The following is a 245,338-nucleotide window of genomic DNA, read 5'->3' as shown; positions in this document are numbered from 1 at the left end:
TGTATTTTAAATAGTATTCTAGTTTAAAAAGAAATTGTGAGGGTTTGTGTGTGGTAATATTTTGCTTTGGCCTTTTAAGTTTTATTTCTATTTTAGATGGGGGCTTGTTTGTATTTAACCTAACAAATCTATACAAAGCAATGTTGCCAAGTTGACTGAAGCAGAGTGCTCCCCCCTGCAACATTCTTGAAAACCATTCTAGAAAAGATAGCTGTGACAAACACCTGGATATATCTGTACACAAGTATAAACAGGAGAGGACTGTGAATAGGCAATGGACGGTGTAAGTTCTGTTGTCAGTTCAATAGTAACATGCCAGACTGAGCTGTTGAATTTAGTAGATCAGCAAATATTCCTTTTCATGCCTCGGATCATCCAGCCATGAAATATTCCATTGTGGGCAATCTGAAGAAGGTTGGACTAATCCTCAGAAGTTACCACCTGGGAAAATTGTGCCTTTGAAGTCCAAAAGGGTGAAACCTGGGGCATTGCACAAACCATTGGACAGATGTGGAGGACAAGTAGGTTCTGACGTTTCTTGCTTTGAGTGTGATAGCATCACAGCTGAAACCCATCCTATTAGACTGGTAACTTCAAGACAGTCAGCAATGCCAATGGAAGTCTTGGACAGAAAAATTAACAGCATTTGTTACAGAAAAAGCATACAACTGATTTTTAAGGGCTCAATTCACTGAACAGCTCATCTGTTTAATCTTAGGGGGATTATCCCAAGAAAGATATTCAAGTAGGTGAACAAATTAATCATACCAATGCCAAATGTTGTTTCATTGCTTTGCCTTGCAAAGAAGGCACAATTCTGTAACTTTCTGGAAGAAAATGGGAAACCACCAAGTTTGTCCCCCAGTGCCTGTCATTACCGTGTGGAACAGCTGGTTTATGGTAGCAACATTTCACCAGAATCACTTTCAAGAGTGTATTAACTTTTTGGAAGGAAGAGGGTAAGTGAAGGACAGGAGGCACACAGCAGTTCAGGATGTACTTCAGCTTAGCCAGAATCAAAGTGCTCAGGCATATCTGGATTTACGCAACCAATTTGCTACAAAAATCATGGAGACTAAGTAGATATAAGTCCTTGCAGTGCGACTCTCACTTGAGCTGATTGCTTGGGCATAAATCTGCAACAAGGGTTGTTGAAGAGAAGTTTGCTTTAGTAACTTTGCTGGCAGAGCATAACTCGCCCTTTGCTTGTGAACATTTCCTCAAATCACCTGCGTTAAAGTAGCTCATGAGAGCTCACTGTCAAAGTTCAGAAATGAAAAATGGATGAGGTATTGGATGGTGTTTTATGGAACCCTTCCTCACCAGAGACCAACGATTTGAGGTGAAAAGGAGAAAAAATTGGTAGAAGAAAGAAAATTCTATGGAGCTATGGATATTGCAATCTTTGAGTCTTTTTGTTGTTGTAACATATTCAACGTACAAATGAGCACAAGTAATGTATATGTTTAATTCTTCTGCGGGCTAACATGGTATTTCTGTTTGTAAACAAATCTGAAGACTGTAATCTTCTCACATTTTTGACTGCCGAAGCTGAGCCAGAGAGAGAAAAAATGACAATGCCCAGGAGAGGTAATCTTTTTAAATAGATAAGAACAAGAGGGGAAAGTTACAAAAACATCTTAAAAGGTGTGTCACTCTTGCGAATCTTCCTTTTGGTGAGCTGGGCTTATTCTTAGTGATATGTGGAGGATATGGAAATAAGTGTTATTGGGCCTCATGAACCTCCCATGTTGTAAGTAATAACAATAAGCATTAGAAATGAAAATAAATTATTTACAGCAATGTATGATAGAAGTCAGGTGTACATTTTCCATACTGAACTCAGAACTCAAAAATATTAAATACCATACTGCAAATTCTAAATGTGAAGACACACATTGTAAACTTCCTCTAAATTTTATTACACTAAAACAAACATGTGCAACCTTAAACTATGTACAACAATAAAAATAAGTTTTATAACAATCAAAATTCAATGCTCTCTGTTCTACAGGACCAAATCTTATAACATTAATGTACGAAAATAAGAATAGCATGACAGCAATATGTGTATCATGCAGCTTCCATTCATTTCAACCTAAAAATAGTTTCAAGAGTACAATCAACAACAGAGAGAACAAGACTAAACCATTTTTTTTGCCAAAAATGTATTACTCTCAAATTATAAAATGCATTAGTGAACCACAATTTGCATTATGCGGCTATTATACTGTTTCTCTACAGGGTACGGTGATTGTTTATTAATCACTCATGTAGTGTGATCACCTAAAATTTTGATTTAAAAAAAATGCCAAGTGCTGTGTAGTTTTTGTTTTGCTGATTTTAAAAAAATGCAAATGACATTCTCTATAGCAGGCATCAATTACACTCCTGAAATCCACAGTAATCATGCTAATTTATGCCACCAAATAATGACAAAATACACTTTTCCTCCAAGGCAGATTATAAATCAAGCTTTGACTGGTGATGAAGACCATATTGCTAGGATAATTCCTAGAGAAACTGATGGTATGTTCCATTCTACCCTGAAGTTAAAATCTTTAACATAACTGTCTTAAATGCAGTCAAGTGTCATAATTCAGATGTCTGCTGCTAAAAAAGAACTATTTAATGAGGACAAGATTGAATTTGTTGCTCTATTTTGCTAGAATCTTAAACACAACTGACAAAAATGCAGTCACATTTTACACAAGCAATTCTTACTGCTAAATACTGACTGCACTTCCTTCTCTTTAGTGTTTGTTAGCGTACACTCCACAGCCAGGACTGCAAATATCGCCTTCGGGGATTATTACAATGAGATGTTGAATTGTAACCTATACAACAAAGGAAGAGGATTAATTAAGCAATAGGTATCTGCTTTAGTCTCTATGAAATGTAACATTTTCTTTTGACAGAATGGGTTTTAATTTATAAGGGTTCCACTGACTTATCAAGAATACAATACTATTTGAATTTCATTTGCATCAGCTCATTCATGTTCTGCATTTATCTTTCTAGTCTTCCTGTCTACTGAACTTCTCTCTTTATCTACTCTATTTCTGTATCTATTTTAATATATTAAAAATCTTACATCTACTTCCACTTCCTGTTAATTTTTTCCATTATAAACTCCTCTATCAATTTTTGCAATGGAAACTGGCTATGTAAACTCATCATACTGTAATTACAATGGGGTAGAAATTGGTTCATGGCCGAATTCAGGCCCGAACTCAGCGACAGCAGCAACTGCCACACTGAAACTGATGCGTAAGAGGACCATGCAATAATGGTCCTCTTTGGGTCATCAGGATACCAGGCGCAAGAGGACCATGCGATAGTGGTCCTCTTTGGGTCATCAGGATACCAGGTGCAAGAGGACCATGCGATAATGGTCCTCTTTGGGTCATCAGGATACCAGTCACGCCCCAGGAAGCAGTGCACCAGTCCTGCAGAGGACAAAAGGTGGCTGGCAAGGACACTGGCAACGGGCCCACAGTGAGTCGGGGGAAGGGCAGATTGGGAGGGAGGCAAGCGATGGCCGGCAGTGGCCCGTAGCAGCTCCTGGCTCCACATTCAGGCAAGTCATTTTTCTTTTAAGCTTACCTTTTTATGACAGCCTCCAGTGTTGCCTTTAAGGGCAGCTGGTTTGCCTGCAATATTTTTTTAAATTTTCAAGATATACTTTATTTCATAGAATTTAAGAATACACACAGTTCAATGTAAATATCACATTTTTCAAAACAGTACAAATTCAAACCAAAAACACTACAGATCGTACACAAAGCGATCACAATATTACAATTCAATCACAGTATTTCTTATGACGGGGTGGCCTTTCCCTGTAGAGCCTTTGCATAGGTCGCACATCACTTCAGTGCGTCCTGCAGCAAGTACTCCTCGACCTTGGAGTGTGCCAGTCAGCAACAATCGGTCGTGGACAGCTCCTTCAGCTGGAAGACCAGCAGGTTTCGGGCGGACCAAAGGGCCTCCTTCACCAAGCTGATGGTCTTCCAGCCGCAGGTGATATCTGTCTCGGTGTGCGTCCCAGGGAAAAGCCCGTAGAGCACAGCGTCCTGTGTTACCGAACTATTTGGGATGAGCCTGGACAGATACCAACGCATCTCTCTCCACACCCTCTGCGAGAAAGGGCAGCCCATCAGGAGGTGGATGACAGTCTCCTCCCTGCTGCAGCCTCGTAGACAGCTGGCGGTAGCGCTGAGATTCCATATGTGTTGGAAGGATCACCATCCAGGCTGCATCCTGATGCCTGTTTGTCGGTTCTGGGGACAAGATGTTCTGTCAAATGGCATCGGCCGTCTGGTCGGGGAAGATCCTGCTTTAGGACTGAGAAAACTGACTGCAGCAAGCATTCCTGGTCTCTAACACCACCTCAACTGAAGACTGCACTTGGTCTCGGCTCCCTGTGTACAATGCTTTGGGAGATCGACTAGTTATATTGGCGGAATTTTAACCCCCCAGGATGGACGAGAGAGAGGCGGGGGTGGGAGTTAAATTCTTAAAAATGTGAGTAACCTGCTCTCGCGGGTTGAGCGAGTAACCTGCTCTCGAGAGGCAGGTCAGTAATTTTAATATGCTAACGAGGCTGCATGCCTCAGATTTTAGCAGCCATTCAGATATAACAGCTGTGGGCTGGGTTTCTCAGGGCTTGCAAAACCCAGCAGCCAAAGTGAGGCGAGAACTGCCGGATCCAGCAGATAAGTGCTTATCCAGCATGGCTTTTGGGCCAGGAGGAGCAGGAGTTCTTCCCCCTGTTCCCCAAGCAAACCTGTGAGAGTTTTTAAAAAGATCACAATGGCCGATATTTTCCACTGATCGCTAATTTTAGCAAAAAGGTAAGCCTACATAACCAATGGAGTGATAGAAAGCATCGAGCACTCACCTGATTTTAGTGCTAACTGAGGATTATTCCAATTCAAAATGGGTTAAAGATAGTGAAAAGTAGAGAAAGAACATGAATTTGATATAGCATCTTGCCTCATCCTCTGGACATGCCAAATATCTTCACAACCAATGATATATTTTGAAGTGTCGTCAAATGTGACAACCAATTTGCACATTGCAAGGCACCACAGAGATGAATGACCAGTTAATCTGTTCTTGGTGGTGTTGGTTGCAGGAGAAATGTAAAACAAATTGCTTTTTTCATGTTAAGGCACTGTTAAAGGCTGATCATGAACAACTTGTCCACAATTATATGGTGGAGGTGAGAAGATAATCAAAGAGTGAGTATTGAACTCCAGGTCAGACCTGCTGTTAGTGAGCTTGGTGAACAGTATGATTCTGAACTATCAACATAGCAAGACAGAAGTGAATATTCAAAGTGGAACTAATTATTTTTTTCTCTGTCCTATCTATTCATTTCATGTAGGCTCATGCTCAGTCTGCAGATTGCAGCTTTTGATTACACTTCAGTGGTACAATCTCCATCAAAATGATGCTATGATATGTAGACAGAACAATTTGGTTTAATGAATTGTATTGCACAGTAATATATTGCCTCCTCTTTAACACGTACAGTTGTTTCCATGCTTCAACTTTTTAAAAATAAGTACGACATACAAAAAATAACTATGATTCATTTCTAGATAGATAACCTCCATTTGAAATCAGTTAGTGCAAAATTATGACAGGGACTTTCTCCAATGTCGGAGGAAGTTCTATACAGTACCACAATATGAAAACTGCATGGCTGGTCGGTTCAAGTGGGCATCTGTTAGATGCAATCCTGTAAAGTGGGATATAATACAGTGGCAGCTGTGGTATAGGATAGCACTAACTGAACCTGTGTATTATTTACAGGTGGTTTTGGTACTGCTTTACACTGCACCAGACCAATGCTAGGCATAAAACTACAGTTGTACACTACGCATGTCACAAGCACCAAAACGCCCTCATGCTCCGCAAACTCCACAGTGAGAATAACTACATTTGATTATTAATGTGACCAAAGACCAAGGAGTAAACAGCATCACTGTGGTTATTGCAGAAACTTTCTACATTTACCTGCCTGCGGTGTTGCAGAAACGTAAATTACAGGGATAGTCTGTATCCTTGTCAAGAAGGCATTATAAGCTACAAGACAAAAATAAGTTATAGTTATCAATTTTTTTTTACAACTCCAGCCTATTAATTTCTTCTTCTTGTCCCCATTTTTAATACCTTAGATTCCAGCAATTGAAAAACTTTTATTTTGTAAAATTCTGTATTTTTGGATAAAAATAATTGAAACCCATAATAATACAGTATAACTAATCGTTTGGTTTTCATTCTGAGGAATTCCTAATGTCAACACATGGAATTTAAATTTCAAGAGAATTATAAGAACCCACATAGGTGAGGATTCTGGATGGTTAAGGCATTTCTAGAATTTTACATGTTGGCTGCTCAGACACTCTAGGATCTACAGGATTGAACTATGTCTTCTTTTCTCATTTTAGGCCTTCCCATACTATGCATCATTTGTCCAAAGACAGGACATATATGTAGTCTGCTCCCAGGCCTTTGGTAATGCTGCTCTTGATACATTTCACAGGAAGTGTGTAAGAGTGGCCGGGGAGATGCATCCGTATGATTTTTCCTTTCTCTTTGTGGGAAGCATTTGACTTACACTTGGCACCTCTCGCTGATGGCCAAGATCTGGAACTTACCATGAGATAATCACTGCTGTTACACTGTAAGCTCACCTCTCCCCTCCCTTTGGCATCTAACTTGGCTCTACTTTCTGTTTCTCCACCTCCACTGCCTCTACCCCAGCTACATATTTCTTCATACATTGAGCTCTGATCCTCCTCTACTTCCTTCCCACACTTGTAACTTTGCTTTACATTCCTCTTTGCAAACAATCTCTAACAATGCTCTGCTTTCTCCTTTGTCCCTCCTGACCGTTAACCCTTCCCTATTTTCCCTCCTCCCAACTGTAATTCTGGTCTACCTTTCCCCTCTTTCCACTGTAATCCCAGTCTATCTTCCCTCTCTTTCCAACTGTAATCCCCGTCTACCTTCCCCCTCTCCTTCACCCCTATGGGATCCAGCATTGCCACCGTCCCTCAGCACTGATCCAGTTATCCCCACCCTGTAACCTCTTACACTGTATGACCACCTTGGCAGAGAAGGGGTATTAGGGCATTTCAACATGGCATCTGGAAAAGAAAGTCCTGTCTCACCAACTTGGTTGAATATTTTTTTTTGAGTAGTTACTGGTTTGGTAGATATCAGTAGCCCCATCAACACTGTCTATTTTGATTTTCAAAAGGCCTATGACAAGGTGCTGCACAAAAGGTTACTAAATAAGCTAGAATCCTGTGGGATTAGTGGGCAGATTTTGCATTAGATAAGAAACTGGTTACAATCTCAGAGAGTAGGTAGTTATTAACGGTAAAACAAAAGCAAAATACTGTAGATGCTGAAAATCTGAAATAAAAACAAAAAACACTGGAAGCAGCAGGTCAGGCAGCATCTGTGGAGAGTGAAACAGAGTTAACCTTTCAGGTTGATGACCTTTCATCAGAACTCATATAACGGTAGGTTTTGCATGGCACTAGTGGAGTCCAGCAAGGATCGGTGTTAAGACTGCTGCTCTTCACCTTTATTAATGATTTGGATTGAAGACCTCAGAGGAATTGTCTGCAAGTTCGTAAGAACATAAGAAATAGGAGCAGGAGTAGGCCATACGGCCCCTCGAGCCTGCTCCGCCATTCACTAAGATCATGGCTGATCTTCAACCTCAACTCCACTTTCCTGCCCAATCCCCATATCCCTTGATTCCCCTAGTGTCCAAAAATCCATCTAGCTCAGCTTTGAACATATTCAATGACTCAGCATCCACAGCCCTTTGGGGTAGATTCCAAAGGTTCACAACCCTGTGTGAAGAAATTCCTCCTCATCTCAGTGTTAAATGGCCGACCCCTTATCATGAGACTACGTCCCCTAATTCTAGACTCTCCAGCCAGGGGAAACAACAACAAGTTCGTAGATGATACAAAGATATGTGTGGATATAAGGACCGTAGATCCTTCTATCTCTCTCCAAGTTATAGAGGCTCTGTCTCTCTAATCTCATCCCCAGTTCAATTTGGCACTCTCCTGGCTTAGTTTGTACCAGGAATCTCCTCCCCTGCCACCTCATTTTGGCACTTTTCCCCTTCAGTTTGTGCTGGCACCTTTAAACTCTCCATCAGTTCATGTTGGCACCTTTCAACACCCCCTTAGTTCACACAGTGACCTTTCACTCCTCATCTTTCTCATTTCATGCTGGGACCATTCACCCTGACCGTCCTCAGTTCATGCCGGCAACATTTACCCCTCCCCATCACTGCTACAACTCTCCTTCCTCTCCACTCTCAGAGCCACTCCCACTACTCCGAGGATGAAACACTACTGTGGGCAAGAGTTCTCATAATAGTTTTGTGATTGGAATTTCTGATCTTTCAAAACAACAGCAGTGTTTCATTCCCAGAACAGCAGGAGTCACGGTGAGGGACAGAGAGGGGAGTGGAGCTAATTTTCACACCTCAAAACAGTTAAGAGTGTACATACACTGTTTATGCTTGGCGACACCCATGTTCTTTCCCTAAACGGAGGATCAGAAAACTAGGTGGTGAGTTTACTCAAACCATTCGTGGATATCTTCTGCTTTCTGGCTCAAAAGCAGCGGTGGTTGGACTTGTGGTCTACTGACTCTTTATTCCTGGGACCTGGGTATAAATCCAGGTCAGATTGATAAGATGAAAATGTCTACCAGCTAAATGGATCCAATGTGATTTGACCTTGGCCAAAATCACCTCAGTTCTCAGGGGCAGAGAGCCACAACACAAAACTGACCTCAATTCAGTAATCTCAACCGAAGAGGTTATAAGGATGGGTGGTATGGGAAGTGGAAAAATTTACACTGATGTATTGGGGAAGGGAGTGCCTTTCTGAGGCTAGGGGTTGAAGAAGAATAGAGGGATCTTTACTATCCACCTGACCTGTGCTACATCTGACAGCTGCAGCCATTATTTGGAATCATCCAAATGAAGCAACTTCTTCAGAACATCAAGTAATGCAACTTCAATAAAGAAATTATTTTGTGTATTCAATGATAATGTAGCATTGCAGATCTGTCATCTGGTGATGTTTCATTAATCCAGGCTCTTCTGACTGCACTTTTGTGAACTGTGGGCAGATTTTTGTGCAGTACATTGATGTAAATGTCAACAGTGATCACAATAGAGCAGCTGCCGTTTTGAGTGTGGTATCGGTGACCAGCAGCGACAAACAGCAATTTATAAGATTAAAAAGCACAATGTTACATTATGTCATCTGCAACAATTGTAAGCGCCCCCTTTTCAGTTTGTGAAAGCAATGTGCGAAGATCAAATGCTTTGTGCTACCCCGTACTGTGTGGGAGTGAAAATTGGAGCCTGTCACTCCTATATTCTAATGTCCAGCTGTACAGCAATACTGCTGGAGGGGTGAGAAGAAATCTCTAATCTTGGCATATGATATAGTAAGAGAAAATAACAAAGGCTACTACTTATTAGATATTTACCAATAAAGATGATGGCAGTTGTAGCCAGGACTGCAAACAATGTGAACATCAGCACCTGGTAGGATTCCACTAGCTGGTCAAAGAAAGTCGATTCCTCAAAAGGTAAATCTCCTGTAATATAAAAATATATATATTTTTACAAGTTTCCCATTGCAATTAGGCAGAGGTTGTTAAACTGATCTATCCAAGATTGTAAATAATAATCTACATTTGGTTAAAGCACATTCTGGTGATGGAAATGGGATAAACTTGACAAACAGAAGTTTCAAGGGAGTTTTTAAACCTTTTTAAAAATGAAGTTGACTGACAACTTTGTCTCAATCAAAAATTACATACACATTAAATAACATTCTAACCTATTCTCATTTAAACCTGGATCATCTGGAAAAGTACTTTATGTTACCCTTTAGAGCAAAATGTTTGAGTTTTACCACCTGGACCACTTTTCAAATTCAACCAGTTAAGAATTTTGATCAGTGTCAACAGCCCTTTAATTAAAAAAAATATATTTGTTGAAACAATAAATGCTGATGGAAACATTGGGGGATAGCTTTGGAGGAGTTCCTGAGCCCAACATGTATGGAAGAACTGAATTAACATATACACAGCTGATGCTGAAACAGGTAACACTGGTATCCAATGATGTTATTTCAACATTCCTGCACAATATCCAAGCCAACCCTCCTTCTGACCACCCCACTATGAAAGAAGCATCATGACTCACTGTTAAAGTGAGAACACAAAAAAAAAGTTTTTATAAAATGAAATAAATGCTAAAATTAAAAGTAATTGGGTAGATTTTCCTCTCCGGCACTGCACCTGGGAGGAGACAACTGCCCTGTTTTTATTCCCCCGGTGCCATTTGCATGGCCTGGGGGAACTCCAAGTGCAAGCCTATCCCCTGGCTGGGCTGAACGCCTACAAATCAGGTAGGAAATCCCGATACAGATGCAGGCCTCTTAGGCTTTCAGCTGGCCTCTGGATCGCTGAGATCAGGGCCTTCTGGCTGCTAGTGGAAAGCTTCTAATTTTGCTTGGTTTGGTGAGAGGCGGGGTGGGGGGAGGCCATAAATTTTTTTTTGCCTGCCTCGATTGCATTCAGCCTACCCCTGGGACTTCCACAGATTCTCCAGTCTGTGGTAGTTCGGGGTTAGGCCCCAGATTTAACTTTCAGCAGGCTCCCTCCGATGGTTCACGTAGCTGGGGGCAGACCCACTTACCCAATAAGGCAAAGCCCCAGGAAATCACGGGGCAGTGCAATGGAGGGGCACACAGAAACCTGACTAACAGCCTCTGCCCCATTTTCCTCTTCTTTGCCCCTGGGGAACCTGAAATCCCCAGGCGTAGAGCAAAGGAAAATCTACCGTAATATCTTTATGATACACCACTTAGTCTACTTTCATTGATCGAATTTTAAGTCTTTAGAGATGGTTTCGATGCTACAGAGAATCACAAGAAACCACAGTTTCTATAAAGTTGAAATAATATGATTGGATACTCTAATGAGTCTCAATAACTTCAGTTCTAAGATTGAAAGTATGAATTGGATACGTTCATTAAAAGGAAAATTGTACTTAAAAAAAAACTCAATAAAGATGGTTGAAGGAAAAAGTAATATTGCACCATTAGTGCTAAATCTTGCCTCCTGTACCACCATTGGCTCCACTCCGCAGAACTGTGACTGTCACATGCATCACCTGTCTTGTCAATGAGCTGGATACACTGATATTGGTGCATGATAACCCCTGCTGAAGAAGGCTCAGATTGGCAGTACTTAGTGAGTAAACAATCTTGGGCACTGAATATAATTGGATAGGCTGACTCACCACAATGGCAGGTGATTGAGATCGTACCTAAGAATTGAATTATATAAGGTAATATAAATGCTTTTGTACATTTAAAATAAATCACAATTTCAATTAAAACAAAACTAGAGCTCACCAGGAGGTCTGATATAACATTGTCCAGTTAGATTTCATTGATCCCGATTGCTCAGTGAGTTTATGTGGTGAGTAACTACGCTTTACAGACCAAAAAGGTCCCAAGTTCAATCTCCTGTCTGTGCAAAGTTAGCTGATCTCAGAGTAGCAGGAGAGGCAATACAATTGGCCTCAGTGCCACGGAGTTCCTGCTTCTGATCATTAAACAGCGATTCTTGCTGAAAATGTGTGCGTGTGGACATCACATGAAGACAGGATCAAGCACAGCTGTGAGGTCTCAAAGTCGAATAGCCTGCCAACACTCACACATGAATAACGTCCACTTGTGTTAGGTATTGGAGGGCGACCAATGCTTGTGAAACTATACCCCAGCAAGGAATAAATGTTTTCATGAAAGAAGGCGAGGGGACAAAACTGGTGAGAAAAGACAAGGGGGAAAAAGACTTTATCTAAATTTAGATTAAAATTTTTTAACGATAGGCAGGTGTATTCCAAAACCTGGTCAGTTCTACTCCACAGTTACAAATTGTTTTCAATGCACAAAGATTCTGGAACATCAGTAAAATTCCTCAGGATTTTAACCTCAAAAAATCCTAATACCACCCCAATTGGGAGTATACTTTGAAACAATTATCTAGCTACCAATTACCTTTAATATGGAAACAAATATTTGCATGCAATTTAACACACAGCTCATGGGCTGAGAATTTACTTGGAGCTGTTCTCACTTCGTTGCCGTAACTTCACTAGAAGTGTGGTGGAAACACAGGGCCCGATATTAGGAGGGAGGCGGGTTGGCAGAGGGGGGTCGACTGGGCGCGTAGGTAACATGCCCAGTGAAATCGGTGGGTTTGGCACGCGATCGTAAGTAAATTGAAGCCACTTACCTTGGCTTCCGGGTTTTGCGCTGGAAAGCGGGCGGACTGCGCACCCGCATCATAGGCTGTCAGCTGGAGGCGCCCTATTTAAAGGGGCAGTCCTCCACTGACTGATGCTGCAGAAAATAGGCAAAATTACAGCATGAAGCAGACCGGGGGAAGGCTGCTCCCAGGTTTAATGATGCCTCACCCCAGGTCATACTGGATGGGGTGAGGAGGAGGAGGAGGAGGGGGGAGATCTTCCACCCGGTGGACGGGAGGAACTGGCCTGCCTCTGCCACCATGAAGGCCTGGCTCGAGGTGGCAGAGGAGGTCACCAGCACCACCAACATATCACGCACCTGCATACAGTGCAGGAGGCGCTTCAATGACCTAAGTAGGTTAGACGAAGTGAGTACTCTTACTCATTCCCCTACACTCCGTCTGCCACATCACCGCCCCCACTCCACATCTCCTTCTGCACTGCCAACACTACTCTATCACATCACTCTTCACACCCACTGAACCCTCATCCTCATCTTACCTGCACTTACTCACCTCGCCAGTACTCATCGCACCACTACCACTCAACTCAATCCTCATACAATCTCATGGCTCTGTCTCATACTCACCCTCTCATGCATCTCTTTGACGGTCAGCCTCACCCAATCTGCCACTACCTGTGCTGCAGCCACAAGGCATGCATCACGTACATGTAGTAGGAAGCGTAAGTCAAACGTGTCGTGAGCATGAAGGGGGTGCACAAGGGTGTTTGAGGGTTTGTCATGGTTTTTACTTATATTTGATTTCTGATCAACTCACATTACATATCATATGGTCACCACTACTGCCATTCTTGACTGGCTTGTGCAATGAGGCCCTTTCATGAGGTTCTCCATGAACACCCTTGATGCCACCCTACAGTGGGTGTATGTGTAGTTGCACGACTACTTTGTGCAGGTGCCTGTTGCGTAGCACTGGTTTGTGTAGCTCCATGTGGCGGAGGTTGACTGCATGCCTGGCGAGTGATGAATGCAGCTATGGAACCCCCCCCCCCCGCCATCCTGATGGTGAGAGTGTGAGGGGGTCCGCAAAGTAGGTACATGTATTTGGACAGCAGAGTTTAGGGTATGATGTAATAATTTTGAGTGTGGAAACAATGGTGTGGCAGGCAAAGCTTTGTCTGAGGTGACAGAGTGCCCTGCTGCAATGAATGAGGTACTCCCCCCAACTATCAAGGAATCCTCTGCATCTCCCAATGGCTGCTGACTGAAACACGTCTGCAACAACAGGGAGTGTTTCCCACATGGGAAACATGCTGAGCAGAGTCCAAGATCATGGGCCCGATATTAGGAGGGCGGCGGGTTCTCAGCGGGCGGTCGACTGGGCGCGTGGGTAATGCGCCCGGTGAAATCAGTGTGCTCCGCACGGAATTGCAGGCTAATTGGAGCCACTTACCTGTGCTTCCGGGTTTCGCGCTGGAAAGCTGCGCAGCGGGTGGACTGCGCATGCGCAGCAAAGCCTGTCAGCTGGAGGAGCCCTATTTAAAGGGGCAATCCACCAATGCTCCTCCTGCAGCAAACAACCAATTCTGAACCAGGGAGCAGGCCAGAGGAAAGGCTGCCCCAAGATTTTCCGACTCCTCATTCCAGGTGCTGCTGGATGGGGTGAGGAGGAGGAGGGAAATCCTTTTCCCATCTGATGGGAGGAAGCGCCCTCTCCACCATGAAGAAGGCCTGGCTGGAGGTGGCCGAGGAGGTCACCAGCAGCGGCAATGTGCCACGAACCTGGGTCCAGTGCAGTAACAGATTTAATGACCTAACCAGGTCAGCCAAAGTGAGTATACTTACACATTCTCCCACACTCTGTCTTCCACATCACCTCCACCAGCACACAACTCCTTTTGCACTGCCACCACAACGCTCCTCACATCCACTCAACTATCATCCTCACCTTGCCTGCACATCCTCACTGCCCCTGTCCCCATTTGAACACTACCACGCAACCCAATCCTCATACAGTATCATGGCTATGTTGCATACGCACCCTCCCATGCATCTCCCTCACACTCAACCCCACCCACACCAATTCATGCAGCGGGTCATCATGCAACCATCACTCAATCACGCCTCTGTGTTTTGCCTTGATAGGAGAAGAGGTGCCTGAACGCCCGGGATAGGGCAAGGACCGGAGGGGGCCCACAACACCAGGTGGCACTAACAGATGCAGAGCAGCAGGCACTGGAGTGCCTGTCCATGGCGGATGCCGAGGCTGGGATTGCACAAGCGGCCGGTGACAGAAAGCTAACACTCAGCACTCATGATAGCGAATGATCTTAGCATCACTTGGCATCTGCAGCACCTCAACATCTGTCCACATGCCTAATATTGCTTTCTGTTCTCTTGCAGGCCCATTTGCGAGCGCCGTGACCGTGGATGGCGATTCCTCAGAGGACCTGCTGGCCTCTGAGGTTCCATCGTCACATTTGAGCCAGCCATCCACCAGCGCAGATACACACACCTCGGTGGGTCCCCGTTCTCACTTAGTTGGGCTTGCACATGGTGAGTCACCAAGCACGTGAGCACGAGCAGACCCTGGTGGCAGGGGCAGCCATGGAGAGTCCGCGTCGGTGGGAGCACTCTTCTCCAGGCTCTGCTCAGCTGGACCCAGATGCTGAACCCTGGGGGCCAGCTGTGAAAAGGAGAGTCATCGAGGGTCAGCAGCACATTGCTGAGGTGTTGGAACAGGTGCCACGCACACTCTCCACTATCGCGCAGAGGATGGAGGAGTCCAACTCCTGCATGAAGGGAATGGCGGCAAAGGTATAGGAGGGTATCTCCGAGATAGTGTCGCAGGGACATGAAGGCATCTCTGAGATAGTGTCGCGGGTAGGTGCGGGAATGACTGCGATGGAGGAAAGGCTAGCCTCCATCGAGCGTCAAGCACGGCTCAACAATGAGTCCATTCAGGCTCTGACAACGGCCGTTCGGATTCAGGGTGAGCAACATTCTGCTGCCTTAAACAGGCTGACAGATACTTTACAAGTGGCCTTCCAAGGCGTCACACAAGCCCTCCAAACTGCCGTCCAGCAGGGTGGAAGGAGTGATGTGGGCCTGGGCCAGGAGGAAGCTGAGCCTTGGTCTGTAGACCCTGTGGCGAGGGTAGTGCCTTCTGTGACACATCTCTCTCTGCGGTTGCCCTCCCTCCTGCTGTGCAGGTGGATGTGTCACAGCACTGTGTTGTGGAGCTCCATGTGTCAGAGGTGGACGGTGTGGCTGGTGATGCTGTTCATCCTCCGAGGAGGTCATGACTGCAGCCAGGGCGGCCCCCATCCGGAAGATGTACCTTTGAGGGGGTCCGCAAGGTAGGTAAATGTGTCTGCACACCCTTCATTTTATTGTTAGGAGGAGGGTGGTGGAGACCAAACTTTGTCCCAAGTGACAGAGTGGTCTCCTGCAATGAGTGAGGGTCTCCTACCCCACACAGCTATCAAATGGACCTTTGCAGCTGCCACAGGCTGATGGCTGCAACACATCCATTTGAACTGGGAGTGTTTCCCCCAGTACGGGAAACAGTCTCAGTTCATTTCAAAATCCCACCCCTCCTAAAATATCAGGTCAATCAGGTCTGTAAACGACCTGAAGTACCCGTTTAAGTACTTTAAGTGGCACCCTGCCGGCTTTAATTGCCGGCGGGAGTCCCACATGCGAGGGCTGCGCGTGCATGTCAGCGCGTCAGTGGGGAACCTGCAAGTGGGCAGGTTGGAGCCAGGCTCCAGATCCGCCCCGGGAATCCCCGATTTTCGCAGCCCCCCGCCACGAACGCACCCGCCCGGGGGTGCGAAAATCGAGCCCCACATCCCTGCTAAAATCTCTTCCCAATGAGGTCTGTCAACGACCTCAAGTACCTCCCTAACTATCTAAACTGTCATCCCGCTGGCTTTAATTGCCGGTGGGAGTGCCGCATGCGGGGGCTGCGCGCGCAACGATTCACGTCATTGGGAAAACCGGAAGTGGGCGGGTTGGAGCCAGACTCCGGACCCGCTCCGGGATTCCCCAATTTTAGGAACCCCCCCACTACGAACGCACCCGCTTGGCCATCCTAAAATTGACCCCACTGTTTCAGCATGTAAATGGGGTTTCCGCCACAGTTCCCGGCAAGTTACAGCGGTGGGGCGGGAGCAGCTCTGAGCAAATTCCCAGCCATAGTGTCTTATAAATGTAATATATGTGGCATTGCTACATGGTACAATGCACAAAACCCAAGGCTTTGTTCAGGAAACCTCTTGCAGTCAGAAACTTCAACTCAACTGTGCTTCAACAGCCCTCTGATTGCTTACCTCCAGTTCATTCAACACTTTATCTATGCCAAAAATGGTGATGTTAACTGTTGGCTCTTTGTTACTAAGAGTCACAGCTGATTGGTTCATATAAAATCCAGGGATGAAAGGGATCTCTGTTCTTCCAACCTGTCCTGCATAATGTCCTCCCAGAACGGAAGCCTTTACAGACACATAGGTGTTTCTGCCTGTACTTAACTCTCTACGTACAGAGTCCGACAGTTCTTTTATAGCGATGGTACAGCTGTATTGACCTGAAATTTGAAAAGGATACTTTGTAAGTTTGACGAAGAAGTAAAGGACACTTGTTATAGAAATCTATGGTTGCAGATTTCAACTGTGGTAGATCTTAATTCAAAGTAGCTGATTTTTTTTTAAACGCACTGGATTTTAATTATTTAAGATTTTGTAATGTTTTGTAAATTTTCCTCAAGGCTTTTAAAACTTGAACTTTATTTTTACAGTATCTGTAAGGATTTTAAAATTGTTCGTAAAGTATTTTACCATACTTTTAAATTTTAAGGTTGCGGACTGGGCCTCAGGAATCTAATGGATCCTGGACCGCACATGTTCCTCTGCTTTGAAGAAGAGGAGGAGGCTCAGTCGGCCCATTACAGAAATGCCAAACTGAAAAGGCATGGTAGGAGGCCGTAGGCCTCTACTTGCTGGTATTCGCACCTCCCACTACGCAAACACAGGTGGGCTACTTCACCATAACCCTCGGCAATACTTTAGAAAGCGGTGCCTCCATCACAAAGCTATAACTAAGTTGTCCCAGCTGCCAGGCAACTGTGGGCACAACTCACAAGGAAGATCTTCAGCTGACTAAGATCTGAGGCCACTGTCAAATGAGTACTGCCATCACAATTCCCTTTTGACAACAAACTCAACTTAGTTACTGGCTGACCTGTAGCTGCACAACTATCAAGATTCCTATTTGGAGGTCAGTATGTTACTCCTTTGCACAGGCATTTTACCACCTTGCTCCAAATCATTCTGCACATACCCTGTCAGTAATAAAAACATTTCGCTGACAACAAATCTGACCAGCTTCCTATCGCCTTTTGTTGGATTCTCTTGGGATTGGGAGAAAAAGGCTACTCATAGCTACTGTTCTGTGGTTTCCATAACTTAAGCAGAAACCCCACAATCTTCTGTTGCATATGTCCAGAAAGTTCATTTCTAGGTAGCTCCCATCTCTGGTACAGAAGCTGTCATTGCCAATGAAGATTATTAGTGGAAGGAACCTTATCCTTTATTAAGACATCTGCTATGACACTGTCCTTGCTATATTTTATTGAATTACCAAAATTGGTACAAAATTAAGTTTTGTGTTTTATACCCTTTGACATTTTCTGATAACAATAGCACAATAAAGGATTAATATTGGGTCCATTTAGCCCAGATCCAACATTTAATATGGCTTAGCATCAAAACTTCCAGGATCCTTAGGTGTGTAAGGATACATTGAAGTCGTGTAACCAGCCTTTTCATATACAGATACTAACAGGGGCATAAATAAGTCAGTTAGTTTATTGATATCATGGAAAGCAATAAGTAGGCATATTTTAATATTTTGAGACATAGCCTGCATGAGCCAGCAAGAGAGATCACATCATTCTAGAAGAGCTATGTTACTAATTTACCTGTATCTGCCATGAATTCAGGTTCCACAGAGAAAACGGAGACAGCTAGGACTTGTAATACAATATTACTAAACCGCACAGAACAGGCAAGGTTTGATTCAGGGTTCAACTTTGACATAGCTTTCACTTGAGCAAAACTGCAGTCTCCTGGGTGAATACAAAATAAACTGATGTCACACAGTTCATATACAGTAGACTTCATGGACCCATTAATTGATCATTTATACACATTAATTAAATACATAGGTAGCCCAATAGCACTGTCAAACCTGTGTGCTGCAGCCCAGAGTTGCAGGACACATGTTCCTGTCTGTGATTCAACACAACATGAGCTCCTGATTTCAACCAGACCACAGAAGGAGGGATGGTAGTCTCATCAGGAAGAGAGAAAAGCTGGAACTGAAGTCAACATAGGCTTCAATCTGTTACACATTATGACAACTAAGTATCTGTATAACTCACTGAAGTGTTTGATTAGTATTGAAGTTTCACTGACAGTCATTCCCGATAGGAATACATGCTGTTTTGCATGGTTTCCTCTAAAATCGCTCCCTCATGGCTGTACATCTGAAGTTAGCAGAAGAACCCCCTGCTAAGTCTATAGACATGAAATGACATGCTTTCATGGAGAGGGAGAATAAGACCAAAAAATAATTATCTCTTTAAAATTCAGTCGTTTATAAACAAGTTGCAGAAAACTGCATAGGGTTTAAATGCACAAAAATACAGCTCCTATGACTGAGGAATTTGGGATGTATCAATAATTAACTATATAATAAGAAGTTTTGTGTCTGTACTGAATATTGTGACCACAATATCTGCTGTGAATGTTTATCAATTTTCTTTTAAAGTCTTCTAATCTTTTACCTTAGTTTGATGGAAGGACTCAGTACCCATGTTATTTACTTGAACAGATACAAAATACAGCCAGCCAATTGAGGAAACATTGAGGTCTTTGTCAGAATTCACTTTCTTGCATGCTATGCTTAAGCTAAGGTTCAGCTGGACAGATGGGGAAGCGCTGAAGTATTAGAGGAGGGTGTACCCAAAATTGGGGATGTTTATGAGGTCTAGCATCATATATCATGTTTCGGGATGTGTGTGTGTGTGTGTGTGGGTGGGGGTGGGGGGGTGGGGTGGGCAGTGTGAAGAGTTGTTAAAGTGACTGAAAAATGAAATGGCTAGCTTTATGGTTTGTGATATTTTTCTGAATTGATTATTTTTTGTAATATGTTTATTTTTAGGGGCATATCATGGGGTGGGTAAGAATTGTCACGTTAGCTGTATCTCTGTGAATTTCTTTTTGCTGCAATGTGATTGGGTTTGCTACCTCATTCCTGCATTTAAAAGCCTCCTAAAATTCTCTCTCTTCAGCCAGGTCTTCTCTCCCCCAATTCTTTTTCTTCCTGCCTGGCATCCATAGCTCCTCATGTAAAGTACTCTGAGACATTCTTTTACATGTGCAGCACCAGTTGTTATTGGGCAGAATGTTCTTTTGCTACAATATGATCAGGTTGGAATTACTGGGAGAGGAAGAAAGGTTTTGTGTAATATGACTAGTGACATAACAAAAAGTGGAAAATAACCAATTAGAAAGCAGAACACAGGGCTACACGCACTTAACCAGTGATGGAAAAAGAAAATTCAGAGCACAACATACTTATGGATGAGGAAGGCCATTCAACCCATCCTAATTCATCCATCCAGAACAACCATACACTCCCTGCATTGCTGCCTCAAGTTGTTTCTTAAATGATTCCATGATTTTCACCTCTACTACTCTATCCAGAAGTCCATTCCAAGTGTTGATCACCCTCTGCATGAAGAAAAACCTCCTGATATCAGTCCTAAAGTTACCTTTTACTAGTTTGAACCAATATCCTTTGTTCCACTTCCACTGTTTAATTTACAGTACTCCAGATTGACCTTTTCAATACCAATTTCGATCTTATACACTCTAAGTCCACAATAGGCATTTTACTCAATAAGCAGATACAAAACTAATTATGTACTAGTCAATCTCCATGGTATTTCACACGGGAGTCAAGGCCCAGTGCAGTCTTCTGGTGAAACAGGATTAGAGGGTGGGGAATAATTGGAACAGGGTACGCAGACATAATTCAGACCTCATTTTAAAGTCACGTATTTGTCATTACTTTTTTTCTATTGTAAGTTCCTATGTCCATATTTATAATGGAAAATTCCTAGATAAAGTTGTCACACTGTAATGACACCCTTCTGTCAGTGGAGGAAACCTCTACGGATGGGAAAGTGTAATTACAGTTCCAGTGGAAACAGCCCCAGTATCTTCAGTCTCTCCTCACAACTGTAGTTTCCCATCTGTATTTAGAAACAATGAGCACTCACCCCTCAGACTGCTATCTTTGTTCATAGTAGTCACAAGAAATCTGTACACATTAGAACTAGGAAGACCTATTAGGTGTGTGAAACCATGAAAGGAAACAGTGGCCTTTCCAACACCAACAACTGTGATCTAAAATAGAAATGGGAGAATTACTGCATATTGCAACATATCCAAGCCATAAATCTCAAAGGCTGCTGTGGAAATACTGCATGTACAATATGGTAAAAATAACTAAGGTTCGGTGCATGTAAATTTTTGTGCGTTTCTGTTACAATGGTCATTATACTACTTCGACAACTGGAAGCATAAGAGGCAAGGTGAACTTTTTTTTTTATTCGTTCATGGGATGTGGGATTCGCTGGCGAGGCCGGCATTTATTGCCCATCCCTAATTGCCCTTGAGAAGGTGGTGGTGAGCCGCCTTCTTGAACCGCTGCAGTCCGTGTGGTGAATGTTCTCCCACAGTGCTGTTAGGAAGGGAGTTCCAGGATTTTGACCCAGCGACGATGAAGGAACGGCGATATATTTCCAAGTCGGGATGGTGTGTGACTCGGAGGGGAACGTGCAGGTGGTGTTGTTCCCATGTGCCTGCTGCCCTTGTCCTTCTAGGTGGTAGAAGTCGCGGGTTTGGGAGGTGCTGTCAAAGAAGCCTTGGCAAGTTGCTGCAGTGCATCCTGTGGATGGTACACACTGCAGCCACTGTGCGCCGGTGGTGAAGGGAGTGAATGTTTAGGGTGCTGGATGGAGTGCCAATCAAGCGGGCTGCTTTGTCCTGGATGGTGTCGAGCTTCTTGAGTATTGTTGGAGCTGCACTCATCCAGGCAAGTGGACAGTATTCCATCACACTCCTGACTTGTGCCTAGTAGATGGTGGAAAGGCTTTGGGGAGTCAGGAGGTGAGTCATTCGCCGCAGAATACCCAGCCTCTTACCTGCTCTTGTAGCCACAGTATTTATATGGCTGGTCCAGTTAAGTTTCTGGTCAATGGTGACCCCCAGGATGTTGATGGTAGGGGATTCGGCGATGGTAATGGGGAGGTGTTTAGACTCTCTCTTGTTGGAGATGGTCATTGCCTGGCACTTGTCTGGTGCGAATGTTACTTGCCACTTATGAGCCCAAGCCTGGATGTTGTCCAGGTCTTGCTGCATGCGGGCTCGGACTGCTTCATTATTTGAGGGGTTGCGAATGGAACTGAACACTGTGCAATCATCAGCGAACATCCCCATTCCTGACCTTATGATGGAGGGAAGGTCATTGATGAAGCAGCTGAAGATGGTTGGGCCAAGGACACTGCCCTGAGGAACTCCTGCAGCAATGCCCTGGGGCTGTGATGATTGGCCTCCAACAACCACTACCATCTTCCTTTGTGCTAGGTATGACTCCAGCCACTGGAGAGTTGTCCCCCTGATTCCCATTGATTTCAATTTTACTAGGGCTCCTTGGTGCCACACTTGGTCAAATGCTGCCTTGATGTCAAGGGCAGTCACTCTCACCTCACCTCTGGAATTCAGCTCTTTTGTCCATGTTTGGACCAAGGCTGTAATGAGGTCTGGAGCCGAGTGGTCCTGGCGGAACCAAACTGGACATCGGTGAGCAGGTTATTGCTCCTAAATTATTTATAAGGTGAAACTAAATAAACAACCTAGGAGTGGTGGGAGAAGGAAAAAGATCTCCATGCCCATAATGCCACGTTGTTTATTTTTTTGGTAAATCTCACTCAGTGGGCATAATTCTTTGTGCATAACTTATTTGTATAAAGAAAACATGAAAAGGGTAAATGGTTTTGCTGTAGTATATTGCATTAGCTTCCACTGAATTATGTATCATATCAACCATGATTATATAAAAATTAAATGATGGAAGTCTTACCTCTCTATAGGTTCTCACAATTCCTGGAATCTCATAATAGACTGTGGTTGATCCTGTGCCCCTGGTAACTCCCAATCCTGTGGCAGAATCGATCTGTAGAATTTCACTTGATAACAAATACCAGTTCCCAGGCTCACCTAAACAAATGCTTCAGTTTTCATTTCTATAGAAATAACTTTACAAAGATTCAGCAAATAAAGTAAGATGCTCACATAACATTTTGAAAGACCACTGGAGCACTTCTTCAGAACATATCAGATATAAAAACAATTTCATGCGTATGTAATATTCAGCATTTGTTAAATATAATTATAACCAAGAGAAATTTAATGGAAAATCTTTCTTTTGAAATTAAAATCTTTCAGCGTGTCAAGATTAGAAACAGGAAATATTTGAAAAAAATGTAAAGTTTTACAACTGCAATATAGAGTAATGCGGTGAATGAGACTGGGTGGTATGGCGGGCTAAGACGCTACCTCTTGGACCACCTGGGATGAAAGTTTTCTTTCTCTAACAGGGTCATAAATAAATTGAATTTAAGCAATTTCAATGCAGCGCCCACTAGACAAGAGGCAACATCATAAAACTATTCAAAGAGCAGGAAAATGGCATTAGAGTGGCTAGCTCTGATATGGAGTAGCCGAGGCACAAGCACGATGGACCAGATGGCCTCTGTCTTTGCTGAAATTCCTATGATTCTAAGATAATTCAAAAGTAATTGAGTAATCCTCCTCATAATGTGTGAAAGCAGGTAATGAGATTCATACTACCAAACCCACTTCTGCTTATAGCCCACATACAATAGGTGCTATCGTGGACTCTATCCCACTTATTTAATTTAGGTATCAACCTTGGCTCAGTGATAGTGCCCTTGCTTCCGAGAAGGTTGTGGCTTCAAGCCCCCTCCAGTAACTTGAGCACATAATCTAGGCTGACGTGCTAGTGCAGTATTGAAGGAAATTGGTAGCCAACGGAAGCTACACGTTCAGGGAAGTATGGGGGCTTTCCTGCCAGTTAATGCCGCATTGTGCTGTGTGAACTCAGCATGTGACGATTGAGGTGCTGGGACGATCGAAAATCTACAACAGGTCCTGCAAGCACAGGACCCTAATTTACATAAATTATTCCTCACATTCAATGTTGCCAGAAAAACAGGTGCTGTGCGGCCGAATGTATAAATCCATATTATCATTAATGTGAACGTATTTCAAGTGGCTGACATTAGAAGACCTTGATTTTCTCCATCAATAAGGCAGCAACATTAATAGCAGCCATAGCCAAACCTTCAGGTCCACAAAATTTAAAAAGGACAAACTAGTGTATAGGAAATGTCAGCGCAAATTGACCAAGTTGCGTGAGCTTCAAAGGTTGTATTGTCAGGGCTTGGGGGCTGCATGTGACCTTAGGGCCATCGGTTAGACAGCTGTGACTAAAATCAAGTGCAGCAGAAAAATACTTTTTTGTTAATGAAATGTTTCTAGCAAACCATGCAGCTCTGCTATTTTAAGCCCTTAAAGCTGATGAAGGTAAACTCTGTGGTGTCTTTTGTCACATGACTAACCTTCCGCGTTCAGCAGTACGCTGGTGAAACATATTACATCACTCAGTATCACATGCTCTGATATGTTAGGCCATATCGCATATTGGATTGGTATTGGGATATAGTCTGCAATGCCAGGATGCTTGTTGTCCCAAACTGCCAGTAGGGTCAATCCTATATTGGCTGCCTGAGCCACGTAAGTGTTATTCCTGGTGCCAGGTCCAATCAGCAGCAGATCATCCCTAAATTGGTTTTTAAAAATCCATTAACTTTTTAGGCAATGAAAATACAATAGACTTTTCTTGTGTCACTCCAAAAATTATGTTCCTGTCACATTATTTTTTCAGTAATCATTCTTAAAATGTAATGAAAGTTGTACACAGGAATGTTAACTATGGAACTAGGTATGGCATTTTAACCTTTGGAAAACAATTTGGTAATAATAACAACTCAGTACACTGGGGGGCTTTGAGCTCAGCAATATATTATTTTGTTGAACCGTAATCCTTTCTGCTAGCTGCAAGGGTAGTATGTAAACTGAGTTAAAACAGTTGATATGAATTCATCTCACAAAAGGAATCACAATTTGTCACAAGCTGGCACTTATATCTTTGTTCTCAGAATTTGCATGTTACTTTTACACTCAGAACAACACAAATGTGACAGCAAAACCCCATTAAAAAGTGCCAAATTTTTAAAAAAATGATCAAGGAAAGAAATTTGAAGTTTGGGGAATGGAACATTATCGACTTCGGGCATCGATGGGCTGAAAATCAACGGCCCTTCCAGTGCACGCCTGCCATAACTCCAGTGGAAGGGCTCCAAATTAGGCTGGGATGCAGACATATCACATCAGGCCATTGATGTGGAGAGGAAGGCCCATTTTCTTTTTAAGAAAGAAACTTTTAGGCAGTCTCCTTACAAAGGCGGCAACAGGAGCAGCATGATGTTTCCAGGGGACATTCAGCATCCTCCACCACCGTGGCCTGGTGGTCTTCAGCTGCACTTTCCGGTCTACCCAGTGTGTTGGGTGCTCAAGATGCACCCCATTGGTGCAAGAACCCGCTTTTCAAATGCAAATTAAGGAATCTCCCTGACCCCAGAAAGTCTGCCAGAGTCAGCAGTAGATGTTCCCGGCAGGCATAATCCATGAGGTTAAGATTTTTGGTCTCCGAGTATCAGCATCAAGGACTCTCTGGTGAAGCCGTTACAAATTCAGGTCTGCCATAGGTACCTTCTTAGGTTCAGCTGCATCAGTCGATCCCGTAAGTGGTCTGAGCATCTAACTTTTATGGGAGTTGACTCACATATCCAATATCTACTTGTACAATAGTGCGATCCAGGCTTGTGACAATTGTAACATTTTACGACATGAAGTAGATATTGCGTCTTTCGCACAATAAGGTGAACATAAAGAACAGTAATTATGACTGGACTCACTTAATTCAATCAGTACAACTTACTTTTGCATAACAATAAATTACACGTCATGCTTCCCCACATCGGTGGGTTGTTTTACTGGACTAGTTAAGCATACACTTAATCATATAGTACTTACAATCACACCTGATGATTGTGGAATTCAATGAGGTACAGTTTTGAGCTTAGTATTCAGGTTGATCAAACCCAGTGAATCTAATTCTCATTACAGTCTGCCACTTTTTATACTTTTCTCTTACCCCTATTAAGTAACTATTAGCATGTTTCTACATATATAGTTACAAGGCTAAAAGAGAATTTTTAATAGAACCTTGGTGATCTACCTAAGGGAAAAAGCTTAAACTATCTACTTCTCGCAGTCAAGTCCAAGAATTGAAGAAGTAAATGCCTCGGAAACAGCAAACTCAATGCTGGAGTTGGGGAAATTGAACTGATGTGGAATCACAATATCTGCCTTTATAAGGAGAGGGAACAACAGGTTATGGAGCCATTAATGTAATGCTTGCTGCCCAGTGCATTGACCCACAAATGGAAAGCCACTCTTCCATTTCTGCTGTGCTCAACATTACAGCATTCCACCTCACTATGGGGCTCCATGTGCATTGTGTGCTAAGCTCCAGGAATGCCAATAGAATACTTAAATGATCTAAACCGTGCATTATCAGGTGATGTAATCTCCTTTGGGCACAAGCTCACATAAATCGACACTGGTACAGAAGATGTTGTGGTGGTGTTTTTGCATGTCGAGCGCATGTTCTTCAGGAACTAATTAGGAGAAGGCATACTGGTGTATGGAGAATGTGGAATGAAGAAGAATGTTAATTCCTCATCCTTGAATGGTCTCCTTATCTAAGGAAGGATATACTTGCCTTAGAGGTGGAACAACAAAGGTTCACTAGATTAATTCCTGGGATGAGAGGGTTGTCCTATGAAGAGAGGTTGAGTAGAATGGGCTTATACTCACTGGAATTTAGAAGAATGAGAGGCGATCGTATTGAAACATATAAGATTATGAAGTGGCTTGACAGGGTAGATGCTGAGAGTTTGTTTCCCCTGGCTAGAGAATCTATAACTAAGAGGCATAATCGCAAGATACGGGGTCGGCCATTCAAGACTGAGGTGAGGAGGAATTTCTTCACACAGAGGGTTGTGAATCTTTGGAATTCCACACCCCAGAGGGATGTGGATGCTGAGTCATTGAATATATTCAAGGCTGAGATGGATAGATTTTTGGACTCTAGAGGAATCAAGGGATGTGGGGATCGGGCGGGAAAGTGGATTTGAGGTTGAAGATCAGCCATGATCTGATTGAATGGCGGAGTAGGCTTGAGGAGCCGTATGGCCTACTCCTGCTCCTATTTCTTGTGTTCTTATGTCGTTAACAAATGACCATCCTCTACCTGGCACTAACCAATATGATAATCACCAGATTTCCCATATGTAACATGAATACAGTATATGCAAGACAATTTTGTATCAAAACGGGTTCCTTTCACCTTTCCTTCAAGATAATATTATCAGTGCATATATTCAAAAGTATTGCTCACCTGTTAAGGGCTAAATATAATTCCGTGTTGTGTGCATGGAACTGGTCTCCACTGAGGTCATAAAAGTTAACTGTAAAAGTCAATGTCATTCCAAGAGGAAGGGCAGCCAGCTCTTCATTTTTGGCTATATATAACATCGGACTGGTGACAATACTGAGGTATGCCACTGGAGCCACCTAATATCAATGTAACAATTAATATCTACGTTGACTGAATATTAGTAAGCACTTAAGACTACTGTTAGCCTAGATCAATGACGGTTAAAAACAAGTACAGCAAATTTTCCACCACTTTCAAGTTGTGTATTTTTGATAGGTGTGCAGAGACTACCAGAAGAATTTACAGATAGTTTATTTGTTATAGTATGTTATAAATTTTGTTTAATAATTGTAGAAGACCCATAAACAATTGCCATTGCCAATTTTTCCTTCTATTGCTGGAAGATGTGTCTACTCCTGCAATAATCTTTACGGCTGTGCAGAGATACTAGATTTATCAAGAAACCATTAATGCTTGTTATACAATATTTTTTTCAATAAATTTATGCATGCAATGGCATAGAGTCAGCTTCAAAATCCAAGTGTGAGCCCCTCTCCCCACAGCTCAGCTGGTTCCCAGTAAGTAGCTAAATCAAAAAGAGCAGAAAGTCCTAAGTCTGATCCCCAGTCAGTGCTGGGTTAGCTGTTCTCAATCTGAATGAAAGGGCATTATACTTGACTTCAATGGTTCTGGGGTAGGGATGAGAAATTGGCCAGATATCCTGCTTCCGATTGCTGTCTAGTGACTCCTGCTAGAAGTATGGGCTTCTAATGATGGCAAGATCACTTGGTTGTAATGTCCCAACAGTCAAAAAGCCTGCTGAAACAAACTGCCCATCTCACTCTCACACAATTACTAATTAGACAAGGTATTGGAGGGTGAGTGCCACCCACTGACTGTACTCCTAAGAGGAAATGACATGTTTACAAGGAAGCAAAGGGAGAGAATTGGTGAGAGGAAATTGTGGAAAAAAAGAGGGGCAAAAAAATTCCAACCCAGTGTAGATGAATCACATTCTGATTTGGCTGTTCTGTGTCCACTGAGATCTACAAAATTTAAATGGCTCCAATCTTGGCAGATGAGACAATACAATGCCTGCAATATAATACTTTGTGAGATGCATTGAAGCCTTTGAGTTCAGAATTCCTTGGGTTGGATAGACTCACACTAATAAGTAGACAAAACTAGTCAGCTGAAATGGGCCACACATAATGGGCGTTCTGCTTTTCTCTGAAATTTGGAGCATCACTGTTCATTGCTAGACAGATATACTAACTGTTCATGACATTGTATAAACAAACCTGCATATGCACCATCGTGCTCCTTGAATTCTGGAGGAAAGCAAAATGGCTGTGTGCAGGGAGTAGAACTCAGCCATAATATGCCTCAAGCGTGACAGCTATGACTGTAATAACACGTTATAGGTTTTTATTCATTATTTAGAGTACATGTAGAAAATCACACTATGATTCAACAATAGAAGTTTACAGAAGTAGAAGGACTGATAAGTAAAACATCATCAGTGTTCTAAGTACTCCCAACTGTCTTGAATTTTGAGGGTACGATTTGTGATGCCATGCTCTCAGAGGAGAGCCTAATAGGTACCAAGGTTTGCTGAATTGGGTCTATAGTAATAAAGCCCTATCACTGATCTACACTCTAGTTAATCAAGGCTCTGTGCTGGGAGCAAATCCTTGTAAAATGTATCCATTAATTTTTAATGAATTCTGAATATGTATACAAATTTATTTTCATGTAAACATTATTTTCTTCCCATGGGAGCAGGCCATCTACACGTCCCCAAGAGTACATGTAAATGTCTTGCTCCTGGGCTTCCTGCAATGTTTCTCTGTCGTAAGTCACTAGAAACTGCATTACAGCAACCTCAGGTTCTTCTACTCCTCCACATTAGGAGGCATCTGATCGCCACTTTGTGCTCCCACATGGCAGCACATTTGAGATCAGGACCATACTGTGCACCTTAACGCTTCGCATTTTTGGACTCCAACAAACTACCACTTTGTAAATCCCTTTCTAATTTCACTGCAAGAATTAATAATCTGTCAAGATGCTGGTTTAAGATAATCTTTCACACTTAGTACAGCATAATAATTTACCACATAACGAAATAGGAAAGTGCTTACCCTCACTCCAGTTACAATGGTTTGGTTCAATCCAAAGTATTCGAGTGCTGTTACTGTGAGTGCAGAAGAACCAGTTCTAGGTCCAGATGTCAAGACACCGTGTCCATCCTCCACAATCACAGACTTATTATTAGGACATTTGCGCACTTCATAGCTGACAAAGGCTTTACCATCCCTGTTTATTTCAGAAAGAGAAAGTTAAAAGTACCTGCTTCTGTGTTATATTTTAAATCATATCTGGAAAAAAGCTGGTGTCATTTCAACTGATTTGTCAAGAGACAAAGAAACAGTTCATTTTCAGTATTCCAGATACTTATACGTTAAACATTATTGTTTTCCTGGGTACTGGATGGTACAGCGGGTTAGTCACTGGCCTTTCAATTCTGGAAGCTAGGTTCTGTCTGCTGATTGTAAGGTTCTTATCTAAAATGAATTTCGGCAGTCTGTTAGTCTGGTTTCTATTAGGCATGGGCATATAGCACAAAATTGTCCCCAATTCAGCACTAATTGGCAAAGTAATTTGGACAACCTAAGGGGGAACGGAGAAAATGCCGCAATGGTTCAGCAGAATGCTCTCCTGAGGTTATGGTTGAGGCACATTGTTTGGACTTAGTAGAAAAAACATTACTCTGCACCTAGATCTACATCTGCATGAGCGTTATACTTGACCTGGAAGTGCTTAATGTTGGCACTGCATACTTGAAATGGGAAATGTTCTATTCTCCAGGATTAACATCCCGTACCTTGATGAGCACAAAGGCTAAAAAAATCACTAGGGCTTACATTTCCTCTGATTGGCGGGTTAGCGCGGAGGAAGGACACCGCCCACCAAAGTGAATCCGCCATTAACCCACTGTAATTTCCTCCCAGGACCCTCGTTTACTATTCAGGGTAGGTTTGAAACACCACTGTGCTATCAGTTGTGCCCTACTTTTGTTGGCTGCTGGCCTGCCTCATGTCTTTTCCCTTCTGAGCAACCCCCTCATGCAGAGGGGAGGGAGATTCTTCAACTCTCTTTTCATCTTCAACATCTTCACTTCCAGAAGCAACAAGCCTTTCTTCATTGCAATATTATGCAGAACGCAGTAAGTTACAATGATTGTTGAGACTTTTGCTGGGCTGTATTCCAGGGCTTCCCCAGATGGTGGTGTTCCTGGTGGCTGGAATGGAGTGAGCAAGAGCATTGGAAGGGAATAAGTGGGGAATTGGAAGGCAGCAAATAAGGATGCAGGGGTTGGGAGGAATAAGTGAGGCATGCTAGGACCTTCCTCAGGCATTAAAAAAAGGAAAGGGCGAATGGGGCCTATCCGGGACTGACAGGTGGTGGTGCCAAAATGCAAGGCCGAGAGGCATTAGTGAAGTTTTATGCACTCCCCCGTGGGCACTTATAGAAAAACTCATGGCATCTCTCCAACCATACCAAAGAAATAAATTGATATTTTTAAATATATGATATACAAAGGATATAAGAGTCCAGAGATTTTAGTAAAATATATCCTCTATATCAACAATGGATGTATTCAAATATGTAGAAAATGTAAACAAGCAGTTATCAAGTTCCAGTGCACACATGAACCTCTGACCATTTTTTTTTCATGAGACAACTGGAGGAGTTTAATTTGTCTACTGAGTTATAGTGAATAATATCATCCACCAATTCTGGTTGCAGGTGACTGCAATTAAATGCAGCTTTCCTCTCTCCTGTGATTATTTTTTTCTCCACTTCCCCTCATTAGCCTAGCAATACTACTCCATGACTAAGATAGGAACAGGCTATCCATTCCTCTGTCTATATCACTTTGTAGCCAGCCACCAGAAAATGCAAAGGAACGACCTATAATGGCTTTTCCTCATGGCGTGGAAGCTGCTAGCCACTGATTGGTGCAGCTTTGCAACTTCTCCTTGTGGTCAATTGGGCATATCATCCTGAGAATGGGTCACAACACAATCCCACACATGGGCCAGATTTTAATATTCCATGGCACAAGGTGTTGGAGTTCCAATGTACTTGCAAAATAGTCACTCTTAAAAGAAATCCCATTCACTGCTTCAATGAGTCCACTTAAGATTTGCAAACTTTTAAGCATTCGGAGAAATAACATTTTATATACAGTTTTAGATCTATGAGAGATAAGGAGAAAAAGATTAAATTCTGCCACTCTATGGGAAACCCAATTAAGAAGGAAAGCAAATGAACAAGTATTTTGATGCTTTTTAAAAAATTTTGTTCTTGGGGTTTGGGCGACACTGGCATGGTCACATTTATTGCCCATCCCTAGTTGACCTGAGAAGGTGGTGGTGGGCTTTCTCCTTGAAGTGCTGCAGTCCTTGAGAAGATCATGTTCCTATAATGGTGTTAGGTAGGAAATTCCAGGATATTGACCCAGTGACAATGAAGGAAAGGCGATATATGTCGAAGTCAGGATGGTGTGTGACTTGGAGGGAAACCTGGAAGTTATGATGTTCCCATGACATTGCTGCGCTGATCCTTCTTGGTGGTGTAGAGGTCACGGGGGTGCTGTTGAAGTAACCTGTAAAGTTGCTGCACTGCATTCCGTAGATTCCGCAGCTGTAGCGTGCTGCTGATGGATGGGTTGGCAGAGGCACCAATCAAGTGAACTGTTCTGCATGGCGCCAAGCTACTGAGTGTTGTTGCAGCTGCACCCATCTAGGCGAGTGGTGAGCATTCGATGACTTGAACCTTATAGATGGTGGAGAGGTTCTGAGGGATCAGGAGGTTTGCCATCAGAGTACCTAATCTCTGCCCTGCTCTTGTAGCCAAGGTGTTGATATCGCTGATCCTTCTTGGTGGTGTAGAGGTCACAGAAGATGGGTGCTGTTGAAGTAACCTGTAAAGTTGCTGCACTGCATTCAGTACGTTCCGCAGCTGCGGTGTTCCACCGATGGATGGGCTGGCAGGGGCACCAACTGGTCAGTTGGTGACTTCCAGGATGTTGATGGTGGGTGACTCAGCAATGGCTGTGCCGTTGAAGGTCAAAGGGAAATGGCTGGGCTTTCTCTTGTTCAAAATGGTCATTAACTGGCACTTACGTGGTGCAAGTGTAACCTGTCACATGTCAGCCCAAGCCTGACAAGTGGCAGGTGGTATGTGCACCACAAAAGTGCCCGTTAATGACTAGGTTATCCAGGTCCTGCTGTAGGCTGGCACATGTTGCTTCATTATCAGAGGAGTTGTGAATGGAGCTAAACCCTGGAATTTGTTCGTGAACAGTCCCACTCATGACCTTATGATGGAGGGAAGGTCACTGAAGAAGCAGCTGAAGATGGTTGGGTTGAGGATGCTTCCCTGAAGATAAATTGTTAATATCATGGTTCAGATAATACTCAGACTTGGTCATAATGATTCCAAGAAAGATCAAACTCACCTAGAGGTCTGCAATTTGAGGTGGGAGTTTGGTGACATTAGTACTTCCTCTGCTGGTAAAGAAAGTGGTAAAAGTTGCAGTATTCCAAACACCTACAGCAAGGGGAAAATATGTTATTGTCAAAGTATCCTCAGTAATCCAAACAATATCTACTTGTGCTCTTGTAAGACACTCTACAGTGGCAGATAGCAAAAAATAAACACATTTCAGATCCTGGTCAGTTCTGAACAAAAAAAATTGCAAAAGAACACAAAATTGCAACTATTTTTGAGCTTTTGTAAGAATGTTTTCTATTGGAATACGTTAGCATTAAATAACTAACTGGATTCACTCCAGTAAAAGTGACTTAAATTATGTTCCATAATTAATGACTTTATCTTAACTATACTTATAGTTTTCACTGAAGAACATACATGGTTCTTGTAAAAATAAGTGCATAAGTATACTAGATTGTACTAATAGTTTACTCTTACAGGGAAGATACATCACCAAAAATGGTTATCAATTCTCCATCTTTTAGGTTAGAAAGTTATATTTTTATCACAATATACTTTAAAGTGGTGTTGGAGAATGGGTTTTCTTTGTATACATTTTTGATAATATTTATATCAAATATACATATAAAACATAAAACTGCGTAAGAACATATAAAACCATTTCTTGGTTATATTTTAAAGGACGTTGAGGCAACAAACAAATCATTCTTTTCATGGAAACAAGCACTGTTATGGAGCAAACAAACTTAAGAACAGGGCATTCAAATGGATTATGAATTCTAATCATTTTTAACAGGTATATTAACATGAAGCATATTAATTCTGTGAACTAGTTGACATGGTGGCACATGGTGGTTTCATTAATATTCTATGACCTATTCTGGAAATTTTTTGGACAAATTTGCTGTTCTAATCAATTTATTTCCCTTTCCTCTAATTTCCACCCTCCCCATCTCCTATCCTGGTGGAACTCGCTCCTTGGTGGGATACCGTTCCACTGGCACTGGTTGCCATTGGGTAGCTCAACGAAGTGGCCATTCTTAATTTGTGAACTTGAACAGTGAATATTTGCAGGCTATGTGACCACACGGGCAACATAACTGTGCTGGGTTCCACAGTGGCTTATTTGAATACAACGGTCTGTTTGTTGCCTCAGTATCCTTTAAAACATAAGTGCTTATCAAGCCAAAAAATGTCAATTTACGCGACATTGACAAATCTTGTTTGTAATAGACATGTTGATCAACTTTTCAGCTTCATGTGTTCACCGAATGTCAGTATACTCCAAAATTTTTACAAAATCCTGAGAGTTACCAGCAAATTTAACGGCAAAAATATTGGGTGTGACTACTGATGTCAGAAAGTGACTTCATACAACTGATGCAAAATTTGAGGCCTGGCATGCATCAAGATCCTGGAAGAGTTTCAGAAACTTCTGAAAATGAAACAATGTTTGGGGCTAATATATTTGTGATACTAATCCATTTGGTTACTTGTAATTAACAGGCATAAACTCAAATCATCGGGATGGTGACCCCAAAAATAAAATTTATATTTTAACTTAGTGTTGCTCCAGAAAAGTGCCAAATATTGACCCTTGCCAAACACCAAGATAAATCATAACTTTCATGCTGAAATGTAAAAGTGATCAGTCTAGCAGATCCTCAGATACTTAAGTTGAATGATCTAGCAATTTTTTTAGGAGTATACCTTGAAAATAGTAAGTTCTAAAATTTCAAGAGTTGACTTCATCAAAGTATATGTCCTTATTACAGCCGCGCATGCTGTATCTTGTTATTTTTCTACCTAATATACAACTAAATTGATTTTAAAAATGACTGTGCCATTTCAGGGTACAATATTAAATATGTTTCATTTCTGAAAAGATTGACGGAGCCTCTCCTGACTGGATGAAAGAAAGCGTAGCTTCATATGTGGTAGATGAATAAGATTGCTGACTGGAGAGAAGAAACGCTGAGATAACCAGCAGTTAGCACAAATGAAGTGGCCAGTCCTTCAAAATTAAGGGAATTTTAAGCCTTAACCTTTTCTCAAAAGAAGAAATGCATTGAAATGGGGTATCCTGTGGACCCTGGAGTCTTTTGTCCTGTGAAAAAAACCCACAGTGCAGTATTGTGGGCAAGCTGCATTGTTGGATGTGCCATCTTTTGGATGAGATGTTAAACCATCTTCTTGTTAAGGTGTACGTAAAAGATTAAAAGGCACTTTTTCAAAGGTAATAGAGTTCTCTCAGTGACTCGGCCAACATTCATTTTTCAAACAACACCACATATTAACTGATCATTCATCTTATTGTTGTTTGTGGCATCTTGCTTTACACATCAATAGATTCAAGACAGGAAGTGCTTATGTTGAATTAAACACTCCCTCGCTTCAATTACATCTCCAGTGGTCTTTATTAAGAAAATCCAAAAATAACCACTTTAGCAAGAGAAGTGTGACATACTCATTACTAAGGGCCCGATATTAGGAGGGAGGCGGGTTGGCAGCGGAGGGTCGACTGGGCGCGTGGGTAACGTGCTCAGTGAATTTGGGGTGCTCCGCACGCGATCGCAGCCTAATTGAAGGTACTTACGCATGCTTCCGGGTTTCCCGTTCCAGACCTGCGCAGCGGGCGCACTGCGCACCCGCATCACAGGCTGTCAGCAGGAGGAGCCCAATTTAAAGGGGCAGTCCTCCAATGCTCCTCCTGCAGCAAAGAACCAATTTTGGAGTATGGAGCAGGCCAGAGGTAAGGCTGCTCCAAGGTTCTCTGACTCCTCACTCCAGGTGCTGCTCGATGGGATGAGGAGGAGGAGGAGGGAAATTCTGTTCCCACTGGATGGGAGGAGGTGGCCTCCCTCCGCCACCAAGAAGGCCTGGCTGGAGGTGGCCGAGGAGGTCACCAGCAGCGATAATGTGTGCAGAACCTGGGTCCAGTGCAGGAAGCGTTTTAATGACCTAACCAGGTCAGCCAAAATGAGTATACTTACACATTCTCCCACACTCCGTCTTCCATATCACCTCCACCACCACACAACTCCTTCTGCACTGCCACCACAACGCTCTCACATCACTCCTCACATCCACTCAACCATCATCCTCACCTTGCCTACACTTACTCACCGCCCTAGTTCCCATTCGAACACTACAACGCAACCGAATCCTCATACAATCTCATGGCTATGTCTCACACTATGGCATCCTCCCATGCATCTCCCTCACACTCACCCCCACCCACATCAATGCATGCAGCGGGTCACCATGCAACCATCACTCAATCACGCCTCTGTGTTTTGCCTCGATAGGAGAAGAGATGCCAGAATGCCCGGGAGAGGGCAAGGACCGGAGGGGGCCTGCCACACCAGGTGGTCTTAACAGACGCGGAGCAGCAGGCATTGGAAGTAAGCCGGATGCTGGAGTGCCTGTCCGTGGCGGACGCTGAGACTGGGAGTGCACAAGTGGCTGGTGACGTAAATCTAACACTCAGCACTCATGCTAGTGAATGATCTCAGCATCACTTGGCATCTGCAGCACCTCAACATCTGTCCACATGCTTAATATTGCTTTCTGTTCTCTTGCAGTGCCATCTGCGACCGCCGTGATTGCGGAGGGCGATTCCTCAGAGGACCTACCCGCCTCTGAGGGTGCATCGTCACATCTGAGCCAGCCATCCACCAGCGCAGATACACACACCTCGGTGGGCCCTCGTCCTCACTTAGTTGGGCTTGCACATGGTGAGTCAGCACGCACATGTGAGCACGAGCAGACCCTGGTGGCAGGGGCAGCCGTGGAGAGTCCGCGTCGGTGGGAGCACTCTTCTCCAGCCTCTGCTCAGCTGGACCCAGATGCTGAAACCTAGGAGCCAACCATGAAAAGGAGAGTCATTGAGGGCCAGCAGCATATTGCTGAGGTCCTGGAACAGTTGCCACGCGCACTCTCCACAATCGCGCAGAGGATGGAGGAGTCCAACTCCTGCATGAGTGGAATGGTGGCACAGGTACAGGAAGGTGTCTCCGAGATACTGTCACAGGGACGTGAAGGCATCTCTGAGATAGCGTCACGGGTAGGTGCGGGAATGTCTGCAATGGAGGAAAGGCTAGCCTCCATCGAGCGTCAAGCACGGCTCAACAATGAGTCCATTCAGGCCCTAACAACGGCTGTTTGGATTCAGGGTGAGCAACATTCTGCCGCCTTAAACAGGCTGACAGATACCTTACAACTGGCCTTCCAAGGCTTTACACAAGTCCTCCAGGGTGGAAAGAGTGATGTGGGCCTGGGCCAGGAGAGGGATGATGGTGAAAGGGGACACAGAAGTAGGGATGCCACTCAAAGCGCTCCCACGTCTCACCCATTGCCCCCCTCTCAACCAGTACCCACAATGCTGCCCCCTCTCCAGGTGGCCGACTCTGCCCCTGCACAGGTGCAGGTGGAGCAGTCTTTGGAGGGGCCCTCATGGGCACCGAAACCCAGAGGGCATCCGTGCAAAGCATCTCATCGGTCAGGGCATGGACAAGAGCAACCTGCCACTACCTCTGCTGAAGCCACAGGGGTAGCACCACGTGGGGGTCCCCGTAAACGTAAGGTGAAGGTTTTGTGAGCACAAAGGGGATGCACAAGGGTGTTATACAAAATGTCATATTTTTGATTTACTTTTGTTTGTTTTGCAAAGCACATTAAAATTTGTTATCACCACTACTGCCACGTCTTTGCAAATCTTGTCTGGTATGTGCAATAATGCCTTTTCCTGAGGATCACCATGAAGACCCACACCTGATGCCACCCATTGTGTCACTGCAGAGTGGGTGCAGGTGTATCTGCAGGGCTCTTTTGTTTTGTTAATTCTGACAGGAGGGTTAAGTACTTGGCTTCCAGCCATAAAATGTCCATCAATTGTGATTTAATAAACATCTTATCAAGTCATGGGATACAGTACATTGAAATTTACCTTAAATGACCAATATAATATGAAGAAAAATCACTGTCTGAAAAATGTGATATTAAGCATGATTTAATTTTAAGAACTTACTCTTTATTCTTCTTTTAAGTTCAAATGGACCATCTCACTCCTAGGCCATTGTCCATTGCACTGTGGAATAAGTTGGTAGGTGATGTACAAAAGCACTTGAGTTGATATGCTCTCTAATTTTCCCTCTCTACGGGATCCTAATGGCCAACCCAAGATCAGAAACTCACCAGGTGGGAAATTACAAGCAAAACCACACATCCAAACTCTCTTGTAGTCCAGCATGTGAAACAACTAATGTATTGCACCACTGGACCACTCTTGAGAGTTGATCCTAAGTGGGCTCTAACTGTTATTAAATTGCAATGTAAATGAAAACACAACATATAGAATTACCATAATCTGAATCTCATCAGAAAATCTGTCAACATATCCTTCAAACTGTCCAGCAGATGGATGCTGTGCTGTTATAGTGACTTTCAAACCTGTTTTCCCTTGTGCTCTGCTGTAAAGTAGCATGGCAAAATTATGTTCTGCAGAAAGCTGTAAGGAAATCTATAAAACAAACAGAAAACAAGCAGTACTGTTATTCAAGTGTTACTGCAGTGTTTGAAAATGTGTGAATTTTATTTACAGAATAGTGACAGCAATATGGCATTTTTTAAAGAAAGAACTTGCATTTATATTCCACCTTTCACATCCTCAAGACATGTCAAAAGTGCTTCACAGCCAATGAAGCACTTATGAACTGTAGTTACTGTTGTAATGTAGGCAAACAACAATTTTAAGACAATACTTTAAGAACAATTTTTAATTGCAAGCCAGGGATGAAAAATGTTCCACTTGGAGGCAACAGTAGGTTAAAAGAATTTCTCAGTTTTGTCTATTAGTAGAACCAAACAATATTACCCTAATTTAGTACTGAGAAATATAGGTTTAAACAGTAAAAAATAAAAACAACACTTGGGGGCAGTAGAGTGATGCATTACATTAGTGACCAATACACTGCTCATGGTTCCAATTTCCTGTGTGACAAGTTTCCAATCAAAAATGCACCAAAGACTAGGTTTTCTCTCAAAGGAAGGGAACTTTGGAGAAAGTCACCCCAGGCTGGTCTTGTGCATGCCTGAGTATCTAGATCTAGCAAAGATCTTTTTGCAGGTCACTTGTCTCTCCAGTCTGGGAAATAGTGTTTCGCCCAATAAAGGCTTGAGTGGGAGGAAATGAAATACTTTTATAAATGAGGAGGGAAAGATAGGAAACAACGGTCACCAAGGACAGAGGATAAAGCTACATCATTAAGATGCCCAGTCCGATTACTGATGTACTCTCTCATTCTACTGCTGTTAGCTTCCACACTAAGGATAGTTAAATATCCAGGTATCGTACATCAGCAAAAAACTATCTGTAGAGATAAAAGACAACCGAAAATATTTTGGAAATAAGCAGAGTTGCTGTTTGAGGCAACAGAATATTGGATTTTATGATTTGTTATAAATACTAAATAACAATATGTACTTGATTGATCATTTGAGCCAGAACCTATGTTTCACAAGTGAGGAAATGATAATTACCTCTGAGTGTCTGGTGACAAGCTCAATGACTTCCCGTTTTGTTGTTGTCCAGTGAAATATCAGACCTGGTACTGCATTACCAAAGGAAAATGGAGTCTGGCTACTTGTGACCCCTATCGCATATACTGGCATCTGAAAGGTTCAAATGTGCCACTTTTTACAACCTTGTATCAAACCATGTTAAGAATAAGGATTCAGACATTCAGCCAGTTAGCTCTTTATCCCTTATGCTACTGAACAAAGAACTGATTTTGTAATAAGAGGTGAAGTCAAGTGTTGAAAATTTAACAGACAAATCCATCTTATCACAATATTTTTATTAAAATATAATTCAGAAGTCTTATCTGGTTTTAAGATATTGTTGACCAAATCATAAAATAGCTTTGTGCTTATCCACTGTTCTCCTGCTATATTATGCATTGTGGGACAATGCTCTGGAGATCTGGTTGGCAAAAATTACAAAATGACACTGAGCAATATAAATATTAAGCAGTCTATTTGACTGTATGAATCATTCTGATAATAAAAAATGCTGTTGTTCTCTTTTTTATCTGTCTCTTTATGTTACTGATTCATTATAATCAAATCAAATGATACTGACGGGATGCTGTCATACATTCAAATTTCAGTCATTGCTACTTCCATTGGACAATGTGTAAAGAATGCATGCATAAATGAGGTGTACTGAGTTGCTAGGATCAGTTGATCCTAGTGGAAGTGCTCGTTTTAAAGAGCTCTTATTAGCCTGGAGAACTTTGGCTGATAACTGAGAAATTATCAATTGATTTGCATTTTCTTTTGTATGGGAAACTACGGAGGCCTATTTTGTTCTCCTCACCCACAATACAGTTCACAAACTTCAACTATGGGTTTTCCTATGGGGACACCTGTCAATAAAACCAGCTACCTCTCCTCCCCAGTTGGGAAGTGAGTTTTTAAGAGGATATCTCCTAATGTTCTCAAAATGAATGGGTGCCATCCTGGTTAATTGACCTGAGAGGAGGCAATTGACTGTCACTGTATATGTTGTGAATTCTACAAACTGGCCTGTCTGGATTCAACTGACACGTTCACTGCCTGCAGCCTGTGCCCCTTCTTAAACCTGTGCAAATCTATTTAGCTTCAAAACATAACCCTTAAACATTAACTCAATCCCATAATCCTTTCCATGAAAAAAAAGATCAAAAATCCCAAAACGTAACAACCAGCTTGATGCCGAGTACACTGCTACAATCCTGAAACACAAACCTCAAAAAGATCTCATCTGTCTGGATTAGATTCAAATCCATGTCCCAGAGATTAAGGAACTGTGTTGTTAATCAAATAAGTCACTCATACCCCATAATCATTTAAAATTAATTAAATACATAAATCACGGAACTCAAAATGGAAAAGGATGTAGGTCTGAGGGCATGTCTCCTGGAATCTTGACAGAACTCAGATAGGAAATAGCAGAAGCTCTAACCACAATCTTTCAAACATCCTTGGATATTGATGTTGTACCACAGGGTTGGAGGATTGCCAATGCAACGCCTCTGTTCAAGAAGGGAGAAAGGGAAAAACCGGTTAACTATAGATCAGTCAGCCTAGTGGGGCAGCTTCTAAAGGTTGTAATATGGGATAAATGTAATACTTATTTACAAAGACATGGATTAACTGAGGGCAGATTTGTAAAACACAAGTAGCGGCTGACAAATTTAATAGAGTTCTTTGAGTAAATAATGGAGTGTATTGATAAAGGAAATGCTTTGGATGTTATGTATATGGATTTTCAAAAGGCATTTAATAAGGTACCACATTGGAATTTTGTTAGTAAATTTAAGGGGCATGTTATTAAATGGAAATATTGCAGCATGCAAAGAAGTTGGCTAAAGGACAAAATCAGAGTAGCGGTTAATGGAAATTTTTTGGATTGGAAAGATGTACACAGTGGTGACCGCCCCCCCCCCCCTCCCACCCCTGGGTATATATACAAATAATCTGGAATCAGGTATAGGGGGCACAATATCAAAATTTGCAGACAACATAAAAATAGTGAGTGAGGTTAACTGTGAAGAGGACTGTAAACGATTTCAGAAGGACACAGACAGGTCAATAGTTTGAGCAGCTAGATGTCAGATGCAACTTAATGCAGAGAAATGTGAGGTTTTGGGAGGAAGAATAAGGAGATGAAATAGGCAGTAAAAAGTAAAACCTTAAAAGGAGTAGATGATCAGGGTGACTGGGGATTTCAGGTTCACAAATCTTTAAAAGTGGGAAGGCAAGTTGATAAGCTATAAAAAAGCATATAGGATTCTAAGTTTGATAAATAGGGGTACGACGTACAAATCAATGGTTAGGGCACAGTTATCATATTGTGCCCAGTTTTGGGCACCCTACTTTAGGAAGGATGTCAAGGCCATTGAGAGGGGACAGAAAAGATGTGCCAAGATGATACCAGTTATGAGGAGTGACTGGAGGTTCTTTTCACGAGAACAGAGAAGGCTAAAAGAAGATGACATAGGTGTTCAAGATTATGTGAGGTTTTGATAAGGTAAATAGGTAAAATCTATTTCCACTGGTCGGTGAGTTAGTAGAGAGGGAATAAATTTAAGATCATCAACAAACGAACAAAAATTCTTGTTAGGATGATGAATACCCTATCAGAAATGGAAAATCTGGTATCCTACCTATGATAGAATATTCTTCACTTGCCTGGATGAGTGCAGCTCCAACAATACTCAAGAAGCTCGACACCATCCAGGACAAAGCAGCCCGCTTGACTGGCACCCCATCCACCACCCTAAACATTCACTCCAGCAACTCATCAAGGCTTCTTCGACAGCAACTCCCAAACCCACGATCTCTACCACCTAGTAGGACAAGGGCAGCAGGCACATGGGAACAACTCCACCTACACGTTCCCCTCCAAGTCACACACCATCCCGACTTGGAAATATATCGCTGTTCCTTCATCGTCGCTGGGTCAAAATCCTGGAACTCCCTTCCTAACAGCACTGTTGGAAAACCTTCACCACACAGACTGCAGCGGTTCAAGAAGGCGGCTCACCACCACCTTCTCAAGGGCAATTAGGGATGGGCAATAAATGCTGGCCTTGCCAGCGACGTCCACATCCCATGAGCGAATAAAAAAAAAGAAACAGTGGTGGAAGCAGAATGTATAATAGATTTTAAAACTGTGGATAAATATTTGAAAAAGAAAAATTGTAAAGGCTGTATATAGGGAATGAGCAGAGGGATGAGACTAAATGTTGATAGATCTTTCAGGGAACTAGCCTTCTTCTTTGTTGTAAAATTCTATGATTCAAAATAGACATATATAATATATTGTGTTTTATTGTGTTCTTTTGCCTTGAGAAAGTAGTCACTTCTGCTTTGAGTCACTGTTTTAAAATTGCATGTTACTTAAATGCCATATAATTTACAACACTGATCTTGATCCACATTTAAATACACAAAAAGATAATACACTATACCTGAGTTCCAGTCCTCAATCTAGTTACTGGAGCATGGATTTTTATCCCTTTTAGCTGAATCACTTCTACAATCACTTCATCCTTTTGACAAAACATGAAATTCTAGTTACTCATAAGAGTCAATCTCACTTTTGTGTAGCCCTTTGGAAACTGCTGATTAATAATCTATGTAGCTTTCCAGTAGCCATACATTCCAGCCTTCTTAAAGTAATGCTTGTGCACTATTTAAAAAATAAACAAGCCAGTACATTAAATTAGCACAGAATTACTACAGCACTCTTTAGAGCTGCAGTCATCTTCTCTGATGTAATTATTTAGGTTTTTATTAGAAATCTACAACATTTAAAGGAGAGCAGTTTCAGAGTTTTCAAATAAACCCTGCAAAGAAGCTGTGGAATGCAAAAACTACAGGAAAAGTAAAGCAAATTTACAGCAACTGGACCTTAATAAAAACATTAGGTCTCATATTTATGTAGTACATTGAAATGGGAGAAGGATGACCCAGCCTCCCATTTGCCACCATAAATGTTGCAAGATGAAAACTTAATGATTTAAAGGAACCCATCTTTTAGGTGTTCTCTCCTTTCACAGCAGATATGTGCTACACATTAGATGTTAGGTTTATAATGTGGATCAACTAGATCTGCAATGAATGATTCACACATTTATTAATTACCTCCTATTCATTTGAAAGTACTGTACACACCAAAGTGGAACATCTGACTTATCAAAGTAGTTGGAATATAGAAGTGGTTGTGAAGGTTGAACGAGTTCCCAATCAGAATTTAGGCATCCTCTCTCTACCAAGTTTGCAAGAAGGATTACCCCAAACCAGTGACCCCCTCCTTTTTCCCCATGGATTTTTGAGATGTACCAGTGACATTCTTTCAACTACTGAAGGGAAGATTAAAACAACAGAAGACCATTTTATCAAAAGAGGTAAATATAAAAGGTATAATTTCACTAGAAGAAATAATAAAAACTGTACTTTAAACAAATTGTACTTGTTCTTGATATAATCTGAAATAAGTCATATGCACAAAAACACTGAACAATGTATCAAGAGACACAAATTAGCTAATATTTCTACAACTACTGATTATTTTCTTGGTAGTGTTGTCCAAAATCAAGTGACAGGTAACAGTAAACATAAACATGAGCTATTTGTTTTTGATTGGGAAAAATTACAATGAGCCTCTGATGAATAAAACTAACAGATAATCCCCATCACCCATTCATGAACCAAATTAAAAGTTGTTTCTTTGGGTAGAAATGTAAGTTATAGTAAACTCAATGGCAAAAAGGTAGCATTACCTGAGAGAAAACAACCACTCTTCCTGTGTCATCATCGACAGCCTGGACAATACCAGTCACTTTAGCTGTTCCCACCAACAAGGCAGTCAGCTGTCCTAATTCATTTACCTTAGCAATTGTATGATTATTAATAGAGAAATAAATATTGGACTGTGGTTGAGGCCCACCTTCAGACATCACCTGCAATCAATTGCAACACATAGATTAGAAAATGCTCAGTTTCTCTATAGGACAAAGCTTGTAATTAACAAGGTGTCAAAATAAAACAGAATTTCTATTACTTTTCAGGTGAAAGTTCTCCTTCCCATGTATCTTCCCAACAGCATTAGCTTACTGTCTTCTCATATATGCAATGGACTCTGGGGTGTACACATGCGAAGAACATTAGAATTTAAAGAATACAGGAGCCAATTTCCCTTAAGTTTTCTTTTTGCTCTTCATGTATTTATTTTCCTCCCCATCTTTAAATCTTGTTGACAACACATCCATTTTCAGCCCATTTGGAGGCAGCTGAATTGCTCCCACACTTTTGATATTCTTGATTTTTACTTTGATTTCCCCTCCCTCTGTATAAGTGACTAGCTTCAATTTGGTCCATTTTGTTCCTTGATGGAACAAGATTCGAAATTTGTGGAGATGTGGGCATGAATCCATGTTCTGCTGTTCCTTTGATCACTGCCATTTTTTGTTTTATTAAAGTAGTACACTGGGTGAAACAAAAGATACCTTTCCCCACTTATATGTTCTGTACACATCAGAAACTCTTTACTAAATGCTGATACTTTTTCCAGATACAAATACGTGAAATTAAATGTTCTTCCCTTTTGATCAAATTTAGAAATATAATTCTACTCTTAGTTTGATAAATTGTACTTTGCTAATTTAAGTAATGGATGTTGTTCTACAATAGGACATTCAGTTTATAGCACAGACTACGATAGCATGGCATACAATTATCAATCAAAAAAGGGATTTTGCTCATGATTGTTATAAAAACAAAATGTAGAAATTTTCCACAACTGTGGAAAATATTACCGTTAGCCACCCCAGTAGTTCAGTGGTTAGTTAACATGCTTACTTCGCAGTTGTACGTTCAGTCCCAGAAGTTGTTGACACTCGTAATGAGTTTTTTCTGAGTCTTCGTTGAGTTCTAATTTGAATTACCACATGAGATAAAGCATCTCACTTTGGTGGTAATGAAGAAGTTACAGTGAATGATAAGTTACAGTTCACTAACCAAAGGAATGCATGGAGGCACAAAGTTAGTCTTGAAGCACTTTTGGCCATCAAGAAAGACTTGCACTATATAAATGCAAGTTCTTCCTTTCTCTCCCGGTCAGTCCATTCCAGCTATCTCCATTATTGTCTGTAATTTACTCAATGACCAAATGGAGGAAAGCCAAAACTACGGTCCTTGCAACTCCAAGCAGATATAAAGCACAGTTCTTAACCTATTAACATCAGTTTCCTCCTTTAACAAAAAAAATAGGGCCAGTGCAGGGCAATGGTGGGAACATTGGGAACGCCAACACATAACGCTACAGTTTTTCCACTGCATGGTTTTAACATTTTATTTAATTTCCAAAGTACACCCTCACCATAAGGCTCTCAATTATAACATTATATCTATTATAAACCTACAATGGCTCCTAATCTTTTGCATTTTATATCTTACGCTATAATCCAGAAAATGTTTGGCTCCACGTCACAGCAGGGTGCTCAGAAATCCTGTATTTATGCAACAAGTAAGTGTGCATGAATTTACTTATGTCTGCTAACCTGCATCATACCACCGATGATCAACGTCACTTTCCGTGGGATTAGTCTAAAAGGTGGGAATACCTGAAGCCAATGCAAATTGCAGATTAGTATCGCAAGTGCAATCTATTACAAAGCATCCTTCATCTTCTAACTTTTACACACACAAAAAAAATCTACAATATGTACAAATGCATCATTAACGTGTGTCACTGATTTAGAAAGCAACATGGCTTTATTGTTCTAAGAATAAAGGGACAATTGTCAAATAATTGATGTTGTCACAAAGCTAAATGATTTTTTTTTTATTCGTTCATGGGATATGGGCGTCACTGGCAAGGCCAGCATTTATTGCCCATCCCTAATTGCCCTCGAGAAGGTGGTGGTGAGCCGCCTTCTTGAACGTCTGCAGTCCGTGTGGTGAAGGTTCTCCCACAGTGCTGTTAGGTAGGGAGTTCCAAGATTTTGACCCAGCAACATGTGGCATGAAACTGTCACAATTCAATAGTGCAACAAAAGCCTATCCTGCCCTATACTGTCTCAGAATTAACTATTTAAAAAACCTTAGCAGTTGTCCTTTTCCATGTGCTATTTTAATCAATATTTGTGTGAAATATTTTATTTTTCCAGTAATTGTGTACTGCTTGCGTGACACATGCAATTTTCTTCAGCCAACCAGAATGTCCTCATTATCTCTTAAAACTGGTTCTTCCACAGATATACTTTAGGCTGGATTCCCCTCAAACTGCTCACGGGGGTTGGGATGAGGTTTCTGCCTGCTGTGACCCCAGCCCAGTTTCATCCCTGAGGCCTGTTCAATTATGCAGGCCAACAAAATTTCTGATAGGAGGGAGCCCACCGCTAAAAGAGGTGAATCTGACAAGTGCTGCAGCAGAACATCTCGTACAGCACTAGAAGAGACAAGAGGTGCTGTTAAAGGGGCAGAAGAGCCCCAAAGATTAATTTTTAAAATCTGCATAATGCTCTATAATTACCATAGGAACTGAAAACAGGTAAGAGAGACTTGAGAGGGAGAGGAGCCCACTACTAGGCCCCATTCCTCCTATATTTTACTCGGCAGGATTGTCCCAGGGCCTATGGCCAACACCCCTCCTGGCAGTCCCTGGGATCAGCAATGACACAGGTGAAGCAGCCGCCAGTTTTCATCCCAGCAGCAGAAGAATAATTCAAGTCGGGTGGCGATAGGGCGGTAGGCCTCCTAGCCCCATTTTCCCACTATTTCCGCTGCTATCCCACTAAACTTGGGGCGGTATAGTGGAGTAAGATCCATGTCATTGTCTTCAGAAGCAAGGTTTGCTATATTACCACAGGCATCACCTTAGACAAAGGCTCTGCTACTTTGCTTTAGGGAAAGAGTCATTCTGTTGAAACTGTACAAACATTCTCAGAGTAATCAAATCCATTACTATTTGCACTGTGGTTAAGCTTGACATATACAGCGATGTCAATGCTAGCTAATTCGTATCCATGACAACAAAAAAAGGCACACTCACTTCTATCTGACGTGGAGCAGAGATCAACTTTCGACCATTTTTATCCCTGACAGTTGCTACAAGAGTGGTTTGCCCCAAAGCCACAGCTCTCATTACGTAACTTGCAGCACGCTTATCTAAGTCAGAAATTGTTCTGAAAATTAAAAAGTTTATGAAAATGCAGTGATTTACAACATATTCCACCACCTCCCCATATGTTCTCCTAGCAGGATGTTCATCACCAAACATCCTTCTTCAGCTTGGACAATCTGAGAGTATGGATCTCTCCGCAACTACTGTCAGTGCAACTGACATTAAATAGTGTCAATGGCATGCAAGATTCCCAAGCTAAAAAAAATCAGTTGATTTGTTGGTTCTTCAGAAAACCATGCTCCCTTCCCGTGGCAAAATGAATTCTACCCTTTCAACAGATTGCAAGTTGAGAGGCACGTGCACAGGTACTGAGCTTCCTAAAATTCCATGCAAATTTTCAACATTATTAAAGTAGTGCAGTGGCTTGCAAACTTTTTCAGGCTGGGCCTCACCATAAAAATTCTCATTACATTGCACCCTATAAGCTTTACAGAAAAAAATGTTTGCAAAGCTTATAAGTTTCTGAGTCTGCACTGCCCATTAACCACACATACTGGAATTGAGAGCAGGACACCTCTCAATATGCACAGCCGATGGGTAAGGCTCCTCACTGGCAGTATGAATTCAGAAAATTACCCCAATATTGTCATAATTCTTATCCTTTAACCCTGCTTCTCTTTCTCACCCTTCTCCTTTATTTCTGTTTCTCTACTTCCATTTCTCTATCTCACCTTTTTTAGTTTTCTCTCTTCACTTCTTTCTTTCTGTTACCTTTCACTTATGTTCCTCCTGCTTTTTCCCCCTGTATGTCCCTTTACTTCTTTCCTCTCTCATTGTTCATTTACTTTTAGTCCTGGTAAGTCAGGTATGACTTACCAGGACTAAACTAATTTGGCAGGGGGATGGACACCAGGATGCAGGATTAGAAAGGAGAAACAAGGTGCACAAAGGATTGGGAGAGACAGATAGCACTGGCGTAAGAAATAGTATAGTATTAGGTGGGATCAAACTAAGAGAGAATACGAGAAGGTCTAAGATAGGTTTAGAGTGCATGTGTGTAAACGTACGAAGCATGGTAAATAAAGTTAGTGAGCTGCAGGTGCAAGTAGCCACATGGGAACATGATGTAGTGGCGATAATGGAGACGTAGTTCAAAAAAGGGCAGTATTGGGTACTAAATATTCCTGGATATTGATGTTCAGGAAAGATAGGGAAGGAAAAAAAGAGGGGGCAGGGGTTGGCAGTATTGATTAAGGAGAATATTGCAGTGCTGGAGAGAGAGAGGATGTCCTTAAGGGGTCAAGGACAGAATCTATTTGGTTAGAGTTAAGAAATAATAGAGTTGCCATTACACTACTGAGTGTATTCTACAGGCCTCCAACCAGTGGGAAGGATATAGAAGAGCAAATTTGCAGGGAAATTACAGAGAGGAGCAAGAACTATAGAGTAGTGATAATGGGGGGCTTCAACTGTCCTAATGTAGACTGGGATAGTAATAGTGTAAAGGGCAAAGAGAGGGAGGAATTTCTGAAGTCTGTTCAGGAGAACTTTCTAGATCAGTATGTTTCCGGCCCAACGAGGAAGGAGGCATTGCTGGATCTGCTTCTGGGGAACGAGGTGGGTCAAGTGGAGCAAATGTCAGTGGGGAAACATTTGAGGAACAATGATCATAGTATCATAAGGTTTAGATTAGTTACGGAAAAGGACAAGGAGCAATCTTAAAGAAGAGATGATTCTAGGTACATTCCCATGAGGGGGAAAGGTAGGGCAACCAAATCCACAGCTCCCTGGATGACGTAAGAGATAGAGAGTAAGATGAAGCAGAAAAAGGGGGCGTATGACAGATATCAGGTTGATAATACAAGTGAGAACCAGGCTGAATACAGAAAGTATAGAGAAGTGAAAACGGAAATAAGAGAGGCAAAGAAAGAGTATGAGAATAAACTGGCGGCTAACATAAAAGGGAATCCAAAAGTTTTCTATAGGCATAAAAATAGTTAACGGGTAGTGAGAGGAGGGGTGGGAACGATTAGGGACCAAAAAGGAGATCTACGCATGGAGGCAAAGGGGCTGGCTGAGGTACTAAATGAGTACTTTCCATCTGTCTTTAACAAGGAAGAAGATGCTGCCAAAGTCACAGTAAAACAGGAGGTAGTTGAGATACTGGATGGGCTAAAAATTGATAAAGTGGAGGTACTAGAATGGCTGGCTGTACTTAAAGTCGATAAGTCACCTGGTCCGGATGAGATACTTCCTAGGTTGCTGTGGTAGTAAGAGTGGAAATTGCAGAAGTGCTGATGAGAATCTTCCAAACCTCCTTAGATATGGGGGTGGTGCCAGAGGACTGGAGAATTGCAAATGTTATATCCTAGTTCAAAAAAGGGTGTAAGGATAAACTCAGCAACTACAGGCCAGTCAGTTTAACCTCGGTGGTAGGGAAGCTTTGAGAAATTATAATCCGGGACAAAATTTATAGTTACTTGGACAAGTGTGGATTAATAAAGGAAAGCGAGCACGGATTTGTTAAAGGCAAATCATGTTTAACTAACTTGATAAGAGTTTTTTGATGAGGAAACAGAAAGGGTTGATGAGGGCAATGCAGCTGATCTGTATATGGACTTTCAAAAGGCTTTTGATAAAGTGTTACATAATAGGCTTGTCAGCAAAATTGAAGTACGTGGAATAAAACGGGCAGTAGCAGCGTGGATACGAAATTGGCTAAGTGACAGGAAAGAGAGTAGTGGTGAACGGTTGTTTTTCGGACTGGAGGAAGGTATACAGGAGGAAGGTATCCCCGGGGTCAGTACTACGACCATTGCTTTTTTTGATATATATCAATGACTTGGACATGAGTGTACAGGCACAATTTCAAAAGTTGCAGATGACACAAAACTTGGAAGTGTAGTGAACAGTGAGGAGATAGTAATAGACTTCAAGAGCACATAGACAGGCTGGTGGAATGGGTGGACACATGGCAGATGAAATTTAATGCAGAGTAGTGCGAAGTGATATATTTTGTCAGGAAGAATGAGGAGAGGCAATATAAACTAAATGGTGCAATTCTAAAGGTGTGCAGGAACAGAGAAACCTGGGGGTATATGTGCACAAATCTTTGAAGGTGGCAGGACAGGTTGAGAAAACGGTTAAAAAAGCATACGGGATCCTGGGCTTTGTAAATAGAGGCATAGAGTACAAAAAGGTAGCCAAACTTAGTGGGAGGATAGAAGATTGGGAATTCTTCAAAAGACAGCAAAAAGTAACTAAAGGATTGATTAAGAAAGGGAAGTTAGATTATGAAAAGAAATTAGCAAAAAATATAAAAACAGATAGCAAGAGTTTCTATAGTTATATAAAAAGAAAAAGGGTGGCTAAGGCAAACATAGGTCCCTTAGAGGATGAGACCGGGAAATTAATGGTGGGAAACATGGAGATGACAAAAATGCTGAACAAATATTTTGTTTCAGTCTTTACAGTAGAGGACACTAAGAATATCCCAACACTGGACAAACAGGGGACTCTCGGGGGGGAGGAGCTAAATACGATTAAAATCACTCAAGAGATGGTACTCAGTAAAATAATGGGACTCAAGGCGGATAAATCCCCTGGACCTGATGGCTTCCATCCTAGGGTCTTGAGGGAAGTGGCAGTAGGGATTGTGGATGCTTTGGTGATAGTTTTCCAAAATTCCCTGGACTCAGGAGAGGTCCCGGCAGATTGGAAAACTGCTAATGTAACACCGTTATTTAAAAAGGGTAGTAGGCAGAAGGCTGGAAATTATAGGCCAGTTAGCTTAACATCTGTGGTGGGTAAAATTTTGGAGTCTATTATTAAGGAGACAGTAACGGAACATTTAGATAAGCATAATTTAATAGGACAAAGTCAGCATGGCTTTATGAAGGGGAAGTCATGTCTGACAAATTTGCTTGAGTTCTTCGAGGATATAACGTATAGGGTGGATAAAGGGGAACCAGTGGACGTAGTGTATTTAGACTTCCAGAAGGCATTCGACAAGGTGCCACATAAAAGATTATTACTTAAGATAAAAAATCACGGGATTGGGGGTAATATTCTGGCATGGGTGGAGGATTGGTTATCGAACAGGAAGCAGAGAGTTGGGATAAATGGTTCATTTTCGGACTGGCAACCAGTAACCAGTGGTGTTCCACAGGGGTCGGTGCTGGGTCCCCAACTCTTTACAATCTATATTAACGATTTGGAGGAGGGGACCGAGTGCAACATATCAAAATTTGCAGATGATACAAAGATGGGAGGGAGAGTAGAGAGTGAGGAGGACATAAAAAACCTGCAAGGGGATATAGACAGGCTGGGTGAGTGGGCGGAGATTTGGCAGATGCAATATAATATTGGAAAATGTGAGGTTATGCACTTTGGCAGGAAAAATCAGACAGCAAGTTATTTTCTTAATGGCGAGAGACTGGAAAGTACTGCAGTACAAAGGGATCTGGGGGTCCTAGTGCAAGAAAATCAAAAAGTTGGTATGCAGGTGCAGCAGGTGATCAAGAAAGCCAACGGAATGTTGGCTTTTATTGCTAGGGGGATAGAATATAAAAACAAGGAGGTATTGCTGCAGTTATATAAGGTATTGGTGAGACCGCACCTGGAATACTGCATACAGTTTTGGTCTCCATACTTAAGAAAAGACATACTTGCTCTCGAGGCAGTACAAAGAAGGTTCACTCGGTTAATCCCGGGGATGAGGGGGCGGACATATGAGGAGAGGTTGAGTAGATTGGGACTCTACTCATTGGAGTTCAGAAGAATGAGAGGCGATCTTATTGAAACATATAAGATTGTGAAGGGTCTTGATCGGGTGGATGCAGTAAGGATGTTCCCAAAGATGGGTGAAACTAGAACTAGGGGGCATAATCTTAGAATAAGGGGCTGCTCTTTCAAAACTGAGATGAGGAGAAACTTCTTCACTCAGAGGGTGGTAGGTCTGTGGAATTTGCTGCCCCAGGAAGCTGTGGAAGCTACATCATTAGATAAATTTAAAACAGAAATAGACAGTTTCCTAGAAGTAAAGGGAATTAGGGGTTATGGGGAGCGGGCAGGAAATTGGACATGAAGCTGAGTTCGGATCGGTCAATGCCCTGTGGGTGGCGGAGAGGGCCCAGGGGCTATGTGGCCGGGTCCTGCTCCGACTTCTTGTGTTCTTTAGATTTGTGGTTGGGATCAGATCAGCCATGATCTTATTGAATGGCGGAGCAGGCTCGAGGGGCCGATTGGCCTACTCCTGCTCCAATTTCTTATGTTCTTAAAAGCAAGGAAATTATGTTGAACTTTTATAAAACACTGGTTCGGCCACAGCTGGAGTGTTATGTCCAATTCTGGGCACCGCACTCTAGGAATAATGTGAAGGACTTAGAGAGAGTGCAGAAAAGATTTACTAGAATGGTTCCAGGGTGAGGAACTTCAGTTACATGGATAGCCTGGAGAAGCTGGGGTTGTTCTCCTTACAGCAGAGAAGGTTAAGGGGAGATTTGATAGAACTGTTCAAAATCATGAAGGGTTTAGATAAAGTAAAAAGAGAAACTGTTCCCATTGGCGGAAGGGTCGAGAACAAGAGGACACAGATTTAAAGGTGATTGGCAGAAGAACCAAAGGCAACACGAGGAAAAACTTTTTTACGCAGTGAGTAGTTATGATCCCGAACGCGCTGCTTGAAAGGGTGGTGGAAGCAGATTCAATCGTGGCTTTCAAAAAGGAATTGGATTAGTACTTGAAGGGAAAAAATTTGCAGGGCTACAGGGAAAGAGTGAGGAACGGGACTAACTGGATTGCTCTTACAAAGAACCCCGGCACAGACTTGATGGGCTGAACAGCCTCCTTCCCTGCTGTAATCATTCTATGATTCTATGAGGTAGCAGATCAGGAGTCAGACGTGAGACAGATCAAGAGTTGTTCGAGAGGTACTGGGACAGGACAGGCCTTATGCCCAAAAGTTTGAGAACCACTGCAATACTAATTAGTGAAAGCTTACATCAAAATATACACCTGTTTATGATGTGAATGAATGCCTTCATGAGGGCGTGAAAGGTCATGTCAGCTGTGGGTCAGTGGGTAGCACTCTTGCCTCTGAGTCAAAAGGTTGTGGATTCAAATCCCACTCTAGGAACTTGAGCTCTGAGGGAGTGCTGCACTGTTGGAGGTGCTGTCTTTAGGATGAGATGTTAAAACCAAGGCCCCGTCTGCCCTTTCAGGTGAATATAAAAGATCCCATTGCACTATTTCGAAGACGAGCAGGGGAATTCTTCTTGGTGTCCTAGCCAATATTGTTCCCTTAACCAACACCACTAAAACAGATTATCTGGTCCTTATCACATTGTTGTTCATGGGAGCTTGCTGTGTGCAAATTGGCTGCCATGTTTCCTACACTGCAAAAAAGTACTTCATTGGCTGTAAAGTGCTTTGGGATGTCCCGAGGTCATGAAAGGCACTATATAAAATGCAAGTCTTTCTTTCTTACATAAAACAGATCGCTACAGCCTTTGAAAGAAATATGGATTTCAGTTCTGATATTTTTGTTGGTCTATCTAAAATGCATCTGTCTTTCTCAAACAATTAGACCTTCTGAATCCTGCTCTGTACTTACTCTAAGGTGACAATCGGGGAAGCTGCTTGTAGGCTTATATTCATATAATGAAAGTATCTGTTCAACAAGGGTTGCTTGAAGAAATCCAGGATTCTGACATTGACTGCAACAGACTTTCCAATTTCAATCTGGAGGAAGGATCAGGTGATGAAATAACTCTTTATTTACACCCTCCTCCTCATTTTCCAACCATTCCCTCATTTAGATTTCTTTGCAGCATTCCCTGGCTGAGAGATTTTTCCTCAAGCCACCCAACAAAATGCTATTGCTCTAAATGCAGGTACCAGAAGTACTAGTTTAGCACTAAATTACTACAATGTGACCCCAATAAAGTTAACAGCAACAAATTGCATGTAGCTTTCATTTCCCTAATGTTATGGTATGGAAATATAACTTTTATTCAGTCAGAAAATAATTTAGACTGCTCAGTAGTTATAGCTGAGTATTACACTGCATTTGTAGATCTTTAATGTACTTACCTTGTGAATAAGATCTAGCTCAAAATCTAATATATCTGATACATGGATCTCTGCTCTTGCTGGACCTTTGCATGTCAGGCACAGGTCATATGCTTTCATTGTCACAATTCCAGGTTGCAGTGGCCTTATCTGCAGCAACAAGGATAGCATTGTCAATGCAAGCAAAAAAAAATACGTAGAAAGAGTTTGAGAACTTGATACTAACTTGTACATAGTTTTTTGCCTCGATATATGTGCTAGTCAAAATCTCAGTGTCAGTTGTATTAATAAAAAAATATCCAGAGCCTTCAGTTAAATAAATTATTTCCTGAAGAAAAATAAAACAAAAGTTACTGGCATTGTATTGTTTATAGATGCACAAATTTGGTCTATAACTTGCTCACAAAACTTAATTTATATAACACTTTATCACATCCTCAGGATGTCCCAAAGTGCTTCAAATCTAATAAACTACTTTTGAAGCACAGTCTCTGTTGTTATACAGGCAAATGCAGTAGCCAGTCAGCACAAAGCCAGCACCCACAAATAGCAAATGAGATGAATGACTAGTTAGTCCGCTTCTGGTGGTGTTGGTTGAGGGAAGAATGTTATCCAAAATACTGGGAGAACTCCCAGCTCTTTCTGGAATCTTTTACCTCCACCTGAACAGGCAGATGTGGCTTTGAGTTAATGCCTCATCTAAAAGATAGTACCTCCACAATGCAGCTTACCACAGAAATTATAATCTAGATAATGTGTTCAAGTGCTGGAGTGAGGCTTCTGACTTAGCGGCAATGGCGTTATGAAACAAGTCAGGTTGACACTCAACAGTTTTATTATGAAATATTATATCAATGTAAAAACCTTTCCACAGGTACAACATAATAATGGCAAATACATTCCAATTTCAGGTAATTTTCTAGGGTTATAAAGCTACTAAACAATTGCTATTTTTTTTGTATTTGATAGCAGGCAAGTGTTACGAATTGAACACAGGTGGAGAGATATGATCAGTATCTCCAATTTTTAGGCTCTCGTACCCCATTTATGGCTTTGTAACCTGTGAGTTATCTGCCTAGTCTGACCTGTGGAAATAATTTATGGTGGCCAAATAAGTAAAATTCTGTTTTTCCCTATATGAGTTACAGAGATCATTACCAGTGTTTTGTGGATTGCATTTGAAAATTACATTTGCTTACAATTAGGGACACTGGTTTACGATGACCGGTTAAGTCAAATTCAGTTTTAAGGATTTACACAGGCATTTTGTGGATCGTATTCCTTCAAAATTACCTATCGTCTATTTAACTTATTGGATTTCACAAAGATATTAACAGAAGAGTAATAATGAGCAGCATTTTAATTAACCCTTGCTAATTTACAATTTTTTTACATGTTCTTTGATATTTAATGTCTGTCTTACCAAAATATCAGGATGATTGTACACAGTGAGGTTTTTGGGTACCAAGGACACATCATCCACCAGCAACAAATCAATAGAAGCTCCTATTGGCAAAAACAAAATATCCTGCAGTACAAAACAAGGCATACATATTGTGACATGCTTATACAGATGAAATGGATTCAGTATGTACTTAAAACAAAAATGCACTGCTAGAACACATTTACTTTTCAAGAATAAAGGATGCATGTTACAACACGAGGAAATTTTAACCAAGAACTTATAGATCGATCTGTTATTGCTCTAAGCTTAACGCATATTCTTTCTGTAAACCAAAGATGCAAACATCTGGGGCCCGATTTTACCAGGGGTGTGGGTTCTCAGCGGGTGGTCAGTCGGGCTCGTGAAAAACGCGCCGTCCGAATTGAGTGCGTTGCGCGCGCGATCGCGGCATAATTGAGGCAATTAGCCGGCAGGTACGGGTTCCCCGCTTCGCAGCTGCGTGCTGGCGGCCTGCGCATGCGCATTGACGTCTGAGCGATGGTGGAGCTCTATTTAAAGGGGCAGTCCACCAAAGCCCCTCCAGCCACAACCTAGAGTCCATGCAGGATGGAGGAGCGCAGGGGTAAGGCTGCTCCCCGATTCACGGACCACGCCCTCCAGGTGCTGCTGGACGGGGTCCGTATGAGGAGGGAGACGCTGTTCCCCACCGATGGAAGGAGGTGCCCTGGCAGCGCCACCAAGAGGGCATGGAAGGAGGTGGCGTCGGAGGTCACAAGCAGGGGCAACAACACCCGGACTTGGATTCAGTGCCGGAAGAGATTCAATGACCTCACCAGGTCCGGGAAAGTGAGTACACTAACGCACTCTGCGTCACTCTGTCTTCCACATCACCTCAAACACCTCACAACCCCATCTCCACTGACAGCACAGCGCTCCCGCACCAATCCTCACAGCCACCCAACTATCATCCTCACAGTGCCTGCACGTACCCACCGTCCCTGTCCCCACTCGACCACTACCACACACCCCAATGCTCATACAATGGGATGGCCATGTGGCACACGCATCCTCCCATCCATCTGCCACACGCTCAACCCACTCACACCAATGCTTGAAGCGTCTCACATTGCAATCATCACTCAATAACGTTTTTGTGTTTTGCCCTCACAGGAGAAGAGGTGCAAGAACGCACGCGATAGGGCACGCACCGGAGGGGGCCCGCCACACGAGGTGGCTCTGACAGACGCCAAGGTCGAGGCGTTGGAGATCAGCCACACGCTGCATTGCCTGTCCGTGGTGGATGGCGAGGCTGGTTCTGGCGAAACGGCCAGTAAGGGAAAGCTGGCACTCAGCACTCATGAGCGCGAATGATCTTAGCATCACATGGCATATGCCGCACCGCCACATTTGGTCACATGCCTGATATTGCCCTCTGTTGTCTTGCAGGGCCATCTGCGATCGACGTTTCCGTTGAGGGCGATTCCTCAGAGGACATGCCCGTCTCTGAGGGTGCATCGTCACACATGAGCCTTGCATCCACCAGCGCAGATACACACACCTCGGTGGGTCCCCCCCCCTCAGTTAGTTGGGATTGCACATGGTGAGACACCGCGCACACGTGAGCATGAGCAGACCCTGGTGGCAGGGTCAGCCGCGGAGGGTCCGCGTCGGTGGGAGCACTCTTCTCCAGGCTCTGCTCAGCCGGACCCAGATGCTGAACCCAGGGGGCCACCAGTCAAAAGGAGAGTCGTCGAGGGGCACCAGCACATTGCTGAGGTACTGGGAGAGGTGCCACGCGCACTCTCCACAATCGCACGGAGGATGGAGGAGTCCAACTCCTGCATGAGGGGAATGGTGGCACAGGTGCAGGAGGGTATTGCCGAGATAGTGTCGCAGGGACGTGAAGACATCTCTGAGATAGTGTCGCGGGTAGGTGTGGGAACGTCTGCGGTGGAGGACAGGCTAGCCTCCCTCGAGCGTCACGCACAGCTCACCAATGAGTCCATCCAGGCCCTCACAACGGCTGTTCGGATTCAGGGTGAGCAACATTCTGCCGCCATCAACAGGTTGACAGATACATTGGAGGTGGCCTTGCAAGGTCTCACCCCCGTCATCCAAACTGCCGTCCAGCAGGGTGGAAGGGGTGATGTGGGCCTTGGCCATGAGAGGGAAGATGGTGAACGGGGAAATGGAAGTGTGGACGCTACTCAAGGCGCCCCCACGTCTCACCCGTTGCCCCCCTCTCAACCAGTGCCCGCAATAGTCCATCCTCTCCAGGTGGCCGAGTCTGCCCCTGCACAGATGCAGGAGGAGCAGTCTGTGGAGGTGCCAAAGCATCTACCAGGTCAGGGCACGAACAGGAGCAACCTGCCACCACCTCTGCTGGAGCCACAGGGGTAACACCACGTAGGGGTACCAGGAAACAAAAACCCAAAGTTCCGTGAGCACACAGGGATTGCACCAGGGTGTTTGTCTATTTGTTATCTTTTTATTTCCAGTCTTTGAATGGCAACACAAAATAAACTCACTTTTTCTCACCAATGCTGCCACCTCTTGTCCATAATTCTGCGGCTTGTGCAATATGTCCCTTCCGTGCGCCTCATCATGACGACGACCACCCCGTCCCACCCATTGGGCATAATACAGTGGGTGCAGGTGTACAGGCACCACTCTTCTGTGGAGGGAGCCTGTATGGACCCTCGTCTGTGCACGTTATGACATGTGAACGCCTCACACAGTGTGATGTTAGGAGAACCGCTGGCATATGAGTGCCTCCCTGGCCTGACGAGCACGCAGGTGAGCCGGTATTCGGGCCATGGGTCGTTCCTCCTCCTCTCGCTCGTACTCCTCCTCTTCCTCCTCATTGTCGTCCTCAATGTGGGTGGCGGGTGTGCATGGGGCCTCCTCCAGCGGCACCCCTCTCTGTAGTGCCATGTTATGCAGGGCACAGCAGACAACTATAATTCGTCCCACTCGGAGTGGCGTGTATTAGAGCGCTCCCCCGGAACGATCAAGGCACCTGAAGCGCATCTTGAGCAGCCCTATAGCCTGCTCAATTGTAGACCTGGTAGCAATGTGGCTGTCATTATATCGACGCTGCGGCTCGGTAATGGGGTTCCTCAGAGGTGTCATAAGCCACGTGTGCAGGGGATATCCCTTGTCGCCGAGGAGCCAGCCGTTGCCGGTGTTGGGTGCGTGGAAGAGGGGCAGGACGGTGGACTCCCTGAGGACGAAGGCATCGTGGCAGCTGCCAGGGTATCTGGCGCACACGTGTAGGAATCTCTGGCGGTGGTCACACATGAGCTGGGCGTTCATGGAGTGATACCCTTTCCTGTTGATGAACAGCCCTGGCTCTTGTGGAGGTGCCCGTATTGCTATGTGGGTGCAATCGATTACACCCTGCACCCGTGGGAAGCCAGCCACATCATGGAATCCAACCGCCCTCTCCGTCTGGCTGCGCTCATCCATGGCGAAGTTGATGTAGGTCGAGGCTCTGCTGAACAACCCATCGGTGACCTGCCTTATGCACTTGTGTGCAGACGACTGAGAGACCCCGGTGATGTCCCCCGTGGCACCCTGGAAGGATCCGGAGGCGAAGAAGTTGAGGGCAGTGGTGACTTTGACGGCGACGGGTAAGAAGATGCTGCTTGGTCCATCCGGGAGCAGCTCGTCATTAAGGAGGCTGCAGATGTCGGCGACTACCTGGCGAGTGACTCTGAGCCTACGTATGCACTGCTTCTCAGAGAGGTCCATGAAGCTGAGCCTCGGTCTGTAGACCCTGTGCGGAGGGTAGTGCCTCCTGCGACGCATCTCTCTTTGCGGTTGCCCTCCATCCTGCTGTGCAGGTGGATGTGCCACAGCACCGTGTTGTGGGGATGCACGTCTCTGAGGCGGACGGCGTGGACTGCGAGGCTGGTGATGCTGTTCGTCCTCCGAGGATGTCAACGCAGCACCCATCTGGCAGGTGTAGGTCTGCGGAGTTGTGCACGGTAGAAAAGTGTGTCCTCGCACAGAGATTGCACTTCCACGCCGGTGAATCTTCTTGCTTGGAGGAGGGTGGTGAAGGGCAGGCGTTGCCCAATGTTACGGAGTGTCCTCCTGCGTTGGTGAAGGCTCTCCCCCCGCACCTGCGGAATGCACCTTGGCAGCTGCCACGGGCTGCTGGCTGCAACACGTCCGTTGGGAGTGAGAGTGTTTCCCCCAGTATGGGAAACAGTCTCATTTCACCGTAAAATCCCACACTTGTTAAAAAAACAGCTCAATCAGGTCATTTAATGACCTGAAATAGCTAGATAAATACTTTCAAGTGGAACCTCGCTGGCTTTAATTGCCTGCGGGATTCCCACCAGCGGGGGCTGCGCACACACCCCCGCCCGTCAGCGCGGAACCCGGAAGTGGGCGGGATCGAGGCGCGATCCGGTCCCGCTCCTCGATTTCGGGATTTTAGAGGCCCCCCCGCCGAGAACGCACCCGAGACCGGGTGCTAAAATCGGGCCCCTGTTTTCTCTTTTGTACTTTCTACAATAAATTAAATGTTCCTCTGATAATTTACAGAAAAAGAAGTTTTAATTCCTGTCAAATAAGAACTTCATTGCTGTCGGACCAAAATACCCATGTGCCATTCACACACAAAAGGGCCCCTCTGATCACATTGCCTTCGCTGCAGGTTGTAATTTTAACTTGCTCTTTTGAGCAGGCGAGAGGGACACCTGCCGGAATGCAATGGGGTCCTTCTTGAAATATGCAGATGGGGCTCCGATAATGTCATCGGAGCCCGACTGCAATTTTAAACGGAGGCCAGCGTGGGGAAGCTATTGTGGCTTCTTTGCCAGGTCAACCCGATGGCAAAAGGAGCTGGAGCCAGAAGAGGTCCAGAAAGGTAGGTTAATTTTTTTGTTGTTGGTTTCTTTGTGGGCTAAGGGAAGGAGGTGTGCTTCCCTGGGCCCCGCAACTGTGGGCCTCCCCTGCCCCGGGCGTCCGTTCCCTCCCCCATCCGCAATGCCACCCCGACCTCCTCTTCTAAACACTTATCCGAGTGCAAGGGACTGTCCCTTCCAGTACCTGGCTGAGACCATCTGATGCTGGAATTTCTGCTCCTGCCAGCTGGCGCTTCCTGTTGGGTTTGGGCGGGAGACTGAACGATGAGGTCGAGGAGTTAAAGTCTCTCGGGCCTCATGCTGCTGAGGGACAGATGGTTTGCCATCCACCTTAGCCCTTGCCCGCACAATTCCCCCCAGGGCGTTAAAATCAGAGCTAAAGTAGCCCTTTCCTTCAGGTTTTATTTTCTTACTGATTTTCTTCTTTCCCCCTTCCATCCTGAAGGTGTTGACTCCTTGCTGGAGTACAGTTACATGGTCGCCAGTTGCCCTCCAGTACATTGCTCAAGTAGTTATTAATCATGGGTGAACTGTGACAATTAGTAGACAATTTGACTGCAAGTGGCATCACAATCAAATCTACTTCTCTCCTGATCTGATGTACACTTCCAGCAGAGGTTGTTGGATACTGAATAGGAGTGGGGAACCCTACATTAATCGGGCAATATCATTTTAAAAGAATGGTCAAGTTTTATAGTCAAGAGATACACTAAAAAGTTTCAAAGCAAGATCAAATAGGGATTTAATTGTCTTCATTGTAAAAGTACAATTAGTACAAGCACATACTACAAAAGTAAAGTTCTTTTCAAATTCTTCCAATATACTCATTACAGGATTGACAAACAAAAACACTGGGTTTCCCCCACCACTTGAGTGGATATAATATTTTTAAAATGTATATTATTCAGACATCTAAATGCACCAACGGATTAGCATAGTTCAAAGCTACTTTATCATTAACTTACAACAGGGCTTTGTGTTATGTCAGCAACGGTCTTTCGATAACCGATTAAATATACCGAAATAGACACTGTTCCTTTCCTCCTGTAAACTATAACCATCCGATGACCTGTTGGTCAAAAAAAGAGCTATGGTAAATCTTTGAGTATAATATGCACACTCAGGTTGAGCTGTGAATTTTAGGAAAAATGTTAGTGTAATATACACTTCTCACTTTTGAATTTTTCTTTTCGGGAAAAACATTGTAGTCTTGAATTTTCTCACGACCTCTAACATAAGAACATAAGAAATAGGCGCAGGAGTAGGCCAATCGGCCCCTCGAGCCTGCTCCACCATTCAATAAGATCATGGCTGATCTGATCCTAACCTCAAATCTAAATTCATGTCCAATTTCCTGCCCGCTCCCCGTAACCCCTAATTCCCTTTACTTCTAGGAAACTGTCGATTTATTTAATGATGTAGCTTCCACAGCTTCCTGGGGCAGCAAATTCCACAGACCTACTACCCTCTGAGTGAAGAAGTTTCTCCTCATCTCAGTTTTGAAAGAGCAGCCCCTTATTCTAAGATTATGCCCCCTAGTTCTAGTTTCACCCATCCTTGGGAACATCCTTACCGCATCCACCCGATCAAGCCCCTTCACAATCTTATATGTTTCAATAAGATCGCCTCTCATTCTTCTGAACTCCAATGAGTAGAGTCCCAATCTACTCAACCTCTCCTCATATGTCCGCCCCCTCATCCCCAGGATTAACCGAGTGAACCTTCTTTGTACTGCCTCGAGAGCAAGTATGTCTTTTCTTAAGTATGGACACCAAAACTGTATGCAGTATTCCAGGTGCGGTCTCACCAATACCTTATATAACTGCAGCAATACCTCCCTATTTTTATATTCTATCCCCCGAGCAATAAAAGCCAACATTCCGTTGGCCTTCTTGATCACCTGCTGCACCTGCATACTAACTTTTTGATTTTCTTGCACTAGGACCCCCAGATCCCTTTGTACTCCAGTACTTTCCAGTTTCTCGCCATTAAGATAATAACTTGCTGTCTGATTTTTCCTGCCAAAGTGCATAACCTCACATTTTCCAATATTGTATTGCATCTGCCAAATCTCCGCCCACTCACCCAGCCTGTCTATATCCCCCTGTAGGTTTTTTATGTCCTCCTCACTCTCCACTTTCCCTCCCATCTTTGTATCATCTGCAAACTTTGATATGTTACACTTGTTCCCCTCCTCCACCCTCTAGCAGTTCTTTGGTGTTGGAATGGTGAATATACTCAATGAGGCTAGCAAATGGATATGGGTTCTGCTTTCACTGGGCTTCAGCCCCATAATAGCTGAACTGCCGTTTCTGATCGGGTCTGAGGCCTTCTAATAGTGTGCACTGATGCTGCGGAGAGCTCATTACAATATATTAAAATGAAGAGGAGTTCCCAAAAACCTGTGATTTGCAGTCCCAATGCTCCAAGGGTAATTCATGATTAAAGAAAGAGGCATGCCTGTTGTCAGCATTAGCTGGTACTGGCGGGAGTGCTTTAGTAACTTCTTTACCCAAAGAATGTGGAATGCGCTACCACAAGGAGTAGTTGAGGCAAATAGCATTGATGCATTTAAAGGGAATCTCGATAAGCACATGAGGGAGAAAGGAATAGAATGGTATCCTGATTGGGTTAGATGAAGTAGGGAGGGAGGAGGCTCGTGTGGAGTATAAACGCCAGCATTGACCAGTTGGGCTGAATGGCCTATTTCTGTGATGTAGTTTCGATGTAATTCGATGTTTGGAGCCTGCAGCCTGAAGCTTTAAAATGCAATTAGAAGAGAGCTTTTTGTTTACTTTGTGCCTGGACAGAGTTGACCTTCCCTCTGACAGCCCAAGGGCCTGTGAGACCACTGGAAATTTTTTCTCTCCACCCAAAAAGGCTGAGTTAAAGTTCTGAGATTCCTAATGGGCATTCTCTTGTTCTCTATTTTAACAGAGCAGGAGCAGGAGCAAAACAGAATAGAGGAAAGGAAAGTGAGGCAGTATTTAAGGAAAATCTACACCACAAGATAATACCTCCCACAAAAAGAATTTATAGTCCATGCAGATTTTCTGAAGATTTTAGTGACAAGCTCTGTATGAAAAGAGTGTGCTTCACTAAAGAGATTATAGGAGATTACATCTGTATGTAACTATCCTCCACTCTCTGCATTTTTCTGGAGAAATCACTCTGCTTTTATCGAGAGACATTGCTGCAGTTTCGGTCATGAGTTCTGTTTGCTGTATTTGGTAGACTATTTTTAATTAGACTGGGTAGACTGCTGTAGTGTGCTGTTTAAACAAACTCTGTTTGCTAAGTAAATAGACTTTGTTTGCTGTGAAATACGCTGCTGTGAGTCCCGCCTCCAACTCATTGGCTGACACAGTGCAACTCATTACCTGACACAGTGATGTCAATAGACACTCTGGTATCCCACTACAACCCTTCACATTATCATTATATTTTAGGGTATTTGTACTCAGTATACAATACATCACCATGTAGTCTCTTCTGTCCACTTCCATCATCTCTTAAGATCATTTCCATTAGTCTGGCTGCATGAAAACTGCCCAGAGAACTGTTGGATGATTTCCAATTAATCAGCAGTGAGGTAAAGTTATCAAATTTCCGTCCATATTGATCATACGCTGTCAGCTCCAAAATGGTGTTCCTGCAGAAAGAAACGGGTACCTACTCAAACAAAAAAAAACACGAAAATAAAGATATAGAAATCATCTAAGAAACATAAAGTTGCAGTCTTTTAATGTTTTTTTAGATGAACTGTATCAAGTTGATTATCTAGACTGTCTATACAAGAGTTAGAAAGATACAATTGTAAGAAGTGTAAGTGGAAATACTGGACAGATGAAAACCTCTTGACAGCTTTTTAAAACTATATAATCAAAGATTCTAGATTTGTGTGAATCTACTTGGATACCTTTTGATTGAATCACATTAAGTAATTTCATAATTTGACCAATAAAAGTACAATACTTAAAATGTCATTATGTAAATTATATGTTTGAGGCAGCATTGTATGGTGTTGAATTAAAAAAACAAGGCTGCTAAATTAAAACTACTGGATTTTTGGCGGTACAGCGTAATTACAATTTTGAGCACTGATGCTTCAATCTCTTTGAATTCCTACTGCAGTGAATGGAGATTAAACCAGTAAGGGAAGTACTGCCGGCATGAAAATGAGAACGTTGAAACAAAACCTTTGGAATTTCAGTTAAATAGTAGAGCTGAGTTGTATTCTGTCCAACATTTTGCTTAAACCATTCCCACTTTCCTCCAATAAATTCAGAGTGAAAACATCAAAAACTACACTAAACTTAACTCTTCTGAAATTAGTTTATACAATAATCCAATATAATTCCCAAAATATTAAGATATATAATAGATTTAAATTTATATTGTTTGCCTGGAACTTTTCCTTTCAATTGAATTAAAGCTCCTATGTTGATAATAGTCTTTTTTTCTGTTTTATTTTAGATCAATTTTTCACCATCAAATATATTCATATTATGCCACTTTAAAGCCTAACTAAAAAATTTTTGTTGAATCTTACCAACTGCTTGTTGTGCTGCAACAGAGGGCACGGAAGACCGAGTTCACGTGACTTGTAAACAGGAGCCAAAGTGACACTGGTAGGCACAGCACAGACAAACTTCACTTTAATGGGCTCAATGGCTGGATAGGGGTTCAGTAAGCTTGGCTGATTACCAACTCTAAATGTCAAAAACTGAGGAGGAAAGATTGAAAAGACAATATTCAGAGACTAATTATGCTCAAGAGATTTATTTTTAATTTAGAAAAAAGATAGTTTACACTCAAAATGTATTCACTTTATCCAACAAAAATGATCTAGAAAACAAAAAGCTTAGCTTCATTCCCAAAAGGTGAGTTTTATCTTACCTTGCCCTGATTCTATGGTCTATAAAAAGCTTGAAGCTGAAAAAAGTATTGAAGTATAGCTCCAGTTTTATCATTAAAACAAAACTTTGAACAGCTGTTTTCACAAGTTGTAAGGAAAGATGAAGGGTGAGAGATATGGAAACAGAAATCACAACCATTGCATGCAGCAAAATGAGCAAGGGTCAATACAAGATCAAATAAAAAAATGTACTGTACTCCACATAAACCCACAAAATTCCCTGCCATATAACTGCTGGAGGGATTATGACCAGGCAAGCTTCTGCATGCATGCCGATCATGCCTTGCATTCTGAACAGTGGACCAGGAGGCCACAAGGATCATAACTGGCTTTACAATGAATAGAGAATGCTGGAAAGAAATTGATGGTCTGACAGTATTTGAAAAGACAAAAGACAGATTTAAGTTTTGCGCTGAGACCCTTCATTAGAACAAGAACTAGTTTGGTTGAAGGATCTGAAACCAAAATGCTAAGCTTCTCCATGAAGCCCACCATCTGCTCCCTCAACCTCATCCCATCCCAACTCTTGATTACCCAACTTGCACTTCTTTGCCCCAAGCTTGCTGGTTTTGTCAATCCTTTCCTAATCTATGCCATTATCTTCACCCCATTTCAAAATCATACCATAATCCCCTTCCTATAAAGCCCACCCTTGACCAGTCTATTTTCTCTATTTACCACCCTCTCCAACTTTCTTTTTCTCCCCAATCTGTAAACATGCAGTTGGGTGGCAACAACATGTTCACTTCTTTCATCACTAGCTGTTCGATTCCCTCCAATACAGTTTTTACCTTACTCAGCACCATGCTGACAAGGTCAAGGTCACCAACAACATCCTGTGCCTTTGACATCATTGATCATTCTATTCTCTTCCATTGCATATTTTCTGTGGTCCATCTCCACGATGCGATTTTCTTGATGCTACCTGTCCCAACAAAGCCACTAGACATCATCAAAAGGTTTCTGCCTGTTTCTGTCTTCGTATGTCATCTGCACTGTGCCCAATTCTCCATCCTTGGTCCCTTCCTTTTCATCACTTACATGCTACTGCTCAACAACTTCTGCAAGCACAGGTCAGCTTCCACATGGATGCTGATGACATCCAATTCAACTCTGCCATGCCCACTGTTATACTTTCCGACTGCCTGTTCAACATTAAATCCTGCATGACTTAAAATTTCCTTGAACTCAATGCCTCCCCACTGAATTTCTTGCCTTCTCCTACTTGGTTTCTACCTCATCATTCTGAACACTCAGATGTTCTTTTATGCAAAGAGCACTATATTAATACATGTTGTGTTTAGGATTGGGGAATACCAGGCAATCTGAAATCACTCCATTGAAGCCTGTGCAAAACAACACCAAAACCACTTCTAAATATACCACTACAGGATGGAAAATCTTCCAGAAGCCAGAGAAGGTCACTCATTCAACCCAGCAAAATCAGTCAATGTAGTCAAGATATCCAACTGAACCCCATAGTCTATAAATAAATTGCCTTAAACCATAAATGCACGTTGCCCCCAGTACATGCACAGCTATGGCAACAAACATAATGTACAATTACTCTCCTACAAGCGCCATGTGATCAACATGTACGAATTTATAAAATATATTTATAAATATGTACATCAAATTTAGAAAATAGGATGAACAACAGCTTCATTGGTGAAATGGTGAGGTTTGATTTTTATTTGACAATCCAAGTTCTTGTGTTGGTATGATTCATTTAACAATTCTGGAAAACTGGATTTTACACCACTCCTGCAAAACATCTTTTACCTGCTCTCCCAAGCATATACAAGTGACTCTAAACCCATGGTGATTTTTCTTTTTCACCAGTGGAGCTCGTTGTTGTTTGATGATTATCTTTTCTCTCTTTTCACCGCTCAAATCTGTGAAGAACCTTGATGGCTCCAATACCCAAGGTCTGGGACCTCCTTCGAACAGCATCTCTTTTGAAGAGGTCAGTGTGACGATAGCAACAGCAACTGGATCAATAGGCTGAAATTAGGAACAGAATAATAAATGCCACTGAACTATTCTCAATAGATGCAATGTAACTTATTAACAAAAACAGACTCACTGTTCTTAGTAGAATTTTTGTATCATCAAAATAATGTGAGAAATTGTGTCCCATGATTAGTATGAGGTAGCACTTGGCACACATTGGTGGTGAATTTAAACCCCTAGAATGGGTGGGTCGGGGGCGGGTGGGAGTTGAAAATAGTTGTTTTTTGGGTCGCGACTGCAACCTGGCTTTATTTCCGGGTTTAACGTTGGTGCGTAAAAGTACAGGCTTCCCAATGGGAATGCAAAGTTTGAAAATTTTGTGGTTGCGACCCAAAAAACAACTATTTTCTACTCCCACCCGCTCCCAATGCAGCCATGATTGGGGTTTAAAATCACCCCTATTATATAAATAAACTTTGAAAACCAAACCACTCAACTGTTCTGTTTTAATTTGGGTGTCGCAACAATAAACAGCATCATTGAGGAAAGCAACAATGGAGGGTTGATTTGCGGGTTGACAGAAAATAGTTTGGCTGACCAAGCATTACCCTCCTTTGCAACAAACAGCACGTTGAGAAGTATGAAAATATTATATCAAAACACATTGTTCTTTTTTCCAATTTCCCCCCTCCCTTCATCCTCTCCTGAAGCCACTGACTTCTTGCTGGGATACGGTTTCATATGCAACAGTCATCCTTTGGTACCTTACCCACATGGCCATTCTTTATAACCCTAGTTAGGACTGGCAGGCTTTTAGACCATAGGGGCTGTCAGGAGTGGGAGTCCTGGATGATTTTCCCTAACTGGAATGCCTCTTATGTCACTTTGGTTGAGAACAGCTAACAACATAGAGTAGGTATCAAATCTGGGACCCTATTGGTATGGTTCAGCTAATTATTTCCAACTAGCTGAAACACTAGGGAGACATATATCACTTTTTCACAACTAAGACAAGAGGTATTTTGGCATAGGGTTTAATGGTGAGACTAAAACAGCCCCTTTCCTTTACCATAGATGGGAGGATAATAAATAATCCTTCCTACAATGGAATCTACAGAATTGATATCAATAAATATATTTTATTTGAAATTATTTGAAAAAAAAATTACTATTTTAAGAATCTCTACCAATATTAGGTTTTTAAAAGCCTGAGAATGAGGTACAAAATTATGCATAAAACATAATTGGTTTATGTATATACCTAGAAAAAACATTAACCATTCAGATCATATGACATGAATAACCATGGTTGCACCAATTAATATTCCACAAGATTTGGGAATATAAAGTTATACAGATAAAAATATACACAGGCAGGCACTCTACAAAACAGTCTTCAAAGGAACAGATCAGGAAATACAGAATGTGGAATGTACTTTTAAAATGGTAATTACATACATTAATTTACCTTTCTTCATTCATTATATTCCCCATACTCTGGGCATTAAAGTGCATATTTGAATGTATCATTAGTTTTCTGGTGTATTTATCTCTATTTCAGTGTTATTTCTTGTCTCGACCAATAAGATTCATTGACTCAGAAGCGATAACAGCAACACTGTCTTCCAAGTTAGTTCTTAAAATCTATGGTAGTTATAGGGCTTAAACGGAAGCAAAATCTGACTTGAGACTATGCTGGAATGATAGTAAAGCACTGATGAGGGATAATTCCAGAGTGGTATGCTCAAAGCTTTCTAAACAGAATGTTTGTAACTAGATGTTTAGAACCATCATAATCTAGAGGTAGGTGTGCTACATTGAGATCCGCCTTTGTGAAAAATTATTGACTTGGTTTTTAGTACTAAAGATAACATATTAGGATAGGTTTTCTGAGTCCTCGCACTGCACGAGATGTCAACAGATAGAAATTTTTTTTTATTCGTTCATGGGATGTGGGCATCGCTGGCAAGGCCAGAATTTATTGCCCATCCCTAATTGCCCTTGAGAAGGTGGCGATGAGCCGCCTTCTTGAACCGCTGCAGTCCCTGTGATGAAGGTTCTCCCACAGTGTTGTTAGGTAGGGAGTTCCAGGATATTGACCCAGCGACAATGAAGGAACGGCGATATATTTCCAAGTCGGGACGGTGTGTGACTTGGAGGGGAACGTGCAGGTTCCCATGTGCCTGCTGCCCTTGTCCTTCTAGGTGGTAGAGGTTTTGGAAGGTGCTGTCGAAGAAGCCTTGGCGAGTTGCTGCAGTGCATCCTGTGGATGGAAAACACTGCAGCCACGCTGCGCCGGTGGTGAAGAATGTGAATGTTTAGGGTGGTGGATGGGGTGCCAATCAAGCGGGCTGTTTTGTCCTGGATGGTGTCGAGCTTCTTGAGTGTTGTTGGAGCTGCACTTATCCAGGCAAGTGGAAAGTACACCATCACACTCCTGCCTTTTAGATGGTGGAAAGGCTTTGGGGAGTCAGGAGGTGAGGCACTCGCTGCAGAATACCCAGCCTCTGACTTGCTCTTGTAGCCACAGTATTTATGTTGCTGATCCAGTTAAGTTTCTGGTCAATGGTGACCCCCAGGATGTTGATGGTGGGGGATTTGATGATGGTAATGCCGTTGAATGTCAAGGGGAGGTGGTTAGACTCTCTCTTGTTGGAGATGGTCATTGCCTGGCACTTGTCTGGCGCAAATGTTACTTGCCACTTATAAGCCTAAGCCTGGACGTTGTCCAGGTCTTGCTGCATGTGGGCTTCATTATCTGAGGGGTTGCAAATGGAACTGAACACTCTGCAATCATCAGCGAACATCCCCATTTCTGACTATGATGGAGGGAAGGTCATTGTTGAAGCAGCTGAAGATGGTTGGGCCGAGGACACTGCCCTGAGGAACTCCTGCAGCAACATTCCGGGGCTGAGATGATTGGCCTCCCACAACCACTACCATCTTCCTTTGTGACTCCAGCCACTGGAGAGTTTTCCCCGATTCCCACTGACTTCAATTTTACTAGGGCTCCTTGGTGCCACACTCGGTCAAATGCTGCCTTGATGTCAAGTGCAGTTACTCTCACCTCACCTCTGGAATTCAGCTCTTTTGTCCATGTTTGGACCAAGGCTGTAATGAAGTATGGAGCCGAGAGGGCCCACGATTTTCCGATTTCTGCCTGTGGCATGCAAGGTACTTTAGTGTTGCAATGATTTGGAAAAAACTACCATATTTTGTCCACTCCCTATCCAATTCTGTCTATATCTATCTGCAGGAATTTGGTTGGAGTATGTCCTTCAGATGGGGATGTAACCACTCTGAAGAGATTGGTGTCATCAGCAATTAAAATCACTTCTGATGACATCTAAGAGGTTTTTAACAGGAGCAAAAAACAGAGTGGGGCCAAGAACATTTTCCCAATGGATCCTTGTTTGATAACGTTACAAGATGAATGACCATTTATCGTAGAAAGTTACAGCACAGAAGGAGGCCATTCGGCCCATCGTGTCCGTGCCGGCCGAAAAAGAGCTATCCAGCTTAATCCCACTTTCCAGTACTTGGTCCATAGCCCTGTGGGTTACGGCACTTCAAGTGCACATGCAAGTACTTTTTAAATGAGTTGAGGGTTTCTGCCTTTACCACCCTTTCAGGCAATGAGTTCCAGACCTCTGGGTGAAAAAATTTCTCCTCAGCTCCCCTCCAATCCTTCTACCAATTACTATAAATCTATGCCCCCTGGTCACTGACCCCTCTGCTAAGGAAAGTAGGTCCTCCCTATCCACTCTATCTCGTCCCGTCATAATTTTATGTACCTCAATTAAATCTCCCCTCAGCCTCCTTTGTACCGAAGAAAACAACCCCAGCCTATCCAATCTTTTCTCATAGCTAAAATTCTCCAGCCCTGGCAACATCCTCGTAAATCTCCTCTGTACCCTCTCTAGTGCAATCACATCTTTCCCGTAATATGGTGACCAGAACTGTACGCAGTACTCAAGCTGTGGCCTAACCAAAGTTTTATACAGTTCAAGCATAATCTCCCTGCTCTTATATTCTATACTTCAGCTAATAAAGCATTTGCCACTGCCAGTGTTTGTGTTCTTGGAGCAAGTTGAAGATCCAGCACATCAGATATGCCAGTAAAGGCCAGAAAGCCATACTCTATTTAAAGCTCTAGAAGCTTTTATCCTAGTAACTCTGTGCTGAACATCGAGGTACCAGTCCATTTCTGGAGTCCAAGGCTGAGTATGAAAAGCTGCTGTTGGCTAACCATTGTTTCTTCAGCTTATGAGAGAAAATGCATAACTTAAAGATGGGTCCTCAATGTGAGTGTTCTTATTCCCGTAAATCTGACAAGGATAAAGGGGATGAAATTCCTCCAGATGAAAACTGGAGAATGCTTTTTTATTGTAATTAACAATGCGCTAGTAAAACCTGCATACTCAGAAATCGGACATTTCAAAGCTACAATTTCTTTTGTGGGTCATTATGTGTAAAGAAAAATAGGAATATTCCCATTTTTTTGGTTAAAGAGGAATTTCTGGCCCTATGATTCAACTAAATTGATTTTCTTGGCTTTCTGCAATGATTTCTTTGCCTGGATTTCAGCCATCGCTAGCCGAATCCGGTTTGGCAACAGCTGAAACCTTTAATGTTTCTTCCCACAACCTATCGAGACAACACAAAAAGGTGAGGTCATGTTCAAGGAGAAGATCAGTGATATGGAAAACAATGTTCTGCATTAACTGCAGAATTTAAAATCTAGCAGAATCTGTGAGGTGCTGAGGAAAAATGAGACATTTATGTCGAAGAAGCAAAAAAAAGTGCCATATATTCTTACATGATAGAGCACAAACAATCTGCAATCGGCAAGTGGCAACAGGAGGAAAACAGCTTAAGTTGGACATTTTCACATAATACAAAAAGGGAAAGATCATATGGCTCTGTCTGAAAGCCTCTTAATGGAAGATGAATTACGTGACTTTTTTCTGGTTGGATATGCAACCTATTCAGAGTATGTAAAGAATCACAAAAGAAATATGTACTACCGCCAGCTAATTATTTTCAATCTTAAAAGACAACCATCTCTAGCCAATTAAAAATTGCTTTGATATAATAAACCCTTATTGTATTAATGTTGACTGCAATATTATGGTTTGGTGGCAAATTCTATCATGGTTGGCATACTGTGTCATAGATGCTTACTCTGAGTCGATGGTAAGATGCAATGGTGACGCTGCTGCTAAAATGGACCTCCAGAAATCCAGCACTAGCCGTCAGTAGAGTATGGCCTGGTGTCTCTGCTTCAACCCGTAACCCAGTACAGTGTACAACATCTGGCTCTAATCTCCCTAGTAGAAAGAAATTGACGGAGTTGTCAATTAGTCATAAGACTTTGATTTACTAAAGATATGGCCAAGCAAGAAAGAGTACAATTATGAGAATACAATATTAATTAATTTGAAATATTTTTGTTATTAAACATTGTGCAGTGAAAATATTGCCTTAAACTCATTGTATCAAACCATTCTGGTATCAAAGCTTGCTCATTATGGCACCAAAACAAATTTTAACTGCCTTCAGTATTTTTTGGTTTCAATAGTCTTTATAGCTAACATAAAACATGGTTATGTGCATTAATCCCCTTGTGTAAGTTCTTCACAGCACACTCAGACTAAGCACCATAGAAATTACTAGCGGGTCCTTCAAGGCAATCCAGCTGAAAGACAACAGCACAGGTACTGAGCAAGCCCATAATTAATCTTTTTTTTAAATTGCCATTACAACAGGCATTATATTTAGTAAACAGTGCACTCTTTTTTAAAGGGTGAGCCAGCATGGATTTGTAAAGGATAAATCATGTCTAATTAACTTAGATTTTTTTTTTTGAGGAGGTCACTGTGGTAGATAAGGGAATGTCTATGGATGTTATTTATATGGACTTCCAGAAGGCATTTGATAAAGTTCCACACAAAAGACTGTTAGGAAAAATGGGAGCACATGGAATTGGAGGCACCTTTTGACATGGGTAGGGAATTGGAGGTGGGAGACGGAGAGTAGGGATAATGGGTATGTACTCCAATTGGCAGAATGGGACTAGTGGTGTCCTCCCTGGCACCTCAGCTTTTCACTATATTTATAAATAACTTAGATGAAGGAATAGAGAGCCATATATCCAAGTTTGCTGACGGCTCCAAGTTAGGTGGCACAGTAAGTGGTGTAAATGGAAGCAGAAAGTTGCAAAGGGACAGTGATAGATTAAGTGAGTGGGCAAAATAGTGGCAGATGGAGTTCAACGCAGGGAAGTGCGAGGTCACCCACTTTAGACCTAAGAAAGATAGATCAGAGTATTTTCTAAATGGTGAGAAGCTAGGAACTATGGAGAAGCAGAGAGATTTAGGGGTCCATTTACATAAATCACTAAAAACTAGTGGACAGGTACAAAAAATAATTTAAAAAGCTATTGGAATGTTAGCCTTCATTTCAAGGAGGCTGGAATAAAAAGGGGTGGAAGTTGTGCTACAGTTGTATAAAGCTATGGTAGACCACTTCTGGAGTACTGCATTCAGTTCTGGGCACGGCACCTCAGGAGGGGTATATTGGCCTTGGAAGGGGTGCAGCGCAGATTCACCAGAACAACACTGGGGCTAAAATGATTAAATTCTGAGGACAGGTTGCATATACTAGGCGTGATATAATTGAGGTGTTTAAGATGATTAAAGGATTTGATAGGATAGAGAAAAACTATTTCCTTTGGTGGGGGAGTCCAGGACAAGGAGGCATAACCTTAAAAATAGAGCTTGGTCGTTCAGGGGTGATGTCAGGAAGCACTTCTTCACACAAAGGGTAGTGGAAATCTGGAACTCTCTCCCCCAAAAAACTGTTGAGGTTAGGTCAATTAAAATTTCAAAACAGTGATTGATACATTTTAGTTATATATGGGTATTGAGAGATATGGTATGAATGCAGGTAAATAGAGTTAAGATACAGGTCAGCCATGATCTAATTGAATGGCAAAACAGGCTCAAGGGGCTGAATGGCTTACTGCTGTTCCTATGTTCCTACAAGGAGCCCATACATCCACATGGGTGCCACCTTCACCATTTTGCATTCGAGGAAACCCTGCCACCCAGTGAAAGCGCTGCACCCAGTCCAATTGATGTCTTCTTTCCAAAGGGAAAGAGATGAAGATGTTGCCCCTTATGAATATAGTACTTCATTGATACATGTGTGCACTGCACACCACCTGATTTGACAGATGTCCCCTGTGGCTTGGAAGGATTAAGCAGAACAAAAATGTAATGCTGTGGTAACTTTCAGTTCCACACTAAGAGTCGTCCCCATTTTAGATGTTATCTGCAGGTCATTGTGCAACTATGTACAACTCTGACAGATTACATCATCAAGCAGAGGTGGGGAAGACAAGCTCTATTTGATACGTCCATGTGTGCAGACGGATCTATAAACACAAGTGCCGGGGTTGTGACGGGTATAGACACAGAGCCTTAAGTGTTAGTGCACCTACTTTTATTGGCTCCTCATGAATTCATCTTCATCATCTAAATTGTGGACCATTATGGGAAACATCCAAGGAATTTCCATGCTCACTACTATTGTGGTATTTAAATAGCAACAGCAACAAAGAATAATAAAGCCAAGTACAGGAGAAAGAAAATGAGAAAAGTGCAAAAATGGCAAACCATCCAGCAAAACCAAATGCATGCACCTGAATGAGTTTAAAAACACAAAGAATAAGCAATTTTAACAGGAGTTCAAATAAGAATCTACTTTTAAGAAACCTAGTTTACCCAGCCGGGTTGCAGGACTTCTGACTTGCACATTTAATATGGGAAAAATGTGTGCTGTGGGCAAAACCTCACCTGAAGCCATGAAATTCTGGTTGGGACTAAATTTAAATAAATATACCATGCTGAGACACATGACTGTTGCTTGGTCTCATTCTGCAACCCTGTCCCTCCCCAAAATGCCAGATTTTCAAACCTGCCCCTGCCACTAATGAGGTTCCATGCAGCCTGTGGAGCATTGGATAATTAGGGCTTAATTGTTTAAATAATACTAATCAATACAAAATATCTTGTTTTCAAGTATTAAAGATAAAATCAAATCATGCTTTCAGTTGTACCTTGAATGACTTTGAACACCCCTTGCTTATCCATCTCCACTGCCAAGTTCATTAATGTGCAGTCATTCACTGGAACAGTTTCCATGGCATCTGTATCCATGAGTCCATAAACCATGATAGGCAGGTCAAGGGACTGACCAACCTCAATCTCTACTTGGGACTGGACAAACTCTATCGTGACTGGCCTCAGCACATAGACCTAAGGATCATCCAAAATACTGATTGATTTTTTAAATCAGTAATATAAACTGCAGTACATATAACTTCAGGCTAATTCATTCATATGATCCATAAGGAGAGATTTTCCTGGGTCTGTGCCCAGGCACATAATTAATTTAAATAGAAGGAAAATTAGGCGGGTTCCTTTACAGACATATATGTCCAACTAGCGCAGTATTCCAAAATTTGCTACGCCCAAGCAATCCAGTGCACCTGGTCACAAACCCAGAAAAATCTCCCCTATGCAGTTATGCTGGATAACAAAATAGTGGTGCATTATCTACTATTCACTGACTTCTATTTTTCAAAAGCATATTTATTTTGGATTTCAAGGCTAAACTTTTAAGTTCTAATGTTTCAATGCGGTACTTTTGGGAAAATTCATCACACTTCTCTGTCTCTTGTGATAAATTGAGTGCCAGTTTTATTCCATTCATCAAATATACTGCAACCTCTAATACAACTGCCTGGAGTGTACATGAATAGGAAGGAGTTTCACTTACTGAATGTCCAGGTAGTGTGCAACAAAATGCAGCGTGTCATGCAGGTCTGTGCCAGGTTTTTTTGTAGCTGCCATGATGCCTTCATTGTGCGCCAGTCCACAATCCCCCCTCTCGTTCACCCTGAGCATCGGGTTAGGGGGGTGGCTGCTTGGGGACAAACGTCATCCTCTCCAAACCTGGCTAGTGACACCTCTCAGGAACCCGAGCACGGAAGCAGAGATGAGGTACAATCAGTGCCAGGACTCGAGCCATGATAGAACAGACCACAGGACTCCTAAAACAATGCTACCGCTGCCTAGATAGGCGTGGAGATGTCCTGCAGTATAGCCGCTAAGGAGCCTCCAGGATCATCGATGTCTGCTGCGTGCTGCACATCTTTGCCATCCAAAAAGGGCCAAGCCATTGAGCAAGCTGCAGAGGAAGATGTGGAGGCGGAGTTGCATGCTCGATAGAAAGACACTGAGGATGATGAAGAAGAGCAAGGCCCTCATATCCTGACAGCAGCTCATCCAGGAGCAATTTGACGGAAAACTTACCATTCCCTGCACCAACAGTCTCTCCCAATCTCAGTCTCAGTCATTCCATCATCCTTATGACTGCAGTGAATCCAAACACAAGAATGGGGCTTTTAGACAGAACACATTGCGTAATTGTCAATTACTCATTAAACAAACTCTGTACAACAAAAGTTTCAAAGAAGAATGATCTTTACACTGCCATTAACTGCTGTTCACCCTGGTGCAACTGCCTAGTACCTGTCTTAAGTGCTCTTCTACCTATTCTAGTGCTCCTACGAGATGATCCCCAAGTGGCTTCAGCTTGTGATATAAAAGGTTCCTGGGACTCCGATGAGGGAACAGAAGATGGCCGTGGCCAGCGACTTCGAAGCGCTAGGGCATGATAAAGCCTGGTTGCAGATTATGGCACTTTGGCTGCTGCCAGAGCAGTCTGACCGAACTGGCTTAGCAGCACTGGATAAGGGGGTGGCAGGAGAGCAGGCATGCTGTCCTCCTGAGAGAGGTGTCAATGCCACTCACATAGGGCAGCACCCCAGCACTCCCACTGATTTGCAGGACAGCAGACAATAGGAGTGCTTTGATATCTTGGAAGCCTCCATTAATCCTGTTCTTCAAGTTTAGTAAGCTGCAGGAAATGGCGGAGCCAACAGCCTGCATGGCCTCACTATGTGAATCCCTGAGAGATGCTACCACCAGTGCCAGAAACTCTTGGATAGGGGGTTCAAATGAAGTCTGAATAGAGGTCACCATATACCCTATGGAAGACTGCAGTGACTTGATGCTATGCACGAGTGTCATATACAAGTCACAAGTAGACTCCTCCACTTTCCACCATGCTGTGGCTCCCTCACTCCCACCCACGATAGGCAGTCCACTGACCCAGGCAATTCCTGGTACCCAGCTATTACTTGTCTTTTAAAAGCTGGGCCCTGGAAGTCATCATCTTTGTCCTTTACAGCAGGGTAAGGACGTATGCTTGCTCACTAGTGAGCTGGGTCCTGGTGTGTTCTCGCCACCTTCTCTTGCTCTTGCACACATGCGCGGTGCATCACCCAATGCTGACCACTCCAAGTCACTATCTAAAGGTCACTGGGTGTCAATTTCTGAGCTGTTGCTAGCAAGTGTAAGAGTGAGTGACGGTGCATCTTCAGTTGCAGATTTTTCCTCCTCTACCGCCAATAGACAAGGGACTTCATCTGATTCTGGAAAGAGGGAATAGAGAAAATTGTTACTAGCTGGTCTCACCCCATGCAACAACTCTGGCTCTCCCATTACTAGTATATCCATAGCAATCTCTTCAGCAGATGAGAGCATGTGAAACACATTAGTCCCTCCTCCTGTGCAGGTCCTCTCTCTGGCTTTGTGCACTAGCTTGTCCTGTAAGAGGAAGGGGAGTACATTAGTGAGTGCTTTTTTTTATTCGTTCATGGGATGTGGGCGCCGCTGGCGAGCGCCAGCATTTATTGCCCATCCCTAATTGCCTTTGAGAAGGTGGTGGTGAGCCGCCTTCTTGAACCGCTGTAGTCCCTGTGGTGAAGGTTCTCCCACAGTGCTGTTAGGAAGGGAGTTCCAGGATTTGGGCCAGCAACGATGAAGGAACGGCGATATATTTCCAAGTCGGGATGGTGTGTGACTTGGAGGGGAACTTGCAGGTGGTGTTGTTCCCATGTACCTGCTGCTCTTGTCCTTCTAGGTGGTAGAGGTCGCGGGTTTGGGAGGTGCTGTCGAAGAAGCCTTGGCGAGTTGCTGCAATGCATCCTGTGGATGGTACACACTGCAGCCACAGTGCGCCTTTGGTGAAGGGAGTGAATGTTTAGGGTGGTGGATGGGGTGCCAATCAAGCAGGCTGCTATGTCCTGGATGGTGTCGAGCTTCTTGAGTGTTATTGGAGCTGCACTCATCCAGGCAAGTGGAGAGTATTCCATCACACTTCTGACTTGTGCCTTGTAGATGGTGGAAAGGCTTTGGGGAGTCAGGAGGTGAGTTACTCGCCGCAGAATACCCAGCCTCTGACCTGCTCTTGTAGCCACAGTATTTATATGGCTGGTCCAGTTAAGTTTCTGGTCAATGGTGACACCCAGGATGGTCCGGGATTCAGCGATGGTAATGCCGTTGAATGTCAAGGGGAGGTGGTTAGACTCTCTCTTGGTGGAGATAGTCATTGCCTGGCACTTGTCTGGTGCGAATGTTACTTGCCACTTATCAGCCCAAGCCTGGATGTTGTCCAGGTCTTGCTGCATGTGGGAACAGACTGCTTCATTATCTGAGGGGTTGCGAATGGATCTGAACACTGTTGAATCATCAGCGAACATCCCCATTTCTGACCTTATGATGGAGGGAAGGTCATTGATGAAACAGCTGAAGATGGTTGGGGCCTAGTACACTGCCCTGAGGAACTCCTGCAGCAATGTCCTGGGGCTGAGATGATTGGCCTCCAACAACCACTACCATCTTCCTTTGAGCTAGGTATGACTCCAGCCACTGGAGAGTTTGTCCCCTGATTCCAATTAACTTCAATTTTACTTCGGCTCCTTGGTGCCACACTCGGTCAAATGCTGCCTTGATGTCAAGGGCAGTCACTCTCACCTCACCTCTGGAATTCAGCTCTTTTGTCCATGTTTGCACCAAGGCTGTAATGAGGTCTGGGGCCGAGTGGTCCTGGCGGAACCCAAACTGAGCATCGGTGAGCAGGTTTTTGGTGAATAAGTGCCGCTTGATAGCACTGTTGACGACACCTTCCATCACTTTGCTGATGATTGAGAGTAGACTGATGGGGCGGTAATTGGCCGGATCGGATTTGTCCTGCTTTTTGTGGGCAGGACATACCTGGGCAATTTTCCACATTGTCGGGTGGATGCCAGTGTTGTAGCTGTGCTGGAACAGCTTGGCTAGAGGCGCAGCTAGTTCTGGAGCACAAGTCTTCAGCACTACAGCTGGGATGCTGTTGGGGCCCATAGCTGTTGCTGTATCCAGTGCACTCAGCTGTTTCTCGGTATCACGTGGAGTGAATCGAATTGGCTGAAGACTGGCTCAGTCATGGTGGGGATATCGGGAGGAGGCCGAGATGAATCATCCACTTGGCACTTCTGGCTGAAGATGGTTGCAAACACTTCAGCTTTGTCTTTTGCACTCACATGCCGGACTCTGCCGTCATTGAGGATGGGGATGTTTACAGAGCCTCCTCCTCCCGTTAGTTGTTTAATTGTCCACCACCATTCACGACTGGATGTGGCAGGACTGCAGAGCTTCGATCTGATCCGTTGGTTGTGGAATCGCTTAGCTCTGTCTATAGCATATTGCTTCCGCTGTTTAGCATGCATGTAGTCCTGAGTTGTTGCTTCACCAGGTTGGCACTTCATTTTTAGATATGCCTGGTGCTGCTCCTGGCATGCTCTTCTACACTCCTCATTGAACCAGGGTTGATCCCCTGGCTTGTTGGTAATGGTAGAGTGAGGAATATGCCAGCCCATGAGGTTACAGGTTGTGCTGGAAAACAATTCTGCTGTTGCTGATGGCCCACAGCGGCTCATGAAGAGTTCTGAACATGTTTGAGAGAGTAGAATAGTTTGTCTGGTGTTATCAAGCATCAGGTGTGTAGAAGAAAGGGCATTAATTGTGATAGCAGTGGCAGCGTTTGGAAACGGCAGCAGGAGGAGGGCCACTGAAAGGTGTCGCAATGACTGGATGAGAGGAATGTTAAGGGGTGGGGGAGTAAGGTCAACATTTTTATTGGTGTAAAGTGATGCAAGCCTGTGCTGACAATGACAGCAAGACTGTGAATGGAAGTCTTACCATAGCAGCCTGGGTCAGGTCATTGAATTCTTTCTGCACTGCTTCTGAGGGGCTGAACTTGTGGAAATTACCACCATTTTCCTTGGCAGTGTGGCAGGGCACACTTCTCCCATCTGGTGTAAGTAGGGTGTCGTTCCTTTTCCTTACTTCCTTCACCAAAGTCTCCAGGGTACTATTGTAGAATCTTGGTGTTCTCTTAGTTGACATTTTATGCCTTCCATTACACAAGCAGCCTTCACTTAAGCTCCACAACGAACACTGCACCTCTCACTTAAGAGATGCAGGCCACAAAGAACGGATATCAGCCTTTCCGAAGTGTCCCCTCCCACCCCCCTCCCCCACAAATGGCGAGATGCCCAATTACCAGTGTGATTCATGCTGACAGCTCAATTTCAAATTTAAATGAGGCACAAACCTGAAAAGGGTTTGTGCCTCATGCTGACGGCTTTGGGTTAGCGTTGTGCCCATGTTATGCGCAAGTTCAAAGTTCATTTATTTTAAATTAGTTAATACCGGCGTTAAAATAACACCAATCGGAAAATCTGGGCTTTAGTATTCAATAGTTGAGGAAACCATTATACATGACTTACTTGCATTTCGCCAAAGTGTATTGGATTTTCCACATCCCTAGCCTGTATAATGCTGAAGCCTCGGTTATCACCAGTTGCTATCAAGCCTTTTACTGTCACCAGAGCAACAGTTTCATTAGATGATAACCATGTAAAGTTCCCACTGCCACCTTTAACCTGTAGAATACAAATGCAAGTTTATGACATTTTATCAAATGCACTTGTGCAGCCCACTCAGAAAATACTGTGCTTGAAAAACAAGTAAGGGGTAATCTTCAGACCTTGTGCTCCAGACTGGGAGCTTCACCTGCCGAGAACCTCATCTGTCGAAAGTGCATATTGGAAATTCTAGCAGGTTGTGCACTATTTTATGATTGGCCAGAAAATCATGCACACGCACACTGAAATTTCGAGCAAGCATTCAGGCAAGTGAGGAGCATTAGATCAGAAAATTAACCTTATAACACAAGCATTTACAGAGCAGCATTTGTTTTTATTTATAAAGCCAAGGATCCTGTATGCTTTTTCTAAAAAAACAGCCGGATCAACTTGTCCTGCTACCTTCAAAGATTTATGCATGTGAAACCCCAGCTCTTTTTGTTCCTGCACCATTTAGTTTATACTGCCTCGTCTCATTTTTCCTTCTAAAATGCATCACTTCACAGCGTTAAATTTCATCTGCCATGTGTCTGCCCATTTCACCTGTTCTGAGAGTATCCTTCGAATTTACTGGCTATTAAAATTTTATTACTTTGTAATTCATTATAAAGGTGTTTTCTACCTGCAGGATGCTTACCAGCAAACATCTTCCAGGCAGGGTAAGTGTTAAGTTATGGACCTCACCAAATCATCCTTGTCCCATGCCTTGCTTCTACACAAGGTAGACCAGCTATACTTAAGTAATTTTAAAGTAGCAGCAAATACATCAGTCTTGTGCTAAAACCTAATAATTTCTCAACAGGGATAACGGTTATTTAAAATAAAGGAACATCCATGATTCTATGATTCTATCCTGAAAATTGGCTGCAGACTGCCCTTCAATAAACCAAACCTCATTCTAAATGGGATCTACTGCATTACAGTACAGCTACACCACTAAAATGGGCATACAGCAAATCAACAAACAAATCTAATACAAGGGTAAGTACATATTGATTATACTTCAGTGTGGAATTTTCTCTTCAAGACTCATGAAACTTGCCCAACTGATGTTGTTCCAATGAACAGCAATGCTAGAACCTGAACTGAAATTGGATTTATAATGTAATTTACATCTGTCTTCCTAGTTTCTATGCATCTTATAAATATTTACGTGTTATGGAAGTGCTGTAGCAGGCTTCCACCAAACCACAGGCTTTTAGGCAAATCCAATGCCCGGAGTTATACTAACATGCTTGGTACAACTTGAGGTAGGCACAGCCAAACAGCTGGTCCACTGCTATATGAGCTCACAACATCACATGGTGTTTCCATGCCAATACCACCAGTTACATTTGTAATTGTTTTGTATTTGTATTCCATACACATGCTTCTATGAATCAGGGTGCAATTCACGTCATAACAGAGTCCCATAATTGACAAATTGAATTATGTTCAATGTTGTAGATGCCAAGGGAAAACAAGGATACATCTTTCATGTTTCTGTCATCATGTTTTTTAAATACAATAGGACCCTGTTGTAAACTACCACGTACAAGCTAGTTGTGACTAGGAGCCTTTTAATTAGGATAGAGTGCAATAAATCAATTTTGATCTATTGTTAATTATTTCACTCTCTTTCCCCCCCCTCCCCTGTCATACATCGAATCAGTTACAAAGTGACTTGACTGCTCACTCCACCGTGGTTTCTGATGTGATGCACATCTGTCTTCTATTTGTGTATATTATACAAGCTTCTGTAAATCAAGGTGCAATTCACATCATAACTGAATCTCAGAGTGTAGTACCTTAATTATGTGCCGATAACTTCGAGGTTTGGGATGCCAAGGGAACACAAGGATACTTGGCTTCAGGACTATTGGTTCATAAATAATTACATCTTGGTGGTTGGAAATGGGAACAAGCAGGTTCTATAATAAGATAAAACAAAAATTAAACAAGCAAAACAAGTCACATTTTTAAGACAGCTATCATTTTGATCTTTGTATCAACAATTTTATGTTTAGGTATAGCAATTATTTTGCCAAATTAAAGAAATTTTTGAGCAGCTGTCAGTTTAATATTGTCACTGACAAATGTGTCTCCGCAATTTGGCACTATGAAAAATTGTTACTTATGTGATGAAAAACTGTCAAATCAACATAACTGCTCAAAGAGATTTTTTTTATATCTGTGTAAAATACAAGTGCAAAGTAACCAGCAACTTTAGTGTGCCTCAAATAGCTTTATATCTTTCAAAAGTTTGAAGACAGCCAACAAAACGTGTGTGTTATGGGTCACAGGTGCCTAATTGGATTCAAATGGTTCTACTCAATAAAAATACCATGCAGAATAGGATTTATCTTTTCATTCATATAAAATTAAAAAGGTGTGTAATAAACGTTTAAATGAGTTGCACTGCATTTCAATTAAACAAAACCTTGGTATATTTTGTTAACAATGAGACTCTTTTTAAAAAGATTTTTTCCCCTTCCTGGCCCTGTGCATGTAATGTTGCTGATTGAGTATTCACATGGACAACCTGCTCCTAAGAGCAGCGGGAAACAGCGAGAGCGGAGCGGGGATAAAAACAGCGCAGAGTGAGAGCTCACCAGAGCGGCGGGAAACAGTGAGAGCGGAGCGGAGATAAAAACAGCGCAGAGCGAGAGCGGACCAGAGCGGCGGGAAACAGTGAGAGCGGAGCGGGGATTAAAACAGCACAGAGCGAGAGTGGACCAACCGGGTTCTGATCAAAAAAAAAATCAAAGAGTGACGTCACAGTAAAGCAGGTGGGTGGTTGGTGGTGAGTATTTCTTTTTCTTAGAACTGTGGGCTAAGTTACAATAAAACCAGGTAACATAACAACATTTATAATTAACTAAACTTAAGGTCTGCAGGTTTTATAGCAGGTAGTGTTTTTTTTAGTGAACCTAGGTCCCTAGTATAGTTAACATTTTCTAATTTCAACGTAATTTAAAAGGGGTAACTAAGCTAAGGCAAGTCATGGCAGCAGACCTCGCACCCGTGATATGCCCCTCCTGCAAGATGTGGGAAGTCATGCACACTACCAGTGTCCCTGCCAACCATGTGTGCAGGAAGTGTGTCCACCTGCAGCTACTGACCGATCGTATCTCGGAGCTGGAGCTGCGGGTGGATTCACTGTGGAGCATCCGCAATGCAGAGAAACTCGTGGATAGCACGTTTAGCGAGTTGGTCACACCGCAGGTAAAGGGTGTACAGGCAGGAAGTGAATGGGTGACCACCAGGCAGAGTAAGAGGTGCAGGCAGGTAGTGCAGGGGTCCCCTGTGGCCATCCCCCTCTCAAACAGGTATACCGTTTTGGATGCTGTTGGGGGAGATGGCTCACCAGGGGAAGGTGACAGCGGCCAGGTTCATGGCACCGTGGCTGGCTCTGCTGCACAGGAGGGCAGGAAAAAGAGTGGCACAGCTATAGTGATAGGGGACTCGATTGTAAGGGGAATAGACAGGCGTTTCTGCGGACGCAACCGAGACTCCAGGATGGTATGTTGCCTCCCTGGTGCAAGGGTCAGGGATGTCTCGGAGCGGCTGCAGAACATTCTGGAGGGGGAGGGTGAACAGCCAGTTGTCGTGGTGCATATAGGTACCAACGATATAGGTAAAAAACGGGATGAGGTCCTACAAGCTGAATTTAGGGAGTTAGGAGTTAAACTAAAAAGTAGGACCTCAAAGGTAGTAATCTCAGGATTGCTACCAGTGCCACGGGCTAGTCAGAGTAGGAATGACAGGATAGCTAGGATGAATACGTGGCTTGAGAGATGGTGCAAGAGGGAGGGATTCAAATTCCTGGGCCATTGGAACCGGTTCTGGGGGAGGTGGGACATAAGAACATAAGAAGAACATAAGAAATTGGAGCAGGAGTAGGCCAATCGGCCCCTCGAGCCTGCTCCGCCATTCAATAAGATCATGGCTGATCTGATCCCAACCACAAATCTAAAGAACACAAGAAGTCGGAGCAGGACCCGGCCACATAGCCCCTGGGCCCTCTCCGCCACCCACAGGGCATTGACCGATCCGAACTCAGCTTCATGTCCAATTTCCTGCCCGCTCCCCATAACCCCTAATTCCCTTTACTTCTAGGAAACTGTCTATTTCTGTTTTAAATTTATCTAATGATGTAGCTTCCACAGCTTCCTGGGGCAGCAAATTCCACAGACCGACCACCCTCTGAGTGAAGAAGTTTCTCCTCATCTCAGTTTTGAAAGAGCAGCCCCTTATTCTAAGATTATGCCCCCTAGTTCTAGTTTCACCCATCTTTGGGAACATTCTTACTGCATCCACCCGATCAAGACCCTTCACAATCTTATATGTTTCAATAAGATCGCCTCTCATTCTTCTGAACTCCAATGAGTAGAGTCCCAATCTACTCAACCTCTCCTCATATGTCCGCCCCCTCATCCCCGGGATTAACCGAGTGAACCTTCTTTGTACTGCCTCGAGAGCAAGTATGTCTTTTCTTAAGTATGGAGACCAAAACTGTATGCAGTATTCCAGGTGCGGTCTCACCAATACCTTATATAACTGCAGCAATACCTCCTTGTTTTTATATTCTATCCCCCTAGCAATAAAAGCCAACATTCCGTTGGCTTTCTTGATCACCTGCTGCACCTGCATACCAACTTTTTGATTTTCTTGCACTAGGACCCCCAGATCCCTTTGTACTGCAGTACTTTCCAGTCTCTCGCCATTAAGAAAATAACTTGCTCTCTGATTTTTCCTGCCAAAGTGCATAACCTCACATTTTCCAATATTATATTGCATCTGCCAAATCTCCGCCCACTCACCCAGCCTGTCTATATCCCCTTGCAGGTTTTTTATGTCCTCCTCACTCTCTACTTTCCCTCCCATCTTTGTATCATCTGCAAATTTTGATATGTTGCACTCGGTCCCCTCCTCCAAACCAGTACAAATTGGATGGTCTGCATCTGGGCAGGACTGGAACCAATGTCCTAGGGGGAGTGTTTGCTAGTGCTGTTGGGGAGGGTTTAAACTAATGTGGCAGGGGGATGGGAACCGATGCAGGAAGTCAGTGGGAAGTAAACTGGTGACAGAAACAAAAGGCAGTAAGGGAGAGTGTACAAAACATGACCAGACAGATGGTCTGAGAAAGCAGGGCAAAGACCAAGGGAAGTCTAGATTAAACTGCATTTATTTCAATGCAAGAAGTCTGATGGGCAAGGCAGATGAACTCAGGGCATGGATGGGTACATGGGACTGGGATGTTATAGCTATTACTGAAACATGGCCAAGGGAGGGGCAGGACTGGCAGCTCAATGTTCCAGGGTACAGATGCTATAGGAAAGATAGAGCAGGAAGTAAGAGAGGAGGGGGAGTTGGGTTCTTGATTAGGGAGAACATCACGGCAGTAGTGAGAGGGGATATATCCGAGGGTTCGCCCACTGAGTCCATATGGGTAGAACTGAAAAATAAGAAGGGAGAGATCACTTTGATAGGATTGTACGACAGACCCCCAAATAGTCAACGGGAAATTGAGGAGCAAATATGTAAGGAGATTACAGACAGCTACAAGAAAAATAGGGTGGTAATAGTAGGGGACTTTAACTTTCCCAACATTGACTGGGACAGCCATAGCATTAGGGGCTTGGATGGAGAGAAATTTGTTGAGTGTATTCAGGAGGAATTTCTCATTCAGTATGTGGATGGCCCGACTAGAGAGGGGGCAAAACTTGACCTCCTCTTGGGAAATAAGGAAGGGCAGGTGACAGAAGTGTTAGTGAGGGATCACTTTGGGACCAGTGATCATAATTCCATTAGTTTTAAGATAGCTATGGAGAATGATAGGTCTGGCCCAAAAGTTAAAATTCTAAATTGGGGAAAGGCCAATTTTGATGGCATTAGACAGGAACTTTCAGAAGTTGATTGGGAGAGTCTGTTGGCAGGCAAAGGGACGTCTGGTAAGTGGGAGGCTTTCAAAAGTGTGTTAACCAGGGTTCAGGGTAAGCACATTCCTTATAAAGTGAAGGGCAAGGCTGGTAGAAGTAGGGAACCTTGGATGACTCGGGAGATTGTGGCCCTAGTCAAAAAGAAGAAGGAGGCATATGACATGCATAGGCAGCTGGGATCAAGTGGATCCCTTGAAGAGTATAGAGATTGCCGGAGTAGAGTTAAGAGAGAAATCAGGAGGGCAAAAAGGGGACATGAGATTGCTTTGGCAGATAAGGCAAAGGAGAATCCAAAGAGCTTCTACAAATACATAAAGGGCAAAAGAGTAACTAGGGAGAGAGTAGGGCCTCTTAAGGATCAACAAGGTCATCTATGTGCGGAACCACAAGAGATGGGTGAGATCCTAAATGAATATTGCACATCGGTATTTACGGTTGAGCAAGGCATGGATGTTAGGGACCTTGGGGAAATAAATAGTGATGTCTTGAGGAGTGTACATACTACAGAGAGGGAGGTGCTGGAAGTCTTAACGCGCATCAAGGTAGATAAATCTCCGGGACCTGATGAAATGTATCCCAGGACGTTATGGGAGGTTAGGGAGGAAATTGCGGGTCCCCTAGCAGAGATATTTGAATCATCGACAGCTACAGGTGAGGTGCCTGAAGATTGGAGGGTAGCAAATGTTGTGCCTTTGTTTAAGAAGGGCGGCAGGGAAAAGCCTGGGAACTACAGACCAGTGAGCCTGACATCTGTAGTGGGTAAGTTGTTAGAGGGTATTCTGAGAGACAGGATCTACAGGCATTTGGAGAGGCAGGGACTGATTAGGAACATAAAGGGCAAAAGAGTAACTAGGGAGAGAGTAGGGCCTCTTAAGGATCAACAAGGTCATCTATGTGCGGAACCACAAGAGATGGGTGAGATCCTAAATGAATATTGCACATCGGTATTTACGGTTGAGAAAGGCATGGATGTTAGGGAACTTGGAGCATGGTTTTGTGAGTGGAAAATCATGTCTCACGAATTTGATTGAGTTTTTTGAAGGGGTAACCAAGAAGATAGATGAGGGCTGTGCAGTAGACGTTGGTCTACATGGACTTTAGCAAAGCCTTTGACAAGGTTTCGCATGGTAGGTTGTTACATAAGGTTAAATCTCACGGATCCAAGGTGAGGTAGCCAATTGGATACAAAATTGGATTGACGACAGAAGACAGAGGGTGGTTTAGAGGGTTGTTTTTCAAACTGGAGGCCTGTGACCAGCGGTGTGCCTCAGGGATCGGTGCTGGGTCCGCTGTTATTTGTTATTTATATTAATGATTTGGATGAGAATTTAGGAGGCATGGTTAGTAAGTTTGCAGATGACACCAAGATTGGTGGCTTTGTGGACAGTGAAGAAGGTTATCTCGGATTGCAACGGGATCTTGATAAATTGGGCCAGTGGGCCGATGAGTGGCAGATGGAGTTTAATTTAGATAAATGTGAGGTGATGCATTTTGGTAGATCGAATCGGGCCAGGACCTACTCCGTTAATGGTAGGGCGTTGGGGAGAGTTATAGAACAAAGAGATCTAGGAGTACAGGTTCATAGCTCCTTGAAAGTGGAGTCACAGGTGGATAGGGTGGTGAAGAAGGCATTCAGCATGCTTGGTTTCATTGGTCAGAACATTGAATACAGGAGTTGGGATGTCTTGTTGAAGTTGTACAAGACATTAGTAAGGCCACACTTGGAATACTGTGTACAGTTCTGGTCACCCTATTATAGAAAGGATATTATTAAACTAGAAAGAGTGCAGAAAAGATTTACTAGGATGCTACCGGGACTTGATGGTTTGACTTATAGGGAGAGGTTGGATAGACTGAGACTTTTTTCCCTGGAGAGTAGGAGGTTTAGGGGTGATCTTATAGAAGTCTATAAAATAATGAGGGGCATAGATAAGGTAGATAGTCAAAATCTTTTCCCAAAGGTAGGGGAGTCTATAACGAGGGGCATAGATTTAAGGTGAGAGGGGAGAGATACAAAAGGGTCCAGAGGGGCAATTTTTTCACTCAAAGGGTGGTGAGTGTCTGGAATGAGCTGTCAGAGGCAGTAGTAGAGGCGGGTACAATTTTGTCTTTTAAAAAGCATTTGGACAGTTACATGGGGAAGATGGGTATCGAGGGATATGGGCCAAGTGCAGGCAATTGGGACTAGCTTAGTGGTATAAACTGGGCGACATGGACATGTTGGGCCGAAGGGCCTGTTTCCATGTTGTAAACTTCTATGATTCTAAGCTTTCATTGGCCACTATTAATATTTGGAAAATAATTACTGACTAAAATAGCCACCAAATATTTTCTAAAACATCTGTAACTGAACTTTATTTTCTGAGACAGATGTTAATACCACCACCATACAACATTGACAAAATACAGCAAATGTGACATTTTTAAAGTCTGATGTTTTTGATTGCTTCAATGTGCACAGCAATGATTTTATGATTGACAGACTGTTACATGAGCAGAAGAGAAATAAAATTCAATAGTTTTGGATAAATGCGACATTTGATGTGGAGCTGCATAAACAACATGAAAATAGATGAGCTTTAAATCCTGTGTCAAGAAAGTCTGGCTCATCAATTTTGCTTCCAGCGTACTTCAAAAAAAGGCTATCATTCATCAACATGGACCATGATGCCTGCCACGAACAAAAGAACCTCACCAAAAAGAAAAAGACAATGTGGATAAAGTACCACATATCAGACTTGTTAGCAAAATTGATGCCCATGGGATTAAACAGGCAGCGCTGTATGGATATGAAATTAGCTAATGGACAGAAAGCAGTGGTGAACGGTTGTCTATGAGGCTGAAGGGAATTATACAGTGGTGCTCCCTAGGGGTCGGTATTAGGACCGCTGCTTTTTTGATTAATGACCTGGACTTGGGTATCGAGGGTATAATTTCAAAGTTTGCAGATGACACGAAACTCGGAAATGTGGTAAACAATGTGGAGGATAGTAACAGACTTCAGGAGGACACAGACAGACTGGGCAGACTCATGGCAGATGAAATTTAACACAAAGTGTGAAATGATTCATTTTGGTAGGAAGAATGAGGAGAGGCAATATAAACTAAATGGTACAATTTTAAAGAGGGTGCAGGCACAGAGAGGCCTGGCCGTGAACGTACACAAGTCTTCGAAGGTGGCAAGACAAGTTGAGAAGGCTGTTAAAAAGGCATGTGGGATCCTTGGCTTTATAAAGAGGGATGGGCAATAAATGCTGGCCTTGCCAGCGACGCCCACATCCCACGAACTAATAAAAAAATCTTTCCAAGAGTCGACACAGGCACAATGGGCCGAACGGCTTCCTTTCATGTTGTATCATTCTATGATTCTAAAACTATTTTAAACAACTCGACCTATACATTATATGGAATAAAACACACTGGATGGAGCATCTTTAAGGGATTACCACATCATCAGGTTCTCATGACATTGATAAACTGCTCTAAGCAGTTTTCAATAGCAATGTGTCTTGTAATATTTTGTGTATGGCATTTGTTAAATTATACATTTTATCCCTACCTCTTCAACTACTCCCAATAGTGTAGCTTTAATTACTTCTTGTCCATCGAACACAACATCAACATAATGGTAAGATCCATTATTCGATGTCATCAGTGTTGTGAAGTATAATTCTGGAAGGGTAGTAGCAATGTTTAAATTCTGGAAGAAAACAGAAGACTCTGAGCATGTGATTATTTTCTACCGTTTCCAAGAGCATGTTTCCTTCCTTTCACAAATTAATTTTGTCTCACAACAAAATGCTTTTTTCAAACACAATGGTGCTAAGATTGGAACAGATTGTAAGCATAGCAACCAGGTCCTTCACTTCAGCAATACTCTAAACCACACTGTTACTTTGAATGGCACAAAGAATTAACCATATTTTAGCACAAAGAGTCTGACTTGGTAGACAACATTTTCCAAGATCCAGCACGAGCAGTGGGACCTGGCATGCAGTCAACAATTTATCAGGTAACGGCAGGGGGATGGCCATGATTTTCAGTCTTTTATTTTATGGATGGGAAATAGTGGACAGTGAATCAGCAATTTTCCAGTAAGCAATTCTTCACAACTTCACTCTATAATTTAAGACTTTAAAGTTTCACTTTTGTGCTAGTTCTCATCATGGATTTCTTTCCAGACAATTCATTAGCTCAAGATGCTGTGCAAATGGTATCATACCTCATCCTTATTAAATATGGCAAAAATATTTACAAAAATAAGTTTTCCAATCCAACCAAGTGTTCATATTAACATTACGTTATCATAATTACATTATGTGTTATCATAATTTTCTAGTTTATCAGCTATTAACATTCAAACCCCAACAACATGCAGAGGAGATGCCCGTCAGCGTATCCAGTCCATAGAACTTTTTCCGCCCCATGTAGTTAAAATTGTAAAAAGGATTGTGCTAGGAATAAAATATTGAAGAGCTAGTCTTTGTATTAAATATAAATTGTTTATAGTCTAGTCTTCTCTTTATTAGTTGCTTTCTGACTTTCCATTAATCTATGCGTGCTCTACTATTCCTTACAAGCTAATTAATGGAAGATTAGAACTAAAATAAAATATTTTTTAAACATTATACTTATCTCTTATTTAATGATTCTCATAGCGATAATAACTATAACTAATTTTTTTTGTTATGGGAAGAAGGGTCATAGGTTATACGATATTACACTCCGTCAAGATTTTCCCTCCACGGCACTGTGTTCTTGGTGCGTGGAATGCTTTGCCACAGGGAGTAGTTGATGCAAAGAGCATTGTATCTTTTAGGGAAAAAGTGGATCAATATTTGTAGCAGATGATGATACAGGTCTATTGGGAGAGAGCATGGAAGTTGGATTCGTTTTGGATTGCTCTAGCGAAACAGCCTGCAAAGACATGACAGTCCAAATGCCCTCCACTGTAAACATTCTATAGCAAATCCCTTAGTGTGCAGGTACAAGCTAAAATGAATCTGTAAATAAATAAGTGCTACAAGAAAAGCATCAACATCACCCAAAAATTGAATAGGATTAATAGTTGATGGTTTGGTTTCTCTTCTCAAGAGCATACAAATAAGAACAAGCTCACCAAAAAGACAAAATCGGGTGACCTAATAACTTACATCAGATAAATAAACTTTATTACTGCTTTTGTCGTAAACTTCCACTGTAAATTCATACTTTCTTCCCACTTCCAGCACCCATCTGTCTCCAGGCAAGACAGAAAAACCTGGATGGACCAACAGGACAAATTTTAGAACAATCTCCATGCACCTAGCACTATGAATTTGAAAAGTTTCACAAAATAGCACAAATCCCCAGAACAGCTGAACCTTAAAAACATAAAATTTTAAGAGTTTTGCTTTGAAATGCAGTAAAAATACATTGATGAGACATTCTTTGGCCAGTACTTGAAAACTCAAAGATCTCATTGCTTGTTTTTATGTATCCTTTATTATGTCAGGTGTGCAGTTTAGGAGTCAATAAACTAAATTAATGTTTTTTTTTTAAAAAGCTTGTACTTATATTTAGATTTTCTAAGTTCATTAAATGAACAATAATCAGGGCCTACAGGCAGGCTAAGGCCATGAAATTACACTGCTTGAAACTTCAAATATTTGCATATCAAACTCTTTTGCCCACGATTTTAATCCATTTAAGGTTTATTACATGTGTTAATGCCTCTGTTAAAACAGCAAAGAATTGAAAACAAGTGTTTGTGTGCTAATAGTTGCACAAAATAATTTCATGGCCTAAGCAGTTAATGATGTAAAGTTTACTGTGGAGTTAAGAAGGACTGGACAACTTTATATTATCTAGCAATGGCAAAAATGGGGGTCAGCTGGCCTATGACACGGGCTAACCTGCACCAGCAGCTCAGAAGGTGAGCTGTACTGAATTTTCTAATACAGTCCCTCCCTCTAATTTTTCTAGGTTACTGGTACAGGAGAGTTTGATCGATAGCATACTTGGCTGCAGAACAAAAAAGTGAGGCAGCAGCTCTTAAAGGATTGCAGCTAGGAAGTGTGGCAGGGTGGGACTTCCACCTGCCTGAGTGTTTTTGGCAAAGATTCAAAGTCTGCCTTATTTCAATTTTTTGGTGGGTTCCTAGTGTGATTACTACCTGCACTTCAGAACTTGCCACTTGAGGGTAGGGAAGGCAGGAAATGGCTGCGACTGCAGGATTCAGATACCTGCAGCAGCTTTAAAAGGCAAGCAGTCTTGAAGGACAGAAAAACTTTGGAAGGAACAATCTGCCACTGTAAATAAGTACATTGATTACACTCACTGATGTGGGAATTTAAACTTAACTATGCTTTGCAGCTCACCTAGCAATGATTTAAGCCTGAGACTTTGGCATTCTTAGCATCCAGTATTGCTAGGGCAATAATAAGGTAAACTGTAACTTAAAACATCACTCCGTTATTATAACACCATTTAAATAGGTCACTGCTGGTGTCTGCTGTCACTTCCAGCAGAAAATCCAATGCACACCAGGTCAGGGATCCGAGGTAATGAGTACCCAACATGTTTTCTGCCAAGGAACTGTAAACAAATGCTGAGGCACCCAGGCCAAGATGCTCCTCTGCATCCATGGCCGCTAACCCCACTAGGTCTTCCCCAACGGCAGAGGCTAGCCCTGTTCTCCTAGAAGGCATCCAACCGTGTTTTTTCTCCTTTGAATAATGTGGGTACCATGGATTACCGCACAATAAAGGCATCATGGCTGCTTTCTGGATAATGACCCCTAACATGCATAATGATGTTTTTCTGGTCGATATTACTTGAATTGAATGCAAATCCTCTCTGTTCATGTAGGCCAAGGAGTTGATGTGAAGAGCCCTGATGTCCACATGGGTCCCATCTAGCCCATAGTCGAGAGAATTCTGCCACCCAGTGAAACCTGTACAAACTGATCTGCAAGTGCCTCCTTTCCACAAGAAAATGATGAAGGTGTTACACCTTGCAAACATGGGGTAGCTTTTCTCTTTTGCGCTTGGGTGTAAATAATCACCTGGATGGAGCGCACAAAGAAAAATCAGGTGGGAAGTATTGCATGTCCTTAACGAAACCCAACCGATTTTCCATACTTTAGCAGGACAAATTTCAAAGATACAATGTACAACTGAAAGCCTTGCCAGACTCACATCTTCTAAGAGCATACACCTCAAATCATAATAAAACAGCATTGCTACATGATGCGTTGTCACCAACTGACATCTGGGTCTGCGTGCAGGTAGTGCACACCTATTATTGTGCATGTTTTCCTTTATCTTCCATAATCTCAAGACTGCTATTCAGCTTGTACAATAAGATGAGACATCAAAAACCAAATCCTGACCTGTAAAAAAGCCTCCTTAGTGAAGATAGGTATCAAAGGCACATCTCCTCTGACATGCACAATCAGCTCTGGGGGAGTCAGTGGATCCACACACGTGATAACAGCACACCAGTATACCCTGCCTCATGTTCTGACAGACCTCCTCTGATCATTGCTCTACAATTCTTCCTCATCCTCAAGCTCCCCAAGGGCAAAAAGAATCCTAGAGAAATGCCCAGCCTATCAGAGTGCAGTGTTTGAATTGATAGTAAAACTCATTTCAGAGAAAGGAGATGAAATAAAATTAAAACACAAAATTTAAGCACAAAATGGCCCAAAGATACATCAAACTTAATGCAACAAAAGTAAACTGAGGAGCTCCCCAAACCATCCCCTTCCAAAAGTAATACCTCACACTCACAATACAGCTGAACACAGCTTGAAGGGGTGGTGGAAGCAGATTCAATAGTAACTTTCAAAAGGGAATTGGATATATAAATGAAAAGGAAAAATTTACAGGGCTATGGGGCAAGAGCAGCAGAGACTAATTGGATAGCTCTTTCAAAGAGCCAGCACAGACACGATGGGCTGAATGGCCTCCTTCTGTGCTGTATGATTCTATGATTAGGGAAAGTTACCAAACGTGCCCCATGTGATGACACTGTGCTTAGCAAAGAAAGCACAGAAAATAAGGAAGACCTGCCTTCATTTGCACGTTCTCATTCCCCTTATGAGGTCTGCATGCATCAGAAGCATGACCTCCTGCATGACCAGTGCAGAAAAGCCAAATATCGGGCAATGCTCTCCTGATGCAATTTCAGGACAACATCTCTCCAAATATTCTAACCTCCCCGGCTCCATCGTGACAGCAGCACATAACAACAGAAAATCTCCATGTGAATTTTGCTACTTAACATTTTTCTTATTTCAGTTCAGTGAATATTCTACCCGCATGATATACAAAGGAAATCTGTACAATACTAACCTAGAAAACCAGCTTCTACAACATATATTGTGCAGTTGGGCAGATGAGAAAGCGCTTGCATGTGAATGTCTATAATTTAGTTAAAGAGACCATAATCTCTTTCAATACTGACTACTGAATGCAGATATATAAATAATTGGTAATTACTGTAGTCTCTTAGGAAATTACAATAGGCTCCATATGTTTTATGGTATACAACACGTGACTGCATTACAGTGATAGAAATTTTGTTAATAACCTGCCAACCAATAATCTAATATCCAACATATAGACTGATTATACATGGGCGGCTTTTAAAGAGGAGACGATTCGGTACAGTCTAGAGATACTCCCACGAGGAGGAAAGGTAGGGCAACAAAAGCCAGAGCTCCTCTGATGACGAAAGAGATAGAGAGTAAGATGAAGCAGAAAAATGGGGCGAATAACAGATGTCAGGTTGATAACACAAGTGAGAACCAGGCTGAATATAGAAAGTACAGACGAGAAATGAAAAAGGAAATAAGAGGGGCAAAGAGACTATGAGACTAGACTGGCGGCTAATATAAAAGGGAATCCAAAAGTCTTCTATAGGCATATAAATAGTAAATGGGTAGTAAATGAGGGGTGGGGCTGATTAGGGACCAAAAAGGAGATCTATGCATGAATGCAGAGGGCATGGCTGAGGTACCAAGGAAGAAGATGCTGCCGAAGTCACAGTAAAAGAGGAGGTAGTTGAAATACTGGATGGGCTAAAAATTGATAAGTGGAGGTACTAGAAAGGCTGGCTGTACTTAAAGTAGATAAGTCACCCGGTCTGGATGGGATGCATTCTAAGTTACTGAGGGAAGTAAGGGTGGAAATTGCAGAGGTGCTGGACATAATCTTCAAATCCTCCTCAGATATAGGAGTGGTGCCAGAGGACTGGAGAATTGCAAATGTTACACCCTTGTTCAAAAAAGAGTGCAAGGATAAACCCGGCAACTACAGGTAGGCAAGCTTTCAGAAACGATAATCTGGGTCAAAATTTATAGTTACTTGGACAAGTGTGGGTTAATAAAAGGAAAGCCAGCACGGATATGTTAAAGGCAAATCGTGTTTAACTAACTTGAATGAGATTTTTGATGATGTAATAGAGAGGATTGATAAGGGCAATGTGGTTGATGTTGTGCATATGGACTTTCAAAAGGCTTTTGATAAAGTGCCACATAATAGGCTTGTCAGCAAAATTTAAGCCCATGGACTAAAAGGGGCAGTGGCAGCATGGATACGAAATTGGCTAAATGACAGGAAACAGAGAGTAGTGGTGAATGGTTGTTTTTCGGACTGGAGGAAGGTATACAATGGTGTTCCCCAGGGGTAAGTACAATGACCACTGCTTTTTTTGATATGTATTAATGACTTGGACTTGGGTGTACAGGGCACAATTTCAAAATTTGCAGATGACACAAAACTTGGAAGTGTAGTAAATAGTGAGGAGGATAGTAATAGACTTCATGAGGACATAGAATGGGTGGACACATAGCAGACGAAATTTAACGCAGAGAAGTGTGAAGTGATACATTTTGGCAGGAAGAACGAGGAGAGGCAATATAAACTAAATGGTTCAGTCCTAAAGGGGGTGCAGGAACAGAGAGATGTGGGCGTATATGTGCACAAATCTTTGAAGGTGGCAGGACAGGTTGAGAAAGCAGTTAAAAACATATGGGATCTTGGGTTTTATAAATAGAGACGTAGAGTACAAAAGCAAGGAAGATAGGTTGAACCTTTGTAAAACAATGGTTCGGCCCCAACTTAAGTATTGTGTCTAATTCTGGGCACCGCTCTTTAGGAAGGATGTGAAGGCTTTAGAGAGGGTGCAGAAAAGATTTACTAGAATGGTTCCAGGGATGAAAGACTTCAGTTATGTGGATAGACTGGAGAAGCTGGGGTTGTTCTCCTTAGAGCAGAGAAGGTTATGAAGAGATTTAATAGAAGTGTTCAAATCATGAAGGGTTTAGATAAAGTAAATAAAGAGAAATTGTTCCAGTTGACAGAAGGGTCAAGAAACAGAGGACATATAGATTTAAGGTGATTGGCAAAAGGTGACACAAGGAAATTTTTTTTTTAACGCAGCGAGTAGTTATGATCTGGAATGCGCTGCCTGAAAGGGTGGTGGAAGCAGATTCAATCGCTGCTTTCAAAAAGGACTTGGCTAAATACTTGAAGGGAAAAAATTTGCAGGGCTACGGGGAAATGGGACTAACAGAATTGCTCTTATAAAGAGCCGGCACGGGCTCGATGGGCCGAAAGGCTTCCTTCCATGCTGTAACCATTTCTATGATTCTATGAAAAGTAGGAAAGAAACAAAATTAAAACAAGACAATAGAAAAGAGCTGGAAAAATGTATTTTTAAAAAAAACAGTAGCCTAATTCAACATATTTGTAGGATTACTGTACTTACACAAGCGATTGTAAAATTTGCCACTAATTTACTATGCATACCGATTCTGGACTAGTAACCCAGAAAAATAACTTCTGACCCCAAAATTACCGCAAAGGTTCCAAATGATATTTTTCTCTTTCATGAGCTCACATCCGTTTTATTTGAAATTAGCTTTTTAAAAAAAGTTATATTTTCACTACAGAATTGGAGAATAAGTCACAGAACAGGGCTTTTTGTTAGCTTGTCAAATCATTAATATTTGTGAAAAATAAGACTTAAATATTCCATCAGGATAGCCTTAGGATAGATCATGTTCATCTTAGTCAGGTTTTGGCAGCCATTCAACAACTTATTTCTCAGGCATCATTTTAGCAGAGTCCTTTAAATTGTTATTGATCCAATTACACATTAAACATAAAATACCACTTTCCTCCCTCACAATTTGTAATATGTTAAAAAAAAATCAACCGCTCAACAAAAAGCCACACCAACAGCATACGTTTTGTAATTCTGGGCCTAAGCCTTTTTGATGAGCTGAAAGAGACTTGTTTTACACCTACATGAATCCTTTTCATTTTAGAGTTTTTAAAAAAGTGCTATATGTTCACTTCATAGTTGGAAATAAGTTGACCTGGACATATGACAGAAAGTAGGTTTATGGAAAAAGGATACTCTTATAGATAAGAACTAAGCTAGTCTGCCCCTTCTGGAGTGCTGTAACAATGCACGAGTCAGAATCCAGCTTTGCGACTGTTGTGTCCTCTTCTTCATCAGGGCTCACTTGATGACCATGCAATTCCAATCTGTATTGTTCTGATGGCATCTCAACTTCTGCAAGACAGTAATAAGAAGGCATGTGGAACATTCCAAACATTACTCACCAACAAGATTAACTAGTTGCAATGGGTAGACCTGTTCCATGTTTGAATAACTGCTAGAAATTGTACAAGAAATGTCTCACTGCAGTGATATCATTAACATTTTCAGCTGAACTGAATGTCCAGCAAGTTATTTCCATCAAATTATTTATATTAAATTAATATTTAACATTCCAATAACTTTTTTCTATTATTTGTTCTCAGGATGTGGGCAATGCTGACAATTCCACATCTGTTACCTATCCCTGAGAAAGTAGTGGTGAGCTGCCTTCTTGATATAGCAATTGTTTGTACAACAGAAGCCACTTTAAAGGACATTAAGAGTCAACCACATAGTGTAGAATAGAGTCAAGTGTGGGCCAGACCAGGTAGGTGTGGCAGGTTCCCTTCCCTGATGAACATTAATGAACCTATTGAGTTTTTAATGACAATCCAGCAACTTCCACAGTCATTTTCTGGTGCCAGCCCAAAAATGCCCATTTACTGATTTCAATTTTACAACTTGCCATGATGGAATTTGAACTCAAAAGGTGTTGGGCTGTTAGTCCAGTGCCATAACCACGACACTACCATATCCATAAAAAGAAATTATTCCATGAATGCTTGATATTTTATGTAGCTACCTAGCCACAGTAAAGGTGCCTGTCCTATTGTGAGCCATTTGGGGAATATGCCTGACCATATTACCTGGTGCTGTTGGGTACGGCTTTGCCTCCTCAGATGTTTCTGCTCAACAAAACAAAATTCATTCAACCCACAACATAATTTGCAAAGTATTCCTGTTCCATAACATTTTCAAGGGATATAAACAGAATACTTTGTCACTCGTGGGCGAGACTAGGCTTGTCAGACCATCATTAGATAGACTTTCTTGATTCCACAGCTGCTCACCATGTATCCGTTGTGTATTACATCATCTCTACTCTTTGTGCTGTCTGTAGCTGCACTTGATTACAGTTCAAGAGTAATAATTCAATTACCATTTGATATGGTAGGACATTTCAACTACTTTGAAAAGGCACTCAAGCAGAGAGGGGATGCTTTGGGAACATTCCGTTTTAGGAGGATGTTGGCTGTCAACTGGGAGAACAGAGCGATCAACATGGAAGTAATGACGGGCAGTCTGTTTATAGTTACAGTGTGTTATGGCAAGAAGCTTGTGATAGGTAGGGCATGACCGAAGGTTGGTATCCTCAGTAGGTGATGGAATGGATCCCAGCTGGGAAAAGACCGCGTGAGAGACAATCGTGAGGTAGGACTGTGTATGAGAACTGGTGAAAGCAGACAACAGAAGCAAGTTGCAAAGAGGAGAGAACAATATTGAAGTCTTACACCGTATTACCAGTCTAACTACGACAAACCACTCACTGATTTTACAATTCTGAGGCTACATGTTCAACCTCTACCCCCACCCCTGTCGAGGCAATCTACTGCTGAAATCTACAAAACATTCTTCTAATGTATGTCAGAAATCAGCACGGCCAAGGAAAAACTGGCAGGTGCATCTTACGCTCCTACAAGTATGTCTGCTTGTCCACAACAGAACACCGGCAGATGACTATGGAATGGACAGTCTTAACCTCCCTGCAGGATGATAGATGACATGTCAACCTGACATTTATTGCATAAGTACCATTACTTACTATCTTACTTTTAGCAATACGATATCACTGCCTCACATTTTACCTCACCCCTCCTCTAACTCACTATTATTTGATTCATTAAATGATACTAATAAAAAGAAATGGAGACGGAAAAAGGAACAAAGTGTTTAACTTATGTGGGCGGCCTTAAATTTCCTTAATGCTATTTAACACAACATTTACATAGGAGCTGATTGCATGGTTCTACGTAAATATGTGAAATGATTCAATATTTTTCTGGCACGCCCTGTACATTGCTTATGGTGCTCTTAGGTATGGAGTGGGTGTAGCTGGAATGTAGAGAAAGAAAGGAAATGGGGAAGTGTGGGAAAAAAAAGAGAAGGGCCAGCAAGGAATGATTTTTTGTATTTTGACTACAGCCTACCTTTCAGTAGCCATTCCAAATGGGCACTGTGCAACTGGCACGCTGCTCAAGTGCCCTGGCGCATTATTGGGATGATCCTTAATTGAAATATTTTTCATGCCTGTAATGAGCCTTGTACACGGTCTCCCAGCATCCTTCACACTGGCTGTCCACACTGTGCTGCACTGAGCCCACTGTGTTGATGGCCTCACGTCTCTGTACCCAGGGGGCCACCAGCTAGCACATTATCCACCCGGCAGACAACACGTCTGGTAATTTAGCCAATTAACTTGAAGAGGCAGGAAAGTTAGGGTACCATGTTTGTTCAAAGTACTCCCTCATTCTATATAGAAAAATAAAACTTACCATCACATTATTACTTTTTTGAAGAAATATCAATCTTATTGCCTATGTAGATTCTCAAGTCAGGTCTCCTTTGCTGCTAGGCCACTCTAGTCACATCAGGTGAGAAGTGACCAGATGCATCCCAGAGCAGCTCCACAGAAAACTTCAAAGCAGCCTAAGTCGGAAATATGCATCTTCAAATGGTAGCGTAGTTTCATTGGTTCCTGTAGTGTCTCACAAGCTCCCTGTTAATGGTACCACCGAAGGGGTTAGTTAGCAGCTAGAGAGACCTCACTCAAGGGTCTCCATGCTAGCATTAAAATTAACATCTCTACAAAAATGTCAAATAAAATAATGGCTGTTATTTTTCTATATAGAATGGGGATATACTTTGAACAAGAAGTACTTTTTCTAGATTTTCTTCCCCCTTTAACTAACACTGCATCTTCTGATTTTTCCTACAAACGTGTATAGCACTCTAGGGCAAATTTTTTGAATGTGCACTAACTTACTACTTCACGATTATTTGTGGCCTCTGAGTGAGGCTTCCCACTCGCCGCACATTCAGAGAATTGGCCCTTATGAGTTATTAGTATTTATTACCACTGGTTCTTAATAATTGACAGAATTTAAAATGTAAAATAAGTGTTAACCCTTATTGATATACCAGGAGACATCCTGAAACAACATTAATTATTTCTCCAATATTCCTGCTTCGGTTTTCAAACAGGGTTCCCTGTGCAAGGGAATCCCCGAGGTCTCTCCACCATCAGATTTATGTTTTTTTCTCTATTTGTTGAATTACTAGCATGTTTATTTCTGTTGTTTTATACTGATAAACACTTTCTCTGCAATGATAGCATTGTTTTCCTTTAGGTTGCTGATGCTGTCTTTCGGAAGTTAGGACAGGGTCCCTGAGAGGATGCTAATGTCTGCAGGGGATCGCCACACAGAAAAGTTTTTGTGTCACATTTTATAAATGCATTGCTTGGGTGAACATTCAGGAAGAGGTTTGATGTACAAATAATTTATTTCAAATGGTAAAAGCCAAGACACCCAATATATGACTATATTAATGACAAAGAAGCCCCATAACATAAAGCAAAAAAAAACTTTCAAAGATAATCATTAATGTCCTTGGCCTATTTCACAGCAGCTTCTCTTTGATAATAGAACTAAAATCTAGAAAAAAAACACGGCAACACAAGACGTGACTTTCAAATATTCTTACCCTAAGAACTTTGCTTGTTCTAAGTAAAAATTACAGTTGCTGATAAGACTACTACAGGAAAAGGAGTGGTAACTAAACATCTTGTAAAGCAAAATATGTACTTTGACATGCAAGAACCCTCTACAGGCTCACATTCTGGTTTTGGTGGCACACTAGCCCCAGAATATCTGGATACAGGCTCCACAATCCCACATACTGGCTTTCAGAGGTCTTGAGGGCACTCGGAATGGTGCATCCCTGAGCTGCAAAGAGGATGGCTGCTAGTTCCTCACCACTGATAAGCGGATTAACTTGAGAGCCAAGCTGCTTTGTCAACTCTTCTGAGTCAGAATGCATCTTATTATGCAATATTGTTTTTCTGTTCCTCATTTATCTAACTGCAATGTCATAGGTCATTTTGAATGACCTGATGAAACAGTTAAATGCCTTCCTCTATTGTGCTCTGGTGTGTAATGGGGTTATCAGAGGGCCAATATTTATGAACTGTGACTGATGTACAAGACATGTCATTTGCTGATTTGTATGGTACAAACCAGATGGCCCTGTGGAGATCCTGCTCCAAGTGTGCAACCCTTTTGCCAGTCAGCAGAACATTTACAATGTGGACCTGGGTACTGTGTCTTCAGGAGTTATGAGGTTTTCTCTCCCTCATCATACTTGTCAACATCATCCTCACTTTCCTCCAAGATGGTGATAACTTCCAGATATGACTCTAAGGAACTAGATCTGGAATGATTCTCTGTGGACATACAAAAAAATACTTTCAGTTGCTGACTTTGGATTATCCAGCAACTGCAGGCATTTTTACAATGCGACTTTTACATTGTATGTCATTTTAAATATGTTTTCTGCAGTGTTCTGCATTTCTTGCACTTGAATACTACATGAATGGCCCAGACTTGTTGACTGTCATTTGTGCTGGATACTGTTTTATGTGCTACTAATTTTACTACCAAAAGAATTCAGCTTCACTAAAATCTAGTCCGCTGGGTGATTTCTTTCATTGCCATTTTCTGCTCTTTATTGGCACATGATACATCACATTCATTTACATAGGTCAAATGGCTCACTTCCATATGTTAAAGTAGTAAATTTAAATAAATTCAACTAAATCGGGTTCAATGTCTTAATTCATTGCTAACAGTGTTGAGATGCATTAAATCAGAATATGTTGCTTTAACAGCTCAGCTGTATTTTCTAAAGCACCTTTGTGCCCAACAATCCAAAAATAGGCTCAAAATAGTGTTAATTTCAGGACACTGAAGAAATAATTTGTTTTACAGTCATATTTTATTTTCACGTTGACTCCAAAGGAAAGTATTACATTAAAGGCAAAATAAACTGGCAGGGTTCTGCTATTCGTAATTCTATTGAGCTTTGAAGCAAAATAGATTCAACAATTCCCTATTCTGGCAGAGATTCCCATTTAGTTTTTAGTAGAAATTTACCTGTCATTTTCCCATTTACTATTTTGGCAACTCTGTAGCGAATAAAAGCTCCTACCAACAGGTAAATATCATAGGCTGGACTCAAAATAATATTTTCCAGAATAATAAGGCGTATTGTTGCAGCAGGAACGTTCTAGAAAAAAAACAAAAGTCTCAAGTTAGAATTAACAGAATGTGTGTGTGCACACACACACACAAGAGTAAAAAGAAAGTTATTCTAATATTCCTTTGTACCCCAATGTCCCCAAGTCACCCACCACCTGTAACCAATATGCCACCATGTTTCAGGTCATTATACCTCTTATCCAGTTGCTAGGAGGTGCATGAGATATGAACTTATTATAGAAGTTCAATTCCCACTGTGGAGAAACATTTGAATTCTGCCCAGTGTCCTCCCACAGCAGCAAGGCTGAAATCGGCAACTCAGTAGCACTAAGGATCAAACCTGTTTGCTCCGACACAATGGTGCAGTGCACTGTTGATCCAACATGTTGCCCAAATGAATTTTAAAAAATATATAATCCGAAATACACAAGGTGATTGCAGAACAATAAATTTGATGTTGGCTTGTTTGTTAATCTGCTATAATGTCTTACAACTAATTCAATGGATATTGCAGGACAAAGACTGTGGACACTTTACTGTTATCACCAAAAATTTGGAATTTGTTCACAAGTTCTGAAAACCAGTAGCTGAGAATTTGGCAACATAGTATGTTTGCCTATGTTCAAATGATGTTAATGAATCACAGAAATTAGTTAATAAATTAACCAGCAGCTTAGGCATCAGTGTACATCAGTCATTAGATTTTCCAGATACACGTACACGATGGATATCACGAGGTTCCACAACTAGTTCGGTTTGATGATTAATCACAGTATAATGGCAAGTGCCAAATAACTTACAAACACAAAATTGGTCCAATAGCAATGGCTATATGTAAATAAGCTAGAATAACATCTCCACTGAAGCAGAGTCAAATTACTTGAGTAGCTTCCTTTGCCTAGGTATCCTTGAAAAGGTACACGTTGAAAGAAAATAATTGACAATACATAAAAGGTCACCTAAACAGCTACAGTAGCCAAAATAAAAGCCATAATGACCAATAAACAAAAATGCTCAAGTTGGATACAGTTCATATCTTAGCTATGTAGAATTATATTTTGTGACCATTTCCTCATTTGCTGCAAGCTCATTAAGAAAGTGACATTCTGACTCACAGATGTTTATAGCACATTTTCATTCGTACTCTTCTATCAATATTTGTGGCAACACAATAAAGTAAATGAGGCTGCACAGCTGCCTCTGATGGTTCGACAACCCATCAAAAATGATGGTTTTACTTAGATCCAGACGTAGCACCATCCTCGACAACAATAAAATTTGAAGGGTCATTTCACAGGTAGCCATCATTCTGGGCATCAGGGGCCTGAGCGGCTCAGCATACATCTATCACAAACACGGCAACAATGTGGTTTTGGACTTGCTGGCTTTTGCAGACCTTCCTTAACCATCAGGAAAGAACCGCCTGGAACAAAGTTGTGAGTTCTGAACTAAAAATAGTAGCAGATGTTTTTCCTGTTATTCCGGCTGCTGTGTGCTTCAAGAAATGATTCTTCAATACAAATATGCCATTACACTGTCATGCAGTGGCAGCAGTTTATTCACTTTATGATCAAGTGGGAAGAATGCAAATTCTGACAAACAACAGCAACAACTTGCATTTATTGAGCATCTTCAATGTAAGAAAAATGTCCCACGGTGCTTCGGAGGCATAACAAAATAAATGGTTGTCGAGCCAAAGAAGGAGATATGAGGGGTGACCACAAACATAGTGAAAAAGGTGGGTTTTAAGGAAGGTCTTAAAAGGAGAGGGAGGTGGAGAGGCAGAGGGATTTTTGGAGGGAATTCCAGAGTATGGGGCAACAGTCACTTGAAAGCTAATAAAAGATCCAAAATTCAACACACAATTACAGGAATCATGTGAATGTCCTCCAGGATACTAAGAAAATAAGTTGAATATAATTCTCAAGAAGTCACCTTTGAAAAGCACTTGGTGTGGCTCGAGAAAAAGACAGCTATGCTGTTCAAAACAGTCCACAAAAAAGTCCATCCCAACCATCTCTTAACTATGAAATATGGCGTTTTTATATTTAAAGCAATCTCTCATTACAATAAGTAAATGAAAAGCACTGCTTATAATGTCTCCAATAATCAGCTTGCACTTTGTATAATGCTGCTGAAGCACATGTAATGAGCCCTTTGAAACTAAACCTCCAGCACTACAACTCTCCGAGAACCCTGGGTTCCTCCAATTCTGGATTCTTGTGCATCCCCAACTTCCTTCACCCCAACATTGGTGGCCGTGCCTTCAGCTGTGTAGGCCCTAAGCTATGGAATTCCCTCCCTAAATCTCTCCGCCTCTCTATCCTTCTTTAAGATGCTCCTTAAAACCTACCTTTTTGACCAAACTTTTGGTCACCTGTCCTAATGTCTCCTTCTTTGGCTCGGCGTCAATTTTTGTCTGATTACGCTCCTGTGAAGTGCCTTGGGGTGTTTTATGATGTTAAAGGCACTATATAAATGCAAGTTGTTGCTGTTCGTAAATATTGCACAACTGCATTTGACCTGCAAATCTTATTCTTTGGACTGGCATCTGTAGCAATTTCTTCTCAATTTCCACTGCATGAGCAGTCCCAGATTATAAATTATTGCAGTCTCAAGTAATAAAGTGGGTAACCCGCCCAGTGAAATCGGTCCGTTCCCATGCGATCGCGGGTAAACTGAAGGCACTTACCGTGGATTCTGGGTTTCCTGTCGTCAACCTGAGCAGCAGGCGGACTGTGCACCCGCATCACAGGCTGTCAGCTGGAGGAGCCCTATTTAAGGGGGCAGTCCTCCAATGCTGCTCCTGCAGCAACCAACCAGAAGTGCAGCATGGAGCAGGCCAGGGGAAAGGCTGTTCCCAGATTTAACGATGCCTCACTCCAGGTGCTACTGGATGGGGTGAGGAGGAGGAGGGAGATTTTCTACTCGGCGGACAGGAGGAAGTGGCCTGCCTCTGCCACCAAGAAGGCCTGGCTCGAGGTGGCAGAGGAGGTCACCTGCAGCAGCAACGTCTCCTGCACCTGGATCCAGTGCAGGAAGCGCTTCAGGTCAGCCAAAGTGAGTACACTTACTCATTCTCCTACACTCCGTCTTCCATATCACCGCCCCCACCCCCCAACTCATTCTGCACTGCCAACAATACTCTATCACATCACTCCTCACACCCACTCAAAGCTCATCCTCAACTTACCTGCACTTACTCACCTCCCCAGTACTCATCCCACCACTACCACTCAACCCAATCCTCATACAATGTCATGACTCTATCTCATACTCACCCTCTGATGCATCTCTTTCACGGTCAGCCTCACCCAAACCAATGCATTCAGCAGTTGGCCACGTCACCATCCCTCACTCACGCTTCTCTACTTTCTCCCCTTATAGGAGAAGAGAGCCCAGAATGCATGGGAGAGGGCAAAGACCGGAGGGGGGCCACAACATCAGGTCGTCCCATGGACACGGAGCAGGAGGCTCTTGAAGAGAGCTGCACCCTTGAGTGCCTGTCGGTCGGGGACGCCGAGACTGCCACCCGACAAATGGCTGGTGACAGAACTTTAACATTCAGCACTCACAATAGCAAATGATGTTAATATGCCTTGCCATCTTCAGCATCTCAACATCTGTCATCATGCTTAATATTGCCTTCTGTTCTCTTACAGGGCCTTCAGGGACTGCTGTGATGGCGGAGGGCGATTCCTCAGAGGACCTGCCGGCCTCTGAGGGGGCATCGTTACATCTGAGCGAGCCATCCACCAGCGCAGATACACACACCTCGGTGGGTCCCCGTTCTCACTTAGTTGGGCTTGCACAGGGCGAGTCACCACACACGTAAGCAGGAGCAGAAAATGGTGGCAGGGGCAGCTGTGGAGAGTCCGTGTCGGTGGGAGCACTCTTCTCCAGGCTCTGCTCAGCTGAACACGGATGCTGAACCCTGGGGGCCAGCCATGAAAAGGAGGATGATTGAGGGGCAGCAGCACATTTGCGAGGTGCTATAACAGGTGCCACGCGCATTCTCCACAATTGTGCAGAGGGTGGAGGAGTCCAACTCCTGCATGAGTGGAATGGTGGCACAGGTACAGGAGGGAATTTCTGAGATAATGTCACAGGGACGTGAGGGCATCTCTGAGATAGTGTCGCGGGTAAGTGCGGGAATGTCTGCGATGGAGGGAAGGCTAGCTTCCATCGAGCTTCAAGCACGGCTCACCAGTGAGTCCATTGAGGCCCTGACAACGGCCCTTCGGACTCAGGGTGAGCTCCTTTCGGCTGCCTTAAACAGGCAGGCAGATACACTAGCACTGCCTTACAAGGCTCCACACATATCCTCCAAACTGTCGTCCAGCAGGGTGGTAGGAGTGATGTGGGCCTGGCCCAGGAGAGGGATGGTGGCGAAAGGGGATATGGAAGTGGGGACGCCACTCAAAGCGCTCCCATGTCTCACCCGTTGCCCACCTCTCAGCCAGTACCCGCAATGCTGCCTCCTCGCCAGGTGGTCGAGTCTGCCCCTGCACAGGTGCAGGTGGAGCAGTCTTTGGAGGGGCCCTCATGGGCACCGAAACCCAGAGGGCGTAGGCCCAGAGCATTTAATCGGTCAGGGTATGAACAAGAGCAACCTGCCACTACCTCTGCTGCAGCCACAGGGGAAGCACCACGTAGGAATACTTGTGAGCTTAAGGCAAAGGTTTTGTGAGCACAAAGGGGATACACAAGGGTATTTGACAGTTTGTCATGTTTTTTATTTATATTTGATTTTTGTTAATGGCACAATATTATTATTGTCACCACTACTGCCACGTCTTGGCCATTCTTTTTTTTTCCTTCTCTTATTTAATTTGATTTTTTTCGCTGTCTATAACTGTTTTTACAGATGATTTTATTGTTGTTTTCACTTCCTGATCTTTACGTTGCTACTTGTACTTGAAGGTTTTGACTCTTTGCGGCTTTTCAAGGATGCTGCAATCTAATTGGTTGAGGGGAAGAGATCGATCCTCTCGCTTCTTCCACAGGTCCGAGCTTCGCTGGAATGAACGGTGGGCTCTTCTCAGCTTCCTTGGGCCCCTTCGGATGAAAACGTCTGTCTCTTCTTCAATGGCTCTGAGGGCTGGCGGTTAATGAAATATCTCGCCCCTTCGAAGGTGTATCCTTCCTCCCAGCCGGTTGGTAGATCTGCCGTCTTGCGGTGCCCGCTGATGACGGCCTCGCCTGTCGCTGGATGTAACCAGGTTGTTCTCTGCACTTCTTCATCGATGAAGAAGACGCGTCCGTCCCCGGTAACCCCGTAAGACCAGGACTCGGGCAGACGGAGCCCGTCTTGGCCATTCTTGACTGGCTTGTGTAATAAGTCCCTTTCATGAGGTTCACCATGAACACCCAATGGGTGGCATCAATTGCCACCCATTGAGTGACCCAATGTGTGGCAATTGATGCCACCCATTGGGTCACTCTACACTGGGTGTATGTGTAGTTGCACGACTATTTTGTACAGGGGGAGGGGAAGGGGGCTGGTGTGGCCGCTCCTCTGTCCAGGTGGTGAGGGCTGGACTCTTCACACTGTCTGATGTTAGGAGAACCATTCACATATCAGTGACTCCCTGGCCTCACGAGCAGCCAGGTGAGCCGCTATTCTGCCCATGGGTTGCTCCTCCTCCTCAATATGGGTGGCAGATGTGGATGGAGCCTCCTCCAGTGGCACCCCTCTCTGTTGTGCCATGTTGTGCAGGGCACAACAGATGACTATAACGCGTCCCACTCTGTCTGGTGCATATTGAAGTGCTCCCTCAGAACGATCAAGACACCTGAAGCGCATCTTGAGCAGCCCTAAAGCATGCTCAATTGTACGCCTGGTAGCGATGTGGCTGTCGTTATATCGACGCTGTTGCTCGGTGGTGGAGTTCCTCAGAAGTGTCATGAGCTACGTATGCAGGGGGTATCCCTTGTCCTCGAGGAGCCAGCCCTTGTGGGTGTTCGATGTGTAGAAGAGGGGCGGGAAGTTGGACTCCCGGAGGATGAAGGAATCGTGGCAGCTGTCAGGGTACCTGGCGCACATGTGAAAGAATCTCTTGAGGTGATCACAGATGAGCTGAGTGTTGATGGAGTGATAGCCCTTCCTGTTGATGAACAGTCCTGGCTCGTGTGGAGGCGCTTGTATTGCTATATGGGTGCAATCGATTACACCCTGCACCCATGGGAAGCCACAGCGTGGAATCCTACTGCCCTCTCCATCTGGCTGAGGTCATCCATGGGGAAGTTGATATAGTGCGAGGCCCTGCCAAACAAGCCGCCGGTGACCTGCCTTATGCACTTGTGTGCAGACGACAGAGACCCCGGCGATGTCCCTGGTGGTACCATGAAACGATCCGGAGGCGAAGAATTTGAGGGCGGTGGTGACTTTGACAGTGACAGGTAAGAAGATGCTGCTCGGGCCAGCTCGGCATGAAGGAGGCTGCAGATGTCCGCAACCACCTGGCGACTGACTCAGAGCCTCCGTATGCACTGCTCCTCAGAGAGGTCTATAGACCCTATGGCGAGGGTAGTGCCTCCTGCGATGCCGCTCTCTCTGTTGTTGCTCTCCCTGCTGTTGTGCAGGTGCTTGTGGCGCAGCACTGTGTTGTGGAGCTCCACAACGGCTGAGGTGAGACTGGTGATGTTGCTCGTACTCGGATCAAGTGATGAATGCAGCTATGGTGCCCCCCTCCTGATGGTGTGAGTTTGAGGGGGTCCGCAAAGTAAGTAAATGTGTTTGCATAGCAGAGTTTAGGGTATAAATTAATAATTTTGAGTGGAAAGACAAAGGTGTTGCAGCCAAAACTTTGTCTGAAGTGACAGAGTGCCCTGCTGCAATAAATGAGGTATTCTCCCCCAACTGTCAAATAATCCTTTGCATCTCACGCTGGCTGCCGGCTGAAACACGTCTACTCCAACACGGAGTGTTTCCCACAGTATGGGAAACACGCTGAGGATCCTTCATAATTGCATCTCTGCCAAAATCTCCAGTCAATGAGGTCTGTCAAGTACCTCAACTACATAAATAACAATGTAAATTATCATTCCACCGGCTTTAATTGCCGATGGGAGTCCCCCATGCGGCAGCTGCGCATGCACCCGAACGCGTCATTGGGGAACCCGGAAGTGAGCGGGTTGGAGCTGGGCTCTGAACCTGCTCCGGGATTCCGCCATTTTCGGAGCCCCCCCCGCCCCCACTCGGCCATCCAAAAATAGGCCCCATTGTCTTCACCTAGGTCTGCTGTATCGATCTAAGAGGCCATAATCATCTCTGAGGAATGCGACAAGACAATGAAGGGCAAAGTGTCCTCTGACAATTGGGAATTCTCAACAGGAACCAAACACTTGCCATCCAGAAAAAGAAATCCACAGTGTGCTGTTGAGCAGCAGAAAGACCTGTCATCTGTCACTAGATCTTCCATAGCATCTTCTCTGGAGCACTGTGAACATGCGGGAGAATCTGCAGCAGGGGACATTTCCGCCATGTACTGCCAATCTTGCTCACATGAACATATTCATATCGAGGCTGTCTCTACCTATGCCAGTCCAACGGAATATTTTATCCTCTGTATATGTTTTTAAAATTACATCCGTATGTGCCTTCAGGAAACTGCACCACGAAAATGCAATGCATGGAGGGTTCATTACACATTGCAGTGCACACCAATTAAAGTATGATGCCTTCACATTCATCAAAATGATATACATGCTCCTTTTGACTGACTGATGGTAAAAAAAAGAATAGCTAAGTAATTTTTTTAAATTTGTTTCTTGCGAAATGAATGGCTGCAGAATGACCAGTACCTTATATACAGCTTCTTGCAGTCGTGTTTTCAGGTTAGCAGTACCAGTCATTAACCCAGATACAAGAATGATGTCTCCCTGCTTTCCTTCTTTTTCCATTGTTGCTATGTACGTAGGTGGTAAATAGGTGGATTCTGAAAACTTTAGTATTCTAATCAAAATACACGAAAAGACACAAAATTATAAGTAGATGCTGGCGGGAACTGTGTGTCTAGCAGAATGACTTTGGCAAGTTTGAAACCAGATAGTTCTGAGTACTATATGTCAAACAATCAAATATCTGGACCTGATGGCTTACATCCGAGGGTCTTGAGGGAAGTGGCAGTAGGGATTGTGGATGCTTTGGTAATAATTTTCCAAAATTCTCTGGACTCGGCAAAGGTCCCGGCAGATTGGAAAACTGCTAATGTAACACCCTTATTTAAAAACGGTAGTAGGCAGAAGGCTGGAAATTATAGACCAGTTAGCCTAACATCTGTGGTGGGTAAAATTTTGGAATCTATTATCAAGGAGACAGTAGCGGAACATTTGGATAAACATAATTTAATAGGACAAAGTCAGCATGGCTTTACGAAGGGGAAGTCATGTCTGACAAATTTGCTTGAGTTCTTTGAGGACATAACGTGCAGGGTGGATAAAGGGGAACCAGTGGACGTAGTGTATTTAGACTTCCAGAAGGCATTCGACAAAGTGCCACATAAAAGATTATTGCTCAAGATAAAGAATCACTGGATTGGGGGTAACATTCTGGCATGGGTGGAGGATTGGTTATCTAACAGGAAGCAGAGAGTTGGGATAAATGGTTCATTCTGGGACTGGCAATCAGTAGCCAGTGGTGTTCCGCAGGGGTCGGTGCTGGGTCCCCAACTCTTTACAATCTATATTAACGATTTGGAGGAAGGGACCAAGTGTAACATATCAAAGTTTGCAGATGATACAAAGATGGGAGGGAAAGTGGAGAGTGAGGAGGACATAAAAAACCTACAGGGGGATATAGACAGGCTGGGTGAGTGGGCGGAGATTTGGCAGATGCAATACAATATTGGAAAATGTGAGGTTATGCACTTTGGCAGGAAAAATCAAAGAGCAAGTTATTATCTTAAAGGCGAGAAACTGGAAAGTACTGCAGTACAAAGGGATCTGGGGGTCCTAGTGCAAGAAGATCAAAAAGTTAGTATGCAGGTGCAGCAGGTGATCAAGAAGGCCAACGGAATGTTGGCTTTTATTGCTCGGGGGATAGAATATAAAAACAGGGAGGTATTGCTGCAGTTATATAAGGTATTGGTGAGACCGCACCTGGAATACTGCATACAGTTTTGGTCTCCATACTTAAGAAAAGACATACTTGCTCTCGAGGCAGTACAAAGAAGGTTCACTCAGTTAATCCCAGGGATGAGGGGGTGGACATATGAGGAGAGGTTGAGTAGATTGGGACTCTACTCATTGGAGTTCAGAAGAATGAGAGGCGATCTTATTGAAACATATAAGATTGTGAAGGGGCTTGATCGGGTGGATGCGGTAAGGATGTTCCCAAGGATGGGTGAAACTAGAACTAGGGGGCATAATCTTAGAATAAGGGGCTGCTCTTTCAAAACTGAGATGAGGAGAAACTTCTTCACTCAGAGGGTAGTAGGTCTGTGGAATTTGCTGCCCCAGGAAGCTGTGGAAGCTACATCATTAAATAAATTTAAAATGGAAATCGACAGTTTCCTAGAAGTAAAGGGAATTAGGGGTTACGGGGAGCGGGCAGGAAATTGGACATGAATTTAGATTTGAGGTTAGGATCAGATCAGCCATGATCTTATTGAATGGCGGAGCAGGCTCGAGGGGCCGATTGGCCTACTCCTGCTCCTATTTCTTATGTTCTTAAATATCTGGACCATTGTGATCCTCTCACACCAACCAGACATGCATGTTAGTAAAACTGGAAAAACCATTTTCAATTTATGATTTTGATAAGCACCATTTAAAACTTCATCACAGCAGTCCAGTGCAATGCATGTTGGCACATCAATATGGTGCACTGTGGAGTGGTAGGCCGTGGGGTCATCCCTACAATTCCACACAGGTTGAACTTCTAAACTCAGTTAGACCAGTTGGAGGTGAGGTATTTCCAAGGAACACAGAGAAACCTGGAAATGGGAGTCATCCCATGCCATTGTCAGACATATCCCAATTATTGCTTCAACAGCACAACTGACAGAGACCTAGGAACAAGACACTTGCAGTCTTTTTAATTCGGGAAGGAAACATGGCACCAGAGGAAATTATAGAACTAGGAGCAGATATTTTACAAAAACAAACAAGTCAAAACATCTGCTATCATTCACCTGAGGAAGGAGGTAGCCTCCGAAAGCTTGTGAATTTAAAATAAAATTGTTGGACTATAACTTGGTGTTGTAAAATTGTTTACAATTGTCAACCCCAGTCCATTACCGGCATCGCCACATTACAAAAAAAAAACACTTTTGTGTACATAAAATTATATGGTTAAGACATAAAGGTGCTAGGAATGTTAATTTGCTTCACTCATCATCTAACTGTACCAATAAAAAATACATTTACTGCACCAACCTGTTTTCTAAAACGTAGTCCCATTATAATCTATCAATTTGAAATTACTGAATTAGTGTCCATTCAGATTTTAAAGTAATAGTCCTGCTGGTGCCTACCTAATTTTACATGGCGACTCTGCGTTATTATCCATGTCTTCATTCTTCACGATGCTCCATTCGAAAATAAATCCCTCCAAGCTGCTAAAAGTATTGCCTTGAAAAAAGGTAGGATAACTCCATTATGTTACTATCACTAGAGAATAACAGTACAATTACTACAGAAGTGATAGTGATCACAAAATTCATAGGCAGCAGAAATCAAAGCAATGACTACATAAAAAAGTGCAATGAAACCTCATTACAGTAAACACTACTGCGTTATTGTTATTGTTCATAACAAACTTTCCCCTCATGCTAGCTTTAGTGCCACTGTGGCAGAGGTGCTCAAAAGATTGTGACTTCCCCAATGGCTCAAGTGGTAGCTGAGCCATACAGATCAGCAATGTATTTGGTTCAATCCTGAGCCTCTCCTCAGTTAGCTGGTCTTAGCCAGGTGGCAGTAGGAGCATTACAACTGGCCTCAGCCTCCCTAGATTACAGAAGGGAAAAAGAAAATATCAACCAGACTTCTCACTTCTGCTTGTGATTCAATGACTTCTGCTGGAAACAAGGGTGTGTGAATATCAGATGAAAATGGGATTGAGATTTGTTATGATGTCCAGTGTAGTTAGCCAACATCCAATTTGGCTCACACGTGAAGAATTGCCACTTAGGAAAAATACTGGAGGGTACACGGCATAGCTAAAACCATACTCCAGCAAGGAATCCTCTTCGGGAGAGGAGGGTGAGAGAAAACTGGTGCAAAAAGGAGAGGAAAAATTCAACAAGACCTAATAAGAATTACTGTCCAAGGTTAACAGAAAGCCTACTTCGTGCTCTCACATCAATCAGATGTGGGAATTTAAAATAAAAGAAATAAAAACAAGCACATATTTGCAGAGATGTGTTACAGAGTATTATAAAGTACAGTTCATACCTTCTTCATCTAAGGCTCTAACTGTTAATTTTAGGAGAGAGTCATCCACATAAAGTTCCCGTGTTGTCGATACAATTTCAATCTGATTTATGATATCAACCATTACATCACAGCGCAACACTTGCCCTGTCACTGAAAAAAAAAGTACATTATTGCTTTGCAGACCATTTCAATTATTTCCCCAAGATCATTCTTTAAGCATTACATTGAAAACATATTCTGACTTTCGCTATTTTTAAATCACCATTCCATATGAAAAGAACCTACTTGTCTTTCATAATTTATTTATACAAGTGAAAAGAAATACCTTTCTTCACTTCCCTGTGTCTCCTGGTATCACACACCACCTGGGACTAAAAAGGTACAAAGATGACTTGCTGCCCCACCAAGGATACTCTATGACTACCAACTATGAGACACGTGAGAGTGACCCTCGAGGACTGTCCCTATAATCTTACCTGCCCCCTTGTGCGAAGCATCAGCCCAACAATGTCGCAGCTGTGATCTGTATTTCACTTATGCCCATGTTTTCTCTGGGCGTTAGTTTAACAAAACAGTAGGCATGTATAAACAAGGATGCAAGAGTGGTAGAAATTGGTAATGGACTACTTATTTGCACCACTATTTTTAAATAGTGCTTCCATCCTAAAATATGTTCATGGAAATCAGATTTTAAATTCTTTCAAATCTTTTATGTTCTTGTTTAACTAGTGAAAAGTCAGTCATGAAAACATGTAGAGAATTACACAGGCGAGCACAAAAAAATAAAGTGAGCTCCAGGTTAGACCTAACATTAGTAAAGCTTAATGAACAGGAGGATTTCAACATATCACCCAGCTTTCAGAAATAGACCATAAAAGGTTAAATCAACAAGCCTGTACAACATAACTATTTTACAAAAGCTGACACTTGTGAAAACACAAATGTTTTCATCTGTATTGGTCTATTAGGATATGTAGTTGCTTTGGGCAAACACACCATAGTCCATTTACAGGTTACAAATCATAGAAGCAAAAAAAACACATGGCATTTCTCCTGTCCCAGAGGATCATACTGGTTGTTTGCAAAAGTGCACTTCTTACAGTCAGTTAATTACAAAAAGAAAGTGTAGCAGTTTTTGTTATTCTCAAGATTCTAGATTTATAACTGAAATGCTCATGTACTGGGGATACAGCAAAATTGGAAATGTTTGGAAACCAGTCCTTGAATACTCAGAAGATTTTTTTCATGTTTACATGCTAGGTCCCAAATCCGGCAAAATGCTGTGCTGGCAGTTATAGGGGCAGTAACCTGGCAGATTGGATCGCCACCCTTTATAGAAACCACACGATTTGCATTCCATTGATTTAACAATTGGGCAGGTTCCACAACAGGTGGGCATCCACTCGGACAGATTATCGCCCAGGCAGTGGAGTTCAAAATTACCCCCATAATCTCCAGTTGTGTTCTTCCATTTCATCAGGACTTCAGGACCCTGTTTAAAATGCTAGTGCTCTGCCCTTCCCCGTTTGTCTGAAAATGGAGGAAACTACCAGTTAGCACAGTAACCAACATGCACATTGTTTACTGTCACTTTAAATCAGAGTCTAATTTTAAACAGTGCGCACGAGCAGAACACATGTTGATTGTAACCAGCTGGTTACTGTACCAGATGATCATTTTCTCCACACTCAGTTGTCTGGGGAAAGGCAGGCCACCAACATTTAAAATTAGCTCCTGATTAAAACCAAAGTGCCAGTGAAGGGCGAAAGAAACTTAGTTGGAAATTGCAACATCTAATACATCATGTAGCACACAGAAGTTTTGTATTTTGGGGCGGCAGGGGGGGGGGGGCTGGTGCCATGTGTGAATATCATGAAACTAACCTATTTTTCAGTACAAATATTGGAGAGCGTGGTTTAAACTGTGCTTCAAATTTTACTGGCAATGTACTCCTGACTTGCTCAATGTGACGCAAACGTATTCAACTCCGTTCATTTAACTTTTTTGATTACTTCCTGAAAGATGTGTACGGTATAATATGTAATGCTGATATACTCACCATAGTAAGATGTGGAGAATATTTTATTTCCACTTTAAAAATCCAATTGTGTGCAACAATGTACATTCTCTGTTTTAGTAATCTAATCATTCTTTTTGTGCTTCTACTCGAATTCTTGCAACATGCAGGGCCTTGTGGGTAAAAAATTGGGATATCTAACTTTTGGTTGAGCCATTATATACAACAATCATGCATTCCACTGCTGAATTATCAATTTTTTGTTATTCATACTTAATGGTGACTTTGCTGTTTGCGAAGCAATAGGAATCATTCGGGCCAATTTTCCTGACTCGTACCCCCAAGAATGTTCAGTTCTCTGGGTCCAAGGGTCAGGGAAAGGATCGGAGACAGAATGTCAGATTTCCACTTCTTTAATAATGTCTCAAGATTTCAGAGGTTTCCTGGATGCTGAATTCTGTCTGCCTGCACTAGCAGTGGGCACTGATCCAATGGGGCGATTCTTAGGAGGTAGACTTGTTCTTGGCCTCCCTTCTCCTTTTGTTGGTTTACCGTTTGCTGGACCCTGGTTCTGGAGTCAAACTGAAGAATGAAGGTGAGCACTTCTCTCGAAATGCCCAGGCAGGAAATCTTGGCGAACCTGAGGCTGCACCTTGGGTTCGCTGTTCCTGTCTAGTACAGAGGGCCAGGACTAGGAAAATCAGCCCTATCGTTATATTTGTGCTGTGAATGGCTGTGTTATTGACTGACCCAGTGAAAAAATATGCACAGCTCCCATTTTGCTTGTAGGTCATATAAATCTATGAAAAGCTCTTTTTTAAATATCGGTCTTAATGGGGAATTGCAGGTGAAAACCCTACCATTCTGTGGCATTGCAGTGATACTCTAAAATGTTGTACCAACAGACCATGAAATTTTTACTTAGTTTCATTCATAAACAGTCACAATTTCAGCTTTCAATTTCAGAGGCACAAAAAAAATTTAGAACCCAATAAAGGTATCATTTAGCACTAAAAACATTTTTTTCGAGAACATAAATCGCAGCAGTCGTAGTTGGCCTGTTCACCATACACAGATGCGGCCGGACCTGTTGCGATTTCCAGCAAAAAAAAGTTATCTGTTTTCAATACAAACCCCAGCATCTGCTACATTTGACCCCTTGTGACCACACCTCAGTATTCTTGGATGTAATATTTCCCTGACTAACCTGTTTGAACACCATTCACTCCTTTGATTGCTGTGATTATCTCTCTGCCGAGGTGTGATAAAGGGCAGTTAGAAAGATTATCTGTAATCACCAGGCATTGTTCTCTGACTATATATGCTGTGCCTATATGCATATCTTCACTTCACCTGACGAAGGAGCAAAGCTCCGAAAGCTTGTGATTTCAAATAAAGCTGTTGGACTATAACCTGGTGTTGTGCGACTCCTTACATTTGTCCACCCCAGTCTATCACCGGCATCTCCACATCATAAATTGTCTCAGTTTGGCTCTACTCCCCAAAATAATAAGCAAGCATAACAAACATCTATCTACTTTAAAAGCTAAAGAAAAAAGGAAAAGGTTTGCACTATGGAGTCAGAAATCCCATAATTTGTTAGTGTCACTTCATATCTTCTCTTGTCCTAATAGCACCTGTTAGATCAAAGCCTTAAAACTAGCCAATAACGTACATGGAGCAGACAACTGGTATTTCACCAACTCCTCAAAAGAGCAACTATATTGAAACATCTGCTGGTATTCAGATTTATGACTTGGGTGATTTCAAAAGCCCATGCCTACAAATACTAAATATTATATTACAGTCTTTCCAGCTATATTTTCAAATTCATGCCAACCCTAAAAATGCACTTAAAAACATTAAAATATGTATACCTGTTTCCTCAGCTATAATTATGCTGGTGAGGCGAGTAGGCTGAGTTGAGCGAACAGATATCACTGCTGTATGAGAACATTCGGTATCATTCTGATATACAGGTTCAATAGTTGCTACATCTGGTCGTGTTGAAAACCTGTACAATGGAAAAGAACTATGTAGAACTATCAATACTATATTATTACTACCACATTAATTATTTAGTTGCATCCATTATACTAAATGTGTCAAGTGCAAGACCTGATGATTGAGTTGCAGCTTTTAATCAGACAATGTCAACTTTAGCCGAAAATCAGAATTTATCATCTCACTTAAAACAGAATGAATACTGCACTTTAAATTTGAATGGCAAGAATTTAATATTTAAGCACCTCAATTGTACTCTAATTCACTAAGACAGTATTTATCTGGATCCACCCTTCTAGTCAATAGAATTATACTATCTTTCTCTTTCAATCAGATAAAAGTGCAATGTTGCAAGACTTTAACCATTTAACATTTTTGTTATTTTAATTTTAACGATTTATTCTTCTCTTTTTAATTATGCAGAGCTGCACTTGGCATAAATTTAAACCCTCTGTATATAAAAAGCATGTCTACACTCAGGATTTAACCATATCTAACTACATGATTAAAAGCGTTATGTCCAGCATGCATCAATAGGGCATAAAATCAAAAACATATGTAGGGCATCATACTTTAAAAGTGTATGACACACTTCTATAATTGACTCAAGTAACCATTATTTATTAATTTAATCATTCTTACTGGTATTTCCCAGGCTCAGTGCTGCTAAGTACCTCTTCTGGGCTTCTGCACATGGGCAGGTATCAGTGCCCATCACCTTTCACATGGCTCAGGCTTTCCTGCTTCTTCCCAAGCTGATTCGTTGTTTATTTCTTCTTTCCGAACGCCTTCCCTATGTTTTTTTGCATTGCTGGGTCTCTACCCCTCATATGTAATATAATTCAGCCTAAACATAAGTTCTTCCCTGCCTATGTATTAGCCAAAATAGAATCACTTTCAGGTATGTATTATTCTCAATCTAAAACAAGGGAGCACTTCAAAGCATTAAAATATATATAATTTACTGACTTGGAAAATTTTGTTTGGATCTTGGTAACAGCCCAAAAATTGAGGAGCACACAAAATGTAATCGCAAAGACTAAGATGTAAAACCGTAAATTAAAAATTAACATAAAATGGCTACAAAATGTGATACTTTACTTGGAAGTGGTGAGGGAGCCATAAGTGCAGACTGCGCAGAAATGGTGGCACGGTTTCACATCCATATTCAGTATCACAAACATCGCATTGAGATTTCGAACGTCACTGAGGCGCTCATCCTACTGGTGGGTACAATAGTGTAATGTTATGTTACTGGACTAGTATTCCAGAAGCCTGGACTAATAATCCAGCGAATGTGAGTTCAAATTCCACCATGACAGTATAAGAATTTGAATTCAGGACAAAGCCGCCCGCTTGATTGGCACCCCATCCACCACGCTAAACATTCACTCCCTTCACCACCGGCGCACAGTGGCTGCAGTGTGTACCATCTACAGGATGTACTGCAGCAACTCTCCAAGGCTTCTTCGACAGCACCTCCCAAACCCACAACCTCTACCACCTAGGAGGACAAGGGCAGCAGGCACATGCAAACAACACCACCTGCACGTTCCCCTCCAAGTCAAACACCATCCCGACTTGGAAATATATCGCCATTCCTTCATCGTTGCTGGGTCAAAATCCTGGAACTCCCTACCTAACAGCACTGTGGGAGAACCTTCACCACACGGACTGCAGCGGTTCAAGAAGGCGGCTCACCACCACCTTCTCAAGGATGGGCAATAAATGCTGGCCTTGCCAGTGACGCCCACATCCCATGAACAAATATTTTTTAAAATTCAGTTTTAAAAAATCTGGAAAGAAAAAGCTGGTACCAGTAAAAGTGACATTGATTGTCATAAAAACACAACTGGTTCAGTAATGTCCTTTAGGGAGGGAAACCAGCCATCCTTACCTAGTGTGGCCTATATGTGATATCAGTCTCACACCAATGTGGTTGACTCTTAACTCCCCTCTGAATTAGCCAAGCAAGCCATTCAGTTCAGGGCAACTAGAGATAGGTGATAAATGCAAGCCTTGCCAGCGACACCCACAGGAGAAGGCTCTGGATATTGGCAGCCAGATAGGAATCTTGGACCTTCAGCTTTGAAAAGAGCTGAATGAAAAGGGACATAACAGAGGCATATAAAATACTACATGGGTAGGGATCATTAAAGTCAGTTTTTACCGATTTCCACTGATAAGTTCACAGATTTTTTTTTGGATGGTGAATTGCTGAACACCAATTTGTTCCAGAATTTGAGGAAAACACCTTAAATTTCTCAATGTCTTCTTATAAAAAATTGAATCCAAAGAAGCTTCTGCATCCCATCCATATCGTGTGCTGTAAATGCTGTACTGGCATCATGGATGCAGTGAGCACAGATCTGTGGACCCAGTTTATGGCGGGAAAAAAAATGAAGGCTATGCAATTTGGACTTTTTTTTTAAAAGGGGACCTGGACCATCTTTAGTTATCGCTGCGAGGACGATATATTCTTTATACTGCAGCAAACTTCAGTCTTTCATTCCTATGGAGCAAGAATAACAATGCACTCATATAGATACCACACTGGTGCTCTCCTAAAGACTGAGATCATCAATCAAAGACTGACTCAGATCACATATCAACACACTGTTTGCTAAAAGCAAGAACACAGCTCTTGTCAAACTCCTTCCAGTTCTGATGAATGGTCATCGGCCTGAAACATTGGGCCCGATGTTAGCAGGGCTGCGGGTTCTCGGCGGGGGGGCTATCGGGCGCGTGGGTAACGCGCCCGGTGAAATTAGTCAGCTCCCCGCGCGATTGTAGCATACAATCCACCAATTGGATTCACTTACCTGCTCCTCCGGGTTCCCCACTGCTGATCTGCGCGTCGGGCGGACTGCGCATGCGCAGTAAGATCTGTCAGCTGGAGGAGCTCTATTTAAAGGGGCAGTCCTCCACTGACAAATGCTGCAACAAATAGAAAAAAATCACAGCATGGAGCAGCCCAGGGGGGAGGCTGCTCCCAGTTTAATGATGCCTCACTCCAGGTATCAATACATGGGGTGAGGAGGAGGGGGAGGACAGAGATCTTCCTCCCGGCGGGCGGGAGGAAGCAGCCTGCCTCTGCCACCACGAAGGCCTGGCTCGAGGTGGCAGAGGAGGTCACCAGCACCACCAACATATCGCCCACCTGCACACAGTGCAGGAGGCGCTCCAATGACCTCAGTAGGTCAGCCAAAGTGAGTACACTTACTCATTCCCCTACACTCCGTCTGCCACATCACCGCCCCCAACCCACATCTCCTTCTGCACTGCCAACACTACTCTGTCACATCACCCCTCATATCCACTCAAACCTCATCCTCATCGTACCTGCACCTACTCACCTCGCCAGTACTCATCCCGCCACTACCACTCAACCCAATCCTCATACAATCTCATGGCTCTATCTCGTACTCACCCTCTCATGAATCTCTTTCACGGCCAGCCTCACTCAACCTGCCACTACCTGTGCTGCAGCCACAGGGCATGCATCACATATGTGCAGTAGGCAGCGTAAGGCAAATGTGTCGTGAGCATGAAGGGGATGCACAAGGGTGTTTGAGGGTTTGTCATGGTTGTTACTTATATTGAATTTCTGACCAACTCACATCACATATTATTTTGGCACCACTACTGCCATGTCTTCGCGAATCTTGTCTGGTCTGTGCAATAATGCCCTTTCCTGAGGATCACTATGAAGACCCACAACTGATGCCACCCATTGTGTCACTGCAGAGTGGGTGTAGGTGTATTTGCAGGGCTCTTTTGTGCAGATGGCTGAGAGACGTCGGCGATGTCCCCGGTTGCACCCTGGAAGGATGCGGAGGAGAGGTTGTTATTTTTTTATTCGTTCACGGGATGTGGGCGTCGCTGGCAAGGCCGGCATTTATTGCCCATCCCTAATTGCCCTCGAGAAGGTGGTGGTGAGCCGCCTTCTTGAACCGCTGCAGTCCGTGTGGTGTCGGTTCTCCCACAGTGGTTAGGAAGGGAGTTCCAGGATTTTGACCCAGCGACAATGAAGGAACGGCGATATATTTCCAAGTCGGGATGGTGTGTGACTTGGAGGGGAACGTGCAGGTGGTGTTGTTCCCATGCGCCTGCTGCCCTTGTCCTTCTAGGTGGTAGAGGCCGCGGGTTTGGGAGGTGCTGTCGAAGAAGCCTTGGCGAGTTGCTGCAGTGCATCCTGTGGATGGTGCACACTGCAGCCACAGTGCGCCGGTAGTGAAGGGAGTGAATGTTTAGGGTGGTGGATGGGGTGCAAATCAAGCGGGCTGCTTTACCTTGGATGGTGTCGAGCTTCTTGAGTGTTGTTGGAGCTGCACTCATCCAGGCAAGTGGAGAGTATTCCATCACACTCCTGACTTGTGCCTTGTAGATGGTGGAAAGGCTTTGGGGAGTCAGGAGGTGAGTCACTCGCCGCAGAATACCCAGCCTCTGACCTGCTCTTGTAGCCACAGTATTTATATGGCTGGTCCAGTTAAGTTTCTGGTCAATGGTGACCCCCAGGATGTTGATGGTGGGGGATTCGGCGATGGTAATGCAGTTGAATGTCAAGGGGAGGTGGTTAGACTCTCTCTTGTTGGAGATGGTCATTGCCTGGCACTTATCTGGCGCGAATGTTACTTGCCACTTATCAGCCCAAGCCTGGATGTTGTCCAGGTCTTGCTGCATGCAGGCTCGGACTGCTTCATTATCTGAGGGGTTGCGAATGGAACTGAACACTGTGCAGTCATCAGCGAACATCCCCATTCCTGACCTTATGATGGAGGGAAGGTCATTGATGAAGCAGCTGAAGATGGTTGGGCCTAGGACACTGCCCTGAGGAACACCTGCAGCAATGCCTTGGGGCTGAGATGATTGGCCTCCAACAACCACTACCATCTTCCTTTGTGCTAGGTCCAACTCCAGCCACTGGAGAGTTTTCCCCCTGATTCCCATTGACTTCAATTTTACTAGGGCTCCTTGGTGCCACACTCGGTCAAATGCTGCCTTGATGTCAAGGGCAGTCACTCTCACCTCACCTCTGGAATTCAGCTCTTTTGTCCATGTTTGGACCAAGGCTGTAATGAGGTCTGGAGCCGAGTGGTCCTGGCGGAACCCAAACTGAGCATCGGTGAGCAGGTTATTGGTGAGTAAGTGCCGCTTGATAGCACTGTCGACGACACCTTCCATCACTCTGCTGATGATTGAGAGTAGACTGATGGGGCGGTAATTGGCCGGATTGGATTTGTCCTGCTTTTTGTGGACAGGACATAGCTGGGCAATTTTCCACATTGTCGGGTGGATGCCAGTGTTGTAGCTGTACTGGAACAGCTTGGCTAGAGGCGCAGCTAGTTCTGGAGCACAAGTCTTCAGCACTACAGCTGGGATGTTGTCAGGGCCCATAGCCTTTGCTGTATCCAGTGCACTCAGCCGTTTCTTGATATCACGTGGAGTGAATCGAATTGGCCGAAGACTGGCTTCCGTGATGGTGGGGATATCGGGAGGAGGCTGAGATGGATTATCCACTCGGCACTTCTGGCTGAAGATGGTTGCAAACGCTTCAGCCTTGTCTTTTGCACTCATGTGCTGGACTCCGCCATCATTGAGAATGGGGATGTTTGCAGAGCCTCCTCCTCCCGTTAGTTGTTTAATTGTCCACCACCATTCACGACTGGATGTGGCAGGACTGCAGAGCTTTGATCTGATCCGTTGGTTGTGGAATCGCTTAGCTCTGTCTATAGCATGTTGCTTCCGCTGTTTAGCATGCATGTAGTCCTGAGTTGTAGCTTCACCAGGTTGGCACCTCATTTTTAGGTACGCCTGGTGCTGCTCCTGGCATGCTCTTCTACACTCCTCATTGAACCAGGGTTGATCCCCTGGCTTGTTGGTAATGGTAGAGTGAGGAATATGCAGGGCCATGAGGTTACAGATTGTGCTGGAATACAATTCTGCTGCTGCTGATGGCCCACAGCGCCTCATGGATGCCCAGTTTTGAGCTGCTAGATCTGTTCTGAATCTATCCCATTTAGCACGGTGGTAGTGCCACACAACACGTTGGATGGTGTCCTCAGTGCGAAGACGGGATTTCATCTCCACGAGGACTGTGCGGTGGTCACTCCTACCAATACTGTCATGGACAGATGCATTTGCGACAGGTAGATTGGTGAGGACGAGGTCAAGTGAGTTTTTCCCTCGTGTTGGTTCGCTCACCACCTGCCGCAGGCCCAGTCTAGCAGCTATGTCCTTCAGGACTCGGCCAGCTCGGTCAGTAGTGGTGCTACCGAGCCACTCTTGGTGATGGACATTGAAGTCCCCCACCCAGAGTACATTTTGTGCCCTTGCTACCCTCAGTGCTTCCTCCAAGTGGTGTTCAACATGGAGGAGGACTGATTCATCAGCTGAGGGAGGACGGTAGGTGGTTTCCTTGCCCATGTTTGACCTGATGCCATGAGATTTCATGGGGTCCAGAGTCAATGTTGAGGACTCCCAGGGCCACTCCCTCCTGACTGTATATCACTGTACCGCCACCTCTGGTGGGTCTGTCCTGCCGGTGGGACAGGACATACCCAGGGATGGTGATGGAAGAGTCTGGGACGTTGGCTGAAAGATATGATTCTGTGAGTATGGCCATGTCAGGCTGTTGCTTGACTAGTCTGTGGGACAGCTCTCCCAATTTTGGCACAAGTCCCCAGATGTTAGTCAGGAGGACCTTGCAGAGTCGACTGGGCTTGGTGTTTTGCCGTTGTCGTGTCCGGTGCCTAGTGGTCCGATGCCGGGTGGTCCGTCCGGTTTTATTCTTATTATGACTTTTTGTAGCGAGATTTTACAACTGAGTGGCTTGCTAGGCCATTTCAGAGGGCAATTAAGAATCGACCACATTGCTGTGGGTCTGGAGTCACATATCGGCCAGACCGGGTAAGGGCGGCAGGCTTCCTTCCCTAAAGGACATTAGTGAACCAGATGGGTTTTTACGACAATCCGGTAGTTTCATGGCCATCATTACTGATACTAGTATTTTAATTCCAGATTTTTTAATTTAATTAATTGAATTTAATTAAATTTAATTGAATTTAAATTCGCCAGCTGCCGTGGCGGGATTTGAACTCATGACTCTGGATTTTAGTCCAGGTCTCTGGATTACTAGCCCAGTAACATAACCACTATGCTACCGTGGTGACTTTGACAGCGACAGGTAAGAAGATGGTGCTCGGGCCAGCCAGGAGCAGCTTGGCATGAAGGAGGCTGCAGATGTCCACGACTACATGTCGAGTGACTCTGAGCCTCCGTGTGCACTGCTGCTCGGAGAGGTCCAGGAAGCTGAGCCTCTGTCTGTGGACCCTGTGGCGAGGGTAGTGCCCTCTGCGAAGCATCTCTCTCTGCGGTAGCCCTCCCTCCTGCTGTGCAGGTGGATGAGTCACAGCACTCTGTTGTGGAGCTCCACGTGTCAGAGGTGGACGGCGTGGATGGCGAGGCTGGTGATGCTATTTGCCCTCCGAGGAGGTCATGACTGCAGCTACGGCGGCCCCCATCCGCAAGATGTACATCTGAGGGGGTCCGCAAGGTAGGTACATGGGTCTGGACACCGGGGTAAGTGTGCAAGTTGGTGACTTTGATTGTCAGGAGGAGGGTGGTGGAGGCCAAACTTTGTCCCAAGTGACAGAGTGGCCTCCTGCAATGAGTGAGGGTCTCCCCCACCACCTGTCAAATGGACCTTTGCAGCTGCCACAGGCTGATGGCTGCAACAGGTTCCATTTGAACTGGGAGTGTATCCCCCAGTGTGGGAAACAGTCCCAGGTTGCTCTAAAATCCCACCCCTCCTCACATAATCCCTTAATCAGGTCAGTTAATGACCTGAACAAGACAAATAAATACTTTCAAGTGGCATCCCGCTAGCTTTAATTGCCTGCGGGATTCCCACCAGCAGGGGCTGCGCGCGCACGCCGGCACGTCAGCGGGGAACCCGGAAGTGCTGGGTTCGAGGTGGGCTCCGGTCCCGCTACGGGATTTCACGATTTTCGGGGCCCCCCCCGCCAGGAACGCACCCGATAGCGGGTGCTAAAATGCTGCCCATTAACTCTATTTCTCCTCAGATGCTGCCTGACCTCCCAAGTGTTTCCAGCATTTTCTGTTTTTACTTAACCCAACTATTTAACCCTAGCATAATCACTAACAAATTGTATTGTGTATTATCATTGTGGCAGTTAAGTAAGTCGCTGCAGCCACAACAATAGGCAATAGATCCATCTGGGTGTTAAATGAGAGTCTGATAGCGAGACCTATAAAAGTGTTGTCCAAATAAAAAACTGTGGATGATCATTTAGTTTAAGTCCTTGCTTGTTTTCTTGTATTTTAGCAATATTCAAAATAAATACTCTTTTTAAAATTGATTTTCTCTGAACTTACTTGGGATTTTTGGAGCCAAGTTTTCCCCCCACTTGTTTACTCGTTTTTTTTAAAACACTAAAAATAAAAAAACTTAGTGTTTTGAAATTGTAATAAAAACTAACCTTATTGATTCTTAGACATTGAGCAGAAAAGGTTAGCCTGGAGCAATGTTTCAAGTTAAACCATGGCTGCAGGCCAAGGTACTAAATTGATAATAGGCAAGCTCAGGATGTCAGGAAGCACTTCTTCACCCAGGGTGATTAATACCTGAAATAGTCTTCCACTAGGCAAAAGCTCGAAAATCATTCAAGAGGCACATAGATGCTGTGATGTGACTACCATAGCTTTCTATGGAAAATTGATCTCAAACAAAACAAACAAATTAGACAAATGACTTGGTGATTTTAAACAAAGGTCCATGTATAAACATTTGATTATTTGAGAGACCAACCGTACTAGTTCTGTTTTTTTTTACTCCTGCTAGAAATGTGTCTAAAAATACAATTTGAAAATAATTTTATAAGATCTTTAAGTTTCTGTGTTAGGATCAAGCGATCACGCTTACAAACTGTTCAAGTTCAACACACTCCCATATCATCTATGAGATACTTATTTTGGTCACAAGTCTGTAATTTATTTCAGTATCTCAACTCTTTGAAAACAATCAAAGTTCTATGTATCTCAACAACCTCTCGCAGGTGTACTTGCAAAAACCTAACCTCCAAAAGCACAGATGTTCCCTATGCAGTAAGTCTTTGAAATACAATGAAATTATTGGACAAATCAAAGAACACCCACAAATGTTGAGTTGCAAAGTGCTATGCCAAACTAATAGAGCTGCCTAATCGTCATTTTGCAGCTTTTTTAAACTATATAATCAATATAGATGTAAAAGATCCGATTTTCCATAAATTAATGTAATAGAAGACTTTAAGAGCAATGTCTTCTCAAAGTAGGGTTTAGGAATTATTTTTTTTTGTTTGTGAACACGTGGCACAACGACTTTAATCTTAAAGTACATCATACCACCCTTGCGTAGCTTGATCTGACGTAAGTCTCCCGCCCTGTTCTCCTCAAACCATAAGAAGTTTGCACGAAGGCAACGTCCCCTTGTGAAAACGAGTTCTGAAACCAATTCAAGGAATAGTAACAAAAGCTCACCAAAGGTAACACCCTTCGTCAGCCTCCATGGTAAAATTCACCTTCACGGTTGCAGAGTAAGGCAGCAGTACTTTGGGGACGTTCAGCTTGGCCCCAATTGAATAACGGAAAAATACAACGACGTAGAAGAGCCGGGCCCAGATGAGGGCCGCCATGGCAACACCGGCGAGCAAGGGTCAAGTAGAACAGTGATTTCGGGCTCGTAAACACTCAGTGGGGGACGGGGACGACTATTCTCAACGGGGAAAGGGGGCTTTTGTTTAAGTCTGTAGCTTGTTTTTTGTGGAGACCGTCGAGTTAGCCCCGCCAAAACCACGGCAGGAATCGGCCAGCGCCCGTCGCGCGTGTCTTCGAGATCCACCGCACGCGCCCAGGACTGGCAAAGGGGCACGTGCTCACTTCGCGCTACCGCCCGCAGCGCCCCGGGTGGCTGGGATGAGGGATGTCCAGGCTGCAAGAGTGCAGAAATATTTTACATCTTCCAACCCCAGTGAAAATGTTATGATTGGACCAATTGCACAATGTATCGACATTTAGATTTGGATGCACTTGAAGGGGAAGCTAGATAAGTACATGTGGGAGAAAGGAATAAAAGGATATGCTGATGGGGTTAGATGAAGTAGAGAGGGAGGAGGCTAGTGTGGAGCATAAACATTGACATAGACCAGTTGAGCTTAATGGCCTGTTTCTGTACTGTAAATTCTGTAATTCTATTTTTTTTGATTATTAGTGATTATGGGGCTTAGCCTGCCCCCTAGAAGGTTTGGGTTGTCATAAATCCTCCATTTATTATTTTACACTTGTATAGGAAGGCAAAACTATAAGGGATTCTCCATCTTTGCATAGAAATTGCAGGCTATTGTGAATATATTGGTACTGTGTTAAATTGTTTATACAGTTGTCACAGTGACATTGGGTTATTCCTTCCCCTCTACCTTAAATTCATGAAAGGCACTCTTCTCCCCCTCTGCTCCAGTTAAAAATGATTTTATTCTTCACCCACACTCTGTTCATGCTGCCATTCTTCACCGCATTCCTCAGGTTCACACAGGCACTCTTCCTCCCCCATGCTGAGAATCTTCTTCCCACTTCCCTTCTTAGTTCACACTGACATGCTTCTTCAGCCTCACCTCCACCCTCCAATTCACACTGGTACTGTTCTCCCTGCTCCCTCCAGATCATAGAAGAACCCTTCTAACTCCTTCTCCAAGTCACACTGGCGTTCTTTTCCGATTCTCCCCCTTTCACCTAGTTTATACTAGCAGAGTTCTTACCCCACTCGTTCATGCTGACACTCTCATCCACTACCCTCCCCAGATCATTCTTTCCCCCAGTTTTTGCTGATTCTCTTCAACCCAATGACATTGTTCTTCTCTGATTTGACCCTCACCCTTGATGCTGCTGCTCTGGGTGGGAAGGGGGAGGTGAGGGACTGAGTCTCTGCTGCATGTTGCATGCAGGAATGCCTAATCTTGCAATCATTTCTTGAGATTAGGAACTCCCATTCAACTCATAGCAATTTGGCAAATGGTCATATAGAATAAAAAATTATGACTTTTTTTTGCAAATTAGTAATCATTAGGAAAAAATTTCAGGCCATAAACTGCCATATCAATTTAAACTTGTTGCAGTGAGATAGATATTACAATATACTGATGTTTGTTTTTGTATTAACAACTATAAGTATGTACAAATGTAATCTGGGGAAATAAGACTTTTGATAGGAATTTATAGCTAAAATTATTGAGTAAGCAGGAATGACTACAATTGATGTCTAAAAAACATTGGCATTTTTAACTTTTATATTTTTTCTATTAATAGAAAAGTAGTAATCCAATTTATTCAACTTTGGGAAAGACAAAATACAGAATTTATATCAAAGATTGAGGTGTGCGAAAGAGTACATTTCAGGTCAGTATGCATTTTTGACGTCCTAATAATTAGACTAGAATGTAGAAAGCACAGTATATCTGTGCCATACTGAGTAATTTCACTAGGTGGTGTATGTGTTGCAGTAATTTCATATAAAATAGGTTTGGGGGTTTTAAAAAATATGTGGTCCCTAGCCATGGTTTGTAATTGCATTAAATTAAGGTTTTAAACATGTAGCCCATTTTGTTAAAATCAGGTGCAAAAAGAAAGGTGTCCTGAGCAGTGCTGTTTCATCTCTAGCCAGGAAGTTTAAGTGTTATTTTACAAATAAACGCATCCTCTGTGTCACTGTTGGGGTAAAATATTTTATTTTAGAGAAGATAATGTAGTAATATTGTAGGTAAGGAGAAAATCAATGGTCCATCTAGCTATCTTATCCTTCCAAACCTCCCATTAGGCTCTTTATTGTGATTCGACACTGAATAGGAACCTGTGCAGCCCAGGACTTTATCCAGTCCATTTTTAAAACCTGCCAAAGTTTTCTGTTCCACCACCCCTTCTGGTAATCTATACCAAATTTCTATCATCACCTTAGTAAAAAAAAATCAAAGTTTCTTATTTGCTTTTGTCTCCTTCAACTTTAAACTGTGGCCCAGTTATGTGCTGCTTTAGGATTCTACAACAAGGAAAGCTGGAGAATTCTGTACCTGACAGAAGAACTTACTGGATCTAATTTCTCCACTCTCCATTGTTATCATAATTCAAGCTATGTAATTCCACAAATGTTCACAAAATCTAGATATGCAAAAAATATAGAATTGTACAAGTCACTCTAAGTTTTTTTTACAAAATTGTCTCTGGAAGGTTCCGGTTTCGATCCCTGGTCTGTGCTGAGTTAGCCGATCTACTGACAGGGTGGAGGGTAGGGGCACTACAGTTGACGTTAGTGCTCCTGGACTAGGGAAGGGAAAAGTCAACCAGGCTTCTCGTTCCTCATCCCTATCCAATACTCAAGTTGAAAGTATTCTCATGGATGTCAGAAGATGATGCCTCAAATGGTTAGAGTCTTCCAACACTCGAGTCTAGATTTTTGACCTACATTATTTTGACACTGGTGGTGGAGTTACCATTGTTACTAAAATAACTCTGATCAGAAGATCTAGGCATCAGTGTCTAGACTCATACATGAAGACTGGGTAAGGTACCAGAGAGCATCCAACCCCATGGAATCATACCCTAGCTTGATTCAGTTCCTTCAGGATAGAAGTGGAAAAAATTGAGGAGAACAATTGCTTGGTTTGCACAGTAACTAGATTGCCCATTAATATTGTCCATTTTTGAGGCAGGGGTTTATAGGCCTGTATTAAAATTTCTTTGATAACTCAATCCAAGTCAGTTTCTTTCAAGGGTTTATTTAATTTATTGTTTTATTTTAATTTCCACTTCAGCCCCACATAAACACACAGCCGCCTCAGTTGAGAGGGTGGATAATCCAACCTGCAGAAATCTCTATGGATACTCTCAATATCACCCCTCGTCTGATCGACTAGAGAATGTTCTTGACTGGAGAAAGACTCACCTGCCTATGGCCCCTACAAGTAAGCTGAGACTTGCTGTGCAGGAGTAACCCAAAACAGTACAATGGGACACAATTGGACCACATTTTAATACAGAATTTCTGAGGTAAATATAACATTTTGGACCAGTTATGTGCTGCTTTAGGATTCTACAACAAGGAAAGCTGGAGAACGCTTTTTTTTTTAATAGTATCCCTGGTGTAAATCCAAATTCTTCAGACAGTGAATTTCAGATAAAGCAATAAACTTTGAGCCCATATATTCCTAAAACCAGCAGCATTAATATGAAATAGAATTATTTCATGCTGATAAATACTTAAAATAAAATATTTACAGTTCCAGTGGACATTGTTCATTTATAAGATTCATTTTCACTATTGGTCTCTTGGAAAAATATAATGCATTCAAGTTTACAGAATGTAATTTTATTTGTCAAAGATTCTGAAAAACATAGAAAATTCTACATTTCATTGTCTCTTTTTAAACAAGGCAACAAATGCTATTAGCAGCACCAAAGGCTTTAATGGAAAGAACATACATTCCACCGGTACAGGCAGATCCTTAATACCCCAGTATCTGCCTATCATCCCAGTTGGATTAAGAGGGATATATAGTTAAATTTCCCCCTCGCTAGCAAACTAGATATTTAAATTTAACACAACAGACACTTATCCATCTCAGCATTTTCCAATATACAATATCCTGTTAAGGATATTAAGTGTCACCCATATAGTAACTCATCTAATTCATACTTGGTTTTATAACATACCGGGCCAGCTCTTCAATTTTTTTTGGAATAAAATAAGCTTAGTGTGGTGAATGCAGTATTATTAGTAGGAGTTTTTGCATGATTTATCTGTTAATGAGGAAGTCACAAGCAACAAGGCACACTGTTATAATAGCTGGGTTGCTTTGAGATGTCACAAATATTGATCTCTCACCTTGTCAATCTAAGCTTCAATTCTTTAACCAGTCAATCAGTGTGGCCTACCACCATAGAAGAGAACTGAATCTGTCCAGTTATAACCATGGTATATTGCTGCCTGTTGGCAAAGCTATGCAAAACTATGGAGACTCAAGTCTCATTCCTCATCTGGGAGGAACACCGTGCTGCGGTTGGACAGTTCTGAAAAGTAGTATTAGCAAAATAACATTATACAGCAATCTGCAATGTTTCATTTAATTTGACAAAACTAGAGAGGATATGACGTATAAAAATATTGATGCAGTTCCCATAATTATGCTGAATTTAGACTTTGAGATTTGGGAGAGTTTGCTATTGTGACATGATAGAATGCCTTGCATTTAATATTAATAAAAGTTAGAGAAAGAAATGCAAGTGGGAGCAATTCACAAGAGTTCTGGAATGCATTAAAAAAAAACAGCCAGAGGAGAGTCAGTGGTGGCGTGGCTGTTCGACCAAGACAAAGCTCCCAGGTTACCACTTCCAAGACTGTTACAAATCACACAGGAGAGTTAATGCTGATTCCTCTCCTTCCATTTGTCTTTGCTTTACCCATCTGACATTCATTGGCGGCCACATGTCTTTAGGAATGTTTGGCTTGCCAGATAGAATTTCCTGTTTAGGAAATTTTGGGCAGCAAATGAAGGCAGGTGAAATGCAGTCCCACTGAAACTTAGAATAAAAATATTTGGAGAACTTAAAAAATGCAAAATATAAATTCTTTCCATGTGTTTTACGTCTTCCAAAACATAGTTATATTGAAACAGTTCAGTGGAATTGTGTTTCTGCTATGATATTGCACTTTATTGAATCCATGGTGCTGGTACGTTGACAGGTAATGCTAACGTATTACAAATAATGCGCTACCTCCTCAATCTCCTTGCAAGGCAGCAGAAAATGCCTTTAACGACATCAGAGAGAGGGTTACACATAACTGCTGTTCCCTTTCCTAGCAGACAATGGATTGTAACCTTTTGACATTTGAGCTGTGATATTGCCAAATTAATATACATGTATGCCAAGTATCCTACTGTTCTCCACTGCAATTTCTGTTTATACCATATGTAAAATGCAGATACGTATAGTTTTGCATTCATTTTAAAGGCAAGTTTTAATTGTATGAATGTAGTTAAACACTGAAAGTGCTTAATGCAATTATGATGCAATGAAGTCATCTGCACAAAGAGAGCAATTATTGTAACATAATGAGCCAGAAATCGCTCCCGAAATAACGGAGGAGCTCAACAGCACGCTCAATTTTTAGTGGTGAATTGAAGGAGCAAGTTCCTACATTTCCACACGCAGTAAAATGCAGAAATCGTGAACTTGCTCCTAGTGGTCCGCCAACGATATGACAGCTTCGAATTAAAGGGCCATTGCACGCTGCAATCAGGGAAATCATTGAAAAAGCGACAACTGGCTCATCTGCCCAGCTGGAAAGTAACTAATTATGCCACCAAACAGATCCGCTTAAAAATACCATGTCTAAACTAAGTTTTAAAAGCACGGTCAGTCTTAATGACTGCCAAACAACCAAAAATTAACTTTTAAAAATGTGGAGACTCATATTACTCCTTATTTTAATAGTTTTTGGTCATAGAAAAAAAATTTAAAATTTAAAAAATTTTTTTTTTACTTTTCCCCTCTGCCTCTTCAATTTAATTCAATTATTTCCTTGGCTTTTTATTAAAAAAAAATAATTTTTTTATGTACAATGACATTCAGAATACTAACTTTAAATGAATGAATTTACTAGCTCAATTGCTAAATTTAAATCTGAGATAGATAGCTTTTTGGCAACCAAAGGTATTAAGGGATATGGGCCAAAGGCAGGTATATGGAGTTAGATCACAGATCAGCCATGATCTTATCAAATGGCGGAGCAGGCACGAGGGGCTGAATGGCCTACTCCTGTTCCTATGTTCCTATGAAGTCTGCTTGCCTGCTTGAGCAATGCAGCCTGAATCTGTGGACGTGACTTCTCTTCCTGACAGATTCTGTGGCTGTGTCTTCTCACAGATATTTCCTGCCGTGCGGCATCTCACGCTGCACAGAGGCTGGGTTGAGAGCATACATTTTGTTTAAAGTTCAAATTCATGCAATTGGACACCACAGAGCCCGCAGTAAGTATTTTCGTTAATTAAATGCACAGGAGCTGCGGTGAGTGTTGCCTCGCCGCTCTGTGCAATTTCTGGCCCAATTAAAGATTAATTTTTTTGGCATTATATAATGTGAACATGTCAAAGGCCCTATGGTAGCTCACCTAAGTAGCCAGAATTTATGCGTGCACCTAGATATGAAATTTTCTGCAGGAATTACATTGGGGATCTAGCCTGACTCCAAGTAGAATGAGGCAGAAACCTCTTAAGGAGTTGCTCCGCCAACTCACCCCTGCCATTTTCTGCCAGAAGACACTGTGGGCCTTTAATATGGGCAGGTGTATTATTAGTACCTGTAAATAGATATAAATACATCCTACAATGGATTTCCCATAATTTGCAACGATAGCAACCCTGGGAGCAAGCATGCCTGTTTGTCCCTGCAATCAGCATTGCTATGGATCACAGAGGGACTATTTCAACGTTAAAGGGCTGGAAGGTCTGTGCATTCATTGGCAGCTCAACTGGTTGCACAGGCAAAGGTGCTTTTCAAAACAAAGTTTACAAATTTTTAAAAACTTCTTAAGACAGCACGGAGGCCGCCGCTGACACCACACTACCGCAGGCTTCCATGACATGCTGCAGCCGTTCCCCACAATCTGCTCCAGGCAGACTCCCTGGCAGAGGCCTCCCAAAGTTATGCAGAATAGCCTGACTCTGGAAAATTGGTGAGTGTCACAGGCGCAGCCTCATGGCAGGCTCCTGCATGCATGCCAGGATTCCTCAAGTGCAGAAAATACAAGCCAGTGTTGGCAGATTATTCACCGCAGGGGGCATCACAGCTAAGCTCGATCCTGTCCTCCACCTAACACCCACACACCTGCACTTCCAGCAGGGATTACTGGATAGCATACCAGAAGCAGGGATCTTAGTTGATTTACTCCTCCCTAACCCAGGATCATTGAGACCAACTGTAGCTCCCCTAACACTGTCACAGTAGAGATCAGCTGTCTCCGCACAGACTGGGTATCAAACATGAACCTTCCTGATCTATATTGCTCACTCATTCACCTGACAAATTTGCTTAGCTTTCAGGGGAGCTCTATCAGGCTTCCTTAATTGTATTATTACACTCTTATCTTTTATTTCCTGTGTTATCATAAATTCTAAGAAAACATTTACACACCTTTTACCCTTACAGTTACAACGTGAATTAATTTTTTTAATTTACAATTCTTGTCCTACCCAATCTAGCCATTTTGGCTAATAAAGAATAATACATATTGTGAGTGATCACACTAGCTGTGTTATTTTTTTCTCTCCGTAGCAGCCATAAGAGTCATCCCATTACATATATTACATTAGAAATGCAATCTTGGACAGACAGCAGTGTTAAAATGTAAGTTATTCTGCTCCAAGTATTTAGTCCAGCCTTAAATTAATTCAGTGATTCTGTTTTCATTTCAAACCATTGGTTTCAAATCCTTTTAATCATCCACAAACTTTGTGTTGTTGTTTCCATTCTGTAAGTAGTGCTTCGGCTTCCTGAGGAAATCTGCACGGATCAGACGATAGAAGTAAATCAAGATCATGATGTTCATCATATTCAAGGACAGACTGATGTAGCCTGCGTGCGGGAGGACATTTAAATTCTTCATCATGAACCAAGTGAGGTAAAACTGAGCAGATAGTCGAAAAACAATATAGGTGAAAACATTTATGTACTTGTTGTAGTGGTACAGCTGAGAGGTCTGTGCATTCGCCAGTTTTAGGAGCAGTCGGGCATGGAGGAAAATACTGTTTACCTCAACAAACAACGCAACAACAGCACCAGCGACATAGCGATGGGTCAGCACTATATACAGGAAAGTGGAAATTACCTGGGGAGAAAAAGCATCTTGTTAGATGGCAGTAATTGGGGTCGCATTGCTTTACTCCCATACATTCGTACCAATCCTGACGAGTTTTACTATAATTCTTGTGTAGCTTTAATTAAAGTATCATATCTCCACAATTATAAGCGCACAGTTATGCAGCGGCTTCATGGGTTATCATAACTTTTCACATACAGGAACACCATTTTGCACTGGGGTATGGGCCTGAATTACTTTAGAGGGAGATATGCACTTTAACAGTCTTGTTTATATTATTTAATTTTATTTAGCATATTGAAAGCAGTAAGCTACAGAAAAAAATTGGACTTAAGCAAATAATATTTTGATATGTTTCTTCAACACCTCAAATTAGCCCCATCATTACCAACAGTAGGATTTTATTCTGGTGTCGTACAACTCAAAATAGTTTCTACTCCTCTTAGTTCAGAGTTGCTTAATTCAAATTATCTGATTAATCATGTTTTAGTACTAAATTGCCACTTTACTGTGCTATTTGCATTGTTTAGTTCAGATTATTGAATAATTTAAATTTTTTAGTACAAGCAGTGAGTCATCAGGAGTAGACTGTCTCTGGACACAACCCAAATTTGAAAAACTGTTACATGTATAAAATTTTTAATTGTACTATTGGCTGTTTTCACAGTTCAAGTGGACATAAAATTAAAATTTCACACACCCACCATAATGATTTACTGAAATGTCATTTACAACGATTAAGTACATGCTAAAAATTTCACTGGACTAGAAGTCAAAATTATTTTCACACACAAGGATAAATTTCATGATTGTACGCTCCTAGGAAATTATTGGACGAAAAATCATTAAGGCCATGCACTCTTTCTCAGTATGTGCTCTTAGTGGGTGAGACTCCACACTGACAGCATACATCCATCTAACTTATCCCTATTATGTTGAACATTTTGTATTGGCAATGATCCTGAAACATCAGGTGTATTTTGTATGTAGTAACATGTGTGAAAAAATTCAAACACTTCCACTTCTCCAGCATAAAAATCTTCAAAGGTGCTCATAAGACACATTACCTGGTTTGTTTACATAGAAGGATGCAGTGGCATGATGCCATTTTATAATCACCTTGCAGATTGCATCGGTGCTACTTCAATTTTGTTTTTACCATTGTTTGAATAAAGGTTGAGCTAGCTCCACCACGTAGGTCCCAGGATTGATCTCAGCTCTGCGTTGAGTTTGTTTATCTCAGCCAGAACAGCGATAGGGGTACTACAATTGGACCCCGGTTAGGAAGGCAAAAAACAGTTAGGTTTACTGCATGTGATCATTAACCAGTGACCTCTGCTGAAAGTGCCCACGTGTGGATATTGAGTGAGGACATTATTGGGCTTGGCTATGATGCATGGCACAACCAAATAGCCTGCAAACATTGACTGTCTAGGTTCAGATACGAATATTGGCTGCTTGGGTGAGGTACTGGAAAAAACTTGAGGCAAATGCCCAAGCATCGCATTCGAAATATTTGTGGTGCAACAGATAACTTAAACTACAGTGCAAGCTTTGTTCAGCAGTGCTTTCTGAGAGAACTGTGCTCGCTGTTCCAACACAACTTCAGTGGCTTTGTGACTAAAGATGTCACTCGTTGTAGCACTAAACCATAAAAAATCAGAAGATCCCAGGCTCCATTCCTTATCTGTGCTGAGTTAGTGTTCTTATCTGGAAGCTAGTAGCTGGGTCAGTATAATTGCCCTTACTGTGTCTGGGTTAGGGAAGGGAAACATCAGCTAGGAATCCTGCTGATAACAACTATTCAGTGACCTATGCTGTTAAATGCAAATGTGCAAATATCAACAACAACTTGCAATAGTTCAGCGATGTTATCAGAGGGTGTTTTACCGGGGTGGGGAGGAGTCCAGAATCGATAAAAGGAATAAAGGATTGGACGCTGAGCCAAAGTGGGAGAGATGATCGAAAGTGTGATTGAAAAGATGGGTCTTGGGAAGGCTTTCAAAGGTGGAGAGGGAAGCAGAGAGGCAGAAGGGTTTAGCGAAGGTGAGGCAAACAGAGAGGGGAGATACACAGAAGAGCAGACTGGAGGGCGTAGGAGGAGACATAAGGCTGTGGGTATTTTTTTTTATTATTAGTTCGTGGGATGTGGGCGTCGCTGGCGAGGCCAGCATTTATTGCCCATCCCTAATTGCCCTCGAGAAGGTGGTGGTGAGCCGCCTTCTTGAACCGCTGCAGTCCGTGTGGTGATGGTTCTCCCACAGTGCTGTTAGGAAGGGAGTTCCAGGATTTTGACCCAGCGACAATGAAGGAATGGCGATATATTTCCAAGTCAGGATGGTGTGTGACTTGGAGGGGAACGTGCAGGTGGTGTTGTTCCCATGTGCCTGCTGCTCTTGTCCTTCTAGGTGGTAGAGGTGCTGTCGAAGAAGCCTTGGCGAGTTGCTGCAGTGCATCCTGTGGATGGTACACACTGCAGCCACAGTGTGCCGGTGGTGAAGGGAGTGAATGTTTAGGGTGGTGGATGGGGTGCCAATCAAGCGGGCTGCTTTATCTTGGATGGTGTCGAGCTTCTTGAGTGTTGTTGGAGCTGCACTCATCCAAGCAAGTGGAGAGTATTCCATCACACTCCTGACTTGTGCCTTGTAGATGGTGGAAAGGCTTTGGGGAGTCAGGAGGTGAGTCACTCGCCGCAGAATACCCAGCCTCTGACCTGCTCTCGTAGCCACAATATTTATATGGCTGGTCCAGTTAAGTTTCTGGTCAATGGTGACCCCCAGGATGTTGATGGTGGGGGATTCAGCGATGGTAATGCCGTTGAATGTCAAGGGGAGGTGGTTAGACTCTCTCTTGTTGGAGATGGTCATTGCCTGGCATTTTTCTGGCGCGAATGTTACTTGCCACTTATGAGCCCAAGCCTGGATGTTGTCCAGGTCTTGCTGCATGCGGGCTCGGACTGCTTCATTATTTGAGGGGTTGCGAATGGAACTGAACACTGTGCAGTCATCAGCGAACATCCCCATTCCTGACCTTATGATGGAGGGAAGGTCATTGATGAAGCAGCTGAAGATGGTTGGGCCTGGGACACTGCCCTGAGGAACTCCTGCAGCAATGTCCTGGGGCTGAGATGATTGGCCTCCACAAGTACTACCATCTTCCTTTGTGCTAGGTATGACTCCAGCCACTGGAGAGTTTTCCCCCTGATTCCCATTGACTTCAATTTTACTCGGGCTCCTTGGTGCCACACTCGGTCAAATGCTGCCTTGATGTCAGGGCAGCCACTCTCACCTCACCTCTGGAATTCAGCTCTTTTGTCCATGTTTGGACCAAGGCTGTAATGAGGTCTGGAGCCGAGTGGTCCTGGCGGAACCCAAACTGAGCATCAGTGAGCAGGTTATTGGTGAGTAAGTGCCGCTTGATAGCACTGTCGACGACACCTTCCATCACTTTGCTGATGATTGAGAGTAGACTGATGGGGCGGTAATTGGCCGGATTGGATTTGTCCTGCTTTTTGTGGACAGGACATACCTGGGCAATTTTCCACATTGTCGGGTAGATGGCAGTGTTGTAGCTGTACTGGAACAGCTTGGCTAGAGGCGCGGCTAGTTCTGGAGCACAAGTTTTCAGCACTACAGCTGGGATGTTGTCGGGGCTCATAGCCTTTGCTGTATCCAGTGCACTCAGCCGTTTCTTGATATCACGTGGAGTGAATCGAATTGGCTGAAGACTGGCTTCCGTGGTGGTGGGGATATCGGGAGGAGGCCGAGATGGATCATCCACTCGACACTTCTGGCTGAAGATGGTATAAGAGCTAAGGTGAGGCAAAACCCTGGAGGGATTTGAAAATGAGGAAAGGGATTTTAAATTCAACACACTTGGGATTGAGGGCCATTGCACATCAGCAATGGCAAGGGGAAGAAGCTGATGAACGAGCAGGAGTGTGGAACATCATCTGGACAGTTTTTTGAACAAGTTTATGGAGGGTTGGATGATGAGGGCCAGCAAGGAGGATATTGTGGAAATCAAGTCGAGACTGTGGTGACAGGCCTGAGATAGGGAAGGTGACAGATGATATTTTGGAGGGGGGGCGGGTAAGCAGTCTTGGTGATGGATAACTTGATAGGTTTCAAGTTCAAATAGGACCCAAGGCCTGGTCCAGCCTGAGTGTGTGGGCAGGGAGAGGGATAGTTAGTGGCAAAGGAGTAGAGGTTATGGCGGTGAAAAAGTTGGCTTCAGTCTGCCCTATGTTCAGTTGCAGGAATGAGATTGGCCTTGTCTGCGATGCACCCTACAATTGAATAGCCTATCAACTAGGCCCACAAATGAAATTGGGCAAGCTGCTGGAGGGTTGCTAGTGTGGAACTGTACCCCAGCAAAAGCCAACGCCTTCAGGAGAAAACATGGAGAAAATTGATTTTTTAAATATCTGAAAGCAACACACTGAACACAAATGTATACAGTTTTCTTTTCCCTTGGGGTGTGCCAAATTAGCTTGTGCTGCAGTAACTGTTTTGCCTCCCCTGGGGATCTTGCTCTCAGCAGGGGGTGGGGGGAGGAATGACATTTGGTTCTCCTTTGTTCTTTCAGATCCAGCAGTGCTGCAGTCTGGGACTCTGACTCTTTGTGACTGATGGCCATTTCCAGTTCTCCACTGGATGCGCATTGCTCTCCTTGCTCTCCCGTGGCTGCGCATTGCTCTCCAGTAGCTTCTTGATGCCCTCCCGGCTATGTCACAAAGCCTGGCTGCTCTTCCCATTCTCCCATAGATTTTCACTACTGTAACTGCTCTCACATTGTCCTGGTCCCTGCTTTGACGGAGGGTGGGCTGGGATGGGGGGCTTCTACATAGGGTAATAGAAAAACACACAGAATTCCTTTAATGTTAGATGGTTTTAAATCCTCTAATGTTAGATTGGGTTTGAATGCCTCTTAGTCATACAGGAGCCTTTTGAAAACTTTAAAGTTAAGATTTTAAAAGGCAAAAAACACAAGATAGTGGAGCAGATTTTTCCTCTTTAGCACTTGGACATAAAGCATCGTGTGGGTGCAGCACATCAAACTGGAATACATGACCCTAATGCAGCACCCAATTTTCTGTCTATTAATTTAAATAGACAGAAAGTCTGGTGGGCTTTGTTAGCATTGTGTTATCTTCCTGATAGATCCCCAGATGACAGACAAAGAGGCATCTGAACCCGATCTATAATTAGGGGACTTAAAAACGTCTAGCATTAAAAGGATTCTGTGTTTTTTTTATTTGTTCTTGGGATGTGGGCGAAACTGGCAAGGCAGCATTTATTGCCCTGAGGGCATTAAGAGTCAACCATATAGTATGGGACTGGAGTCATGCATAGGCCTTATCGGGTAGGGTGGCAGGTCCTCTTCCCGAAAGGACATCAGTGAACCAGTTGGGTTATTATGACAATGCAGCAGATTTCATAGTCATTACCAGATTATTTAATTCAATTTCACAATTTGCTGTGATGGGATTTGAACTTATGACCTCTGGGTTGTTAGTCCAGTATCGTACAACTCTGTCCCCATTTATTGTTCAGGATAATTTTAATGAATAAAATTAATTAAGGTTGTCTTTACTATTTTTCCAGTCTTGAAATATCAAGTTTTAAAATAATTGCCAAGGAGAAATGCAGTGAATCTTGTAACATTTCATTAAAAAAAAAACTCCCTTAATGACTAGTCAGTAATTTAAACTTTAAGAGAGTACAAGGTCACTATGGTTTGATTCCCCTAACTACCATCATCCTTCTCATTGTTCCTCTTGCTGTCTTGGCATCTCTTTTCCACTGAAAGTGGAGGAAATGTGTTACAAATTAGTCAGCATCTGAAAGAGAAAGGTTAATGTTTGGGTGCAGCCCTTCATTAGAGCACTGAGTTCCGAAAAGTAAGGCCCACCCAAAGACTAAATTATCTTTATTAGATGCTGACCTACAGTGCATTCTCAGTTTTATTGTACACTTTAGCATTTTCATTTCTGACATATCTTCATCCACCATCCATTTTTCCCTCATTGTCAAGACATTATTAATCAAATGGTAATACCACAAAAGATGGAGAGAGTCCAATCTTAGCTGACAAAGTCAGATTATATCTGCACAGTACATCGGAAAAATCTGAACAGTTGCCTTTAAAATTAATTTGCCAAGGAAAGTGCTGTTGAGTAGCAGGGGTTTGCTGCAGTGAGGTGGCCTGACAATGGAGTAACTTGGGTTCACTAGAGACTGAACAATGGAGACAGTGTGACACTACCATCAACAATTTAAAGCTATAGTACCACAGACAGTACAGTTCTGTACCACTGTCCTATTCATCTATGCAGCCTCGGCAAAGTCATGCAGCTGGGCTCCACAGGAACACAATTCACTGTAGTTAAACATTGCAGGCTATGCAGCATTTGAAGTGCCCTGCTGTTTAATTTCTCCATTTTTACTCTGCCATCTTCAGTGCACTCTCATTAGCAAAGCTGTCAGGCATTTCGATTTGTATATGTGTGTGTTTAGGACCAGTCCTTGTCAACATAATTATGGCTTATACTGTGGATTGATCCAAACTTTGTAAAGAAATAGTTATTAGCATTGCTAACAACTTGATTCGAGTTTGGCAGTTTTGCAATCTGTGATCTTGTTTTTAAACATTATTATTTTTGACAAATGAATTTTGTTTTTAACAGTGTGTCATGACATGCATATATCAATTAATGAAACAGCAACTCTATGATTAAGTGCTGTGAAGTACCCAGAAGTATGCAATTAACTTTATTTTACCTCATTAACGTTAGTTTTTAAAATGTTCATACTTGGGGCTCAATCATGGAAACCTATAATCCTCCATTTGTTCTGTGATGTCTCTATATCCTCTGTAGAAACTTCCATTTTCTTTGTGAAGCTGCATATCTTCTGTGGAACTGAATATATCCTACATTTAGTCTGCGAGACCAGTATGTTATCCGTGGAAACCTACATATCCTACAGTTGCTCTCTCGAGCCTATATATCCTCTGTAGAATCCTATATATTCTCCATTTGCTCAGTGGATTCTGTACAATCCTCTTAGAACCCCATATATTTTACATCTATTCCGTGGAGCCTGTATATCCTCTGTGGAACTCCACATATCCTCCATTTACTCTGAGGAGTCTGGATTTTCTCAGATACAGCAATAAAACAGTGGAGCAGATGCTTTTGCGTTATGAGAGCCAAAAGGATCCCCTTTCACGTGTTTGTTTCCCACTATGGTGCCACTGTGATCTATTTTCATAATCTATAATTAGGTCTATAATCTAAGTTGACTTTAATGGAAAAGGAAATTGAATGGCATGTGAAACAGGCTGCTGATTCGCTAGCACCCATTTTGTGCAACTGTGAAGAAAAATTTCACCCCTGTTTACTTTTTAAAACAATACAGAATGATTTAAAAATGCTACTGTTTTAAGTATACAATGGCTTCATAAGATTTAAGTGTAAATGTATACCTGATTGTACAGTAGCTTTTGGAAAATATACCCCAAGGTTTTGTCTGAGTTGGTAATTTAGAGATGCTTCCTTAACAACCAGATTCTGACCATATATCAATTAAGCAACTGGTTAGATCTGGACTGCAACAACACCAACAGCTTGCTTTTATTTAGCGCCTTTAACACAATGTTGTCCAATAGAAATCGCTGACTAGCCACAGCACTAATTTTAATAGATAACGCTTTTCATACACTCATACAATACAGGTAAATGTGCTTCACTTGTGTATATTTACTTAACAAACATCTACCACCATTCAGTAACCAAGGAAGTAAAGCCCTCACAATTATCAGAAATACTCTCATAACCTGATTTTCACCGTACCATTTTACCAACAAACGCACAAAAAGGTCAAAGAATACAGGTGTACACAGTGCGCATACGAGGAATGAGATCACATGCCCAACGACAGTGACAATTACTCATTTTTATTCACTAATGTGAAATGCAATTAGCCACATCTGGATTTCAAATTAGCCACATGTGGCTGGTGACTAATGTATTGGACAACACTGCTTTAACATAGAAAAATGTCCCAAGGTCCTTCACAGAGGTGTAATAAATAAACGATGAATACTGACACCACCGCTAGGCTGATGACGCACATGGTGTACTGGCAGTGTTACAAAACGCATACCGGCGTTCTCACAAAACGGAAGACTTAAATATATCAAACACTTTGGCCACCTTCCTTTCTCTGAAAGTCACCACTTTTGTGCCCTATTACTTCCCTGTTTGTCTTGGTACCACGGGTCATTGTTATGAACTATTTTTTGTATTAGTCGCGCATTTTAAGTCGGATGTACCGCGCATGCATATGACGTCGCTCAAGTCTGGCCGACAACGCACGTGGTGTCACAAAACGCAGCCAATAAATAAAACAGACACCGAGCCAAAGAGGAAATATTAGGAAGGATGACCAAAAGCCTGGTGAAAGAAGTAGGTTTGAAGGAAGGTTTTAAAAAAGGAAGATGGAGGGGAAATGGGATTGGACAAAGTCAGCATGAGTTTATGAAAGGGAAATCATGCTTAACAAATCTACTGGAGTTTTTTGAGGACGTAACTGGTAGAATAGATAGGGGAGAACCAGTGGATGTGGTGTACTTGGATTTTCAGAAGGCTTTTGATAAGGTCCCACACAAAATTAAAGCACATGGGATTGGGGGGAATATACTGGCATGGATTGAGAATTGGTTGACAGAGAGCAGGAATAAACGGGTCTTTTTCCGGGTGACAGGCAGTGACTAGTGGGGTACCGCAGGGATCAGTGCTTGGGCCCCAGCTATTCACAATATATCTCAGTGATTTGGATGAGGGAACTAAATGTAACATTTCCAAGTTTGCAGACGACACAAAGCTGGGGTGGAATGTGAGCTGTGAGGAGGATGCAAAGAGGCTCCAATGTGATTTAGACAAATTGGGTGAGTGGGCAAGAACATGGCAGATGCAGTATAATGTGGATAAATGTGAGGTTATCCACTTTGGTTGTAAAAAGAGAAAGGCAGATTATTATCTGAATGGTGATAGATTGGGAAAAGGGGAGGTGCAACGAGACCTGGGTGTCCTTGTACATCAGTCGCTGAAAGCGAGCATTCAGATGCAGCAAGCAGTAAGGAAGGCGAATGGTATGTTGGCCTTCATTGCAAGAGGATTTGAGTACAGGAGCAGGGATGTCTTACTGCAGTTATACAGGGCCTTGGTGAGACCACATGTGCAGTATTGTGTGCAGTTTTGGTCTCCTTATCTGAGGAAGGATGTCCTTGCCATGGAGGGAGCACAACGAAGGTTTATCAGACTGATTCCTGGGATGGCAGGACTGATGTATGAGGAGAGATTGGGTTGACTAGGCCTATATTCGCTAGAGTTTAGAAGAATGAGAGGTGATCTCATCGAAACATATAAAATTCTAACAGGACTAGACAGACTAGATGCAGGGTGGATGTTCCCGATGGCTGGGGAGTTCAGAACCAGGGGTCACAGTCTCAGGATACGGGGTGTGCCATTTAGAACCGAGATGAGGAGAAATTTCTTCACTCAGAGGGTGGTGAACCTGTGGAATTCTCTATCACAGAAGGCAGTGGAGGCCAAGTGATTAAATATATTCAAGAAGGAGATAGATATATTTCTTAATGCTAAAGGGATCAAGGGATATGGGGAAAAAGCGGGAACAGGGTACTGAGTTAGACGATCGGCCATGATCATTTTGAATGGCGGAGCAGGGCTGAATGGCCTACTCTTGCTCCTATTTTCTATGTTTCTATGAAGAGGGGTTTAGGGAAGGAATTCCAGAGCGTGGGGCTAAGACGGCTGAAGGCATGGCCACCACTGGTGGGAGGGTGCTGCACAAGAGGTCAAAGTCAGACGAATAGAGTTAGGGTGGGGGGGGCGGCGGTTATAGGACTGGAAGAGGTTTCAGCGATAGGGAGAGTCTTGGCCTTGAAGGGATTGAAACTCAGAGCAGCTACATATAAGGTTTCAAACCTTATAAAGATATATTCTTTTTTTCACTTAATCTCAGGATACAATGAACCCTAAAAAAGTTCAACACTAATTAGGCTGGATAAAGAGTGATTAAATAATGGTCTTGATCCTTAAAATGTTTGTGTCTCTACAATGTCACTCAATTAAGTAAAATGAACGGACAGAAGATTGGGTTCAGTACAGCCGCGATCTCCCGACATGCACAGCCAGCAGATGAGCCCAAAGAAGGCATTTAAGTGGCCTCTGTTAATACATTTCAGATTGGGACTTGTGCCACAAGCAGGCTTCATCAATCCAGATCAGCAGCTAATTGCTATGCTTGCTGTTTGATGTTAATTAGGGTGAGGAGTGGAGGAGAAGGACTTTTAAGATTCAGACATCCAGTAAACTTGTCTAATATTACAAGACAGTTTTGATACCAGTATAGGACACCAACTTTGAACATCTTTATTCCTGTTTGCAGCATGTTACCAATTCTGTTTCTCAAAACATAATTCCAAATGCTTGCATTTTAATTACATCCAGGCTAGCTGCATGTGGTAAGCAGACACATGGAGTAAACCTATTGTGCTTTAACATCACTCCACGCTCAGCCAGGCAGGCACGTAGAATAAACCTGCTGTTTTATTACATCGCTACAATAATTAAACAAAACAGTCAGCAAAGAGCCTGAGCCATCTAAGGTTAATTGATGTGTGATGCACAAATTAACTACAGATGTCTCTGGCGCTTTGATGATCGTCATCCCACATTTTGTTGAACAAGCTGGAGGCATGTCTCCATCAGAAATAGCAATGTATAATCAGAATGCTAGCACATTATTTGCGATTTAGAGATATTGGCCCCAATATTAACGGGGAGGCGGGGTGGCAGCGGGGGGAGGAGATTGGGCACGTGGGTAAAATCTGTCCGTTCCCCACGTGATCGCGGGTCATTTGGAGCCACTTAACGTGGTGTCCGGGTTTGCCGTCCGAAAGCTGCGCAGCGGGCAGACTGCGCACCCGCATCACAGGCTGTTAGCTGGAGGAGCTCTATTGAAAGGGCAGTCCTCCAATGGCTGCTCCTGGAGCAAAGACCCACACAGCACAATGGAGCAGCACAGGGGAAAGGCTGCTTCTAGATTTAGTGATGCCTCACTCCAGGTGCTACTGGATGGGGTGAGGAGGAGGAGGGATGTCTTTTACCCAGCGGACGGGAGGAAGTGCCCTGCCTCTGCCAACAAGAAGATCTGGTTCGAGGTGGCAGACGAGGTCACCAGCAGCAGCAACATCTCCCGAGCCTGGATCCAGTGCAAGAAGCCCTTCAATGACTTAACTAGGTCAGGCAAAGTGAGTACACTTACTCATTCTCCTACACTCTGTCTTCCACATCACTGCCCCCATCCCCCAACTCATTCTGCACTGCCAACACTACTCTATCACATCACTCCTCACACCCACTCAAAGCTCATCCTCAACATTTACTCACCCCACCATTACCACTCAACCCAATCCTCATACAATGTCATGGCTCTGTCTCATACTCACCCTCTGATGCATCTCTTTCACAGTCAGCCGCACCCAAACTAATGCATTCATCAATTGGCCACGTCACCATCACTCACTCACGGGTCTGTACTTTCTCCCCAACCGGAGCGGGGCCGCAACAGATAGTTGTCCTCACAGACACGGAGCAGGAATTGAGCCGCACCCTCGAGTGCCTGTTCATCGGGGATGCCGAGACTGGCACCCGACAAACGTCTGGTGGCAGAACTTTAACATTCAGCGCACACAATATGAATTGATGTTAACATGCCTTACCATCTTCAGCACCTCAGTATGCTCATCAGAACATGACACATCTGTGATCATGTTTAATATTGCCTTCTGTTCTCTTACAGGGCCTTCAGCAACTGCTATGACGGCGGAGGGCGATTCCTCAGAGGACCTGTCGGCCTCTGAGGGTGCACCGTCACATCTGAGCAAGCCATCCAACAACGCAGATACACACACTTCATTGGGTCCCAGTCTGCAGTTAGTTGGTTACCACACACGTGAGCAAGAGCAGACACTGGTAGCAGGGGCAGCTGTGGAGAGTCTGCGACAGTGGGAGTACTCCTCTCCAGACTCTGCTCAGCTGGACACAGATGCTGAACCCTGGGGGCCATCCTTTAAAAGGAGAATGATCGAGGGGCAGCAGCACATTTGCAAGGTGCTGGAACAGGTGCCATGTGCACTCTCCACAATCGTGCAGAGGATGGAGGAGTCCAACTCCTGCATGAGTGGAATGGTGTCACAGGTACGGGAGGGAATCTCTGAGATACTGTCACAGGGACGTGAGGGCATCTCTGGGATAGTGTCGCGGGTAAGTGTGGGAATGTCTGCGATGGAGGGATGGCTAGCCTCCGTGGAGCTTCAAGCACGGCTCACAAATGAGTCCTTTCAGGCCCTGACAACAGCCGTTTGGACTCAGGGTGAACAACATTCTGCCGCCTTAAACAGGCAGGTAGATACACTAGCACTGGCCTGCAATGCTTCATATGTCCTCCAAACTGTTGTCCAGCAGGGTGGTAAGAGTGATGTGGGCCTGGCCCAGGGGAGGGATGATGGCGAAAGGGGACATGGAAGTGGGGACGCCACTCAAAGCACCCCCACGTCTCACCCATTGCCCCCCCTCTCAATCAGTATCCGCAATGCTGCCTCCCCTGCACCTGTGCAGGGGCAGGTGGAGCAGTCTTTGGAAGGGCCCTCACGGGCACCAAAATCCAGAGGGCCTGGGCCCAAAGCATCTAATCGGTCTGGGCATGAACATTGCAACCTGCCACTACCTCTGCTGCAGCCTCAGGGGATGCACCACGTAGAAGTAGTGGGAAGCGAAAGGCAAAGGTTTTGGAAGCACGAAGCGGATGCACGAAGGGGATGCACGAGGGTGTTTGACGGTTGGTCATTTTTTAAATTTATGTTTGCTTTTTGTTAAACTCACATTAAATATTATTATTGTCACCACTACTACCATGTCTTGGCCATGCTTGACTGTATTAAGGCCTTTTCAAGAGGTTCACCATGAACACCCACACTTGATGCCACCCACTGGGTCACTCTACAGTGGGCGTATGTGTAGTTTCAGGTCTGTTTTGTGTAGAGAGGGGGGCAGGATGTTGGTGTGACCGCTGCTCTATCCAGGTGATGAGGACTGGACTCTTCACACTGTCTGATGTTAGGAGAACCGTTTACATATCAGTGACTCCCTGGTCTCACGAGCAGCCAGGTGAGCCGCTGTTCTGCCCACAGGTTGCTCCTGCTCCTCCTCCTGCCTCCGTCGCCGCCTTCTCCTCCTCCTCCTCCTCCGCCGCCTCCTCCTTCTCAATATGGGTGGCAAATGTGGATGGGGCCTCCTCCAGCGGCACCCCTCTCTGTTGTGCCAGGGCACAACACACAACTATAATGCGTCCCACTCTGTCTGGTGCGTATTGAAGCGCTCCCCCAGAACGATCAAGGCACCTGAAGCGCATCTTGAGCAGCCCTATAGCATGTCAATTGTAGACCTGGTAGCGATGTGGCTGTCGTTTTATTGACGCTGTTGCTCGGTGGTGGGGTTCCTCAGATACGTGTGCAGGGGGTATCTCTTGTCCCCAAAGAGCCAGCCCTTACAGGTGTTTGGTGCGTGGAAGAGGGGTGGGATGTTGGACTCCTGGAGGATGAATGAATCGTGGCAGCTGCCAGGGTATCTGGTGCACACGTGAAGGAATCTCTTGCGGTGGTCACAAATGAGCTGAGTGTTGCTGGAGTGATACACCTTCCTGTTGATGAACAGTCCTGGTTCATCGTATTGCTATATGGGTGCAATCGATTACACCCTGCACCCGTGGGAAGCCAGCCACAGCGTGGAATCCCACTGCCCTCTCCGTCTGGTTGAGGTCGTCCATGGGGAGGTTGATGCAGTGCGAGGCCCTGTGAAACAAGCAGTCGGTGACCTGCCTTATGCACTTGTGTGCAGACGACTGCGAGACCCCGGTGACACCCTGGAATGATCCAGAGGCGAAGAAGTTGAGGGTAGTGGTGACTTTGACAGCGACAGGTAAACAGATGCTGCTCGGCCCAGCCAGGAGCAGCTCGGCATGAAGGAGGCAGCGACTACCTGGCAACTGACCCTGAGCCTCCGTATGCACTGCTCCTCAGAGAGGTCCAGGAAGCTGGGCCTCGGTCTGCAGACCCTGTTGTGAGGGTAGTGCCTCCTGCGATGTCGCTCTCACTGTTGTTGCCCTCCGTGCTCTTGTGCACGTGCCTGTGGTGCAGCACTGTGTTGTGAAACTCCACGTGGCGGAGGTGGACGCCGTGCCTGGTGAGGTTGGTGATGTTGCTCGTCCTCGGATGAAGTGGTGAGTGCAGCCATGGCGCCCCCCCCATCCTGACGGTGTGAGTTTGAGGGGGTCTGCAAAGTAATTAAATATGCTTGCACAGCAGAGTTTTGGGTGGAAAGTAAGAATTTTGAGTGAAAACACAAAGGTCTTGCAGCCAAAACTTTGTCTGAAGTGACAGAGTGCCCTGCTGCAATAAATGATGTTTTCTCCTCACCTGTCAAATAAGCATTTGCATCTCCCACTGGCTGCTGGCTGAAACACGTCTGTTGCAACAGGGAGTGTTTCCCACAGCACGGGAAACATACCGAGGATCCTTCAAAATCGCAACCCTGCCAAAATGTCTAGTCAATCAAGTAGTTCAAGTAGTTCAAGTACCTCAACTATTGGAGTAACTATGCAAATTATCATCCCGCTGGCTTTAATTGCCGGTGGGACTCCCACATTCGGGAGGCGCGTGCGCACCAGGACGCATCACTGGGGAACCCGGAAGTCAGCGGGTTGGAGCTGGGCTCTGAACCCGCTTGGCATTTTAGCGATTTCCAGAGCCCCAACGCACCCGCTCCGTCACCCGAAAATCGGCCCCATTGTATCACTTTCCTCACAAGAACCCAGTTGCATTATTCCTCTTTGTAAACTCACGTTTTAATTGTATGTAATTTCTAGTCCTCTCTAATGGTCTGCCATAATAATTGGAAAAATAGCAAGGGCATTAATATTTTATTTCTTTTTTTAAAAGTAAGACCTTGAAATAATGCAGTGCAAATATTAGCTCAATGCGTTTGTAGTAAATTCTTTTATCTGCTACTTGAACAGAGGTGCTAGCCTATTAATTTTAATCAGGTTAATGCTTTTGCTAAAATAGCAGACCAAGGAACTCTACAACTTGCATGCTGAAGCATTCCTCATGTCAGAAAGATGCCCCAGAATACTATACAGTGCAGAGAAAATAAAATGGGAGGAAGAGAAGAATTGGCAGACATTTTGAGATTTTTTTTGAAAGTAGGAAGGGCAGAATGAAGTGTATAGTATGAATGCATTAAAGGGGAACTTTTCCAATGTCATGCTCCTACCGGGAAGCTTTGCCCTCTGCGAGCACATATCAGAAATTCCAGTGCAAGCCGCACCCGATTTTTCAACCAATTAAAATGTGGTTGGAGAATCATGCACAGCCCGCACCAGAATTCCTAATATGTGCTGTCAGAGGGCAAAGTTCACCACTAGGAGCACTTAAATTAAAAAATTACCCAGGCATTTGACGTCTGATATTTGCACAGCATAATTTCAAGGGCTAAATGTTGGCATTGGTTTATTTATTTCACCTACAATGGCATTATATCTTTCTGCATTTAAACCAGCCTCCTGCTCTTTTAGATGGTAACAAAAATAGTATTGTTCACAAATCTACTAATATCACAAGGGCGTATGTACTAAACAGCCTTTTCATTCATCTTCAGTGCACGAAGCAAAATGGTTTTACTGTTCTCTAGCAATTTCTTCAATGTCTAGCTGAGGGCTGATTGTCATTATGTAAATTTATCTGCAGCCTGGCTGATCTGTAACATTGCAGTGATCTTATGATTAACCTACATACTAATGCTAAAATTTACATGACGGACTGTCAGCAACTTAATCAGCCAAAGCCTAAAAATAAACTTCAGACACATGTCCAAACCTTTTAATGCAGCAATGAAATACTGTATTTAGAATGCTAACATTTATAATACTGTTTTGCAAGTCACATGACTGAGAGTACTAATTTTTTGAACACTGAAGGTCCTTTCAATTGCAATATTTTAATTACTTATAATTTTTTTTTCTGTCTGTCATGTATATCAAAGTCTGGTCTCCATGTCATGACCATTGAGCCACTGGTCTGTTGTTTTCTTGCTTATTAGTTAAGTGTTTAAGTCTCTGGTGTTTTACTTCTTTCTGTAATTATTCACCAATCATAATCACTATACGCATAACCACTCTCCCGAATCTCAAATTTGTCCCCAATCGCATTTTAGCAAAAAAAAATCTACAAGATAAGAGTTCCTCATGCACAATATGAACCTCGAACAGTAAAATTTATCACATAACAGGCACATAAAAAATTCACATAAAAGCCAGGTCTCTGAAGATACTGGATTCCAAAAACACCCTTCCCCATCCTGAGTACACCTGGTCCTCCCAGAACTACAACCTACAGGCACCACTGTGGCTTTTTTTTTCCAGCAGAGGAACTCCCAGCAGCTACCACACACCCATGCCCATAAGTCTGACTGCTGGATTTTGGCTACCATTTCCAGGAGCATCCCCCCCAATTAGGTTAATTTAAAAAAAAGAGGAAACCAACTGCAAATGCAGGAAATCGGTAGGCTATCGTGGCCCGCTCCCTCCCAATTTCTCCAAGCTTATTTTCATAGACTGCACCCTCCTGACTTTTCTACTGCATCCTGCTGCCCTCCTCCACCAGCCTCCCCCAAGCAGCCGTACAGACACTACAGGAAATAGCAGGGAAAAGGTGTCACAGAAAGAAATAAGAGAATGAGATAAAACAGAAGAGTAAGAAAGAGGAGAAAATGGGAGGGGCATAGGGAAAGGAGAAAGACTATATTGAATGGGGAAAAGAGAGGGACCATTGCTCTGATGTTGGGGATGATGTAGACAGAGAAACCCAGGTGAAAGTGGGGAGGGAGACATCCTGTTAAAGCAGGGAGGGAGCTGAGAGAGAAAATGAGACACTCGAGCAGGGAGGTGGTGCAGGAAGATAAAGGGACAGAAACCATGTTATGGGGCGAGACGCTAAAATAAATGGTTGCAAAATCATCTGCAGCGTACTCCCGGATTATCAATATGTGCTTCTGGCAGGCAAGGCTCCCCACTGGTAGCATGACTCATAAAATTAGCCCCATGTTGCAATAGTAGATATCACTGCCAGTTGCTATAACAACTGATGCTTCCTCAATGTTGGGCATGATTGCACAAGGGAGAGGTAGTTAATGTAGACTAAAACCTAGTATTAGAGTTTTCACAGAACTGATTTACTCTTCCAACATAATTTACTTCAAAAAATACAAATTTCAATGTAAAAGCTGACCTGAATTGCTATGTAGTATATAAGTTACACAGTATAATTACCAACACATGGTGCAACAGGAACTCCCACGATGCTCTAGACTGGCCATTCATGATAATATCAGCCACATCTTGGATAAAATAGCCTGGAAAGAACAGTGCAAAAACTATTAATCTATTATTTAAAAGCCACAGAGGACTAGAGCTGCAATATACTTATTCAAATAGTTGGATCATGTGCAAACTGAACAGTTTAAAAAAAATAGGAATAAAAACATGTTTCCCACCTGCTGGTTTAGTGGGTAGGTTCACTGCCCGGTGTGATAATCAGACTAGGAAGCCCCAGGTTTGAGGTAGCTGATCTCAGCCAGGGTGGCAGTGCAGTTTGCTACAGCTGGCCTCAATGCTGTTTGGTGGTGGGGTGGGGGGGAATGACCAGGGATACTGTTCCTAATTGCTGCCCAGTGACTGCGCTGGGAGTTAACATCTGTGAAGACTGGCGCTTGTGGTTTATTAATCTGCCAATGCTCACTGTACAGACTGGTACAGGAGGAGTCATCATTTGTTGATGATTTGCAGCCTTCTAGAAAAAGAGGGAGAAGGACCCAAATCAGAGGGGATAACTCCATCAAACTTCAGTAACAGTAATAGTTAAAACCTCACCAGATTGCTTAATGATCCAGCAAATGTATTTTATTTGTGCTCTTGGCATTCAGGGCTGTTCCTTGAATTTCACAATTCTGGATCCAATTACATTTGAGCCAAAGTTATAAAGAAAGAACTTGCATTTATGCAGCATATTATCATCGTGTCCTCAGGAAGTCCAACAGTATTTCAGTACCAATGAATATTTTTTTGAAGTGTAGTCATTGTTGTTTAGTAGGCAAACACAGCAGCCAATTTGCACACATCAAGGACCCACAAACAGCAAATGGATGAATGACAAGCTATCTGTTTTTGGTGATGTTGTTTGAGGGAGGAATGTTGTCCAGGTCATCAGGACAACATTCTGGCTCTTTTTTGCGTAGTACCGTGTGATCTTTACATCCACTTAGTAGGCAGATAGGGCCTTGGTTTAACGTCTCATCTGAAAAACGGCATCTCTGATAATGCAGCATTCCCTCAGTGCTGCATTGAAGTATCAGCCTAGATTATGTGCCTAGACATAGTAGAATGTGGGTATGAATATTGAGTCATGACAGGGTGGGGCTTGACTGTGATAACTCCCATAGTCAAATAACTGCTAACACAGGAAGACTGGCCTATTGGTAAGGTACTGGAAAGAATTTTAGTGAGTTTTATGGCAAAACAGAGAAATAACATGATCACTACTGGCCAATAAAATTGCTTTAAAACATTACTAGCAGTCGCAAGATCGCATGACTAATAATGACTAATGAACTTCCCGGAGAGTGACACAATTGGAAAGTCACATGATTACAATTAGCCAATTATATTGCTCAAAAGGGATGCCTGTCATTTTAAAAAATAATTACAGATAAATTCAATAGATATTATTAAAAATGTACTCCAGTACAGCGTGAGAAAGGAGAAAAAAGGAAAGTGAAATTGTTAAATTTAAAGGAGTGTTCATTACCACATCTGTAAAATAATATTGTCATTTGTATCATTGTCATTTTGTTGCACTCTATACTCAGGCAGTGAGTAAATTATGTAAATTTGTTTGAAAGCACAGAAAGCAAGCTGTTTATGATGCTGCATTTCCTTTTGTTACTATCTTTCTTTCTTTCCACTCATTCTTATCTTAATTTGTTTATGTATTAAGTATGTTTTTTGAGAGTAAAATGTATAGTTTTATTTTATTACTCATTCTTTCCTTCCACCATTTTTCCTTGTCTATTTTTGCTTTCCTCGTCTATTTTTGCTTTCCTCTTCTGACCAACATCTATGCAAGTTTATTTGAACAAAGCATTTTTAAATGTATCTTCTTTTGTAAGAAGCAGGATTGCCTTAGATTTAGAAAGAGCGGTGAGGAGTTATCACTGCGATGGAGAGGAAGTAGTGGGAGCTGGCACTGCGATGGAGAGGAAGTAGTGGGAGCTGGCACTGCGATGGAGCGGGATGGAGCATCGGGAACTGGCACGCTTAGGGGGAGGGACAGGGAGCAATGGGAACTGGCACACAAATGGGGAAGGATAGGGCACTGTGGGAACTAGCAAACAAATGGGGAGTAACAGGAAGCAACGGGAGCTATGAAATGAGTACCCCTGGCCTAGACAGTGATTGTCGGTAGGCATCCTGCAATCTAGCCAGGGATGCTAAGACCAAGTGTTGTGCCCCAACTTCTACCTGGCTGTGATCAGCTAACCTGCACAGAGTGGGGATTAAACCTGTGACCTTCTAGTCTGTATGGTTTAGTGATATATTTGGCGAAATCTTTACCCCTAGGCCATTGGGAGTGCGCATATCACACAATATTATTGGGCACCACTTAGTCTGCTCCTGTGAGTTACACTGTGAACTTCTAGGAGCAGATATAAAAATAAAACAATTAATTCTAATCCACTTTTTAAAAAAAAAATTCTACAAAATCCACTGATGGTTTGACGATAAGCTGCATGATGGTGCTCTTTATCATATAGCCAAGGCTGCATCGAAACTGCTGGCTTACGTGAATGCTTTTGGGCTCTGCAAAGCAGCTGTTCAATAGAAAATTCTAGTAACATGGTACGTCTAACACTGAAATCTATCACAGATGCATGGGGGAGTACTTTATACTTGAATGTACCACTGATGTATTAGTGCTTGCCTCTGATGCATTTAGCATGAATTTATAATAGTGTAGCTAGTCTATCACAAGATGTTGAGGTGTAACAGCCCATCAACAGAAAATTCAAAGGGGAAGCCTCCATTGCATCAAGTTTTAAACAGCAAATGAGATCTTATAGTATCATCCAAACCTGTCAATAGCTTGGTAGAAGGTCAATTTTACCAGGAGTACTAACTTTGATAAAATAATTTTTAAAAATGATGGTTAACTGGAAATTTTCACTTGTGATGCCTGAATATACTTGTATGTGTGTATCAATACATAAGCCATAAATAATTTGGATCCCAAGCTCCCTTGGGGTGAAAAGAACTATTTTAAAATCCTTCTGCTAATCAGAACATAGGAACGTAGGAAAGTACAGGACCAGAAAGGACACTGCAGGCCATCGGCTAATCCCAAAAACGAACTCCCGTCAAATACCTGCTTCCCCCAGTTATCTATCTATTCTCCCTTAAATGATTCTACATTATTTGCTTTCACGAGCAGCTTGTTCCACATGTTCACCATTGTTTGTAGTTATGGCATAAAGATGCATTTGCACATGAGCAGACTGCTAAGCTTGGCTTACACTTCTGAATGGCTCTGTGGATTTGAAAAAGTGTTTCTGATTTTAAACTAAATCTATCCTGTATCGTTTTTTTATATTTATTCTCTGGATGTGGGCGACACTGGCAAGGCTGCATTTATACCCATTCCTAGTTGCCTTGAGAAGGTTGTCATGGGCTTTCTTCTTGAACAACTGCAGTTTTGTATTAAGAGCTATTCTTCTTCATGCATCTGGGGAACATTCAAGAGACATTAGAAAACAGTTTTAAAGTACCCCTATGCGCGTCAGAAAAAATCTGGTTAAAAATAGTCGAAAGCATAAAGACAAGAAGCTTTCACACATGATAAGGATTTTGAAAGGACCTTTAGGTCAGGGTTCACCCTTTTTTGGTTGACCTGTAGGAGTGATACTGAGTTGCCCCACTAATGACAGAAACATTAAAATATTACAGCAAGTGCCCTAGAGCACCACAGATATGATAAACAAACAATAAATAACTGCATTAGTAAAAATAATAATTAAATCATAATGTTATTGTGAATATCAGTTACCCCCTCTCTACCCTGCAGTGTCCACTGGTCGCGGAAGGCCTCACCAGAAGGTGATCACCGCATGCTGCCTCTCCGGGGCCACCCGGCACGGACAAGTACTTGGAATAGTAAGGGTATTTCTGGGATCCTGCATTGCCAGCAAGGAGCCATGCTCAAGGAGTTGGAGATAAGGTAAGAACATTGTACTCGTGATTCTCCAACTTGCAAATCTATGAGCCCGACTCCCCACTGGGAGGGCAGGATCACGGAATTAACTCCAGTGTCTATTTACCCAGTTTGTTCCAGGTAATCTATATATTTTTAAATAATTTCTTCTTCTCAACAAGTGTAAAAAGACAGTATACTAAATACACTTTACCCGAATCCCCAAATTCTATTCCATTTCAAAGTGAAACTGCATTGCTGAGCTCTCCAGGAAGCATATCACGCAGATTTCTTTAATGACCTTTTTTATACTGCCATTAGTTTAGTTTGGATCTTGGGAGATCAGCCTCCATGTATTGTCTTCTGGCATTTACACTATGAAATCCAATGACCTTATCCTGGCAGCAGACTTATAGACACATGAAAACCTGGGTTTATGAGTCTGCAGCTGGGATAAGGGGGTTGGATAAAGAATTGGAAACACCCGGAGCTGGCACGTCTATTCTGGTCTCCCTGAATCTAATTAAAACAGTGCTAAAATTGAAAGCTGCTTTTGTGGGCCTTATTGTCTATTCGAATAAACTCCGAGAAGAGAGTCAGACTGAATATAAAAAGAGACTTCATAAGCAGTGGTTATGTGGTTAGTTTTGGTATTTGCTGCATGGTGCCAAACCTATCAGTTTGTGTGACTTTCATGAAAGAATCTGGCCTCAGTAATGTTACAACTGCAAGACAACAGGAAGAACGCCACTAATACCCAGTTAAAAACAATAATTTTCCAATATAATACTGAAAGCTTAATTAACTGTATGGCGCCATCACAACAGGATAACATCAATTATAATGAATTATTAATTTCGTAGTGAAATTGTTTAATTGTACAATAATGCAAACATATAACCATCACCACACTAATATTACCACCAAATCACCAAGACCCTTGCTACTACAATACTGACAAATCACAACAATACTACAGAGGAGGCCATTCATTGCTAGCTGGGAGACCTGAATGTGCTGCGTCTTACAGTCTCAAGCTTTGAACTGGCAGCCAGCTGTGGAACAAAGTCATCATTTTTCATACTATGACATTTTTTATGACTGAGATTCTCACCTGTGGAAACACAGACGAGCAGGTATGAAAAGGAACTTTGGAACGTTAAAATTTCAGTTAACATTTCGGGAGAGTTGTATACGCTGCAAAAGAAAACAAAAAGAGGCATGTTACACTGTTGAATTGTTTTTTACAGAACCCAAGTTGTACCACAGTGTGCAGTGCAGGGCTCCAAAGCTGCCTAAATTAACCTGACTACACTTGCTTTGCAAATACCCCTCCTGTATTAATAGGCAGTGATGTTTACCTCAGACAGTTTCCTTCACGAAGAATTGTTTGCAAGCTTTTTTCTATTACTTTTATATTATTTGTTTTTGGGATATGGTCAACACTGACAAGGCAGTATTTTCTATGGGACCGGAATCGCATGTAGGCCAGACCAGATAGAGGTGACAAGTCCCTCCCTGAAGGATGTGAGTGAACTAGTAGGGTTTTTATGACAATCTGGCAGCTTTCATGGTCATTTTTTCTGGTCCCACAAATTTCCAGGGTTATTGAATTCAATTGGCCATGGGGGAGATCTGAACTCATAACCTCCATGTAGCTAGTCCACCACTATAGCCACTAGGGAATTATTTCACAGGGAATCATGGGAAATTTTCCTGCATATGTCAACAAAAGCTTATTCGCTTCTCTTTTTCTGCATCATGTTCATTGATGTTTTCTGCACTGTGTCGAGGCTCCATGTACAATTGCCTATAACACACGGCAGTGTTGTTCAACATGTATTTTACTCACCGTGACCTGCACATACTTATTCCCAATTTTATTTAAAGAATTTGGTTCCTGCAAATCCAAATTAAGTCTGGTTCCAATTTTCTATCTTCGAAGAGATCCAACTTGCAAAATTTTTCACCATGTTGGTATTTTCACACATCCAGGGCACTACACTCTTTATCCATTTACTGTGGCAAAAATGGAAGTATTACAGGACTTTGTGAAATATACCCTTAGAAGAGAAAGCTAGTTAGCATTATGACTCCAATCCTTAGATTCTGTACTAGGGCAGTGGGGGTAGGGAGGAAACGGAAAAGTAGAGCATTACAGATGATTAAAAATACCTGGGGCCCTGTATCAGACTCAGAAAATTACAGATGCATCAGTTTCACATCTGTATCAGGTAAAATAATGGAATCAATTACTGGAAGTAAACTTGAGGACAATAATCTAGTAAACAGCAGTCAACACCTGATCATTTTCTGGACTCTTTTTGAGGAAGTGATAATCCCAAGTGCACTGTAGCTGTGTGTATTAAGACTTTCATTCACCTTCGACAAAGTTCCACAACAATGCCAAGACTGAGGCCTGATGGGGTGGTTTATCAAGGTTAAAACGTGGGAATGGATAAGAAATTGGCTGAAAGGTAGGAAATAGAGGGTACTTGTTAGGGGAGTGATATCAGTGCAGGGGGAAATGCTGAGTGAAATGTCCCAGATATCAGTGTTGGGACCCCCATTGTTTCTCATTTAATGACTTTGGTTCAGAATTTTAATTCATATTGCTCAGATTTTCAAATGACACCAAACTAGGGAGAGCAGAGTTGAATCTGAGGAAGCAGCCAAGGAACTACAAAGTGAATTAGATTAAATATTTAAGTGGGTAGAACGGTAGCAGATGAAACTTCATATGGACAAATGTAAAGTACTGTGCCTAGATAGAAAAATGGTCAACATAAGTAAGAAATAAGTGGTGTCAAAATAGCTAAGGGTCAAGTTGAAAGAGATCTAGGGACATTAGTCGACTTGACATTCAACATGTCCAACCACAGTGGAGCAGCAATCAACAATACAAATAGAACGCTGAGCTATACAGCCCAAACAATAGAATAAAAGTCAGAGAAGAAAAAAGAAAAACTTGCATTTATGTAGCGCCTTTCACATCCAAAAGCACTTTACAGCCAATGATGTACTTTTGAAGTGTAGTCACTGTTGTAATGTAGGAAGTCATGCTTAAATTCTACAGTGCTCTGATGGGACCACACTTTGTGTTCTGTGTCTGGTCCTGGCAACCAGGAGATACCAGACGTGTCAACTCTCACCAATTTTCCGTGAGCCACATGGATTTGATGTCCATCTCACTTAAACTCACTTAAATGTGCTTTAAACTCACGGAAAAGCTTTCAGGGCACGGCCGCATCAACTCTTCGATACCCATCTTGTACTGCGTAGTGCGGCAGCCTGCATCACCATGTTAGCACTTCACAATAACCTGCCATGATTGAGAGGTGCTGAGCCTTTGAGATGACTGACAAGCAGTCAGACAGTCATAAAGTAAAGTTTGATTAATTTACGTCTCTCTTTTGAGAACCAGATGACCATGAGGGGCAATTATTAAAATCTCACAGGCAGTCCGAAGTTGGGTTGAGAGGAAATTTGTTGGTCACGTGACATTGTTGGACTAAGTGAAGGGTTTAGTGTTGGGGATTCAGGTAGTGGAAATATTAACATTTTATAACTGACAAGAGTTTATAAGGATCTCGGAACAGTGGTGCAGGTCTGCATATATTTTGAGTAATGCCTTGGAAAGAACTTGTCTGGTGTTTGGTAAATGTGTGAAGTTCCGATTTACCAAGAGTTAATCACTCGACGATGTCATGAATATATTGGAAAAAAGTTTCCTGTAATTCTTAAAATTATGATGCTATTGCTGGAATGTTGCCTTTGTGAGCAAAATTTACTATCCCATTTATAGACCTTTCAAATTTTACCCACACTCACTCATTTTTCTTTAAAAATGTAACCTATTCTGCAGTATGACACTTACCAATAAACATAACTTCATATTTTTACATGTATTTCCAATCTGCCTCACTCTTTGCGATCTTTAAACTGACACGCAATAGTTTCTAAATGCTAGCATGTCCAAAAAAAACACCATTATCTTGCAAGGAATGCCATTCTTTTGCCTTCAAAAATGCTTAAAATTCAAGAGCGGCCCTGGATCTTCACAGAGGCTGTAACCCTGGATATCATCGGGGCCCTCAGGTGGACCCCTAAACCCCGGCAAATTTTGGAGAGGCTACTTAAAGGTTGACATCTCTGAGACAGTCAAGTCTGGAAGACTGATTCCAAGCATCGGAGGACTGAGTTATGAAAAAAGACTGGAGAAACTTTGGTTTTTCATCCTCAGAGGTATTTCAGATTGTAAATGGTATAGAAAGGGTGAACACTACTTCAAATTAAACTGTGACAGTAGAACAAGGTGGCATAGGTTCAAACTAGCAAAAGGCAAATTAGGGCTGATACAAGTAAATTCTTCTTCACATGAAGATTGATCAACATGTGGATTGGACGTGTTACAGCTCAATACACACCAAGTTCCAGACTGGGTGTCGGATGAACAGTTAGATATCCCGAGACCAGGAACAACTTTGCTCTGCAGAATAAGACAGTCCGAACCAACAAAGGGAAAAGAGAGGATTTAAATTTGTATTATACGGGAGTGGATAGGTTAGCGTGCGCGGGAAAGACTTTGGGTATACCGGAGGGAGTGGGAGTACAGTTTTCATGCAACAAAGTTCTAGAGGTGACATTGTCGGTAATCCCAGAGGGAAAAGTCATCCGTCAATTTGTGGGTCCATTTATTGAGCGACCATCGGGGAGCGACGGTCGAGGTAAAATTATGGTCCACTGGGACCACACCTATGTGAATATTGACTGGGGTAGCGACTCATACCAGAGATATATTGATTGGGGTGGATATAGCAGGAGTTTTAGAAAGATCGGCTGGATCATCATCAATTGTACAAAGGAAGACACAACACAGGAAAGGGATAGAGCAAAAAGGGCGTTAAGGGTTGCAGACGGGAGTTTCTGTCGGGGGCCAGGACCCTTCATAATTTTCAGGACCCCGAGGAGGCTTACCACACCACCCCCTCCAGTGATTAAAACCACACCGGAACCTAGATGTAGCGAATCTCAATACAAAACGGACGGTGTAGGTCTGGTGCTGGAAGAAACAGGAGAATCTGTCACTTTGATACTGGGATATCAACATATGCAGGTGGTTTTCGATTTGACTGAAATAGCTGCTCCAGAATGGTGTTCATACACCACAAAACACTTATTTATTCACCTCCTTAGGAGACAGTTAAGCAGGAACAAGTTTAGGCCAGTAAAAAACAGGAAAAAGAGAGGGCTATTAGAACTAGCGGGGGCAGGTTATGCATCAGGAGTGGCAACAGTCAACACGTTGGACATAGCAGAATTGGAAAATCAGATACAATCCCTCCAGCAGAAAATACAGGTTATTACTGAAGAGGGTTATCGGGATCAAATACGAACCAGCCAAATAGGTCAGGATGCATCACGAGTGACCCTAGACACAGTAAAATTGCTGAAACCTTTACAGGATACAATGAATTTGATCATTGACCGTACGGCTAATACTTCAGAGGAGGCCCATAAGGCCAAGACGTGTGCCATATATACTAGCTGGGTATTGACTATGATTAGTACTAATTTGTTACAGCTCAATACATGATGTGGAGATGCCGGTGATGGACTGGGGTGGACAAATGTAAGGAATCTTACAACACCAGGTTATAGTCCAACAATTTTATTTTAAAATCACAAGCTTTCGGAGATTATCTCCTTCGTCAGGTGAGTAGTGAATGAGAGGTTCTCAAATCGCCGATTTGAGAACCTCTCATTCACTACTCACCTGACGAAGGAGATAATCTCCGAAAGCTTGTGATTTTAAGATAAAATTGTTGGACTATAACCTGGTGTTGTAAGATTCCTTACAACAGCTCAATACACACCAAGTTCCAGACTTTCTCTAACTGTTCATCCGACACCCAGTCTGGAACTTGGTGTGTATTGAGCTGTAACAAATTAGTACCAATCATAGTCAATACCCAGCACCTGGTGTAAACTGCATGCCAATATCTAACCAGACGTATACGCTATATGTATGTGATCTAATGGCATGAATAAAGTGAATTGAGAGTTAAGAGAGAATTGACTCTTCTCCTCTTTGTACTAAGCCAGTAACCGTAACCGGTGACCTCCGGTCAACAGATGTCTGAGTAGGGTAGTGGAGATTAAAACCCTGGATTCATTTTAAAAAACAGCCCATGGTGGAGGGAATGTGGATTTTTTGGAACATAGGAAGGCCATTCAGCCCGTTCCGCCACTCCCTTAGATCAGGGCTGATAAAGTATCTAAACTCCATTTACCCACCTTTTCTCCATACCTCGATACCCTTACGTAACAAAAATATAGAAATGTAGATAAGCAAAGATGGACTGAATGGCCTTAAATTTTCTAAATCTATCTTGCCATCAATCATCTCCACTTAACCACTTGCAAGAAGATATTTTTAGAAGACTGTAGATGGAAACAGTTCTTTAAAAAAATTGAACTCCAAGAACTTGCAGGGATGTGAGTGGTGACTATCTGGGGGAAGAATTGCACTATCACTGTGTAAAGCAACATTGGACTGAGGGCCCTTACAAGGGACCAGTGGTATGATCCAGAGTGGCATTTTATTGTCCTTTGAGTTTATGGTATTAAACGCTGAAGAATTCTCTTGGATTTACCAGCAACTGCAGTTTATATATATTTTTAAAATTTCTAGCCATTGTGTAATTGTTGTTTTCAGAATTAGAATTCTGACTTTTTTGGTCATTTGCCTCATTCAGATATCTTCTTTTAGCAAAACTGGATAAAGCTTATGCCTAATTCTAAAGAAAAGCAAATGTGGATTCTCATTGCTGGTACTCAGATTGTTCCTTTATATGGTGATTTTTTGTTAAAACAATTTAATGTAATGTAAGGCATTTGGTTCATTTCATCAACACTGATGACCCAGTGACACCCTGGCTGACAGTGAGCTTTCCAACATTATTAACTATTGATATAAAGTAACTGGAAAAACAATGTTTGATTCAAATCTCGTCTCCCATTTCTGAAGCCGAGTCGGCAGAGGAGCTTTAAAGAGATCGGGGGCAGGACAATTGAGGGTGGGGTTGGGTTAGCGGAAAGTCTCACAGCAGTCAGGAAGATTTTTGTGGGGTTGCGGGAAGAACATTTATGGTCCTCCTGCCCCCCAACAATCCACCACTCTCCTGAATCCTGGTCTTTTTTTGAGCAGCCTCCAGCGATCCCTTTAAGGGGTGCTGGTTTGACTGCTTACTGCACATTGTGGGCGGGTGGGACTAGCAGGTACTGCATGGTTTAACTTTAAATTTGCATTAGGGTCTTATGTACGTCATCATACCCCGATTTGTATACAGTAATGAGGCTCCTGCCTGTTAGCAGCGGGAGCCCTGGCTGCCTATTTCCTGGGCAGCTCCATGATCGCAGCAGGCGTGAAGGGGGTGGGAAATCTGCGGTGAGTTTACAACTACACAACATACTGTGCTTCCAAACTTAGTGTCATCTGCAAACTTGCATATACAACTCTCTATTCTTTCATCCAAGTCATTGATATAGAAGACAAGGGCCCAGTACAGATCCCTGGGAAATATCACTTGTTACAACCGCCAATCAGAGAATGTTCCTTTTATTCCTATTTTCTGACTCTTACATCTCAACCAATTACCACCCCACGTCAAAAGGCTACCTCCAATTCCATGCACTTTTATTTTTGCTAATAATCTTATGCAGAATCTTATCAAATGCCTTCTGGAAGTCCGTGTAGATAACATCCATAGACACTTCCCTATACAGCTGTTAGTGACCGCCTCAAAAAAATCAACTAGATTAGTCAGACATGACCTACCCTTCACAAATCCATGCTAACTCTCTCTGATCACGTCATACTTGTCCAAATGCTCAGTCACTCTATCTTTGATGATAGATTCCAGTAACTTCACCAAAACTGATGTTAAACTGATGGCTCTGTAGTTATCTGGTTTCCCACTTCCTCCCTTCTTAAATAATGGAGTGACATTTGCAATTTACCAATCCAAAGGCACAATTCCTGAATCTAGAGCGCTTTGGAAAATTACGATTAATGCATCTGCAATTTCCTCACCTATCTCTTTAATACTCTGGGGTGGAAACCATCAGGTCCTGGAGATTTGTCTGTTTTAAGTCCCATTAATTTCTCCGTTAGCATTTTTTAAAACTTATATTAAATACACTATGTTCCTCCCCTTGACTTATTTTTAGGTTCTCTTGTACCGCTGGTATTTTATGCTCTTCCTTCACTGTGCAAACAGATAGAAAATACTCAGTTAACAAGTCTGGCATTTCCTTATTGTCTATTAATTCTCTGCAAATGCTGACATACTGCTGGGGATGCTCTGCAAATACTGACACGCTGCTCGGTACCCTCTGCAAAGGCTGACACATTCCTAGGGTCGCCTTGCAAATACTGACACACTCCTGAGGATCCCCTTGCAAATATTGAGACACTCCTAGGGACCCCCTGAAAATACCAACCCACTTTTGGGACCCCGGTGTTAATTTCTAACTGTCAGTTACCCAAAAGAAAACAGTGCAATCAGTTGTAGAAAACATTTTTTTTACTAGTAAACAGCAACAGAAATCATATGCTATTAATAAAAAGAACAGTAATACTGAAATCTGATGACAGCCCGACAGACATCTGCTTACCTCACAGACCCCGCTCTACCTCGCAGAGTACAGGGCTGAACCTACATGAAAACAGTAATATATTGATATCATCAAGGTAACCTCAAGGAAAGTACCTTTCAGCCAATCAGGATTCAATTTTAAGATAGGGTTTGCCATATTGCACTGGGGAAGTTAACCTTCTCAAACCATTGTGTGGAGCTCGTGTGTTAATGAAACCACCAGAGAAAGTGTTTAGTCCTGTTTTACCCTTAAAATGAAAAAAAACATAAATTAAGATCATAAGAAAATCTCCATTCGTGGTAAAAAAATAAAAGTAGAATAATTTGGATGGAACACTCTCGATAGGGAACTCTGCTCTTATTAAAAAAAAGGCATCTTACAGGGTTATGGATGCCAACAGCACGTCGTCAAGTGACTCAGGTTTTAAACTCGACTTGTGCTGACAACCAAAGTGTTGAAAACGCGCTGCGATGAGACTCCCTCCCCTCCTGTACACTAATCCCCGTTTCTGGTCGGCTACCCTTCTGCCTGTAAATGGAAGTACACAGAGCATGTGGATGATCATTTTTAACCAACGTACCACAACAAAGCCCACGGTCCCGTGATTGCTGAATGTACAAGAGAGACGCTGAGGTTGGTCCATCTCCAAGATTTGGTTTTGTTCTCCTCGACTTGTTTCGGGGGGAGCGAGAAACTCCGCGCTCGCAGGAAGACTCGCAGCGTTTTGAAACTCAACGCAAAGAAAAAGATAGACAGGACGGGGTGACTCTGGGCGATCATGGCTGGGGCTGGGGCTGGGGCTGCGGCGCAACGGTAGGCAGCACTTTCAATTTGGTGGAAGCGGTGGCGGTGGAAACGCCTCTCTCCATGCGCCAAGACTGATTGTAGTCTCTCTTGATCCCTTGGTGGAGAAGGACCAACCCACAGATGGTATTTGCTACGGCGATTTCGAAACGTATTCAATTGGCGAGGGTGAAAGAGACCACATGTATTACATACAGCACTACAAAACGGAACACTTTTAGCCAAGTTGGACTGAAGGTTTTTTTTAGGTGGAATATTGTTGGTTGTTCCGATGTTTATAGACTATTTTATTGTAACCTATCCCAGCACAGAGGATGGTGGGGTTTTTTTTTTGCAGTGAATTGAAGACAGATTTAAATATCACGTTTTGTAAATGTCACAAAACTTGCATCCTCCTAACTTGAGCGAATAACACAAAGGGAAGCTCATTTTAACACATGGAAAAATATTCGATTTTAAATTTGAAGTAGCGCTGTTTTGAAACCAAATAAGTGAGTCTCACTCCAGATGAGTGAAATCCGACATATCCGGCGACAGGGGCGTGTTACAAGACAGCAATGTATCGAGGGAACAGAAAGCAAAAAGTACAGATGCTGGAAATCTGAACTTAAAGCAGAAAATGCTGGAAAGATCCAGCAGCTGTGGAGAGAGGGAGGTAGAGTTAACCGATCAGGTTGATAAGTTTTCGGCGGAACCCTGTATCAATAACATAGAGGGATTCATTTGATGTCATTAAAGACAAGAGTGAATGTTGTGTTTTATATTCTATAGCCCGGAAATTGCAAGACTCTGCTGCCAACGTGGAGCTCACTCCACGGGATCACAGATCAGACAGTCGTGGAGGTCAGCATTCCCAATTCATGGTGCTTCTGATTTTCCAGTCATTAAAGTCAAGAGCTGGAAAATTGGGAGTGCCTTGTATTGGGAGTGCGGTGCATCGGCAGTACCATGTATTGGGAAAGCGGTCATTGGTGCTGGATGCTCTGATTGGTACTCCATTGAATGAGACTTCGTGCTGGGAACAGAGCCTCACAATTTCACCATAGAAAATTAGAAAACAGGAGCAGGAGTAGGCCATTCGGCCCTTCGAGCCTGCTTCGCCATTCAGTATGATCATGGCTGATCCTTTATCTCAATACCGTATTCCCGCTCTCTCCCCATACCCCTTGATGCCTTTTGTGTCTAGAAATCTATCTCGCTCCTTCTTAAATATATTCAGTGACTTGGCCTCCACAGCTTTCTGTGGTAGATAATTCCACAGGTTCACCACCCTCTGAGTGAAGAAATTTCTCCTCATTTCAGTCCTAAATGTCCAACCCTGTATCCTGAGACTGTGACCCCCCCCCCCCCCAGCCAGGGGAAACATCTTCCCTGCATCCAGTCTGTCTAGCCCTGTCAGAATTTTATATGTTTCAATAAGATCCCCTCTCATTCTTCTAAACTGGAGTGAATACAGACCGAGTTGACCCAATCTTTCCTCATACGACGGTCCTGTTATCCCAGGAATCAGTCTGGTGAACCTTTGCTGCACTCCCTCTATGGCAAGTATATCCTTTCTTAGGTAAGGAGACCAAAACTGCAAACAATACTCCAGGTGTGGTCTCACCAAGGCCCTGTATAACTGCAGTAAGACATCCTTGATCCTATACTCAAATCCTCTTGCAATGAAGGCCAACATACCATTTGCCTTCCTAACTGCTTGCTGCACCTGCATGTTTGTTTTCAGTGACTGGTGTACAAGGACACCCAGGTCCCTTTGTACATCAATATTTCCCAATCTATCACCATTTAAATAACACTCTGCCTTTCTGTTTTTCCTTCCGAAGTGGATAACTTTACATTTATCCACATTATACTGCATCTGCCATGTATTTGCCCACTCACTCAACATGTTTAAATTGCCTTGAAGCCTCTTTGCATCTTCCTCACAACTCACAATCCCATCTAGTTTTGTGCCCTCAGCAAACTTGGAAATATTACATTTGGTTCCCTCATCCAAATCATTGATATATATTGTGAATAGCTGGGGCCCAAGCACAGATCCCTGCGGTACCCCACTAGTCACTGTCTTCCACCCAGAAAAAGATCCATTTATTTCTACTCTCTGTTTCCTGTCTGTTAACCAATTTTCAATCCATGCCAGTATATTACCACCAATCCCAATTTAGGCGGAAATCACAGGAACACTTCTATTCCTTTTAGGCAGCATCAGATGTCATGGCCATAGGTGCTGGACAATTTGATCCCTTGATAGAATCGTGCTTTGAACCGAGGTACAGCTTGTAAACTTAAAATGCACTAATATTGGTTCTCACTGCATGTTTCAGGCAACTGACATTCTCAATATAGATTATAAATAGAATATTAGTGAATAAAATATTTTCCCATTGATAAATATATAAATACTGTTTTTTCAACTGATCGCGCTCTTTACTTCCCACCGTCACCTGGAAGAAGTTCTCTTTCAGCTAAGAAAGTCTCAGGATTACTTTCTGGGCAAATGATGTTTGGAGGTAACACAGATCAACAAATGCAGAGTTGGTGCCCACTTGTTTTTTTTCTTCTCCCAGGCCACTTGTCAATTTTCCTGTCTACTCACCTCAGCTATTCACATGTTCGCTGTGTCTTGTCTTTAATTTCTCTCATTACGCCTCCTATTGTTTCATGTTAATGTAACTTCAGCCATTTAACCATCTCTTTTCCATTTCAGCATTTTACAGACCAGTCAGCTCCTGTGTGTGTGTTCTCCCTCCTTTCCCTTTATTCTGTTGCTTTTTAAATACTGTTCATTTGTATTTCTTCCAGTTCTGATGAAGGATCTACATCTGAAATGTTAACTTGTTTGTTCCGTCTGGCTAAAAGGGTTAAATTATGCAGACAGGTTGCATAGACTAAGCTTGTATTCCCTTGAGTATAGAAGATTATGTTGTGATCCAATTGAGGTGTTTAAGATGATTAAAGGAATTGATAGGGTAGATAGAGATAAACTATTTCCTCTGGTGGGAAAGTCCAGAACAAGGGGGCATAACCTTAAAATTAGAGCTAGGCCATTCAGGAGTGATGTCAGGAAGTACTTCTTCACAAAAAAGGTAGTAGAAATCTGGAACTCTCTCCCCCAGAAAGCTGTTGAGGCTAGGTCGATTGAAAATGTCAGAACTGAGATTAATAGATTTTTGTTAGGCAAGGGTATTAAGAGATACGGAACCAAGGTGAATAGATGGAGTTAAGATACAGATCAGCCATGATCTAATTGAATGGCAGAACAGGCTCGAGGGAATGAATGGCCTAGATCTTGAATCTTGGAGGTTTCATCACATGACCTCCTGTTTCCAATTACCCCACCCGGTCAAACAGCCATTTTTCCCATCTCCAATATTTTTATAACTAATAAACTAAAGTGTTCAATTTTTTTAATACACTTTTTTCTTAATGCCCCAATTATTTTCCACATGGGTTGCTCGCATCAGTGTCCATTCTTGGAGACTCCAGGACAATCCAGGAAGGTTGGCAATCCTAGTTGTTAACTTTTCAAAAATTCCACTGGAACAAGTGCATTTACTCAGGACCTTCTTACTCATCAAATATGTCTGCACATTGATAATGTAGGGTGGGGAGGCAGGACAGAAAATCATCTCCAATATCTGTATGTGCATCTTAAAGGTGTTTTACTGGCTCCCCTGAAAACTCAGTCAGTAAAAGCAGTCAGTAGTGAGGGTTCCAGAAGAATCCTAGTCTGTACTGAATTAATTGTTCATGGTGCTAGAATTGGCCTCAGTGCATCTGGGCTAGAGAGCATAAAATCAACCAGCGTCCCCACTCCTTGTAGCTGTCCAGGTATCTCCTGCTGGAGACTGCATGTGTGTTGACGTGAAGTGAGGACAAGATCCAGCTTGGCTGTGATAATCTCTACAGTTGTTTCTTGAACGGAGGCCCAACCAATCCCCATCCACCACCACCCACCTCCACCTGGCTGAACTTGTTCTTCTGTTGAACAACTTATTCCTTTGACTCCACTCACTTCCTTCAATTAAAAGGTGTTGCTATGGGAACCCGTATGGGTCCCAGCTGTGCCTGTCTTTTTGTAGGATATGTGGAACATTCCTTGTTCCAGTCCTACCCGGGTCCACCGCCCCCCCCCCCAACCTCTTTTTCCAGTTGTCTTTCGATTTGTCATTTAATCACTCTTGCCCTCTACCCTATCACAGATCTTCCCTTTTGTTCTTTCCTCCCCTCTCCTCCCTCCCCCCTTTCCCTGGCTCTTTAACATCTTCCAGTTCTGACGAAAGGTCTTCGACCTGAAACATTAACTCTGTTTCTTCTCCACAGATGCTGCCTGAGTTGCTGAATATTTCCAGCATTTTCTGTTTTTATCTATAGTTGAATAACTTGTCTAAGCTCACTGTCTAAGCTCGCATGAAGAATGGCCACTTGGGTGAGGTACCAGAGGGTACCTATTGCCTGTGCAACTGTACCTCAACAGGAGTTGAAGTCTCCAAAGAGGAGGAAGGAAAAAGGAGTGCAAATTGGAAAAAAGTTGCTTAATTAGTTAAAGGAAGAAATATGCAGAATACAAATATGTAGTAATACTGGGATCTAGTTCAGTGTGTGTAAATAGAAATTGGTGGAACCATAGGATTTGACATTGACGTTCAAAAGCTGATAAAGAAATCTGAGGTTAGAATTGCCACTTGTTTCCGCTAGTTTTGTGCCCAGATTCCAGCATAAGTGGCCAAACCAGCACAAAAGATCGGGGAATTTTAAACGTGAGTTACACCCAAAACCGTTTTCTTTCGGGTTTTCCGCAATCTTTTATGCTGGTTTAAGATTCAATTTGCCCGAATCAGGCCCCGCCCCCAAAACTGGCCACGCCCCCAGGCTGACATTGTGAGTTTCCGCCGATTGTGCTAATTAAGGAAAGCTTTCCAAATTGTGCTCATTTTCTAAGGCGCACAGGCACTAGTAGGCACGTTTTTAAAGTTTTTACATATCAAAAAATATTTAATTTACTAAGAAACTGACCAGTGTATACCAATGAAACTAGTAAATGGTTCAGTATAGTTTTTTAAAGTCATTTTCAGTGATTTTAAAACAAGTTACTCACAGGTGGAGGACTGGACACTTATTAAAAATGCTTATTTTTTGTAATAAACACATTTTTAGCTGTATTAATAAAAGGTTACCACTTTAAATACATCATAGAATCATAGAATCATAGAAGTTACAACATGGAAACAGGCCCTTCGGCCCAACATGTCCATGTCGCCCAGTTTATACCACTAAGCTAGTCCCAATTGCCTGCACTTGGCCCATATCCCTCTATACCCATCTTACCCATGTAACTGTCCAAATGCTTTTTAAAAGACAAAATTGTACCCGCCTCTACTACTGCCTCTGGCAGCTCGTTCCAGACACTCACCACCCTTTGAGTGAAAAAATTGCCCCTCTGGACCCTTTTGTATCTCTCCCCTCTCACCTTAAATCTATGCCCCCTCGTTATAGACTCCCCTACCTTTGGGAAAAGATTTTGACTATCGACCTTATCTATGCCCCTCATTATTTTATGGACTTCTATAAGATCACCCCTTAACCTCCTACTCTCCAGGGAAAAAAGTCCCAGTCTGTCTAACCTCTCCCTGTAAGTCAAACCATCAAGTCCCAGTAGCATCCTAGTAAATCTTTTCTGCACTCTTTCTAGTTTAATAATATCCTTTCTATAATAGGGTGACCAGAATTGTACACAGTACTCCAAGTGTGGCCTCACCAATGCCCTGTACAACTTCAACAAGACATCCCAACTCCTGCATTCAATGTTCTGACCAATGAAACCAAGCATGCCGAATGCCTTCTTCACCACCCTATCCACCTGTGACTCCACTTTCAAGGAGCTATGAATCTGTACTCCTAGATCTCTTTGTTCTATAACTCTCCCCAACGCCCTACCATTAACGGAGTAGGTCCTGGCCCAATTCGATCTACCAAAATGCATCACCTCACATTTATCTAAATTAAACTCCATCTGCCATTCATCGGCCCACTGGCCCAATTTATCAAGATCCCGTTGCAATCCTAGATAACCTTCTTCACTGTCCACAATGCCACCAATCTTGGTGTCATCTGCAAACTTACTAACCATGCCTCCTAAATTCTCATCCAAATCATTAATATAAATAACAAATAACAGCGGACCCAGCACCGATCCCTGTGGCACACCGCTGGACACAGGCATCCAGTTTGAAAAACAACCCTCTACAACCACCCTCTGTCTTCTGTCGTCAAGCCAATTTTGTATCCAATTGATTACCTCACCTTGGATCCCATGAGATTTAACCTTATGTAACAACCTACCATGCGGTACCTTGTCAAATGCTTTGCTGAAGTCCATGTAGACCACGTCTACTGCACAGCCCTCATCTATCTTCTTGGTTACCCCTTCAAAAAACTCAATCAAATTCGTGAGACATGATTTTCCTCTGACAAAACCATGCTGACTGTTCCTAATTAGTCCCTGCCTCTCCAAATGCCTGTAGATCCTGTCCCTCAGAATACCCTCTAACAACTTACCCACTACAGATGTCAGGCTCACTGGTCTGTAGTTCCCAGGCTTTTCCCTGCCGCCCTTCTTAAACAAAGGCACAACATTTGCTACCCTCCAATCTTCAGGCACCTCACCTGTAGCTGTCGATGATTCAAATATCTCTGCTAGGGGACCCGCAATTTCCTCCCTAACCTCCCATAACGTCCTGGGATACATTTCATCAGGTCCCGGAGATTTATCTACCTTGATGCGCGTTAAGACTTCCAGCACCTCCCTCTCTGTAATATGTACACTCCTCAAGACATCACTATTTATTTCCCCAAGTTCCCTAACATCCATGCCTTTCTCAACCGTAAATACCGATGTAAAATATTCATTCAGGATCTCACCCATCTCTTGTGGTTCCGCACATAGATGACCTTGTTGATCCTTAAGAGGCCCTACTCTCTCCCTAGTTACCTTTTTGCCCTTTATGTATTTGTAGAAGCTCTTTGGATTCACCTTTGCCTGATCTGCCAAAGCAATCTCATATCCCCTTTATGCCCTCCTGATTTCTCTCTTAACTCTACTCCGGCAATCTCTATACTCTTCCAGGGATCCACTTGATCCCAGCTGCCTATGCATGTCATATGCCTCCTTCTTTTTGACTAGTGCCTCAATCTCCCGAGTCATCCAAGGTTCCCTACTTCTACCAGCCTTGCCCTTCACTTTATAAGGAATGTGCTTACCCTGAACCCTGGTTAACACACTTTTGAAAGCCTCCCACTTACCAGACGTCCCTTTGCCTGCCAACAGACTCTCCCAATCAACTTCTGAAAGTTCCTGTCTAATACCATCAAAATTGGTCTTTCCCCAATTTAGAATTTTAACTTTTGGGCCAGACCTATCCTTCTCCATAGCTATCTTAAAACTAATGGAATTATGATCACTGGTCCCAAAGTGATCCCTCACTAACACTTCTGTCACCTGCCCTTCCTTATTTCCCAAGAGGAGGTCAAGTTTTGCCCCCTCTCTAGTCGGGCCATCCACATACTGAATGAGAAATTCCTCCTGAATACACTCAACAAATTTCTCTCCATCCAAGCCCCTAATGCTATGGCTGTCCCAGTCAATGTTGGGAAAGTTAAAGTCCCCTACTATTACCACCCTATTTTTCTTGCAGCTGTCTGTAATCTCCTTACATATTTGCTCCTCAATTTCCCGTTGACTATCTGGGGGTCTGTAGTACAATCCTATCAAAGTGATCTCTCCCTTCTTATTTTTCAGTTCTACCCATATAGACTCAGTGGGCGAACCCTCGGATATATCCCCTCTCACTACTGCCGTGATGTTCAATGAATATTTTTTAATGGAAAAAAAAATTACGTTCTATTACGCTGCCTGATTGTGCTGGTTCATGGAAGATTTTACGTTGTGACTATGCAAATACATTTTAGCGGAAACTTGAACTGCAACCTAACCAGGGCAATTTCGGGCACGTTTTGGGCGCAATTTCCTGATTGTGCCCAAAGCGGAAACTCTACCCCCTGATTTTTAGAAGAATTAATAAGGTACAACATGTCTTCCTTGTGGCCTGAAACCCAACCATGTGTTAAATGAAGAAATGTTTACATTTGATACCCCCTGTAAGGTTATACTTCAAATTGTATTTGACGGAAAGGCTTTGTTGTAAGGTATGCACGAGGAATAGTTGTACGTTAACTTGTGTCCTTTTGTCTCCTAAATGGATTCTCTTTAGATCAACTCTGAGAAGATTAAATCTGTTTTAAGATCTACTTCTTTCAATTAACAAAGCTATTCCCATCATTACAGTGTGATTTATAATCAGCATTTTTAGACCATCATTTCAATCCATTTACATGGGCTGACCTCCTCATTGAGCAGAACGTCATAGTCCAGTATGGTCCTTTACCCCATTTTGGTTCTTTTCCCATAATATTCTTTCCTCCTCTCCTGGGGTGCTGATTTTAAGTGGGATATGGTTCCATAGACAGTTATACTCTTCCAGTACTCACCCAAATGACCATTCTTCATTTGGGAACCTGGACAGTGAGTGTTGGCAGACTAATTGACAGGTGAAGACGCCACAACTTAGCCCAATCCTATCCATACCCCGTATCCATTCTCCAGGAGGTGCAAGAGCCCTGTATGAACATAAGAACATAAGTTTGATTTCTCTCTCTGCCCCAACCCAAACCAGAACCAGTGAGGTCAATTGTAATACCCCCCGGGGATTAGATTTGGGACCTTTTGGTCTGTATAGCTCAGTACTACATTGTGGCTCAGTGAATTTATCTTCTTAGCCATGGAGGTTTGGGTGCTTTTATTTAGTGTTTAAATGTACATTGACTTTGGATGATAATATGGCTGAATCTGACATACATTTTAAAAACATATCTTTGCAAACTGCCAAGTTTTAAATTAGCCCACACACAACTCAAATCTTGATGTGTGATTTGACCCAACTAAGAGTCCTCAGCTGTGAGTGTGCGTGCCTGCTCATATCTGAATGGTTACTAATGCTTGTAGCCACCACACCCTCCTGCACAGCTGTAATCTATCTACCTTTGCAGGGGCCAGCTTATCCCGCGAGTGGCTGAAACCTTACAGGCCAAGAGAGTCGCAGGTTCGATTCCTGGTAAGAGCTGAGTTCGTTGATCTTAGCTGGTGTGGCGATGGGGCTGCTACAATTTCGCTCAACACCCTGCGTTAGGGAGGGGAAAATCACCCAGGGCCAGTGACCCCAGTTGGAAGTACATGCACATAGACTTTGGATAAAGATAGGGTTCTGGTTGCTTGTGACATGTTCTATGTTGAACAGCCTGCCAACACTCACTATAAAGACTCATACATAAGGTATAGCCACTGACATTTGATTCATCCAATCTGATATCGAAATAACACTAAATGAGGCAAAAAATTTTTTTAAATGCTGGAACTCCACGGTAGGCCAGTAAGAATCTGAAAGAGAAAAGTAGGCTAATGTCAAAATTGAAAGACACCCCTTCATTAGCTAATTGTTATACATATTATGCATCACTAGGCAGCAAAATTACTACTGTTCAGAATTTTAGATAGCATGGTAGGGTTAATTGCATCTTAGCGCACTGAGTGTGTTAAATGAGAGTTAATTTTTAAGTTTTTTTTAGCATACTGGCAGGTCTGTGCTACTCAACTCAGTGCACTATCTGTGAGGTCAAATGCATTACAGCTCACAACTGAGGATTCAATCAGAATGCACATGAACGAATGCTGATCAGCTTAATGAGCTGAAATCTGCAGAAATTGGCTAATTCTTCAGTTTAGTGGCTGCACCTTTAGTGTTTTTTTATTCTGGTTGGCTCAGGTAAAAGTATGGGAAAGCCAATGTACCCAGAAAACCCTGCATCACCTCATGTCCATAAACCTAACTTATTACCTATAAAAAAAAGGAACGTGTGAAAATTGTAAAATTATTTGTGGGAGTATCCCTGTTCATGTGGCTTAATGTCAGCTGAAAATACCTGTACAATGACGCATAGAACAAGTGAATCATTTTTCAATACCATGAGGATGAAATCCTAAGATATGCATCAGCGGGAGGTATGAAAACTTTACCGCATCATACACAAAACATGCGATACTCAAAAGGAAAAAGAACTGCAAATTAGGAAAAATAGGAGAAACAACTGGAAACATACACACAGCAGGTCCATCAGCATCTGAACAGAGAAAATATAGAATAATATTTTGGGTAGATCTATCCTTGGCTCCCTCCTATTTCTCATCTATATGCTGTCCCTCGGCGACATCATCCAAAAACACAATGTCAGCTTCCATATGTACGCTGACGACACCCAGCTCTACCTCAGCACCGCCTCCCTCGACCCCTCCACTGCCTCTGATTTCTCAGGGTGCTTGTCCGACATCCAGTATTGGATGAGCAGCAAATTCCTCCAATGAAATATTGGGAAGACCGAACAAACGGCATTGCGCCTTTAGCCTCACTGTTATTTTTAAGAATTTACTGGATTTGCACATTAATTGCCCATTAAACTTACCACAGAGAGTTAAGTCTGGTAATTAAGAGCGTAAGTACCTCTCTGGCCCAGAAAGGGAACAGTGTAAATGGTTTGATATCATTCCTGCATAGAGTCCATTGTTAGAGATTTTAAAAATGTCAAATTTTAAATTTTAAAATCTTTTTCTTACTTTTCCTTTCTGTCTTTTTTATCTCTCTTGATCCAATCTTTCTTTCCATCTCTTTATTTCTCTTTCTGTACCTGATTTGACTCGAATTAACCCACTCTAATTCACCCTCCTTGTCCGTCGTTTCCCTGTTTCTTTCTCAATCTCTAAATTTCATTGGTTATGGAGATATTCTGTTGGTCCCGCCATTCATTGAGGTCCCAGATGCCCCGTTACCCTTGCTGCACAGTTATCAGCTCACATTTCCAGCAAGTTACTGGCAAATAATTTTCAAGCTGAAGGGTGCAGTGAAAAATCTAACTAATGGCGTGCCGCGAGATGCCACACTCCAGCAAGATCCGACTCTATGGGGTCGATTTTACAATGATGGCGGGTTGGCAGCGGTGGAGTGGGGGGGGGTTGGTGAAGGTGCGTGTGGCAAACCTGCATGAACAAATCTTACCATTTCTGATGCGATCGCATGTTGATTGCTGATGATTAACGTCCTCTCCGGGTTTCGGGCACGGCAGCCAGCCTGATTGATAGGCTGGCTGCCGTCAGGAGTTGCAACACGAAGTGGGGGGAAAAGAGATAGAGTGAGACATCATCCAGCGCTGGAATGGAAGATCGGGTGGGGTGAGAGGGGAAGATCAGGGGGTGGGGGGGGGGAGGGGAAGATCGGGGGGTGAAGAGGGGAAGATCGGGGGGTGAAGAGGGGAAGATCGGGGGGGTGAAGAGGGGAAGATTGGTGGGGGAGAGGGGAAGATCGGGGGGACATCAGAGGGGTGATGAGGGGGACATCGGGAGGACATCAGAGAGGGAGACATCAGACATTGGAGCAGGGTGCAAAGGTAGGTTCATTTTGTGTTTTAACTTCCTTCTATGGTTTTTTATTTAATTTATTTAGTTTCTTTTTCTCTGATCCAGCCCTTCACACCTGGTTTCACCAAGCGTGAATCAGAAGCAGTGGGCAAGCCGCCAAGATAAGTTAAAAATCGTTACAATCACTTCATCTGTCACAGGTAAAGTGCCTTAAGTACCTCAATGAGGTACATTTGGCTCTTTAACTGTCATCCCGCCAGCTTTAATTGCCGGTGGGACTTACGGTTTCGGGTCGCCCGCGCGCACACAGGTGGATCCCTGGGAAACTCGGAAGTTGGTGGGTTGGAGCCAGCTTCTGAACCCGAACAGGATTTCCGCGATTTTCGGAGCCCCCCCCCCCTGCCCCCAACGCACCCGCAATTTCCCCCTAAAATTGAGCCCTATGTCTTACAATTGTACAGCTACACAGCAATTCTAAGGTAGTGACCACTGAACTTTTGAAGTGAGACAGCAGCAGTAGGTTTCAAAGATGAAGTAATCATCTGCTTAATGAGATAAGTTAATTGGGAACATGTCAGCGTGTGTTGATCTCAAGCGTGAGAGAACTGTAAGCACTGAGATAATTGGAAAGACAGAACATCTGTGTAAGACATTATCTTTTTAATTAAGGTCTCTTTAAGTTGGGAGGATCAAACCATGCTGAAGGGTATAGAATCAAAGACAGTTTCAATTGGTGGACCAGCAATTAAATGTGTAACAAGGAAGGAATAAGTAATAAGATAACAAAATAAGGAGTTATACGGATCTCATTATTTCAACGGAAAAGGAGTTTATTAGTGAGGAATTCAGCTTATTGACTGAGTTATTGATAAGGTATAGATTCTTATTAATTTCACCTAATATGAGCCTGCTTTTGGAACTTGTGGATGGGTCCTTGGGCAAATGCTTAACAATAATACAAATTCAAAAATACATTGTTCTATGACATACAAGCACATATTTTGTCCCACAGAAGCTAAAATATATGTTTGTCCGCATTGTATCTCTCCATTTACAAGTTTAAGACACTCACAATGGGTAACTCATTATCTCATATTGCCAATCTACACCTAAATTCTCCTGAATTAGCTGAGGGGTGCATCTATTCAGGAAGAAAGTGGGCACTTCATATCAGGCACCAACAGGAACGTGTGGACCACCTCAAAGCTAACTGCCTGTATATGACTGCAGAACATTGCATGCAACACCTGCAGCTTTCCAGGCAGATGTTTACTGAGTTGCACCACCTTGTGTGAGCCAAACTGGAGGGTTAGTCCAACAGCAGCACAGCTCGTTCAGTGACTCTTAAAGTCACCACATCCATGAAATTTTTGTTTTTCATACCTCCACAGGAGATTGACAGAAGTGAGACATTCCTTGGTACAGCGCTCCATCCAGAATGTCAGTAAGGCTCTCTTAATCCCAAGCTCCAGTTCTTGCACTTTGGCACCAAGCCTCATCAGTGGATATCCAGGCAGCTTTTTTGAAATGACCAGTTTCCCAAGACTTTAGAGCATAGTTGACTATACAGACGTGTCCATTTGGAGTCTTTCAAGCCACGTGGTGTCCTAAAGAAATAGAAAAGGATATCACTCAGTCAATGTGTAGATACTCTGCAATGTCACTGGACTATCCTCCTTGTTAATTCAGGTACCCAAGGAGTTGCGTCAGTAGAACATTCAAGCTCTGTTTCATGAAGATGGCAACTGAGATGCATTTCCACTGGGATGGGGTAAGGGTGGTTCTGGCTATCGACTTCAACCTTGTTTAATGATTCCAGTTGCCATGACAACCAACAGGGCAGCGAAGTGATGCAGTGAACCTCATGCCAAAACCAGGCTGCTCATCATGCAGCATTTTGGACTCCTAAACAACAGTTCCACTTGATTACATGGGGTGGGGGTACACTACGTACACAGCTGCCTTAGTGACTTCAGGCATCTTAAACAGATTATTAACAGCCGTTAAGATACTTAAGAGGTGCTAAGCAGCTTCCCTGCTGATTCCTTGATATGTTGCTGCTATCATTAGTGGCACAGGGTGGAATGTCAGTGGCTAGCAGAGATCACACTGGCTACCGTTAAATATTTCTATTATTCGTGCCGTGAAGTGAAGAAATGAAACCCTGGTGATCTAGGAGGTACACATAGCAGCATCTGTCTGTGTTTATGAAACTAAATTGACCCAATAAACCTCGGTCAGGGGGATCAAAAATGAACTGGAGCTGCTATTCTTGATTGCTCCCCAGCTTCAAGTGTACATGTAGGGCCACAGGATGAGGACAGGGTTGGGCTCAACCCTGATGCTCCTTTGTCAAATGGCCCACTGACACTGACTGCCTAAATTCTTACGTGAAGAATAACTGCTTGAGCCTTGCGAAAGAAGCAACCACACCCCAGAAAGGAATCAGTGCCTTCCCAAGGGAGAATCATGATGAAAAACATCCATTACAGAGGAGACTCCACCCCATCAGCAGGGGCTGGAATCAAACCAAGAACCCTGAGGTGAAAGGATAATATGCTAGCCCACTGTGTCACCTGGGAGAGACCATCGTATTGATCATTTTAATCCAGTATGGAATTCAGTGGCAATGAGGTTATCAAGATGATGTTTGTTCAGTAGCACATGATTTTCTGCAGCTTATGGTTTACAATAGCAGTTTGAATTCAGATCACTTGTGCAATCTTACATGCCCATATTTGGTTTGAGAACAGGAAGGTGAAATCATACAGAAGAAGTAATATTTTAAATGCAGGACCATGTTACAATGTGTAACCCTGCTTCATTTTTGCTGTTGTACTATAATTGCATTTGTATAAATGTGGAATAGCAAAATACACAGAAACCTGTGTTAAAAGACCTTGCTATTTGATTTTGTACTGGCCTGCTCTATATCCCGGTCTCTGTATCACGTAAGCCACATTTTCCCTCATGGATAACATAGTATGGTTATATTGGGTCCACTGCATCTGTAATAATTTTGAATAAATAGGAACTTATAAGGACGTTGTCATGCTTCCCCAATTGTTTAATGAATGAATGCACTGCTTGGTGTGTTATTGAGCAAAGCAGATTAAAGAGGTCCCAGGTTCAATTCCTTTTCTGTGGTGAGCAGCTGATCTCAGTTGGGGCAGCAGTGGGAGCATTGCAATTAGCCAAAGTGCCCCAGGTTAGGGAGGAGAAGATCAACCAGGATCCTACTCCTGATCACTATTCCCTGCTGGATGGGCATGAGCACCAGGTGAGGAAAAGAAGGGGTACAGCTGCCTCTATACAGGAATGAACTTGTTGCACTCACGGACAAGGCTCAGGCTTTTAAGAATCCACCTGGCTGAGGCACTGCAGTGTGGCTGGCACCTGTCAAACTGCACCACAAGTCAAGGCTTTCAGGAGAAGAAAGCCATTAAACTGGAGCAATATTTTTTTAAATTTAAACTACAGTGTAAAAAAAATTACAAGAAACAGTATTGAAGAACAGGGCAGCACTGAAAGAGGGAAACCTTAAGGGGGAAGGGAAACTAAAATATCTTAAGAAAGGAATTTTAAAAAATACTTTTTTTCCCATCCTATCCCTGATTGTGTAACTGCACATGCCTGTGCATACAAATAAGAGTAAAGCACCTTGCAGGATCATGGTGATGGTGACACTTTAAATAAATAATTGACTTAACTACTCACCTCCAGTGGAGGTAATGCAAATAAAGCCCTGCAGTTTATTTTAGCAGCTCTCAGTCATTAATTCTTTACAAAGAGTAAAAAGTACTTCAGAAATGTTGGCACCAACTTTCGATGTAACGTCAAAATAGCAACTGCCGTTCATTCTGTGTAAAACTGACGCTTTATTTTTGGCAAATAATATAATAGCAATGAAGGGGTATGATTGAAGGCACATTTGCAAGGAGGCAAAGGTACCTGCAGTCCTGAGAAACAAGAACGAGAAAGAGAGAACGCCCCCACCCCCCTTTCAATTTGCTTCCCTTCTCTATTCAAGAAGCTGACTTGTGCTGGGGTACAGTTCCACAGACACTGGGTACACTCTAGTATCTCACCCAAATCGTCAGTCTTCATGAGTGACAATGAGCACCAGCAAGCTGTTTGATCATGGGGAGGCAACATAGTCGTGTCTCATTCTGTCCTCACCTAAAGACCATGCATGCACATGACACACACACACACACACACACACACGTATTCCAGCAGGAATTACTGGATTGGTATCAGGAGAGGAAAATTCCAGCTGATTTGTCTCCTTCATATCCCAGGACATCAAGGCCAATTTCAGAATCCATATCTCCACCCTGGCTCAATAACTCAACAAAGACCAGGGATTAAACCTGAGATCTTCCCGCTCTATATGGCACAGTTCCACAACAAGCATTAAACTTACCAAGTGAGCCAGCGAGGGAGCTGAAAGGAGAGTGCTGAGAAAATGAGAGAGAGAAAATGAGAGGAGAGATGAACTTTACTACTGACTGGCACAATTCCAGCTTGTTAATTTTTATTACAGTTTTACAGTGAAGTATTGCTAGGTTTTAATGCTTACCCGATATTAGAGTTGCAATGTAGCCTCCTGAGAGTAAATCACAGATTCCCACTGGAACGTTAAACATACAGTGTTGTTTTTCACAAGTGTAATATTTTCCATTGCTTTTTTTTTAACTTTTTATAGTTTATTGAGTTTCAGTTATACATTTAAGCATGTCAAAGATTTCAGAATTCTGATAGTGCCAACTTTAGGTATGTATCAATTCACAATTAATAATTATGTGGTCTTATGTAAAGCTAGCACACATGATAGTTTTCTGAAAATATTTTTATTTAACTCAGTTGGCTTGAATGTTTTGTCTCTATAACATCCCATAATATGCACAATTGGGGTGTTGTGGAGTGGAAATTATTAACGCTGGGACTTCACTCAAACTGCGCTTGATGCAAACTTCTGGTGGACAAAATGAACGTTGCAGGAAGCTCCCGCCAGAAGTAGGCAGGAGCTTAATTTTAACACGTTAATGCACTGAAGTGATGTCACTTCGGCGTTGATGCAATCCTAGGAGTACACAACTTCTTACTTTCCTGCATATAAATTGGGTGCCCAGGTTTGCTAGGCTGTGCCCTTGATTACAAAGTCATTTAAAGGGACAGCCTGCAAGTTTCAGGTGAGCTTTCAAATTGTGTTTCTGATACTTTTGCTGGTCTTTTAATTTGCATTTTAATTTTGGCTAACTTGCTAAAGAGGTTTTGGAGCACTCGTTTTTTGCTAAAGAGCAATGGGGCAATGGGCGTCTCTATGGGAATCCCTATTTGGAACAAGAAGAGGAGGAGGAAGCGAGAAAAAAAGAATTTGCATTTATATAATGCCTTCCATGACTCCAGGTTGTTTCAAAGTGCATCACAGTACTTTTGAAGTGTAGTCACTGCACTGTTGTCATGTGGGAAACACGTGTTATAAATGGATAGCCATGTGATGAGGACAAAATACTAGAGCCTGGTCTTTCGTTGTTTTCAAGCCTTTATTCATGGAGATTCCCCTTACACACACACCACACCCTAGATAAGCTCATCCTATAAAAATAAATGTAAGGAATCTTACAACACCAGGTTATAGTCCAACTGTTTTATTTGAAAATCACAAGACTGGAAAGCTTGTCAACCCCAGTCCATCACCGGCATCTCCACATCATGCCTATAAAAATATACAAGAGAGCCCCAATTGATACTCACCACCTGAATACAATTAACACTCATTGATAGAAATCAAACAATTAACAACACAGCAGCCAATTTGCACAGAGCAAGGTCCAACAAACAGCAGTGAGATAATGACAAAGTAATCCTTTTAGTGATGTTGGTTGAGGGATAAATGCTGGGAAAACTCCCCTGCTCTTCTTCAAATATGATGTGGAGATGCCGGTGATGGACTGGGGTTGACAAATGTAAACAATCTTACAAATGTAAACAATCTTACAACACCAAGTTATAGTCCAACAATTTTATTTGAAAATCACAAGCTTTCGGAGGCTTCCTCCTTCGTCAGGTGAATGTCAGGAAATCCTTGAACCTTTCGCATTTATATTCAGAGAACAATACCTGGTGATTACAGATAATCATTCCAACTGCCCGTTGTCAAGGCAATCAAAGTGTTCAGACAGAGAGGTGTTACCTACAGGACCCCCGAATATACAAACGGCCAGAACACAAAACAGATAGAGAGGGAGAAACATCTGAAAGGAAGAGAAAGACTGAAAATGACCCGTTGAATAAATAACAGATAACTTTTATTCGCTGGTGGGGTTACGTGTAGCGCGACATGAACCCAAGATCCCGGTTGAGGCCATCCTCATGGTTGCGGAACTTGGCTATCAATTTCTGCTCGACGATTTTGCGTTGTCGTGCGTCTTGAAGGCCGCCTTGGAGTATGCTTACCCGAAGATCGGTGGCTGAATGTCCTTGACTGCTGAAGTTTACCCCGACTGGGAGGGAACCCTCCTGTCTGGCGATTGTTGCGCGGTGTCCGTTCATCTGTTGTCGCACTGTCTGCATGGTCTCGCCAATGTACCATGCTCCGGGGCATCCTTTCCTGCAACAAATAGGGGCATCCTTTCCTTTTTCAAATAGTATCATGGGATCTTTTACATCCACCTGAGAGGGTAGATGGGGCCACAATTTAACATCTCATGTGAAAGATAGCACCTCTGACAATGCAGCATTCCTTCAGTATTGCAATGGGGTGTTACCCTAGATTATGTGCTCAACTCTCTGGAGTGGGACTTGAACCCACAACCTTCTAACTCAGAGGCAAGAGTGCTACCAACTGAGCTACAGCTCAGAAATAGCAGGTATGCTATATTGCATCATAGAAGGACAGCGTCCACCCAGCGTTACCCTCCTAATAGCAATAATAAGCAAAGGTAGACTTACCTGGACTTGTCCGACAAACAACGTATGCAAAGCCTACGATGCACCAAGAAGAATGTGGTGGAGTTGAGCCCCATGCAAGCTGACCTGCAGCCTGTTTCCAGGGCAAGCACGGCACTGACATCGACTGTCCAGATCTAAACTATAGAAGCATTAAATGTACAAGTGCCTATAATGTGGTAGCCTACTATGCCAGCCAATCCCTTGAACTGATCATTTTTAATCAGAAAATGTCATTCTGTTTTCAGGTTGATGATATCTCCCTCACCATGTGACTCAGAAATTTAAAAATGTGTTTATGACCAGGTCTTTAAAGGGTGTGGTTAGGATCATAGTCCCCTTTATATGATACTATGTTGTTTTTCAGTGGCAGTCACATCAAATTCTATTGAACAAAACCTTGAAGCTCTTGAAGCAATACTATTTTCATGTTTTTAAGTTTGCTTTTACTCACAACTGACTTAGGTGACATGTTCACCTTTTGATAATAAATGTGACTGTTGCCTACACAACAAGTTACTGCACTTCAAAATATTTCATTGTAAGCTTGGTTTGAGATGTTTCTGAGAGATGTGACAAAATGCCACTCTATATAAATGCAAGTCTTTCTTTCAAAAACCTGATTCTAATTAATTATTATTCAAAAAATACATGCACAGAGCTTTAGAGAGAAGAGAAACAAATAAACATTTCTTACTTTAGTGTGGGTTAAATTGGATTGCCTCAGAGTTATCAAAAATGCCTAACAACTCTAATTTAATCTATTGAAATGAATTGAATTGAATATGAAAACTGCAGCTTTGCACGTCTATCTTGTTATGGAAAACTATACCAATACTTTCAAATGAGCAGTGCCTTATTTCATGTGATATACATCTCATCAGCTGCCAATAGTGGTTTTATTTCTTGATTCTGGTGATGCCGCCCTTTCTCAAAGCCAGACATCTACCTCCGCATTGTTCCCAGCAAAATGTAATACCTGAGTAATTTCAAGGCGATTTTCTATTGCGTTTCTTTACGATACCCCTTTAGGAAGTGTGATATCCATGTGCGACTCTACCCCTTTTCACTTTCACAGTTCAAAAGCCTGATGTGTTAAGCTCTGCCGTGAAATTTGAGACATTTTACTACGTTAAAGACACTATAAAAATGCAAGTTATTGTGTAATATGTAGGGCCCAGTTGTTCAAACAGCGGTGGGTGGGGGTGGGGGTGGGGGCTGGGGGAATGGCTTTCCATGTTTACTTTCCTAAAACTGCCTCACTTAATCCAACAGTATATTCATGGACCCACATTTTCTGGTTCTGTGATGCTTTTGGCAGCCTAGGCCTTGAGGCATTTGTACTATGGGGTGTTGCTGGCAGAGGGAGACCTACCCGTCTCGCATTGGCTACACTACAATATTAAAGTGCTTTCAGAGATCACCACCTATAAAGTATTCCTCTTTATTTGTGGCAGGATCTGCTATTGTAATTCAACGGCAGTGATAGATTAACCATTTATTGCTTTCGCACTTCATCTGCAATCTGATGTTAAAAAGCATGAATGAAAATGAATCCACATTCCTAGTAGTTGTACCTGTGGCAAAGAGTTGTACTGAAACAGCCCAGCTGCTGCTAATTAATTCCTAGGCATTTTAGCATAATCGGATCAGTATTAAAATAATGCAGTTTGAAAGAATTGAAAAAAAGCTGCTGAAAAAAACAAAGCATTTTAAATTCATCAAATGAAAGAAATTTCTAACAGGTTGCTGAACCTAGGCAAATAATGCCCGTGCAAAATTGAAACTAAAGAAAAAGGCATACATTAAGTACATAGACAACAAAGGAGAGGATGACAAAAGGGAATACAAAAAGGTTAGGAAAGAAGTTTAATAAACAATTAGGAAGGCAAAAAGAAACTATGAAATTAAATTATCAATGAATATAAAAAGAAACAGTAAAGTATTCTACAGACACATAAATAACAAAAGAAAAATCAGGATAGGGATAGGGCCACTAAGGGATACACATGATAAACTCACAGATAATGACAGTGAAAAGGCAGAAATAGTAAATAATTACTTTGTCTCAGTTTTTACCAGGAGACTAACATGGTGGTCATGACATTAGAAGAAGAGATCAAAAAAGATATAAAGACATTTAAGGGGGGACATAATTGATAAACTAATAAAGCTTGGAGAGGATAAAACCCCATGTCCGGATGGATTGCATACTAAAAGAAATTAGGGAAGAGATAGCAGAGGCACTATTACATATATATAAAAATTCATTAGAAAAGGGAATAGTGCCAGAGGACTGGCGGACAGTTAACTTGATTCCTATATTTAAAAAGGGAGATAGAACCACTCCAAGGAACTATAGACTAATTAGCTTAACGTCAATGGTAGGAAAGATAATGGAATCCATACTCAAAGATGTAATAGAAAAACATCTAGAAATCAAAAATATAAGGAAGAATAGTCAGCACAGATTTCAGAAAGGAAAGTCATGCATGACCAAACTTATTGAATTCTTTGAAGAAGTAACAGAACGAGTAGACAAGGGTAATGCAGTTGATATAATATATTTGTATCTTGAAAAGGCGTTCGATAAGGTACTGCATAGTAAACTCATGACTAAGGTCAAAGCATGTGGAGTCAGGGGACAAGTAGAAGAATGGATAGAAAGCTTGCTACAAAACAGAAAACAGAGAATAGGGGTTAAAGGTAGTTACTGAGACTGGCAAAAGGTGGGAAGTGGTGTTCCTCAAGGATCAGTGCTGTTGTTCACCATTTACATAAACGATTTGGGGTTTTATCCTCTCCAATCTTGATTAGTTTATCAATTATGTCCCCCCTTTCTATCTTAAATATCTTTATATCTTTTTTGATCTCTTCTAATGTCATGCCCACCTTGTTAGTCTTCCTGGTAAATACTGAAGCAAAGTAATTATTTAATATTTCTGCCATTTCGCTGTCATTATCTGTGAATTTATCGTGTGTATCTCTTAGTGGCCCTATCCCTATCCTGATTTTTCTTTTGTTATTTATGTGTCTGTAGAATACTTTACTATTTCTTTTTACATTCATTGATAATTTAATTTCATAGTTTCTCTTTGCTTTCCTAATTGTTTTTTTAACTTGTTTTCCCTTTTGTCATCTTCTCCTTTGTTGTCTATGTACTTAGCGTATGCCTTTTTTTTAGTTTCAATTTTACCCTTATTTCTTTATTCATCAATGGTGTATCATTACAGGCTAGTTTGTTCTTGCTTTGCAGTGGGATATATTTCTCCTGGACTCTGTTGATCACTGTTTTAAATGTTTCCCACTGCTGTTCTATTTCTTTGTTTATCAGTAAATTTTTCCAATTTATTTTCCCTAGTTCCATTCTCATCCCCTGAAAATCATCTTTTTTCCAATTTATTACCTTGGTCTTTGTCTTACTTATGTCTTTCTCGACCTTTATCTTAAACCTTATTATGTTGCGATCGCTATTGCCTGGATGTTCCCCTATGCTTACTTCTCTTATCTGTTTTGGCTCATTTCCCATTTCTAGATCCAGCAGCGCTTCCTCTCTTGTTGGGATTTTTACATACTGGGTAAGAAAGGAGTCCTGCACACATTGTAAAAACTCCATTCCCTGAACCCCTTTACCTACCTCTTGTTGCCGGTTTATTTGGGGATAGTTAAAATCTCCCATGATTACTATTCCACGTCCTTTTCTTATTTCACATATTTGCTTACACATTTCTTCCTTCACCTTCTTTCTACTATTAGGTGGTCTGTATTATGCCCCTATTAGCGTGATTGATCCCTTTTTATCTTTTATTTCAATCCATATGGATTCTGTTTCTATCCTTCTGTTACTTATGTCCCTTTTTTTTTTACTGCCATTATGTTACATTGAATTAGTACAGCTACTCCACCCCATGTCAATAGTTTGGGTGGAGTTGTGTAATTTAGAGCAATAAAGGGAGATTGAATTCAACTGCATTAGAACACAGCATTCGAGCATGATATACATTGTGAATTCAGGATCGCCTACCTGTGAGTTTTGTGAGATGCAGTTTCCAGCAGTATCTGTGTACTTTTGACACAGTAAATATGGCATCAAACATCTTTATTTGATTTTCTGTTTGCCTGAACTATATATCATCATTGGCAATGAATCATTAAAAACTGGTTTGAGACATAAATTTTGATAGATGCATCTAAAAGCATGCATTGTACACTCCTGAGCACTTCAAAGGTGACACGAGGAAAAACTTTTTTACATAGCAAGTGGTTTGGATCTGGAATGCACTGCCAGAAGGTAAGGTTGAGGCAGATTCAATCATGGCCTTCAAAAGAGAAGTGGATAAATACTTGAAAGGAAAAGTTTGCAGGGCTATGGGGATAGGGCAGGGGAGTGGAACTGCTGGATTGCTCTTGCATAGAGCTGGCATGGACTTGATGGGCCAAATGGCCTCCTTCCGTGCTGTAACCTTTCTATGATTTAACGCTACTTAGATGTACAGATAACAAGACTAACTGTATCATTACTGACTGTGTAAGGGAACAATTTGCATCAGGAATATCATGAATTTACTGTTACCGGGATTTTTTTTTTGTTTGTACGTTTATACAGGGGAGACTTTGCTTCTTGTGAACACCACAAAATTGATGAACCAGTATTTTCCTGACTCACAATATATAGCCTTGCTTGGAGTTGTCTGAGGTCTAAACACTGCTCTTTAGATCACGATTGGTAAATATTTAGATTAGATTACAGTACACTGCTACTTTATTGGCTGTAGTTTAAAAGGAACTTTTATATTGCTTCAACTCCAGATAAACACATACCTGATTTTATTTCAAGAATATAATTTGATGCAACAAGCCATATTCTTTTCTACAGAATTCACAATCCAGGTCCTTAAACATTAACGTTGCAAATGGAAAGCTGAAGCACTGAAATGCAAAAGGGAGATTTGGCTCCTGTTCAGCATAATACACATTGTAAATTTCCAGTAAATTCAGTAACGCCCACCAGTGAGTTTTGTAAGGTGTGGAGTTTCCAGCAGTATAGTTGCTGACAGGCTACACATGTGAGATTGGAATTATAGATAGGGTAATGGAGACTAAAACCTCAGAGTATTTTGAGCCTGGGGTATCCAACCTATAACCCATGGGCCACATGTGGTCCCCAACCCTGGCTATTGGGCTCTTGAAGCCCAGGTAACTCAGTCCTATGTTTTTCTTATATGTCTTACTCGCTGGTATGTCCTATTTGAATTTTGTGGACCTAGAGGTTTGGATCGGGCTGTTTTTAGTGATGTTGCCTAATTGGTAGATATATTTTAAATCAGAACACCAAGATCTGTTAATATGTTAATATATTATTTAAGAACACAGCTTAAAACTTAATTAATTGCCTCTAAAGCTGCATGGGACACACTTACATGGTTCTCAAAGGCAAAACTTTGCACACCCTTGATTTAAGGGATGGTTGGACACCATGATGGGAGGGAGCAGACTTTTTGGCTAGTGGGCAACTTAGAACAAAATTAAGTTGGTTTACCTGTTGCCAGGATACTGGTGGAAGTGCTTTACTTTGGAGCCTGAAGAGACTTTCATGGGAAATTGCCAGATTTGCAGAAGTAATGTTCTTTGCCTTATACCTGGATTAACTTGCCTCTGACAGCCTGAGGGCCTCTGAGACTCTCAAGAAATTTTTGCCCCAACCAACATTAAGAGGTTCTCATTACCAGCCATGGGATTTCCATTGGTCATTCCCTTGTATGCAATTTTAATTTAGGAGGAGAAGCATTACAGGATGGAAGAAAGAAGAAAAAGCAAAATACTGCAGATGCTGTAAATCTGAAATAAAAACAGAAAATGCTGGAAATGCTCAGCAAGTGAGGCAGTATCTGTGGAGAAAGAAACAGAGTAAACATTTCTGTCGCTAATTCTGCCGAAAGGTCTATGACCTGAAACGTTAACTCTGTTTCTTTCTCCACAGATGCTGCCTCACTTGCTGAGCTTTTCCAGCATTTTCTGTTTCTAATGGAGGAAAGAAGAGTGTGGCGGCATGTGCTGCTGTCCGGAGAATCAGCAGCCTCATTCAGGTTGCCTGCAGCATCATCATTCCTTCAGCTATGGGTCTGTGACCCCGATGATCATCTTGCCTACTGGCAGCTATCAGATCCTGAAAGCCCCGAGAGACAGCAGCTTGCCTCCAGGACCCCAGGGTGTATGAACCAGTATGAACGGTAGTGTCTAATCTGCCCTCTACTGCCACCAAAGCTGCAGTCTGTGCTTCCATGGAGGAGGAGACACCGACTGGTCCCTGGCCACTTCAGAGTTATAGCATTGTCACAGATTCTAATGTAGCTGCCATGCGCTCCACCAATGCCTGCAATCAAGGAAAAGCTTCCCTGATGTTCCCACAAATGAGGGCTCACACCCATCAGGTGCCATAGATCCTCGGAGACTGACCTCCGAGCCGACAGGTAGGTGTGACTTTCCTTGAAGATCCTTCTTTTCAAGTGAGTACATGGGATCTAGGTCCTACAACTCCTAAGCCATGGGAAGCATTTTGCTTGGTCTCTGCTGGGAAAGCGACACATCCTCACCTACTCCCCACCCCTTGTGCTCTGTGGACCACCCAGTGCCACATCCTCACTGACAGTATCTATTTCCTCCTGGGTGAAGTATCTGAACTGCTGCATGGGGGTGAGAAAGCAAATGCGATGAGATCGAGGAGGTTGTGGCAAAGGAACACGGGGCAGGAATTGCTCCAGGGACTCCTGTGCGACCTGGTCCTCAACATCTTCTTCCTTCACAGCATCATCATCACCATCATTATTACCATCATAGTCCATGGGGAAGAATTTTCTTCCCTACTGCTCCTGCTCCTTGTAATCATCATGTTCCTCTTCTTCATAAATCTTTGCCCCGTTTTACTGTAATGGATCTGCAAGAAAGGAGGACATAAGCTAAGAATGGGTAAACATTACCCTCTTGGGATCTAGGAGACAGGAAAGAGTGTGCTACTTCACAGAGGTGCAGTGGCGACTGTGTAGGTGTGCACCCAACTAACCTACTGTCTGTACTGTCCCACCAATCTCTCCATCTCCTATGTCTAGAACAGAGTTCCTCCCCAGCAGCTCCATGGCTTGCTCCTTACAGGGAGTCAGCTGTCTGATGACCAAGATGCCTACTCCAATGCCCTGCCTTTCATGGGCATTGTGTGCAAATTTTTCCTGTAACTACATTGAGGGAATTAGGTGTGGGCTAGAATTTGAGAGATCTCCCAGGTGGCAGAGGACAGCTGATGTAATACATCTGCAGCTATTACCCTGATAAAATGGAGGAAGAGGTTGTGAAGTTTTGCATACAAGCACTTATTGTTAGAGAAGCTGGTAAAATCTATTGTAAGATTCTGAGTTAGTGCCCCCTTAACCATGGTGTAGTGTGAAGAGTTACTTGTGTAGCTATAAATTATAGAGGGCAAACAGTGCGTTGTTGCCCAAAAAAGAAAAGGGGTAACGGCTGGTCTGTTACCTTACCTGCCTTCGTCAGGTCATTAAACTTTTTCTGGCACTGGTCTGCAGTTCTGGGAGTGAGAGAGGTGGCATTACATTATGTAGGGATACAAATGTTCCAGTGATTCGTGGGCTTGGAAAAAGAAAGTCACATCTACATGGTAGGCCCATTAATCAAAGTGATTATTTAATGATTTAAACAGTTCACACTAACATCAAGCAATACATACAACCTTAAAACCAAGGATTTCAGCATCAGGCAGAAGAGTGATCAGCTCTCTCGTAGCTCTTGAAGTTTCTTTTCCTTGTTGTTGGACGTCCTTCCTCTAGGCGAAGCTTCTTGAGGCTCATCCGACTGCAGTGCTGGTCTTGCCATGATGTCCTCTTTTGATATGATTTTTGCCAGTTGTGGTGTGAGTTAAAGTTAAGAGAAGTCCCATTTTGGCCACTCACCCACTGTTACATTAATGGTTGGTTGGGCCAATCAAAACCGTGTGAACCCAGTTGCACCTTTCCACTGTGCGAAACCTGCTGTAGCCTCTTGTCCATGTGAACCCAGGTGCAATAGTTTTAATTGTCTTTCCCAAGGATTTCTAACTGTCTCAGCACTATTTTTCCAAGTCAGTTGTATTAAGAACCAAAGGCCTATTCAAAGATTCTCGAAGCTTCTGAACATTGTTGCTTTCGTTCTTATCAGTTGTTGAAAACCAAAGCTTCTCCAAGTTTCTGCAAATTGCTGCCTTTGCAGTTTAAACTTACAATGTCCTAATGTCCAAAGGGGCAAAGTTAACCCTTTCCTTCACCCTCCATATGTCATTTGTAAACAATTTTACAACACCAAGTTATAGTCCAGCAATTTTATTTTAAATTCACAAGCTTTCGGAGGCTTCCTCCTTCGTCAGGTAAATGTTCAGGAGCTCCTTGAAGCCTACGCATTTATACTTCACAGAACAATACATGGTGTTTACAGACTGCCCCTGCAACTGCCCGTTGCCAAGGCAATCACCGTGTTCAGACAGAGAGGTGTCACCTGCAGAACCCCCGAATACACATTCAACAAAAAAACAAACAGGAAAAAAAAACAGAGAGAGGCAGAAACATCCGGAAGGCAGAGAAAGCCAGCAAATGACCCATTATATTAAAAACAGATAACATTTGTTCGCTGGTGGGGTAACGTGTAGCGTGACATGAACCCAAGATCCCGGTTGAGGCCGTACTCATGGGTGCGGAACTTGGCTATCAATTTCTGCTCGACGATTTTGCGTTGTCGTGTGTCTCGAAGGCCGCCTTGGAGTACGCTTACCCGAAGGTCGGTGGATGAATGTCCATGACTGCTGAAGTGTTCCCCGACTGGGAGGGAACCCTCCTGTTTGGCGATTGTTGCGCGAATGTCATGTGAGACATTTTTCTGCAGTTTTCTCCCATGGGCAGCTGGCAGTCTTTCTTTCCTTTGTTGCATCTCGTCTAGAAGGTCAGTCTCATTGTCACTGTGAGGTCTTCTTTTCTACCTCTCTGCTCTCTTCTTGAGTGCTTCTGCCAGGTCCTCCACTTGAAGAGATGCTTTAAATGTGTCACAAAATCACACATGACCTATCAATTACAGCTACCTGATAGTCAACTCACTGGGCCAAACATTTTCCGACTCACCTGCTGCTCCGCAGCCTCTTGCCGTACTTGTCAGACATTTTTTTTAAAAGATTTAACTCTAATTTTCAAGCTCCACAACACCCCCCCCCCCCCCGCCCCCCGCCCAGAGCACTACTCTCATGTTACACAGGATTTGCACTACTGAACCACCAATGGATATTTAAATTACGTAGAATTACATAGAATCTATAGCAGAGAAATGGGCCATTCAGCCCAACTGGTCTATGCCAGCGTTTATGCCTCCTCCCACCCTTCTTCATCTAACCCTATCAGCATATCCTTCTATTCCTTTCTCCCTCATGTATGCATCCAGCTTCCCCTTATGAGCTGACCCTAGAAGTTACAGCTGGGTCAATGCTGGACAGCATCGGCAAATGGAAGTCTCAGCTCAGGGATGCAGCACCAGTGTAAACGGCCCTGTGGAATTTTGGGGCCAACGGGTCTTTTGGAACCATACACCAATGAGGTGTCAACAGTTCATGAGAGGAGGGAAGAAAATTGGAGAGAAAATTAATTTTACCCTCAGGCACCATCATTTATTTATACCCTCACACGTGGAAAAAAAAGTTTGACCCATCTTACTTATTCCATGGGAAATAATTACCTAAGAATGTCAGGTGGACTTTAAGTCCACAACACTCTGTTGCCATTCACATAATAGTTCACAAATTTGAATTTTTATGTTAGGAACATAAGAACATAAGAAATAGGAGCAGGAGTAGGCCATCCAGCCCCTCGAGCCTGCTCCGCCATTCAATAAGATCATGGCGGATTTTCTACCTTAACTCCACTTTCCTGCCCAATCCCGATATACCTTCATTCCCTTAGTGTCCAAAAATTTATAGATCTCAATCTTGAATATACTCAACAACTGAGCATCCACAACCCTCTGGGGTAGAGAATGCCAATGATTCACAACCCTCTGAGTGTTTCACTGATGTGAGTCAGCACTCCACTCGGGAGTGAAGCTGGGCATGTAATTGAAAGAGGAACACAATATGAAAGACAAAAGTTTTCCAATTGTAATAGAGTCTTACGGACTGTTAAGGGCCTCTGATAGCAATAATCTAGCAATATATTTCCTGCTCACGATTTGCCATTTTGAACACAAGTTGCAGTATCCACTTTTCGTCAAAGGATGGAGCCCAAAGTCAATATTTAATTCTGCATTCCCATTTACCCCGAGACAAGACACAGGGATACAAAACAAACTGTCAAAGATTAACATCTGCGGACATGATTTCTGAAGCTGTGTATAGCATTGTAAAAGATGATTCAGCAAACTAAATGCCACTTTGGTGACTCAGCTCCTGCTTTAGACAAAGAGACTTTCAGAAGAGATTAAATATGTCTTTTTGCAAGGTTTAACGTGAATTGCATGTGCAGATTACCTGGATGGCTGTGAGAGAAGTACTTTTTTGGCTTTGGACAGAATCACTTATCTTATTGACCTTGAAAGCGAGTTTGAAGGATGGAGTGCATTTTTTTAGAACGTAAGAAAGCATTGACAAGGAAAGACCAATGGTGCATTAAGCTTCTTCCATCCATAGGCCACGCACAATCCACTCTATCACTGACTCTACCCATTTGATCTCCAAAGAAAAGGTTCTGCAAACTCTCTCCTTGTCTCTGCAAATGAAAGCTAATTGTAGAATATTTACCTAACCTTCCATCCAATGTTATTCATCCATGGCTAGCTGCCTTCCTTGGTTCATGCTCCCAGCAGTTCAGAAATCATCATGATATTCAATCATTGCTATCTTTACCAATCTTTACAACCCCCAGTATCATTGCCAATCGCATTATTATCCAGCTCTTTTAAAGACATTAATCAGCATAGCATTAACTGCTTTGGTTGGGAGTCTGCTCCAGATATCCGCTATTGAGCAGAATTCCTTCGAATCACAAGTCTTTTCCAAGGCTTGTTAATTTTCTGAACATGTCCTCTAATTCTGCACCCACACATGTTAAACAACATTTGGCCAAGGCAGTCTGATACCCTAGCAGTCAACACTGATGATCAGAGATTGGTGAGGGGAAGCAGAATTTTTATTCCACATTAAAAGTGCAGTATTCATGGGGAATTCTCCGGGCGCCCTGGCCAAAATTTGTCCCTCAACCAACACCACCAAATCTAGATTAACCGGTCATTCGTCTCATTGCTGTTTGTAGGACTTTGCTGTACATAAATTGGCTGCTGCATTTGTCTAGAAAATAACAAGTTACTACACATGAAAAGTATTTAATTGGTTGTAAAGTGCTTTGGGACCTACTGAGGATGTGAAAAGAGCTATATAAATCCAAGTTCTTTTTTTCTTTATGTTGGGCACATAGTAACATAGGAAATGCTAGACGAGGAAAGACCATCTAGTTTGGCTTCTACCTTCCTGATAGTCGCATGATACAACAATAATGGAGTTGTTGACTAATCATGGCAATGAATTTCTATCAATTATTCTACAACAGACCCAGTCATGAGAAGAGGAAAACCCCAGTAGTGGAGTGCTTTGGGAACCATAGGTCTAAAGTCACCTGTTCCTCCCATGCATGCCACACTCACCATGTGTCATGTCTCAAATTACTCATATACTGTATCCCAAAATATTATTTTCTGATAGAAACCTATCTAATTTGCATTTGAATGAGTCAATATTATCTGCTTCCACTGTCTCCCTAAAGAGCTTGATCCATAGATTTACCACTCGTTCACTGAAATTATATTTCTTCAGATTAGTTTTGATTTTACCCCCTCTCAAGCGCAGGCCGTGTCCTCTGGTTCCACTGTTCTGGACAAGGTAAAATAGCTTGTCATGGTCTACGTTATCTAGTCCTTTTAGAATCCTAAAAACAGCAATCATATCACCTCTCAACCTTCTCTTTTCCAGTGAGAACACGCCCAATTTATGTAATCACTCATCATAATCGAATACCTCCATCCCTCAATCATTGTGATTGCCCTCTCCTGTATCCTTTCAATAGCTGCAATATCCTTTTTGTATTGCAGCAGTCAGAATTATACACCGTATTCTTCATTGCCCTTCATTCTCACTCCCTTCTTCCCTTCATTGCCCTCCATTTTCCCTCATCCATCTCCCCTTCATTCCCATCCATCTCCCCTTTCCCTCTTCCCATTCCCCTTCCCTTTTTTGCCATTCATTTCCCCTCAACACTTGCCTCTTCCCTTTCCCCTCAGCACTAGTCCCACTAAGGGTCTTGCTGCTGCTAACGGAAGTCGTTCGGGCTGTTGCATATTACTTTTCTTGTGAGAATTCCTGTCTACAGTATGGAGTGTGTGTAATCCCTTTCAGTAACAGTGGGAGTTGGGTAGGAGTGAGACTGAGGAGAGAGGAGCCCAGTCTGCACTGATTATGCAGACCTGATCCCCAAAACACTAAGTTAGTAGGTGTGAATCTTTCCTCCCTTATTTACAAATGCATGATGCAATGATGTTAATCACATTGAAATGCACATTCTGCCATGTAATGTTGTATCATCATGATATACATGCTATGTATTATAGGATATGAATAGGGAAAGGCTGGCCCTGATATTTACAGGGAGGGTGCGGGGCGACTTGTAGCGGCCGGGAAGCGCGGAAATACGGGAAACGCGGAGGTCCTGCTGAATTTAACGGTAGGACCTCACTTGAATTTTTTTTCTCCATTCCCCAGCCGGCAGCCAGCCAGATTGAGAGGCTGGCTGACTATCGGTCGGGTAGGCCTGTGGTACAAGGCTGCAACCTGGGACCGGAGAGGAGGGAGGGAGACATTGCGTTGGGGGGGGGGTGCGGTGATCGAGGGGTGGGGGGGGGCAAGCGATCATGGGTGGAAGGGATCGCAGGGCGGAGGAGATCGCGGGTCGGGCTGGAGATTGGGAGGGGCATCAGATCGCGAGGGGGATCTAGAGATCGCGGGGAGGGAGGTCGATCGCGGCAGGTTTACTTGGGGAGCCGGGGAGAAGCGGTTCTGCTCCTCCTGGCCCACAAGCAGTGCTGGAAAAGCAGTTACCTGTTGGATCCGGCTGTGCTCGCCTCCCTTAAGTTGTCAGGTTTCCCGAGGTCCTGAGCCCTAATTACTGACCCGCCTCCCGAGAGCAGCTTATTCACCCATCCCCCAATCCGCCCCAGTCAAACCGGAAGTAGGCGCGTTCGCGGCGGGTTGGGATTGGGTTTCAGATTTTTAAGAATTCAACCCCCCGTCGTCCCTCTCCCACTCGTCCTGGGGGATTAAAATTCCCCCCCCCCCTGACTATTTCCTCTAATTAGGGAGTCAGTGACGAAGGGTCATTAATTTAACATTGTCAGAAAGAATATTTTTCCATAAAGATCATGTACCTTTAAACTGAAGAAGTTCTTGCTTCCCATTGAATTTTCGGTGTTTGAGGCTGTTGGTTAATAATTTAAATAAAAAATATTGTACAGAAATGATTAATACAGAAAAATCATTAGCATCAACCATATAATTCAACATAGGAAGAAAATATCCCTGATTGTGGGGGCACAGGAAAGCTTGGATTAAAGGGACAATGTGTTACAAATCTTAGTCTAGAATGTGAGTCAGCACCATCAAACACAAACTCTTTCTGTGAACCTTTATTTCACACAGTTTTAGGCCCGCTTTCCTCAGTCATTTTTAACTTGCAGTGAATTTAGCTATTAGTTGGAGGTGCTGTTGTAGTTTCTGAAAGATGGCAGTGATACATTGTAACACTGTTTTCAATCATATTTTTGAAACTGCAAAAAAGATAATTGCTGCAAAAATTAAGATGTCCTTCCCCGCTGCCGCCATTTTGCCCCACTCTGCTTCGGTATTAAAATGCTGCACTCGTAGCCTTCCAAGGTTTTACAAAGTGACAGCCTATAAAAAAGGCTGATTTTGACTGCCTTCTGCAATATCTGAGGGGTCAGAGGCTGAACTGAGACTGATCTATTAATAGTGACTTACTGTGATCATTATAGAGTCAGATAACCTCAGCAACCTTTTAAGACAAGGGAACCATGGAAAGCTATGACTTCAGCTCAAGCATTTATAATCTTTTGTGTATTACGTGGGCTAGATGTATTTTCAATGTTAGAGATGGGGGGATGGGAAACCACAGTAGGGGAAACACTAAAACTTCTCTCAGAGTAACTTGTGATCCCCATTAGTATCTTAATAGAGAAAGCATGTGGAGGTTAGCAGACCGATCCAAAAAAAATGGCTTAAAAGATCTTTTGTTTTTCCTTATGAATGTATTTGACCATGACCCTTCGTTTAGATATAATGGGTCAATGTGGAAGTTATTTGCCCATCATTTATTTTTTTAAGAGATAAAGTTGATAATATCCATAGCCAGCTTAAAATGTTATAACGGCTTGTTCTTAAAATGAGTGATTCAGTTAAAAGAATTGCCAATAACAATAGTTTAAAGGAATTTGGAATGTACTACAAATTATTACAGTGCTGGACGGTAGATTACGAAAGTTTTGAAAAAGCAAAGGATAAATCGATTCATATTCGATATAAAGGGAATTAAGAGGCACCATCAGGGGAAGTGCCACACACTGCTGCAGCACAGGATAATCTGACACTGAGCTACACTGGTAGGAAAACCCAAAATTGCAGCCAACGTACACCATACCATGCCTGGCTGCTCGGTGTGTTCCACCGATTTATCAGAGTCAGAGAACTAAACATTGAGCAACCAAATGCCATCTCCTCAGTGGGATTTTATTTTTGCACAATCACCAGTTGCAATTTAAACTTGCACCGCCAAATGGGAATGTTTCTACTGGCAGGAGGGTCGGTAACCAGAGGACACAGATTTAAGATAATTGGCAAAAAAACCAGAGGGGAGATGAGGAGAAATTTTTTTTAAGCAGCGGGTTGTTATGATGTGGAATGCACTGCCTGAAAGAGTGGTGGAAGCAGATTCAATCGTAACTTGCAAAAGGGAATTTGTTATATACTTGAAAAGGAAAAAATTTGCAGGGCAATGGAGAAAGAGCAGGGGAGTGGGACTAATTGGATAGCTCTTTCAAAGAGCTGGCACAGGCACAATGAACCGAATGGCCTCCTTCTGTGCTGTATGATTCTATGCCTCTATATAACTCCCGAGTGCTCTAAAGTGGGGTAATTTACTTTTGCACTCAGCAAGTTGTGATTTCGGACAAAATTCGGAACTAACTAAAATATTTTTAGAACTCTGTTTAACTGTAGAAGTTACTGGTTCAGCGAATTTCTCCCATGAGAAACCATACATTAAAAGGTCACAGCTTCAAGCCCTGATATGTGTTGATCAGCCAGAGTGGCAACCAAAGTCCTAGATGGTATAAGTGGTCTCAGCACCCCTGGGTTAGGATGGGAAAAATCCAACAAGGCCGCTTCTCCTCAATGCTCTCCAGTGACCACCCCCCTACTGGATGTCAAGTGAGGACAAGAGCACAGCTGTGATTTCCCCCCTCCCATCATCTTGAATAGTCGGCCAACATTCACCGTCCAGTCTTATTCATGAATAATGGGTACTTGAGAGACATGCAGTGAGGTGACTGTTCTGTGGAACCGCAGCCTAGCAAGGAACCCTTCTGGAGAGGAAAGAGGGAGGGGGGGACAAAAGTTGTCAGGATTTATTTTTTCGCAAAGGAACAATGCCAATCATCAAAATATATACAGAATAAATATTTGTGGAGATGCAGCAAGCTGAAAGCTGTTACAAGTGCCATTTGAAAACAGCTAGGGTTAGCCTGAATTTATTCAGCGATAAGCCTACAGATCAGGAAGGTACAGACTTATTCAATGGTCTGTGATGAGTCAAGTGATCTCAGCTGGGGCAGTGATAAGGGAACTGCAATTGGCCTTGGCACCCCTGGGTTAAAGAGGGGCTACCAGTCTAGGGGAAAACTAAATTTCTTCCTTGCCCAGGATTAATTGTAGGGAAGTAAATAACTTGCCAAATAAGGTTTCAAATAAAGAGTCTTTAGAAGTTTGAACTCAGTCCAACTTTTAAAGAACATAATGTTTCTCAGAGAAGTGTCTTAAAATAATTAATCTGTATTCTACGAGTAGCAATTATACAGACTGAATTTAGAGTCGACATCTTGTTAACAATAGGTATCATGTCCTGTAGATGCCAGTCTTAAAACCTTTTGAAGTGTGAAAGCAGTACAGAGAATCTTTAACAAACAGAAGAAAATCTTTACGGTTCACGTCAGTCTGAATGGCATTGATCAGCGCTCCTCAGGGCTACCAATAAAAGATAAAAGATCTCTGAGCTGCTGTAAAACGGTTTTGTCTTCACAATATAATGCAGTTTATTGCTTCAAAGTTCTAGATCCCTGGGGACACAAATGATCTCATTAATAAATTGCATAAAAGCCCAAAAGGTTGTTTGTCTTTAAGCTGCCATTTGACAGGCCCTGTGAGGAGTTGTTTTGAATTTGTCTCCTGTTAAGTATTCTGCAAATGTGTGAGAGTCTGAATAATCCAAAGGTAAATAAACCATAAATATTACACTTGCATTTTTATAGCACCCTATCATACTGAAATATCGCAAAGAACTTCACACAATCAATTATTTTTGAAGTGCAGTGATTGTTATGAGGAAATGCAGGAGGCATTCTGTAGCAGCAAGACTGCACAACAACTTCTATTTCTGTAAGGCTTATTGAATACAAAAGGGGTGACCTCCCACAGGGGTTCTCAGGGTAATGGATAGTGAATGGACACCAAGCGGGGAGAGGTAGGAAAGGAAGACTGTCAGAACGGAACTAAAGCATGGTTGAAAACTGGGTTTCATGGAGGTTTTTGAAGACAGGGAGGGAAATGCCAAAATGAAGACGTTGAGGGAGAGGGTTCCAGAGGACTGGGGCGAAGTGGCCGAAGGCCATCGGTGTTAGAGCAGGAAATGAGAAAAAGGGTTAGAGTGGAATACCCAAAGGATGCAAGCAGGAACATAGAGAGAGATCATGGAGATGGGGAGATGAGGGGTTTGGGCAGGAAGTAAAAAAGAAAGAAAGAACTTGCATTTATTTAGTGCCTTATCACTCAGGATGTCCCAAAGGTTTCACAGCCAATGAATTAATTTTGAAGTGCGGTCACTGTTGTAATGTAGACAAATCTGTGCACATCAAGGTCCCACAAAAAGCAAATGAGATGAATGACTAGTTAACCTGTTTTTGGTGGTATTGGTTGAGGGAAGAATGTTGGTCAGGACACTAGGAGAACTCCCTGCTCTTCTTTGAATTATGCCATGGGATCTTTTACCTACAGTTGAATTGGCAACATGAGGCCTTGGTTTAACACCTCACCTGAAAAACAACATCTCTGACAATGCAGTACTCCCTCAGTATTGCACTGAAATGCCAGCCCATGTTACATGGTCAAGACCTGGAGTGTGTCTTGAACCTTTTGACTCAGAGGCAAGAGTTCTTCCAGACTAAGCCGAGCTGACACACAGTAGTCAGAATTAATCTTGATTGTATGGATATATGGAGTGAGTACACTGAGTAATTATTTTTAGTATTTTTTTAGGTTATAGAAACAAACATATCCATAGAAGCTGGGCAGGAACAGAAGAGGAGAGGAACTAACCCAGCCTGTTACAATTTCTGATGTCCCCCAGTTTCCATGAAACCCTGACTCACTTAAGTTCTCACAGTAGTCAATGTTTCATTTTTCTCTCTCGCTTAATTACTTTGACTGAGTGTTTCTAAGTTCTTGAGATTTATTGTCTCGTGTGTTTATGTACAGATTCAGTACATGAACTTTGTTTTCCATTTATAGAGTATACGTACCAGGCAGTTATGGTGTGTGGCAAATACAGTATTGAGTTACAGTGACCAGAGGTGCCAACGAGTTACAGGCTTGCCATCATCTGTGTGGTATTTATCACTCACTATCTGTTACCCAGCATGTGTACTTTATATAACAGGGGCTGAGTGGCCGGGTCCTGTTCCTACTTCTTGTGTTCTTAAGATTTGAGATTAGGATCAGATCAGCCATGATCTTATTGAATGGCGGAGCAGGCTCGAGGGGCCGATTGGCCTACTCCTGCTCCTATTTCTTATGTTCTTATGTAAGTATTTAAAATGCTAATTTAAAAATAAGCTGTCTGCAACTGTTTCACTCCCCATTGTGAGACAATGATTCGGTTTAGTATCGCACACCAGTGGTGATATTTAGCAGCTGCAATTTATTTGCCAACAGTAGTTGGGAACAGTTCTACAACCGTAACGAGATAAGCGATATTATGATGGAAAAATGAAAAAACTTGCATTTATATAACACCTATCACGGCCTCAGAACGCTCCAGAGTGTTTTCCAGTCAATGATGTACTCTTGAAGTGTAGTCGCTGTTGTAATGTAGGGCAGCTGATTTGTGCACAGCAAGGTCCCACAAACAGCAGAGGTAAATTACCAGATAATCTGTTTTAGTGATGTTGGTTGAGGGATAAATATTGACCAGGACGCAATGAGAGCTCCCTTGCTCTTCTTCAAGTAATGTCATGGGATCCGCCTGACAGGGCTAGTAGGGCATCGGTTTAACATCCATCCAAAAGACAGCACCTCCGACAGTACAGCTCTCCCTCAGTACTGCACTGGAGCGTCAGCCTAGATTATGTGCTCAAGATCTGGAGTGGGGCATGAACGCATGACCTTCTGACTTGGAGGCAAGAGTGCTACCCGCTGAGCCAAGGCTGCTAGCTAAGAGGAAAATTTTAGTTAAGTTAGTTAGGATAAAGGAAGACAAAATGCCAGGGCCCAACGTGATATATCCAAGGATCCTAAGGAAGAGGAGGGAGGACATTTTGAATGTTGATGCGTGCTGGAGGATTGGAGAGTGACCAATGTAGTAAGGGAGACAGAGCTAATCCGGGGAGGATTATCTTAACATCTGGGGTAGAGAAAATTTTAGAGTCTTTAATTAAGGATGAAATGACCACATATCTAGATAGAGATAGTAATTAGAAGTAGCCAGCATGGATTTGAAAAGGAATGATCCTGCTTGGCAAAGCTCATTCAATTCCTTGAGGAGGTAACAGATATGATTGGAGGGTGAATTGCAGTGGATTTTCCGAAAGCCTTTGACAAGGTACCTCATGTGAAATTACTAGAGGAGACTAAGGGTTATGGAATTAGAGGGAGGATAGCAAACTGGATTTTAAAATGGTTACAAGGAAGAAAACAGAGACTGGAGTTAAGGATAGCTTTTCAGAGTGGTTGGAAGTGGGTGGTGGTGTCCCACAGGGTTCATTTCTAGTGCCATTTCCGTTCACTTTGTACATCAATGATTTGGATATAGGCCATGTAAAAGTGGTGTCACAATTTGCACATGATACCAGAATAGGGGTATAGTTAATTCTATAGAAGACCAAAGAAAACTGCAAAGGGACATTGATAAGATGGGGCAATGGACTAAAATGTGGCAGATGGAATTCAATATTAGTAAGTGTGAGGTGTTACATCTTGGTTAAAAAAAATGGGAGTAATTATACTCTGAATGGAAGTAGGTTTGTTGCTGTGGAAGAGCAGAGGGAATTCAGGGTATGGATTCGCAGGGCATTAAAGGCAGCACCTCAGGTTGATAAGGCCGTAAAAAAAAGCTAGTGGAGTGCTAGGTTTCATTACAAGGGACCCAAATAAGACCTCATTTAGACTACTCTGTGCAGAATTGGGCTTTACCCTATAGAAAGAAGTTGAAGCTTTAGACGGTACAATGCAGATTCACTAGAATGCTGCCTGATATGAGGAAATATAAATACAAAGAAAGACTTGCAAAATTGGGGCATTTTTTGTTAGAACAATGCAGATTACGGAACAACGTGATAGAAGTGTTTACAATTGTGAAAGGATGGGACAGAGTAGATAGAAGCAGACTGTTTCCAGTAGTTGAGGGGTCTAGAAAGAGGTTAAACGTAAGAGATTTAGAACAAAGAACACGAGAAAAGACTTGACAGAGAGTTGTGAGGCTGTGGAATTCCAGGGTCAGTGGTTGAGGCAGAAACAATATCAACATTCAACGTTAGATTGGGTAGATGGATGAAGGAAAAGGGAATAAAGGGATATGGAAACAGAGCAGATAAATGTGATTAAGATTGTTTGCCTGCATGGAGGGTAAATGCCAACAGTAATTGGTTGGGCTGAATGGCCTGTTTTTCGTGTTGTAACTTCTATGTGTCTCTATATACTAGCCGAAGTAGTGGAATATAAGTCAGAGGAAGTTGTGATCAAACTGTGTAGCACTCTGGTCAAACTAGTTCGTGGCGGGGGGGGGGAGGGCTGCGAAAATCGGGGATTCCCGGGGCGGGTCAGGAGCCCGGCTCCAACCCGCCCCATTTCCAGGTTCCCCACTGACGCACTCACATGCGCACGCAGCCCCCGCATGTGGGACTCCCGCCGGCAATTAAAGCCGGCGGGGTGCCACTTAAAGTACTTGAACAGGTACTTCATGTTGTTTACAGACCTGATTGACCTGTTATTTTAGCAGGGATGGGATTTTGCAACTGACTGAGACTGTTTCCCGTACTGGGGGAAACACTCCCAGTTGAAATAGACGTGTTGCAGCCATCAGCCTGTGGCAGCTGCAAAGGTCCATTTGACAGGTGGGGGGGGGAGACCCTCACTCATTGTAGGAGGCCACTCTGTCACTTTGGACAAAGTTTGGCCTCCATCACCCTCCTCCTAACAACAAAATTCACCAACTTGCACACTTACCCCGGTGTCCAGAGACATGTACCTACCTTGCGGACACCCTCAGATGTACATCTTCCGGATGGGGGCCGCCGTAGCTGCAGTCATCACCTCCTCGGAGGGCGAACAGCATCACCAGCCTCGCCGACGACACCGTCTACCGCTGACATGTGGAGCTCCACAACACAGTGCTGTGACACATCCACCTGCACAGCAGGAGGGAGGGCAACCGCAGAGAGAGATGCGTCGCAGAGGGCACTACCCTCGCCACAGGGACCACAGACAGAGGCTCAGCTTCCTGGACCTCTCCGAGCAGCAGTGCACACGGAGGTTCAGAGTCACTCGACATGTAGTTGTGGACATCTGCAGCCTCCTTCATGCCGAGCTGCTCCCGGCTGGCCCGAGCACCATCTTCTTACCTGTCGCTGTCAAAGTCACCACTGCCACCGGGGACATCGCCGATGTCTCTGTCATCTGCACAAAAGAGCCCTGCAAATACACCTACACCCACTCTGCAGTGACACAATGGGTGGCATCAGTTGTGGGTCTTCATTGTGATCCTCAGGAAAGGGCATTACTGCACAAACCAGACAAGATTCGCAAAGACGTGGCAGTAGTGGTGCCAATATAATATGTAATGTGAGTTAATCAGAAATTAAATATAAGTAACAACCATGACAAACCCTCAAACACCCTTGTGCATCCCCTTCATGCTCACGACACGTTTGCCTTACGCTCCCTACTGCACATATGTGATGCACGCCCTGTGGCTGCAGCACAGGTAGTGGCAGGTTGAGTGAGGCTGACTGTGAAAGAGATGCATGAGAGGGTGAGTATGAGATAGAGCCATGAGATTGTATGAGGATTGGGTTGAGTGGTAGTGGCAGGATGAGTACTGGCGAGGTGAGTAAGTGCAGGTAAGATGAGGATGAGGTTTGAGTGGGTGTGAGGGGTGATGTGACAGAGTCGTGTTGGCTGTGCAGAAGGAGATGTCGGGTGGGGGTGGTGATGTGACAGACGGATTGTAGGGGAATGAGTAAGTGTACTCACTTTGGCTGACCTACTTAGGTCATTGCAGTGCCTCCTTCACTGTATGCAGGTGGGCGATATGTTGGTGGTGCAGGTGATCTCCTCTGCCAACTCGAGCCACGACCTCTTGGTGGCAGAGGCAGGCCGCTTCCTCCCGCCCGCCGGGGGGAAGATCTCTGTCCTCCCCCTCCTCCTCACCCCATCCAATAAGAGCTGGACTGAGGCATCATTAAACCTGGGAGCGGCCTTCCCCCTGGGCTGCTCCATGCTGTAATTTTTCCTATTTTTGCAGCATCAGTCAGTGGAGGGCTGCCCCTTTAAATAGGGCTCCTCCAGCTGACAGACCTTACTCCGCATGCGCAGCCCGCCCGCCGCGCAGCTCAGCAGCGGGGAACCCGGAAGAACAGGTAAGTGGATCCAATTGGCCTGCGATTGCGTGCAGAGCAGACTGATTTCACCGGGCGCGTTACCCACGCGCCCAATCTACCCCCCGCCGCGAACCCGCCGCCATGATAATATCGGGCCCACTGTGTCCAGCTCTGGTCAGTGAAACACAACGGAAACATTCAAGTGCTAAAGGCAATACAGAGAAGAGTCATGAAGTTGATCACTAGTGTTGGGGGACTGAGTTATGAGGAAAGACCAGAGAAGCTTGGGCTTTTCAGCCTGAAAAGGAGATATCGGAGAGCTGATATTATAGAAGTATATAAAATAATAAATGATAAGGAAAAGGTTGATCCAGAATATTACTTTAAATTAAATTGTGATAGCAGGATCACAGGACATATATTCAAACTAGCAAAAGGTAAATTTAGGACTGATATCAGGAAATTTTTCTTCACACAGAGAGTGATCAACATAACAGACTTCCAAATAGGGTCATGGAGGCAAAAACTCTGGAAGCATTTAGGAAGCAGTTGGCTATTACAATGGGGGAGCTTGGGATCTTTCCAGATGGATGAAATTATATGGGCCAAATGATCTACCTCATCTGTAACTATCTTGTGAGTTGCTGATAAACGCACTGCAGGCCAGCTTTCAGCTTTCCCCTTTTCCAGGACAACAACTGTGTTGGTCGACTGATAACTGCATTGTTGGGGAGGGGGCAGTTGTTGCTGGCCCTTCTGTCCACTGTGTTCCGATGGTTGACTGAGAAAATGGTTCATGCGGTGTGCAAAGTTTGTTGGGCAGACATTTTAATGTAAAATAATCATTTTACAAGAAAAAATAATTATGTGATAGTAAATTTCCCCTGGACTGGGTCATGCTCATGGATTTTTGAGGTAGAAATATCTATTAAAAAGTACTGCCTTCAGAGGAAGATATTAAAAATTCTGGTATGTGCAGTAAAGCATGATATTGAAAAAATAAATATAACCTCAATTGAGAATAAAACTTTAGATTTATGCATTATGCCACACAGCATTGGCATCATTCCAAAAATTGGTTTGATTTCACTTTAAATTAATGACACCTTGTGCCAACTCCTCATCAAGAGCCAAATATTACGTGGGCTTAATGAACCATTAACTCAACCAATTGATTGTTTTTTTTCTTCACTGTGCTTAGAGAAGGAACGCATAAAGAAAACCAGTCTTTGAGCTCAATCCTAAATAATATTCTTATTGGTCCAATATTGTTACATATTGTTCTGTTTTTTTTCTCCCTGAATGTGTAATATATATGCTGTGTGCATTGATAGCTATTTCCTAGGGAATGTTTGGTATCAATTTCCAAAGTTGTTATAGGAAGCCAGCACTGTATGTGCTAAACAAGAAATTAAATCACTGGGTGGATTGGAATTCTGCACTTTCAACTCCAAGATCTGGGTTCAAACCTAGCCCAGATTGATGTGACAAAAGCCTTTTTTCTCAACGCAAAATGAACTTATACAATCTGACACAAGAGCATATGCAGGTGCAGGCTACCCAGTCGCTCCCCAACATCATTAAACTTACTTGCGAGCACAGAGTTATTAACCATCTGCTTAAAGACGTAGATTCTTATTTGCAGAAATCCAATTAAAACATGCTGTTGCGTGACTTTTAAAGTCATTAATATTTGACCAAACTTCCATTTTGGAAACGAAATACAATAATTTACGAATGCTTGTTGTAATGTCAGGAAAGAAGTATATTTCCCCATCATTATTCACAAATTAAGTTATAAAAGGGAGCTAAGTTTCGGGAGGCATGTCAATCGAAGGCTTCATAAATCAGCATATTTTAGTCAAGAGCATTTTTGATTTGAGTTTCCTTAGAATGGCCTGAAAGTTGTTTGTGCGCATGTGTGGGGTTCCACTTGATACCAATAGCTCGTTTGGGTTATCATGGTACACCTATTGCAGTGAACAGGGAAAGACCATTTCATCTGGTTGGGGAGTCGGTGATGAGGGGCCCTCAACCTAATATTATCACTAAGAGAGTGAGAATGGAGGTTAGGAGAAATTTCTTTGTGCACAAAGTTGTTGGAGCATGAAATGCTTTGCGAAAAGAGTGGTTGAGTGGTGTTAACCAATTCCCCACAAGTTTTGTCCGTGGTCTCCCTCAATACCATTGGGTATCTGCTATCAAACCCAAGAGATTTGTTTGTCTTCAGCCCCTTTAACTTGTCCACACGGTCTCCTTTTAATGAATATCACTAAAAGATGTTAATTTAGCATTTGATTCTTTTGACTGGATATTGATGATCCAGACTCAAATGAGGGAGGTTGGTTGTACCAAGGTTTGAAATGGGCTGCTCTGTCTTTTCAGCTGTTATTGTAACATTGCTTACACATAATTAGTACCAGATTTCTATGTTTTTATGACCCAATTTACTTTTCCAAGCACATTTGCATTTTATCTTAGGAAATGCACAAAAAATAACTGAATCTTTAGGAGTTTTACATTCATAAAAACCACAGTTTCTGCCCAGTCCAGCGATACTTTTGAGACATTTTAACATTGAAAAGTGTCCCTTTAAATGAAGCAATAACTATGCACCATATGCAGAGGCACCAGCAGTAGCTGTTTAATCTAAGAACTATATCAACATATATACTCCTATTGATATGGTGTTACATTTGTGTACAGCAAGAGCAAGTGAATCCATTATACCTGCTGAAATGTTATACGTTGTAAGAGTTCAACAGATTAATGTAAATGTAATATTTAACACTTTTCTTCAGATAAAGCACAAATTAATAGCATTAATAATCGGAGCACATGAGCGTTCAAAACTTCCAGCATACCTTGGAGAGAACCGTTCTTTTTCATCTTGATTGGTTTGTAGTCTATGTCAGTTCTTTCTGCAAGAAAATCCCACTGCTCCTGAAGCTCTGATCTTGGCAATATTGTTACTAATGTAGAATTTAGAAAAAGCTCTTAAGAAGGGTTTCCAGATATTTTCAAATGATGGTTTTGTGACCAGTTTTTAATGATCTTACTACACAAATCGTACAAATCTTTTGCAAAGTCACTGCCAATATTTTTGAGAGTCCCAGGGGTTCAAAATTGAGCTGTAAAATATTAGTAATAAAATGTCTTAAAGTGTTGGTTTGAAATCTCCCCATCAGCTATTTTACTGAAGGAGTTTAAAATTAAAGCAGTAGACAAAGGAAGTTCATACGAATGCACTAACATTTATTGCTAACATCTTAATATCAAACCGTGTAATTTCAATCCCTTAGTGATTATCAATGATCATGAAAGGCTATTAATTAAACTCACAGTTGTGGGGATTCAGGATAAATCCTGGGAATGGATAAGAATCTGACTGAAGGGTAGGAAACAATAAGGGGGTCATTTTAGCCTAACCCGCCCAGCGAGACACTGATGAGATAGTATCAGCCGCCCGTTTTACACCCCGCCTGATTTTACTTTCCATTGGAGTCATGGAAAGTGAAAACAGGCAGAGTGTAAAACGGGCAGACAATCTGAGCCCATCAGTTTCCCGTCAGGCAGGTTAGGTTAAAATCAGGCCATAAGTACTTATTAGAGGAGCAATGTAAGTATAGGGGGGGAACAACTGAGTGAGGTGCCTCAGGACTCAATGTTGCGACCACTAATGTTTCTAATTTACATAAGTGACTTGCATTCAGAAACTCAATGCAAATTGGTCAAATTTGCAGATGATACCAAACTAAGAGGAGATGTGGAATTGGAAGGAGCCGCTCAAAAATTACAGAATAAGTTGGACAAGATATGTAAGTGGGCACAACAACATCAGATGAAATTTAACCCAGGCAAATGTAAAGTGCTACACATAGGGAGAAAAAAATATGACACACATACTCCATGAATGGTGTTAAACTAGCTAAGGGTGAAGTTACAAATGACCTAGGAGTCTTAATAGACTCAATGTAAACATATCCAACCAATTTAGAGCAGCAATCAACAAAGGATGTTGAACAACACAGTCAAAACAGTAGAACATAAACCAGAGGAGATAATGATCAAACTTTATAGACCTCTAGTCAGGCCACACCTTGAACACTGCGTCCAGTTCCGTTCGCCAAGAAAGAAAAGGGACATTCAAGTGTTGTAAGCAGTGCAGAGAAGATAATCCCCACTATTGGGTTTCTCAGTTATGAGCAGGGGCGGACTCGCTCCCCTCAAATGGCCGATTTTCCATATAGCCATCAACCCTGGTTATGAGGAAAGACTGGAGAAATTCAGGCTTTTTTTTTATCCTGGAAAGGAGGTGTCTAACAGGTTATTTCATAGAGGTATATAAGGTAGTTAAGACTATAGAGAAAGTTAACCTAGAATATGATTTTTAAATTAAACTGTTGGAGTAAATCCAGGGGTATCTTGCGTCGGTGGGTCCAGTTCTCAGGAATTGAGGATAGGCAACAGAGGCAGGTACTTTGTGGAGCACATTCCTGAGCACCTTTCTTCCCCTGCATGCCCCAGATCTGCTGAACAATTGGCGGGGGATACAAAGCCCAGGTCTAGATCCAAGTCTATTAACCATAGAGAGCACTGCAGCTAAATCCATTCCTGCCCTCACCTGATGTCCGTGCATGTACATTTTTCAGCAAAGGTCAGTGGATAGCGCTTAGGAGTGGGAACCCTGGCTGATTTTCCCCTCACTAAAGCCAGAGACACTGAGGCCAATTGTAACGCTCCTATTGCTGCCCCAGCTGAAATCAGCTAACTCAACACATTACTTGTATTTCAACAGGAAATCGGATCAGCAGAAAACAAAAATTATGGCTGATACTCCAGTGTAATTTGAGAGAACGCAAAAACCTTGTGTCGATACTGATTTAGGCTTTAGGGGTTTGAAGTGGGCTTGCCAAGCAGATACTGTAATGTGAGAAGGTAAATGAAGATTAATAGGAGCTCTTAACAGTAAATCAAAGATGAATGAGTGGGGTATGTTCCCTGTCAGAGTGTGTCTACGGCTAATAAAAGTCCTCTGAGGCTGCCTTTTCGTTGTCAAAGCTTTCCATCTTTTCAAATCACAGGCTAAGAGAAAGGTAACAAAATGGAGGTGCTTAAACTAATCTAAATCTTTGGCCACAAAAGATGGGCAGTGATAGCGTGACAGGGCTCCTCGTAGCAGTAACACTAATTTGAATCATTAAGCCCTCAGTGGTGAATGGTTCTGTCCTCCTCTGCTGTATCTATTTGTTATTAAAAGTAATCTTGTCCTGGGACATCCTTCAAGCAATTTAACATGTGTCCTGTCCCTTTGTCCCCTCACATTACTTGACAGTTCCCACCAACACTAGAGGATTCTTTGGATAGTTGCTATCACCCTGCAGCTGAAAACCGATGCCTATCATTATGTCTTCCACATTGTTGGAATTTTGCAGAGATTTCATGATGTATCGGGAACAAAGTTGCTGTCACAATCGTTATCATTTGACACGACTAAACTTGTAGTCTAATTGAAAAGGCATCATCAGTTTGTAAAGTATTATTATTAATGTCTTCCTACATATTAGCGGATATTAGCAGCAATATGAGAAGGTAAGCCCTCAGGATCGTTCTTTCTGAAGGCACTTAGCTTGTTTAAGGAATCTCATTACTCTTGCCCGGTTATAATTTTCATTTATCAGTAAAACGTAAAGGTCTGACTTATTTATAAAAGCAGAAAAAATGATAGGTCATATCAAATTTCAGGAGAAATACCAGAGACTTATTAGAATTTTCTTTTACCATTTATGAATCGTAGTGCTGACCAGAGCCAGACGATCTAATCTAAGTTACCTGATAGTGAATCGTGTAGGTAGTAATCACCCCTTTGCTGTCTGTCACATCTTAAAGATATATGGGCACTTTTGTTATCACAGGTCAAAGATGGCCTGCTCTGAGAAATGTCCCATTCATTAGTCAACAGGAGTGCTTCCAAAGCCTGGCATACTCTGGTTTACAGTTCAAAATATAAACCACTCAGGCCGTCTAAAGAGTAATTTTTTTTTCTAGGCGCTTGACCATCAGTGGTCTGTAGAATCCACCTTTGGTGAGTCTGGGGTGAAATTTGAATTTCCTGATGCATCTGCACTGGGCAGCAGGCTAAAGTCAGGTCGAGTGATTCCAGTCTCAATATAGAGAGTCATAGAGTCATAGAGTTATACGGCACGGATAGAGGCCCTTCGGCCCATCGTGTCCGCGCCGGCCATCAAGCCCTGTCTACTCTAATCCCATATTCCAGCATTTGGTCCGTAGCCTTGTATGCTATGGCATTTCAAGTGCTCATCCAAATGCTTCTTGAATGTTGTGAGGGTTCCTGCCTCCACAACCCTTTCAGGCAGTGAGTTCCAGACTCCAACCACCCTCTGGGTGAAAAAGTTCTTTCTCAAATCCCCTCTAAACCTCCCGCCTTTTACCTTGAATCTATGTCCCCTTGTTATAGAACCCTCAACGAAGGGAAAAAGCTCCTTAGTATCCATCCTATCTGTGCCCCTCATAATTTTGTACACCTCAATCATGTCCCCCCTCAGCCTCCTCTGCTCCAAGGAAAACAAACCCAATCTTCCCAGTCTCTCTTCATAGCTGAAGCGCTCCAGCCCTGGTAACATCCTGGTGAATCTCCTCTGCACCCTCTCCAAAGCGATCACATCCTTCCTGTAGTGTGGCGACCAGAACTGCACACAGTACTCCAGCTGTGGCCTAACCAGTGTTTTATACAGCTCCATCATAACCTCCTTGCTCTTATATTCTATGCCTCGGCTAATAAAGGCAAGTATCCCATATGCCTTCTTTACCACCTTATCTACCTGTTCCACCGCCTTCAGGGATCTGTGAACTTGCACACCAAGATCCCTCTGACCCTCTGTCTTGCCTAGGGACCTCCCATTCATTGTGTATTCCCTTGCCTTGTTAGTCCCTCCAAAGTGCATCACCTCGCACTTTTCCAGGTTAAATTCCATTTGCCACTGTTCCGCCCATCTGACCAACCCATCTATATCGTCCTGCAGACTGAGGCTATCCTCTTCGCTATTTACCACCCTACCAATCTTTGTATCATCAGCGAACTTACTGATCATACCTTTTACATTCATATCCAAGTCATTAATGTAGACCACAAACAGCAAGGGACCCAGCACCGATCCCTGTGGTACCCCACTGGCCACAGGCTTCCAGTCACAAAAACAACCTTCGACCATCACCCTCTGCCTTCTGCCACTAAGCCAGTTTTGTATCCAAAGTGCCAAGGCACCCTGGATTCCATGGGCTCGTACCTTCTTGACCAGTCTCCTGTGGGGGACTTTATCGAAGGCCTTACTAAAATCCATGTATACCACATCCACTGCGTTACCCTCATCCACACGCCTAGTCACCCCCTCAAAAAATTCAATCAAATTAGTCAGACATGATCTTCCCTTGACAAAGCCATATCCCTGATTAATCCTTGCTTCTCCAAGTGGAGACTAATTTTGTCCTTCAGAATTTTTTCCAATAATTTTCCTACCACTGATGTTAGGCTCACTGGCCTGTAGTTCCCCGGTTTTTCCCTACTCCCCTTCTTGAATAATGGTACTACATTAGCGGTTCTCCAGTCCTCTGGCACATCTCCTGTGGCCAGAGAGGTTCTGAATATATGTGTTAGAGCCCCCGCAATCTCCTCCTTTGCCTCACACAGTAGCCTGGGATACATTTCGTCTGGGCCTGGGGATTTATCCATTTTTAGGCCTGCTAAAACCGCCAATACCTCCTCCCGCTCGATGTTAATATGTTCGAGTATATCACAGTCCCCCTGCCGTATTTCTATGTCTACATCGTCCTTCTCCATAGTGAAAACAGATGCAAAAAATTCATTTAGAACCCCTCCTACATCTGCCGGCTCCACACACAGATTGCCATTTTTGTCCCTAATGGGCCCTATTTTTTCCCTAGTCATCCTCTTACCCTTAATATACTTATAAAACATCTTAGGATTTTCCTTTATTTTGCTCGCCAGTGTTATTTCATGGCCCCTCCTTGATCTCCAATATCTGGAGTGACCTTGAGCCAAAAGGGAATATTAAAGGAAGAATTGCTGTGGATTGCTTCCCTGACAGTGGCAAAAGCCAAACACCATGTTAGATGCCCATCGTCTTGACCCAGGATTAATGTGTGAGAGGGACTGCCAAGAGCGTATTACCAATCTCATGGGTCTATAGTAGATATTCCCTTGAGCTCACTATCACTTCCTGGAGGGCTTCCACTTCCTGAATATACAGATTGTATGTAGCGACATGCAAAAGACGCTGCAAGTCACTGCCAGATATGCTGGAAGTTGTCACGATGCATTCATCCTTTGAAATTCGGCCCTCCGTGACCTCTTAAGGAAAAAAGCCATGTCAACGGAAGGCTTCTGGGTGAGAAAGCCAACCACCTGCTCCCGTAGGTAATGACCCCATTAAGAGTAGCTCAAAGAGCAGCAGAGGAGAGCTACAATAAGGCACATGCCTTTACAAGATTGGTCATTGAGAGGACCATCAAGGTCAGAAAGGCACGCTTTTGCTGCCTGGATTGGTTGGGAGGGGCTTTGCAGTGCACTGCAGATTGTGTGTCACATATAGTTGTAGCCTGCTGTGCCCTGCAGAACTTCACCATACAAAAAAAAAGCTGGACATTGACATTGCTGGGGAGGTGCCTTTGTTGGAGGCAGAACTACATGGAGGAGAGCATCACGATAGCCTGCGCTCAGAGGAGTCCTCAGTGACTGCTGCTGGGAGGGCATCACGATAGCCTGCGCTCAGAGGAGTCCTCAGTGACTGCTGCTGGGAGGGCATCAGGGCACATCATTGAAGTCTTCTCTTCAGTGTAACACAGTCTACCTTTGACACCACTTCCTTACTTCCTTCTCCGCCGCTTCAAACGAAGGAACATAAGCTGCATAATAAGGGCAAGAAACAAATTTAAAATGGGACCGGGGGAGGGGGAATGGTCGAGTATCATTTCCAATAATTAATGAGATTCAAAAATTATAGGAAATCGGATTCAGGTTCCTGCATCACTGTGATTGTCCACTGACCACAGCAACTCAGTCACTTCTCCAACTCCTCACAGGATGTTAGCAAGCATCAATTTCTCCCCTTTCCCCCCCCCCCACCCCACCAATTATGACCAAGATTTCGGGCATCTCTCACCACCCCCCCGCCGATGAAGAAGATCTCAACCTCCATTCCCCCCTCCCCCCCCCCCACCTCCCCATTGACTACATCTTGTGCTCCAAAACCACCTGCTGACTGTCAACCCCTTCCTTTCCAACCCCCTATCGGCCGCAATTGCCCATCACGAGCTAACCCTAAACCACTTCATTTCTCCTTTTGAAGTAATGCCCACCAACTTCCCATCCACTTCCCTTAACTCAACTGATCTGAATTCCTCTCCTTCTGCGCTCCCTGTCTCTTCCCCTTCGCTTTCCCTTCCTCCCCCTCTCCTCCCCTTTTCTCTCTTCTACTATTATCTTCACCCTCCGCTCCCACTGTTTTCTCCACCCCCTCCTATTTACCTCCTTCCTCTTCCTTCTCTCTGCTTCCCTGCATTGGTTCCATTATCCTCTACCTTTTAGTTCCGAATGACCTGAAAAAATCAAATTTGTCTTGACTATCAATGTGCAATGCCAAGGGAGATTGACCAGTACTATTTAATAACATAATTTTATTGTTTGCAAGCATCAGGATAGATGGCATTAGACCTTAGAACCTGCAGTCGCAGCCATTAAAGGCTGTAAGAAGGCAAAGAATTTGGGTACGGACTTTTTAACACTGCAATCAGTTTTTGAGGTAGATTCTGTGAGATCTGCTATAGCACCTTCCATGTACTTAACCTGGAAAAGGCAGAAGAATCTAAGTTGATGCAAACTGTGATAACTAGATATATTCACAAAGATCCAAATTGTCCCAGTTCACATCAATTTGCACTCAATGCTTTTCCCAGCACTACATGACAGTGAAAGTGCTTTTGACTGTGCTCGTGCTCTTGATCCAATACTTTGTTATCTGCAGATAGCTCCTTATTCATGTCCTTCAAGGAAACAGCTGTGCAGATCCCTCACTGGCCAGTGTCATTATCTGAAGTTCTTTACTTACAGTATTTATTACTTTGTGGCTGCTGTTTAGTAATCCTTGAATTTTGCTTTGTCTACAGCTTCTCCTGTCTCCATTTTGTAAATTTAGTCTCCCTCTTCAGATTCCTTCCTATTCTGTATAAATACCAACCATTCACACTTCACACGGGCAGTCAGCGTTTGGAGTCAGTGTCCAATTGTTCACCATGCGCCATGTGGAGGTCACACACACCAGGCTGCAGCAACAAACAAAATAGTTAAATAAAAGTATCTTTAGCAAGGCCTACCTTTAGTGGCAAGCACCCAGTCTTAGCTAGGTTGTTAGCACAGCACCAGAGCAAAGGTAAAAGAAGGAGGAGTAGCTGGATAATGTTTTGCTTCATATACCTGTGTGTATACGTGTGTATTGACATTGGGTGAGGATAGAATTGGGCTTGGCACTGATTCCCCTTACCCCTTGGTTGAATAGGCTGCTTATACTTAGTGTCTAGGCTCACTGATGAAGATGGTCATAGGAGCAAGGCACCGACGAATGGCTGGCACCTGTGGAACTGTACCCCAACATGAGTCAACAAGTGAGGAGGGGATAAAATTGGGGAAAATGGAGGAGAGGCGGAGCCACTGCAACAGCTTAATTGGCCAACACTGCTGGGCCATTGAGAACACTCACAAAACTGGACATATCTACATAGCCTCCATTTTCCTGTATGCCATCCGTCCCCCGTCCACCCCATAAATAGAATTGCCAGAGTGTGAGTGTGTGTGTGCGAGAAAAAGAGAGAGCGGCAATTAAAAATGAAAATCTGCAAGATATAATGGCCCTGAGTTTGCTCTGGCAAATCATCATTAAAACCCTGTAATCGGGGCGGGTGATGGGGGTGATTATTGATCCAGGAGTCAGTCATCGCAGGTCCTCGGACCTTTCTCCCCAATGCTGGAATGTGTGCAAGATTTGGGGGTGGACATATTATGATGCCCTGTAAATGAGGGAAATACACCATATGATGGGTTGGCTGGCATTTGTGTCTTAGCAACTGTGAGCACGCCTGTCCTTCCATGGCATCCAGTGTTGCTAAGGGTTTTGGTGGGGCATTTAAACTTGAAAAGGAAGGTTTGCTGTGCAGTCGATTGCAGCACAGAAACTGGCCAATTTTAAAAAAATTAATCGTCCAGTACAGCTGGCCTTACTTAAGCAAGGTGTCTGAATGAGATGTCACTAATCCTCTGCCTTCATGGGGGAGCCCAATTGCTCCATAAATGGTGCAAGCGTCCACATGAAGTATATAAACACCCTCGGCCACGGAAAGTGGGGCAGGATTAGGGGCACAGTTAAAGGGTGGGCAGAAGTCCTGTCCCACCAACCATGTGCTGCCACTGCAGCACAGAGCAAATTTGGGGCCCATATTTTTAACATCTACCCATTCAAATTGCACTCTTTTCCACAATTGCTATATTAGAGAATATAAACGCACAGTCCGCTACTAATTAAATTTGCCATTGTTTACAATACGGCATTGTAGTGGTTGTGTCTAAATGTGTATGTGTAGGTGGGGATATGGAAATTATTCAGTAAAGCAGATCCAGGCTTAAATATTTTAGTATGTTATCTGAAAAGAGTTCAGCCGTGGAGACAGTTCAGCTGCAGAAATGCACGGCTCTGTTAAAAACCAATTGCTGATTCAACACAAGGCTTTAGTCAGTTCTGGTAATGCCGGCCTTTCATCTCGAAAGTAGCCGTGTTGTAAAAATCCCAAAATGTGAATAACAAACCACAGAACTTATTATTCGCCTCAGGGGGTGTGAAGCTACTCACTCAAACATTCATTGTCTTTTTGGTGAGATGTCTTTTATGTCGAATTCTGTAAGGGAACTAAATGTTCCCTTGTCAAAACTGGATACAAAATACTCAAAGGGAGATAGTACATGATAATAATGTCTTCTATGGTGGCCCATTTCTGAGCTAACACACCTTCTCTGATACAAGCAGACCAAGTCCTTGGGTCAGAGATTATAACTTGTCCAGGCGTGGAGCTGCCATTCAACACACCTAAGCACAGGGCCTGGTGAGTTTTAATTGTTACCTTGTATGTTGGCGCCAGCGTTGGCAGATTGCCTTCTGTGTGCTGTTGCTGAAATCTTGCGTTCTATTAAAAGGCTTTTAAAGTGCCTTCACACTCCACTAGATGGACTTAATTTCAACACCTTTCTGGTGGCCTAATTGAATACAATTGCACCAGAGAAGAAATGGCTTCATGTGGTACAGTTCAACGTAAAACTCAACAGGAGCAGTTCAGAAATAAATGACCTGCTTTAATAAACCCGAATGTTATTAACTCTCCACAGGCTCCATATCTGCATTGAAAGTTTTGGGGTAAAGTTATTTTTTTCATTTTTCTTCTGATATGGATGACACTGGCAAGGCCGCCTTTATTGACCATCCCTAGCGGCCTTGATTGTTCTTCGTAACAATTGTTTTTACAACTGAATAGCTCGCTAGGCCACTTCAGAAGGCATTAAAAGTCAACTACGTAGTGTGGGCCAGAGTCACGTCTAGGTCGGACCAGGTAAGGGTGGCAGGGCTTCTTTCCTGTACGACATTAGTGAGCCAGTTGGGTTTTTAATGGCGATCCAGCCATGATGGGGATTGAACTCATGATTCTGGGTTGCTGGTCCAGTACCATCATCACTACCGTACCCGTTCATTCGTATATGACCCCTGGGCTGTACTGTGGTCGTCTTTGTGGCTGACACAAAGCTCCATGCAGGGTCATCTAGACTGTATTACATCTCTCTGTATGAACGTTTTTCAAGGCCTGTGTACAGTGAATTTTAAATTAACTGCACTGTGAAAGAATCTCCTTTGTTTTGGTGCCTGGGGATAGTGTGAATTATACAAACCTGTTTATGGGGCATCAGGTGGTATTAGGGTGATAGCTCAGCCAATCTCCCGAAGGGGAATCGTTAACATGTTAACTACAGCAGGACTTCTCCCCGCTGTGTGGTGGGAGATGTTTCCGGCCTTGATGTCGGGCATGGTTTGTTCAAAAATCGTATCACTGACCTGTATATACGGGATGAGTGCTCAGTGGGCCCTGGCCAGAAAAATACCGTTCTTTAGCAGTAAGGGGGGATGTCTGCCTCTTTGGATGGTACTTCAGGCCAATGGGGGCACTAGCAGCACCTCATTTATATAGCGCTGAAGTCAGGACTATCACTCGCTGCAGAATGTGTAATGTAAACAATGATTCTTTAAATGCAGATTTCTTTCAGGAGCTGTTATGTGTTTTGCCAGCTTAAGAGTGATTCATAATGCAAATTAAAAACATGTCATTTCTTGATCCTTACGATGTGTGAATCAAAGAAGAATCAGATCATTCTGAGCTGGCTAATCCTGGATTTCCTTGTTTAAACGTGGCTTTAGACTCTAAGCTGTTTTAAACGGCTGCAACTTCTGAAGAGATGTCCACAAAAGGGAGAATACAACTGTTATTGGGTCTGTGCATCTCATGAATAGAACAGTTGTTGCTATGACACTGAAGAGAACATTTTTCGTCCAAATTGAATTAGTGCTGGTTGGTATCAGCTTTAACATGCACGGCAGACTGTGTCAGGGAAACTAACAAAGTGTGAAATTACCCCAAGCTTTAATCTTTCCCCAGAGTTTTGAAATGTGTGTATAATATTATCGGAACCTTTGTGGCTGTGTAATTCTGCATGGACAGAAGAGCCGATGCTCTCTGCTCAGGCACAACCAAATAATGACAATTTAGGCTGCATGTTCCTCCGCTATCCTGCTCGAAATTGGGCAGTGAGGCCTATCACTGGGGGTGGAACTCAACTTCGGTAGCCGGTGCGGAACAGGTGGTAAGGGATTGGCCATTGCCGTGGCCCCACTCGGTGAAACCTGGCCTGCAGGATGAAGAGGTCCCGTACGGTAAGTGCCAAACTTCAGGTTGCACAAGGAAAGTTTAGGCCTCTGCCACCCCCGTCTCCTCACCCATCTCACCCATGAGTGCTGCCGAAACCATCCCCCACCTCCCCCCACGATCTACCTGAGTGCCAGCAGGTGGCCGCCGGCCGCCTGATCCTTGCCTGCCAACATCTGGCCAGCTGCCCCTTTACGCCCGTTTCGGGTTGACACCTGGAAGGTGGGATGTAAATGAGGGCCGGGAGTTAAAATAGCTTGGGCCTCAAATTCATGATGGCGGGGGGGGGTTTGACTCTTGCCCCGACCCCCACCCACCCAAAACTAGCTCCCAGTTAAAGTCCAACCCAATGTTATCATGCCAAAAATGTTTTGTATTAGTAAACAGCAACAGAATTAACATGGCAGTAAGTCAACACATATAGAAAAAATATAGAGAATTCAAAACACAGTAAGTGCAGTCAGAATTCTAATCTCAATTTGAAAATCTAAGTTTTAATGGGATATATTCAGGAAGCAGCCATTTGGAACTTTCCACAGCACATTTAAACTACCAGCTGGATCTCTTGGTGAGAGAGGGGGGATGGGGTACTATACAGAATTTCTTTTTAAAAGCTGAGAGAAAATAGATTAATTACAATAGGAGTTCTAATGACACAAGATTGGACTCCCCACCCGGGGTCCTCCAAATCCATACCCAGCTTCCATTTGTATCTGTGCTGATGGGTGAATTTTTACCACTGTGGCAACAGTGGGCACCATCTCAGGAGGAAAGAAATGGCAGCGCCAGCCCTGTTCACAAAAACACTCTTCCTTTTAGCTGACCGCCAAGTGGCATTAATGCGGGATCATGTCCCAGACTGCGCTGGCCTTCAAAAAGAAGCAATGCAATAGGAGGCCAAAATGTGAAATGAAGCAAATTTTTTGTTTTTTGTTTTTTAAAACAGTAATCCAATGTAAATGGATTTGAACCAGGCAGAATAAACGGTATAATTTTAATCCAAGGTCATGCACTTGTTGTAGGACTTGCCAATAGATGTTCCCAGTTTGATACAGTACAAATTGATGTACTCCTTTGGAGACTAATCCAGTGTAAGCAGGTGGGAGATTGCATTCTTGCATTCTAAATCATTTTTTTGACGCAGTGTTTAAAAATGAGGTGAGCTAACAAAATGGGTAGCAATGGGGGTATAAGAGACTGAAATGAGGCATTGCAGTCCCCTCACATCTCTCTCTGAGACATCATCACTGCTTAATATTTTACAGAATGTCTTTGCACGTCCAGGCTGCTCTCTTGCACCTCCTGGTGGTTGACTATAGAACAGCAGTGCCAGAGAACTGGGAGAAAGCTCCTTGCCCATTCTCTCAAATAGGGATGATGCATGCCACAGGGAAACCAAGAGAAGCAGGACAGAAAATAATGAATACCTTTGCAAGAAATAATTCAAATTAACAAACATTATAGATCCAAAGAAAACTGAATCCTGGAAAGCTGAAGTGAAAATGCTGGAAATACACAACAGGTCAGTCAGCATTTGAAAGAGAAAAGACAGGCTGGTGGTTGAGGTGAGCATCAATGTGAGTTCTGATGGAGGCTCGAACCTGTCTTTCTCTTTCAGATGCTGACTGACCCGCTGTGAGTTTCCAGCATTTCCTATCTTCAATAGACAGTATAATTTTAATTATTGCTCTTCATACATGTCTGGAATAATTCCCTCAATAAAAATTAATAAACTTTGTTCATGGTACATTTCTCAGTTTATTAAATTGCTTTATTTTTGTCCCTTTGCTGTTAACATCTCTCGCTGCCTATCCACTGTGAATATACTTTATTTGTTGCTCTCAATATAGTTAGGTGTGTGTTTAGAAACACCAGCATGTTTCTTATTTAGCAGACAGTTGCGACTGTTTAATCTGTAATCCCACATGAAGAGTCCAATTCTGGAGCCTGTAGCTGTGTTTTGTTACAAGTCTCACTCATTTTTGATGAATCACATTGTTCCCTGTTCTTACCATTTCTTCAAATCCCTGAGTCACTGTATTTAGGACAAGGATGCAATATTTTATATATATATCTGTTAAATATTTTAAAGGTGTTAGAATATTTAGCAGCTTGACAGAAGAAACTTCCCAGTAAAGAAAGAAAGAACTTGCATTTATATTGTGCCTTTCACAACCTCCCAAAGCACTTTACAGCCAATAAAGTGTAGTCACTGTTGTAATGTAGGAAACGCAGCAGCCAATTTGCACATAGCGGGATCCCACAAACAGCAATGTGATAATGACGATATAATCTGTTTTAGTAATGTTGGTTGAGGGATAAATGTTGGCCAGGACACTGGGAGAACTTCCCTGCTCTTCTACTATTTGTGCAAGTAAACCAGGATTCCAGTAGTTGATGTCTGACCGTTTTTGGTCGGGACGAGGTTGAGGAGATGTGCTTGTCAGTTTGCTCTGCCTTCCTAACCTTTTAATTAAAATTAAATTTTATGCATAATTGGAAATTGGACAGAGTGGTATTTAAATTAAGCGTGACTTTCACTCAGTAATCTGTTAACAATCAAACAGATGAAGATGTGAATCACTTGGCAATGGGACCAAGAAGCTATGAGGAAAATCTTACTCGCTCAAAGGATTCAAAAGGAGCTGTAAACATTTTAAATTTTTTTTAAAAATTCTAAATATTTTATTTGAAGAAGTCAAAATTACAAACAGGTTATGAGTTAAAATGGAAAAACTAGCATTTGGTAATTAATATTCCATGTATAAATATTTCTTAAATGTAAAGCTTTTTACAAAAGGGAAAAATTTTACACTGGTTTCCAGACTGATACAGTACTGGCATATATTCTCAACACAGTGCTCACAGGAGGGTACATTACAGCATAGTTATGCCTCTTCGCAAATTTAACACGCCTCAGGCCCAGGACAGGTGCAAGTTTGGGACAGGACAATGGGACGGGCTGAATAGGGGCTATCCTTTTCTGGAAGTGTTTTTGGTTTGAGTTACACTTTCAATTTCGAAGGAACTGGAGACTCTAGACTTGGGACTGACCAGGAGGGGATTAGGAAGATCCCTTTGAACCGAGGGCACCTTCTCAATCCTGCCTTATCCATAGGACTGTGGAGTCATGGAATTTATTTACTTTTTGTCTCCTGGTCCTCTCCCACAGGAGTTGATTTATTGCTGGGTTACAGTTCTGCAGGTGCCAGTCGCCTTCTGGTACCTAACCCAACGGCCATTCTTCATGTCTGAGCCTGTACGGCAAGCGTCAGCAGGCTATTTGACCATAGGGGACATCACAGCCGGGCCTAATTCTGTCCTTGCCTAACACCATGCATACACATCTCCAGCAGAGGTCGCTAGATAGGCATCAGGACCAGGCAACCTGGCCAATTTTCCCTTCCCCAGGAGGAGGGGGAATAACTGAGACCAATTGCAGTGCCTTCACTGGCGCCTCAGCTGACTCAGATCAGAAATTGAACCTGGGATGTTTTGGTCCATGTGGATCAGCTATTCGTGATCTTAACTAAGCTGTGTCGTCGAAGAAGTGTAATGTGTTTCTTCTCACTCTGCTGCCTTGGCCTGAACACCCACGGCAATGCTGGAACTGAGTTCAACCTTATGCACTACACTGGGTTCTTTAGGTCAGATTACCGCAGTGCCATTGTCTGTTTGATCTGTTCACACAAAACTATTAGTTTAATCTGTAGTCAATACAGTTTGTACTTAATAACTGATACTGTACCCAGGATAGTGACTGGAACTCTCTGATGCTCACTCCATGAATAAATAAAGTAATTAGATAGGACTGGTACTCACTTTCTCTTTGGTGAGTTACTCCACCTAGTGAGGGCCTGAAGTTCCTCTTTTAATGGAAAATAGCACCATTTTCTAACACTCGTTTTTCTCCATTATAAACAATCAGTTAACAAAATCACAGCAACATGCGGCTTCAAAATGTGCCATTTCTCAGCTTGCGCTTTCATTAGTGGCTCGTTAGTCACAGAGTAAAAACGAGTACGCTCCCATTTTTGTTAAAAGAGGAATTTCATTTGCAAATACGCATAACGGCAAATACAGTACTGAGCGGGATGTGGATTGGAAAGTCACTATGGGGGTGTGACATGAATGCTTACATATATCATCACCAAGCTACAATTACCAAATTAATTGAATTGATTAATGAGTTGTTTGCATGATAAAATTCCTATAGCTGTACTTGCCTTCTCTATTCAAATGCTGCCATTATTTATCTATTTTATTTTCTCCCTTTGAAATCTAGGCGTCTCCAGTGGGAGGGCTGGATTCTTTGTGCCATTGAATTTTCCCCAACCACTATCAGTGACACTCATTGCCTGCCTGAAAAGATCACTCTGATAGCTACTTAACCCCCACTGTTTTCTCTTATTCTTCCCAGTCGTTTTGATCAGGCTCATTTGTAAATTGAATTAAATCTATTTGAACATTCCTGGACCCACTTCCCTCTCCACAGAATCCCAAAATGTATTTAGTGCTTGTATGTCACGGGCTGTTAATCGCGGCAACATTTCGGTTGTAAGTGCCTGTATATAACCAACACATGTTTTATTTACTTGCAACCGGGATATTACCTGACTTTACATTGTACCGTTTGCTTATGGCTCCCATATATTTCCCAAGGGGGGAGGTACTAACATTTTCTTGAGACAAGTTTCTGCTGCTGTAAAGTCAGCCAGCGCCAATTCCACATGCCCCTGAGGGCAAGTGTGTTAATAAACAAGAACACCACAGGACAGCAGACAGCTCAAGCTGCCAACGTTGCAGGCTCTCTCCGCTGAAATGGTGAGGTGGCTGTTCCCTGCTGCACACGACTGGTCCAGTTGAAAGGGTTGCTAATGGATAGATCACTCATCAAGGTCTGTCAATAACTCATACGCATTAAATAGAACCAAACCTTGTTCCTATAGGTTCAAGGGGATTGGAGAAGTCTTTACTGTCACTGGGGTACATCCTGTCAAGGTTTGAGTTCTACACTGATTAATGGCTCTTTGGCGTAAAGGAACTTATAATGATGAGGTTCTGCGTTTTTCCCGCTCCTGCAACTTACCCTCCAATGTTCTCCCCTTACCCTTTCACTCCTGGAGCGAGTGGCCCATCCAGGGTACAGTTACACAGGTGGCAGCAGCAGGTACCTCACTCAAATATCCATTCTTCACGCATGAGCCTAGACCTCGGGTGCCTAAACCCTGTGGAGGTCACCATGGGAGGCCAGGAGGGGTTCCCTGACTATCAGATTTCATCCATCCGTTCCCAGATTTCTATAGTTCTTTCTGTTGCAGTATACCGACAAAAAAATATGTTTGGCGGTGAGAGCATTGTTTCCCTTTGGGTAGGCGACACTATCTTTCAGATATTAAGACAGGGGGTGTCCAGGGGGTGTGTTGACATTTGCAGGGGGACTGCCTGAGAATGTGTCAATATTTGCGGAGAGTTCCCGGCAGTGCGCTAATATTTCCAGCAGTGCACCGCATCGAAAACTTTGAAAACCACTGGCCTGGACAGTGAATATCAGCTGGGGCAGTCAGAGCTGAGCTTGTTCCTGTCCTCATTCAATGTACCCCCCACCCACGCCCCCACACACCCATCCACACACACACACACACACACACACACACTTCAAGCACGGGTCAGCGGACCATAATCAAGGAATGGGACCAATGGCTGTGTTTTCTTTTCCTTGCACTTATTCACTGAGGTCAGTTGTAACCCCACCCTGAGATTAGCAAACTTATCACAGATCGATGATCGAGTCTGAGACCTTCCTGATCCCTCCTGGTTCAGAAGCTCACCACGTGATACATTCACCTACTGAACCCTTGAACCAGTAACACTGAGGAGATTGTGCCACAATCTTTATGGATCAAGCAGATGAAACAAGAACAATGACACCTGTGGGAATTCAATTTTCTTCCTCCACCTACGCTCCTTCAGGTATTAACTCCTAAATTATCTTAGTCAAAGCTTTGATGGAGCAAATAGCTGTTATTTCACTTGATCTTTATTTTAGTCTTTTGTTTAATTCTCAAAAATGTACCTCCACTTATTTTATGAAACATTTGAGAATTTTAAGTGCACATTGCGTTTGGGAGGAGTGTACTTCTAGATTCACGTTTCTTGTACTTGCACTGAGAGAGATGCGGGTCAGTGGGTTGAGGCAGATTGTTTGATAATCTGTTTTTTATGTATTATTTTTCCCTCTTTTCTTGGCTAGTTTCTTCCCCCTTCCCCTCATCCTCTCCTGAAGGCATTGACTCATTGATGTGTTGGAATGGCTGGCACCAGCGTCTGGTAACCCGCCCAATTGGCTATTATTCGCGTGTGATCCTTGATGGTGAAAGTTAACAGGATATTTGACCACAAGGTGGCATCGCAGCTCAGCCCAATCCTGTTCATCAGGTGCCCAAAACATGTGGGCTTCCATCAGGTGTTCACAAATACCAATCAGGTGCAGGGATCCTGGCCGGATTTTTGGCTCTCTAATTCAGGCAATGAGGCTAATATATAAGTCCTACTACTTCTTGGCTGGGATAAACCAACTCACCGCTGATTGGGTGTCGAATTGGGCAAACTTCCTGATCTGTCGGGGTCAGCTACTCCCTGCCATAAACTCACTGAGCCATTGTCGAACTCAACTTAGATTTTTCAATATTTCCCATCACCTTGACACACAGCTCAGTCACTTTAACTTATTTCTGTGGGTTTCAGGTCTTGCTCAGTGCTCAAATTCACCAGGCCTCTTGATGATTTTATTTTGTAATGTTTTCCTACATTCTACTCAGTCACCGACTGTACAAAAATATCAAAAATGTAATGTGCGTGGTTGTAAGACATTACAAAGCACAGAAAAATGCCCGTGCTGTTCATTGTACATGGTTATCTGTATTCTAGGATGCTAAGCAAGGTTAAAAAAAACTTAAATATTTTAAACTGCAGTATTGAACAAAGCCTCCTCAGAAAACGCACAATCCAAGGTTGTATATTCATAAATCAACCTTTCATATCAACAAAGATGAGCTCTTCCACATCCCACTCAGTGGCTGCATTCTTGGAAGAAAGCTCGATTGTCCTGACTGAGGAGGAAGAATTAGAAATTATCACCGATCCTGGATATTCACCACGAGAGGGGCCAGACCGCAGGCAGGGCAGCTGGTGGATGTCAGTCCACAATCAGGATCCTCCACAGGGCCACATTGCCAAAGGCCCAAGATCGTCCATCACATCATCTGCAAAATATGACGGTAGAAATATAGTGTTCAGGAGTTGTTCCAACAATAATTGCACCCTAATCCATCATTCCTATCTTGGACTTGTGGCATGTGGGAGGTCAGGAGGTAAACCAGCTGGACTCCCGGGGAAGAAAAGGACAAGCAGTTGTCCCGTTCAGGAGTCAACACACCTTCAGCTTAGGTTTCATTGTTCATTTCCTCCGGTTTTCAGGTATGACAAGATGTGTTAACTGTTCACAGCTGCTCCTATTATTGAAGAAAGTAAGTTTTGAGTTTGCCGTTTGTTTCCTGGATTCCCCCTTAACCCTGAGGCCAGCACCTGGCCTTGTCATCTCAGGTCTCTCAGGATGGCCTCTAGCTGTGTTCTCTTGTTGTATGGGTTTCTAGTAAACAATTTTACAACACCAAGTTATAGTCAAGCAATTTTATTTTAAATTCACAAGCTTTTGGAGGCTTCCTCCTTCGTCAGGTGAACGATGTGAAAATCGTTTCTAGTAGGTAGTTTCAAGTGGGTTTCTAGTAGGTAGAGAATAATAACATTCTCAGCAGGCAAGGCAACATGCTGTGCTCATGCAGGGAGATAAATAATGGAGCACTGACCACACACACGAAAGAAAATGGGCAGAGTGTTGCTGAAATAAGCTCTTTTGGAATTTTCTGGCAAGATGTGCTAAAGAGAATTCTTCTTTGGCCATACTTGGATTTGCTGCTCACATATTAATCTTTTATAAAACGAATAATTTTTTTCATATCTGTGAAATTCACTTAATGGTTACCCAACCTGGTTTTGTGGGAAGCTGCAGTGTGGTACTGAGCCATTCAGACCTGGGCGATCCCAGGTTCAATCCTAGGACCTGTACTGAGTGCTTGATCTCTGACGAGGTGCTACGATTGACTTTAATACCTCGAGTTTTGGAAAGGAAAACCAGCCAGGGTTCCTGGTCCCGTTTGTTATTGAGTGGTTCCTGATGAGAGTGCATCCGTGGGTGCCAGGGGAAGACAGGACCAGCCTGGGTTATGATGGGTTTGGTGGTGATATAACGTGCTGACACTCTCTTCCTTGGCTCATGTGAAGAATGACCGTTTGGATGAAGTGTTGAAGGATTGCTGGTACTTGTGAAATTGCACCTTAGCAAAAGTAAGCAGCTTCAGATGAAGAGAGGAGAAAATGGGGGAGGAGGGTGGGGAGGGAACAAAATGGAGAATGGTCATTAACCAAGCGCACTATTCTGTTTGACCACAACCCAAGAATCATGCCAAAGATTATTATAATTCACCTGTGCCCACAGAACCTGAGAGAGTAAAAGAACATCTGGGCCTATAACCCCTCACTTACTCGTTCAAAATATTTTTGCTTACCTCAGTTATTTCATAGTACTCCAGTGCAGTAGTGAGGGAGTGCTGATCTGTCAGAGGTGCCGTCTTTCGGATAAGATGTTAAACCGAGGCCCCCTCTGCCCTCTCGGGTGGATATGAAAGATCCCATGGCACTATTTTGGAGAAAAGCAGGGAAGTTTTTCCTAGTGTCCTGGCCAATATTATTTATCCCTCAACCAACATTTAAAAACAAATTATCTGGTCGTTATCACATTGCTGTTTGTGAGATCTTGCTGTGCGCAAATTGGCTGCTGCATTTTCTACATTACAGCAGTGAGTACACTTCAAAAAATACTTCATTGGCTGTGAAGCGCTTTGGAACATCCTGAGGTCGTGAAAGGCGCTCTATAAATGCATGTTATTTCTTTTGCATTACATTTAAAAGTGCACTGCTATCTTTGCTTACTTGAATTTGCTCATTTAAAGGCACTTCTTGTGAAAATTGCTTGTTGCAAACTCTTTTCTGAACTTGTGTTTGGAGGGTTCAGAGATAGAGACTTGAGTAAGCTAAGGTGACTGTGGTGGAAGGTAAAGGTTGCACAGGATGTGTATTAATGTCAAGTGATATTAAATTTCATGTCTGCAAATGGTCCCAAGAAATGGATCGTACAGCAGGTTTATTTACCTGTAATATGAATAGGATATACTTGTTACATTTTCTGAGTTTATGATATTCTTTAATAATATATACGAGGCCAGAATCAAGCAGTGAAACCAAACCTCAGCCTTGAGTTACGTGGTAAATTACAATTGTTTCCATCCATCTCAATTGACTATTACTTGTCAGTCTCAACTGATTATAATTGTCTGTATTCAAATCTCTTTGTATATATAACACTCTCTTTCCTTGAATTTCTCTGCTTCTTCCTCACAGCTTTAGACTGAGCTATCTTGGAATTCTTCCTTTCTGCTACAAGTTTGTTTTGCTGATCAGACATCCTGAAATACAATGACTGGGGTCTATTACAAGGCAGTGACACTTTCGGATGAGATGCATGACTCGTTTTGAGTTTCATTCTCCTGCCAACTGTTTATTATCATTTGCACATGCTTTGGAAAATATATTAAAGATTACAAATGGACAGCAATTTTTACTGGTCCATTTAAAGTATTCAATTTAAGAGTCTTTCCAATAAGTAGTTAACTTCAAGGTGACTGCAGTATGTTTGAGTATTTTCTGTAAATTTGATTTTTCGCTGTTACGTTGATATGCAGTATAAATCTCTGTGTTCAATAAAATCATTTAGAAAGGAAGAACTTGTACTTATCATATCCTCAGAAAGCACTTCCTAAACAATGAGTTACTTTTTGAAGTGTAATAACTGTTGTTATGTAGGCAAAAATGGCAGCTAAATTGCGACACAGCCAGGTCCCATAAATAACAAATAAATGACCAGGTAATCTGTTTTTGGTAGCGTTGATTGAAGGATAAATGTTGGCCCGGACACCAAGAGAACTCCCTGCACCTCTTCATATGGTGTCATGGGATCTTTTATGTCCACCTGAGCAGTCATTGGGGGCCTCACTTTACCATCTCATCCAAAAGAGAATTTCAGTGCAGTTTGGAGGCTGACGCTCTTTATTCATTCTGTAACTTCATAATGTGGAGTTAGGAGTCCTTCCAATGTAAACAGGTCAGCTCAGAAAAGGATAAATAAACCTGAGGCCCCACCCATATGTCGCTGTGGTGTATTTTGAACTTCTCTTTAACCCGTCTGAGATTAATAGACACAAACACAACAGCTCTCTGTTTCAGGCCTTGAAGTGATATTTTGTAAACATGTTCTCCCTGAAACTTCTCACTATATCCGCTAACATAACTCTCATGGAGCAGCTTTATTTGACTTGCGTTTATGTCTCTTATTGTCACAAAGCTGCAATTTGAGAGGTGCAGACCTACAGTAGAAATATTGAAATCATCAATACCACCACCATCAAAAGCATCCTCCGGCTGTAGAATCCTCACCTTGGGTATTTCCTAGACCTTAAAGAGACACTGCTTGTGGGAACAAAAATATTTGGAAAGAGGAGCTGCGTTACACTCTTCGCATGATGACATCACGTGCAGGTGACTCAGATGCGCATTTCCCCCTCCCAAAATGTTTCCCCCTCTCTCCTGAAGGCACTGGCTCATGGTGGGGTACAGTTCCGCAGACACCCCTGCAGTCAGGCATTTGAGCAAAAAATCTAGGCTGACACTGCAGTGGGTGACTGAGCCACACCGAGATGGAAAGCCCCAGGTTTGGTTCCTGATCTGTGCTGTTAGTTGACTGCAGTTGGGGTGGCTGCAGAGGTGCTGTGGTTGGCTGCAGTGTTGCTGAGCTAGGAAGAGGGCTCCCACTCTTGATCGCAATCCAACGACCCCCTGCTGAAGTGTCTGTGGACATTCCTAGCCGAGGCATAGGATATAAGAGCAAGGAGGTTATGCTATAAAACACTGGTCACCACATTACAGGAAAGATGTGATTGCACTAGAGAGGGTACAGAGGAGATTTACGAGGATGTTGCCAGGACTGAAGAATTTTAGCCACGAGGAAAGATTGGATAGGCTGGGGTTGTTTTCATTGGAACAGAGAAGGCTGAGGGGCGATTTAATTGAGGTGTATAAAATTATGAGGGGCCTAGATAGAGTGGATAGGGAGGACCTATTTCCCTTAGCAGAGAGGTCAATAACCAGGGGGCGTAGATTTAAAGTAATTGGTAGAAGGATTAGAGGGGAGCTGAGGAAGAATTTTTTCACCCAGAGGCTGGTGGGAGTCTGGAACTCACTGCCTGAGAGGGTGGTAGAGGCAGAAGCCCTCAACTCATTTAAAAAGTACTTGGATGTGCACTTGAAGTGCTGTAACCTATAGGACTACGGACCAAGCGCTGGAAATTGGGATTAAGATGGATAGCTCTTTTTCGGCCAGCACGGACACAATGGGCCGAATGGCCTCCTTTTGTGCTGCAACTTTCTATGATTCTATGATTAAGCGAGGACAGAATTAGGCGCAGCCGCGATACATCCCTCTGGTTGGAGCCTGCCAACAGTCACTAGCAAGGCTCACCTATGGATGAGATACTAGAAGGAAACTGGTTGCTGAGGAACCGTATCTCAATAAGGAGCCTTTCGGGGGAGGGAGGGGGAAAATTAGAAGGCAAAAGATAATGGAACAGACAAAAAATATGAAATATCTGTCTTTAATTTTTATTGTCAGAGTTGACAATTCCAAGAGAATCAGAACAGCCTCACATTCCTGCAACTTACTGTAAAAAAAATGTTGTGATCACGAATGGCTGTTAGTTTTTTTTGAGTCATTCATTATATATTGTCCAAGAGGGTACTCCTTCCCTCTCCTGTAAAAAACTTAAAACTGAATTCGAACTGGAATCAGCATTGTCATTTTGAGTGCACCTCTTATTTCAAAACTGGATTCGGTCAGAAATCAGATCAGATGATTTAAAGTCGCTTTATATCTGGGTGGGGAGCCTAAGTTCAGTCAGTGGTGGTCATGATCAGTTGAGTTTGCCCTCTACCCAAAGCAATCGAATGGATCCTCAAACCACCCCCAAATAACGGCTGTGATGCATTGATTAATGATGAGGCGTGCATGACACAATATGTGATTCATTGAAAAAAAATTGACTTTTGCTCCCTTTGTGAATAGGAGGTAATTAAAAACTATTGATTGTATGAATTGATTTTGTGATGTTGTCACAGTGGGAAACATTCTCCACGTTTGTTTCCATAGGAAATGCTGCAGCAGCGGAATTTGATGAGCTTCCAGTAACAGGGATGCAAACAACTTAAGGAACCGCTCCACTGCCACAGAGAATAAGAACACACAAACCTCCACAGAATGGATGAGTTGTCCTTTTAACTCCCCTCATTTTTCTATGGCATCGTTCCGATCGATTACTCTTGAACTTAGATTTTTAAAATCCATTTTGGTTTCTTCGCCATGCCTGTTTTTACTCCTCGCCTTCTGGTCCTGAAGCCATTGACTTCATGCTGGGTACAGTTCCACGGGTGCTTGTACCTCACCCAAGCTGCCATTATTCGTGTGGGGGTGTCACCAGGCTATTCAACTTCAAAGGTCACCACAGCCGGCCTGCTTCTGCCCTCACCTGACGTCTACACACTATTAAGAATTAGACTATGCACACTAATTCATAAAATTGCAGCACCGCTGCTGACGTCTGACTGAAATCAGCTAACTCAGCACAGGCCCAGGATCAAACCTGGAGCTTTCCTGGCCTGTATGGCTCAGATGCTCAAGGCATAAATTCCTTGAGCCATTAGTGGGGGACACACATTGATTGTTAGAGATTAAATGTTGTTTCAGTGATTTGCATATTAAATTCTTGTGGGGAGGTAAGATGACTGGGATCTATTTGAACAGATTGCTCTTGCCTGCATTGAATACGGGGCCTGTGAGTTTATCAGTCTTCTGGGCAAGTATTATTATTCAGCAGCCCAGGGTGTCCCCCGAGAATATGACTAATATCAGATCACTTGTGGCATTGTATGAAACAAGTCCCATCTCCCCTAGCCCTCTGATTTTTTTTATTCATTCATGGGATGTGGGCGTTGCTGGCGAGGCCAGCATTTATTGCCCATCCCTAAGTGCCCTTGAGAAGGTGGTGGTGAGCTGCCTTCTTGAACCGCTGCAGTCCATGTGGTGAAGGTTCTCCCACTGTGCTGTTAGGTAGGGAGTTCCAGGATTTTGACCCAGCGACAATGAAGGAACGGCACTATATTTCCAAGTCGGGATGGTGCGTGACTTTGAGGGGAACGTGCAAGTGGTGTTGTTCCCATGTGTCTGCTGCCCTTGTCCTTCTAGGTGGTAGAGGTCGTAATTATTATAGTGTTACAGACCTGACGTTTACATGGGTTAATCGTACCATGTGGTATCAAACTCCTTCTCCTCAGCAGGAAGTACTGGTAATGTGGGATGGGTGTGCCGACGTTTCTGGGGAAGGGTGGAGGGAGCGGGTTGGTGCTTGAAGTGGGGACCCTCTATCAGAACATCATTCTGATGGGGTGGTCTCCAACCTTGGTGTCCACCTGCTTTTGTTTTCTACTAGGCTGAGCCAATAGAGCCTGCTCAGCTTTGCCAGTTTTCCATGCTTCCATTTCTCCCTGCCTCATCCCCCACTTCCTTCAGCTACTGACACATTATTTATGTCTTGTACATGAGAGTTGGGGGACCAGGAACCAACCGAGGACAGGGGTGACAGGCAAGCGAATGGCGTGGGATAGAATATGTGCAGCAGCAGAGTTTAGAATGAGCTGAAATTTAAAGAGGGTGAAGGATGGGAGGCCAGCCAGGAGATCATTGGAATAGTCTGGAGGTGACAGAGGCATGGATGAGGATTTCAGCAGCAGATGGGCTGAGGTAGGGGTAGAGGTGGCCAATATTATGGGGGTGGAAGAAGTCGGTCTTTATGATGAAGAGGATATGGGGTCAGATGTTTAGATCAGGATCAAATAGGACGCCGAGGTTACGAACAGACTGGTTCAACCTGAGACAGTGGCTGGGGAGGGGGATGAAGTTGATGGAGAGAATGCAGAAATTTTGGGAGCCAAAGACGATGGGTTTGGTCATCCCAATGTTTAGCTGGAGGAATTTGTGGCTCATTTAAGACAGGATGTGGGACAAGCAGTCTAACTGCACAGAGGAAGTGGATGGGCCACAAGAAGTTGTCAGTTTACATGTGGAAGCCGACCCCATGCCTTTGGATGATATTGCCAAAAGGCAGAATATAGATGAGGGAGAAGAGTAGCCAAAGATTAATCCTTAGGGGGCTCCTGAGGTGACAGTGCAGGGCTGGGAAGGGAAGCCATTGCTGGAGTTGAACCAAGTGAGGGCCGTCCAACCGAGTTGCATAACAGAGAAGAGGCGTTGGAGGAGGATGATGTGGTCAACCCTATCAAAGGCCGCAGAGAGGTCGAGGAACACAAGGAGTGATAATGCACCAAGGTCACAGTCACTGAGAATGTCATTCATGACTTTGGTTAGGGCCGTTTTGGTGCTATGGGAGGTGTGGAAACTGATTGGAGAGATTGGAGCAGGGTGTTCCGGGAAAGGTGGACACAGATCCGGGAGGCAACAACACCTCCAAGGACAGGGCAGAGGGAAGGTGATGGGACAATAGTTTGCAAGGACAGAGGGGTTAAGGTTGGATTTTTTGAGGATGGCTGTGATGATGCCAATTTGAAAGGGAAGGGGGGCAATGCCTGAGGGGAAAGAACCATTTACAATGTTAATTTGAGAAGTTATGGCCATTTTACTTCATATTTTGACTCATTTTGTGCACAATTTTCAACTTTGTCAATTAAGCTTTACCGAGTTTGGGGCTGATAACTGATATCCACAGAAGTATTTAAAATAATAGCCAAATTCAAATGCTCGAAATCACAGAGATTATAAAACTCCGGGGGTTGTTGGGGGGGGGGTTACTTTTGACTTTTGGCAATAGTGTAAAAGGGCGATATCGGATCGGCCACCCATTATACATGTTTCCTGATTACCCCCACCCACCCAACAAATCCACTTGGAATAAAGTTTGGAGACTCATATGGGAACACTGATGCATGTTTACAGCTTCATTAGGTATCTGTTCTTTGCTTATAGCAGATAATGGAGCCATTTACTTGAGGCAAGAACTGCTTGGATGTTTGTTAAGCACAAGTTGAACAGGGTGTACTTCTGAAAAGACAATAAGTATGTGCCGGTTAAAGTGAAATGCAGCATTTTATTGCCCATTTCACATGCGTGTGTTAAATTCCTTTCTGTGGGAACTATGATCTGCAAAATTCTAATGAATGTTTGTATCTCCCTTTGTCCTTTGTCGAAATAACACTGACACACTGGAAAGCTATGCAGATCCAAACCGTAAAAAGTAAACTCATAAGAGCCTAAGGCCCATGCTCTGGAATTCCCTCTCTAAACCACTCTGCCTCTCCAATTCCTTCTCCTCCTTTAAGACCCTCCTTTAAACTCACCTCTTTGACCAAGCTTTAGGCCACCCCTCCTAATAGCTCCTTCTCTGACTCGGTGTCCATTTTGATCTGATTATTTTTTTTATTCGTTCATGGGATGTGGGCATCGCTGGCGAGGCCGGCATTTATTGCCCATCCCTAATTGCCCTTGAGAAGGTGGTGGTGAGCCGCCTTCTTGAACCGCTGCATTCCGTGTGGTGAAGGTTCTCCCGCAGTGCTGTTAGGTAGGGAGTTCCGGGATTTTGACCCAGCGACGATGAAGGAACGGCGATATATTTCCAAGTCGGGATGGTGTGTGACTTGGAGGGGAACGTGCAGGTGGTGTTGTTCCCATGTGTTTGCTGCCCTTGTCCTTTTAGGTGGTAGAGGTCGCGGGTTTGTGCGTCTGTGAAGCCCGTGATTTTTGATCCATTAAAATGAATAGATGGAAGAGCACAGGCTGTGCCCGTGATTTCCCAGGGTGCGTTCCCTGGGAGCAGCGGATTTCCGGGGCTCCCCTTTTATTCTACGCTACAGAATATTCACCATGGTGCCATGATCGGACAAGCAAAATGTTTTGTTCCTGAGCACCGTGCATGGATGGAGCCAGTTCAAATGTAGCCCAACAACAACAACTTGCATTTATATAGCGCCTTTAACGTAGTAAAACTCCCCAAGGCGCTTCACAGGAGCATTATCAAACAAGATGGACATATTTTGATGTAATCTGAATCATGTGGAGTGAAACCAATTTCTAAAATTCCTGAATATAAACAAAAAGCAAAAAAAAATTGCACCGGCTGGAAATCTGAAAGAACAACAGAAAATGCCGGAAGCACTCAACAGGTCCGGCAACATCAATGGGGAGAACAGAGGGATTAGATCTGGCTATCTCATTTGTTCCCTCCACACACGCTGACTGGTCTGCTGAGTGTTTCCAGCATTTGCTGTTTCAGCTTTTAAAATTTCTGTTCTACATTGTCTCACCAACAGGTGGCACTAATTCCCCAGTAGAGCCCCACCTAATCCATATCCTTCCAAGTGGCATTTTTTCCAAAAACCAGCACATTTTGTTCTTATTTGTTTTTCTGTGATTTGCAATGAATAACACCAGCACTGGGAGATTCCTGACTCCAAAATCTTATAGCTCAAAGGCAAGCATTGCTGACTGTGTCCCAATTCTGCACCATCGGGATTGTAATAATAAATATCAATCACCTCTCAATATTGTGTTTTATGTTGATATTGTTTACCAGACAGGGCCTGGGAGTAATAGTTTAAATCGAACTCTACGTGGGTGAAATTCACCCCCAGTGATATCACTAATGGGAAGCATTCCCCACAGTCCCTTCCCATTCACGGTGTCACTGCAGTCAAAATGTCATGATGCTAAATCAAGGGAATTCTGTACTAAATGTTTGCTCCTAGGCTGCATCTAACTAGCCGTTATAAAACATAAAACACAGCGACAGACAGACACGATAAGTTTATAGCTGTCTTCCTTTCTAACATTCAGTGACAAGGTACAATTATTTTTTTTTTCTGAGAAACCTAGGTGAAGGCTCAAGGTCCTATTAGGCAGGACAGCGTCAAGGTTAAAAAGAGTAGGAGGGAAGATGAGATAAATCAAAGAACATAAGATAAATCTACTGGCTAGGAGGCACTAAGCTTGGGTTTTAAAAACTTGTAAAATGTAGAATGAACAGAGTGAGGGAGGTAAGGAGTTAGACAGAAATAAATCAAGAAAGAGGGAAAGAAAGAAAAAGAAAGACTTGCATTTATATAGCGTCTTTCATGACCTTAGGACGTTCCAAAACTCTTTACAGCCAATGAAGTACTTTTGAAACTTAGAAGTGTAATCACTGTTGTAATGTAGGAAACACGGCAGCCAATTTGCCCACAGCAAGGTCCCACAAACAGCAATGTGATAATGACCAGATAATCTATTTTTTTAGTGATGTTGGTTGAGGGATAAATATTGGCCAGGATGCCGGGGAGAGCTCTTCTGCTCATCTTCGAAATAGCACCATGGGATATTTTATGTCCACCTGAGAGGGCAGATGGGGCATCAGTTTAACGTCTCATCAGAAAGATGGGCAAAGAAAGCTCATACGTACTGGTAGAGATCTCCTGCAGTGTTGCTCACCGAGTGAGAAATGGAGTCCCAGGAGTGTGGATGGTCAATGCCACTTGGGGAGCAAGTGGCAGGAAAGGGCCGTGGTCCATAACTGAACAGACGGCGTGTTGAGGGAGCGGGAGAAGGATCAGGGAGCAAAGGCAGGTTACGGCTGAGGAGAGTGTTCATGATGCTGCTATCAAAAGTTATGAGGCTGTGAGGTAAAGAGTAGGTAGGTCAAATGTGGAGGTAAATTGGGATGTCTATGTTTGGTAGGTCGCTGTGAAATGGTGTTGTCAATTGTAAACAATTTTACAACACCAAGTTATAGTCCAGCAATTTTATTTTAAATTCACAAGCTTTCGGAGGCTACCTCCTTCCTCAGGTGAACGATGTGGAAAATGTTGTGTCATGGTAATTGAAAGGAAGTTGAATTCCCCTAGCATCTGTTTGGTTCAGTGTTTACACTGTGAAAATAACCAATCAGAAAGGGCAGCTTATTTTTTCTCCCTAGTGTATGGTTAGCTCAATGTTTCTATCGTGATATACAACGAATCAGAAAATCGGAAATCATGCTGGCAATCTCTAGAGACAAAAAATTATTATTCAATGAAAACATGTATTAGTGCATGTCATGTGGACTGCATGTGGTCTACGTTTTAAGTATCAATACTATATAACACATAAGCCTCAGTTTTTAATAGGTGGGCTAGGGGCCAACTTCCTTCATGGATTCAGGTCCAAATGCTGCTTGCAGATAGACAAATGAAGTCTGTTCACAAAGCAAGCAACTTGACAGCTTGGCACCCCTCTGGAATGCTCGTGCTCCTTCAGCAGTACAGGTAGTGGGAAGCTCAGGGAGGCACCGTACCACTGGAATCCTTTGGCTGATGACATTTTGCTACTTCTTGAAAGCCCGTGTGGTTATTGCCCCTTTTACTTTATTTATAGGATTCAGTAGAGTTTCTGGTAAACTATGAGGTAAACCTTTATCACCAATGACTTCCAGTCATTGAAAAAAAATGTAATTTAAATGGGTTTGATTTTTTTTTCCAGCAAGTGTTTTGTGCCAGCTTTCTCCCCTGCTCTGCTGAAGGTATCGAGCCCTTGCTAAAGTTTGGTTCATGGGCACTGTCTAGTATTTCATCCAAGTCACCATTATCCATGTGTGAGCCTCACCACTTGGCAGGGTAAAAGAAATAAAGAAAGAACTTGCATTTATACAGCGCCTTTCATGATCTCAGGACGGCCCTAAGCGCTTTACAGTCAATTAAGTACTTTTGCAGCGTAATCACTGTTGTAATGTAGGGAAACGCGACAGCCAATTTGCGCACAGTAAGGTCCCACAAAGAGCAATGAGATAATGACCAGATAATCTGTTTTTTAGTGATCTTGGCTGAGGGATAAATATTGGCCAGGATACAGGGAAGAAGTCCCCTGCTCTTTGAAATAGTGCCATGGGATCTTTTACGTCTACCTGAGAGGGCAGACGAGGCCTCGGTCTCGGTCTCGGTCTCATCCGAAAGGTGGCACCTCCGACAGTGCAGCCCTCCCTCAGTACTGCACTCGAGTGTCAGCCTAGATTTTGTGCTAATTCTCAGGAGTGCAGCCAATGATGGGAGAACCAACTGGTTGAACTCCTCTAATGTGAGGGAAGCTTCAGCGATGCCACAAAATTCACATCCCTAAGGTCTTGTGCTGTTTATATTAATAGATGATGATGACAGAAGCTTTGAAAGTACAAGAGTGCAACAAAAATGATTATTATTCATAACATTCATTTCCTTGCCACATTATCATCAGCAGTGAATAAAGATTTATTTTGCCAGGATTTTTTTTAATGGATTGGAGCAATTTTTCCTATTTTTTCACCCAAGGAGACTTTTCTTCCATAAATCTTGTTCATATACATTACACCACCCAGTCCTATAACTCGATATGTTAATACAGAAAGCACACTGGAGAGCTAAGAAAGCAAAGGCCAGTGTGGTTAAGTTAAGAAGCTTTAAACCAAAAAAGTTTGAAATTGACTGATTCATAGCTGTTAATTTATACTCTGATGTAATACTGTGTTCAGTAATTCAAATCATTGCTGGATTTACATACAAATTTGCTGAATCTGGCATCCTTTGAGGAATCTACACCACTATATTCAGAATTATATTATACCCACCTCAGCGGGATGGTCTGACTAACCCAACCCAGAGAATAGTGGGCCTGTGGAACAGGCTGCTGGCTCATGCAGTGAACACTGATTCACTGAATTCCTTCCCGTTTGTGGCTGGGTTGGAGATCTCCTCATACAGGATGTAGGTACCTGGTAACGTTAATCAGAGCCAGAGTGGGCCTCTGGGCTAGTTTTCGATCACCCAGGTGGGGTTCGGAGAGGAATTTTCCAGGTTTCTTTTCCCCTTAATTGGCCTGGGTTTTTTTTTTATCAGGTTTTTCGCCTCTCCCAATAGATTACATGGCTCCAGATGGGCGGGGAGTGTATATACTGTGATGCACAAAGGCATCACAACTGTATGGGACAGGCTGGATGGACAGTCTTTTCCTGTTCATCATATTTCGTATGTTCGTACATAACCCAGTGGCTGTTTTTCCCTGCTTACCTTGGCCACGCAAGTTCAATGAATTTTCTACTTTGATTTTAACTGGAGTTGTCTTCAACAGTCCATCCATAGTGGCCATGGTAAATCCGGGCAAAACCAGTGCATGATGGCATGAGCCAGCTATTGAAGGGAGGGAATGGATGTGGCAGACATTTTGTCCTTCACCTGCCAACTTTCAAAAGGGTGTTTTTCAGACTTGGGAATCAGATTCAAAAGTGAATTCAATATTGTTCTTGATACTAATTGAGGCAAAAATGCATAGCAGACTGAAGACCACTGTGAGTCATTATACTTGCCCAGGTTGGGAGCACCCCAATGGTTTAGTTAGAAAGTGCACTGACCAGCCTGCAGCTGTGCCATACAGGCAGGAAAACACCAGGTTCAAACCCCAGCCTTTTGCTGAGTCAGCTGCTCTAAGTTGGGTGGTTATAGGCTGCGATCTTTGTGGCTTGTTTATACTCCGACCCTGGGAGGTGCAGTACAGGTCAGATCAGGGTGACCTGGACTGAATGTAATAGGTTAGACATCCTACAGAGGGCTAGTAAGTTGATATACTAATCGGTGTTAAGTTACTTATCGAGGTTATGTGCGGCCAGCCCCAGTGGCTCAGTGAGTTTATCAAGCTGAGCTACACAGACCAGGATTGTCCCAAGTTCGATCCTTGATCTGCACTGAGGTAACTGATCTCAGCTGGGGCAGCAGTGGGACACGACAGTTAGCCTCACAACAGTGGGAAGAAATGAGTCAGGGTTCCCAATTCTGGTTACCATTCAATGACCCTTGCTGGATTTGCATCTCTGTGGCTATGATGTGATCCTCATCCACCCACCCACCCCTCCTAACATGTTCGAACAATCTGTAAAATGCACTGTCAAAATAGCCTCTCAGATGAGGTACTGGAGAGTGTCTGGCACCAAGGAGTCAACAGGTTCTGGAGAGATGGGGAGTTCATTGACAAGAAGAGCAAATACAAACCAGTAGGATATTTGCATTGGATCATTTTGTACCAGTCTGATTCGAGTCTCCCAATTCTCGGAACCCAGATCTGCATCTAGGCCAGAAGAGGAGAGTTTTCACTTACGTTTAATTGAAGTAAGCAACTCCACACTGTTTGAATTGAGAACACAGTCACAGATTAGCACCAACTGTGAATCTCAGCCGCAGTATAAACAAGGCATTGGATGAACCTTTAGCTTTCTTCACCAGCACTATTTTTAAGTGTGTGCTGACAATGTTTAACAGCAGCTCAAAGTCTTCCCCCATAGACCCAGGATAAGATTTGCTCACATCTCCACAAATCAGGCAGGTTAGTAAATATATAGGTGATAAAATAGAAAATCATATATGAGTCCAGATTGACCCCATTATAGAGGGCATAAAAGCAATAAATTTAACTGGAAATGCCTCTTGGTGCATTCTATACACATGATATGGCAGTGGACGGCTGTTTCCCTTTCTGAGAATAGGTTGTTCAAACAATAGAAAATTGTTTGAGGATTAATGGTCCCAGAGATGTGAGACTGGTGGCAGTGGGAGACACTTCTGATACAGAGATTCCTTCAGGCTCTTGTCAAGTTCTCATCACTTTTATGACTTGCTAAGAGGCCAATTCTTCAAAAAAAATGGAAATCTGCCTTTCCTCCCTCTTGTCCAGGATAAATGTGAATTCCTAATATATAGAACTGCTGGCACACACCATCCAGAATGGTCAGGACAAACTTAGAGAGGAGGTTGGAATTCTAATGAAGGAATGTAAACAGTCACCTTTTGTACCCTTTTGTCCCTGAAAATGAGAGAGGCATTATTCCATAACAGAGTACGTCCTGTACATATCAGTTTTCAAATCTTTTACAACTGGTTTGCTTTCTGTATATTGGAAACCAAGCTTTGAATTATAAACACTTTCTCCCCAGCAACA

General features: G+C 42.9%; 2 protein-coding genes and 1 long non-coding RNA gene across 3 annotated transcripts; all 3 read right to left on the bottom strand.

The window, feature by feature from the left end:
• Positions 1-5,981: 5,981 nt before the first annotated feature.
• Positions 5,982-129,204, bottom strand: LOC137299223 (nuclear pore membrane glycoprotein 210-like). Its single transcript, XM_067967886.1, has 39 exons — positions 129,050-129,204; positions 119,383-119,519; positions 115,507-115,638; positions 114,588-114,684; positions 111,916-112,066; positions 104,005-104,137; positions 98,768-98,926; positions 95,695-95,763; positions 92,512-92,618; positions 90,918-91,058; positions 83,225-83,347; positions 81,300-81,455; positions 75,678-75,876; positions 72,740-72,885; positions 67,385-67,606; positions 65,237-65,410; positions 64,164-64,356; positions 61,650-61,753; positions 55,826-55,930; positions 54,629-54,730; positions 54,424-54,552; positions 53,945-54,072; positions 47,260-47,392; positions 45,767-45,829; positions 43,988-44,167; positions 42,674-42,754; positions 39,198-39,329; positions 38,020-38,178; positions 32,662-32,753; positions 29,276-29,450; positions 27,093-27,268; positions 24,127-24,347; positions 22,566-22,702; positions 20,701-20,827; positions 18,334-18,480; positions 16,688-16,941; positions 11,194-11,404; positions 9,553-9,663; positions 5,982-6,096 (listed from the first exon to the last, which is right to left on the bottom strand). Exons 1-39 carry the CDS (start codon positions 129,202-129,204, stop codon positions 6,002-6,004), a joined length of 5,556 nt encoding a protein of 1,851 aa, XP_067823987.1. The 3' UTR covers positions 5,982-6,001.
• A 3,715-nt stretch (positions 129,205-132,919) lies between these two features.
• On the bottom strand, positions 132,920-168,522 carry tlcd1 (TLC domain containing 1). The gene is made up of 4 exons (XM_068008287.1): positions 168,118-168,522; positions 159,991-160,073; positions 154,907-154,989; positions 132,920-137,441 (listed from the first exon to the last, which is right to left on the bottom strand). The coding sequence occupies exons 1-4, from the start codon at positions 168,315-168,317 to the stop codon at positions 137,049-137,051; spliced, it is 759 nt and encodes a 252-aa protein (XP_067864388.1). The 5' UTR covers positions 168,318-168,522; the 3' UTR covers positions 132,920-137,048.
• A 7,978-nt stretch (positions 168,523-176,500) lies between these two features.
• On the bottom strand, positions 176,501-181,467 carry LOC137344976 (uncharacterized). The gene is made up of 3 exons (XR_010968519.1): positions 181,249-181,467; positions 179,507-179,594; positions 176,501-177,837 (listed from the first exon to the last, which is right to left on the bottom strand). It is a non-coding gene; the product is annotated as an uncharacterized lncRNA (long non-coding RNA).
• Positions 181,468-245,338: the final 63,871 nt, after the last annotated feature.

The sequence above is a fragment of the Heptranchias perlo genome, chromosome 28 (genome assembly GCF_035084215.1).
Source record: "Heptranchias perlo isolate sHepPer1 chromosome 28, sHepPer1.hap1, whole genome shotgun sequence".
NCBI classification, from domain to species: domain Eukaryota; kingdom Metazoa; phylum Chordata; class Chondrichthyes; order Hexanchiformes; family Hexanchidae; genus Heptranchias; species Heptranchias perlo.
Note: the sequence above shows the minus strand (reverse complement) of the source record. Positions and strands in the feature narration are given on the sequence as shown.

Coding starts and splice junctions, on each gene's coding strand:
- LOC137299223 (XM_067967886.1), bottom strand. CDS start 129,204: ATGGCGGCCCTCATCTGGGCCCGGCTCTTCTACGTCGTTGTATTTTTC. Junction 119,520..129,049: donor GACGAAGGGTGTTACCTTTG/GTGAGCTTTTGT, acceptor TCCATTGTACAG/GTTTTCAACACGACCAGATG. Junction 44,168..45,766: donor TCATCGGTGGTATGATGCAG/GTTAGCAGACAT, acceptor AATTGATTGCAG/GTGATGTCTGAAGGTGGGCC.
- tlcd1 (XM_068008287.1), bottom strand. CDS start 168,317: ATGATCGCCCAGAGTCACCCCGTCCTGTCTATCTTTTTCTTTGCGTTG. Junction 160,074..168,117: donor GGACCGTGGGCTTTGTTGTG/GTACGTTGGTTA, acceptor TTTCTTTTGCAG/CGTATACAACTCTCCCGAAA. Junction 137,442..154,906: donor TCCTGTTGCACCATGTGTTG/GTAATTATACTG, acceptor TTTTCTCCCCAG/GTAATTTCCACTTTCCTGTA.